The 237,649-nt window shown below is 34.6% G+C and overlaps 27 protein-coding genes, 1 long non-coding RNA gene and 4 pseudogenes across 61 annotated transcripts; 15 read left to right on the forward strand and 17 right to left on the reverse strand.

The window, feature by feature from the left end:
• The first annotated feature begins 3,531 nt into the window (after nt 1-3,531).
• Nucleotides 3,532-6,929, forward strand: LOC142536026 (uncharacterized). Of its 2 annotated transcripts, XM_075641876.1 has the most exons (9): nt 3,532-3,727; nt 4,118-4,262; nt 4,738-4,828; nt 5,138-5,326; nt 5,435-5,673; nt 5,792-5,923; nt 6,174-6,241; nt 6,333-6,394; nt 6,669-6,929. In XM_075641876.1, exons 1-9 carry the CDS (start codon nt 3,600-3,602, stop codon nt 6,803-6,805), a joined length of 1,191 nt encoding a protein of 396 aa, XP_075497991.1. In that variant the 5' UTR covers nt 3,532-3,599; the 3' UTR covers nt 6,806-6,929. The 2 variants fall into 2 exon arrangements, with proteins under 2 accessions (XP_075497991.1, XP_075497993.1); XM_075641878.1 differs by lacking the exon at nt 5,792-5,923.
• Nucleotides 6,930-7,314: 385 nt separating this feature from the next.
• LOC142536037 (plant cysteine oxidase 4-like) lies at nt 7,315-10,853 on the reverse strand. 4 transcript variants are annotated; one of them, XM_075641879.1, is made up of 6 exons: nt 10,674-10,853; nt 10,077-10,370; nt 8,385-8,530; nt 8,073-8,220; nt 7,611-7,814; nt 7,315-7,537 (listed from the first exon to the last, which is right to left on the reverse strand). In XM_075641879.1, exons 2-6 carry the CDS (start codon nt 10,174-10,176, stop codon nt 7,419-7,421), a joined length of 717 nt encoding a protein of 238 aa, XP_075497994.1. In that variant the 5' UTR covers nt 10,177-10,370; nt 10,674-10,853; the 3' UTR covers nt 7,315-7,418. The 4 variants fall into 4 exon arrangements, with proteins under 4 accessions (XP_075497994.1, XP_075497997.1, XP_075497996.1 ...); XM_075641882.1 differs by having other exon boundaries at nt 10,077-10,248; nt 10,674-10,829; XM_075641881.1 differs by having other exon boundaries at nt 10,077-10,288; nt 10,674-10,829.
• A 9,934-nt stretch (nt 10,854-20,787) lies between these two features.
• LOC142536069 (uncharacterized) lies at nt 20,788-27,049 on the forward strand. The gene is made up of 10 exons (XM_075641884.1): nt 20,788-21,487; nt 22,382-22,459; nt 23,580-23,621; nt 23,697-23,802; nt 24,139-24,203; nt 24,278-24,316; nt 24,391-24,498; nt 24,604-24,691; nt 26,276-26,322; nt 26,780-27,049. Exons 1-10 carry the CDS (start codon nt 20,852-20,854, stop codon nt 26,855-26,857), a joined length of 1,287 nt encoding a protein of 428 aa, XP_075497999.1. The 5' UTR covers nt 20,788-20,851; the 3' UTR covers nt 26,858-27,049.
• Nucleotides 27,050-27,574: 525 nt separating this feature from the next.
• Nucleotides 27,575-30,361, forward strand: LOC142536108 (putative serine/threonine-protein kinase PBL23). 3 transcript variants are annotated; one of them, XM_075641889.1, is made up of 6 exons: nt 27,575-27,940; nt 28,449-28,693; nt 28,789-28,927; nt 29,071-29,329; nt 29,471-29,558; nt 29,866-30,361. In XM_075641889.1, exons 1-6 carry the CDS (start codon nt 27,778-27,780, stop codon nt 30,106-30,108), a joined length of 1,137 nt encoding a protein of 378 aa, XP_075498004.1. In that variant the 5' UTR covers nt 27,575-27,777; the 3' UTR covers nt 30,109-30,361. The 3 variants fall into 3 exon arrangements, with proteins under 3 accessions (XP_075498004.1, XP_075498003.1, XP_075498005.1); XM_075641888.1 differs by having other exon boundaries at nt 27,588-27,940; nt 29,426-29,558; nt 29,866-30,357; XM_075641890.1 differs by lacking the exon at nt 27,575-27,940 and adding an exon at nt 27,959-28,150 and having other exon boundaries at nt 29,426-29,558; nt 29,866-30,360.
• Nucleotides 30,362-32,989: 2,628 nt separating this feature from the next.
• On the forward strand, nt 32,990-34,568 carry LOC142536144 (peroxidase 52-like; annotated as a pseudogene).
• Nucleotides 34,569-34,909: 341 nt separating this feature from the next.
• Nucleotides 34,910-39,817, reverse strand: LOC142536085 (aspartate aminotransferase, mitochondrial). 2 transcript variants are annotated; one of them, XM_075641886.1, is made up of 10 exons: nt 39,520-39,817; nt 39,299-39,384; nt 37,160-37,366; nt 36,909-37,014; nt 36,732-36,836; nt 36,135-36,307; nt 35,877-36,036; nt 35,604-35,699; nt 35,416-35,510; nt 34,910-35,241 (listed from the first exon to the last, which is right to left on the reverse strand). In XM_075641886.1, exons 1-10 carry the CDS (start codon nt 39,694-39,696, stop codon nt 35,169-35,171), a joined length of 1,278 nt encoding a protein of 425 aa, XP_075498001.1. In that variant the 5' UTR covers nt 39,697-39,817; the 3' UTR covers nt 34,910-35,168. The 2 variants fall into 2 exon arrangements, with proteins under 2 accessions (XP_075498001.1, XP_075498002.1); XM_075641887.1 differs by lacking the exon at nt 39,520-39,817 and having other exon boundaries at nt 37,160-37,377; nt 39,299-39,372.
• Nucleotides 39,818-42,758: 2,941 nt separating this feature from the next.
• On the forward strand, nt 42,759-44,099 carry LOC142538025 (uncharacterized). Its single transcript, XM_075643469.1, has 2 exons — nt 42,759-43,347; nt 43,849-44,099. The coding sequence occupies exons 1-2, from the start codon at nt 42,995-42,997 to the stop codon at nt 44,075-44,077; spliced, it is 582 nt and encodes a 193-aa protein (XP_075499584.1). The 5' UTR covers nt 42,759-42,994; the 3' UTR covers nt 44,078-44,099.
• A 583-nt stretch (nt 44,100-44,682) lies between these two features.
• On the forward strand, nt 44,683-47,808 carry LOC142536160 (large ribosomal subunit protein uL5-like). 2 transcript variants are annotated; one of them, XM_075641892.1, is made up of 5 exons: nt 44,683-44,834; nt 44,943-45,050; nt 45,139-45,181; nt 46,571-46,766; nt 47,459-47,808. In XM_075641892.1, the coding sequence occupies exons 1-5, from the start codon at nt 44,832-44,834 to the stop codon at nt 47,655-47,657; spliced, it is 549 nt and encodes a 182-aa protein (XP_075498007.1). In that variant the 5' UTR covers nt 44,683-44,831; the 3' UTR covers nt 47,658-47,808. The 2 variants fall into 2 exon arrangements, with proteins under 2 accessions (XP_075498007.1, XP_075498006.1); XM_075641891.1 differs by having other exon boundaries at nt 44,816-44,840.
• Nucleotides 47,809-48,666: 858 nt separating this feature from the next.
• On the reverse strand, nt 48,667-52,697 carry LOC142536186 (ATP-dependent zinc metalloprotease FTSH 2, chloroplastic). The gene is made up of 5 exons (XM_075641894.1): nt 52,551-52,697; nt 50,525-51,716; nt 50,133-50,446; nt 49,457-49,697; nt 48,667-49,119 (listed from the first exon to the last, which is right to left on the reverse strand). Exons 2-5 carry the CDS (start codon nt 51,704-51,706, stop codon nt 48,781-48,783), a joined length of 2,076 nt encoding a protein of 691 aa, XP_075498009.1. The 5' UTR covers nt 51,707-51,716; nt 52,551-52,697; the 3' UTR covers nt 48,667-48,780.
• Nucleotides 52,698-62,268: 9,571 nt separating this feature from the next.
• LOC142538026 (protein trichome birefringence-like 43) lies at nt 62,269-65,824 on the forward strand. 2 transcript variants are annotated; one of them, XM_075643470.1, is made up of 5 exons: nt 62,269-62,637; nt 64,575-64,746; nt 64,840-65,015; nt 65,144-65,302; nt 65,404-65,824. In XM_075643470.1, the coding sequence occupies exons 1-5, from the start codon at nt 62,369-62,371 to the stop codon at nt 65,678-65,680; spliced, it is 1,053 nt and encodes a 350-aa protein (XP_075499585.1). In that variant the 5' UTR covers nt 62,269-62,368; the 3' UTR covers nt 65,681-65,824. The 2 variants fall into 2 exon arrangements, with proteins under 2 accessions (XP_075499585.1, XP_075499586.1); XM_075643471.1 differs by having other exon boundaries at nt 62,271-62,637; nt 65,407-65,822.
• A 1,247-nt stretch (nt 65,825-67,071) lies between these two features.
• LOC142536218 (elongin-A-like) lies at nt 67,072-72,763 on the forward strand. Of its 2 annotated transcripts, XM_075641898.1 has the most exons (8): nt 67,102-67,291; nt 67,758-67,971; nt 68,062-68,199; nt 68,272-68,350; nt 71,846-71,914; nt 72,028-72,094; nt 72,382-72,438; nt 72,530-72,763. In XM_075641898.1, the coding sequence occupies exons 2-8, from the start codon at nt 67,813-67,815 to the stop codon at nt 72,618-72,620; spliced, it is 660 nt and encodes a 219-aa protein (XP_075498013.1). In that variant the 5' UTR covers nt 67,102-67,291; nt 67,758-67,812; the 3' UTR covers nt 72,621-72,763. The 2 variants fall into 2 exon arrangements, with proteins under 2 accessions (XP_075498014.1, XP_075498013.1); XM_075641899.1 differs by lacking the exons at nt 71,846-71,914; nt 72,028-72,094; nt 72,382-72,438; nt 72,530-72,763 and adding an exon at nt 68,986-69,351 and having other exon boundaries at nt 67,072-67,292.
• Nucleotides 72,764-73,059: 296 nt separating this feature from the next.
• Nucleotides 73,060-77,907, reverse strand: LOC142536202 (citrate synthase, glyoxysomal-like). Of its 2 annotated transcripts, XM_075641897.1 has the most exons (14): nt 77,561-77,907; nt 77,112-77,292; nt 76,695-76,780; nt 76,377-76,481; nt 75,933-75,995; nt 75,673-75,782; nt 75,346-75,465; nt 75,194-75,269; nt 74,958-75,031; nt 74,737-74,857; nt 73,898-73,995; nt 73,664-73,787; nt 73,291-73,422; nt 73,060-73,246 (listed from the first exon to the last, which is right to left on the reverse strand). In XM_075641897.1, the coding sequence occupies exons 1-13, from the start codon at nt 77,807-77,809 to the stop codon at nt 73,291-73,293; spliced, it is 1,539 nt and encodes a 512-aa protein (XP_075498012.1). In that variant the 5' UTR covers nt 77,810-77,907; the 3' UTR covers nt 73,060-73,246. The 2 variants fall into 2 exon arrangements, with proteins under 2 accessions (XP_075498012.1, XP_075498010.1); XM_075641895.1 differs by having other exon boundaries at nt 73,060-73,422; nt 77,561-77,906.
• Nucleotides 77,908-87,514: 9,607 nt separating this feature from the next.
• LOC142536242 (agamous-like MADS-box protein MADS1) lies at nt 87,515-94,157 on the forward strand. 2 transcript variants are annotated; one of them, XM_075641901.1, is made up of 9 exons: nt 87,515-87,648; nt 87,831-88,071; nt 92,093-92,174; nt 92,436-92,497; nt 92,591-92,690; nt 93,046-93,087; nt 93,264-93,305; nt 93,421-93,608; nt 93,782-94,157. In XM_075641901.1, the coding sequence occupies exons 2-9, from the start codon at nt 87,842-87,844 to the stop codon at nt 93,783-93,785; spliced, it is 750 nt and encodes a 249-aa protein (XP_075498016.1). In that variant the 5' UTR covers nt 87,515-87,648; nt 87,831-87,841; the 3' UTR covers nt 93,786-94,157. The 2 variants fall into 2 exon arrangements, with proteins under 2 accessions (XP_075498016.1, XP_075498017.1); XM_075641902.1 differs by having other exon boundaries at nt 93,427-93,608; nt 93,782-94,152.
• A 294-nt stretch (nt 94,158-94,451) lies between these two features.
• Nucleotides 94,452-96,506, reverse strand: LOC142536238 (trifunctional UDP-glucose 4,6-dehydratase/UDP-4-keto-6-deoxy-D-glucose 3,5-epimerase/UDP-4-keto-L-rhamnose-reductase RHM3-like; annotated as a pseudogene).
• A 2,930-nt stretch (nt 96,507-99,436) lies between these two features.
• On the reverse strand, nt 99,437-101,573 carry LOC142538027 (uncharacterized). The gene is made up of 3 exons (XM_075643472.1): nt 101,339-101,573; nt 100,505-101,012; nt 99,437-100,204 (listed from the first exon to the last, which is right to left on the reverse strand). Exons 1-3 carry the CDS (start codon nt 101,478-101,480, stop codon nt 99,874-99,876), a joined length of 981 nt encoding a protein of 326 aa, XP_075499587.1. The 5' UTR covers nt 101,481-101,573; the 3' UTR covers nt 99,437-99,873.
• Nucleotides 101,574-104,230: 2,657 nt separating this feature from the next.
• On the forward strand, nt 104,231-105,444 carry LOC142536250 (xyloglucan endotransglucosylase/hydrolase protein 24-like). Its single transcript, XM_075641903.1, has 3 exons — nt 104,231-104,552; nt 104,640-104,833; nt 104,934-105,444. The coding sequence occupies exons 1-3, from the start codon at nt 104,274-104,276 to the stop codon at nt 105,307-105,309; spliced, it is 849 nt and encodes a 282-aa protein (XP_075498018.1). The 5' UTR covers nt 104,231-104,273; the 3' UTR covers nt 105,310-105,444.
• Nucleotides 105,445-105,890: 446 nt separating this feature from the next.
• Nucleotides 105,891-112,666, reverse strand: LOC142536266 (uncharacterized; annotated as a pseudogene).
• Nucleotides 112,667-114,718: 2,052 nt separating this feature from the next.
• Nucleotides 114,719-115,745, reverse strand: LOC142536282 (peroxisomal and mitochondrial division factor 2-like; annotated as a pseudogene).
• A 1,364-nt stretch (nt 115,746-117,109) lies between these two features.
• LOC142536298 (mitogen-activated protein kinase 20-like) lies at nt 117,110-124,264 on the reverse strand. Of its 2 annotated transcripts, none has more exons than XM_075641905.1 (10): nt 122,489-122,728; nt 121,833-122,241; nt 121,405-121,532; nt 121,252-121,311; nt 120,471-120,620; nt 120,209-120,364; nt 118,909-119,120; nt 118,731-118,832; nt 117,959-118,128; nt 117,110-117,849 (listed from the first exon to the last, which is right to left on the reverse strand). In XM_075641905.1, exons 1-10 carry the CDS (start codon nt 122,603-122,605, stop codon nt 117,383-117,385), a joined length of 1,971 nt encoding a protein of 656 aa, XP_075498020.1. In that variant the 5' UTR covers nt 122,606-122,728; the 3' UTR covers nt 117,110-117,382. The 2 variants fall into 2 exon arrangements, with proteins under 2 accessions (XP_075498020.1, XP_075498021.1); XM_075641906.1 differs by lacking the exon at nt 122,489-122,728 and adding an exon at nt 123,718-124,264 and having other exon boundaries at nt 117,112-117,849.
• A 7,043-nt stretch (nt 124,265-131,307) lies between these two features.
• Nucleotides 131,308-137,913, forward strand: LOC142536322 (protein MEI2-like 5). 9 transcript variants are annotated; one of them, XM_075641917.1, is made up of 13 exons: nt 131,308-131,466; nt 132,827-132,872; nt 132,991-133,131; nt 133,310-133,695; nt 134,199-134,357; nt 134,440-134,556; nt 134,658-134,809; nt 135,547-135,638; nt 135,713-136,646; nt 136,734-136,818; nt 136,893-136,961; nt 137,102-137,281; nt 137,400-137,913. In XM_075641917.1, exons 2-13 carry the CDS (start codon nt 132,842-132,844, stop codon nt 137,505-137,507), a joined length of 2,454 nt encoding a protein of 817 aa, XP_075498032.1. In that variant the 5' UTR covers nt 131,308-131,466; nt 132,827-132,841; the 3' UTR covers nt 137,508-137,913. The 9 variants fall into 9 exon arrangements, with proteins under 9 accessions (XP_075498032.1, XP_075498033.1, XP_075498022.1 ...); XM_075641918.1 differs by having other exon boundaries at nt 133,313-133,695; XM_075641907.1 differs by having other exon boundaries at nt 131,309-131,466; nt 133,235-133,695.
• Nucleotides 137,914-138,261: 348 nt separating this feature from the next.
• On the forward strand, nt 138,262-140,294 carry LOC142536423 (uncharacterized). The gene is made up of 4 exons (XM_075641921.1): nt 138,262-138,550; nt 138,876-139,019; nt 139,131-139,336; nt 139,954-140,294. The coding sequence occupies exons 1-4, from the start codon at nt 138,309-138,311 to the stop codon at nt 140,112-140,114; spliced, it is 753 nt and encodes a 250-aa protein (XP_075498036.1). The 5' UTR covers nt 138,262-138,308; the 3' UTR covers nt 140,115-140,294.
• A 461-nt stretch (nt 140,295-140,755) lies between these two features.
• LOC142536410 (uncharacterized) lies at nt 140,756-142,074 on the reverse strand. Its single transcript, XM_075641919.1, is given in 2 exon segments — nt 140,756-141,699; nt 141,701-142,074. Coding segments are annotated over 2 exon segments (894 nt in total). The 5' UTR covers nt 141,923-142,074; the 3' UTR covers nt 140,756-141,027.
• Nucleotides 142,075-142,575: 501 nt separating this feature from the next.
• On the forward strand, nt 142,576-144,740 carry LOC142536448 (uncharacterized). The gene is made up of 3 exons (XR_012818259.1): nt 142,576-142,697; nt 143,674-144,377; nt 144,607-144,740. It is a non-coding gene; the product is annotated as an uncharacterized LOC142536448 (long non-coding RNA).
• Nucleotides 143,856-145,819, reverse strand: LOC142536437 (glucan endo-1,3-beta-glucosidase 12-like). The gene is made up of 4 exons (XM_075641922.1): nt 145,636-145,819; nt 144,563-145,078; nt 144,438-144,468; nt 143,856-144,358 (listed from the first exon to the last, which is right to left on the reverse strand). Exons 1-4 carry the CDS (start codon nt 145,703-145,705, stop codon nt 144,193-144,195), a joined length of 783 nt encoding a protein of 260 aa, XP_075498037.1. The 5' UTR covers nt 145,706-145,819; the 3' UTR covers nt 143,856-144,192.
• A 2,412-nt stretch (nt 145,820-148,231) lies between these two features.
• Nucleotides 148,232-150,870, reverse strand: LOC142538028 (exopolygalacturonase-like). Its single transcript, XM_075643473.1, has 4 exons — nt 150,685-150,870; nt 150,234-150,542; nt 148,765-149,280; nt 148,232-148,661 (listed from the first exon to the last, which is right to left on the reverse strand). The coding sequence occupies exons 1-4, from the start codon at nt 150,835-150,837 to the stop codon at nt 148,428-148,430; spliced, it is 1,212 nt and encodes a 403-aa protein (XP_075499588.1). The 5' UTR covers nt 150,838-150,870; the 3' UTR covers nt 148,232-148,427.
• A 1,291-nt stretch (nt 150,871-152,161) lies between these two features.
• LOC142536450 (uncharacterized) lies at nt 152,162-155,134 on the reverse strand. The gene is made up of 4 exons (XM_075641924.1): nt 154,966-155,134; nt 153,892-154,091; nt 152,472-152,935; nt 152,162-152,378 (listed from the first exon to the last, which is right to left on the reverse strand). Exons 1-4 carry the CDS (start codon nt 155,108-155,110, stop codon nt 152,324-152,326), a joined length of 864 nt encoding a protein of 287 aa, XP_075498039.1. The 5' UTR covers nt 155,111-155,134; the 3' UTR covers nt 152,162-152,323.
• A 1,810-nt stretch (nt 155,135-156,944) lies between these two features.
• On the reverse strand, nt 156,945-161,050 carry LOC142536466 (putative receptor-like protein kinase At2g42960). 6 transcript variants are annotated; one of them, XM_075641931.1, is made up of 9 exons: nt 160,492-161,050; nt 159,224-159,952; nt 159,010-159,114; nt 158,729-158,851; nt 158,312-158,482; nt 158,083-158,212; nt 157,733-157,942; nt 157,374-157,530; nt 156,945-157,106 (listed from the first exon to the last, which is right to left on the reverse strand). In XM_075641931.1, exons 2-8 carry the CDS (start codon nt 159,874-159,876, stop codon nt 157,402-157,404), a joined length of 1,521 nt encoding a protein of 506 aa, XP_075498046.1. In that variant the 5' UTR covers nt 159,877-159,952; nt 160,492-161,050; the 3' UTR covers nt 156,945-157,106; nt 157,374-157,401. The 6 variants fall into 6 exon arrangements, with proteins under 6 accessions (XP_075498046.1, XP_075498045.1, XP_075498042.1 ...); XM_075641930.1 differs by lacking the exon at nt 156,945-157,106 and adding an exon at nt 157,136-157,262; XM_075641927.1 differs by lacking the exon at nt 156,945-157,106 and adding an exon at nt 160,265-160,362 and having other exon boundaries at nt 157,136-157,530.
• A 7,799-nt stretch (nt 161,051-168,849) lies between these two features.
• On the forward strand, nt 168,850-173,482 carry LOC142536564 (putative callose synthase 6). Its single transcript, XM_075641939.1, has 6 exons — nt 168,850-169,458; nt 170,659-170,759; nt 171,415-171,527; nt 171,623-171,710; nt 171,811-171,921; nt 172,020-173,482. Exons 1-6 carry the CDS (start codon nt 169,254-169,256, stop codon nt 172,080-172,082), a joined length of 681 nt encoding a protein of 226 aa, XP_075498054.1. The 5' UTR covers nt 168,850-169,253; the 3' UTR covers nt 172,083-173,482.
• A 659-nt stretch (nt 173,483-174,141) lies between these two features.
• Nucleotides 174,142-203,820, forward strand: LOC142536531 (callose synthase 7). Of its 4 annotated transcripts, XM_075641933.1 has the most exons (37): nt 174,142-174,736; nt 174,885-174,976; nt 175,054-175,180; nt 176,655-176,777; nt 176,852-176,928; nt 177,028-177,115; nt 179,589-179,735; nt 180,445-180,562; nt 180,729-181,060; nt 181,138-181,190; nt 181,281-181,341; nt 188,222-188,303; nt 188,448-188,497; nt 188,580-188,666; nt 188,847-188,951; nt 189,146-189,240; nt 189,323-189,404; nt 189,482-189,645; nt 189,791-189,914; nt 190,024-190,127; nt 190,244-190,346; nt 190,453-190,604; nt 198,191-198,300; nt 198,392-198,511; nt 198,615-198,683; nt 198,811-199,000; nt 199,083-199,194; nt 199,322-199,441; nt 199,933-200,051; nt 200,141-200,224; nt 200,500-200,612; nt 200,788-201,017; nt 201,840-202,637; nt 202,763-202,813; nt 202,901-203,086; nt 203,159-203,393; nt 203,492-203,820. In XM_075641933.1, the coding sequence occupies exons 1-37, from the start codon at nt 174,698-174,700 to the stop codon at nt 203,494-203,496; spliced, it is 4,947 nt and encodes a 1,648-aa protein (XP_075498048.1). In that variant the 5' UTR covers nt 174,142-174,697; the 3' UTR covers nt 203,497-203,820. The 4 variants fall into 4 exon arrangements, with proteins under 4 accessions (XP_075498048.1, XP_075498052.1, XP_075498051.1 ...); XM_075641937.1 differs by having other exon boundaries at nt 174,145-174,736; nt 179,625-179,735; nt 203,159-203,601; XM_075641936.1 differs by having other exon boundaries at nt 174,145-174,736; nt 177,028-177,114; nt 179,621-179,735; nt 203,159-203,601.
• A 4,329-nt stretch (nt 203,821-208,149) lies between these two features.
• On the reverse strand, nt 208,150-214,402 carry LOC142536577 (GDSL esterase/lipase At4g10955-like). Its single transcript, XM_075641940.1, has 2 exons — nt 213,951-214,402; nt 208,150-209,282 (listed from the first exon to the last, which is right to left on the reverse strand). The coding sequence occupies exons 1-2, from the start codon at nt 214,106-214,108 to the stop codon at nt 208,310-208,312; spliced, it is 1,131 nt and encodes a 376-aa protein (XP_075498055.1). The 5' UTR covers nt 214,109-214,402; the 3' UTR covers nt 208,150-208,309.
• A 409-nt stretch (nt 214,403-214,811) lies between these two features.
• LOC142536592 (cytochrome b561 domain-containing protein At2g30890-like) lies at nt 214,812-219,073 on the reverse strand. Its single transcript, XM_075641941.1, has 5 exons — nt 218,590-219,073; nt 218,187-218,366; nt 217,902-218,063; nt 215,285-215,433; nt 214,812-215,215 (listed from the first exon to the last, which is right to left on the reverse strand). Exons 2-5 carry the CDS (start codon nt 218,325-218,327, stop codon nt 214,906-214,908), a joined length of 762 nt encoding a protein of 253 aa, XP_075498056.1. The 5' UTR covers nt 218,328-218,366; nt 218,590-219,073; the 3' UTR covers nt 214,812-214,905.
• A 5,939-nt stretch (nt 219,074-225,012) lies between these two features.
• LOC142536606 (3-hydroxyisobutyryl-CoA hydrolase-like protein 5) lies at nt 225,013-229,312 on the reverse strand. Of its 5 annotated transcripts, none has more exons than XM_075641942.1 (16): nt 229,151-229,312; nt 228,501-228,545; nt 228,248-228,331; nt 228,063-228,131; nt 227,917-227,980; nt 227,731-227,804; nt 227,552-227,635; nt 227,218-227,302; nt 226,859-226,944; nt 226,482-226,603; nt 226,339-226,405; nt 226,161-226,259; nt 225,968-226,069; nt 225,830-225,871; nt 225,426-225,532; nt 225,013-225,325 (listed from the first exon to the last, which is right to left on the reverse strand). In XM_075641942.1, the coding sequence occupies exons 2-16, from the start codon at nt 228,531-228,533 to the stop codon at nt 225,280-225,282; spliced, it is 1,164 nt and encodes a 387-aa protein (XP_075498057.1). In that variant the 5' UTR covers nt 228,534-228,545; nt 229,151-229,312; the 3' UTR covers nt 225,013-225,279. The 5 variants fall into 5 exon arrangements, with proteins under 5 accessions (XP_075498057.1, XP_075498058.1, XP_075498060.1 ...); XM_075641943.1 differs by having other exon boundaries at nt 229,175-229,294; XM_075641945.1 differs by lacking the exon at nt 229,151-229,312 and adding an exon at nt 229,015-229,133.
• Nucleotides 229,313-237,649: the final 8,337 nt, after the last annotated feature.

Here is a 237,649-nt window from a genome sequence, read left to right on the forward strand (position 1 = left end):
GATCGATTGGGACATCCTGGTTCAACAATGATGCGAAGAATTATAGAAAATACACATGGTCATCCACTGAAAGACCAGAAGATCTTTCAGAATAATAAGTTTCAATGTAAAGCATGTTCTCTTGGAAAACTTATTATAAGACCATCACCAGTCAAAATCCAAACTGAATCACCAATGTTTCTTGAACGTATTCAGGGTGATATTTGTGGACCAATCCATCCACCATGTGGACCATTCAGATACTTTATGGTATTGATTGATGCCTCCAGCAGATGGTCACATGTATGTTTATTATCAACTCGAAATGTTGCATTTGCAAGATTACTTGCTCAAATAATAAAATTGAGGAATCAATTTCCCGATTATACAATCAAGAAAATTAGACTTGATAATGCTGGTGAATTTACTTCCCAAACTTTCAATGATTATTGTATGTCTATGAGAATCATTGTTGAGCATCATGTTGCTCATGTACATACACAGAATGGATTGGCTGAATCATTGATTAAACGTATGCAAATGATTGCCAGACCAATTATGAAAACAAAGCTCCCTATTTCTATATGGGGATATGCAATTTTACATGCTGCTTCATTAATTCGCATCAGACCAAGTGCATATCATAAATACTCCCCATTGCAGCTTGCATTTGGTAAAGAACCAGACATTTCTCATCTGAGAATTTTTGGATGTATGGTGTATGTGCCTATTGCACCACAGCAACGAAAGAAAATGGGACCTCAAAGAAAGGTTGGAATTTATATCGGTTATGATAGTCCATCAATCATTCGATATCTTGAACCTCAGACAGGCGATGTGTTCACAGCACGTTTTGCTGATTGTCATTTTAATGAGAAAATCTTCCCAATGTTAGGGGGAGAACAGAAACATACCGAAAAAGAAATTACATGGTATGTATCATCATTGTTACACATGGATCCAAGAACAAAACAATGTGAAAAAGATGTACAGCAAATTGTGCACTTGCAAAAAATAGCAAATCAAATACCAGATGCATTTGCAGACACAAAAGGGGTAACTAAATCATATATACATGCTGCAAATGCCCCTGCTCGAATTGAAATTCCGAAGAAACAAATTGAAGATACTCATGATGTCATTAAACGCCTGAAGCGTGGAAGGCTAGTCGGTTCCAAGAATAAAAATCCTCGAAAAAGAAAATTCATAGAGAAACACGATGATCACAAAATAAAAAATGATGTTCCTGAAGAAACACATGATGATCACAAAATAGAGAATGGTGTTCCTGAATAAACACATGATGATGAAAATGTTCTGTCAGAAACACAAACTGACGAGAATCATGAAATCTCTATCAATTATATTAATACTGAAAAAATATGAAACCGAAAAGATATAGAAGAAATTGATGATATATTTTCTTATAATGTGACAATCGATATCATAAATAATAATGAAGATCATGAACCAAAATCTTTTGGTGAATGTAAAAATTGGCATGATTGGATAAAATGGAAAGAAGCTATCCAGGTTGAATTGGATTCGCTAAATAAACGTAATGTTTTTGGACCTATAGTCCTTACACCTGAAGGTGTAAAACTGTTGGATACAAATGGGTTTTTATTCGAAAGCGAAATGAGAAAAATGAAATAGTAAGATATAAAGCTCGACTTGTTGCGCAAGGTTTTTCTCAAAGGCCTGAAATTGATTATGAAGAAACGTATTCTCCCGTGATGGATGCAATTACGTTTCGGTATTTGATTAGCTTGGCGGTATCTGAAAATTTAGAAATGTGTCTTATGGATGTTGTTACAGCTTACTTATATGGATCACTTGATAGTAATATATATATGAGAAGGATTTAAGATGCCTGAAGCACAAAGTTCAAAACCCAGAGAATGTTATTCTGTGAAATTACAAAGTTCATTATATGGGTTAAAGCAATCCGGTCGAATGTGGTATAATCGACTAAGTGATCACTTGATGAAAAAGGGATATGTAAATAATTCAATATGCCCTTGTGTTTTCATTAAGAAAACAACATCCGGATGCGTAATTATTGCTGTATATGTTGATGATTTAAACATCATTGGAACGAATAAGAAAATTCAAGAAGTTGTGTCATACTTGAAGGAAGAATTTGAAATGAAGGATCTTGGAAAAACCAAGTATTGTCTGGGTTTACAAATTAAACAAAAAGAATGTGGAATATTTGTTCACCAGACAAATTATACAGAAAAGATCCTTAAACGTTTTAATATGGATAAATCAAATCCTTTAAGTACTCCAATGGTTGTTAGACCATTAAACATAGAAAAAGATCCATTCCGTCCATGTGAAGATGATGAAGATATTCTTGGTCTAGAAGTACCATATCTAAGTGCTATCGGTGCCCTTATGTATCTTACAAATTGTACAAGGCCTGATATATCTTTTGCCGTAAATTTGTTGGCAAGATTTAGCACATATCCAACAAAGAGACACTGGAACAGAATTAAACATATATTCCGTTATCTACAAGGAACGACAGACTTGGGACTTTTGTATTCAAAAGATGCTAATCCAAGTATAATTGGTTATTCCGATGCTGGATACTTATCTGATCCACACAAGGCACGTTCCCAAACTGGATATGTATTTACTCGTGGAGGCACTGCAATTTCTTGGCGTTCACAGAAACAAACGCTTGTAACAACTTCATCAAATCATGCCGAGATTATTGCACTAAATGAAACAAGCCGTAAATGTGTGTGGTTAAAATCAATGAGCCAACATATCCAAATCTCATGTGGATTATCATTCAACGAGAAGCCTGTGATACTATATGAAGATAATGATGCATGTGTAGTTCAAATGAAAGAAGGATACATAAAAAGCGATAGAACTAAACATATTTCTCCTAAGTTCTTCGCATTCACCAAGGAGCTTGAGAAGAATAAATGTATTGATGTTCGTCACATTCAATCAAGTGAAAACTCATCAGATCTCTTCACAAAGGCACTTCCTACGACAATATTCAGAAAGCACATATATAATATTGGGATGCGCAATCTACGAAATTTGTGAAAAATTGTTCATGTCAACATGAGAGAGAGTTTACGTGACTGTACTCCTTTTCTCTTACTATGATTTTTATTCCAATGGGTTTTTCCTAGTAAGGTTTTTAACGAGGCAATACAAAATCACGTAATGAAGACATCATCGTATCATGATCATCATCACAAGGGGGAGTGTTGAAAATATGAAAAATATTTGTGTTGAAAATTACAATGTTGAATGTTGAAAATTAGGTAAAATTAGGTGTTGAATATTGAAAATTAGTGTGTGATGATGTATGTAATGATGAAATTGTTTTTGAATTGTTTTCCAAAGAAATCCTATAAATAGTTCTCCATTTGTAAAGGTTTGATACAATTGAGTAGAGAGAAAAATATTATAAAGTGTGTAGTTTGGTAAATTTTGAGAGTTTGAGATTTTTACTTTTTACCATAAATTTTTACTTTTTCACAACAAAAATTATATATTTTCATGATTTTATTTTTGTAATTATCTTTAATCCAAAGTTCTGACTAGGGAACCACGAGCAACCCCAGCTGCCCCCCCTACGACTCAGAGCAATGGATGAGAAGGCGGCGTCTGTGAGTACATTACCTCTACCCGTGCCCTTTCTTGAATTTCTTGCTCGAAACGGTGTGGATCCTTCAATTTACATCGCTGCTTCTCAGTCCACACCTCGTTACATTAGGTAACTTTTATTGGAATTTATAGGCGATAATTGGTTTGGTTATTGTGCCTTTCTACGAGTTCAGATCAAATTATACGATCATTCGATGCCTCTTGCCCATTAATGCCTCTCTTATTTTAAAGTTTTGGGACTTGTTCAAGTGGCCTTGCTGGCCATGTTTTTAGTTTTACTGGTTTTCCTAGTTCTTAGGTAGTGTGTGATAAAAGGGAGGATCGAGCAATTTAGTTGGGAGTATTTCATTTATTTCCTGATGAAATATACATTTTTAGGAAAAAAAAATCAATCGTGATGTCCTTTCATTTGAATGCGACTCTCTCGTGACTGTAGTCATTCATTTTGTTTTATGTTAATGATTTCTGTAAATTGTGTATATTTTGGTGCTCTGGGAAGACTAAAACCAGGTTGTGGAACCCGGATTACAGAAATTGAAGAGGAGGTTAAATGTAAGGTTCGAAAAGTGTCTTGGCTACCCAATTTCTATTTTCTTCAGCCTGATGTCCAAATTGCCAGCACAAAGGCTTATCAAGAAGGAAAGGTGACAACAATAACTCTCCGTTTTCGATGTCGCAAGAACGTCTGATTTTTTTGCAGAACATGAAATTTTCCATTAAGTGGGGATATGTCATACATGTCAGCTTTCTAGGTATATTCTTTTGTTGATGATATTGTTCTATTGGGGGTATTGATAAATTTTTTCTTCTTTTTTCCCCTTGTAATTGCTTATTTTACTACTGTAATTCAGCTCCTTGTAGTGGCTGGCTCAATGAGGTAAGGGTACTCCGTGCTCTGATGTGTAATTTTTAATCATCTATGTTTAATGTTTCAAACTACCTGAACTAAAATCTCGAGTGTGCCCATGGTTGCTTGTCATACATTGTCTGGTCTGGACTTTCATGTTAATGATGTATGTGTGTGTGTGTGTGTTTTTTTTTACATTATATTGGTATAGAAACTGAAAGCGAAAGAGAAACTGTCTGACTCTTTTTATTAACCTTGATTCCATCTTGCAGATATATGGCATTGATGCAGCTTCTGGAGCTGCTGTAGTAGCTTTGAATGTTTTGCCAGGCGATCACATTCTTGACCTTTGTGCAGCGCCTGGTAATCTCAGATGGTTTTTACCGAAGCTTTATGTGTTTGTGACTTGGAAAAATTTATCCCAACTGATTTCGATTTAATTTTATTTTCTTATACATTCCTGCGTTGTGAGATCTGAGTGTTGAAATTTTAATCAAGGATGTTGACCTTGAATTAGAAGGGATGCTGCATTACATGCTGAGAAATAACATTGGAACTTACTTATATTTTAAAAGGTTTTAATTTGAAATTTTGTATAGAGAATTTTTAATCATTTTGTACACATTAAAACTGTTGACAGGTTCAGCAACTTAATTTTTTTTTCCGCTGCAGGTGCTAAACTCTGTATGATATTGGACCTCATTGGATGCTCGGGCTCAGTCACTGGTGTTGATGTTGCTAGACATAGGCTGGCAGCTTCAAGAACTATGCTGCAAAAATATGGGCTAGGTGACCGATGTCGTCTTTTTGTTGCAGATGGAACAATTTTCTCCTTTATTCCACCAAGGGTTCGGTCAAATTGTGAGTTGTGTAACGAAATAGGGCGCCTTTTAGTTTTATTTCTTCTTAAACTTAGTTTATATATGTATTCATGCTTCCTTTTCTAAGAAATATATTTCTTTGTAACAGTCTTTTTGGGAATGGAAGAAGAGTCAGAGATATACAAGGAATGGACACATCGTAGACCATGTAAAGAACGAAAGAGAGTGGCTAAAGCTAGAGAAAATGCTTCTTCTCAACCTTTTGTGAAAACTCAAGATCCCGAGCTTATATTTTATGGGAGTAATTCTGGGGTGGTTGGTTTGAGAAAATCTGAAGTGTTCCGAAGTGTTGATGATCTTGAGATTTTGCAATTTGGCTATGACAAGGTAAAGTTAGAGTACCGTTCTGAATTATGGAATTTTCCTCTTTAGGTTGGATGGAATTTGTGCTGTTTGTCACATTCTTTCTTATTTACAGACTTTTGACTGATGTAAATTTAGTTAGGTTCTTGTGGATGCAGAATGTACACATGATGGTTCAGTCAGACACATCCAGAAGTTTGAACAATGGGGTTGGGCAACACTTTCACGTCGAGTACTAGATGCTGAGAGAACTGATGACATAACTGTCCTTCAGGTTCTCATATTCTTTAATTAAATATCTGATCTAGTTAGGGACTGGCGTTTCATTTTCTATTGAGAATCCTACGTTTATTTCAGTCGTACGAGTTCGGTGGATTACTCATCCACTTCCCTTGTAAACAAAAATTTTATGAGTTTAAATAAATTGTTAGTTTCCTATCAAAAAAAAAAATATCACAGGATCCTTCTTCCGGTACTAATCCTCACTTATTACGAATATAAAGGTGATTGCTTGTGTGTTGCAGTTGAAACTTTTGACCAATGGATTCAGATTGCTCAAGGCTGGGGGATTTCTTGTCTACAGCACCTGCAGGTGCCTCCTTAAACTCCATGAAATAATCACACCCATCATTTTTCATTAGCTTTGTATTAACATTTGACTTTTTGTTTGCCTTGTGAGGAAGTTTAACTGTTGCTCAGAATGAAGATGTGGTAGAGCAGTTCCTTTCACAAAATTTATCTGCAGGTTGGTTGTTAACCCCGTGTTTTTTTGAATCCAGGGATAATTCCTTCTCTTAGGGTTGCAGTCATTTCCATGTGATCATCAAACTAGGGGCTAGGGGAAGGATCAGAGTAGTTGCCCCTTTCTTCAAATCTTCAAGATTCAATTAATAATTTCCAAGATTCTATGTTTTTTCTCCATGTGACTCCCCCCATCTAAAATTGTGGGTTTGCCATTGAATCATACCCAACTTCCCATCTTGGTGATCCTCTTAATTATATTGTCACCGTTTTTACAGAAATGGTAGAGGTAGAAGATGCTACGGGTTGGCCTTGCATCCCTGCAAGAATACCAAAGACGCTGCGTTTTGATCCATCAACTTCGTTTACGAGTGGACTTTTCATTTCTAAGTTCACCAAGTTAACAATTCCATAACAGTTTTGTATCCTATGTATCAATCATAATTTTTTAGCTGACGATTGATAATGGTTGCTACTTAGAGAAGCACAGGCAAGTCTGCATTAAGAAATCAAGAACTGATCTGTTCGCTTGACATTTACTCGTATACCTCACTCATTTTTTGCGTCATTAGTGTGTGTGTTTTTTAAAACTCTAGCGTTACTGAGACATAACGAACTCTCTTATTTTTTTCTGATATCAATGTAAATTGAAATAATGACCCTGACCACAATATCGATTTTCAGTCAAAAACTCGAAAATTTGAACAAGCTTTATATTTTCTAGCAAATAAAAATGAAATCCTAGTTATCTTGTACTTGTGTAAAATTTGTACCGATCGAGGCTTCCATGAAGTTTTGAATCTGTTCCAATTTTTAAAATTTTGTATTGAAATCAAACGAAATTTCAACATTAAAAATGATCTTTTAAATAATTGCTGCAAAACTTTTTGTGAAACAATGCGATAGCAAGCTGCCACCATAATCTTCAACCAATGAAGGTTATTCCCATATCAGATTGAAGTCAGTAACTTTTGAATAATGTAAAAGAAAACATATGAAGTAAAACCATATGATACAAAAAACTCCATTCAAGTTTTAATAACCCGACCTTTGTACTGTCCTCTTCTGATCACAAAATCATCGGAAGGCTGAAATTCTTCTAACCACGTGACTTCGGAAATCATCACTCCATCTACCTCAATAGTACCTTGGGAAAGACAGCCATATGAGATCCGAATAGCTTCAGTTTCATCATTTATAAATTAATAATTGTTGTTTACCAGGAAGATCATCAGGGGACTTTCTAAAGTAAGTGCAGTGTCGTCCATCCTCAGAAGAATAAGGTGGAGAAAGTATGTCAAAGATCGCACATGGAGTTACGGCCTGGAAATAATGGATGTTTCCCCCACTAGTCGGATAAAGAACTGTTGTACCACATGGAGCCGTCATTTCACAATCTTTGACACCTTTGGCAGGCCTCGCTCCTGAAAATATGCAATGCCCGTAAATAAATGGATGAAATAGTTGAATGTCATGTATAACTTTTGAAAAAACTACGAGATGGATTGAGGGTTTGGAAAAGAGGGGAAATCCAAAACGTGAAGGCCATAAGCTCGTTATCACGTCACTCCATAAAATGACATATTTCTTTATCAAATCAGTGTCCGAGGAAAAACAGAAATTATGACCAAATCAGCAACATCAAAGAAGAAATGTAGCATATCAACCAAGAATAACTCAACCTTGCGAAGGATCAGAAGGCCCAGCAATTTTGATCCAATCGTAGGACTTTACGTTTAACGAACCATACAGAAGCTTACTCAACACTGTCATCCCAGGATGATTATGAAGAGGAATAATGGATGAAGGTGGCATGCAAAATATTCCTATCTGCCAACAATATCACAAGATGCATAAATTTTTTATATCACAAGATGCATAAATTTTTTTACTTTAAGAATCACGGATCACAGGTTCACAGCAAGTAAATGTATAAAGGCTGCGGGTATGAAAAATATCATAAAAAACTGATGATGTATTCATAAGAAACTCACAGAGAAGCTATCACATTCATGCAAATGAAGATATTTAATTGTTGGAAGAGATCGAGAACCACCGTTGCGCTCAATTACAGAACTTCTCCAACCACGCGCTATCTGTGCTTCTTGCTCAAGACCTACATCAGAAGGCTTGATTTTCTCTGATGGCAAAGGAAACATAAAGTTAACAAACATTAAGCGATCTATTAGATGATCAGGTGCAGAAATTTCAAAATCGCGAAGTGATGAAACATAAGTTTTAGAAGACGGTTTCAGGAAACCCAAAACCTAAAAGGAATGAAGACATGTCAAGATGCTGGCATGATCATACGGACAGAAAACCAGAGTGAAAACAGAAAATCCTTTGTCATCTATATATAGGACAAGATGTGTAGCAAGTAGAGTGGGAGTATGAGTTTTCGTATTCAATTTTGCTGGATCTTTTGGACTTTTAAGTTGACAACACCTAGAATCCGACCAGAGACACATGAAACCCTGTGGTGCAATTGAGACATCGGCCTCCAACTATCAAAATATAATACACATAGGAATTTGTAAAGTATACCACGCCTGGTATAATTCAAGTTTTGACATTTTACCAACATTTCGTAAACTCAAATCCTAGTAGGTATGCCATATTTAAGTTGAACCCAACCAAACAATCAACAGTGAATGGCTTTGCATACAGTTACATCAACACAAAAGCCTATATTTGACCATATAAAATAATCTCACAAGAAATATAACAATTCAGTATTTCAGCAATGTATGGTTTGTCCTCAAGTTTGTCTCTGTTTATCACGACAAGCAATACACATTTTGTGCAAGGTTTTCCTTGGAATAAATTTATTATTGCATTACTATCTATTAACACTCTCAATTATGGTACTAATTAAAATAATGTAGCATGATGCCTTTTTACTAGTTACAGTGTCATGTGCTATTGGCGTTGTTTGCCCGTTGTTGCTCTCCCTAAGTGAAGCATGGTCGCTGCCTTCGACCTTTTTCATTTTGAAGGCACAGTGATTCAGAGAACCTAGTAGTTAATCGAGTCCAAAAGTTGTAGAATTATCAGTAGTTCTGAGATATAAAAACTGTTTTTGTTTAAGCATTAGGTAACTAATACAAAGACCTGATTGCATGTGATACATGAATCAAGGTTGGCACATTCCAAAGAGAAAATTTAAGCACTGAAATTAACCAACATCATAAAAATAAACCTCTATATATTCGGTTTCATTTTCCCAAGATGAAAAACAAGCCATTCCACCTCATTTTCGTCTTTTTCCTAAAATGCATTTACATCCCGTTTCACATTTTCCATATTTCAATAAATAACTAAAATTCTACATTTTGAATAACTAAGTTTTCTCTCTCTCCCTCTCCCTCTCACACCCACTCACTTAATTCTAAATGGTTACCCCAAAAGAGGTCGAGGACAAACGGCTAGAATAAAACAAAATGCTAAGACACATCGCTTGTGAGATGTGTTCATCAAGCAAATGACACAACCAACTTACATCGTCCTCATGATCAGTTAGTCAGTTCATTAAAATGGCTATTACAGCAGCAAGTTTCAAAGAATTTAGTGAAACTGAGACTTTCTACAGACAAGCTAAATGCATGTCTCATATAAACTTCCGAGGAAAACCAAGCTAAAACCCATACGAGTAACCGGACAAGAAGAAACTAGTTTTGGCCTCTTACCTAATAAATTGCGAACTTTTTCTAGAGCTTCTTCTGAAATGGGTCCATCTGGCGTAAAAGATGCTTTACACGCGTTATAAAGCTTCTGTACCGCTGGCATTGTATGGATAACTCAACAATCCAAAGAAACGGTTACGAGCAACCGCTACAAGTCCAAGCTAAAGAAGGGGCCCTATTTTCGTGGAAAACCCTTCTGCTTAAATCTGCCAAAACTGGTTCGCTTTACAATAATTATAGATGGAAAACAAATTGACCAGAAATCTGTAAAATTCACATGGGCACCTCCTGGACCACCTGATGAACAATTGGAAAAAAGAAAAGAAAAATGGACAGTTCGGTTTGATATCAATATTAAATCCAATCTTCCTCGCAACTCGACGAACACTACGCAATTTTCTTGAAAATATGAACGAACACGAAATTCGAAGTGTTTCTAATCCAGGTTGACAAAAAACGAGCCTTCGATCAGATTGATCAAAATCATATTCCCACAAAACAGAAAGAGGCAGAATCCAACCCAAAAATAACAAAATCGCAACAAGAAATCGAAATTGAACGGCAGATAAAAGGGGGCACTGCCTCTGGAGATTGAATTACCTTTGAAAACGTAATCTCATCAGCCGGGAAATGTAGAGATTGGGGATTTACTGTTGGGGGTTTACCGTGAAATTTCAATCAAGTTTCTGGGAGCCGAGGCAATGCTAGAATATTTCGCTTTGATTTCCTGAATCCGATTTATTGCCCAATTCCCATATTCACCCTCACTCTCTACTCAAATCACCAACTTTATCCGGCCTATTTTTTTCATTTTTAAAAGCCAATTTTGTAATTATTATTAATCCAACCCGTTGCGCGTTTGTACAATTTATTTGTTAACAAAATTATTTTTACAGTATTCGACATTAATTATGATAATTTCAAATTCACTCAATAATTATTTCATTTGAAATTTATACTACTTTGATTCACTCTAAGTAAAAAAAAAATATGAGTAGGTCTTTTGTGAGACGGTCTCACGACTTTTTATCTGTGAGACGAGTCAACCTTATCGATATTTACAATAAAAAGTAATACTCTTAGCATAAAAAGTAATATTTTTAAATGGATGACCCAAATAAGATATATGTATCACAAAATACGACACGTGAGACCGTCTCACATAATTTTTTGTAAAAAATAATACGTAAATTTAAGATTTGATATATTATTTCATTGTAAACAGTAAAAATAATCGAAATCCATATATTTTAAATTAATTAATTCAAGGACATCCTAAATGCTTTGAGCACAAATTGTTGTGGGCAATAATGTGGACGGTACATGTTAGCTTTGAAATTTAAATCTATTTCACCTTAAATCCTTAAATTTTGAGTGGGGTTGGATATTCAAAAAAGGATACAAATCTTTTATTTTCTTTTTTAAAGCAAAAAATTATATTTGAATAGATAATTTGTTTAAGAAAATGTGGTTAAAAAAGGTTGAAATCAATCAATAAATAAAAAATATAACATTTTCAGCCCGCAATTTCTGTTTTATAATTTTTTCTCTTATTTAATGAGAAATTTGTTTTTTAATATTTCAAAATAAAATTTGAATTTTTTAAATTTATTTAAATGTTCTTCTATTATTTTTTAAAAAAAGATCTCTTCCAAATGGAACTGTTGAATTTTTCTCTACCATCGTGTATATACTATAAGGTAAAAACTTGTGTAGACGGTCTCACGGGTCGTATTTTGTGAGACAGATCTCTTATTTGACTCATCAATGAAAAATATTACTTTTTATGCTAAAAATATTACTTTTTATTGTGAATATCGGTAGAGTTGACCTGTCTCACAGATAAATATTCATGAGATCGTCTCACAAAAGACATACTCATGATATAATATAATACAATAAGAAATTAGTCACGTGTTTCTTCCTCCAATGACACATACCTTTTTCTTTTAAAATAAATAAATTATGTCAATCGTACATCACGTGATTGGATTTTATTTATAAAATATATATTGCAATTTAACCCCTAAGTTTCCAAAACAATGGTTGTAGTACTTAGTCATATAGACGTATAATAACAGTTGTCTTAAGCCAAAATCGTTATTTTCTTTTTTTCAATCCGATATCATACGCATGAAAATTATTCAACAAAAAAATTATACTTGGGTATGGATAAACATGATATAAATCTAATATCACACAAGTTAGACCTAAAATTTTAAATCACGTTCGATTAGCATGTTCCCGGGTTGGGCTAGGAGAATTGTGAGTTTTTTTTTTCTGTTCTCGTCGAGTTGGAGTGTGTTTTTGTAACGCGCCAACGTAACTTATTAATACAATCATACTTAGAGAGTTTGTGTGATTATAATTTGTGAAGGAAATATATCATGAGTTGAGAGAATTAACAATAAATCATCTGTTTTAGTAATTTTTCTAATTTAAAAACCATAGCCTAAAATTGTACTTTTATGTATCGATAATTTTAAAATATAGATAAAAATTACAAAACTTATGCCAAAAACTATAGTGAAACCATATGCTCGAATAGAATAAAAAAAATTGAAATTTTGTAAAAACAAGAAACGTATATTTTCACATGTAGTATCGAGCAATTGATGGTGTAACATTGAATTTGAATTGAAAGAAGATAGAACATTTACATGAGACTGATTCTTTAGTAAGGGGATCAGAGATTGGATCACGTCTGCTATGGCAGCAACCTGCAACATATATATTTGGTCGACTCGTTTCATTAATATCTGTTTTCTTACCGACAATAAAGACCGATTTATAGGTTTACATGAATCTCCAACCCGATCCAACTCATGAAATTGGCTGTGTGAGACTTTCCATCATCCCATTACATGTATAAAACATTCTGAGTTAATTACCTGAAGTAGATCCTTGTTGGGACACATGTTTTGTAGAGCGGGATCAATCATTTCTACCACTTCATCCCTATTTGTCAAGCGTGGAAGAGACTGATCGATCCCAAATTTAACAATTGGTATAAGATTAATTAATCATCACCCACAAATTAAAAACTTCGAAGCATACATTTAAGACAACTTGCCCAAGAAACTAAAACGACGTGTTCTCCGGGAGGCCGAGTGGTATCAATAGGTTCTCGTCCTGTTAAAAGCTCTGGAAGGACCAGGCCATAACTATACACGTCCGATTTCGTTCGTAATCTTTCCCGTCGACGCATACCTACAAAACCACCAAGTTATGTGATCAAAATTAGGAAAAACAACCAAATTTGTCCGTAAACAATCATTTAACATGTCACCGCCGTGTGTTATTATTTAGGTTCTTTTGGCTTTTGATTGTATTTTCCTCAAAATTGTCGAAGCGGACATGGTCGGAACACCAAATAATGTTGCATATATAAGTGACCCGACATCCCTCGTGGATTAACAAATTGAGAGAAACTCATTGTACACTCATTCATATTGACTCTACAAGCATGATTCCGTACGTTGTGAGAAATGGTACTATTATAATTTATGCATGAAGAAGGAAAAGAGCACTGGACATAAAGTGTATATATAGTGATGTCCCGTGATATCCCGGATCAGGGACCTGGACTATTCATGGGCCATAGATAACACAAGGCAGCCGGATAGGTCGGCGAAGGAAGCCCGAGTCTTGGATGACCCGGGACACTAAACGGATAGCTCGCCAGGGAGGATCTAGGGAAAAGACCCATCGAAGGACCGGGCCATTGAACACCCGGGACATACTCTCCCCGGGCCATTGGATGCCCGGGCTCCCATGCAAATTCCCAGGAAGCTTTTTTCTCAGGCCACTACGATATAAATGTCGCATTTAATTATACTAGTATGATAGGATGTGGGCGGCCGTCCTACCTCTGACACTAGTCCAAGTGGTTGACAATATCAGGTAGAAGTGACTGGTATAAGATTTGACATGTCAGAATAATATGGTATAATCAACCGCCCTACTATAATTAATGAGCAGCGCAAAGAACGAGGTCATCATTACATCTCCTACTATAAATACCATGTTCTCTTTGCATGTACTCTCTATTCAGATATTGAATATTAATACACACATTTATTGCTCAATTACTACTCACCCTCCACACCAATCTCACAAACATTATCTGGTTACATTGGTTTATTGCTTGAGTCCTTCACTGACTTAAGCATCGAAGTGGTCACGCCGGACACCCATCCGGCGCCCATTCACGTGGTTTTCTTGGTTGCAGATCTTTCCAGCTAATTCGAGGAGAAAAGCTCTTGATCCATACATCTCACTCTTATTCCTTATATCCTATCGATAGCAGATCTGGTAGAGCATTCGACCCGGCTCATCCATTTCACCAGGATCATATCATATAGGATGCAATGAACTTACTCGGGAGCTAAATATCCGGCTGCTCCTAAAACTCGTGTCGATATCGGACCATGGAGATTGTTCGATCCAGCTTTGGCCAGCTCAAAAGGGGTCAACTTGGCCCGAAAGTTATGATCCAAAAGAATGTTGCTGCATTTGAGATTGCGGTGGCTTCACTAAGTTTACCTGTTGCCATTTCAGCTTCTTTCAAAGTAAATACTTGAACCCTTCTCACTTTACCCGACTGCTCCACCTTGCTAATTCCATACAGGCATCCACCGTTGTCCTCTGTCACATCGCATAATCAAAACTCAGACATCCAACTCAATAGTTAAAATCATAAGACAAAATCACAAGGATCATTAGTACTTCCTGAATGTTTGCACGCATGTATTAGCTATTAAATCACCTGGACTGCAACTGATGTTTATGGTGCTATGAGAAACGAACTCGCAATTGTTCGATTCATCGATTATGCGACATTGTTTCCACTCGAAAACCGAAGGCGACGGAGCAAGGTCACCAGTACAATTATTGCAAATATCAAGATTGTAATGATGGTTGGGATAGCTAGCTATTATAAACAAGGAAGAAGGTTGGATCTCATGGCCGGATTGATGAGCTATCCGCTCCAAGATCATGGTGCAGTTTGGTGGTGTTAGCAATTATATTGTTAACATGAATATCAATTTTTTTTAGTTTTTTTTAAGGGTAAGTTTGGACAAAAAAGTTGTGACTAAAAAAAACACTTTAATAAATATAACTTTTAAAAATGTGTTTAATAAATAAAGCAGTGTTGAAAAATATATTTAAAATGTGAGTATTGAATATTTGAATGTTGAATATTTGAATGTTGAAAATAAGAGTTGTAAATATTGAAAATTAGTGTGTGATGATGTAGGTAATGCTGTATTTTATTTTTGGATTATTTGTAAAGATTTCCTATAAATAGATTTCTCATTTGTGAAGAAAATCACAATTGAGTAGAGAGAAAAATATTATAAAGTGTGTAGTTTGGTAAATTTTGAGAGTTTGAGATTTTTACTTTTTACCATAAATTTTTACTTTTTCACAACACGTTATCAGCACGAAGCTCCAAAAGTCCTACATACTTTTCCAAGCTCCAAACAGAAGAAAAAGGTAACAAAAATAATTATATTTATTTTACTGTTATTTATTTATTGTGTATTTATTTAATATACAATATAATGTTATTATTAGAAATAATAAAAATAAATTTTTCATAAACTTGTTATAAATCCTGGGAGGATGTTAAGACGACATCCCACACTCCCGGTAAGGGATACGACAAGTATAAAAGCCTATAAGGTTTTTAAACAAAATAAATTATGACACTCATTATAATATTATGATATGATATACATAATTATTTAAACATGTCTAATATTATATATATCATATTATTATCATAAAATTATACAAATACATACCTTTATTTTTTTTTGTACCCCAACGGTCGTAAATGGTAAAAAACGGCTAGTTTTTGCCCTATAAATATGATCTCACAAACACATTCCATCAATCCAACTTTCTCTTCTTCTCTAAAAATTATTCATCATCAAATTTTTCGAAGAAAAAAGAAGATGGCTTTCTCAAGGATATTTTTAATTATTTTGGTTGTCATACTCACGAGTCTTGTATTTATCGGAGAATATCCTCCTCGTGCGTTTTCTTTATTTTTACAAATACTTGTACTTGTTGTTTATCCGTTACTTTGTATTGCAATAATTATTAACTAATAAAATGCATCGTAATTTTTTTTTAGTACCACCATGTCAAATTTAACAAAGCTCGAATTTGTTGCGCTCGACATCACGGGAAAGAATTATATGCCATGGACTCTAGATGTAGAAATGCATCTTGAGTCATTGGGTCTAAGCGAGACCATTAAAGAAAATGACATATGCACGTCACAAGAAAAGGCAAGAGCCATGATATTTTTGCGTCGACATCTCGACGATGGATTGAAATGTGAATATCTAACTGAAAAAAATCCCATGGCTTTGTGGAAGGGATTAAAAGAAAGATTCGAACATATAAGAGAAGTTATACTTCCGACCGCCCGGGATGAATGGAATACATTGAGATTCCAAGACTTTAAAAAAGTCAGTGATTACAATTCGGCGATGTATAGAATAATCTCGCAATTAAAATTTTGTGGACATGAGGTCACAGAATCTGAGATGCTTGAAAAAATATTTTCCACGTTTCATGCATCAAATATTACTCTACAGCAACAATATAGAGTACGTGGATTCGCGAGATATTCTGAACTCATCGCCTGTCTTCTTGTGGCGGAAAAAAACAACGAGCTATTAATGAGAAATCATCAGTCCCGACCCACTGGATCAACAGCATTTCCAGAAGTAAATGCTGTAAGTAAAAATGAATTTAAACCTGGAAACCAAAATCAAATTCAAAGACAAGGTTTTGGTCGAGGTCGAGGTCGAGGTCGTGGACGTGGACGTGGACGTGGAATTGGCCGTGGTCGTGGTCAAGGCCGTGGTTTTGAAAATAATCGAGATATTTATTTTTATAACTCATCTCAAAAGAACGTCCCAAACCATCCACAGAAAAGGCATCATGAGAATACAAGTGTTAATGAGAAGCACTCAAAAAGATATGAAAGTTCTTGTTACAGATGTGGTACTCCAGGACATTGGTCCAAAGTTTGTCGAGCCCCTGAGCACCTTTGTAAACTTTATAAAGAATCATTAAAGGGGAAAGAAAAGGAGACCAACTTCACTGAACGCAGTGACCGTTTGAGTGATTCAACTCATTTTGATGCTGCTGATTTTATGAATGATTTCTCTGGAAATGATCAATATGTTGGTGGGATAGAAATGAACAATATTGATGCTACAGATTTTCTCAATGATTTCTCTGAAAATGAACAATATAATGGTAGAATATAAATGTACAATAATTTATTTTTCATGTATTCATATAATAATGTTTTATTGTACAATTATGATATGTGTTAAATTTACATATGTATTGTCAGTAATTTTATTTCATTGCATATTTTTTTTTTGAAGTTCAAATATGAAAAATGCTATGAGCAAAGCTGAAGTTTGAATACCCGATAGTGGTACAACGCACACTATCCTCCGAGATAAAAGATATTTCTTGGAACTAAAACCAACAAAAACAACGGTGAATACAATATCAGGTCCTGTAGACTTGATTAAAGGATGTGGTAAAGCACAATTTTTGTTACCTAATGGTACAAAATTTTTGATCAATGATGCTTTATATTCACCACAATCGAAAAGAAATTTGTTGAGTTTTAATGATATATATTCCCATTGGTATGATACTCAAACAATGAATGAAGGGAATGAGAAATATATGTGTCTTATCACATATAAATCAGGAAAGAAATATGTGATTGAAAAACTACCAATGCTCCCTAATGGATTGCATTATACACATATAAGTCCCATTGAATCAAACATGGTAGTTGATAATTCTTCGATATTAACCAATTGGCATGATCGATTGGGACATCCTGGTTCAACAATGATGCGAAGAATTATAGAAAATACACATGGTCATCCACTGAAAGACCAGAAGATCTTTCAGAATAATAAGTTTCAATGTAAAGCATGTTCTCTTGGAAAACTTATTATAAGACCATCACCAGTCAAAATCCAAACTGAATCACCAATGTTTCTTGAACGTATTCAGGGTGATATTTGTGGACCAATCCATCCACCATGTGGACCATTCAGATACTTTATGGTATTGATTGATGCCTCCAGCAGATGGTCACATGTATGTTTATTATCAACTCGAAATGTTGCATTTGCAAGATTACCTGCTCAAATAATAAAATTGAGGAATCAATTTCCCGATTATACAATCAAGAAAATTAGACTTGATAATGCTGGTGAATTTACTTCCCAAACTTTCAATGATTATTGTATGTCTATGGGAATCATTGTTGAGCATCATGTTGCTCATGTACATACACAGAATGGATTGGCTGAATCATTGATTAAACGTCTGCAAATGATTGCTAGACCAATGATTATGAAAACAAAGCTCCCTATTTCTATATGGGGACATGCAATTTTACACGCTGCTTCATTAATTCGCATCAGACCAAGTGCATATCATAAATACTCCCCATTGCAGCTTGCATTTGGTAAAGAACCAGACATTTCTCATCTGAGAATTTTTGGATGTATGGTGTATGTGCCTATTGCACCACCGCAACGAAAGAAAATGGGATGCAATTACGTTTCGGTATTTGATTAGCTTGGCGGTATCTGAAAATTTAGAAATGCGTCTTATGGATGTTGTTACAGCTTACTTATATGGATCACTTGATAGTAATATATATATGAAAATCCCTGAAGGATTTAAGATGCCTGAAGCACAAAGTTCAAAACCCAGGGAATGTTATTCTGTGAAATTACAAAGATCATTATATGGGTTAAAGCAATCAGGTCGAATGTGGTATAATCGACTAAGTGATCACTTGATGAAAAAGGGATATGTAAATAATTCAATATGCCCTTGTGTTTTCATTAAGAAAACAACATCCGGATGCGTAATTATTGCTGTATATGTTGATGATTTAAACATCATTGGAACGAATAAAGAAATTCAAGAAGTTGTGTCATACTTGAAGGAAGAATTTGAAATGAAGGATCTTGGAAAAACCAAGTATTGTCTGGGTTTACAAATTGAACAAAAAGAATGTGGAATGTTTGTTCACCAGACAAATTATACAGAAAAGATCCTTAAACGTTTTAATATGGATAAAGCAAATCCTTTAAGTACTCCAATGGTTGTTAGATCATTAAACATAGAAAAAGATCCATTCCGTCCATGTGAAGACGATGAAGATATTCTTGGTCCAGAAGTACCATATCTAAGTGCCATCGGTGCCCTTATGTACCTTACAAATTGTACAAGGCCTGATATATCTTTTGCCGTGAATCTGTTGGCAAGATTTAGCACATATCCAACAAAGAGACACTGGAACGGAATTAAACATATATTCCGTTATCTACGAGGAACGACAGACTTGAGACTTTTGTATTCAAAAGATGCAAATCCAAGTATAATTGGTTATGCTGATGCTGGATACTTATATGATCCACACAAGGCACGTTCCCAAACTGGATATGTATTTACTCGTGGAGGCACTGCAATATCTTGGCGTTCTCAGAAACAAACGCTCGTAACAACTTCATCAAATCATGCCGAGATTATTGCACTACATGAAGCAAGTCGTGAATGTGTGTGGTTAAAATCAATGACCCAACATATCCAAATTTCATGCGGATTATCATCTGATGAGAAGCCTGTGATACTATATGAAGATAATGCTGCATGTGTTGCTCAAATGAAAGAAGGATACATAAAAAGCGACAGAACTAAACATATTCCTCCTAAGTTCTTCGCATTCACTAAGGAGCTAGAGAAGAATAAATATATTGATGTTCGTCACATTCAATCAAGTGAAAACTCATCAGATCTCTTCACAAAGGCACTTCCTACGTCGATATTCAGAAAGCACATATATAATATTGGGATGCGCAATCTACGAAATTTGTGAAGAATTGTTCGTGTCAACATGAGGGGGAGTTTACGTGACTGCACTCTTTTTCCCTTACTATGGTTTTTATCCCAATGGGTTTTTCCTAGTAAGGTTTTTAACGAGGCAGTATAAAAACACGTAATGAAGACAATCATTATGATCATCATCACAAGGGGGAGTGTTGAAAAATATATTTAAAATGTGAGTATTGAATATTTGAATGTTGAAAATAAGAGTTGTAAATATTGAAAATTAGTGTGTGATGATGTAGGTAATGATGTATTTTATTTTTGGATTATTTGTAAAGATTTCCTATAAATAGATATCTCATTTGTGAAGAAAATCACAATTGAGTAGAGAGAAAAATATTATAAAGTGTGTAGTTTGGTAAATTTTGAGAGTTTGAGATTTTTACTTTTTACCATAAATTTTTACTTTTTCACAACAAGCAGAATACTTTTAAGTTTGGATAAATGCTTTTGTTTTTATTTTAAAATAGAAATAGAAATATAAATAGAAGCATACTTCAAAATAAAAAATTATGTGTTCATTTTATAATATTTTTTTATTACAAAACAATAAATAAAATTTCAACAAAGCTTTTTTTTTTAAAAAAAAAAGAAAGTGATTTCAGAGTGTGTTAAGTTAATAGGCTAAAAATCATTTTTTTTAATGTGTTTTTTTTTTTAAAAAAATAAAATATTTGATTAAAAAATGGTTTTAAAAAATACACTTAAAAGAAAGTTTTATTAGAAGTTGTAATATACAAACTTGTAAACTAAAATCCTAAAACCCGCTCGGACGGTCAACTCCTCAGTGAACGGAAGAAAACCCCCACCGACCAATGGCGACCTTCAAACTCCTAGTCTTCCATACTCGCCGCCGCTGCTTCTCCCATCAACCTCCACCTCGCCACCTATCTTTTCTCGGACGCCGCTTCTCATCCGAACCTGACCCATCTCCAAACCAACAACCCTCTCCCGAAGTTCCCAATCCCAACATTCGGAAACCTCTACCCATACAACCCATTTCCTACCCGGCCAAACCTGCACCTCCGCCACCTTCAGAAACCCAGTCAGATTCCCCTCCATCCCATCCCCAATCCTCATCACGGGATACCAGGAGCTTTGTTAACCCAGAGATCCGATCGTGGACCCGGGATGAAATGCGTTATATGAAGGATGCCCCCGTTATTGCCCCGGTATCGTACCCAAGTAGGGTTGCCCCGTTGCCAGAGGACAGGATAAAGGTGGAAGAAGACGAGAGGGAGGCGGGGAATGAGGAGTTGGAGAGGGAGAGACGGAGGATTGATGATGAGAGGTGGAATGCTATGAGAAGAACAGGAGTTTTGAGAAGTCGGGTGCCAGAGGAGGAGAATTTGCCGCTTCCTAAACTGATCAAGGTGGAGAAAAACGATAGTGACAGTAAGAAGAAAAGCAAGGTCATTTATGATCTGAAGGATGCGATTCAGCTCATCAAGGTCACTTTTTTGAGCTTTCTTTACAGTTATATTTAATGGGATCTGTGTCAATTTTTATTTAGACATCAATGTTGCGTAGCATTGTATTTCTTAGTCTGGTTCAAGATGATGGAATTTGATAATATAAATGATATTGTATCCTTTTGTTATGACCGGAATTTGAAGTCATGGTTCATTGACATAAAAAATGTTCGTCCATCCGGTCATAACGAAAAAGTTGAATCCACGGTTCATGGTTGACATTAACAATTGTTATCCAACATCCTTTACATAGCGTTCAAACAACCATCCGACTTATGGATAATGCTAGGAGACTGGAAAATTATTAAGTTTTTATTTTCCTTTTAGGATTTTGTCAAACAAAAAGCTGTCTCAAAATGAGTTATCCGGAAAAATGTTTTCACATTAGGTAATATATTTACCTATAAAAAAGCCTAGGAAAATCCATCCCTTCAGACTCCCTTTGGTGCCGCCCGGACATTGTCTCAGACAAAAAGTATATGTCAGCTTCAATGTCAACTGAGTTGTGATCTATGAAGTTATTTGGCATACGCTGTACAACTTATATTTTGGGTTCTTTTTTCATGTATACATAATTAGCAGATAAATTAGTTTTGGAATTGTTGGAAAATAAGGTTGTAATTGGTGTGGTGTATGCTTTACAACCTTGACATATTAATAATGAAAGTTTTTGTTATTAGAATTTGATGAAATCTTTAGCATGATGAAATCTTTTGGAATGACTAAATTTAGGTAGTTTTGATAATTTAATTTGCTTTGCATATCTTCTTCAAAGAAAAAAATGCATGCTTGAAATTGTTTTTTATCTCTTATGTTTTTGCAGAAGCCTTAATGATACTGACTGCTTTTCGTGTTGTTATATTAATGTTACAGTCTAGTTCGCGGAAGACGTTTGATGAAACTTTGGAAGCACATGTAAAAATGACCCCTGATTTGCGTCGAACTGATCTGGTAACTTTTTCTTCATGAAGGACAATTATAATTGTGTGAATAAGACAAAGCAAAAGTTTGTAGTGTAGAGCATTATTATCCAATAATCATGACAAATTTTTTGTCCTTTAATATAAAGTTTTATTTTTGAGTGATATTATCCTTGAAACTTGACAAATGTTCCATCTTTCTATGAAGATTTTTTTAAAAACACATATACTAACTGGTATTGTGGTATTTGTAAGATCTAGTTCATCTGTAGTAAAATTACTTTTCCCCTTGAATCTTAGTGATTGTAAACTTACTTTTTCTCGCGCGATAGTGTTATTTGTGTATAAATTGTATGGGTGAGAGTGTTTAAAGAATGTAAGGTCAATGAAGCAAAGTTTGATGCAGGAGTAATGAAATTTCTACACAGTGAAACATATAACTTCTTTTAAACTTAGATTCTGCTCTCTTTTGTTATCATACTCTGGAATCTTATATGGATTATTTTGTAAGTTATTACTGATAAACTCCTTGTAATGTGGAAAGCCTTATTTTAATCCTACTGTCACAGTGGACACAACTCCAGGTGCTTCTACTGTAATATTTTGATAGAATTTAATCCTACTGTTAAATTGGCCCCAATCATCAGTGCAAAACCAAAGATGTGATAAAAAATTTTACCAAGTTATTTTATTGACTAAGATCTTAAGTTCAACCATCATATTGAGAATCTGAGATTTGGGGCTAAGGATAGAGTAGTGGAGATCCCCATGCCCTTATTTGGCACTATTCAAGTCAATAAATTGTCAATTATTCATTTGCACACTGCCAAAGTTGTAATGAATTCATAAAATAATTAGCTGATTAAAATCTACAGTTCAGTCAACGACGAAGCGCTTCCTGATCATTATTGCTGTCCTTGTTTTATTTCTGATTTGTTGAAAGTCATGTGCTGAAGTATGTCTTTAATTTTTTAGCACGTGATAAGATACATTTAATTTTGCTGTCCTAGTTTCCTCCTGGAAACATATCGATAAAATCCTTTAGTTAACACCCGGATACCAGGATAATTTGTGTATTCATATAGTTCTGCAATGTTTTGAGTGTTAGACTTGAACATTGTTCATCTCTTTCTGTCTCTTGTTGATTACAGAAGCTGAGTGGTTTTGTACGGCTCCCGCATGGTTTTGGAAAGGTATATTCTATGATTCATTAAAATAAAAGTTCAGGGGTCGTGATCTTACTGCTTTAATACTTTGTCTGATATTAGACATATCGAGTGGCTGCCTTTGCCGAAGGAGCTGCTGCAGCTGAGGCACGAGAGGCTGGGGCAGATGTTGTTGGTGGTCCAGAACTTGTGGAGAATATTCGAACTGGTAATGAATCATTATCTTTATTGTTCCCCAATACATTTGTGAGCATGAAATAAAAATTCATTTGCTATTGTCATTTTACTGTTTTGACATTTGATCTTACTTTAACGTCCTTGAAGCCTCATGGAAAAATATCTTAAAGACCTTTAACAGACATGCTCTTTATTGGTCTTCTTTTTCCTTAAATGGCACAGTATAAACTTTATAAATAACTTGACTGTTTTTGCAAAGAACTTTTAATGCAAAAATTGCATTCTCAATATTTGAATACTATCTACTCTTCATTATTGTTTCAAGCTTTTTATAAGCTTGCTGAACTTAGCCTTAATTCACATGCAGGAGAACTCAAGGTAGATTTTGACAAATGTGTTGCTACACCATCCATGATGGAGCACGTGAAAAAGGTTTTACGATTTTGAAATACCTGGTTTTTCGTTTAGATTTCTTCATTTGACTAGTATCTCTACCATTTTCACAGTTGTCAAGAAATCTGAAACAATTGATGCCAGATGCAAAGGTGAGTGGTATCAATATTTATCTTCTTATGTATCATATAGGTGGTGGTGATCTCATAAGCAATTTAAAGTGCAGAAAGGTACTGTGACTAATGATATATCTCGGGCAGTCAAAGATGCAAAAGAGCAAGGTATTATTTTCAAGAAAGATAAAACTGCAATTGTACATGCAGGCCTGGGGAAGGTATAGTTTGTTGTACCTATAATCATGTTTGCTAGCTTCAGGTTTATTTTCAAAGAGTTTCATGCAGCACTGAAGAATCTGCTTGATGTTCACTTCCACTTGCAGCTAAGTTTTACAGAGGATGCTTTACGGGCAAATATTGGCGCATTTGTGAATGCTCTTTTACTTGCAAAGCCTGCTGGTTTAAAAAAGAGTAAGTGTCACTGATTTCTTATTTGTTATTTCATTATTCAGAATTTGGTAATAAAAGAAAATTTCGTGAAATGAAACAGGCTAATATGTGGTAAATCAGGGGGTGTGGTGTTATGGAAAATTTTTAATCTGCATGATATGGGGAATTTTAAATTTTAAAATATTATTCTGTACATGCTTGAGTATAATATAATGTTTATGTATTCACAGTTATAAATAGTCCTTACGGTACAGTTAATGATATCAACCCTTGTACGCATGTAAAACAAACACGATATATGTGAATCGCACCCACAATTCAATAAACGAAAAAGGATCCATGCATTTTTTATCTCGATCTTTGAAACTACGATCCGCGTGGTATTCACCCCTAAACTATGATCCGCGTGAAAACAATTGACAAACGCCACAAAGATTGAAAATCCTTGATAAGTTTGATTTGTGAAGAACAAAAGCAAAAGCTTTTTGGTCGAGAGAAAAAAACTCACAAAATAATTCAACATTGATCAAAATCTGCTAAAACATTTTGTTACAAGGTTTTTAATAAAAAATAAGGAAACAAATCGTCTGAAACTCGCAATTAGTCTTTTTCTTAATTAATTAGCTTCAAAATTCCGAGTTTCTGAACTTTTGGCCCAGCGGAATGTGTTTGGGCACGTACTTCCGCACGCTGGGGCGCGAGTTTCTGAACTTTTGGCCGAGCGGAATGTGTTGGGCGCGTATTTCCACGCGCTGGGGCGCGAGTTTCTGGCCGCTGTAGCGTGCCTCCTGCGCTCTTGCGTGCTGTTTTGTGCGCCGGGCGCGGATGGATGCTTTCTTCGTGCTCCTTCAACACTTGAATGACATTGTAATGATCCCAAACTTGATTGTCATGCTCTTGGTAGTTCGCCATGAATCCTTGAAGAGTTTCCTTGAACTTCTTGCTCCGTCCCCTCGTAGTTGGTCCTTCCGATAACTCCAACGAGTTTCACATCTTCTTAGGAGTATCCTTGATCACATCAACAGTTCTAACACCTTTCTAGTGAAAATTGTTATATAATTAAAATGACTTGTTTTCTGTTATGACTCTGGACAGCCAACAATATAACAATCACATGTGAAGAAAGTTCTTAGTGTCATACATGGTATTTTCAGGTTCAGAAATGCTGATGGACAAGATTTTCTAATGTTCTATCCCACGAAATTTCGTTGCTTTATGTTTGATTTTATGTTTTAATGGCAATTTTTTCTAGGCTAATGAGGAGTATTCGGGTGATTGTAAATATTAGCAGAAGTGCTTGTGCCTGTATTTATTTCGTGTAAAAGGCATATAGTGGGGTTTTTTTGTTGCGTGCCTGCTAATCGTATATTGTAATGGAAATATTCTTCACATGGTAATTGAGTGATGTTTGTGGCTCGTCTAATGGGTTTGTGGTGCTAGAAATTTCAGATTTTGGCAAGTATACCTAAATGAGATATTTGCCTGAACGTTCTCTGATCAGTCGCCGACTGTAAATTAAAGAGTGTAATTGCATTTCATCTTTAACGTTCCTGAGGTGCTTTGATATTCCTTGGTTTATAAAAAATTTCTATGCCTTATCCGCAGGTTCGAAGTATGCTGGTTATGTAGACTCTTTCCATATTTGCAGCACGGTGAGCTCATGTCCTACTTCTTTTTTATTCTTTTGCTGCTACAAAATTATTCACCTGACCAAAGATATAACAATGTTTTAATAAGTTTAGCGTAGAAAACTGAATCTTGCACTTGCCAATGCTACCATAGTTTGCCCATTAGTATTTTTGAATATTTTGAGATGATATGCCTCATAATAATCTGCTAGTTGTTCGTATAAGTTCTAGACGCACAATGTGGAAAAAACCATTTCAGCTATGATCCGGATTACATCTGTTTTTCAATAGCACAGCAAATCGTTTTCAAGTCGTTTCGTTTCCATATGTTGGTAGGCGTCTTTCTTAGGGCTGAAACTGCACATTCTCGAACAGCTTTGAAGACGTTCATGTTTTCATTTTATTTCTTCTGCCATAAGTTTTTTCGACACTTTCTTTATTTGTTTCTCCATTAATTTGGTTTGTTCTTGAAAATTTGCAGATGGGTGGATCGTACCCTATCTCAATACAATCTTTGTCTATGGCAGCAGACCGATACACTCGATCACAGTTGCAATGACAACCGGAATCGATTTTGATTCAATTTTTTTACTAAATCTCATGTGTCCCACCAATTAGTCGGGGGATGGAGTAATTGTCTTTCACCATAAGTTCGAGTCACACTAGATGTTCTTGAAAAACAAACTGAATCTTGTGTTATACTTTCTGTTCAATGAGAAATAGAATTCTGAAATATGATTTTTTTACATTATTTTGGAGTAAGATCGGACTTTTTAGGGCATTCTTTAATAGGGAGAAGCATTTATTTTGTCTGCATACTTGAATACAATCATCCACTTACGTCAGAGTGTCTTAAAGTCTGGAGTGTGTCATTATCCAATATATCAGTTTTATTTATTAAAAAAGCAGCAAATTACTTACCATTGTTGCATCAAAATAATGATCAAACTTTAAAACTTTAAAATGGGATTCTGACCAATTAGATTTCTGCCATTGAATGACTAATCATTAAAAACTTTGGAGTATCTTCACATGTGAGGCTTGTTCTTTTGAAATGGGAGTTGAAATTAATATCTAGTAATAAATTTATATTTTTATTATATTTTTTAATGAATGATATATTGCTCTTAAATTCCACCAGCTTGTGGGTCGTTCAAGATTTTCTCTAGATTTGGGACTTTGAATGATTCGTCAAGGTTTTGAGCCACAGAACAAGACAAACGCAAAACTAGAAACAGAGTGTGAAAAGGCAAATTTATTATTTCATTTTCAAATTTTTTTTGAAGATTTTTCATTTAATTTTATTTCGAAACATGTTATTTAATTTTATTTCGAAACATTATAATTGTTACTGTCGGCGAATGGGAAGTTTGGAATCTCTGTTTCACTTCAGACTTAACTTGAAAAGAGAACTCTGTGTCTCCTTCTCTCTCCTTCCCCAACACTGTTCTCACCATTTTCTTGATACATTCTGGGTTAATGGGAACTGAAATTGATGATAACTACAAGAAAAAGGAGCACTTAGTGTTGGCTGCAATCTTGGTTATCGCATCAGTTGCAGTTGCTTCATTGCTTGTGACATTCAGTTACTACTGCTACCTAAGATACAAACTCTCCAAGCGCTTCACCACCCAACGAAAAAGTTGGCATCTTTACACTTTTTTACTATGTGTCAGCAATTCTTGACTGTAAATATATGTGCTCTCTACGTTTTGAAATAGTGGGTAGAAATATGGTGTATTTTCTGTTTTGGTAACTCCGGAAAATCTCAAGAATGTTGTTTTCAGTGGAGAAAATAAGATGCGTATTGTTATTTGTAGTGAATTGCATCACTGGTTCTTGAAAGTTTCAGGTGAGAATCGAGAATATTTGTGTTAGATATAGATTGTTTGGCTGTTTTCATTGTGGTCCTTTTTTTATTTTTAGTGCTTCATTTTTTTTTTTTGGCCAAAGAATGTTGGTTTGTAAATGGACTAAAATAATATGATATTAGCAAAAGTTATGCTAAAATCAAATCCAAGAAACGAGCCAGGAAAATTGAAATTTTTACCTCATTTGAAGTTCCCAGTACCCCCTGCTGATAAATTAAATTTTAGTAGGTTTCCCAAATTATTTCCTGTTTCTTGAACTGCATTTGTGTTACTTTCTAGGAGGGACTGATTATGAGTCCAAAGCTAGAAATGTTGCTAAAGCTGAAGTTACTACTGATAGAGGACTTGAAGTGTTTACTTTCAAGCAGCTGCATTTGGCCACTGGTGGACTCGGGAAATCTTATGTGGTTGGTCACGGTGCATTCGGATTAGTATACAAAGGAGTTCTTCAAAATGGGAGAAAGGTTGCGGTTAAGCTGATGGACCAAGCTGGAAAGCAGGGAGAAGAGGAATTTACTGTTGAGGTCTAATTTATATCCAAAGTTTCCGTTTTGAAATGCTGTTAAATTTAAGGTTCCACTACGTTGTTTTGATGTTTCTTCGTTGCATGAAATGATAGGTAGAGTTGTTGGGTCGATTATGTTCGCCGTATTTGCTGCCTTTAGTTGGGTATTGCTCAGAAGGCAACCATAAAATGCTGGTTTATGAGTTCATGGCCAATGGAGGCCTGCAGGAACATCTGTACCCCATCATTAATGGTAAGTACTTAGTTTCCGTTCTAATCTGAGGTTATTCGTGTCTCCATCGTGACATGTAACGATTTTTATCGAAGATGGGTGATGTCCTTGTCTTTTGTGGATGGATTTTTGTATATGCACTTTGATTCATACAAAACTTTCAGGTTCTAAAACCGCTTCTTCGAAACTGAACTGGGACATTCGATTGCGGATAGCTTTAGAGGCAGCAAAAGGTTTGGAGTATCTGCATGAACATGTTAATCCTCCGGTGATACATCGAGATTTCAAAAGCAGCAATATCCTTCTCGACGAAAACTTTCGTGCCAAAGTTTCCGATTTTGGATTGGCGAAACTTGGATCTGAGAAAGCTGGTGGACATGTCTCTACACGAGTCTTGGGCACTCAGGGATACGTTGCACCTGAGTAAGACTGTGACCCATCGTTAAAGTGCCCTTTTCATTCTAACAAAGTTGTTTTTCATGACTTGGAAGTATGATGTTTGTGAAAACTTTATGGTAGATATGCTCTAACTGGACATCTGACCACAAAATCCGATGTGTATAGCTATGGAATTGTGCTCCTTGAGTTGCTAACCGGCCGAGTTCCAGTAGACATGAAGGGGCCTCCTGGGGAAGGTGTTCTTGTTTCATGGGTACTTCTAGCATCCATTTTTTTGCATGTATACTTACTTGCAAGGGGCAACAATTATCATGCTACTGATATTTGAAAAACGATTGAAACATGATGTTTGTGTTAATTTGCAATCTAATTTAATTAAGTTGGATCATTCACAACACTGATAACTTTTTGGCAAAGCAACATAACCTCAATCATCACTTACATCCATAACATGATTTATTAATGGCAACGCCAACCAATCGAATCTTTATAGTCTCCCTGAGATGTCCTGGCTCATTATTGTATAATTTGAGTCTCTTGTTCTTGGTTTCGGAAAATAGGCCTTGCCCCGGCTTACGGATAGAGAAAAAGTAGGTGAAATTATGGATCCAGCATTAGAGGGTCAGTACTCAATGAAAGAGGTAATTCAAGTCGCCGCCATCGCTGCCATGTGTGTCCAACCAGAAGCGGATTACAGACCTCTCATGGAGGATGTCGTGCAGTCACTCGTCCCTTTAGTCAAGCACCACAAGCCTTCAAAGCCAGGAAACGCCCCCAGTTTTCATACCAACTCCATCTCCTAAGACATGGTACTTGTTTAAGCCAACATTGGTGGATAAAAACGAAACATCATATTCAAGATTTCGACTTGAATATGGATAGAATATAAATCTCTTGTATTTAAATGTTTTTTCCATCCCCTAAGTTTCTAGTTGGTATTAAAAGTTTAAACACAGGGAGAAATTAGTGTTTTAAATGTTGGTATTTTAATCTAGCGTCATAAATAGTGTTTGCTTCATGTTACGAACTTTTCTTGTAAATTATTTCCTTTTTTTTCTTGGGTGGAGGATCTCGTTACAATTGAGTTTTGAACACGGGATTAAATCTTGAATCCAATTTGTTTATGTAAAATTAGTATGAAATAGTTGATATTGAAACACATCGGTTGGATGCTTCACAAGATTTTCTTCTCTCATTAAAATTTGAATCCAAACTCAAAAATAATTGATTCTTGGAATTAAATTGGGGCAAATTCAAATGAAGGCAACATTTTTAAATTTTTTATTTTTAAGAATTGTATGTAATTACGGTGTATTTTTACTTTTAAGAATTCGTCACATAAGTTGTTATATTTTTATTTTCGTCATCTACTTATCAAAATTAGGAATTAGTCATGTAAGTTTGGTGATCTATATATATATATATATATAGATCACCAAACAATATTTGTCTTATATAATCTTTTTTTCTCTCGAAATATTATAACGTGTTGTTTCACTCCAAAAAAAATGTAGAAATTAACCCTTATTTGTTTTCTTTTTCGAATTATATATGCTTAGTATTTACACAAGTTAAATGCATAATTCTTTTTTTAACAAAATGTGGTCGCTAGCCAAGAAATTTTTTATTTTTTATTTTTCTATTTTGATTGATTTATTAAAAAAATTGTATAAAAACAAAAATATATAATCATACCTAGTAGCGCGTGATTTTCTAATATAAGAAGAAAATGATTTTGTTCACTTGGCGCTTGCTGACATTGCATTGGTTGTTAGGTTATCTAATCTGGAGATGCCTCCAAATATGCATGCAGACTTCGAATAGTTGCCCAAGTTTTTTTTTTTTTTTTTTTAAATAAATGATACAAGTTAGAGATTTATCCGTCGCTCCGTTCCGTCACACAATTTAAGTGAGTTGGTTTAAAAATTTTCAACTCATTTAAAGACGGGCATATATAAGCCAACCCGCACAAGCCACGGGCCTAGGAGGGCCAGTCTTATGCGGGTTTGGGTTGGCCCATGAGCCTGGAAGAAAAATAAAATATAATTTATTTATATTTTAGATTTTTGGTGTTCTATGTAATTTTTAACGAAAGATGTTAATTTTTTGTATTAATTATTTTGTACAAAATGTAGGCGTATGAAATCAATAATTATAAATTTTATCGATGTTTTTTATAAATATTTATTTATGAAATGAAATTTTCAATTAATTATAATGATTTTATTTTTTTATTTATTTTGTGTACCGACCCATAGACTGGTCCGCCTAACTCGCAATCTTATTTGAGTTGAGTTGGAGATTTCTAATCCGTCAGATGGCGAGCCTGGTCGGCCTGTCCCGCCATGCAATTGGTTGACAAAAAAGAAAAAGAAAAAGGTTTCAAATTTAAATATGATCTGCCCCGCCCTCGGAATTTCCTCATCTATCTAAATATTATTTTTTCATTGCTTTTTTGTTTTACAAAATATTTATAAGTATTTTTTCTCACAAAGTGCAATAAGTTTCAACAAAGTGCAATAAGGTGCGGTACTCCCAATGAATGAAAAATAATTAAAAAATTATCAAAAATTAAAAGATGTTAGATTAAGACATAATTTTAGTAACAAGATGATCAAAAGCACCAAAGGAAAATAAAATAAAAACCGAAATTACAATATTCTTTTAAATAAGACAAAAACTTGTGCGAGACGGTCTCACGAGTTGTATTTTGTGAGACATATATCTTATTTGGGTCATCCATGAAAGAGTATTACTTTTTATGCTAAGAGTATTATTTTTTATGGTAGGGTTAACTCATCTCACAAATAAAGATTCGTAAGACCGTCTTACAAGAAACCTACTCTTAAAATAGTTCATAATTTCCATATATTTCGGACTTAGTCTTCATCTTATATTCAACTAAAACATCTGCATCTTCGCTTAAGAGGGCTTATGGTGGAGAATTTCACCATGACTCACTTCCCGTACCCCATCTTTTCCTAAAAATCAATGCTTAATCTTAAACAAAATATAAATTATTGAATATATTATCTATAACCATATATAATACTCCATTCATGAAAGAGACGAAATAATATCATGGTGTAATTTTCATAATCTCAAAAAACACCCATATTTCCTCTCTTTTTTAGCCCTTTATTCCTTTTTTCTTCATGAAAAAATAAATTTATGTAAAAAATTATTGAAAACTTATTAAAAATTTAAAAAATTTAAATTAAATTATAATTATTCAATTTAAAAAAAAAAACTAAATATACGCAACACATGCACACTATGCTAATAAATATAGCCATATATTAGTACTATGACAATTGATGTAACGTTGTTTGATTTTTTTTCCTTAAAAAAGTAAAATTGAAAGGTTGTCATTTTTCTACTGCTTGCATGTTTGAGTGAGTGAAACAAGTCAAACTTAAAAATTAAGATGGACTGAGTAACCTTATTTAGTGACAAGTTCATGCTGTAAAGCTATATCTTTCAGAATCATCGATCGATCTGACTTCATATATTGAAGTCAAGTTATCTCGCTAAATAATCCTGCATGCTCCAAGTTTTCTCCATGGAAACGCGTTAGCAGCAGCAAATTTTGAAAAATGTATAGTATACCAATATTTTTTTGCCTATAAAACGCGATAAATTGCACGAAAAATAAGTAACAAATGAACCAAAGCGCACTAATATTTACTCTCATGGCTTCCCTTACAAATGCTTCCATTTCAGCATCCAGCTGCATGGTGATCGTGTTGTTGCTCGTTTGCGGCTGTGTTCGTGTTCATGCGCAGCTCTCGACGAACTTCTATCCGGCTTGCCCCAATCTGCAACTCATCGTTAGGAATACAATGACGGAAGCCATTAACAGGGAACTGGATTGGTGCATCAGTTCTTCGTTTGTTCTTCCATGATTGCTTCGTTAATGTAAGAACTTCTTTTTTTTTAAAAAAAAAAGATCTTAATTCACGTCCTTTAACTTAGCTTGGTAAATTTTTTGCTGGACAAAATAAAATAATCCAACATCTGTTTTCATATTTTTATCTATTTAATTAGATTGAAAAACACTGATATGTAGTATATATATGTCGTAAAATATATAGGTTTCATAAATATTTAATATATAAAGAACTCATATTTTCATACATGCATCCAATTAAGTAGTATTTTGTAAATTACTGAGAATTAAATTGACAGGAGCATGACTCTTCACCAGTACTCAAATTCCTTCTTTCTTCGTGTTTTTCCATTCAAATAAATTAAATTTTTCTAAATTAATCCGACATTATTCAATCAACTAATCCAATTAAATTAAGTACTTATAATTTGATAAAAATATAGAATATCTACTAGATCTAAAATGATTGTTGCTTGATTATGAATATTTCATAATATAGCTAATATAAATATATTGTATTTACGTTGTTCGCGTTGAATAGGGGTGTGACGGAGGGATCTTGCTAGACGATACACCGACGTTCACGGGCGAAAAGAATGCATTCCCTGACGAGAATTCTGTCAGAGGATTCGATGTGATAGACACTATCAAAACTCGAGTCGATACTGCTTGCAATGGCACAGTTTCATGTGCAGATATCTTGGCCCTGGCTGCTAGAGAGGGTGTTTTCTTGGTGCAATATCCATCCCCTTGGATTTTGTTTGAATCTACTAATTAATTTACTAAAATCCCCATGCATGCAATCACGGCTTCTGTAAAAGAACATAAATTTTTGTAAAAAAAAAGTTTTATCGTTAATCAAATTGGGATATTTTTTTAATATAATTTATCAATCAATATATTTATTAAAAAAAATTCTCAAGTCTCAATAATTTGGAATGCTGCAGCTCGGAGGCCCGTCATGGGTAGTCCCACTGGGCAGAAGGGACGCAAGAACCGCAAGCTTGAGCGGAGCCAACTCCGAAATCCCTTCCCCGTTCTCCAGTCTCTCCACCCTCATCTCCATGTTCAGCGCCAAAGGCCTCAGCGCCCGAGATATGGTGGCCCTCTCCGGCGGCCACACTTTCGGCTTTACCCAGTGCTCAACCTTCCGCCCCCGCCTCTACAACGACACGAACATCAACCCCACCTTCGCCTCCAACCGCCGAGGCATCTGCCCCGCCTCCGGCGGCGACACCAACCTGGCCCCCCTCGATGCTGGCACGGCAAATAGGTTCGACAACAGTTATTACACCAACCTCCTGACGCGACGTGCATGGGCTTCTTCTTCATTCGGACCAGGAGCTGTTGTATAATTTTTATAAAAAAAATATTATTTTTTATTATATATATATGGATCGAGTCAATTCATCTCACATAAATAAAATCATTTCTCATAAAATAAATTTGTGACATTATCACACACAAAATTTACTCATCAATATCACTAGAGACTTGCTCATCAATAAAATGCATTGGTGAATTAACAATAGTTTTAATTCTTCATATAATTTCTCATTTTAAAACTTCAAACAAAAATTAGGGTTCTATCTAGAGATAGAAGAGCATTCAAAAATAATGATATATCAAGCACGATTATTTATTTATTCTTTTTTTCTAAAAATATTCAAATATAATAAGAATGGATCAATTCCACCATCTCCTGGGGATGGATGTGTGCAGTTGTAAATAATCATCCAATTTTTTGATAGATTCAACAAATAACCCATACATAATTTCAGGACAGATGGGCAGATTCAAAATATGGTATCTGACCAAGAAAAAGTTAAATGTCATCTCTTGCTTCGTGTTTCTACACGTTATTAACGAAGTGAAACTCACCCATTTATCCCCGGGGAGTTCAAATATCGCCAAAAAAGTACCTCTCTGTATATATATAAGCGATATATATATGGTACACGGGCAACTGAGTCCCTAACCTGATTTCGTGACCTTGTGTATAGCGTCGGCCAAGTAACCAACATTTCCCGTCGTCACCCCAGCCATACTGCATAAATAATCAGCCTTAGAATACCACTGTTTTTCGACAGGGCAGAGACTTATATTCAATAAATTTGACTGTATTTTATTCTTTAGTGAAGTGGAAATTTCTATTATCCTATCGGGTTTGTCTCGAATGCTATGACAAAGTGCCGGAAATCTGTTAGGAGCTCTTGCTTACCTAATGCGTCCGTTGCGGGTCAAGTAAATGTGAAATTCACTTGTCAGGCGATCGACTTGTTCTGGTGTCATCCCACTATAGCAAAACATGCCAATCTGCTCACAAAATCCATGAACCATAATTATAAACTTCTTATATGGTGGAAATTGAAAATGTTAACAAGTGAAACAAAGGAGAGGTGGCAGGACCTGCTTGGTTATGTGCTCCCACGAAAGGGGGGAACCCAAGTTCTCGAGATTCTCTCTTAGTGCAGTTCTCATTCCAATTATCCTATCAGCCATTCCCTGGAGAGAAAAGAAACAAATTGACAATCATGCACTGATAAAGAACTGAGACGAGTCTATCAATAATGAAAGATCACGTTTTTTCTCTTGAAATTGAATGATTTGGTTCTATGTCAACAAGAGTATACAACAGATTCGTTGTTGAAGAATACTAAAGAAGAAGTTGAGTTAAATTACTTTTACTTCCTTCAACCATAATTTTTTCAAGTCTGGATCACCGAGAATCGTGGAAACGATTAGGGCGCCATGGACGGGTGGATTACTGTACATTGGCCTTGCAAGCTGCTGCAACTGGCTTTTCACTGCTACAGCTTGTTTTTCATCCTCACAAACCACGCTAGAGAGTTGATTAAGAAATAATCATGAAAAAGCGCGAAGAGACGAAGATGGATGTTTTAAAGGTGTTTTTAAAATAAAAAAATCTTAAACATTTACCTCAAGCAACCGACTCTCTGGCCATAGAGTCCCATGTTCTTTGCATAAGATTGAGCACATCCAATCATATGGCCATCCTCAAGAAAAATTCGAATGGACTTTGCATCCCTTTCTGGATCACCGCTAGCAAAACCTTGATAGGCCATGTCAAATAAGGCATAATGTCCTTTAACCTGAAGGTAACAAACAGTACCATCATAATCTGATTTTTCAATATATAGTAATATTTGGGTCATTCTTTTGTCGTTATACCAAAGTTACGGCTAGTGTGATGACAGTACAACTGAACTCTTTCGCAACTACGGTAATTATTGCACCTCATCAACCCTCTTCCAATAATTGCAACGGCTTGAAACTGATGAGAGTTACACACACGACTTAAGCTCTATACAAAATGTAGAATTAAACAATTGTCATTATACCAATACCTACAGCTAGTGATATCGATGCACTTTAAATATTTTAAACCATCCAAACTCATGATTTGATAGCTACATCGAGGTGGACAATTGTTTCTCCGCAATACCAATAATGTGATAATTTAAGCATTTGACAGTTGTCATCATCAACAGAAACAAAAAGAAAATAAGATGTAACCTTAAATTGGTACGAGATTTCCTTCCACTGTTCTTCTGAAGGGTCAACTCCAGTTGGGTTATGAGCACAAGCGTGAAGCAGGAAGAATGATGCATCTGGCGCATTCTGAGCCAATAAAGTTCATAGAATTACACCCATAAACTCAGTAACTCCAGGTTATCCAAGTGACTGGCATACCTTTATGTCATCAATCATTGAAGCAAAGTCCAAACCCCTTGATTCTGGATGATAATAATGGAACGTTCTCTGGGGAACATCGGCATCTCTCCAGATGTTGTGATGACTGCATAATACCAAAGTCATTAACTAATAGATTGAAAAAACAGGAGTTTTAAAGAGAAATGTATAAGGTAGAATCGAATTTCAAATGTTAGTACTCCATGTACATGAAGCACATACGAAACAGCTCATATGAAAATAATACTAACTTGGCCCAGGTGGGAACTGGAATATATACTTGTGAATCAGGGGAAAAACGTTTTTGAAAGTCTGCAAAGAGCCTGCATGCACCAGTCCCAGAGAGAGCTTGTACAGCAGCAATTCGTCTATCTTTAATCAAGTCAGAATTTTCCCCGTAAGCCAGCTTCAAAGTCTCGTCCACCATTTTTACACTTCCTCCCATGGGAAGGTACTCCCTGAATCAAGGCTTTATCGCTTTTAAAATTATAATTCTTACAGTTCAGATTAACACTGAATTATAAAATAAATAAAAAACATGTTATCCAATTATATTATTCGAACACATAGCATTAAGTTCTCACTTCAGATAAAATCAGCAGTGAAAAATATTGGTCTATCCAGAGTTCAAATATAAGGTTACGGTGTAATGAACATTGAAAATGGCAAAAGCCTTAAGAGTTCTATTAAGATTTCCGTCTCATGCAATCTCTTATCCATTTTTATATCGGTGGTCTTTGACCCCATAATTCTCCAACTACCATAATAAGATCAGTATATCATACTGGTAACTTTTATATTGTGTGTGTAATCAGTAATGATATCTTTGTTTGGAAAGATGGTCTTCTCTTATGGTTCCGTAAAACATTCGAAAGCGAAATTTTCCACTGAAATTCCAAAAGTACCATTTTGGGCTTTGGCCAGAACCAGAGAACCGCCTCCAAATCAAATATAAACAAAACTTTGACAAAACCTAAATTAAACTAGCTTAATTTGGTAACTCTAGGACCATACTCGTACATATTTAAATCTCGAGGATAGGTGAAATGCAGTGAATTACTGCATTAACCAGGTTGTCTCACAAAGAATAAGTAATAAAATAAGAACAAGAAAATGTGATTTGATCATTTCAACATTCTGCCAACTAGGAGATCAAGAACCCACAATCCAATGCATCACCATTTCATGCATCAAACAGAGATAATCTTTATTATTAATAATCTATTACAATATAATCTCCAGGAATTATATTTTTACTTTTGTTAGAAAATAGAAAAAGTAAATGTTTATATCTCCAGGCTGTGAGCTATGGCTAGCATAAACATATAAGTAAATGTTGGCAAATTCTCCTTAAAAAGGTAATCCCCCCACTAGTGACTAAGGTGGATTTCCCTATCCCATTTTTCTTCCGTGGGCAGCTCTTCCACTCTCATCCATTTTTAAAGTCAATTATATCAACACTTTCAAATGGGTAACTTATGTAGTAATTTCTCATTTATCAAATACAGATACTGAGAAAATAGATATAATATTTTCATCCGCGCACAACATAAACTTCGGCTTTTAGAAGTATTTTGGTAGTTGACTCACGAATCCGCTCAAATTATTTTTCAGAATTGTGTGCTTAAAATTTTTAGAGTCAAGGGGATGACTGATGCCACCCACCTTCTCACCAACTTGCTCTAAAGATATGGATAACATTCCAAAACCACTTTAGAGGAATCCATATCTACAAGGTGCTCAAAAAGGAGTGTGAGTGGAAAGGAGAATGTATTTAGACAAATAGGACCACAATACAGGAAAATAAATGTTTTGAAAGTCACACAAAGATATCTCCCTATGGGTTGAGTATATCCATTGGTTTATATTTGCTCTTAATCGTGGGGTCCTTTATTTTTATGCGAGTTATTGGATGCATCTTTAGGGTAATGCTCTAAGGGTGTTATCTAATCAAATTTCTTTGTTTTCCCAAAAAAAATAAAATATTGTACTCCTGTTTTCACCCGTAACATGTCTTTCCATCTTTACAGTAATTTACAGTAAAAATTTGTGTGAGACAGTCTCACGGATCGGATCGTATCTTGTGAGACGAATCTTTTATTTGGATTATCCATAAAAAAATATTATTTTTTATTGTAAATATAGTTAGGTTGACTCGTCATAAATACTTGTGTGCTCAAAAAAATTATGATATACCAAACAAACATCGTGACTTAAATGTATACAGGAAAGTGCCAACAAATAGCATTTATTATCGATATATATACTCTGTACTGTGCCGAATTGAAAGAATCGAAAATGAATAAAAAAAATAAAATAAAATAGTTTATCTTCCAATCGATTTCTTTGGCGAGAGAAGATCATTAGAAAGTCATATAAAATACGCTCACATGTTCATACTGCCGGCAATTCTCCGCTCCGCCTCTCTGACGCACTCCAGCACCACGGGTTTCCCATTATCATCACGATATGCACCCTTCGGCAACGAATAAAAATTATTAAAATCGTCGAAATTTAAAATTAACAATGAGTTTATTCATCCAATTAAAATACCAAATTTACATCTTTCACATGTGTGTGCAAAATGAATATATATATATATATAACTCACAACTCCGACGTTGACTTTGTTTGGACTAGGATCGGCGAGAAAGGCTTCGGTGACACCTAATATCGGATCTTTAGGAGCTGGCTCCACGTGGCGCCACCACGCCGTGGACATGGATCGAGCTGCTCCACCTCTGACCACGCCGGATTTCAAGACCCGACTCCGAAGCAGCAGCGCCATTGGAAAAATGGAAGCGGACAGATATTTGGCGGTGTCGGAAGGAAGGAATTTATAAGAGAAAAATGATGAGAGCGAGCGACTCGGCAGAGTGCAGGCTTCTTATCTTAATGGTCTTTTCTACTGCCAATGCAGAATTTCTAATGCCAGAGGAAATCTGTATAAATATTAAATATATTTCATTATTACATTACGTTCTAATTCTAAAATTTTATAAATATCTCACACAGACGAAAATTACAAAAATATATACATCAATAATCATTGTTCTAAAAGTCGTCATTTAGAATTATCTAAGCAGTATCTAGGTGCTGAACGGTCGTTTACTGTCTAATTTTTAAAAAGACGTTGTCTTTGAATTCAGCTAAAAAATTTGTAGAATTTTTAAAATTTTTATATTTAAATTTTTTAAAAAATGTTTGTTCTGTTTCAAACAATTTGTATCCGATAAAGATGAGTTATATGTCATTGATTTTGATTTTGATTTTGAATCTTATATAGAGAAATTATTGAATAAATATGTAGATAAAATATGACGAATTAGATATTCAGGTAAAAAAAAGCTTAGACTCTAGGTGACGGGTGACCGCTCACCTACTGCTTATCGTTTTTTTAGAACAACGTCGATAATTCAACTTATTTTTATATTATTTGACATTTACAGAGAAAAATATTCTTCGTTGTATTTCTCAAGAATAATTTTCTAAAATCCAAGCGTAACTGTTCTATTTTTCTTTTTTTTTTAAATCAAGTACATATATACATATTCTACAAGCAAAAACAAATTAGAAGTTTCGTATGGGTTCCAGTGTGTGCTTCATTTGTGAAAAAAGGACTCTCCCAATGCATATATCCATCTTATGAAACCAAGTATCTAAATATGCAGCAAAAGATTGTTTTGATTATATATAAGTAAAATATAAACACAAATTTTTGTTAGACGATCAATTTTGTTATTACTTATGAAAAATTATTATTTATTATATTAAAAATATTATTTATTATTGTAAATATAAACATGGTTGATGATATCATAAATAAAAATATACGAGATCGTATAATGAGCTATTAAAATATAAAAGGAATATTGCTGATTAAAATATTTGATTTTTTTTTTTGGAAGTTGGAAATTTTGGACTGGCAATATAAATGGCCAAGTTTTCTGTGTTTACCTTGAGAAGCGTGACTACGATAAGATTTACGGTTTTTTGTATTCCTGTGGATTTTATGTACTTAACCTGAACTTGTTCACACGTTGCACTTGGAATTTGTTTTATATACTCACACGTTACTTTTCGTCATTGTCTCAAGTTACTCCATAATTGGTTTTATTTTAGTTTATTTTTAAAAATAAATATATTTTGTGAGACGTTTTTATAAATTGATTTATTACATCTTAAAAAAAATTTAATATTTTTGGGTAGATCAGACAAAAAAGTAGTAAAAGGTCGGGAGTACTAGAGGTTGGCGCAGGTCTGGTTTTCGGGTTTGGGTACCCAACACCAACCATACCCGAAATACCCGACTACCCGGGAAAAAAACTATTTTTAAATTTTTTTTTTGAACAAATATATGTATTCTCACATTTAACAAAAAAACATGTTATTATATCGAGTTATGGTTAGTCATTATATCATATTATGACTAGTAAATTAAAAAAACACATGTATTTTCCGTATTTCAGAAAAAATCGTGTCATTATATCATTTGACGATTAGTCATATGTCGTTATATGGGGTTATGACTAACCACAAAAAAATACATGTATTTTTTAATTGAATAGACTCATTAAAAAAAATTGTCGGGTACCGGATGCTCGATGAGGTATCGGTAAAATACCCAAACCCGAATCCGTAATGTCGGGTGCCCGATGAACACAATTTTGTAAAAAAAAAAATACCCGAATCTGATAACGTTGGATCGAGTACCCGATATCCGAGAGTAAACTCCCACCCTTAGGGTGGACCAAGCTGGAAGCCAAACTTAGTATGGCTCGATTGGGTTAAAAAAACCCTCCGACGCCCGGTAGCTCTCTTGCATATTTTCCTAATTTCTTATTTTATTAAATTAAAACAAAATGGGGTAATATACCAAAAAATTAATATAGTTCCCAGGAAAAAATTAAAATATTTCAAAAAATATTTTTTAAAAAAATTTAACTGAACAACGAAATAATAAGTAGGCTTAGAGCACGTTTGAAATAAAAAAATAAAGTAAAAAAGTGTTTATTTTAAAAAATATTTTTAAAAATTTTATATTTGTTTGGATGAGTTTGTAGTTCTTTAAAAATATTTAATAAAGCTAAAAGTAGTCTTTTTCCAAAAGCCCAAATTGTGAGTTTTTAAAGAGCTTTTATGGATTTAAAAAGTTCTTCGAACACAAAATTAACACAACTTTCATTTTAAAAAATATTTTTAAAATCTCAATTTTTTTTAAAAAAAAAAACTTTTTTTAAAGCAAACAACTTTTGAAACTAAACGCACTCTTTATCGATGTGATTTTATCAAACCAAAAATTTCTAATATCCATGTATCTATTTTCACTCCTAGCTACATGGATTTGAGCCCTAACTTGTAGGAAATTGAGTTTTCTTTCTAATTATTTTTCCAGCCGGTGCAAGTGTGGGGTGTTCGTGTAACTTTTATAAAAAAAATTTAAGGTCAAATATACTTAATTAATTTCCACAAGAGAGAAATATGAATTTTAGATATCTCACAAAAATCTATTTTTTCCTATATACATGTTAAAGTAGCCCTCATACAAAGTTGCAACAAAAATCAATTATTATTATTATTATCATCATCATCATTATTTCAAAAGGAAAAGAATTGGTCTTAATTAACTCATTAAATTAATTTAAAACTTGTTTTTAAAACTAATATCTGCTTTTCTTGCACGTTACATGTATACAAGTGTACTGTTATTTTGTCCAGACTAACAGCCCACCCCGGACGACGATATTGGTAACGAACACCTGTGGTCAACCTCTGCTACCCAAGCAATATTATTATAGTTTATTGGTTTTGTTCTTAATTATAATCAATAAAAAATAAAAAAGTTTTAACTTTAGCATATTGGATGGAACTTGGAAGATGTGATCTTTTCCGTCGAGTAACAAACTTATTGCCCAACATATATAGTTCCAAAATGATGATCAAGTATGCAAATTGTTAAAGGTTTGACCCTGGTCGATCTATAGGTTTCAGGAACTCGATCTTTCTGGGTATTTTTAAAACTTGATAAAACGAGGGTTTTTGTATTCTGATCCTCGGATGAATTCGTCCTCCGAATCGTAAAGAAAATGGAGACCGAAGAAGAAATGAACAAGACTAGATCAAATTCAACTCAAGAAAGTCAGCAGAACAAGATTCTATATGCTAAAGATTCTTCTGATGAGCGTGTTTGTGGTGAAAAAAACAATCCAGGGAAGAATCGTGACTGTTCCATTGATGTAATTAAGGGTGATGATGCCAATGGTGTATCAAGAAACAGTGAGAGTACAAACGCAGAAAGGATTTGCAGAATATGTCATTTCGGCGATGAATCTTCCTTGGAAGGATCGGAACTCATCGAGCTTGGTTGCGACTGCAAAGGCGAGCTAGGGTGGTCGCACCAGCGTTGTGCTGAGGCCTGGTTTTGGCAGAAGGGTGATAGGTAAAATTTATTTTTGTTGCATCATTGATTTCCATAAACTATTTTAGAAATTCGACTTTTTGTACTCTAATTTTGTTACTTCTCAGGCACCAATTTATTATTACACGACCATTTGAGTATCTAAATTGTCAAATAAGGTTTATGAATAGTTTGAAGTTTTACTAAGGAGAGTAATAAACTCGGTAAAGAGGCGATTTTGTGTTTAGAGTAAGTCTCTTGTTAGACGGTCTCACAAATCTTTATATGTGAAACGGGTCAACACTACCGATATTCACAATAAAAAGTAATATTTTTTTATGGATGACCCAAATAAGATATTCGACCCACGAAATTGATCCGTGAGACCGTCTCACAAGAGTTTTTGTATATTAAAAAAATAGTGTTTAGTGTTGGTGAATGTAATAACCATTTTTTAAGATAATTATACTGACGCCTTATTCTATATATATAACAAGTATTTTCTCTTCAGCTTCATAAGTTATGCATCAATTACGTTTGCAGACAGTGCGAAATATGTGGAACGATGGCTAAAAACATCGACAACAAGAGTGCAGAGGAAACCTCACTATTCTTGATGGAGTGGAATGAAATGAGGCTCGTCGCGGCCACCCTCGACGATTCTCAAGCGAGCTCGCAGCGCTGCAAGCAATATTTCTGCAGATTCTTGGCAGTGTGCCTGGTTCTCGCCTTCCTGTTGCCATGGCTTTTTAGAGGAATCCGTGTTCTTTAGAAACAATTGCATTCTAGATATATGTATATGCCGATAAATATTTTTTAAATATATTTTTTGATACTCACGAGAAATTTTAGGGTCCGCTTCTAGTAAGTATCACTAGTTCAGACGCAGGTTTTGAAATTACATTGAGCCTGAAATCACGAATAAGATCGTTAAAAGGGGGCCGGGAGAGTGTCCCGGCGTAGCTCCTCCAACGCTCAAGTCAGAGACTAAATATATATGGGGAGCAGCTAAGGGTGCTGCTGAAAACAATATCTTGAATCCCCTGACTGAATACTCAAACTTGATATTTATAGAAGAATACATGGGTCCTTAATGAGCTTGTCTTCCATTTGGGCTAGTAATGATAGTGTGCTCATCCATAGGATATCACTTTTATAATAGATTAAACTTAAAAAATGTCTTATAATATACTTGGTGATGAGAAATAATTCAATAAAAATGTTTTTGATTAATTAATTTGATTGAGTTAATTTTATAATAATAGCCTTAACTTGAATTACTTATGCTCTCACGGCATAAGAAAAAAATGCATATATATTTTTTCCAATGAATAAATAAATAAAATATAAGGCTCAAAATATTAGCATATTAACCCCAAACTTTGTACAATCTATGAAAAACGCCCCTCTCGTATCATTTCAGAACTCATACATGTTTTATAAATATTCGAGGTTCTCTTCCTCTTACTAACATCTCCAAAACCCTAGCCGCCGCTGTCGCCTCCTCCTCTCACCACTCCTCCTCCATGGTAAATGTCGCTTCTCGACCTCGCATGTATTCTATACAGAAATATGTATTGATATTGCATTTATGTCACTAAACCTCCGTATATGTGTATGTGAAAATGTGAAAGCAGGCAGCAGAGAAGAAACTCTATAATCCAATGAGGGAGATCAAGGTCCAGAAACTGGTACTAAACATCTCCGTGGGCGAGAGTGGAGATCGTCTTACTAGGGCTGCAAAGGTACTTTTCACCCCTCTAATTCACTGGATGGATTTTATCATTTGCAGTGATTTTTGGTGCATAACTAGCCATTTTGAAAATTCTTTAGGTGTTGGAACAGCTCAGCAGCCAAACCCCTGTTTTCTCCAAGGGTATTTTTTTTTTCACTTGGTCCTTGAGGAATATACTTTGTTTGAATCGAGTCTGTAGATTTTTATGAAGAAAGAGGTGATTAAATTTGGTTGTGAAATGGTTTTAAACATGTAATAACATTATCTAATAATTCCATTTACGGTAGTGGAATGTTGTATGGTTTGACTGATTTAAAATTATGTCTGGCTGAGAGTCCTTGTGCTAATTGTCAAAGCATGCATGGTGTAATACTCGATAAATGGTTTACATTTAGCAGAAGTGTTCAAGTTATACAGTACGATCATTCATAGTCGATAAAGTACCACTCGACATGCCTGCGGCCCTTACACTCAAGGTCCAGACCTTTGACCGAGCCAAGGCTTATACCTTTGTGCCTTGAATGAGACGCGATATTGGTGTTCTTGAAAGACTCTAGAGGCAATTTAAGTGTTCCTCTTTAATATATATAGATTTTGTAAATCCAGTTTAATGACTACTACATAAATTCGTAATAGTCATTCAATTACACTGATAGATCAACTGGTATTTGTTTTATTTTCATTCATTAGTTTATAAATTATAAGATATACATTCTGTTACATGTAAGAGGGAACAGGAGCTTTGCAGGCTTGTAAGTGGCAGCGGGATAGATACCATTGAGAGGTAGAGAATGTTAACAGTGGAATGTGGGAAGTAACCGCTGTTGCATCCTAAGGGATGGAGGTGGACTTTTGGTTACTGTTAGTCGGGAGGAATTAGTGAAATAATTGTTTCAAGGTTTGGAAGAAGATGAATGCCCAATGTTTATGCAGAAAGTCAACCATTTGGCAAAATATAATTGAGGTAGTTATAGAACTGCACCAAGCATTGATTATTTTGACCTCCCCACTTGAAATATACATCATCTTATCTGACAAAAAATTTAGAAAATTCTGAGCGGGTGCTTGAAAGTGAGAAACGCTTATGCTGGTTTTAATGAATCTAACTTTTTATGTCATGACAGGTTTTTAATGAATCTGACTTTTTATGTCATGGCATAATATATTGAACATGGTTAAGCCTGAAATGATTTTTGTATGTTAGACTCCTTTTGAATCATGTGATTTTTAGACAGTGCTATGCTTTGGAGTTTACTAGTTTTTCTTCTTAAGGTGAATAGAGATGAATTCTTCATTTGTTGGTCTAAATCTGTCTGTTGCAAATAGTAAGCTTTTTCAAACATCTGACATAGTTTTATTTGTTGTTTTAACTTAAGAACACCGAGTTTTGTGCTTAAGGTTTGATTGCTTGTGATTATATTGTTAGTTTATATAACTTTTGCATTTAAACTTGATGATACGAGGACAGAAAATTAGATTTTTGTTTTGCTAGTATAGTAACTCTTCTTTTCCTTCTCTTTTCTTCTACAGCTAGATACACTGTTCGCTCTTTTGGCATCAGGCGTAATGAAAAAATTGCATGCTATGTCACAGTCAGGGGTGACAAAGCAATGCAGCTACTTGAAAGCGGATTGAAGGTCAAAGAATATGAACTATTGAGAAGAAATTTCAGTGATACTGGTTGTTTTGGCTTTGGTATTCAGGAACATATTGATCTTGGAATTAAGTAAGCAACTATGGCTTATCTCATTCTCTGAAAATGTTGGTTTTCCACCTCGTGTTGCTAAGTTTACATGGCAATATGAAGTGTCTTGTACTGGACAGTTCTGTTTTAGTTGATGATCAACAAGATATGAATCATAGTATGTAGGCATCTTAAACAAATTGTGGCTGGTGCCAAGTTATGGGGAACTGTTTCTTGGTATTTTTAGTGGCTGGTACTTTTGATGTCGCTGCAATGCGACAGTTGATCTGTATGAAGATACTGTCGGGTGACATTACAGTATGCTTATAGAAACATTGCTTCTATGCACATGTATGGCTGCGTGTGTTTGGATTAGGTTATTTTATAAAATTTAATGACCACCTCTCTCAAAAGAAAACGAAACATCAATCTTGAAAAGGAAAAGAAAAACTACTATTGTAAGTGAGAGGTGATTATTACCTGCAGTTTTGAGATTGATTGTTAACTCAATATTTGGCGAATCTATTTTATTTAGGATGGTCTAGGCAATAAGAAAAACTACTATTGTAAGTGTGAGGTGATTATTACCTGCAGTTTTGAGATTGATTGGTTGCTCAATATTTGGTGAATCTATTTTATTTAGGATGATCTAGGCAATATTGTGAAAATGCTTTCGTACATAGTTATGACAGTTGGGTGAAGATTGCTTATTTTTTATTCATGAATCTCTTCAGGTATGACCCTTCAACTGGTATTTATGGTATGGACTTCTACGTTGTCTTGGAGCGTCCTGGTTACAGAGTGGGCCGTCGCCGTAGGTGCAAGTCTCGTGTTGGAATCCAACACAGGGTCACAAAGGAGGATGCAATGAAGTGGTTCCAAGTTAAATATGAAGGTGTTATCCTCAACAAGGCCTCTAATATTGCAGCTTAGAAGAGAACTCTGAAACCTCGACTAATGGAATCATGTATGAAAGTTTTTGAGTTATTTTACTCTTTGACCAAACAAAATCGAATTTTGTGAAAGATTGAGTAGCGCAAGTTTGTTTTATATCTATAATATTTCCGGGTTTTCATTTTGCTAATTATGCGCATTATGTCTGTTATGGTTTGTCAATATTTTCTGCGTCACGTGACATTCTGATTTCACGATGTAATTTTTTTCCAAAAGAATTCAAGAATACACGTTGCCGACATATAGAATAAGAGATTAAAACATGGTTCAAAAGAGCAGATTCAGACTGTGTTTTGATGTGTGCGTATCGTTTGCAGCATCTTTTAGTAAGAATAATCTTTTCATCTTTCGAGTTAACTTGAAGGAGAGATCGAGGCCGTGATGGAATGTGGTATCATTTGCCTTGCCCACATTAGTTGTCATATCTTGTTCGTTAGTTGAAGGAGTTTCTTAGTAGACCGCCGAAGGCTGCTGTCATACCAATTTTGTGTTCCCCCGGGGCATATGGGTTGGGCTTCCTTCAGAGTCCAGATTGGCTTAACGTTCCTCCCTTATTTTAATGTGTTCGATATTAGTTTCATCTTTTCTAATATATGTAAAAAAAATCATAATCGAAGCGAACAATTTAATAAAACAACAATCGGAAAAATATGGAACCAAGAGCAGTGGCAACTACGATGCGAGAGGGCCAAGTCAAGCTTTGAAGTGGATTGCCAGCCATGTTTATCAAATGACCCAATGTTGATAAGCTCCAAATTCTTATGAGAAGCTAGGGGAAACTAAACTGATTATATCTGGTATTTATATACAGGGCTGAGCATCTTTGATTGAACCACTCGCTAGATGAGTCTCCAAAGCATTTCACTAATTTCCACCTAATAGCGACCGATCTTAAGACAGAAACTCAAGAACTTGCTGGGAGAAGAAAGAAATGATTTTGTTTGCAGGACTCGTCAAACTCGTCTCTGCGTTGACGACACTGCTCACATAACATAGAAAAGGCAAATATCTCCAATTTCACTTCTGTAATACCAGTGAGAATAGGGATTGGTACAAAGGAAACCGAAAGCATAAACATATCAACAGACTAGTGCTGTGCATATCATACAGTTACTGTAGCTGGCGTAGGGGTAACTCTATTTTCAACTGGGATTTCAGTGAACTCCGATAAAATTGCCCGGAACTCATCTCCGGTCATGGTCTCTTTTTCAATCAGAACTTCCACGATTTTATCCATTGCTTCACGGTTGTTTCGGATATGGCTCAAAGCAATCTCATATGCACTCTCTGTAATCCTCTTCACTGCCGCATCAATGTCTTCTGCCAGCTTTTCAGACATAGAATTCCTTGCCATCATTCTCATGATTACATCAGCACTTTGAGCCGATGAGTCCACGAGCGACCATGGACCTATTTCAGACATACCGAAAGTAACAACCATCTACGCAGAGCAAGAATTTAGTAAACAAATGCCCAAGTTTCCTCGATAAAAATATTAATCGTAAGATCAGAAGTTTTTCTTTTCTCGGTGTGTTAACAATTGATAATATGGCTTAACTCAGATATTTTAAGCTGAGCCGTAGCTCAAACGACAAGTTTCGATCAATTAAGACAGTAGATCCCATTGTTGCTCCTCCAACAATGATATTTGAAATGTAATACAGGAATCCGTAGTTGGATCGAAAAAGTATGGTGCAGGAAAAAATGCAAGTTTTTCATTATGAAAAGAAATCACAAATGTGTCCTTACTAAAATAAAAGGCATAATAAGGTACTTACTTGCTTAGCCAATCCTGTAATCTGCTGCAAATCACCAGCTGCACCAGTTGTGACCTCGGGCTCACCAAAAATAACCGCCTCAGCAGCTCTTCCACCAAGCCCACCAACAATTCTGGCAAAAAGTTGCTGCTTTGAAATTAAGGTTGGATCATCAGAAGGGATGAACCACGTCAAACCACGTGCTTGACCACGTGGTACCAAGGTGACCTTCTGAACTGCATCATGCCCTGGAGTTAGAGTTCTGCGTAATAACACAACCAACAAAATATTAGAGGGGTCATATCCAAAAGCAGCATGCCAGCAAGCTAGATCGTGAGGATAAAAAAAATTTGTTCATGCTCGGTTCATTGTCACTTGACAATGTTCAAGTATTTTCCCTGCCACAAAAGGAAGGGGCCTGAACAGGATACATCTAGAACAGGTTTTATATGGCTTACAGCAAGTCACCAACTGTAACAAAGAAACCAAATGATAGAACCTTTCTTATGGAAGAAATCCATGAATAGATTAAGTCTTTGATTTCACAGAGAGTAGAAGGTAAAAATATACAGCACCAAAGAGATCCAGATCCAACTTCCAATGATCAAAGTATCGGAAAATAAAACCAACAGAACTTCCAAAATCACAACTAATTTAAAAGAAAATAAGATTAATGTTTGCCATATATTTTACTTACCCACAGATGGCGTGGCCTACTTCATGGTACGCCACGAGACTTTTGCTCTTCCCATCTGTCATGACGGTCCCTTCCATTCCAGCAACTATCCTATCAATTGAATCATCAATTTCTTTCGATGAGATTGCTGTCTTTCCACGCCGTCCGGTAAGAATAGCAGCCTCATTTAAGAGATTAGCAAGATCTGCTCCACTAAAACCAGGTGTCCTCATGGCTACTACCTCAAGCGATACATCTGGATCAAACTTTTTATTGCTAGCGTGAACCTTAAGGATCTCTGTTCTTCCACGAACATCTGGGACATCAACAGTTACCTGTACAACGATTAGACTGTGTGTACTTGTAATCTGAAAGTTAAATTAGAGACAAGACATATGCTATATATATCTTACCTGTCTATCAAACCTTCCTGGTCTCAACAAGGCAGAGTCAAGAATATCTGCACGATTAGTTGCTGCAATAACAATTATACCAGTATTTCCTTCAAAACCATCCATTTCTGTTAATAGCTGGTTCAGTGTCTGCTCCCTTTCATCATTTCCTCCTCCAATACCAGTTCCTCTTTGACGCCCAACAGCATCAATTTCATCAACAAATACGATGCAAGGGGCATTTTCCTTGGCCTTCTTGAAAAGATCGCGGACTCGTGAGGCTCCAACACCAACAAACATCTCAACAAATTCAGAACCTGAAATGGAGAAAAATGGGACACCCGCTTCACCGGCAATTGCCTTGGCCAGCAAGGTCTTTCCAGTACCAGGAGGACCAATAAGAAGAACTCCCTTTGGAATACGAGCACCAACAGCAGTAAATCTCTCGGGCTTCTTAAGGAACTCCACCACCTCCATAAAATCTTGTTTTGCTTCATCTACCCCGGCGACATCATCGAAAGTTACACCTGTATTGGGTTCCATTTGAAACTTAGCCTTTGATTGACCAAAGGTAAGAGGGAAACCAGGCCCACCAGGCCCGCCCATTCCTCCGCCAGACCGTCTCGAGAGAAGGAAAAGACCACCAATCAAAATTAAAGGGAAGGCCAAATTTCCAATCAAATTAAATAAAAGTGAACCCGAGTCCTCTTGAGCATTATGGGCAGCAAAGTCTATGTTCTTCTCCCTTAACTTCTGAAGGAGCTCCTGGCTAAGCCCAGGGAGTTGCACTCGCACTCTCTGCACTCGGTTACCCAACTCTGGGGAGACGGCCTCAACAATGGCAATAGTTCCGTTTTCAAACAAATCAACTTTCGTCACTCTACCCTTATCGAGATACTCCAAAAATCTAGAATAGGACATCCTTGAGTTGGAAACACCTTGATCATCAGCCCTAACAATCCCATTGCCGAGTAATGCCGGAGTAACAAGTCCAGCACCGCCAAGCAACAATTTCAGAAAGCCCCTTCTTTCTTCATTGGGCTTTTCATTCATGGTTGCTCTAACAGCCAAGACTTTACCATTCAGGGATTGGAGGCAAGCTGATTGTATAGGATGTCTGCCATAAATATCATGGTTCAAAGCTGTTTTAGAATCACGTATAGATAATCCACTTCCCACTAGACATGCTGATAAAGCTGCCATCTTCTTTCCTCTGAAATTTGAAAAATAAAAGAAATTGTTGAACCCATCCCAAAACACACACAAAAAAAAGCAATTAAGAATGCTATTCTTGATTCATGAATCACGACTCGTTGGTGGCTGAAGCACCCAAAATCTCGAAATGGAATCAATTTTATTATGTTTGTTGCGCAGTCCTAATATTCATTATCTAGAGTTCATACACACGTCAAGAACTCGGGTTGACATAAATAATCCTCATTCTACTTGAGCATCAAAGAAATGGCCAATTATTCGCGGGGTATGATAGGCGATAACCGTGACAAAAACTTCCTCATAGAGCTCAAAGCAGTTATCAAATCTTCTTAAAAAATAGAAAGAAGAAAATAAAAATAAATCAAAACAAATTAGAATATCAAGAAGGATCACTTTATTTCAGATTAAACATTGCTATTTCAACCTAAAAACATTAAATCTATCCTGAACTAAATTCCTGAGCAGTCCCTGATTTTTTATGCTCCGAAAAGAAGCGCAAACAAATACACACAATTCTCCTTAATCTCAACAACTACTGACAAAATTACTTAAAACCAACCAAGAATTAAGCAGGGGAGATGGGGTTAACCTTAAACATAATAAAACTAATCCAGCTCTACCAATCCAACCTCAGAACCGAACCAACAACAGTCAAGAAAGCAAGATAAACCAAACAACCACTGGACTTACGTAACAATACAGCTGAATTCTTTAAATTGTTGAACTGAACTAAGAACAATCAAAATACAAAGGTTAACCAAAAACCCAAAATTTCTTGTCATCATAATCAATAAAGCTTTCATCTTTCATCGTACGAGGAATAAGAACATACCAAACAGGAGGAGATTGCTGAAGTTGGGGAAAGAGCGATTGAACTTGAAGGGTGGAACAGTGGAGACGAATGGAATTTAGAGGGAATGGATGTGGTTTGGAATTGGATGCGTGGCATCTTCTGAGTGGTTAATTTGTCTCCCTTCTAGTACTTTTTCAGTCTGATTTCATGATGCTCCTTAATTATATATTTTTGTTGTAAAAAAGTAAAAATTTATGGTAAAAACTAAAAATCTCAAACTCTCAAAATTTACCAAATTACACCCTTTATAATATTTTTCTCTCTACTCAATTGTGATTTTCTTCACAAATGAAAGATCTATTTATAGGAAATCTTTACAAATAATCCAAAAATAAAATACATCATTACCTACATCATCACACACTAATTTTCAATATTTACAACTCTTATTTTCAACATTCAAATATTCAACATTCAAATATTCAATACTCACATTTTAAATATATTTTTCAACACTCCCCCTTGTGATGATGATCATAATGATTGTCTTCATTACGTGTTTTTATACTGCCTCGTTAAAAACCTTACTAGGAAAAACCCATTGGGATAAAAACCATAGTAAGGGAAAAAGAGTGCAGTCACGTAAACTCCCCCTCATGTTGACACGAACAATTCTTCACAAATTTCGTAGATTGCGCATCCCAATATTATATATGTGCTTTCTGAATATTGACGTAGGAAGTGCCTTTGTGAAGAGATCTGATGAGTTTTCACTTGATTGAATGTGACGAACATCAATATATTTATTCTTCTCTAGCTCCTTAGTGAATGCGAAGAACTTAGGAGGAATATGTTTAGTTCTGTCGCTTTTTATGTATCCTTCTTTCATTTGAGCAACACATGCAGCATTATCTTCATATAGTATCACAGGCTTCTCATCAGATGATAATCCGCATGAAATTTGGATATGTTGGGTCATTGATTTTAACCACACACATTCACGACTTGCTTCATGTAGTGCAATAATCTCGGCATGATTTGATGAAGTTGTTACGAGCGTTTGTTTCTGTGAACGCCAAGAAATTGCAGTGCCTCCACGAGTAAATACATATCCAGTTTGGGAACGTGCCTTGTGTGGATCAGATAAGTATCCAGCATCAGCATAACCAATTATACTTGGATTAGTATCTTTTGAATACAAAAGTCCCAAATCTGTCGTTCCTCGTAGATAACGGAATATATGTTTAATTCCGTTCCAGTGTCTCTTTGTTGGATATGTGCTAAATCTTGCCAACAAATTTACGGCAAAAGATATATCGGGCCTCGTACAATTTGTAAGATACATAAGGGCACCGATAGCACTTAGATATGGTACTTCTGGACCAAGAATATCTTCATCATCTTCACATGGACGGAATGGATCCTTTTCTATGTTTAATGATCTAACAACCATTGGAGTACTTAAAGGATTTGCTTTATCCATATTAAAACGTTTAAGGATCTTTTCTGTATAATTTGTCTGGTGAACAAACATTCCAAATTCTTTTTGTTCAATTTGTAAACCCAGACAATACTTGGTTTTTCCAAGATCTTTCATTTCAAATTCTTCCTTCAAGTATGACACAACTTCTTGAATTTCCTTATTCGTTCCAATGATGTTTAAATCATCAACATATATAGCAATAATTACGCATCCGGATGTTGTTTTCTTAATGAAAACACAAGGGCATATTGAATTATTTACATATCCCTTTTTCATCAAGTGATCACTTAGTCGATTATACCACATTCGACCTGATTGCTTTAACCCATATAATGATCTTTGTAATTTCACAGAATAACATTCCCTGGGTTTTGAACTTTGTGCTTCAGGCATCTTAAATCCTTCAGGGATTTTCATATATATATTACTATCAAGTGATCCATATAAGTAAGCTGTAACAACATCCATAAGACGCATTTCTAAATTTTCAGATACCGCCAATCTAATCAAATACCGAAACGTAATTGCATCCATCACGGGAGAATACGTTTCTTCATAATCAATTCCAGGCCTTTGAGAAAAACCTTGTGCAACAAGTCGAGCTTTATATCTTACTATTTCATTTTTCTCATTTCGCTTTCGAATAAAAACCCATTTGTATCCAACAAGTTTTACACATTCAGGTGTAAGGACTATAGGTCCAAAAACATTACGTTTATTTAACGAATCCAATTCAACATGGATGACTTCTTTCCATTTTATCCAATCCTGCCGATTTTTACATTCACCAAAAGATTTTGGTTCATGATCTTCGTTATCATTTATGATGTCGATTGCCACATTATAAGAAAATATATCATCAATTTCATCTATATCTTTTCGGTTCCATATTTTTCCAGTATTAATGTAATTGATAGAGATTTCATGATTCTCGTCAGTTTGTGGTTCTGACAGAACATTTTCATCATCATATGTTTCTTCAGGAACATCATTCTCTATTTTGTGATCATCATGTGTTTCTTCAGAAACATCATTCTTTATTTTGTGATCATCGTGTTTCTCTATGAATTTTTTTTTTCGAGGATTTTTATCCTTGGAACCGACTGGCCTTCTACGCTTCAGGCGTTTAATGACATCACGAGTATCTTCAATTTGTTTCTTTGGAATTTCAATTCGAGCATGGGCATTTGCAGCATGTATATATGATTTAGTTACCCCTTTTGTGTCAGCAAATGCATCTGGTATTTGATTTGCTATTCTTTGCAAGTGTACAATTTGTTGTACATCTTTTTCACATTGTTTTATTCTTGGATCCAGATGTAACAACGATGATACATGCCATGTAATTTCCTTTTCGGTATGTTTCTGTTCTCCCCCTAACATTGGGAAGATTTCCTCATTAAAATGACAATCAGCAAAACGTGCTGTGAACACGTCGCCTGTCTGAGGTTCAAGATATCGAATGATTGATGGACTATCATAACCGATATAAATTCCAACCTTTCTTTGAGGTCCCATTTTCTTTCGTTGTGGTGGTGCAATAGGCACATACACCATACATCCAAAAATTCTCAGATTAGAAATGTCTGGTTCTTTACCAAATGCAAGCTGCAATGGGGAGTATTTATGATATGCACTTGGTCTGATGGGAATTAATGAAGCAGCGTGTAAAATTGCATGTCCCCATATAGAAATAGGGAGCTTTGTTTTCATAATCATTGGTCTAGCAATCATTTGCAGACGTTTAATCAATGATTCAGCCAATCTATTCTGTGTATGTAAATGAGCAACAGGATGCTCAACAATAATTCCCATAGACATACAATAATCATTGAAAGTTTGGGAAGTAAATTCACCAGCATTATCAAGTCTAATTTTCTTGATTGTATAATCGGGAAATTGATTCCTCAATTTTATTATTTGAGCAAGTAATCTTGCAAATGCAATATTTCGAGTTGACAATAAACATACATGTGACCATCTGCTGGAGGCATCAATCAATACCATAAAGTATCTGAATGGTCCACATGATGGATGGATTGGTCCACAAATATCACCCTGAATACGTTCAAGAAACATTGGTGATTCAGTTTGGATTTTGGCTGGTGATGGTCTTATAATAAGTTTTCCAAGAAAACATGCTTTACATTGAAACTTATTATTCTGAAAGATCTTCTGGTCTTTCAGCGGATGACCATGTGTATTTTCTAAAATTCTTCGCATCTAGGATGTCCCAATCGATCATGCCAATTGGTTAATATTGAAGAATTATCAACTACCATGTTTGATTCAATGGGACTTATGTGTGCATAATGCAATCCAGTAGGGAGCATTGGTAGTTTTTCAATCACATATTTCTTTCCTGATTTATATGTGATAAGACACATATATTTCTCATTCCCTTCATTCATTGTTTGAGTATCATACCCATGGGAATATATATCATTAAAACTCAACAAATTTCTTTTCGATTGTGGTGAATATAAAGCATCAATGATAAAAATTTTTGTACCATTAGGTAACAAAAATTGTGCTTTACCACATTCTTTAATCAAGTCTACAGGACCTGATATTGTATTCACCCTTGTTTTTGTTGGTTTTAGTTCCAAGAAATATCTTTTATCTCGGAGGATAGTGTGCGTTGTACCACTATCGGGTATGCAAACTTCAGCTTTGCTCACATAGTATTTTCCATATTTCAACTTCAAAAAATATATGCAATGAAATAAAATTACTGACAATAAAATGCAAAAATATAGCACACAATAAAACATTATCATATGGGTACATAAAATATTTTACATATTTATTCCACCAGCAAATTGATCATTGTCTGAGAAATCAATCAGAAAATCTCCAGCATCAAAATGAGTTGAATCACTCAAAGGTTCACTTTGTTCAGTGAAGTTGGTCTCCTTTTCTTTCCCCTTTAATGATTCTTTATAAAGTTTACAAAGATGCTCAGGGGCTCGACAAATACGGGACCAATGTCCTGGAGTACCACATCTGAAACAAGAACTTTCATATCTTTTTGAGTGATTCTCATTAACACTCATATTCTCATGATGCCTTTTCTGTGGATGGTTTGGGACGTTCTTTTGAGATGAGTTATAAAAATAACTATCTCGATTATTTTCAAAACCACGGCCTTGACCACGACCACGGCCAATTCCACGTCCACGTCCACGTCCACGTCCACGTCCACGACCTCGACCTCGACCAAAACCTTGTCTTTGAATTTGATTTTGGTTTCCAGGTTTAAATTCATTTTTATTTACAGCATTTACTTCTGAAAATGCTGTTGATCCAGTGGGTCGGGACTGATGATTTCTCATTAATAGCTCGTTGTTTTTTTTCGCCACAAGAAGACAGGCGATGAGTTCAGAATATCTCGCGAATCCACGTACTCTATATTGTTGTTGTAGAGTAATATTTGATGCATGAAACGTGGAAAATGTTTTTTCAAGCATCTCAGATTCTGTGACCTCATGTCCACAAAATTTTAATTGCGAGATTATTCTATACATTGCCGAATTGTAATCACTGACTTTTTTAAAGTCTTGGAATCTCAATGTATTCCATTCATCCCGGGCGGTCGGAAGTATAACTTCTCTTATATGTTCGAATCTTTCTTTTAATCCCTTCCACAAAGCCATGGGATTTTTTTCAGTCAGATATTCACATTTCAATCCATCGTCGAGATGTCGACGCAAAAATATCATGGCTTTTGCCTTTTCTTGTGACGTGCATATGCCATTTTCTTTAATGGTCTCGCTTAGACCCAATGACTCAAGACGCATTTCTACATCTAGAGTCCATGGCATATAATTCTTTCCCGTGATGTCGAGCGCAACAAATTCGAGCTTTGTTAAATTTGACATGGTGGTACTAAAAAATTACGATGCATTTTATTAGTTAATAATTATTGCAATACAAAGTAACGGATAAACAACAAGTACAAGTATTTGTAAAAATAAAGAAAACACACGAGGAGGATATTCTCCGATAAATAAAAGACTCGTGAGTATGATAACCAAAATAATTAAAAATAACCTTGAGAAAGCCATCTTCTTTTTTCTTCGAAAAATTTGATGATGAATAATTTTTAGAGAAGAAGAGAAAGTTGGAGTGATGGAATGTGTTTGTGAGATCATATTTATAGGGCAAAAAATAGCCGTTGTTTACCATTTATGACCGTTGGGGTACAAAAAAAATAAAGGTATGTATTTGTATAATTTTATGATAATAATATGATATATATGATATTAGACATGTTTAAATAATTATGTATATCATATCATAATATTATAATGAGTGTCATAATTTATTTTGTTTAAAAACCTTATAGGCTTTTATACTTATCGTATCCCTTACCGGGAGTGTGGGATGTCGTCTTAACATCCTCCCAGGATTTATAACAAGTTTATGAAAAATTTATTTTTATTATTTCTAATAATAACATTATATTGTATATTAAATAAATACACAATAAATAAATAACAGTAAAATAAATATAATTATTTTTGTTACCTTTTTCTTCTGTTTGGAGCTTGGAAAAGTATGTAGGACTTTTAGAGCTTCGTGCTGATAACGTGTTGTGAAAAAGTAAAAATTTATGGTAAAAAGTAAAAATCTCAAACTCTCAAAATTTACCAAATTACACACTTTATAATATTTTTCTCTCTACTCAATTGTGATTTTCTTCACAAATGAGAGATCTATTTATAGGAAATCTTTACAAATAATCCAAAAATAAAATACATCATTACCTATATCATCACACACTAATTTTCAATATTTACAACTCTTATTTTCAACATTCAAATATTCAACATTCAAATATTCAATACTCACATTTTAAATATATTTTTCAACAATTTTTAAATTATTAAATAATTTGGGATTCCTATTTTTCCAAAAGAACAGACTTGATACTTCTGGAAAAATATAAAATTGGTTTAATTTGTAAAATATCTGTCTATTATTTATCTTTTAGCTCGAGTTAATCTCAAAATTCGAGTTTTATTTACGTTTGACACACCAAATTCAAGCTTCATATTTTACCGAGTTATTTTTGAATGACAGCAGGGAAATACATCAATGATGATAGATGTAAATTTGACAAAAAGAAGTATTCAGATGAGAAGACAAGTTTTTACACGGACGACAAGTTCCTCTTCTTATTCAGAAAAAAATTTCATTCTTGGTGTTATTTATATCGCAAGTGAGACCAACATGATTTTCATTTTAGGATGAACAAAATGTGTTGTGCATGTATAAGTCTGTACGTACTTGGATGCAGGGTCGATCCTAACAATATTTAGACATGAGTCTAACTTTTAAAAAGAGGCATCCGAATCATAATGTGTGTTCATATTTTTTTATTTCCATAGCAAATTTTCAAATTAAATCAATACGTCAAAGACAATATAAAAAACTAAAGGAATAAAAATATCAAACATGTCCAAAATGATCACTAAAAAACAACTCGCCTAACAGTTTTAGAGTTTAAAATACTAATCAAGTCTGTATAATCAAGTTGTTTAGTAATTTCTTTCTCAATCGATAACATAGCCAATCCATTCAATCTTTCTCGTGACATGGTTGATCGGAGAAAAGTTTTGATGAGCTTTATCTTTGAAAAACTTCGCTCTGCACTTGCTACTTTGACCGGGACAGTCAACAAGATTTTATAAGCAATATGAGCATTTGAAAGCCGGATAAACATTACATCCACCAAAATTTCAGTCAAAAAACGTAGATTATAGATACCACATAAAGCCCCGAAGAAAGTAAAAAACTACAATAAAAAATTAGAAGCTCAAACAAAGCAAATACAAGAAAATAGACTTACAGCTCCTCAGGGGTCTTTCAATCAAACCTAGAGACGACGCAACGACTGGAGTCGATTAAAGCTTGTCATGATGATGAATATTAGGGAAGATTGGGGAATAAATCGATAACAGGCTAAGCAAATTCCATTTAATAAATACTTGGTTTTGGAATATTTAATAACTAGTATTATATATAATAATTTTTCATAAAATTTTTGGGTCCCAAAAAAGATATGGACCTGAGTCATTGTACTCATTTGCCACTTAATAGACACGGCCCTGCTTGGATGTGGACTGAACTGGGATAATTTTCACTCAAAATTGTTGATGCCTGGAGACAAGTAATGAAGGTGGTGGAGGGAAGAGCAAATCCCACGTGGTATTGGTCCTTGGCTTTGTTGTTGGTGTATAGACACGTGTCTGGATTGTGACCTGGTACTGAAAGAAAACTGGCCAATTTGAGGGATTGCTGGCTTTAATTATAAGTAGATATTCTACGTTGCCAAAAATATAATAAGTTGTGCTCAGACAATGAACGTCAAATGTAAAGTAAATCCATCAATCCATGCAACCTGAATATTTTTTTTGCTAACATTTCGCTGGGATGGGACAGTGGTTGCACCTCTTGGGATGACCATTGACTTTTACTTTTGGGAGAAAAGAACGTACCCAAAATTCAAGATACTCCTTTTATGTAGTTACAATTTTATTTAAATTACTATTATACTCTCGATTTTCCATAAATACGTAATTTGGCAATCAACTCAAAAGATTGAAGCACATTTTAGTCACCATATTGTTTTATCTTAAGCTCCAAATTCACTACTCGATCGAGATCATATCAGAAGATCTGTCTTCCGAAACCCAAATATCCTAAAGATCAGCTACTCGAGTTCGAGCCCGACTCCATTGCATTCCCAGCTGAATCTTTCTTGTATTTATTAGGAAGCTCAGCAAGCTTCCCTTCCCATAGTTTACTCCATGCAAAAATAACAGCTATAACACTTGGTTTAATAAAACCTGCAAAAAAAGGAGCTGACATTGTAAAATCTTTCCAAGGCTTTTGATATACATACCTTTTTAACATGTTTTGAATATTTTTCTTTGGTAGGTGATAATCAAGGAAAGGGAAAACGAAAGGGAAAACGAAAGAAAAGTAAATAAATTTTGATATCATTGCCTTTTTCATTTTTAGGTTTAGATGGATATATGAAATTATAAAGATTGAAATATTTTAATAAAGTTGAATTTTTTTTTATAAAAAAAACCTAAAATTCTCGAGCAAGTTAATTAATAAAAAACAAAATTTCATCTGGAAATATTCATCTCCTTCCACAAATTATTTCATGCATCCAAACATATTGTTTTATATCATAAATTACTCCCAAAATATTCTCTCTACTATCTTTATCATCTCAATTTCATTTTTAAATTTTTTTCCTAGAATCTTTTTTTTTTAATCTAAAATTTAGAAATTTCGTGAATTCTTTAAACATGCCGGAAAAAATATTTGTTCCCAAAATTCACAAATTCCACCAAATAAATTACACTCGTAAAGTAAGATGAAATAATTTTAAGTAATAAAAATTTAAAAATAACATTCTTATTAATTTTAAGTAAATAATTTAAATGGTGTAAATAAAATTGGAAATGTATTTATTCAATGTAAAATAAAAATAAAGATGGATAAGTGGACAACGTGACTATAAATAATGAATGTTAATAGAAAATAAATGTGAGAGAATGAATATGTTAATATAATATGTATGTAGCATATGTATAGTCGAGCACTTCAAATCTTATAATATGTGTCAAAATTTGTAATATAATTTCAAAAATATTTACGAATCATATCATCTATATAAAAAACCAAATACATAATTAGCCAAAAGGTTCTTATAATCCATTTGTAATCAATTATTCATCTAAAAAATGTTTTCCCCTACACACATATATATAAACATTTTTTTTTAAAAAAAAAGAGACAATTTGCCAAAAAGTATCCATTAATCTCAATTTTTAGCACATCTTCACCTTATAACCTTTCCCTATCACATTCATTCCCTTTTTCCACATTTTTTTGGCCCCCCACGAGACCCTTTTTTTAAAAAAATAAACAAAATCTTAAGAATTTATACTTGAATTATTTATAAATCTACATAAAACCCATCAAAGTTTTTACATAAAACACACCTACAATTTACATTATGAGTAGATCTCTAGTCAGACTGTCTCACATATCTTTATTCATAAGACTCGTCAACCCTACTCATATTTACAATAAAAAGTCATCTTTTTGGTACAAAAAATAATATTTTTTCACGGGTGACCCAAATATAATATCCGTCTCACAAAATTGACACAGTGAAACCGTCTCCCATGAGTTTTTGTGTTACAAAATACAGTGATAATCAGAACATTAATATTACACGTATCTAGTGGTTGGTGCCAGTACTGAGACAAATTAAAAATCCTCCCCACTCCAATACCATAAATACGGCCTTTTTTGACAACTTATTATAAGCATTACAGCCCTTCCAATGGGATTTATAATCACCACTTCTCTTGCTGCATTACTTGTGCTGATTCTAAGTCCTAATTATAACAACGTTGTGAATTCCAAGTTGGCGGAGAAGGGGTGCGACATCTTCCAAGGAAACTGGGTTTACGACGAGTCATATCCTCTCTACGATTCCTCCGAATGTCCTTTCATCCAACATCAGTTCGATTGCAAGAAAAATGGTCGACCCGATCTAGATTACTTGAAATACAAATGGCAGCCAACTGATATTCGATGCATTTTACCAAGGTTTGTAAAATTATCAAATGTCTCCGTCCCAGAATTGTTTTTTTTCCATGGATGCACATTTTCAAGAAGCCAACTTTATATATTCATTGAATATATAATAACAGCAAGAATTAATATTTTTCAAAAAATTATTCGAGATTTTAAAATTTCTTCTGTTGAAGGAAGATATCGACTTCGAAGTTAAGTTTGTTTGTTGGTAAATCGTTGGTTGTGAGGTTGTTTTCATGGTTAGTCACTTGTAGACTAGTGGTTGCTGCTTTAATTTGCATGACTTTATTTTCATTTGTATTATCTTTCCTTTTCTTTTCTTTTTCCCAGAAGTTTAATTTAATTTAATATATGCTCTGGACCAATATTTTTTTTATTGTTTCAACAAAATTTAAATTGTTTAATTTAATTATTATGAATAAATAACAGCCAACGTATGCTAGAATTTAAATGTTAATTTCGCTTCTTTTTTTTTGGTTGATTTTAATATCAATTCAAATTAGGGATGACAATGATACGGGACGGAGGCGGGTTTGCCATCTCCATCCCCGTTCCCGAATTCCATCCCCACCCCATACTCGCCCCGATCCCCGTTTTTTCGGGTTTGAGGAGGGGATCAATTTTCCATCCCAGTTTCAAAAATATTAATATGGCAAGACGATGTCGGATTCGAAAATTTTCGACAACCAAAAGTTATTATTATCTATTATTATTAGTGATAATATTAATATTAATATCAATATTAATAATATTATTATTATTTTAAAATATATTATTATTATTATATTATTAATACTAATAATACTATTATTTTATTATTGATATTATTTTCGGGGACGGGTTCGGGAATGGGGATAGTAATCTTATATCTGTCCCGAACTGTATCGGGGATTTAAAAAAATCCCGTAACCCAAACTCGAACCCGAAAAAATCGGGGATCCCCATTCCCGTTTCGGTTTTTCTCCACGGGGCTCCAAACCCGTGGGGAAAGTTGAATCCCTAATTCAAATCATGATTGACTACAAACTGAGAAATTTTGGTTTTAGCGTTTGGTTTGGTTTGGAAACATCCCTACTTGAATTGGATATATTACAAATGGGAAAATCCATAGTTAATTTCCAACATTGTGTCTTGAATTCAGGATTTTGTAGCTACTAGAGATGAAATTCAAATTTTTTAAATTTAATAAATGTAACCAAAAGGATAATCAAAATCCAAATATATACAAATCTCACTTTCGGGAATTCGAGGCAGAATAGCGAACATTTTTCTTCGTCTATTGAATTTAAATTTATCTAAATTATGGCGTGTTATATAGTTCGTTTATTTATAATTTTTTTAAAATTTTGAGGAAAAGAAATTGTTTCATTAAATATATATATCCATACTGCCAAGTGTTGCAGTCAAGTCAAGTCAAGATCATTCGTTGCGATAGGGCCCTCGTAATTAACGAGGGGGACAAATATTAATTTCTTGGTTGTATGTCTTAAATCATTATTTTTGAATTAAACATAAATCTTATAAAAAAAAAAACTTCGCTGAATTCAATTATTGAGACATTTAATATTATATTAAGCATTAAAAACATATGAGGAAATCATTAGAACAAGAATCCCATATTTTGGTATCAAAAAATTTTTTTAAAAAATTATTTTTTCTGAAAATAATATAATGTTAAGTCAGAATTATATATTTATATCCACATAAAAAAAAATAAAAGAAAAATTAATTACAAATTTTGCTTTTGTGTAAGATGGCGATGAGAAGGCGTCTATGAATTGGAAACTCTTCCTTTTCAAGACAATTGAATATTCTCGAGGCGCTCATTTTTGTTAGTTAAAAAGCTGTTTTCTACATATTTAAAACCATCAACATCTTCTTATTAAATTTTCAAGAATATTCCAACTGTCCAATATATATGATTTTAATTGTTGCTGAAATGCATGCAGGTTCAACGGCGTGGATTTTTTGAGAAAATTGAAGGGGAAGCGTCTGATATTTGTGGGAGATTCACTTAGTCTGAACCAGTGGCAATCTCTTACATGTATGCTTCACGTAGCAGTACCCCATGCCACATACATATCAGAAAGAATCGGTGGTCTCTCAAATTTCACATTTCCTGTGAGCTGATTTTGTTCACATATATATTGCACATTCACGATGAACATTAGTGTTTTGCATATTATCTAGCTAATTTTGAATGTTAATGATCAGGAGTACGAAGTTTCGTTGTTGTTCTTTCGAAATGCGTTCCTTGTGGACATCAGGAGCGAGGCGAGAGGGAGGGTATTGAGGCTGGATTCCATCAGCACCAGTAAGATCTGGGGTGCCATGGATATCATGATTTTCGACTCCTGGCATTGGTGGCTTCACACTGGCAGAAAACAACCGTAAGTCTCTCTCTCTCTCTCTCTCTGTGTGTGTGTGTATATATATATATTAATTGCAACATTGATATTTTATCATATATAATTGGCTAGCAGCTTAAATATTTCTTTTGTTTTTCATGATTCTGCAGGTGGGATTTGATTGCGTATGGGAACACCAGCGTTCCAGACATGGATCGCGTGACAGCGTATACAATAGCGCTGAATACTTGGGCTGCGTGGATAGATTCCAATGTAAATCCAAGAAAGACCAGAGTGTTTTTCCAGGGTGTTTCTCCTGATCATGCAAGGTACACGATACCATCATTAATGATTCAAACTGCCACTTTTTTTTATAATTATAATTATAATTATAATTATAATTATAATCCCTGCTATATATGATTTTCAGCAGGCAAGGATCAAGTGCCCTGGACTGCGTGGAACAAACGCAGCCACTGAGAAACGAAGTCAGCCCCAATCCAGCAGAGATAGTGCTGGAGGAAGTCCTGAGTTTGATGCAAAAACCAGTTTATCTACTGAATATTACGATGCTTTCGCAGCTGAGGATCGACGGGCATCCTTCCGTTTACGGGCAGGGAGGTCACAGTTTACCGGACTGCAGCCATTGGTGCATCGCTGGGGTTCCTGATATCTGGAATGAACTCTTAAATGCTGCACTTGACTGATGAAATATGACTCCAGACCAAACTTTACTATATATATAGAATAAACACATTTTTATGTATTTTCTTTATAAATTACTGGTGTGTAATTGATGCAATAATTTTTTCATTGTAATATAACTTTTGATACAATATCTATTCTTTATTAAAAAAAAATTATTTTTTTTTAATTTTTTTTTAGATTTTTGTTTGTTAGAAAAAGAGTTTTATAGGATGATTCTATGTACAATACATCATTTTTCATGCATTTGTAGATTCTTCCTTAAGGAGAAAATAAAATTTAAAAATTTATTCAGATTCCTATAATTTTTTTTTACGTATATCTAATTTATTTTATGTGAATGTGAAAATTAAAAAAAAATTAAATGGAAGTATCCCTACACCAGACATGATGTCGTTCGTTATGAGTCGAAAAATTTATTTTTTTGTCCCTCAATAAAAATTTATTTTATGTGATGAAAAAAATTTATGTTATATAAATTATATTAATTAATATATATATATATATATATATATATTCTATAAGCTAAAAAATGCAATTTTCTCTAAAAACATATATGTATGTATATGTATGTATTTAAACACTTTTTAAGGCGAAACTTAAATAAATTAAGCATATATGTTTTTAGAGAAAATTGCATTTTTTTAGCTTATAGAATTACCTATTTAACCTTTTGGTTTCAAACTTAATTTTTTATTTTTGTTTTTCTTGTAGTTTTAATATTTTTTTGATGTGATACTGATCTGATGTCTATGCGTACAATGTCATATTATTCTCTCAGAACTAAAATTGCCAAAAAAATAAAAAAATATATAAGATTAATATTGAAATTTAACATATACAAGACCAAAATCACAAAGATGTAAAAGACTAAAAATACAATTTTTGTTGGTAGCACTAATTGTCCCTGTTTGGTAGAGCGATTGAACCGTGGTGCTTGAGCTGCTGTGCGGTTTAAAAGATTTGAGTTGCACCATTACTATTAGATATAGTTTTTGGTAAAGCGGCAAGCGCTCGGTCCTACAATTAGTATCAGAGCCAAGGTCACGGATTCTCATTGATTGCAAGAAGTGCAATTATTGGGAGGGAGATTGTTAGGTGCAATAATTGTTTCTGCTTGGTAGAGCGATCGAACCGTGTTGCTTGAGCTGTTGTACGGCTTAAAAGATTTGAGTTGCACCATTACCACTAGCTATAGCTTTTGGTAAAGCGGTAAGCACTCGGTCCCACAAATTTTTTATATTTAAAATGATTTTTTATTTTCGAGGAAACTTTATGATTGAAAATTGAAATGTTACCTTTAAAACACTAAAATTAAATCCAAATATATATAAGATGTATAAATTTTTTAATAAAACCCATATATAAAAAAGAAAATGTTCAGCTTTAGGTGCACAGCTGAAAATTTCCGCGGTAAATCTCGTTTCCTAACCGAACCAAACCCATTGGGCCCAAACACGCCATCCTGCAAAATTCCAACCAAATCGTTCGTTCGCCGGATAATCGCGTCATTTTTTTTCTCCAGAAAATTATCTGCTTCTTCAGAATCTGTAACAATTTACTGATTTATTCCATATTTGCTCCCATATTCCACAAGTCCGATCACGCGACAAGGTATGTGTAATCCTTGATTTCTTGTGGAAGTGCGTTTTTTCTTTTCTTTTTGGGCTACGTTAATTATTAGCCGGTTGATGCAATTCAATCTAATCCGATTCGGTTCTTGAGCAATCGGATTGTTGAATGGTGTTTTTTTTTTCATTCGTTGTTAATTGATTGACTAGCTGTAGTGATGATGGGTGGCGTTTTTATCGGCTTTCTCTTAGTTTGTGCCTGTGTCAGCTGGTGAAGCTGTAATTAATTATTGGTATTTTTGTGGTCTGTATTGAATCGCTATTTAGCTTCATCTATAGAGCGATTGATTTCCATCCATGGCATAAGGAATCAGACTTCAAAATTTATGATTCAGCAGCTATGATTTCTTGTTTTTAATAATGGGATGACAAATAACTTATACTAATACTTGCTATGAGTATCTGAAATTTCATTTTCTTCTCCTTTTGGAAAAACTGGTTTTTGCAGGAGGTGCGAGGGGACAATAGCACATCTAGTGTTGTCAGGAACAACTTCAACGACGATGGATAACGTACCTTCTTTAGTTGATTTATGCATTCAGGTGGCAATAGATAACGTTAGATATCTAGGAGATGTTGGAGAGACAGACTTTCATCTCCTAGAGCGCATTCTACCCCACTGTACACTTGACCAATTGATGCATATTGAGAACAATACAAAAGTAATATTTATTTGCGATCCATTTTTCTATTCTTAGATATACTGCTACATTTTCTACAGTTAAATGATTATCTAAACTTTGTGGTTGCAGGGGAGAGATCTAAGCCCTGCAACAGATGAGCTGTGGAAAAAGTTTTACGTGCGCCAATTTGGCATTGAAAGTGCCAATCTTGTGGTTGAGAGGATGGGACAGAAACGAGTAATCTTTAAATGGAAACAATTGTACGAGGTAATTGACTCTCTGCCTACTTGTTTATGAACAATTGCAGAGTTATCCTTCTTGATGTGTTGCTTTATGTAGGCGAAGCTAAAAGATAGAGAAGAGGCAACACAAAAGTCTCTTGACCGAATAAAGAAAAGATATCAAGAAGAGGATGCTAGTAAGCAGTTTTTTCATATTCATTGACATTCCAAAGTTTGTTTATATGCACCAGTCACGAATATAGGACGCAACCATAAAATGAAGTTACTTCACCTTGACTCATCTTTGCATAGTCTTGTACCATGGTGCGGTCAGTTGTATGAAGCCTTATAATTCCATCAATAAATAGGTTCTGGATATCTTCATCTACCTAATGGAGGCTTTGTCATTTATGATAACCACCTTTATGTTTCCATTACTATTTTTTGGAATAAATTCAACTTTTGTGAATTAAAATTGATGTATTTAATTTAAGATGAGTTAATAACCTCTAACTCATGTAACAATTGGTTTTAAGACTTAAATTAAATACACTTAATCAAGAGTAAAATTAAATACACTTAATGAAGACTTAAATTTAAAAAGTAAATCTTGAAACCAGTGTTGGAGGACGTATAGTCTCCAGACTATATTTCATGTTCCAATTCTATAAATGTGATAATAATTGTTGAGTTTAAATCTTGTAAATTAGATAGGATAATATTTTTTTATGATTTTTTGGAGATTTTTTTATCTACTTGTAATCTATATAACATGTATTACTCTGATGAGATAATATATCAAAATTTTCTTCTCATTTTTACATGGTATCAGAGCCAGAGGGTTTTCCCAATCGTTTTTTATTCCCTCGTCAATATTTATGCAAAAGCAACACCTCTCTTTACAGCCATGTCCACCGAGTCATCCACGACCGACGACTCCAACACCACCACAAAAACTCTGGTCGTCACCTCTATGTCCGGAGGTGACATCTTTCACTACAGATCAGGACCCACCGTCTCAATGGTCGTAATTACCTACAGTGGGCTCAATCTATTAAGATTGTGATTTGTGCTCGATGTAAACTATAGTTCGTCATTGGCAAGCTTTTCCCCAGCCAAGACAGAACCATCTTACAATTCGTGGCTAACCGACAATTCCATTTGTTCTTGCATGGTTGGTAAGCTCAATGGAACCTACCGTCAGCTGCTGCTAATTGTGGTTAACAACTGCGAAAGAAGTCTGGTATGTTGATCGAAAGATGTACTCTGATCTTGGGAATGCGTCTCAGGTGCTCAACGTTCGGTCAAAATTGAAAAACATGAAACAAGGCTCACGTTTTTTCACTCAACTCAATACTTCATTGACCTCCTAGATTTATGGCAAGATCTAGACTTATTCTTTGAAGATAATTACCGAGGTGCTGCTTTCAGTGTGAAACTCCGAAAGCATTTCGACAAAGAAAGTGTGTTCGACTTCCTAGCTGGTCTCAACCGAGAACTTGATGATGTCCAAGGGGGGATTGTTGCCCGAGATCCCTTTCCATCCCTTGATGATGCATTTGCTAAAGTCCGCCGGGAAGAAACGAGGTGCAAAGTGATGTTACAATGCTTGAAACTTGGTAGGGTTGCCAAATGGAAAAAGCACAATGAGATGGAAATGGATATTCACTGTAAATTATAGGGCAGATGGCTCAATAGAACGACACAAAACACGCTTGGTTGCCAAAGGCTTCACTCAAACTTATGATATTGATTACACTGAAACTTTTGGACCAGTTGCTAAGATCAATACTGTGAGAATTCTTTTGTCACTAGCTGCTAACCTTGATTGGCCTCAACAACAACTGAACATAAAAAATGCATTCCATAATGGTGATCTCGAGGAGGACATGAGACAACCACCCGGTTTCGAAGCCAAATTGGGAAAGCATATGGTATGCGAACTCAACAATCACTTTATGGACTGAAACAGTTTTCACGTGCATGGTTTGACAGATTTTCTAGGGTTATCAAGAAGTTTGGATACTGTCAAGGACAAACATATCATACATTGTTTGTCAAACATTCTGAGAAAGGAGAGAGAGCTATTATCATTGTATTTGTGGATGATATCATTTTAACTGGAGATGACAGTCTCGAGATGGAAGAAGTTAAGCGTATGATGGCAAGAGAGTTCGGGGTTAAAGAACTTGGAACTTTGGGATATTTCTTGGGAATGGAGATTGCCAATAGCAAAAAGGTCATTTCAATCTCTCAGACAATATACACTTTGGACCTGTTAGGAGAAATAAGCATGTTGGGGTGTAAGCCAAGTAGAGGATGATAAGCTACGACTTTTAGTGATTCTTATGCATCAGAAAATGAGTGGAACAACATAAATTGTTCCGACTAAGAATCACTTGAGAGAGAAATAGGATCGCTTCGAAAGAATTGCACGACTCAATTCTAGATCCCTTCATAGGACCAGGACCAGGACCAGGCATATGTTCATGGCCTAAACAAATACAAACATGAGAACAATAGTGTATCAAGGAGAATCATGTGTGAGGTATATAATAGTTTACACAAACAACATGATAGTTCAAGGATATGATGTCTATTGTCAGCCAGTAAAATAATATACTATCACAAAGGAAGGTTCAAATGGTGACTCTTACCCGTCACATGCAGGATTCAACTGTTGGACATAATCACATAATCTTCTTATATCGGTCAATTTTCATTGGATTGTTGGAATAAATTCACTTTTTCTGAATTAAAATTGATGTATTAATTGAAGATAAATTAAACATCTAATTCATGTAACATTGGTTTTAAGACTTAAATTGAATACATTTAATCAAGAGTAAAATTAAATATGTTTAATTAAGACTTAAATCTAATATGTAAATCTTGAAACCAGTGTTGGAGTGCACACAGTCTCTGGACTATGTATATACATGTTAAAAGTTAGACTTAACACTTCCCAAGAAGTTAAACAAAAGGTTTCTTTCTAGTATTCTGGTTTCTTATTTTTCTGTTTCAATGATGATTACGATCATGTATACTCTCTGTTCGTCGGAGCAACATTTTGTGCTTATTTACTGTTGGTATTGCCGTTATATTTTGGGTGATAGACGTCTATACTCTATACAATCCTCAAAACACCATCGGTGAGGATGAATCTGTTTTAAGGAAACCGTGTTCTTCACAGGTCTTGGTCATCTAATTGTTAATTTTGTCCTCTCCGTGACAAGTTTGTTTCTGCCGACAAGAGTTCAACACGTTGTATCCTACCACATTTCTTGTTCTTTTGATTGATATATATTCAATGTTATATTTCTATTAGATTTCTTCCTCCCAGTAATCGGCTAACACTATTTTCTTCGCGTTGAAACCTTCAGCATTTTGTGAATATGATTACCTTGAATTTCTTTTTCCCACAGTAGTTTCATTATCATAATCTTGTTATACAATCTCTATGCCTGCGTCTTTTACTTGCTTATATGCTGCTCCATTTTTCGCTATCCAAATTCCACTAAGATGTAGCTGGTGTAACAGCCTCGCCTCCTTCAACTTAATTGTAGCGTCCGGCGCACCAAGATTACACTGAAATCAAGTATTAAACGATTAATGGGAGTGTCATTATTTATTTGGGCAAGTTCTTGAGCAATAACCTAAATACTTACTCATATTGACTGCTTATCTTGTAGGGAAGCAAAGTCGACAAGTGCAGCTGTGCACAAAGGTTCCACCTTCTAGCAGAAAAAGAATCTTCGAAGGTATTTCTTCCCCTCGGTGAAGTTGATGAACTAATGCTTCTTTATATGGTTTTGAACTGCTTCAAACACAATACAGAGGATAATTCAAGTAATGTGTAATAAATCATTTATAGGTGGAAGCAGCATTAGCAATGCTAGGAGTGGTTTGATGAAGAAAGCAAAGCTAGAATTCCTCAACAGGTAACTTGCTGATAAAGTAGATTATTTGCATTCGGGTATAATATGATTTTATACTGGCTTACAAAATTTGGTGAATATTTTGCAATGGCATGGGTGCCATTTCAATTTACTTTTATGGTATCCTCTGAAATTCAAGTTGCATGTTTTCATTCCGTGGAGATTTGTAGTGTGACATCTTGACAAAAATCATTGCTGCAGTTTATACTCCTTTCTGATAATTTCTTCATCGAAGTAAATTATCTTCGGCCACATTATGACATCTATTTTTGTGCTTTTTCTTACTACAGTCGAGAGGTTAAGAACTTAGCAGCAATGAAGAATAAGGCGGTGCACAGGAACTACATGTAATACTCTCAATAATCACACACTTGGATCATTAATCTCTACTTTTTGGAGTTTATGATGATGTTTTGTATGCCGATGCCATTTTTTCAGTGTTCCGTCCGCGAAGAAACCAAGTTTGGGTTCTGGTTTAGCTGCTGCTTCTTTATCCAAATTGGCAAAGCCAAATAAAAAAAAATTTTAGGCGGCAATTGCGACTTGGGGAATCTCATTTGAAAAATGGTAATTTGTCCAAATCTATACCATTATTTGTAACTTTCACTAAATGGTAATTGGCAACCAAAGATGTTACTTTATACATTTGTAATTGAATCTATATTTTTAATATCCATATGTGTAAGTTCATGTTTGTTACATATAATGGTGCAAATGTGTGCCTGGGTGAATGAATTTCTACCGGCTCACTGACCTGCATATCAGCTTCTGAATACTCGTACTAACGTAGCAAACCTCATAAAATGCAATATATATTGGAATTCGAGTAGATTTCAAGTAGTAAATAATTCAAATTACAAAACGACATAATTGTAATCACGTTCCAATTACTTTAGCCTTGCTCCAATGTTTAACACGTCCATGTATCTAAAATTCACGTAGAAGCTTATGTAACAGTAACATGCAGATGATTGTTAAGTTCGTTATAAAAATGCTATGCGATTACAAACTCATGTGTATCTTATTCTGCATCTATAACACACAAATCGGCCAAAATCCCTTCTAACAACAAGATTATACCAAGCTGATGGTTTCAAAGACACCAAATTCTTGACACATTAAAAAGGGATAATCTAATGTATATGTGTAAAGAACCTAGGCTCCAGATCCAGCCAATCTAATGTATATGTGTAAAGAACCTAGGCTCCAGATCCAGCCAATCGCCTCTTTGTCGCATTTGAGACGGACACTTGACCAAGTTTATCAGTTTCTGTAGACGACATCCGTTCTTTTAGTGGCATGTAGTGCCGTAGCCATACGCCAGTGTACACCTTGAAGTACAAAACAAGGATCAATATCCGATGAGAAAAAGCAGATATCTTCTTAGTTTTTCCCTGTTTCCCTTGTGATATTTACAGGCATGAGGTACAAATAAAGCTTGAAAAATCATTTCTTTCTTTTTAATTGGCTTAAAATAATGACACAGGGACGTGCTAAAGGCTAATTTATGCTGAGAACAAAAAACATTGAAAAAATTGACTCGAAGAACTAAAAGAAAATGCAATATATAACCTGTGCCGGTCTCATTATCTTTGTGTCGGGATCATCCAGGGATTCTCTCCAGTGGGATAAATAACCGGCCATTCGAGGAATTGCAAACAAAACAGGAAAGAACTCTGTGGGAAAACCCATTGCCCTGACAGATGTAATGGATAAAATACATCAATGTATGATTAACTATGAAAACAATAGATTTTGCTCCTACAAACAAGAAAAGTTATAGAGACGGATAATTTCTGTGCGTACCTATAAATTAACCCAGAATAAAAGTCAACATTGGGATACAACTTCCGCTTCACAAAATATTCGTCTGATAGGGCAGCTTTCTCCAAAGCCATGGCCACCTGCAAAGTACATGAAATTGATAAACAAAAGCAGGAAAAGCTACCAAAAAAGAATCTGAATCAACCATGCAGAGACATGGTGTTTCATGATGCAAATATAATTTTTCCCAAATTAATAATCTGATCAATGCAAAATATACAACCACAGGCTGAAGACACCTCCATTATGTGATCTATGTGAATGTCTAAATTGTATACGTCAAGCTCATCTTTTTTGAAGTCAAGGTCAGGTCAGGTCAGGTCAAGTCAAGAATCCACAGGGTAATCACATTTATGACATGTACATGCATGAAAGAACAAGATGCAAGGGGTAATGAAGTCTCATTCCATTCACTAGTTAAACGTGTCCAACTAGGACCTGATTGGAATCCAGCCACCCCCTCATCCATGCTGATCGTAGTTTTGGTTTATAACCTCACAAAGTAGGCCATAGCACCATTTGGTCCTTGGTGTGATAATCAAGAGGGTGGTGAAGGTCCTCACACAGAAGGATAACACCTCAAACACTTTGTCATGTTATTTCCATGTAAAATCGACCAGCTCGAGTTTTTTTTCCATAAATAAAGAGAAGAAACATATCCTCCTAATTTTGATATGAAATGAGTTTTCATTTTATAACTCATTATAGAATGTCAAAATCCGATGCAAACAGGTTTATCATATATGCAGTTTTATAATGTAGCACTTCCCATTTGTTTAAATAAAACCTCTAAATTCACATTTGTAATTTACAGAACCCACCTCTATTAGAGGATCCCTACCAACAATTGAAAATACTTCTTCCGCAAGTTTCTTGATAACCTTTGCTCGGGGATCGTAGTTTTTGTAGACACGGTGCCCGAAACCAGACATCTTACGCTTCCTGGGTTTATTTTTACAAACATGTTATTTGTAGCACTTAGATCCTGCATAGGAAAATTTGTACTAGCACGAAAAGCTAACCACCATGGAAGGATACTAACCTATTTTTTACACCTTCAATGAACTCTGGTATGCTGTCAATACTTCCAATCTCGCCAAGCATCTTGAGCACAGCCTATAAAGTATACAAGAAAAGAGAAATCGTTTGAGAGTGGCAAGTACAAACAAGCATGCAACTCCTTACTACATATTTATTTACTTATAGACTTCCTTTCCAGTCCAACGAAAGGCCAAAGTTTCCAAAGAGTTGCTACAATGGCACTAAAATACTTAATACCTCGTTAGCTCCACCATGAAGGGGACCATACAAGGCTCCAACTGCTCCAGCAAGGGCTGTATACACATCAACACCACTAACCATGCAAGATAATGTAAGTTAAAAGTTGAAGGAATGATTTTCTCCATCTCAGGAAAACAAGGAGATACAACCTTGAAGCTAAGTGCCTAGCAGCAGCAGTGGAGCAATTCATTTCATGTTCTGCGTGCAGTACAAAAAGAATATCGAGAGCACGAGCAAGTCGAGGATTTGGTTTATAAGTTCTGTTACCCCTGTTCAATGCATGATGAAAACCGCAAGTCATAAAGCACCTTAAGTTTAAAAAATAAAGCGTAAATGCTAATATATTTTTGTGTTGAAGTGAATAATCCCTTGCCTTGAAAAAAAAGTGAAAACAGAAAGTAAATACAATATTATGAAATGATTTAATCTAATATACTGAAATGGATCGGAAAAAAAAGGTAGAAAATATGACATACAATGAATCAAGCATATATAAGAAATTCTCTGAGTATGAGAGGTTGCCAGATGGTAGAACCGGTGACCTACCGGCCATCCTCAAATAAGCGGCAGCAGCTATAGTTGGTGCCTGCATTATTAGAATGTCTATTAGCGTATTCATCACAAAAAGTCATGATAAATATGACAAAAGATGCAGAAACAATAGTCAAGAATGACAGTATCTAGTCATGAACTAGGAAACAGAGCTGTTGTTAGAAGTAAAGAATGAAGATGTAACCTTCCCAAGTATGCGCACTATTTGTTTGTCTCTCACTTGTTTAGAGTTGTATAGGTCTTGCCCCTAAACAAAATACGAAACGAATCATCCAAATTGCAGATTATTGATATACATTAAAAAGCCATAAAGGAAATAATATGTCCTAACAACAGGATGATGATGATCTACCAGACTCAAAGAGACACAAAAATGCCCACTTTTCTGAAGGATGCAAGCAGAGAAAAGGTTATTCTGTGCAATCTTGATTCTAATGACATTTCTAAAAGCCCAGAATGTCATAAAAACATTCTAAGAAACCAAAATGTTAGTATATGCTACGTGTCCATGGCATGGTATGGAAGCAGGGTCCTGAAATTCACGATAGAAATCCCATACATTTAGAAGTGAGATTGGTTTCTCTTAGAATGGCAGTAAGAAACTAGGATTGCCAAGGTAATGGCTTACTCTTAAAGCTGGATTAGCATCTGGATGAAAGACAGAAAGAGCACTCATTGCACTGACAAGGACACCCATTGGGTGTGCATCATGGGGTATCGACTGTATAATATCCTGCAAAACATGGTGAAAATACATTCAGCAAACTTACCATATCTTCCTAACAGGAACTAGATTGAGTAACGCAGGGAAAAAATATGAGTGGTTAAATGAAAAGAGAGATTTATAACAACTTATTTTCGGCCATAGATGAGCATGAAACAGAGGATTTCCATTAATTAGTTGTTCCTATTGAACACTTGTGGAGGGGGGAAAAGACAAGCATACCAATATCCCTTGTGGAACAGCTGAATGCTGTGAAACGGTAAACTCCCAATCTGCCAACTGACTTTCAGATGGTAAATTACCATACACTACCATAGAAAGGGTAAGAAAATAATTAAAAACAATAATGAGTACATGTTCAAAAGGTAATTAGTTCAGAAAAATCAGCTGCCAGTTATTGCAACCAATTACTGGTACTAGGAATTGGAAGGTCAAATTCTGAAATACTGTGACAAATGTATGCACGGATTGTTAATCAACAGGACACAGAAAATCAAGCAAGGCCACCTCAAAAGATAACTGAGCAGACGAATTCAAAGTTCTAAAGAATCATCCATACAAACAAATGGGTGGAGCACAAATGTATATCTTAAGTTGATTACCGGAGATACACACAACAAAAAGAAGGTTAACACTTACTCAGAAGATAAGCCACTTCCAGAAAGGAACTCCCCTCGGCCAATTCCTCAATAGGATAACCCCTGTATCTAAGAACCCCTTCATCACCATCAATGTAGCAAATTGACGATCGAACCGGAGCCGTGTTAAGATATCCAGGATCATAAAGCTTGAGCCCCTTATCATTCTTACCCGTCGTTATCTGTAATTTTCACTTAATCCATAAATTATTTAAAAGCACTTCGGTTTCATGTTTACTCAAAACAATAACCGTCACAAGTATCCATGAATGAACAACCTTGACAGAGTAAAATGAAAGAGTTCAAAATCCGGATACCGCACGAAATCCTTTCAGAGGTTAAGAAATGAAAAATTATCCACCAACAAGATCAAACACTAACTGCAGTTTAATCAATTGAATTTAATAAAAACACAAAATCTGACACCGTCGTACTCCAAATCTGTATTACCTTTTTCAAGTCGGTGGCTTTGAGAGTGCCCTCTTCAGATACCTGAACCTGGTACCTTTTGCCGGTACGCTGATCGATAATTGTCAGTGATCCACTGAGATCCACAGGAGGCTCCACGGCGGCGGAGCAGGTGGAAGATTCCAGGATCCCGGTGGAAACGGTGCCGGATTTATAGTTTGGAGCTGAGAGATGAGCTGATAGAACTGCTAAGCGGCCTCGAGCAACCGTAGAATGATCGACACTTCCCATTTGATTCGATGATTAGCTCTGAAATTGTCTTGCAAATGAGAAAAGCAAGCTTTTTTTTACGCAAATCATGTATTTATACAGTCATCGGGATTTGCAGCGAAATTGCTCAGCTTCCGTTTATTTTTTTAATTATTAATTATTAAAAGAATAAATCCTTTTAGTATTTTTGGATAAAATACAAATTTATATTTTTTATTTTTAAACCAAATTTTATTACTAAAATATATATTTATAAAATTTCAAAATAGTGGATTATTTAAATATTTTAAATATTATTATTGATATTTACTCTTTTAATAGTAGAGAAAATTTAAAAATAATTGAGATATTTTAGGTAAAAAATACTCCACCTTCCAGATGTCACGACCTATCAATATTTATATTATTGATTAAACTTAGGTATTGTATAATAACGGACTGGATCCGACCATATGATATCAAATTAAATTTACAATTATAACCCTCTTATTTTAACTAATATATTGCAAATATTAACAAAAAAATATGAGAAAAACTATCAACTCTGAAGAAGAGAAAAGACTAAGCAAAAACTTGTGTGAGATGGTCTTAGGTGTCATATTTTATGAGACGGATATCTTATTTGGTTCATCAATGAAAAATGTTATTTTTATATTAAAATTATTACTTTTTATTGTGAATATCGGTAGGATTAACCCGTCTCACATATAAAGATTCGTGAGATCGTCTCACAAGAGACTTACTCAAAAGATTAAGAGTGGTGAGATAAGGTATACCAAACATTTTCGCACATACTATATATGATACCGAAATTTTAGTTATAGAAAAAACTAGATCAATATACGAGATCTTATTATACCAAAATTTTAATATGTGATACATCAAATATTTTCGATATACCGAGATTTTGACACGATATCGATATTATATCATTCATACATAAAAAATGTTTATTGCCAAAAAAAGAAAAAAAATACCTTGTGATATAGTTATGTAAGCTTTAGACAAGATTGTATATAATATATTTTAAATATTGATCACTTTGACCCTCTGACCTTAGTGTTTCCATTTCAATATTTTATGCATTGCAATATGGTTATGTATTGAAATTTTCGGTAAACCGATAAAAGAGTCTCGATATTTTTTATCATGATAATTATAGTATACCAAAAACTTCAATATTTTCTTACCCTAGGAAAAACCTCTCCTTTCACTCATGTCGCTGGAAAACAATCCTCTAAAATCGTTTTTTTCCAAAAACAAAAAATTACATAAAGCACACATCACATGTGTCTGATCACTAGTATTAAATTAATTAAAAAGAGACTTTCAAAGCAACTGACTAAAAAGAAGGGTAATTCGTGAACTCGAGCTTATATTATTTTAAAATTTTAATAATAATTGGTGAATGATAGAAGATATGTTGGGATGCACAATGATAAAGTTTGATAAGGATAAGTGTACGACTGGCATGGCTTGGGATTTGGATTGGATTACTTCTAAAAACAAAACTTTGTTACGACACGCAAATGGTCCATGTTTTTTGAACAAGATGGTATACGTTAATTTATACAAACTTGGTAGGAAATGCATAAACTAAACATAAATCGTCTAATATTACGTATACTAATTTTTTTGTTATTGTTTGACACCTTTGAATTTGTAATGATTACGTTCTTATTAGAAGTATTTGTTATGATCCAATTTCCAACCTGAAATTTTGGTTCGCGTCAAACTTTGGATCTTAATATCAGATGGACTATAAGTAATCGTCGAATAAATAACGTTGCATTTTAAAATCATAGTAGGTCTCTTGTGAAACGATCTTACGAATCTTTATCTGTGAGACGGGTCAACTCTATCGATATTCACAATAAAAAGTAATACTTTTTCATGGATGAATCAAGTAAGAGATCTGTCTCACAAAAAACCACATGTGAGACCGTCTCACACAAGTTTTTACCTTAAAATCAAAACTTTTGTGTTTCTTCCACAAAAAAAAAAAAAAAAAAAATTGTCAACGTCATTGTTGCATCTATCATTTTATTTTATTTTATTTTATTTTAGCTCTCTTTTATTATAATTATTTTTTGCGAACCCAGTCCATCGGACCTAACTTCTTCTTCTTTTTATATCGGATCTAACTTCTACTTTGTCCCAAGGTATTGAACCTAAAGCCCAAATAAAGCCCATTAAAGTTTTACTTAGTCCGGTTTGCACATTTACTTTTAATAAATAAATAAATATGGGAGTTGACCAATCAAATTGAGGCCAATATGATTTATTTTTTGCATTATTCAGCTTCAATTTTTTCGAGTTTTTAATTTTTATAATAATCCCAACATCCGATATAAAAAATAAATTCTTCCGAAATTGCAATTACATTTCATAAAAGTATTACTTCACCAATATATAAGTTCCCCCATCGAAAAAAAATAAGTGAATAAACATAAAATGACATATGAATCATGATCTTTCCAAATACTGAATCATTTCCTTATCTTGCATTTAAACGGATCGATTTGAAAAGCTAAGAATTTCAAATCCATAATAATAAACTTATTGGTTTGTCTGGATCTTGACGGCAGAATTCAAATCACAACTAGTTATTTGTTGAATCGTTGTGATAGATTTCAAATAATTCATCTCAACATGAAGTCACTTCAAATATCCGTCGATGCAAACACAATATTTATTCGGGGTCGTAAATTTTTAAACATCATAAATTTGATTGATTCCGTATCTATAGACATTGATATAATAAAGCCATGTATTTTGATGGTGACAACCTATAATCCCATAATTTGGATGGCCCATGTGCCCACCTTTTCGTGAACCCTAATCACATGTTACATCCATTATTTATCCCTCAATATTCTTCAACTTTAAACAGTGACGTTACTATAGGATCAGTCTTTTTCTTGTGCATTAATCCCACTTTGATGATTGCAAACCAAACTACAACTAAAAACCCTTCATTTCATGTTGGTTTTGAGTTAGTTCTTCATATTCTTACCCTTTTTCTTCTTCTTCTTCTTCTTTTTCCGTTTCTGCGACTTTCTCTTCGAGATCTTGTGATGTGCTAGTTTTGTGTGTATGTCGTATAGGAAACGGGTTAAGTGTAAAGAAGCATCATCGTATTGTTTGTTAGTACATTTCGCGTTGGTGGATGATTAATATTGATTCTTAGGCTTCTTCCTAAAATAGTAGCCAATAAAAGAAGAATAATACATATTATATATATATATATAAATAAATCTATGAGTTATATTGTACTTTCCTAGGAAAAGAGAGAGTGGAAGCTCAAAAGTCGAGTCCATGAATCATTTTTTTCTTCTCACTATGATTTGTGAACCTAGTCGAACTTTGTAAGATTTTGGTTTCGGTTCACATCCATCTTTAATCAATTCTTTGTTGCAAATATATTGCACGATATACTATTTCGAAATTTCCTGAGTTCAAGTGTTAGACGAAATAAACCACTTTCTAAGGTTATGATATTTTATGAGTGACAGTGCATAAACATGAACTACGACTCATGTTAGATCAGTCTACGACCCATTATCGTTACACTCAAATTTGTGTGTACTTGAAATTCATAACAAATACTATTGAAATTGCATAACTTGATATTAAATAGATTTGAAATTCAGTTGAGTTTTCTCCACCAAAGAAATCGAGAAATTTGAAATTCATAATTTCAATCCACCAATCTAACCACAACATAAAATCTATGATTTATCCACATTGTACCATTGTATGCTCATGCTTATATTATGATGTATCTTCTTTGTCCAAATCCCACAACTTGATAAAAACTGGTACAAAAAAAAGTCCATGGAATTTCTTCTACGAATTCAAATTTAAGCACCAATTTTTGTTTTAAAAAAAATTTGGTGAATTGTACACAATTGGCGAGAGAGGGGGGGGGGGGGGGGGGGGACCATGAATGCAATGAGAACACATGAAGATGTAATGATGATCGGGGAAGGTGGCAATAGAATTGAATACAACAACATCATGCCCCCTTCCTGTCTCTGTCACACTTCCACAATCTTTCAGGGGAGGTGATTAATTTATTAATTAATAATAAATGTGTGTATTAATTGGTGATCTCTTTTTTCACAACATATAATACAGATATGAAACGACGATGGTCGTTTTCAAATAATGTGTCTTACATCAAATGTAATTTGCATGACTAATCTGGTTTACAGCCTATTAAGTTGGTCCGGATGTTTGCCCAATAAATATAGCGGCCGCGAGTTCTCATGTCATAAAAAAAATTTAAAACACATACATACATGTTATTTGATCGAAAATGTAATTTCAACATGTTGGTGAAATGAGATATGAAATATATGCATTAGGTTTAGGTGATATAATTGTTTGAAATGATAAAAAAAATATAAAGTTGGTATGAAAAATAACAAAAATACAAACACAAAATTTCAACAAGATCATGTCTGTCAGATTCGCCACTAAGATACGTGTATATTTCATGAACGTAACTTATAATTAGTTCAACTTCCAACGTCTCTTTCCAAAGAATTCACGTTTTACTTTAGGTGACTACACATTTTCTATAAAAATAAGTGTTATGTGAGTGAGGAAATTTATATATTTTTTTAGAAAATTGTGTAAATATAATTTTAAATATTGTTTTCATATAAGTGACCACTGAATTGTGACAATGCTTGTCACGCCTCGGGCTCAAACTTAGGAATAGAGGTAATAAAATCAGGATACGACCCACCAACCCGACACGGTTCAATTCGAAAAAAATCAGGTTTGGGTTTGGAGTTTTCGGGTTCGGGTCAGATCGGGTTGAACCCGATAGCTGATCCGAAAACAATGATCGGATTGGGTTGGGTTCAGGTTGATCCGAGTTGACCCGAAAATTTTAAATTTTTTTAAAAAAATATAATTAATAAATATTGCCTACATTTTTATATAGAGTAGGTCTCTTATGAGACAGGTCAATCCTACTGATATTCATAACAAAAAGTAATACTATTAGCATAAAAAGTAATATTTTTTCATTAATGACCCAAATAAGATATATGTCTCACAAAATATGACTTGTGAGACCGTCTCACACAATTTTTTGTCTTTTATATATTGTATGTCTGAAAAAATATTTATTGTATATTTATATCATAAATTTTCATAATTTAATATTTATTTTGAACATTTTTTTATTTTTTATATAATTGTTTATTTGATTTAGTAAATTTTTTTTATTTTTCTACAATTAGATTTTCAAATTAAATCATATATATGAGAAAGATTTTGTTAATATGTGTTTAAATTAAAAATTATTATTATTATTTTGAATTTTATTTAATTTTCTTTAAAAAAATTCAAAATCTGGTTGATCGGGTTGATTTGGGTTGAGAATTTTCGGGTTGGCTCGGGTTCGAGTTTGGGTTGGGTTTGGATTGAACAATTTTTGAATAGTACTATTGTTCAACCCGACCCATCCAACTCACCCGATTTGACACTTTTACTTAGGAATGTGCATGAGAGTTTTGTGCGACTGCACAATGTGTCATATAACAATTAGTCGAAATAAACATTCAATTTTTTCCCAAGTGGAATGGGCATTACAAATGCTCCCTTGCATCCGCTCTATTTGCGCAGTGGGTTAATTAAGGGCCCGTCGGCATTGACTTTACACTGAAAAATGAATTTTTTTTAATTAAAATGGCATTTTTTGGTACATTTGAAAGATAGGTTACTTCAAAATAGGCAGAAAAACAATCAATATGTTTCACAAACAACTCGTGAAACCATACTCCGTGAAGAAAACATTTTTGTCAAAAGATAAATTCATCACGTTTGAGTAACCTCATTTAGAATAAATTATAATCTATCTTAAATGTGTGTATATATATGTGTGTGTACATATACATATATATATATATATATACATACATATACATATATATATATTTATTTATTTGTATATATCTAGTTTTGAAATGTTGTTCACCTCCGTGCTCACAATAAAGTTAAGATATTGACTAGCTAGTACGGGGCTTGTTTCAAACGTCTCGTTACTTAAAAACAACAGTAAATGATTGATTAAAAACAATTCACATATAATAGAGTTCATATATAATATTTGTCTCAAGTTTGAGAATGTGTCGATTGAGGTCTTATCTATTTTTCGGATTTGGATCCTCTACTGCGTTGAAGAGTTGTGCATTTTTTACACGAGATTATCACATGATCATCTTGTGGACATCACACCATATGAGATAAATTTAAAAAATTATCAGATTAAACGAGATGATCACATGATCATCTCGTGTAAAAAGTGCACAGCACTTGGTGCTGTATTTTCAACATAGTAGAGAATCCAAATCCCTATTTCTCATATTCATTTTACTTAGTTGGATGAAATTTAATTTAGACGATATTTTCAAATTTATTTCTATAATTTAATAGACGCGAGACAGGGAAATTTTTATTTATTACTTAAAAATATTATGTTATCTAATATATTAGATTTCTGAAACAGAGATAATATTCCCTAGTAATTTTTTATACACAATAATTTATTTTTCTTGCAAATATTAATTAACTGACAGAATGTAATACTAACTGAAATTTTTTAATGCTAACGTGTCCATATAATTATAAATATATATTATCTCAAACAAAAAAAATCATAATTTATAAAAAAAAAATCTGACTTCTTTTAATCAAATTGATAAGAATACATTTGAAAGGAATTGCAAAATTTTGAGACTTTTAGGTTTCAAAACATAGAAAAATAATTTTTTGGAGGAAATAAGTATTTGTAGGATTTCATGATATGAGAATATTTTAAAAGCAAAATTTAAAAATTCATCATACTGACATTGTCGACATATCTAATATCACATTAACACTCCGACGAAAATGGATTAAAAATGAAAACAATGACTAAAATATTAAACGAAGATCAAACTTTGATGTCATACACGACAAAAAAAAATGAAAACATGCCAATTTATTGAACAAAATCATTAAAATTTCCTATTTTAAATTAAGTTTTCCAATATCTTTTCAAATATTTTTTGGTTGTGATCGAACCCGGATCGAGATATTGAAATAATGGAAGCATCCATATAATTATTGTCCACGCTCATTTAATTGAATAGCATAATTGACTAAATATCTGTGGGTCGAAACTATGCATGGGACATTAAATTTATGCAAGTAGATTACAGAATTCGTGTCATAACTCCAACTTATTAATACCTTTTCTCTTCAAAAGTATGTTTTTTTAATACAGTTTGTCTCCTCAAATATAATATATAAAAAAGATATCAGTAGTTTTTTTATGAGACGATTTCACATACTTTTCTTCATAAGACGGGTCAACCATGCTTATATTTATAATAATATCAATATTTTGCCATAAAAAGTAATAATTTCTCATGTGTGACATAAATAAGAGACTTGTCTCAAAAAATTGATTTGTGACACTGTCTCCTAACTTCTTCGACATCGACTCTTTGAAAAACTTATAAAATATATATTATTCAATTATTACATTGTTTTTGAAAAACACAATGAGTGATAATATTAATTTTGAAGAAAATTACTTACTCATCTAATCTCATCGAAGCTTAAATATCACTAGGGAATTGTATATCTTGGTAAAATATTTTTTGCAAAATATTAACTCGACCAAAAAAATCAGGCTTCGTTTGGAAACGTACTTATAAGACTTTTTTTATAAAAGTGTTTTTTACAAATAAAAAGTTTTTACAGTTAAAAATATCTGAACAACTTTGTCTATTATTCTAAAAAATCAAAAATATCTTTAAGTTATTCTTTAGATTTTATACTTAGAGAACAATTTTTAAAAAAACTTTTTTGTTGGAACATTTTAAGTTTTGGTGATTGAATAAAGTTGTTGATCCAATGGATAATTACATAACTTAATCGAACTGAATTCAATGAAGAAAAGTGAATTTTCATTAGAAGAAGTTTCCTAAGAAGTCTAACTTATTACAAAATCAAACTGACAAAAACATAAGAAGGATATTAATAGCTAAACAAATTGAAGGTTGACTGATGAAACTCAACTGACAGTCTATCTAGTTGATCAATCAGTCTGAATCCATGCATTCCCTGAAGAATCAGCATAATCAGTTGTAGATACAGATGTGAACACGATGAGTGGACACATATAAAAAAAATAGTATACATATCACATGCATAAGATATTGACTGGCTAGTACGAGGCTTGTTTCAAACGTCTCATTAATCAAAAACTGATTTTACCTACTTCCGTACAGTTTACTCTGATTGACTTACTGAAAACCCATCTGACAAGAACAAAATTTCAGTATTGTTAACCCAACAGAAATATTTTTGCGATAAATTTATTCACTCACCCTCTAAATTAATTTTCGATTATAACAATTTTCATAAACGTTTTTACAGAAATCTTGTGTAAACGTACATTTCAACTTTTTTCACTTATAAAAATACACTAAAAACGTTTTTAAAATACTTATCCAAATAGAAGGTTAAGAGGGTGAAACAGATATCATTTTGTAACATCCATAAATTCTTGGCTGTTATTTATTAATTAACAATATTGGTCGATCATCTTAAAATCTTTTCTTCGACTGATAGCTCTAGTGCATCGCAATATATGTTCATAATTATTAGTGGAATCGAAAGGATACGTAGAAAGAGTGAAATTAATAGTTCATTCTAAACATATGATTGACAAAAAGGAAAAGAAAATTTTGCTTGAGTGTAACCTAACCAAGGTCTCATTCAACACCATTAATAGTCACTTTCCAAAAGAACCACCTCTCTTCATCTCTCCTCCTTTTACCCATACTTGAGAGAAATGGATCTTTCAAATAAGTAGACAACAATGCCCTCTTCTCTCCTACCTCAATGATTTAGTTTTGAGGTTGATAAAATAAGTTTTTACTTTAAAATATATATATATATATATATATATATCTATCTTGAAAGATTAATTGATATTTTTAGTAATTTCACTACAAATTAAACTGCATGCAAATGGAGATTAGCTACAAATTTTTTAAGTGGAAATTCGTAAAATTTTGGTACAAAAAAGTTTTATCCATGTTTTAATATTGTTGGCCATTTAATTCCAGTTAAGATATGCTAGTGAAAATATCGATGTCTAAATTTAATTTTACGTGGAAATTAGTGACAAGAATATTATATCACGAAGGCGCATAGCATGTAGAAAGTTATCTTTATACACAATACCTCATGTTTCTTGATTGACTTTGGTAGCCGGGTATCCTTTCCCTTTTTGATTTGCTAATGAGTTTTGCGTCTGATGCAACCAATTTTTTAGAACAATTTCATCAACTTATTTAAGTACATTTTCTTGTTGAATTCAAGTGCGTTTCGATTTTTGAATTTTTACCAATAAAAATCGTAAAAAAAAACGACCTAACCAGCACGAGAAAACCATCACCATACCCCTCGAGTATCGATGGAAATCGTGTGTAAACCTCTCCCGATCATAGAACGCACATAGGTTCAAAATGATCCATGATCCCCTATAATTTCGATACGAAAAATCACTATTCAGAACGGGTTTAAACTCAAATTTAATCAATTTGTCTGAGTATTTATTATACATATATTGTATCGTGAAGATACACAATAAAGCAAAATAATATATATCATAGGTGGATTGTAGTTGGAGGGTCTAAATTTTAGCTATAAATATCTGCCTGCTGGAACAACTCAATTCCATTTTCTGCAACACTTCTGTTCACAGTTGTTGTATAGCATAGTGTAAAATTGACAACAATTTCATGCTCTCCCTTTTACCTTCCCTTCCATAGTTTCCTTACCAGGTTAGTGACTAAATTAATTCAAACCATTGACTAAAAAAATCTTGTTTAGCTTATTTTGGATGTTTCTAAATTTAAATTCCATTTTTTTTTTTTTTTGCTGTTTTGTAACCATTCCTTAAACCAGGCTATAATCTTGATGAACTTTCAAGAACAATCATTCAGTTTTGTTTTCCTTATTTCAGCTTTCGTTGGGATGGCGTTTCCTAATCCAGAATCCGAGTCATCGAATTTGTTGAGAAAAAATGGGAGAGGGAAGATTGAGATCAAGAGGATCGAAAACACGACGAATCGACAGGTCACCTTCTGCAAGCGTAGAAATGGGCTGCTTAAGAAGGCCTATGAGTTGTCTGTTTTGTGTGATGCTGAGGTTGCCCTTATTGTCTTCTCATCCCGTGGAAGGCTATATGAATATGCTAATAACAGGTTAAATATTCTTTTTATTTTTTTAAAATCCCATTTCGTTAATTCAAGGTTTTGTTTTTATAAGATTACGATCTTATGTTTTGATTTTTTTTTTTAAAGTTCCATTCTCATAAATCTAGGTCACCATCTAGTTTTCTTGAAATTTGAGAGAAGATCATGGTTTCCTGTATTTGTGTGGCATCAAGAAAATTTAAGGAAAGGTTTCAAACTGTTATTTCCTTCTCTTTTCTTTTTAGATATGTCTGTTTTGATTGTTCTTTGGAAAGCTAGATTTGATGATCACATGAATATAGCTTGAATCTAACCTTCTGTCATGTAAGTTTAATGAATTTTTTTGACATACATAAATTTTTATGCAGTTAAGATCGAGTCTTCCATCACCATTTCAGATTCACTAGTTTTTTCTTTGATTCTTTTTTGCTGGCTTTCCTTTATGAGTTCCACTGAGTTCTCCTTTCTTTTCTGTGCTATCTCTCAGTTCCCTGTTCGATATGATACCTCCAAGATCTGTTGTGATTAATTAAAAAAAAGAAGAAGAAGAAGAAGTGGTGTATGTAACAGTTCTAGATAACTTAAACAATCAAGAAATTATACATGAAACTTTCTCAAAAATCAGCTTCCTTGTGAATGTTTGTATGTATATATGTATGTAATGCTAATTATACTTGTTTCTTTCTCTTCCTCACATGTCATCTGTCAGCTCGTGAAACTCATCTGCAAAGCTGTCAAGTTCCCATTTGCCCATTCCCTTGTTCTTCTTGACCCTTAATCTCCCGTCATTTCAACAAATCAAAGTCTCATTTTTAAACCTAAAAATTAGCACTTTAGGGTTTCAAATTTCAAAAGGGCAGGACTAAATAACTTGTTAAGACACCATTTTAAGTTGGTCAAACAATGTAATATCTCATTTTCGGAAGATGGGCATCTTGGGCTTCGGCCGTTTTTACCGTTTTACCCCTAGTGGAGTAGGGATTAGGGCAAGGGGACTATAGTTAGGGTTTGAAACAAAGTAATTGTGCGCCTAAAGTGATGTGTTTTAACCATAGAATCTTTGGTCATGTCAGACATGATATTTCAGTTCTACACTTCAAGACAAGGGGAGAAGGGTTGTCATATTCCCCCTTTTTCTTTGGTTTTCTCCTCCATGCCCAAAGCCTTTTCTTTTCTTTTCTTTTCTTTTCTTTTTTTTTGATCTGTAAAGGTGAAAACATTACCCTTTCTGTATTGCGGTAGATTTGTTCTATTAAGATTTCTTTTCTTCTCCCTTCTCAAACTCTGACTTTTTGAAGCTCAAAAAGAACTTCTTTAACTCAGAAAAATGGGATGGGGAATCATGAAAAATGACACAGCTAAAGTGGCCGATCAGTTTCTTCAAAAAGACGTTAACGTTAAGGGTTTCTTGAAATAGAAAAGGGGTTGAAGTATAGAAAGGAAATAAAGCAAAACTACGACACTCCATTGCCACCAAAACTTTCAAGAAAAAGGGATATTAAAGAAGAAAGCTTAAATTAATTAGATGGGAAATATTTGAAGTACTGACTTTTGCGAAAAATGGCTGCTCTGATTCACTGATGCACTCAACGAAAGAAGAGATTACAGACAAACAAGACTTACTAAATGTATATGTAATTTCAGTAAACAGGCAAAGAAATGCACATTTTTTACGCCTTTAAAACCATGTAACAAAAATGCTGTAATAAAGTGAAGAAACTGAAGGGATATGGGAGCATTATCGGGATTTTGAATCAATCGAGGTGGGTAATAATCAACTAGGGTCTAGATCTTGATCAATGGGAGGTATTAACCTTGGGGTAAAAGGGTGTGGGACACGTGGCAAGATCATCCTGGAACAAAGATGCTAGAGCCAATCATATCGTGGGATCTTGAGCCAGCGTGGCAGAGGGCAGCCAATCGGTGTGTCGAGGAAATTAAGGTTTTCCCCCCAACTTGTCCTGACTGAAAGTGAATGTATGTGTTTTCACTGTGATGTTTCTGTGAGACTCGGATATTGATTATACATTTATGTCATGGTTTTAAGGAGAGGTGACCTTTTTAGGTTGGCAAGGAATCCTATACTACCTCATGTTTTCTTGATTAATAAGAAAAATTGTATCAAAAATCTTGGACAAAATTGCACATTGGTTTAAGAATTTTTTATATTTCAAAATGTACTGAATTGGTCTAAAAAAAATTTTATCCACAATTTGGCATCAAGATTAATATTGAACAAAATCCTAGCCTTGCTTGATTGTTGATTATTCATGTTATTTAAGGAACCTTATAACTATCAGCTCCCTAATATTCATTTGATATCTATGTTGCATCGAAGTTTTGATTTTTTCAATTTAAAATAATGAATGATATATGCTCACAAAATGTTAGCTTAATTTATGTATTTTCTTCGCAAATTTACACACTTTTATTTATTAATTAATTCAAAATTAACATTGATAGGGATATGCATGCTTTATTCATTTACTATTTAGTTCCAGCTACTAAGTTAAATTTTATTTCATCATAAATATGAATATTAATCCATCTTCATTGGTCTCGTAAAGTTTTGGCATTATCCTCTGATGTTTTAGCTGTTGATTTTGCATCTTATGATCTATCCTCGGAGCTGGGCTCCTATATGATGTCTCTCTTTTTATCAATAGAATAAATACAAGTCTTTACATCAATTGCATGATAAATTTATGGATCCCTCAACCTTGGATGGTTATGATCCTCCTGTTCTGACCACCGATCGAGACTCTATAAAATTTGGATGGCACTCTAGAGTGATTCGAATTCATGATCATTGATCACCAACGAGGTTGTTCTAAGAATTTAAGGTATCTGGCAACTTATTGTGGTTGAATTTGGATCGACATCTATTGGATGACCAAATCCCGAATTATTTGTTGTAATCCCTCGAATATCAAGGGATATTTGATAGGTATATGGTTTGAGGCTTGACTCACAGATCATCCAAGGATTATCATGATTAATTTGAAATTTATAAATAGTACACCAAATCAAGTTAGCATGACATTCCAGTTGATATATACTATGAATTATTAGAATAAAGTGTAAATCATGATTATTATGATGCCATATGTGTGTGAGTCGTTTCTCCGTCCACTCTACGTAATAAAATTCTTGGTGGGATGAAGAAATCTAGTAGAACTTTTCGATCGGAACAAGATTTTTTTTTTTTTGGCTTTTCGTAGTTGTTTTCATAATATGACTGATTTTTAGGGAAAATTGTAATTGTAGTCCTATAAGTTTTCATGTTTTTTTTTTGTTTTAATTATTTAACTCGTCAAAGTTTTGTTTTCATCTAGTAACTTGAATATTTTTTTTGTTGGTCATTTTTTGCTCGGAACTACTAGATCCACCGGATATTGTTTATTTGACATGCATGCATACACTCTTATGTGGCTCATGTGACAAAAAAAAAAAATTATATTACTTATATTAGATATACATAAACAAAAATAATGAGAAACGACAAATTTTTTCCTCTCATTTTGATTTATTAAGTAATTTTGCTTTTTTTATTTTTTATGAGATGGATTTTATTTGAGTAATATGTGCTTAATTCTCGCCACATATACCACGTAGCAGAAAATCAGTGTCAAATAAATCATATTCCATTGATTTAGTGGTTTGTAGGGAAAAATGACCAAAACTCAAACAAAGCCAATTTCTTATATGAAAACCAAAAGTTGACAAGTTACAAAATTAAAACCCAAAAGAGACCAACTCATAGGTCTAAAATCGTAAATTTTCACTAATTTTTATATTTGTTGGCATGTCACTTTATAACTGATTTCAAATTATAGTATCAAAATTTTTTTGTATTTGACTAACATTTTTTAGAAAATAACTTTGAAAAATTTATTAGGGAATAGAAACACCTTTCTTAAACAAAATTTTAAGGTTTTTCACGAAAAGCTTGACATCTTACACAACTAAAGAATGTATAGAAAGAAATAAAACTTTGATACAAATTGAAGTTTTTTGTGGATGCATGCAGTGTTAGGGCAACTATTGACAGGTACAAGAAAGCAAGCTCTGATCCCTCCAATTCTGTGTCAACATCTGAAGCTAACACTCAGGTTACCTATTTTTTATCTTGATTTCACTTTAAAGAAATGATTTTTTCTTCTTTTTTCGTAGTTGTTTAGAAATAAATATATAAAATAGATACCTATAATTAATTAAAATATTATCAAACAAAATTAACAGATATATACCCGTTTGGAATGGATGTAAAAGGATGCTTATTAATCATATATTCCAACTAAAGGAATGAAATGTACAGATTATTAATTTGATTACCTTCCTAAAGTGATATCCATTGGTTGTTGAATTACCAGTTTTACCAGCAAGAAGCCGCCAAACTGCGCAGACAAATAAGAGAGATACAGACTTCAAACAGGTGTAGTATGTGTGTGTATATGTATATTATATAGTTTGATCAAATGCCATTTATGCAAGATTATTACGGACATTTAACTATGTGTATATATAGGCAAATTCTTGGAGAGGGTGTTAGCTCCATGTCTTTGAAAGAACTGAAGAATACTGAAAGTAAAGTGGAGAAAGCAATCAGCAGAATCCGTTCCAAGAAGGTAAAAACTAATTACCAAGTCTCCAAAATTTTGTGGAATGCTATTCTGGTTTTGTTTCCGAACACCAGTTTTTCTATCTCCAAAAGTAAAAGTCGCGCTATAATATATAATTCCATTTTTGTTTCGTTTGTGACAACCACATCAAATATTTTTTTTTTATTAAAAAAAAACAAAACTTTTTATCTCATTCTCTAGTATACTTATCTGAGAAAACAACATTCGGGAATATGGAAACAAAATTAATATAAAATTTTAATTTTTTCCACACTACCACTGTCCCAGTAATGAAGTTTATTGTCACATTCTTCGAAATAAATGTGTTCTAATTTTATATCATATGGTCGAATTTTCGCAGAATGAACTGCTATTCGCTGAGATAGAGCTTATGCAGAAGAGGGTATGTGTCTGTATTTCTGTTCATTAAACTACATGATCAGAAAACTACTTCACGCTAAATGTTCAACTTTTCCGGAATACTTTTTTTTATTGAAGTCGAGATTTAGTTTAGGTTTGAGACCATAATGCACATGAATATTGTACCAATTAATCATGAATTTGATCATATTGTAACAGGAGCTGGAGCTGCACAATGCTAACATGTATCTGCGAGCAAAGGTCATATGCTAATCCTCTTTGCGTTCGTGACGCACCGGCAGATATAGTTTCTCAAACCGGAAATTAGAAATGATAAGAAAATATATATTTGTGTATGCTTGAAAATAATTTGAAGGTGCAGATAGCTGAGAATGAGAGAGCACAGCAGCAACTGAACTTAATCAATCCTGCAGCAGCCGGGGGATCAGAGTATCTGCCCATGTCGTCTCAGACATACGATGTTCACAACTTCCTCCCAGTAGTCAACCTTCTTGAACCCAGTCACCCCTACTCTCGCCAGGACCAAACACCTCTCCAACTAGTGTATGATATCCATTTCTTGTTATTCGTTATTATCATTACTTAGTTTTGTGGACCAAACGTGCCCATGATTTCCATTTAACAAGAATTAATGCGGTGTCCTAAGTTAATGCTTCTATATGGTTTAGTTCACTTGTCGTTCCCGACACTTACGACGCCTAAACCTTGTGTTGCAGTTGACAGTGGTTGGAAAGGACCTAGTAATTAATGGGAAATATTTTATATCCTGCTTCTATTGAGTGTGCTTGGATCATGGCATGTAAGGAGATGTTGAAGATTATCAGTATCTTGTTTGCGGACATTTATGCAATGTAAAATAACTAAACTACCTTGCAACTAGGCAACTCTTGCTCCATGAAGATTGTATCATTGAAATACACAAATTCTTTGCTATTATCACAAAGCAATCTTGTTAAATGTTCCCCCAGTCTAAACAGGCTGTGCTACACTTTTGTGTGTGCGTGTGTTTGTGTGTGTGACTGTGTGTGTGTGTGTCTGGGAGATTAGTAAATCACAAGTGTATTATTATTGTGGGTTATTTCAGTGGTATTCAAGATGATTGATTTCAGTAGTATTACCTTATTGTGAATTCATGAGATAAAGACTGAATGTGAAACTTTTTTGCTTTCATTTCAGTTGATTCGAGCAAAAATAACGGCAGTAGAAAATGGATTATCATTGGATCTAGCACTAGAGCTAGGGCCATATTTAGACTACTTTACCTGCTTACAATAGCAAGATCAATGCGTTAAAAATACGTCTCTATTACTACAAATGAGACTTTTTGAACGCCAAATAAGCACGAGGGCTTATTTTCCACTACAAATATAGGAAAAAAATGGCGCAAAATATTAAACAATTTAATCAATTAGGAGGTATACACCTTGGTCAAGTAAAATCCTTTCCAGGGGACAAATCCAAAAATTAAATAGATTTATGTCCCTCCAGCAGCAAGGAGGATATGAATCATCAGTATACAAAAGGAGAGAGCAGTCAGGAATCGTTCTCTTGCACCCTGCTATTTATATCTGCCGTAATGTTTTGCTAAATCATAATATCATTTCAAAGATGACTTTTGGGTACCACATCCCATTTGATCTTGATCAGAATTCTGCCCCGCATTGGGATGATCTTTCTCTATGATATGGCATGAAAGCATTCTTGGATGAGGGAGTAATGCTGCAGAAATGTCACCCCACCAGTCAAAATTACTTGCATACCACTCCATAGTTTTCCTCAGACCGTTTTCCCATTTAGTTTGCTCTGACCATCCCAATTTTCTAAGCTTTTGAGTGTCCAAGACGTACCTTTGATCATTAAAAGGCCTATTCTCCATTAACTTTATAATTTTGGAAGGATTTAACGAAAACAGTCAACAAACATCTGTTGCCACATCAAAAACTCTCTTTTCCTCAGCCGTTCCAACATTATAAACATGTCCCACTTCACCCCTGTGAAGAACTATCTCAAAAGCCTCAGCAACATCTTCACAATAAAGATAACTTCTAACATTGGATCCATCCCCGTAAATTGGAAGGGCTGTCCTGTCATAGCTAAGAAAATAAATTTTGGGACCAACTTCTCAAGAAATTGGTGAGGACCATATACATTGTTTCGTCTCGTGATAATAACTGCGAAACCATATGACCGTCCATACGCCACAACGAGCATTTCAGCCCCGGCTTTAGATGCAGAGTAAGGGTTTGTTGGAAGGAGCTGTGAAGCCTCATGGTTACCCACTGCGGCGTTTTCATCCGTCTCCCCATAGACCTCATCAGTACTCAAATGGACAAGTCTCTTGATTTGCCCGAAAACTTTTCAAGCTTCAAGAAGTACACAAGTACCATAAACATTGTTCTTGATAAACTCAAAACTATTGCCAAATGAGTTATCTACATGTTTGTGCGGCAAAGTGCATAATTGTGTCGATTTTCTCTGTGTCGAGCATATAGTTCACAAGGTCAGCACTACAAACATCTCCCTCTACGAATTTAAAGTTGGGAAAAGATCGGGAAGGGTCAAGGTTTTTTAAATTTGAACAGTAATCTAGCTTGTCGAGAACAATTATTCGGTACTCCGAGTGATTCTGAATCAGCCTACTTGCAACATGTGACGCTATAAATCCAGCAGCTCCAGTGATCATGATATTCTTTGGTTTATATTTCGCCATGAAGAAACTAAATCCAAAATGCCCCTTCAATCTTTTAAAAACGAAAGGCAAAATTCTTAGATACACAGAGAAATACAGTGATCACCGGCAAAATTCAGTGATGGAAAAAAATTAAAATAACAAGAACTGGTTATCCACATTCAATCAATAAAAAGCTACATCATACACAAGGGATGTCGATTTATATATACTCCAAAAAACCCGCATATAAAATCATAATTTGCCAAAATCACAAGAAGCCCATCCCAAATGAACAAAAATAAAATAGAAAGAAACACCATCTAATCAGAAGGAACGTTCGATCCTACCTGTGGGGCACTGTCCCCACAGGATTTAGATGGTCAGATATAGCCACATTTGTGATTTTAAAAAAAATAGTGGATCCCATGTACTTGTGGCTAAATCTGGACCCCACATATACGGTGAATGAGAATCTGACGATTGTGAATCAATTCAAATATACAGAATAAAACAAAATAAAGACTCGAACTTTCTGCAATATTTCCAAATGGGCCATGGATCCACACCCAATTACAACAAAAAAAAATCACCGATCGCACTTACCAGGAAAAATAAGATCGTTGAATAGAGGCGATCAAAATAAGATCGTTAAATAAGATCAAAACAACAATTTATGAAACGTAACATCACCATTATCTCTTCCAAAGCTTTCTTTTTAAGCCATCAACTGTCGTATCTGAGTTGCTTTGATTCTTTTATCATTTTTATATCCAAAGTTCATTCAAAGTTTTTTATGTTCATTCCTGTAAAAGTTGGAAATTATTAAATAGATAGAAGAACAAGTCAATCAATAAAAAAACATATCATAACTCTAAGAGAATGCAAAAAGACATATAATAGAAATATATAAAAGATGACACAAATTTCACATTCAAATAAGAAAACTTAAGCAACACTTTTTGAAAAAATAAACTCAAAACATCAAATACAAATTATTCTTCAATTATGAGACATAACAAAACCGCAAAAAATAGTTATACCAAACTGTGAGTGATGACATCCAAAGTCACGGGTAATATAGATAATTGTAACTGCAAAGTTGTTACACATGGATTATCGTAGAATTCAATTCGGAAATACAATCTATATATATACGTCATATTTGTACCATGATTTTATATTTTCAGTTGAACCTTCTTGATGATGCCAATGATATATGTGCATAATAACATTATTTGATTAAAAATATACGTGTAAATATCACAATAAATAAAATGAAAACTTACTTTGATCACTAGTGTTGTTTGGATTATTTGCCAAAGTATCAAATTCTATGGAAAGAAAATCAAGTCTGCCTAAATTTGACGTTTCTTGCAATTTGGTGACTAAAGTTTCTTTTGTATTATCAACTCAATACTTAGGTTTACATTTGGATAACTGGAACTTATTTGCTTCACGGTCGGATTTTATATAAAATAACTTTTGTTAGACTTTAAAAGTTGTTTAAATTGTTGAATAACATTGACAAAAATCAATCCATGCACCATAGTTTCCTACATTGTCAATAAATAATTTGTGGTCCGAAAAACATTCTATTATTTGTTCTTAAATAAATATAGTATTTGAAAATTAGTCATTTGTGCATCCATGAAAGTTAACTTTCGAATAGTAGCTATCTTTCTCTTTAGCTACCTCAATTTTTATTTTCATTAGACTAATTATGTGATTTATAATTAAATATGTAATAGTTGTTTATTAATTATATGTTACAAAACTGATGATAATTGAATAGGTTTTAATTTTTTTATGAATATTTAGATATAGTGATATCTTTATAATAATTCATTTAGTATCAAGGATATTTATATGTGGTAATTTAAAGCAGTTGGTGTAATCTTAAGATGAAAAACGATTTTATCTGTTAAATTTCGTTGTTGTTATTTTTAAAAATAATTCTATTAGATTGATTTTTTTTAAGTGACTGGTTAAATTATTTCAGGAAATAATCGAGTATACAATTGTTTGGAATATATTTTTCTTAAATTTATTTGAAAAAAAACTTATATGATATAGTGATTAAATTATCGAATGCAATAATTAAATGCAATAAAATAAAATTTACTGTAATATATAATGTAATATATTAGTTAGAAAATAATACACAACGCGATATTAAAGTCAGAAAAAACTAATACACAACTAATAGATGGAAGGACAATTCCAAAAATACAAAAATCAACTTAGAATTTTAACGAAATACCTTATTAGGGTAGGGATGTCAAAATGCGATACGACCCGTCAACCCGACACGACTCAACACGAAAAAAATCAGGTTCGGGTTGGGGTTTTTCGGGTTCGGGTTGGGTTCGGGTTGGGTGGATTCGGGTTAGTGCCATGTTAGGCGGGTTTCGGGTTGGGTCGCGGGTTGACCCGCTGAACTTTTTTTAAAAAAATATTACCTATATTTTTATATATGGTATGTTTGAACAAAATTTATTGTATATTTATATGATAAATTTTTATCATTTAATATTTATTTTGCATATTTTTATTTTTTTTACAATTTTTTATTTGATTTGGTAAATATACTTTTAATTTTCTATGATTAAAATTTCAAATTTAAATAAAAAATTTTGTTATTATGTGTTTAAATTAAAATATTATTATTATTTTTATTTTTTTGAATTTTTTTCATTAATTTTTTAAAAAAATTTAAAAAAAATAAATAAAATTCGGGTTAGGCGGGTTAAACGGGTTGAGTCGGGTTATACGGGTTCGTGTTCGGGTTGGGGATTTTCGGGTTGCTTCGGGTTCGGGTTGAGTTCGGGTTGAAAAATAAAATAAAATAATTTCGCGAGTTGACCCGAAACCTGACCCAACCTACCCGATTGAGACCCCTACATTAGGGTACCTGTGTAAAATAATGAGGTGAGAACAAGCTAAATATAAGCTGAAATTGGAAAGAAAAAATGAAAAACATATTTCATTCAAATAACATCCAAAGCTAATATTTGGACGGACAATTTATTATTCTTTTACATTCTAATTCGATAGGTCTAAATTAAATATTGTTTGACTTACTTTTAATTATAATGCACGTCACTAATCACCGATCATTTACTCCAATACATAGAATATATATATATATATATATATATATATATATATATATTGATATACATATAAATAATAAACGTAACAACATTCATGTAATTTATATTTATATATATATTTATATTGATTTAGATTTAGATATACTCGACCGTAATGGATCCGGTGCAGTGCATGAGAGCGTTAATCAATCAAATATTACTCGTGTTTTGATTTGTGGTTTCTCAGCCATGTTGGGACGAAAATCTGAGGGCTTTCGCAATGATGAAATAATCAAAGGGCTGTTCATGCTGGATATTATTTGAAGTGAACATTACAAGAAACGGCAAGATGACTTTTTCTGCACATCGTTTGTTAAAATAGCAACATGCAACGTCTGTTTAGCAAACGGATGTCGTTTTTTTTAAAAAAAAAAATTAACTTTGAATTGCAATTTTTTCTGATTGAGCTATTGATATTGTGCTTGTGAAGTTAGGCAAGTTCAAATTTTTTCCAGAACTTATAAATTTTCTTTAAATTTCACTCTGTGTTGAACTTTTATATTTTACATAGATATCCCACATCACCTGCCTGTTTGTGGTTAGGACAAGTGTGCGTGTATCATGAGTGATTTCTGGTAATTGAGAAGTACTGTAATGTCATACCCACCACATGAAAAGAAGAGTTGCAACATTGTGAATTCGAACCGCTCCTCCGTAGTGTCATATTCCGGTGACCACGATGGTTTGCTGGATCAACTCGTCCTATACTGATTGCGAGTGTTGGGAGATGTGAGAGTGATGAAATCATCTTTTGGAGCTATAAATATCGAAATAGAGTGATTAAGGTAGTGACAGAAAAAAGGATTAGGTTGATATCCGTCTTGACTTGGTTACAATAATAAGGGAAACGGAACTTAAAGAACATAAAACGTCAATCTAGCTAAGGACAGGATAACGCAGGCGATATTTGTGAGTTTAGAATACAGCGAGAACAGAACTGAATGTCAGACAACGCAGATCCTTAACATAAATAAATCACTAATTTTCAGGCTCTTTTCTTGGTTTTACCCTCGTTAGCCAGCTTGAAGAGCCGTGCCTGAGTTGCTGCAGCCTTGTTGGAGCTAAGCGCGGCAACAAAACTATTCCTGACCTGTGTGGTTGTGTAAGGGAACCTGGAGTCAGCTGCGGAGTTTAGCAAAGCAGCTGTCCCTTGCCTGTAAAGCTCTCCAAAGCCATCGCTACGAGTGTTTGAAAGAGCCTGTAGCAAGTTCATATTGGCACCAATTCCTGGTAAACTGGTCACTCCGAATGTGCTGCCAATTGTTCCAATCCAACCAAACAAACCCCATATCAATCCAGGGTTAGTGCTCCAGTAGCTGCAATTCACAGGTAAGAAAAGATTATCAAGTTTTACTTTTTTAGTTTTGATATTTGAAGCCATGATCTGTATATATATATATATTATATATGGTTTTCATACATGAAAAGCAGCAATGGTAACTGTGTGAAAGAAGGAGAAGGGATGCTAAAATCTTAAATCAGTGCCGAGATTTGGAAATGTGATGTGAAATTTAATTGTGGAGAAATTGAAGAAGTGGACATTTGAAGAATGAATCAAGCTTTTGATACCTTTCATATTCTGAAAATAAAATTATAAAAAGATGATACAGACTTACATGCAAGTAAAAGGTGGAGAGACTGGCGTGAACGAAAATGGAGGTGATGGAACGGTGATGCCTGGAGTGGTCGGACCTCCGGGGCCGATAATGGGGATGGTGGGAGGGCTTCCAATGGGTAGCGTTGGAGTAGTCGGAGTAGTTGGGCCAGGGATTGACGTTGGAGGGGGGTTGTAATATCCGCCACCAGTACCACCCCCAGTCGGAGGAGTTGGGGTGGTCGGAGTAGTTGGGGTAGGGATTGAAGTTGAAGGGCCACCAGCACCCCCGGTTGGAGGAGTTGGAGTGGTCGGAGTAGTTGGGGTTGGGATTGAAGTTGGAGGGGGGTTGTGATATCCGCCACCAGTACCACCCCCTGTTGGAGGAGATGGAGTGGTGGGGAGAGGTCCACCGCCTGGGGGATTACCGCAGTTGACCGGTGGTGTGCCTCCATAGCTGCCACCTCCATGAGAAGGTGTTGGTGTTGCATGTCCACCTCTTGAACCATGTGCTTGAGGGGTGAATGAGACTGTAACCAAAAAGAAAAAGAAAAGACAAGAATTGATCAGCTCGCATGTTTGAGGGGTTGTTCGCCAACTCAGTACTATTCCACATTTGCATGCTTAAAACAATGTATCCTTTTTTATTCACACAGAACGAGAAACAATAAAGCTTAAGCTCATGTCCTTGTTATGTTTTCTTGAGAAAAACAAGTGGATGATAAAATCCATGCCTTTGCATGTTTCCAAAAAAAAAAACATATATATGCCTTTGCAAACATAAACCTAGAAACGCCAATATATGTGCATGAATGAGCGTGTACGTACACACAGAGAAAAAAGAAAAGCGCATTGCCTGTTGGAGGAGTTGGAGCATAGTAGTTTTTCTGATCCTCAAAAGACATGACAGGAATAACCAAGTTTTGGGAAAGCAGCAAAGCAACAACAACAACCCACAGAGGCAGCGGTGCCGGCTTAATTTCCATTCTTGAATCCATCTTCCAGGAATGGGAAGAATGATAGGAGGAAGGTAAAGTTGTTCAGAGACATGCACTGGGGATGAATCCAAGAGGAAGCGGTGTATATATAACTGAAGTGCATATAATATACACACACACACAGGTAAATAAGTATGTGTGGTTAGTTGGTATGTGTTGCAGGTGCATTTAAACCATCATTTAAACTCTCACACAACAATGTATTGTAGGGGTAGATTTTATCAACGAGGGATCGAGAACTTGACTGGATTCATGAAAAATTTTATAATTTGAATCTTCACTTTAATTTCTTCCCACTCAGTTTTCTTGATATTCTCCACCTGTCACAATTTACAACAGGCTCTAATCTAATCTATGCATTTAAAATTGTTGGTTTTTGATGAGGGTTTCTGTGAAAAGTAAACATAGGTTGCAGTGCTTCCCTCCTCCTAAATGCCAAGTATCTTGTTTGGTACTATGATACCGACCCACTCTTTTGAGTTCGACCGAGAAATGCCACTTTTTTTAATAGAAATCATGTTTTGGCTACTGAGAATTAAATCTAAATTGATCATATTAGAATGTAACTATATTGAGGTTGGGAAGTAAACAAAAATAAAATTGAACATATAAAATAAGGATAGAAATCAATCAAATCGAGCCAAATAACGTCAAATTTTAAGATATCTTTCATTTCATTGTGCCTATTTAGATGACGCAGAAATGACAAAACAACGAATCATGTTCATTGTTTGAGGAGATATATTTGAAATTTATTATTAACAATGAAACAATACATGAAATATTAAATATATAGACTATTTATTTACATATTAGTTACATAAAGTAGAATGAATTTTAAATGTTTCGATTATTGTGTGAGGTTGATATAAATCATAATTAGCATGAAACGTTATATAAATATACAATAGATAGATTTGAAATTTATGATCTTGTTTTTATAAAACTAAATTTATGGATTTGAAATATGTGGATCCATATAAATTATTTTAACTTTCTTTGGGACAAAAACTAGAGTGAGACGGTCTCACGGGTCGTATTTTGTGAGACAGATATCTTATTTGGGTCATCCATGTAAAGTTTTACTTTTTATGCTAAAGGTATTAATTTTATTGTAAATATCGGTATGATTGACCGTCTCACAAATAAAGATTCGTGAAATTATCTCACAAGAGACATGTTCTTTTCGTGGGAACCCCTGAACTTCAGTCGCCTTCATTTAATGGGGCAGGACTGAAATGTTGGTAAACATAAAAATTAAAAATGATTACTGATGCATTTAATTCTTGAATTAAATGAGAAACGTCCCTGAATCCGCTTTAAGCTTTTTATTAATTTTTTGTGCTTAGAAAACAGAGCCTCTTTTCTTTTTCTTTTTCTTTTTTTATTTTGACAAGTAATCTGATGAGTGAATTTTAAATAACTCCATAAATTAAAGTTTCGAATATATTATTCTTTGAAAAAATCACTCGAAATCGAAGCTAAAAAATTTGAAATTCATTCAACGTGTTTTGATATTGGATTTAAAATCCATAAATGAAAATTTTATTAGAAAATAATTTTAAGCTTTATATTTAAAAAATTAAATTTGATGGAACTTATAAAACTAGTGCAGAATTCAAGATTTAATTATTTTATTATATTAAATTACCATATATCTTTAAGTTAAGGGTTGGGCCGACTGAGGAAGGGCGAAAAATCCCGGTCCAGATAATCATGGGTTACGATTTCTTGGGCCAGACTGGGTTTCCAAGTGGCCTAAATTAACAATGTGGCAATCTTTCCGCATATATATTTGGAGAATTTAATTCTCATAAGGAAAATAACAGCCTACTTTTTAAATATATTCCACATTTATTTTTTAATACGTCTCGTGTGAGATGATTTCACGAATCTTTATCTATGAGATGGGTCAACCCTACTGATATTCACATTAAAAAAAATACTCTTAGCATAAAAAGTAATAATTTTTCATGGATGACTCAAATAAGATATATGTCTCACAAAATACGACTCGTGAGACCGTCTAATAGAAGTTTTTGTCTTTATTTTTATCATAGAAACTATAATTTCACAACTTAATTACTAAAATAAGTTGCATTTGATTGCCTTTAAAATTATAGTTAAGTTTTTTAATATCCTTAAATGTCGAAAAATACACAAGTCAAAATTTTAAAAATGATTGTTCATTAAACTAGTTGTTACTTTTAATTTATCTTGACTAATGTTTTTTGGAATCAATTGTTCAAATCATGTTATGTTTTCTTCTTATGTTTCCAATGTCTTTCTTATCTTTTTATTGTAACTCAAAAATCGAAAAGAAAAAAATTTGATATTTTTACCTTACAAAAGAATCAGAATACTAATAGAATTGTTATTTTAAAGTAAAATATAATTTATCAATATTTTTCGACGAATCTCAAACTTAATAAAAAAAAATATTATTTTTGCATCAAAAGTATCATATTTCATAGTAAATTAAAATGATCAAATCCGACTCACCCGTATAAATTTTTGATACCGTCTCACAACAGTGACTTGCTTCGTATTTATTGGTCCCAAGCGAAGAAGCTTCGTGTGACAAACAACCTGATAGCTGTGATGTATTTGAAATCAGCCTTTTTGAGAATCTGAAAATCCATCGGTGGCTTAACGCGTTAACTCCAGCTCAATTTCACAGGATAACTCGCACTTTTTCCCTTTTTCTGCAAACTCAACCACAGCTGTAACCAATCCCTCTGTATAAATCTTGATTTTCATTCATAATAGGGGCACTTTCACTTCTCAGCTTGAATGAGATTTTCGAATCCTTCAAGTTCATCAATGCTTCTTCTGTTCACCGTTTTCGTGGCCTGTTTCCTGGCCACTTCAGCTGATTTCAACCGAGACGCTGAAATCACATGGGGCCAAGGCCGTGGCAAGGTTCTTGAAGGTGGCCGGGCCTCGACTCTTTCGCTCGATCAGTATTCGGGTTCCGGGTTCCAGTCCAGGAATGAGTACATCTATGGAAGATTTGACACCCAACTCAAGCTTGTCCCTGGAAATTCCGCCGGGACAGTCACAACTTTTTTCGTAAGTCATACATGATTCTTGAAACCAATCCTGTTTAAAACCTTGTCAAAAACTAGTGAGTTACAGATTTTAAATTTTGAGGTGCAGTTGTCATCCCAAGGGCAAGGACATGACGAAATCGATTTCGAGTTCCTGGGAAATTCTTCCGGGGATCCATACACAGTCCACACCAATGTTTACGCGCAGGGGAAAGGAGACAAGGAGCAACAGTTTCGTCTCTGGTTCGATCCAACCGCAGCATTCCACACTTACTCAATCGTCTGGAATCCTCAACGCATCATGTATGTATAAATGCTATCATGCAACCATTCCGCAATAATATATATCCATCACTTGCACGAATTTGAACGATCCCAATTCTTGTTATTGCGTAATTTTCAGATTTTTGGTGGACAATATCCCGATCAGAGTATTCAACAACCACGAAGCAATCGGAACTCCTTTCCCCAAACGCCAGCCCATGAGAGTGTACGCCAGCCTGTGGAATGCTGACGACTGGGCGACGCAAGGCGGGCGAGTGAAGACGGATTGGACCAAAGCTCCATTTGTGGCCACTTACCGGAATTTCAACATCTATTCTTCGAAACCCAGCGATTCGTTGAATGGGAATCAGGCATGGCAGACTCAGGAACTGGACAGCAACGGCAGAAACAGGTTGCGATGGGTTCAACAGAAGTATATGATCTACAATTACTGCACTGATTTTAAGAGGTTCCCCCAGGGAATCCCCGCTGAATGCAAGCGCTCGAGATTTTGAATGACTCGGTTTTCTTTAAAGTTGTGTAATTTTTACACCTGTTGATACGATTCTTTCATTCTTTTGGATTTTTTTGTTCAATTGTAGCCATGTATTCTTGGAAATATGTTCGAATAAAGCGATGATAGTTCTTTATTTCTTCTTTCTTTTTTCTTTTTCCGGTTAATGATATTAATAATATCATTTTAATCACAGCAACGATTGTACAAATTTGTACCACAATTTTTACAATAAAAAAATCAATACAAAATTTTCATTTATCAAAATCTCAAAAAAAATTTAATATAAAAAGTTACGTAGTATTGAACTCTTGTAAGGAATATGCTACATTTAAGAAAACTTTAACGTGCGCCATCGCCTGTTCATTAATTGAGTTAAAGGTTCTACTCAATAAATATGAGAAAACTTGCCGAGTTTATTCAATCCGCACCAAAAGATGAATAAAAAAATATGGGAAAACTATTGCGGATTTCATCCTCGTATAAAAAAAATATGAGAAAACTAAACATATTAAAAGATGGAGAGAGACAATAAGCGGGATTGTGAGTTTAATATGTGTTCTCTTTATGATCAATAGAACAGAAGGAAATGACAATAGAAATATTTTCACCCCAAACGATAATCCTGGCTACCTTAACTGGATGAAAATAGTCATCTTGCATACCTTGTACTGATATAACCAAAACAAGACTTGATGGATACTAAACTTTAAGCAACTGAAGATGCACAACAAATGAAATCGCAGAAAATCTACAATGCCTCAAAAATAAAACTGCACCTTCGTATCAAACTGTCAATATGTTACAGTAGTTCATGTGCTTTGCGGACCAATGGCTTCATTCCCTAAGACTGGCGAACGTCATTCACAAATGAGCCTGCCTACTCATATGTGAACGTCAAACGGCTCCAAAACCTGAAGTAAGCATTCCAGCGATATCGGGACCTACAAAAGGAGGTTCACAAAGAAGTATGCAACCTTTGTTACAAAGATCATTATTATATTGGCATGCAAGAATCAAACTTAGCAAGGAAGCCTAAACAAGGACATCGTGCAGATATTGATCGAGTTGTTTTAACTCGCATGCTTCCCACTTCTCTGTGTAATTCTATAGCATGACATCACCGTAGGTAGACACCATGTGCATGGCAACCAAAATTTTTCAAATAGAAATCAAGATAATAAAACGAGCGTGCAAATGCCTGTGATACAAATTAAGCAAAGAATCTGATACGAAAGAAAGAAACTACAGTGTAGTTCCACAAGAATACTCTTAAGAATACAGCAATAATGCTTACAGTTTTTTCAATTCTTATGGCAGCCAAACAAATACTTTTAATTGATAATTCTCTCAATCCGAGTTTCGTTTCTCAACAAATTTCATCCTTGTCATCCAAAATCAAATACATAATGAGATTCATATCTAACTCTTGAAGAACAAAAATGTACTACTGATAAAATGAAGGCAATAGTAAATGATTCCCCTAGGCTACATAACTCAATTGATCCCCCATCTATCAGATTCTAATAACAAACAGTTATTGTTAAAGAACGGCATGTAGTATCTGTTTTTCCCCTGAGACAGTAGCATTTTCGATTAGCATTTTGAGTTAGTTTGAGGTTCTTTAGGACTAATGCAATATATTAAAACAAACACCATGCTTTAAAACATAAATAAAAGAGCAAAACCACAGAGAGTGAATTCAAGCGGATGTTATATAAAGCAGCCTCTTTGAACTCGAGGAGACTACCATGGATAACGTATTAAGACAGCATTTGTAACTTCCAAGCACTTGTGACTTCAACCACATCTGATGTTAATAGAATGTCAAAATCTGTTTCCTGACTTTTGCAATATGTGCATATATACTGAAAACCAGGACCATTCTCAACTATTCAAATAACTGCTTGAGCTTATAAAGAAACCAGAACAAAAGCTAAGAATTATACAAATGGAAAAACGCATCCTCCAAGGTTTGACCAAAAAGAAAATGGCAAGAAGGATCCCTTGCCTCGACCCTCGTCGTATGACTTGTATCAAAAAGATGAAAAAGAAATTGGCAAGATAATTTTTCCAGGTTTGAAGCTACAATTTTAAATCCATCTCCCACTAAAGAAACTCTGACAAAGAAAACACAAAACACAGATGGCAAAAATATAACAAATTTTCATCAATATGAATGCTCTATGAACGTGCGACGGAACACTGCTTCTAACGTCTGGAAATAAGAGAAAAACTAGCTGAACAAGAAAAGACATGAAAGGAAGGCCCGGTAAAGAAATCATTTACTATGTACCCAGCTATGCAAATAATTTTTTTGAAGAAACGTCAAGAATATGAACTAAATCACAAAAAAAAATCATGAAAAAAAATGCCGAACCTTAGTTTTACCTTTGGGGATGAAAACCCATGTTCCAAGACAAAAAGCACAATCTAATGCTAAGGCCATGAGCTGAAATCTTTGTAAATGGCAAGCTCAAAAAACTGCAAATAGCCAAACGCGCGTTTGTTTGACTTCCACAGAGAAAAAAGCAAGAAAGGTAAAAAATTTGCAGCGGCAGAAGCATTAAGTAGGAATAGTATCGGTTCCTAAGGATTTTGTTGGCGAGACAGTGTCATTATATTTCCTTTTTCCCCACCACGGATACAGAGACCAAGCCAAACAGTGCTCACACATTCGATACTCGCTCCTATCTGTAATGCAACTGGTATATGTGTTGTGTCATTTTGTGTATAGTTTTTTTCGGATGACACGAATCGCGAGGAGGAAGAGAAGGCGAGGGTTCAAAATGTGAACAAAGGTAAAGGTTAAAACTGCAGTAAAAAGGGTTTAAATTTTGTCTTAAATAGTGGGCAATGGCATCCCCACTATTTTCTTGTTTTGAACTGTCTTTTTCTTTGCACTTTTTGACTCTTAGATGTCATCATCAAATCTGAAAGTCTAACTTTTATTTTAAAAAAATTTTGTTGGATTCCATTAGTTTGTGAAAATATGTGATATATAGATTTAATATTTCATATATTATTTTTATTTTTAACAACAAAACTATCGATTAATTTCAAATCTATGGATCCAAATGCAAGTTCAGAGAATTTGATTTAATTTATGGAGATAAAATCATCATCATCATCATTGATTACATGGACTAAACATGCATTTTGTAGCCCCACAGGCAGGTTTGTCCATTTATCTCTTTCATCGTACAACTCAAGGTCTGAATTTGGGATTTGGCTGATTTCAAGAATCAGTTTTTTGAAACATTTTAACGTCCATGTTGTGGTGGGAAGTGTCAGATTCCACGACCTCATATGCCTTTGATTTTGTACTTGAAAATTAAAAATGATGGCGATTACACAGATATCATGTCCAGTAATATTCCTTCTTGTGGGGCAATTGATGCTCCTCTCCTTCAGATTTTTACAGAAGATTATCACATGCTGCCTCTGCAAATTCTTGATTTTGCAGAACTTGTAGGGGTCAAACAAAATACCTGGAATCAAATTTAAAACCTTTGTCCTCTTTTCTAACAAAAACTAGAACATTATATACTAAATCATGGATAGGATTTCGAAGGTTTTCTATCGACAAGAAGAGGTCAGCAGATAAGTTTTATATGATGGCTTTGACTATAGTTTAAAGTCTCCAAGGTAACCAAGTAATATGCTTAATTTCTATAGCATTCAAAATGTAAACTAACATAATGATTGTGTTTCTTTCTGTTAAAAATCGAATCTTAAACTTAAGAGTTTGTCAAGTCAGTAAGATATTTTCTACTCACTTCAGTTAGATATAAGCAATGTATTATACCACCATCTATGAGAATATCCCATCGCCACACAGCCAGAATAAAAAAAACTCACAGGTTCTCCAAGTTGAACAGCTTCCCCGGCCCTTCTGTAACTAGACCCATTAAATTGATTGCCCTCCATGCTCCTGAAAACTAAATATCTCCCAAAACTGGACAAAGACACACTCGGCGATTGGCTCATGGGATGACATAATAAATTGAAGCATAAGAATATTATATTTAATTATAACTTTAATTATCGTAGAACTTGAACCAAATACAAGATGATACAAGAATGACTGAGTCTCATCTTTCGCACCAAACGGTTCATAAAAGACAGTAAATATCACTAGTATAGCTGAAAATTAAATTCTGATCAAATCTCACATGTACTTCACTTTCTTAGATGCCCATTATGCTTAGACAAATTTATTAAAGTTGTAATTTGATCGATGGATTAGAAATTAATTTCTTGAGTTCTTTGGATTGACAAAATTCGTTTAATTTTAAATTCATTCTATATCAAGTCAAAAAATTTCAAAAAAATTGGGCTATCGTTCGAAATTTATTCATCAAATCTTCCTCCAAATCAAATACATCAATCTAAAGGGAAACTAAAGTAATTGTAAAGAAAACAGACGCAGCCATCAGATTTACCTAGGTAGTTTGTCTCATAAAAATTAAACATGAATGTATTGATTCACTTGAGCAGAAAAGCAGACTCTCAGCGAAGAAAAGAGATGCGAAAGATCTAAACTGATTGTTAGAATCATAGCACGCACAATGCTTTTTTAAGTATCTATGGTTTCAAGTTATGATTATCTTCAACTGCCAGGCAAAAAAAAAAAAGCAAAAAAGACAATAGTAAAAGTCCTACTCCAAAGTAAAAGCAGTAGCAGAAAATATATCCTCAAAGATTTGCATCGAGTTCGGCAGCCAAAAGTGAGAAATTGAAGATCAACACAACACATTAAAAAATATATATATTTCTTCGGCGAGTAAAAACACATTTTTTGCAAGTAATACTCCATCGGAGTAAGAATACTTACAGATGACAGTATTGTTGTATCACAGCATTTCGTCCCTTTTCGATGTTATCCAGTTTTGAGTTTGATCGCAAGAAAGATGTTAGAAGTCCCAATAGTTTTTTCTCAACTGATCAGCCCTTTCACAAAAATCATTCTCAGTAAGATCATGTTCATTAAAGAGAAACCAGGAATATATAAATGAAATGTGTTGTAAATATAAGAAAGGAAACAGTGCTTCATTAATATCAACCAAGCAAGATCCCCTTCACAAAATGTTCTTCTCACCTGGCATTGCACCATCACTGGGAGATAATTCTTTCTATTTCATTTATTGTCCTCTTATCTTATAATTCATACAGAAAAAAACGCCTTTATGGAGAGACACAAAGTAAGAAGGGCTTTTCTAGAATATGAATTGTGGGTTAGTTTGATCCAAAAGATTGGAATAACAATTTACTGGGGCCTACAAACAAGTTATTAAAGATTACTTGTCTGCCTGAAGCTCTTTGGTCTTGCTTTCAAGCATTCTCCACATAGCCTGATGCGTAAGAGAGTATGGTTGTACAAATTCTCTTCTACAACAACCAAAGATTAAGTCCACACTCCACAGTTATAGTTCCCAGGTCCAACCTGAATTTGAGAACCACTACAACAGAAACCCATTCTTCTGTATGACTTAATTTATCCACATTACTGACAACCATTTGACTCTGTGAAACTTAGATATTAAGAACTCACACATGATTGTCAATTTAGCACTTAAATACGAATAGCAAGGAAAAGGAAAACATATTAACGGTTTAATTGAACATTTTATCAAGCAATCCATCGCAAGTTCTGTAGAATCTATTTAAAAAAAACCTAAGTAATACTAAATTATGGCGGAGAACTTGAGATTGTAAAATTGCTCCAATCTGAAATATATGCCCCAGAACGGTTTGCTTTCCCCCCTGTACAAGTGTAATCTATCATGCAAAAGAATGGAAGCATATATATTAGTATGTGTTAACAAAAAGGGCATATCCAATACATAGCCAGCCAAAACCAGAAACTAAATTCAAGTATCAAACTCCCACTGACACCCAGTATAAATTTTGGTTTTCATCAGACCAAAAACTCAAGAGTACATGAAATCATAATTCTAATAACAAAATACTTCGAGAAAAGAAACAAAATATTAGTGCCGACTTTGTTGCAAAATTTATGACCCAGCAACCAAGTTCCAAAGTGACTCAAAATTCCTCAGCAGTGGATCCTCAACCATTCAGCATCCCATAAAATGGCCTACGCAAATTCTGCATCTAAGTTGATCATTCTGTTGAGGAACCTTTCTTTGGTTTCATCCTTCACCTTTGCAGTCCTTTCACTTGTTTTTTCCATAATGCTCCCTGTTTTTCTTTCCTTTCTCTCTACCGGACTTCTCTAAAACTATTAACCTATCTTCCTTTGACTTCCTACCCTCCACCTTCTCTGCTTCAGTCTTTTTCTTGACCCGGTTTTCCCCATTCATCTCATCCAAAATCCCTCCCTTCAAAGTTCAACTCTTGTTCCTTTTATTCCCTATTTTCTCGAATTGTTGAACGATCATCCTCAATAGCATTTGTCTCTTCATTACCATCAGCACACTTTCGAGTTTCGCCCATCAAAATTCCTTCCCTTTTCTTCTGTCCTACAAATGCATCATTATCCACAGTCCCCACCGGTTCATTCTCATCCATATCACTCTCCATAACATCATCAACATCCATATACTTCAACTCATGAATTCTCCCAGTCTTCTTCTTCTTCCCACTATTACCACCCTTGATCCCACTCATTTCCTTGGACAGCCTCATTGTCACTCGATTTCACTAGCTCGGCTCCCTTCTCACTTTTCGCACCCTATATTTTCAACTTCACGTCTGGCAAAGCTTGATAAATCGGCAGCGCCACAGAGTCATAGAACTTCAGGTGCAGACTCCTCGCACCATTCCACTTCTTTGGCACCTTCTCAATATCCCCCACAATCGCATCAAACACAGTATCCACAACTTCATCCTTTTCCATCGACACTTTTACGACCTTCACCACACGTGTCCCGGTCCTCATGTACAGTATTGCACTTCCCAAAGCCCTCTCCACTTGAAACTTCAAATTTTTCTTCCTCAAATCCACCCCCAACGGCAGCTTCTTTTTCTTAAAAAGCTCCTTTACCTATCAACTTGGGCAGCAAGTGAACAACCCTTTTCTCCACCAAGAACAAGTCATAGCTATCACAAAGCTTCCTTTTTGCTTCGAAAGGCTTGTAATTTGTCTTCAGTTTGGAAATCTCAAGAACTTTTGAGATGGGATTATTCTGTGATTTCACGAGTTTTTTAATGCCTTCAGAAGTAGGAATCTGTGATTGAGCCCTTTCGTCTGTGATCCAGCAAATCTGCGACAAAGGGTCCAAGTGGGGGTCAGGAAGCGAGATTTTAAACGGGTTGGCAAACGATTTTGACGGGATCGGAAAAGCTGCGGCTTTTGGCTGGCAGATTGCTTGGCTTGGCTTTGTGTTATTTGTTCATGTGAGAGAGAAAATTTTCGACAAAATTAATTTTATAAGTTGAGTCAAGTCAAGTATTAATTTTAATATGTCAAGACTACGTTTGATTGGAATGATTAAATAAACTAATGATTAATATATAAATGATAAAAAAAATGATTGTGATAGAAATATAATATATGATGTAAAATATTATTATGTTTGGTATGATTTTAAAGTATGGGATAATTTTGAATTTTTTGATAAAATGACGAAATTACCCTTTTCTTTTTTTTTCTTTACTCCGGCGACGGCAGATTCGTGGTCGGTCGGAAGCGGCGGCTGGCGGTGGTCGGCCGGAATCGGCTGGCGATGGTCGGACGGAATCGGCAGCGGCGGCCGGCCGGAACAAGCGGCGACGGCGGAAGCGGCGGAGGTCGGCGGTCGGCGGTTGCCGGAGGTTGGCGGTTTCCGGCGGCGGGCGGCGGTCGGTGGAAGGAAGTGGTAGGGAGTTTGGATTTAGGAGAATGGTAAAATTGGAAAAATAGAATGGATTAAGAGTGGAATAAATAATCCTAGGGGATGAGGAGGTATTATTTTAAACTACTTAATATAATATAATCATTCATAGGAGGGATTGACCTGGTTAAATAAAAAACGTACCAAACGAGTGATTAGGTAGATTTAAAAAAAATAAATATACCCAATCCCATCAACCAAACGCTCCCTAATAGACTCAGGTTCATTAAACATTGGATTGTCTATAGTCTTATTTAATTTGTTCTTATCGAGTATTGTTAAATTTCATGTAGTAAAATGTATTTATAAAAAATTGATCGATATTAACAAGTATTTTTGTATAATAATAATATAATTTTTAAAAATAATTATTATATATATAATTTTGATATGTTACACGTACATTGATTACTATTCCTTGGCTTCGCTCGTACACAATTTCAAGCAAGTATACTACAAATCTTTCTTTATACCAACATTAATTACTTCTTGTTGGTAATTACAACTTTTCTAAAAGCTCCACACAGCATCTTCCAGTTCAGTTTAACAAAGAAGCGGCCCGAGAATATGGCGGACTCTGAGAAAAATGGAAGTGTGGATCAATGTGAAGAAGCAGGGGCAGAGGATCCGGTTCGGGATGCGGAGTCCGGGTCTCCGAAGGATTCGATCGTGAAGTATTTGGAGGAGGAATTCAGTGAAGCAGCAAGATCAATGGTAGACAAGCTGGCAGAGTCTTCTTTTGTTCAAGAAGTTGAAAAGTTGGTCAATGTGTTGGATCAACGGGCTGCTCTCAAGAATTTAGGGAGTGATCACAAAGATGAATAGAACCAGCCGGCACTGGAGGAGAGCACGTTGCCAGCTTCAGAAGAAAACATCAGAGAATCCTCGGAGGCCGCTAAAACGTCGGATGAAACTCAGGTTGTGGCGTCGAAAGAACGAGAAATAAGCCCTTTGAGAAAGGAGAGGACACAACCATAACTTTCACTAAAGACAGTGAATCACAACCTCAAATATTCAAGCACAACTCAGCCAGAAACTATATCATCGACAGCCTAATGAAACTGCCACGAGCAATGTAACATCCACGACACGAAGCCAAAATTCTCAAGGATGGTCGAAAAACAGATCATAAATTGGTGGAATTCCCTATGGCATTTCACCTGGGTCACTAATGTTACAGATAAATGAAGCTGGAGATCATAAAAGCATATAGAAAGATCCAGATGAAATTATTAAAGAAGCACACATACTCATATCTTAAAGCATAAAATTGAGAAGCTCACATAATACACATAACATCAAAGATTCTAAGTACTCATACCCTCAGAACCTGCACAGACATAATTGGTTGAATCATTAAAAAACAGAATACAAGCTAATAAACATATACAAGGGTCTACAAAAACTATATGATCATGCATCGATCAAGGTAAGCTTCGAATTTGGCTCGAAGAGAGTTAAAAATTTACAAAGTTTTTCCATATAAATTATAATATTCAATACCAGCAGTTTTCTGAGAAAAAAACATAATTTTTCAGCAGTAATCCACAATAACCGACCATCAAGCTGAGATCACCAAACTTCACATTAAAGAAATCGAAGTCGCAACCGTGAAAAAAAAAGGGCACTAATCAAAACTGATATTTTGTCTTACGAACAAAATATTCTTCAACCACTACTATTATGCAAAGTTACGCATGCAAGCCGTTATTTTCTTGAAGCGTGAATGTAGCAAGCAACCCCCACCACAACGATGGCGGAAAAGGTTGAGCCTGCCACCAGCAACCAATATTTTTGGCTTGAATCACCAAAAAATCCATTCTTTCCACCCTGAACTGCACCATCGCCTTCAATACCACCATCAACACCATCTACAGATGTTCTTTCCTTCACTTGATAAGCACTAATCGTCTTCTCTTTCTCATCCAAAAAACTCTCAAGAACACTGATTTCCACTTTCATTTTCTCAACGGTCTTCTCCAGATCATTCTTCAACTTCTCCAAATTCTTGCTACTTCCCCCCATTGTCTCCAACTCCTCAGCCCTCTTCTTCAAATCACGTATTTCCCTTTCTTTCCCCTCCAACTCATTCCTTACACTACTCTCCACTTCCTCCAAATTCTCAACTTTATATACCAGCAAATTTATTTCCATCTCGATTGCTTCCAACTTAACATCCTTTTCCTCCTCCCTCTGTTTAATCCCCGCCATTTCACTCTTCATAGTCTGACAACTCGGCAGTCGTCTCCTGCAAATCGCTCATGGTGGATACCAAATCATGCTGCAGCCTTGACACATCAGTTTCCAACTCTGCAGCTCTAGCAACCACGGCTCCTAAAGCGTTATTTTCTGTTTCGAGTTTGTTGACCTGTTTTTTGAACTCGTCATTCTCATTGCGTAACACCTTGACGGAGTCCTCCAACTCCTCAATCTGCCGCTTATACTCCTTTTTGCTGCTTGATTTTATCATTTTCTTGTTCAAGATCACTGAACTTTAGAGCAAGTCCTGAAATTTCAGCGGAATTATCACCAGCGATTTCCACTTCACTATGACCAGATAATCCTCCACTGACGGTCGTCTTATCTGCCATTTCTTACCCTACAAAAGAACAGAAAACGTCGATCGAATTAATAAATAAGAAAACCATTTCTAATTCGAGAAAAAGGCCAAAAAGAAACTAAGTTCCACAAATTCATAGTCCCCTACAATTATAAGCACAAAGTGACCAAAACCGGGGCTTCTTCAACTGAGTTTGCACAACCAGTGAACCTCCACTCCTTCTCCCCTCGCAGCCAAACCTATTGTCCCAGACCCCATAAATTGAAAACTCAAAGTGGAACAAAAAGTTTTTTCAAATGATAATTACTAGGTATATATTGTGGGCTCAAAATCAAATGGGACTCACCGTCGTGGGCGTAGAGGATTGACGCGATTTAGGGTTGAATTTTCTTCTAAAAATAACTGCAAGTCGTGTGCTTTTAGAAAATGCGTAAAAATTTAGATGAGATGGTATTGCGGATCGAATTTTATGAGATCGCATTTTTATTTGGGTCATCAATGAAAAAATACTATTTTTTATGTTAAGAGTATTACTTTTTAATGTGAATATCTGAAAGGTTGACCGTCTCTCAGATCTACTCTAGAAATGTGATGTACCAAGTGTGGAGCCCACATTTTTTATTTTAGGAAAATTGGCCTTCAGTCCCCAGCCGTCGATTTTTTTTGTGTTCAGTCTCTGGGTACTTTTTTAGTACCACATTCCCACATGAAATGTATCACATTTTCACATGAAGTGTATCACATTTTGTATTACATAGTACCACAATTTGGTGGGTAGGGAGTGAACCCAAAAAAATGTTTTGATTGAAAATTTTTCACCAACTTCCCGTTTTATTTTTAATTTTTACAAATAAGGAAAGATCGGAGTTCTAATACAAGGCACTAGCGATTTCCAAAAAATAAAAATAATAAGGCACTTGCAGATGCAATCTCATTTTGGTATACTTTTGGGAAAGACTGTTAAATTTAAATTTGATCACATATTTCGAATCCATCTGAGTAATTCTCTCCGTATCTCATTATTATTTTTATATATTTCGTATACTGATGATCTAAGAAAGAAGAAAATTCATTTTTTATTGCAACATGAGTGAATCTCGAATACTTTATTTCAGATTTCCGCTTATTGCTGTCCAAGAATGATCCTCATGTGTGTGTAATACGGTCGCATTATAAATTTTCTTTATTCTTTTTTTAGTACAACAATTTTGAATGCTTATAATTGTCATGTTTTTTGAAGGGAATTCGCTCGTAGTTTACACAAAACATCGTTAAAGAAATTTTCTTCCTCCCCAGAAAGGCAAAAATAAAATAAAATAAAATGCAAGAAGAAAAACAAATCGAAAAAACATCTTATCTATGATAAATCAATACCACTAGGATAAAAATACGAAGGAAACAAAAGTTATGGAATCACAAGAACATAACATCAAACTGGGCAAAAAATAAATTTGAGGCTGTAATTGTTGCTATCTGATTAACTCTAGAAATCATAATTATCACAACTCCATCCATAACTAAAGAGCAAGAGGAAACTAAGTAGTATTTCTGTACATCATGCACAACTAACAATCACAATGTACACAAACCATCCTCTAAAAACAGAGGAGATCCATCCTAAGAGAAAGTTCTTCCTGACGACAAATACCCAGTCTGCTCAAATGACAACGAGCCTTTCATGAGTACATCCTTGCCGTACCATGCTGAATCCCACCAACTTTTCTGTGGGCAGACATATTTGTAGCTGCTGCTGCTGCACCGAGCAAACTGTATTGACCTTTCGACTGTAGCAGATTTGTGTCGATCATGACAGCTCTATCCTCAACATGGTCCACCTTAGTCACCCCTGCTCGAGCAATATAATATGGATTGCTATCTATGTTTAAAGCTATATCGGCAGCTAACTTGGAGGCCATACTGCAGTTTGGTATTTGTTTGTTGTGTGCCGATGGTAGTTCTCTCTCTGTCTTGGCTGCCGATCTTTCTGGCATTCCTGTACCGTGTCTATGGTAATAGTAAGTTAACGGAGGAGGTTGGGTGGGAAGGATTGTACTTCTAACTAGATTTCTAGGATCGTAGGTATCTTTGATGGCACTCCCTTTCTCGCAGGGCAAAACAGGAACGGTAACTTTCACAGGTTTAGCTAAGAACCGAAAAATTTCAGAAGCAGCAGTTAATACTTGATACTACTGATAAAACAAGAATGACTCAATCAGAACAAAACAATCGGTGCATTTACAAACCGAAAATACCTTGTATGATTCTTTGTTGTGGTTGTAAGGATCTTGATGAACCACTATGAAGCCCGTCAAGCTCTCTAGAGTTCCAGCTACATAACTCTTCACCATTTCGTCTATCTACTGCATTTGCTATGATCAATGGCTCTTTAGGAGGTATTGTATTCGAATGTACAATAGTAGACCTGCATCACCAAAGAATTGATCAGCACAACCTTACAAAAGGTCACTTAAAAGACCAAATATGATTCCAAATAGATACTGTGATACAATAGGCACTAGTTGGTTCTATGGAAGTAAAATGAGCTGTAGAGATTTACTCATGTTATGTTGGTGACACTTTGACACACAAGAGGGTCTAACTGGTCAGAGAATTGCACCAAGTTCCATGATGTGGGAGAAAACTATACTTGTGCTCGATCCAGTGGATTCATTCAGTTCAAGAATCCCAAGTCCGGTTATATAATCATGTCTAAAACATATGGAAAGCACCAGAAGAGATCCCACCATAAAACAAATTAAAGGACTACAATAAATATAACTATATAAGCAACATATTAAGGATTGTTTACAGATAATTATTTGAGATGAAACTTATTCCTCTCTGGATGAAAGCTCAAGAATTAGTAAAATCAACAGCAATCAATAAAAGAAACCAGTTTAGAAAAAATTCTGAATAGAAGGCAACCAGCAGCAAATTACCAGGATACGTACATGAAGGACCCTTTTCAATGATTTTATCTCAACACAAAAAACCAGTGCCAAAAAGGCCAAGTTCTGCATATACCTAGGAAGAGAAACATGCTTTCTGTCAAGTGGAATCACCTGTCCACTTTTACCACCATTTTCTTCCAGATGAGCAAATTGCTTTTTAAATTGGTCGACAGCACTGCATAAAAGGTTAATGTTCCAGGATCAGTAATATCTACAGCAAAGAGAGATGCAATATAGAGGAGAGTTACCACCTAGGATAGAGAAAATGAGTTCTCTCGATTCCGTTAATGTAATCCTTCAGCAGCTGAGGATGGTACTCTAGTATCTCACGGAAAATTAACTCTCGCACATCCTCCTTTGTCACCCTTCGCCTCTCAAATTCAAATTCCATCTTTGAAATTGGCGGGCAAGACGGTTCTCTCTCAACTTTGGCCAACCCCTGAAAATAAGGATCACCTAGTGCCTGAAAATGGGAAAAAAACAAACAAACCATTAAATAAATGTAAAAACACAAATATCAATAAAACGATATCATATATCAAAAGAGAGATCGTAATAATATCTCAAAACCCTGATAGAAAGCATTAGTATCATTGTAGATAGAGGAATGGCCAAGAATGAAGGCCGGGTATGATCAAATGAAACTCCAAGGTACTGGTTTGACAAGGTTTTTCTATAACTATTCCATATAAGGTCCACCACCCACCCAACCCAGCCTAGATATGATTTACAAAGCCACTAATTCTCTCATCGGTTATTTCTGCACAGAACTTATCATCCCCTCCCTTATCTGTACTCACATTTCTTTTTCTTTGTACTTTCGATACTCTTTATTTCAGCAGGGCAGCAAAAAGCATTCCCCAGAAGTTGAATTATACAAAGATAGAATCAAGTAATTGACAGAGCACCTCAATGAAGCTAGCAACCAAATTCTAAATTCTCTCTTCGAAATTGTCTAAAGGAATGAAAACAAGGTCCATCATTTCTTCTAGCTTCATATACACTAGATGATGCCTTACACCCTTTTGTCTCAAGAAAATCACTACTCATTATACAGTAAAATTTAACAGAAAATTTGTAGCACCCATATGTTTTTATCTTCTCATGTTCTATAATTTCATAAGTTGAAGAAAAACAGTGGTAGTTAGTGTTTTTGAGACACTAAAACACTTTAGTTTTCAAAATAAACGAATTTAGATAACAGGTCGATGACTGAATAATACTCTTGTCGGATAGTCAATTCAATTGTTTCTTGGCCAATTATCAAACTTCTACTAAATTTAAATATTGCGGTCACTGAAATTCCATGGTTTCAAAAGCATACAAAACAAAGAGCACCGAGCACGGAAGGTCAAGAATTTAAAAGTATCCATGATGATTGAAGATTATAAAGAAAATTACCGTGTAAAATATATTTCTTTTTAACTGGATTCACGGGAAGTGGTCTAGAACAAGTGTACTTTTGTTTTTGAAGTTACCAAACAGGGCTCCTAAATTTCAAAGGACTTCAAAAAAAATAATCCTTAAGAAAGAACCAAGGCCATATCAAACCTCTTCAGCAGTTGGACGGTCCTTGGGATCAAAAGCAAGCAGCCTCTCCAATAGTCGAATGGCCAAAGGATCAGCATTTGGAAATTTCTGCGCAAAGGAAACAGGTTGCTTCTTCCTCATGCTTGTAAGATATCTCCTAGCCTTTTCATTACGCACCTTAAACAGGAAACAAGACTTTAAAACAATGAACAGGTTGGATCATTGATGCTTACTCAAACACCTGTAATACGAATGATACTGTACAGGTTTCACTATTGCATACTCGAGAAATGGTATCCATTGAAGGTGTGCCGAGAAGATCAGTTATCAGATCAAGTTGGTGAACAACATTCTTTCCAGGAAAAAGGGGCTTCCCAGTCAAAACTTCAGCAAAAATGCAGCCAATACTCCATATGTCAATAGCAGGAGTATACTGATACAAACAGAAACCTTGATATATCAGCACTCGTTAATGTGGAAATGCAAATGCCATTAAGCATCAATAAATAACAATACCGAGCATATAAATGTGCAACATGTATGAGAACTAACTACTGAATTGAGGGTGTAGCTAAAATAGAATACAAAAAAAAACCACTAAAAATTCATATTTACATATTCGTTCAGTTGTTCCCATCTATCTGACTACTGTCAGTCAACTGTATGTGAACATAGGACCCTCGATTTTGAACTATACAATACTATGAAAAGGTCACAACTTGGTAAATAATTATCAACACATCAACCTAGCCTTTTTCATGAACTCAAAACATGTTTTTATGGGCTACCAAAACGAGGCAAATTCAATTTTATCAGAGAAAACTAAAATAGGTTGACATGGAAAACCAAGAACACACACTTAGCGAGTGTTTGATATGTAGATAGGATAAGTAAAGGAAATCTTATATAAGTGATAAATAGATGATAAATAAATAGTGTAAACGAAACGCACCCTTAATGAAAAATAACAGTATGAGAAAAATAAGTCAAATCCCGAAAAAGTATGCACAGGATTTTGACTAAAATATTACCACCAGGTAGCAGGAAAAAGCGTAGAATTATACCTTAGAGAAAAATGACCCGCACAACTCTGGAGCCCTATACCATCTTGTAGCAACATAATCCTGTTATTAATGCCATCAAACTTTTGAATAAAAGAAGCAAGTAAACTGAATTGAGGGTAATGAACAAGAAAGGTAAAGACTTTATTTGCATACCGTCCAAAATATCGTCGTAGGAGTGTCACTAAATGCAACTCTTGCCAGTCCAAAATCGCATATTTTGAGTTTACAATTTGCGTTTGCCAGAATATTTTTCGGTTTTAAATCTCGATGATAAACACTGGCTGCAGGCAAAAACCTTGAACATCAAGTATCTTCACAAACTCGTATACACAAATAGTCAGCCTTAATCACAGATTGTATAACAAGACTTCCAAACGGTATCAACATCAGTCTTAACTTACAGGCATCATCTCTCTATAGAAAACCAATTTTTTACGCACAATTACCCTGGTCATGGTAGAAGCTCATGACTATGCAGAACTGGCGGATGAGAACTGACATGGAATCAGGCTGCCTTGCCATCTCCCATAATTTTCAACAAGAGAACACATGGAATAAGGAAAAGTAGCAGAAGTAATTACCAGTATGGATGTATTTAAGGGCACGATGCAATTGGTAAAGGAAAAACTGATAATGTTCCCTTGTCAAATCATCATTAGCCTTAATGACTTGATGTAGATCAGATTCCATTAGCTCAAAAACAACATATATATCTTTGAATTCTCTTCTGGAAGGTGGAAGCATAATGTGTTTAATTTCAACAATGTCAGGGTGTTGAAGAAGCCTTAAAAGCTTTATCTCTCGAAGAATCCGGGCAGCATCAGAAATGTGTTCAAAAATGTCACGTATTTTCTTTATTGCCACTTTTTCACCAGTATGAGTGTCGAATGCAGAGCAAACAACGCCATAGCTTCCTTTCCCTATGACCTCCTGAATTTTGTACCTGCTTGCATCACCATATTCTGAAAAGAAATCCATTTCTGTTGAACTCTGTTACATAGAACAAGAACATTTTCAGTTTTAAGTATTGAAATTAGCAGTTTATGTTGAAAATCACAGAAAAAGGAACAAATGCTATTTTATATGCAATGCAAATAACAGATTCGTTACATATGCTCCTTCTATTTGCAGAGCAATGCGCTACATAAGCACATATGATAGTTGACAAGTAACAGACATTTTTCCAAAAAATGCAACATGATTAAAAACTGGTCAGGAATCACAAAGTAACACTTACAATATTAGTCAAAATTAATGTTTCACCCCTTATTCTCTGAAACTTGAAAAATAATATGTAAGTGGCTTGTGTGCCATGGAATCCTGCGAAGAGGTTGGCTAGAACAAAAAAGTCCATTTATAAATTTACCAGTAGAAATGCATACAAAAGTGACAAAAACTAACTACAATAGCACATCAACCAATTTGATTCCATGAAAGGGATTAAAAATTCTTGTGTGAATTACCCCAATCAAGTTTAAGTCAAAAAAGAGCATTAGAAGTCTCCAATTTACAGCAAACCTGGCTACCAAATCAGATTAATAAAAGTATAATAATCCGAGTGGATCCAAAAACATCTCTTTCCTAATCTTCAATAGGCATTGCACAAAAACTCTAGCTGAAAAAATTATAGATAAAAATTACTGGTTTTCTCCGTTTTGAAGGTTAAAACTAAGGTAAGACCAACATATAAAGTTGCAAAAAATAAGCCCTCTCACAGGAAACAGCTACAAACAAGATTTATGAGATCAAACTAGTATACTCAAATCGTCAAAAACATAATATGCAGCATGAAACTCAAAGATTTACACCTCGGTAAACACTACAGATTTCAACCAGAAGATTTTAATCAACCAAAGTAATTAAATAACTTGGATCCAAAGAAGAAACAGAAGGAAAAAGCGACGAGTGAAATTTAACCACCCACTTTACGCCAAAAAACATGTATTTATGATGAGGTGTAAAGTACATAAAAAACATACCGGAAGATATAAATAGGAAGAGAATAGATGCATTGAGTTATTGATTTTCTTAAGAATTTCCAATGCAATACATTAATTTGAAATATAGTTGCAAATATCTGAAGAACAAAATATCATATACATCACTTCTCCATCATAATCCTAACCTATAAAGTGTTAACTAAAACAACCAATTATCCAGCCAACATTTACTATATTACACGGTACTTTTCCACCTAATTCACTTTAAACATCACGCCTGTAATAGCTCAATTATAGCTACGCAGCAATATGTAAAATTTCCTGCAATCAAACTCAATTTTGTAATTTAACTGTAGAATAAAATGAAAACAGTCTAAACAAACAAGAACAGTCAAATCTCGAACTCAAGAACGCGCACAAATTACATGCACATAAAACCCGAAATCCAAAACACAAAATCAATTTTTTTTTCAGATTCACGATTTCTGTCGAAGTTGAATAGAAAATTTCAGAATAACCCGCTCACTTTCTTTCGGTGTTCCGGCTGCATTCTGAAAGAATTTCAAAACCCACAAAAGATATTCGCGGACACCCTTTTCTACAACGATATCCAGAAGAAAACCAATCGCCTTCCCCGAAAGATCTCAAAAAGAACTCAGCCACATTTCCCCCACCGACCGCGGCTCCGAACGGCAAACGAAAAGTCCCATCTCGTACGCTTCGAATTATTGGTAGAGCCGAGAAGAAAGCGATCCTTCATACAACGCAATCCTACCACTCCTCCTTTCTCACCCACAATCATAGAACAACAATACCAACCATCAAAAAGACCCAACAGATTAACAGAGAGGAAAAAAATAACCCATAAAAATCCGCAAACCCTTGCTCGCGAATTTATGTATCTAGAGGCAGAACTATTTTTCTGGTGCGGGTAGATGGAGGGTGTTGTTGAGATCTGTCACCGACAGCATATAGAGAAAGAGACGGAGACGTGGAGAGGTTTTGAAAAGGCAGACAGCTACGGTGCAACTGATAGGAAAATTCAGTTGCTTGTACGTATCGATTTGTACGGTGTACGTTTTCCTCTAACGCAGCAAATCGAATGCTTTTTAAGTAAAATTTTGTCAAAATATATCAATGCTTCTGTACTGTATTATTAAATATGACCATATCATAATAATTATCTAAAAAATACGCAAACTTTTTTTTCCCAATTTTACCCTTATGAATTACAAATTATCGACAATTATTATTTTATTCAAAATTCATAAAATATTAAATTATTTTTAATATTTAAATCAAATAAGTCATGTAAAGATTATAATTTATATTAAAAAATAAAAGCTAGTAAAATAATTTTTTTACAAAATTAAATAAACAAAAATATATAGTCTAGAATTGTGGTTTTGGAATTATTTTTTTGTGAAAGTTGGTTGTAAGTAGGTACATCAAATTATTTCGACGACTTTCATTTCTGATAAGATAATTTGGTATCTGGATTTAAGAAAGTATTTTGAAAAAAGGGATTTTATTGATTTGATACAACTTGGATTTGAATTTTATATGTATAGATATATAATCAATTTTGATACGTTTTCATTCATCGTGTCCATATATAGACGTTATTGAACAACTGAATTAAATTCAGATATACGTCGTTACAATTAATAAATAAATATCATTTTATTGTAAACACGAAAGTAAACATATAATGTTTTTCCAGAAGTATTGAGCCCATCGAACTATTAAAAAAGTTGCAATCTAGTAACAGATAATACATTATCTTTTACGATTGCTATTATTCAAAAAAAATATTGCACCAAAAATAAAAATTAATTGATTCTTTTATCATATCAGTTTAAATTTTTTTAGTGTGAATGAAAGTAGTCGATTTCAAATCTATTTAATATCAAAATCAAGTAAAGTTTAGATGATATTAAATTATTCTTGAAGTACACTAGCAGTAGCATCTATCGAAATAGGTAGTTATATTATTTTTGTTTTTTTTTTAAAAAAAAAGCATTATTTTTGTCGTGGGGAGTTAATTTTTAAAATTTTTTGGTACAATACAAAAGAAAATATATAATTATTGGATCAATAAGAAAAAAACTATAATTATTTTTTATTTTCTAAAAATAAAGCAAAATGGACCCTCATGGGACATCCACTTATAATTGTTAAATCAATCATCGATCAAGTAGACAAACTTGACAACGAAAGAATTAGACAAGAATAGTAATATCTAAGGTCTTAGACCAATGTTTAAATTTTTTTTTCATCACGTGATATATGACCACTAACAATGGCTGTCATCTCATGACCTATAAGAAGGATGCGAAATCGCTCTTATAAAGATAGGGATAATATAGACAAAGAACCGTCTCTCGAATCAAGATATGAGCTACCCAATTAGTTGTGTGTCAGCACTTTGAATTTGGAAGCTGGAAAGTGTTGCATCGAGTCGATAGATAAAAGATATGATAGTTTCGTTTTCAGCAAAATGTGATGAATCAGCTGTAGATTTAGAGACATTACTCTCGTAAATCTCGATGATGACCTTGTTCCATTAACGTTGTTGAGATGCCAACTTTACGCCTTCCCTGACTGCCAAAAGCTCTGCTGAATGGGTTGAGAGAATGCCTTGCAAAATCTTGGTCTAAGAAAGTAGCACAAGTCCATGATCATCCCTTGCAACCACTCCTATGAAAACGTGAACATTTATGTTTTTTATTGTGCGAGAATTGTTATAATTAGATCTCAAATTTGATATTTTATTTTAAATTTGAGATTTTAATGTCTTTCGAGTTATAAATTACCGAAGAAAATTAATAATTTCAAACAAATACATATTATGCTACATACACTCACTACATATATGTTCACATTAAATTTAATGCATGTCATTCACTTAGAATAATTAAAGTTCTTGTATGTATCTTTAGTATTATTTTACCAGATAATTGCTATATAAACTTAAACTTGATTTCTACTGGGTATGAGTCAAATTTTTTTTATAGGGAAATACGAGTCATATTTTGAACTTGAATATATACCACAAATCACAATTTTTTGTGTCCATACGCATCTTAATTTGTCGTAGAAAGCCAGATGGAGATTAGGGGTGTGTACCGTATCGTATCATATCGGAAAACACATATTGTATGTCGTACCGAAAATTATGATATCTGAAATATTTAATCGATATCGTACTGAAATTTTCGATATGTATAATTAGCTTACCAATTATATTAAAATATTACTGTATATCGAGATTTCGATACGGTATTGTTATATACTGTTTATACCGAAAAATACCATATAATTTTTGAAAATTTTAATTTTTTTATTTAAAAATTATATATTATTTCGTTATATAAAAAAATTCAAATTACATATCGTTATCATACTAAAAAAATATTTGTATCGATATCACATCGCGCGCGAAAATTTCGATAAATTTGATATTTTTATGTACGATAATCTTGATCTATAAAAAATTGTGTATTTTTCCAACACTGGTGGAGACATTGCCTCTTGAAAAGGCAATGTTATTTCACAAGTACAAACCTAAAACCAAGTTAAAAATCTTGAGAAGATAACCCAAAAGGCCAAAAGTGGCTCTTAACTTTACTCGATGAAACAATAATGAATGACGAAAACCTGTGTGAGACAGTCTTACATGTCATATTTTGTGAGACGGATCTCTTATTTGGGTCATCCATGAAAAAGTATTATTGTTTTTTGACTTAAAAACAAGTTTTATGTGTTTTGTGAAACCATATTTTGTGTAGATTTATAATTAATCGAATTAAAAACCAAAAGCTGGTCGAATGCTCGTTCAGCTTCTGCAAAATTGAAATTCGATTTAAAAAAATAGTATTATAATCACTTGATTATTAAACACCACAACTTACACTTTTCAGATTTTTAAAAATTATTCACTTCTGATTTATCATAGTTAATCACAACCCGTAAATTTAATCACTTATTTAAGTTTGCTAACAATCCTCGTATCAAGTTTGAATTAAGCGTCAATCAAGTGGGTTGGACTTCTTTTAAAAAATATGTTGGGCCAAACCAGCCTGATGGTCCAGTTGAGTTATTTGGGCCGGGATTAATAAGGCCCGCTTAATTCATATATATATATATATGGATTAACCGTCCATATATTATTTGTAATTGATTATCGCATCTCATGAACCGAACGATGTATATAAAAGTTTAGATGTAGGATTTCGATACGTTGTCCATGTGTTTGTCGACATCCAATGAACCCGAAGAAAACATATCGTGAAACGTCACAGCGGTCGTCTCCTCACACACCATTCTGTATCTTGAAAAACATGATATTTTATTTAATTATATTATTTTCGGGAAGCATACGGACCGATGAATTTGATATGGAGTTTTTTTTTTTTTTTTAGAAGTTGAATTGAAATATAAGCTATCATCATAAATGTTTTGTCTCTAATAAAGGAATAAATAATAATAGGAGCACCTTTCTTCCAAAAGCTGAGAATGACGTGATTTCCGGTCAACATCTTAGAAAGGGACCTCACCCCGCGTACAACATTTTATTGCTCTTAATTTGTTCCTCTCACACGTAAAACAAAATGAATTTCATAAAATATAGGTGGAATCTTTATTTTAATAGTAATAATAATAATAATAATAATAATAATAATTCTTTTCTCACAATATATAAATAATATTCATACCAGTAATAACAATAGTATCATTGAATTTTTAAAATTCACCACAAATCTATAATTGAGCATCATACCAATATTAATATTATTAAACGTGAGACCTTTAGAATAATTATTTTAGAGAATACCAAAATATTTAATTATATAATGATACTCTCATTAGAGCTCGGGTCATGGATGGCTCGGGATATTATTTGGATAGCTCAGATCAAGGTAAATATGTAGGAAGAGTTAATCAGGAGCCGGGCATGTGAATGTCCGGAACATCTTCTCCCCGAGTTATCAAAAGTCCGGGCTTTCATACAAAACTCTTGAATGATTTCTACCCGGGCTACATCGATAATAGTATTGTACTCGAGTGTTGGAGTATGTAAGATCTTGTCTCGATAATCGTTCCTGACAAAATCCTACTGATGTGCCACGATGGAAGAGTAGGGAGACATGATAGGAAGTCAATATCCAATTCTACAAGTGGTAAGTAGACACTGAAAACAAGAAAAAATCATGTTCTTCCTTCCTACAAATAACAGGTTCTTCTCGCACACATATATTTACATCAATAGCACTTGTTTCTCTACCAAGCTACACTGGTTATCTTCACCTGCTGACTTAACCTATCGGAGTGGCTACGCCGGACACCCCTTTTGGCGCTCATTCTTGAGTTCATTTCTTTATTTGCATATTACAATTGAAACCATGTTAGAGATATATATATCTTCTCCACATGATATATCCTCTTACTCATTTTTCCTAAACAGAAACTTTTATCAGATCCGTTGGATTGCCTCGACTCCGCTCATCCCAATTCACCTGGATCGCATCATATAATAATAACATATGAAACACGTGTACATCTTTTATTAATATATGATTAAGATTAAATGCGTGTTACGCGACATTATCCGGTTAATTTGTGCAGCCACGTGGGCTAGATAAACGTTGTTGTCAGTTCAAAACAATAACGACTCTTATATTACTGGATAATTGATGGCAATATATAAAAACAGACTATCCGGATGATAATATTTAACAATTGCTATAAAGTCGTGACAATTGGTCAACAACTTTTAAAACGTATGTGCGGCGGGTAACGATTTTAATAAATCCGTCCAAATCTGTATAACAACAACATCGTACTTATATTTTGTAGCAATATGAAATTAGTTTTTATTTTAAGAATGATATGAACATTTTTGGGGTGTAAATTATAATAATTATATTATTCTAATTTAGTGTTAAAATGTTATGATCGCGATGTAACTTTGAATGTAACCAATTGACTTTTTTATATTAACTAAAACGTATATATATCATAAAATGTATCAATCTATCTTTTTTCTCAACATGCACGATTGCAACAAATGTGGATCTAACCTGGATTGGTTTGATGCGTTTTAGAGAGATCGGTCTGAATCCAAATTTTTTTTATGGAGCGAGTTCGTTCTGAATAGAGCAAACTCAACCTACATCAGTATGTCGCTATCCTTAAATGCTAGCAATAATAATATAATGAACCAAATATTTATCTCAAATCGATCAATATCTAATTTAGATTTGATTATTTCATTTCAGTTATAACCTAATTTTTTAAAAAGCTTTTTTTTGTGTCGTTCCTTTGTCATGTAATTTATATATTTTTTTAAATATGACCAATGTTACATGTCTCTAAATATTAAAAGTGATTTTTTTTGGAAGGCAAAGTACTTTCCACTCCAATCATGTAATAAGTCCATTTCGAGAGCTGATCTTCACAATTAGAGATGATAATCTTTCGAATTCAAGCGAATTCGAAATTACATCCGAATAGAAGAGGATATGAAAAATATTTTTTTATCCGATTAAATAAATGTATAATTAGATATGGAGATGGAAGCGGGTCTTGAAGAATCATACGCATACTCGACACAAATACCTTATTAAATTAATATATATGTGTGTGTGTGTGATTTTACGGCTACGATGCTAATTTTAATATATTTTTGTTAAATTATATTAGTGGGATGAAATGAAAAAAAAATGTATTAGTATAAAGCTATTGTTGTTTTTGTTGGATAACGATGTTATGATAAATTGTTTATAATATTTTGTCATTTTTCTATAATTTTTAATTTATTAATTCTAATATTTTTTGCTCATTGTTCTCGAAAATTTAATAATATATATTGTTTACTCAAAATAATTCAAATTCAAGAAAATACAAATATATGTTGTAATAATACATTTGGGTTGGGTATACATATTCAATCATTCGATAAGAACGAGAACGAGGATGATAATTAAATTGAATACCTAATGAAGATGATGATAGAGGAGTATATGAATACAACATATAAAGATGGAAACATAAGATATAGAATTCTAACCAAACAAACACATTGTCATCTCTATTAACAATGATAAAAACTTGTGCGAGACGATCTCACGGGTCGTATTTTGTGAGACATATATTTTATTTGAGTTATCAATGAAAAAATATTTTTTTTATGCTAATAGTATTACTTTTTATTGTGAATATCGATAATATTGACTCGTCTCACAGATAAAGATTCGTGAGATCATCTAACAAGTGACCTACTCATTAACAATTACCAAACAACAGCATCCGTTGTAATTTATTAGTAAATCGAGCATAGTTTTATATCCCTAAATAGAATACCATGTACATTACGAAAGATAGTCTCAATGGACCCCGACTCGAGTTTCAAATGCAAACGATAAAATATAATAAATGCATGTACGTATTAGACTATTGAAAACATTTGCGAGGAGAACATTTACCATTTTTAAAAATTATTTCAAACAAGATATGCTTTTATTATATAACTCAACGATCGAGACATTTGCGAGGAGAACATTTACCATTTTTAAAAATTATTTCAAACAAGATATGCTTTTATTATATAACTCAACGATCGACTTTCGAACTTGAAACTTCATACAAAACTCGAGAAAACTCGATGTTAAACCGAGCATAAGTCTTGGAAAAACAATTATTGCGCAATTTATCGATATAAAATGTACTATTTTATTAAAGAAAATTAGAAAATTTTATGCTTTCAGAGAAAAAATTAAAATAAATTTGACATAATAAGATCAATAGTAGTTCTTTTGTGAGACAGTATCATGAATCTTTATATGTGAGACATGTCAACTCTATTGATTATTTACAATAAAAAGTAATACTTTTTCATGGATGACCCATATAAGAGTCTCGTCTCATAAAATACGATCTGTGAGGTCGTCTCACACAAGTTTTTACCTAATACGAAAGAGCACGTAGTGTTAAAACAGTAAAGATTTTTCCTTCCGATCTGCAATTAATAAAAAGATTTGCTAAGCAATAATGATAAGGAAAACAATAAATTATGGACTCTGAAGTTAATCATATACATCCTTTCCCTCCAATCATTCTCCACCGTGTTTCTTTTGCTTCGTGGGCTTCTCTCTCTTGAATTTATATATTTATTATATAAATATAAATAAATAAATTCGTGGGAAATTTCTCATTCTTGGAAACATTTTCTCGGGTTCCGGCGGGAGAGAATGAAGTGAAGGAGTGCAAGAAAGTGATTTTTCTGCTTCTACGAAACTGTCTTTTTCCCGTTTGTTTTGGGTTTGGATTTGTAATTCTGTTCTTATACTAGCCTGTGATTTTATTTCTCCAATTATTTTGTCCCCTTATTTCACTTGTTTTTTTTAAGCTTTCGTGTTCCTTTTTGTCAGTTATCGGTATCTTCATCAAGGTTATTAGGTCCTCTTTCCCTCGTGTTCTGTCGGTGTTTGTGGTTTTGGAGTGTTTGTAATCCATTTTTTTTAATTGAGGTGGGCTTTGGTTTTGTTCATTGATTATTGTTTTTGTTGGGTTTTCTAGTTGTGGGTTTGTGTTCGAAACATCAAATTGGATGTTTTGATGTTAAAGTTGCATCCTTTTATGGGTAATACAGTTCCTTTATCGAGAATTTTTGTTGGGGTTTTGTCTTTTTGTTTTGCATGTGTTGGAGTATAAATGTTTTAACTTCGATTGGGATATATGAATGCTTATTTGAGTGATTTGGGGGAATTTACAATTTTTTTGTTGATTTATTATTGTAGAAGTTTGTTCGTGGGTTGACCGAAATTAAGTTGAGTTAAATCACTAACCAAGTTGATCTTTAAATATTGTTTAGATTGCACTAATTCTTGGTGCAGATTTCACATGAATTGAGATGTTTTTTGTGATCAAGCAGCGAGGGTTTTTTGTAATAGAGAATTAACAAATTGGGACTGAGAAAGTGCTTATTTTATTGTGATTTCTGCTTTAAAATCTATTTTTTCCCGTGTATTTTATTTTGTTCTTAAATCGATCAAGTGTATAGTCCATTTTTTCCATTCATCATTCTGATATGCATGTGGGCTGTTAGCCTCCTTGTGTAGTATTAAAGTCAGAAATTATATTTGCTTTTTCATGTGTTCTCTTCTTTATTTTTCTTTGTGCTTATTGACGTTGCTTGTAAAAGTTGATATATCGAATGCCAAAAAGTCAAATCAGTGAACCTATTATTTGTTTTACTTTTGAAATAGTTCGCATAATCTAGCATATTGCTGAACTTGGTCAAAATGTTTACGTTTATTTCTTGCTTCTCTTTCATTACATTGTACTTGGTTGGATCAACCAGATTTAGTTCTCCTGCCGCTGGTCACAGTGTCACACCAGTTTATGCAAGTGGTATCATCCTAGGATCAATGTTTTCGCTGTATTCAATGCATCTCTTAATCATTACTTTTACTTCTACTTAACAAATTTACGCATTTATTTTGTTTATGGACTTGGCACTTTTAATCATTACTTCTACTTCTACTTAAAAAATTTACGCATTTATTTTGTTTATGGAGTTGGCAATTCGATACTATCATGATAATTTGTTTACCATGTATACACTTTTGCAGAAGTGAGCGAGGGCAATGGAACAACCTTCGCCAAATTTCATTTATGGTAAGTTAAAATGGTTAATTTTGTTCTTGTTAACAAGTTATCAATTGATTGATGCAGCACTAGTATGTGCCAATGTTTTTAAGAGACATATTTATATATTGCTACATATTTTTTTTAGGTTCTTCCAAAATTCCATTTACAACCTCTTTTGGAAAAGAAAAAAGTGCATGGGGATTTCTTAATGGAACTGATGCATACAATGCGTCAAGCGATGCTAGCTTGTTTTCTACCTCGCTGCCTGTCCTACGACATGGGAATCGTAAGCACCAGCAATTGAGCTGTTGGATAATTTGTTATGGATGGTGAATTTTTCATTTTTTAAATCTTAAAAAATCATTTACAATAAGTTCTTTCATTCACAGTTAATTTTAGTAAATCCGAACAAAGTGGCCAATTGATTCATGATGTCTTCCCTAATCTTGGTAATATTCAACTAGAAGATGAAGTCAAGGATCCACTTGATGATGTTGAACCAAGAACAATTGGAAGCTTTCTTCCAGGCGATGAAGATGAACTTTTTGCTGGTCTTATGGATGATTTTGATCTTAGTGGGTTGCCGACTCAACTTGAGGATTTGGATGATGATTTCTTTGAAAGTGGAGGGGGGTTGGAGATAGAATCCGAATGTCCGGAGAATATAGTCAATGATGTATCGAGAGCGGCAACATCTGATGGCGCTGTTGGCATTTCTCATTATGGTTTGGTGAATGGTGTTGGAACTGTTAGTGGTGAACACCCATATGGAGAGCACCCTTCAAGGACATTGTTTGTTCGGAATATCAACAGCAATGTGGAGGACTCTGAGCTTAAGACTCTTTTTGAGGTATGTTGAATAAAGATTTGAATTTCTTGAATATGCGATAGTCTTTCACTTTTTGTTTTTGCAAATTATGTATTTTCAGCATTTCAGTATTTTCTATTGCTAGCTTCCTAGCAGATGTATTACGCAGAATAAGAAAGAAGTCTTATCTTGGAAAAACTACTTTGATTGATTAAGATTATGTGATGTATCGTGCACCTACTGTTAAACTCATTCTTCCATTTCCAAACAATATTGTGTTCGGTCATTTGTGGAAGTAAGCATTGCCTTTGGCACTTGTATAATATTTACACCTGGGATATCATTTCTTGAAAATGTATCTTTATGAAAAGTGGATCTTTCAAATGATGATAACATATTTAGTGTAGATGCTTATGGGTTTGAGTGATTTTAGATTGTAGTGGTGACGTATCAGTTGCTTCTTTATTGTTATATTTTCTATTTGCAAAATGCAATTAAAAAAATACCAGTTTGTTACTCTTACTTTTCTCGTTCTCTCTCTATAGCAATTTGGAGATATCAGAACTCTTTATACTGCATGTAAGCACAGGGGATTTGTGATGATATCTTACTATGATATAAGAGCTGCTCGATCTGCAATGCGTGGATTACAGAACAAGCCTTTAAGACGTAGGAAGCTTGATATTCATTTTTCAATCCCAAAGGTGCTGGCCAAGATACCTTTTCTTTTAAAATCTTGTCTCTAAAACACGACCTTCAGTTATCAAATTTTCTTTGTTCATGCAGGATAACCCATCAGAAAAGGATGTTAACCAGGGAACTTTGGTGGTGTTCAATTTGGATGCATCTGTTTCTAATGATGACCTTCGCCAAATATTTGGAGCTTATGGGGAAGTGAAGGAGGTGGAATTGAACTTGGCCAACTTGTCTAAAATTGTTCGTCTTTTAAATAATTTATTTGCTTCCGATGGGTAAAATGTAACTGTCTGATGCACTTAATGCAGATAAGGGAAACACCTCACAAGCGGCATCATAAGTTTATCGAGTTTTATGATGTTAGATCTGCGGAGGCAGCTCTGAAGGCTTTAAATAGAAGTGACATAGCTGGGAAGCGCATAAAGCTCGAACCTAGCCGACCTGGCGGTGCCCGTCGGAGGTACATTCAAATTTTCATTTTTGGGTGCCCAAGTTTGTTGTGGTTGTAACAGTATGTTCATTTTTCTTCTTTCATTGGCAATAAATTAACATATTTTTCTGGTGTTTAGAATTGGAGATGCACAACATTTAAATACTTGTGTATGTTGCTTTGATGTTAAGTTGGTACATAGCCAAAAAGCAATGTTTAAAAAGGTCCTCTTGTCCCTTCCTCATAATGATAATAATATACTAGCATTTACTAGAATTTGTTAGAAATGTGCATTTTTTTGAAATAGAACTCCCTTCTGAGGCATTTTTCTGTTGAATTTTATTTATTTTCTAATGCATCTCAACTCTTAGATTGAGTTTTAATTTTGTCAACTTATACTAATGTTGACTCGTGAAATAATATACATGGACTCTTTATTACCCTGTTGGTAATACCTCCACATTAATCAGTATGTCTAATTTATCTTTTGGCGTGCCTGGTCTTTTCTGTTCTGTGGTCATCTTGCTCTATCTGTATAAATTATGTTTGCTGTACAATGAAGAGGTTTGACTTCAGATGCTTGCGGCCTAAGTTGATTTTGCCCTTAAAATCTGCAACATTCCAATGTATTGTTAGTTTTCTCCACTGTTACTGCTCCTGTCGGTTTATATTTTCGTTCGTTAGGGATTACATATTTGTTGGTGCTCTTATATTTATTTATATGCATGTTGAGTCAAAAGGATGTTTAATGTGCTTTCCATGCACAGTTTAATGCAGCAATTGGGTCAAGATCAGGAGCAAGATGAGTCTCTAAGTTTTCGGCATCAAGTTGGTTCACCCATAGCCAACTCTCCTCCAGGCATGTTGATGGATGATCTAAATTTGTTTAACAAACTCTTGTATGAAATATAACTGGCGGAATGTTGTTTGCAGGTAACTGGCCTAATCTTGGCAGTCCAGTTGAGCACGACTCATTGCATGGCGGCGTTAGTCCTAAGCCCAGTATGGGAAGTCTCAGCCCTGTGGCAGGCAACCACTTACCTGGTTTGGCCTCTATACTCCCATCGCAAGCATCAGCTCCTGTGAAGATTGCTCCCATCGGTAAAGATCCAAGACGGATTAACCAAGTTATAACCAAGGCTAATACCACACAAGGAACAGGTTATCGACATCATTACTCGGTCTATGATCCTAAGATAAGTTCAAGTTGCGAACCAATTTCTCCATTCGGTGATTCCCAGTCCTCTAGTGTAGGGACCCTCTCTGGTCCTCAGTTTCTCTGGGGAAGTCCCACTTTTCATTCGGAGTTCACCGTTTCCTCACCCTCACCCTGGTCATCGTCACTGAAAGGACGTCCATTCTCATCGAGTGGACAGGGTATCGGTTTCCCTTACACAAGTCAGCATGGATTGTTTCTTGGTTCACATCATCACGTGGGATCTGCTCCATCTGGAATTCAGATCGAAAGGAATTTTGGTCTCTTCCCTGAGTCCCCAGAAACATCATATGTAAGCCAGGTATATGGAATAAATAATTTTGGTTACAGCAATGGGAATCATGCGATGAATATTGGTGGTCCTGGCAACATGAACACGGGAATTGCTTTTGCTAGAAACTTCACCGAAAGTGGTTCTCCTCACTCCAGAATGATCCCGATGGCAAGAAATGGTCCTTTATATTTTGGTAATGGCTCTTTTGGAGGCATCGGAGGAATTATTAATGATGGATTGATTGATCGTACTCGAAGTAGAAGGACTGAAATTGGAGGCCAGATCGACAACAAAAGACAGTATCAACTTGATCTGGAAAAGATAGTAAATGGTGAAGATAGTAGAACTACTTTGATGATTAAAAACATACCGAACAAGTGAGGACTTTGAACATTTTCTTTGTATAGGGAATTGTACTTTGAATGTCTTATCACTTATGGATTTTCTTTGTTTCTCCTCTGAAGGTACACTTCAAAGATGCTACTTGCAGCTATTGATGAAACCCACAAGGGCACATATGACTTTCTCTATTTACCTATAGATTTCAAGGTAACTTTGTGCATGTTTTCCCTGCCTTTTAGTGAATTTGAAACTACAATTTTGTAATATTTGTTTTGGTCCAGAATAAGTGCAATGTTGGGTATGCCTTCATCAATATGGTGTCTCCTTCACACATTGTTACCTTCTTCGAGGTTTGTATTTTGTTTCTGTGATATACTTTATATGTAATTGCTCTTTGATAACCCCGGCAATCCACGTAATCACTAGATTTTTCCCTAAAACATTCGAATCTGTTTGGTGACGAATCAACTTGTCACACTTCTCTTCATAGGCGTTTAATGGGAAGAAATGGGAAAAGTTCAATAGTGAGAAGGTTGCTTCATTGGCATATGCAAGAATTCAAGGAAAAACAGGCCTTATTTCGCACTTCCAGAATTCGAGTTTGATGAATGAAGATAAACGTTGCAGGCCAATCATTTTCCAGTCAGAGGGCCAAGGAACCAGTGATCTAGTATGTAATGTTTTCTTTCATAATGGTTATTTTCATAGGAGTCTTCGAGTATGTCACTCGTAATGCAAACTTGGTAAAGATATGTGATAACCTTTTCTTTTCTTCATGCATCACTTAGGTATCTGTCTCGTCAGGCAATTTAAACATCTTTATCCGTCAGCCAGACGGGTCTTATGCTGGAGATTCACTTGACAGCCCAGAGGGCGATCCAGATGAAAAGTTGTAGCCACTAAAATGTTATCGTGACTTCGTTGAACCTCGGTGAAAATTGTAGGGGAATATGTGCCAACTTTTGTATAGTTTGTTTCTCTTTTAGCGTGCATAAACCAGTAAGGTAGAAGGGATGGTCGGATGGATAATTATATCGCTGGGCAGTACTAGACACGACGTTTTTACTTCGGCAACTGACCGTTATCAATGGGAGACTAGGACCATGGCGTGGCACATTTCATTTTTGGATGGTCCCATTTTGACGAGTTTATTCTAGTAATTGTACAGTGGTTTATAAAGCCATGTCGAAGGTCGGAAATATGTATGAACTGTGTGCTGTCTCAGTTGTGGTAATGAACACACTTTTTCTGGTCTTTATTTATATATATACATATATGTATTTATGCCAGACAAATATTGAATTCGAGTGTCAGGTTCCAAGTTTATGCATAATACAATTTCTTTTGCAAATACTCCTTGCTGACTTGGTCGATGAATTTTTTCATTTTCTCAATGTTTCTTAAACCAAAGTTTATTGACAAAAACTTGCGTGAGACGGTCTCACGTATCGTATTTTGTGAGACGAAATTTTTATTTGGGTCATTAATGAAAAATATTATTTTTTATGTTGTAGGATTGATTCGTTTCATATATAAAAATTTACGAGATCGTTTCATAGAGATCATCTCAATTTTATTTATTATTGGTTGAGAAAACAAAATTGGGCCCATTTGACGAAAATCAATTTTATTGGGCCGAGGATCAATATCCTCAAATACATTGGACACAAACAGGGAAAAGCTGAAGTATCGCAGCGATGGCGGATTACCACTATGTTTACAAAGATGTGGAAGGAGCGTCCACACAGTGGGATGATATTCAAAGAAAACTGGGAAATCTTCCCCCCAAATCGCCTCCATTCAAACCGCCGGCTTTTGCCCCAGCTGAGGATGAAGATTCGAAGCCCAAAGACAAGGCCTGGATCGATGAGAAAACAGAGGAAGAGCTTGAAGACCTCGAAGATGATCTAGATGACGATCGTTTCCTCCAAGAATACAGGTCTTGTTGGCTATACCTATTTGAAAACATATTAGCTTCTACGATCTCTATCTGAGGACCGCTTTCTTATTCTATTGATAAATTGGTGGAATTTATTTTGGGGTGAATTGGGTCTTTCTCGTGATCGATCTCCTCCAAACCAAATGAGATTAGTTCCTTAGATTTCTGATTGCAAGAATCTATTTTGATTGGTGCGTTGATGGTGTTTTATCGTAATACTTTCTTTTTGTTCCTGTGTACTTTATTTCTTTTGTTTAAATCTGATTTGGAACTCCTCCACTGCATTTCTGAAGTACTGCTTTAAAATTTGTTCTGATTGTTGTAGGAAGAAGAGGTTGTCTGAGATGAGAGAATCAGCCAAGATTGTGAGGTTTGGATCAGTGCTTCCTATCTCGGGATCGGATTTTGTTCGTGAAGTTTCCCAAGCCCCGCCAGAAGTTTGGGTTGTTGTAATGCTATTCAAAGATGGGTAAATTGAACTCATACAAAAATGTTGTTGCTCTTGGTTGCATTCTGAGGAATTGCCTATTGCTAGCTTCAACATATTTCATTTGTAATTCATCTGTTATTTCTTTTGCAGATATCCAGAATGTCGGCTGCTTTTGCAATGTTTAGAAATATTGGCGACGAGATATCCTGAAACAAAATTTGTCAAAATTATATCTACAGAGTGCATTCCCAACTATCCTGATTGTAACCTTCCCACTCTGCTTGTCTATAATAATGGTGCTGTTAAGGCAACTCATGTGGGAGTGCGCAGCTTTGGTCGGAGATCAACCCCTGAAAGTATGTCATGTATCTCTTTCCATTTCTCTACTTCTTCATGAATTCTTGAATGTCTTTTTATTCTCCGTAGGACCGTCCTTTTCTACATATCAAGCATTTGTGGTTATCTAGAAGGTTTAATCTCTTGCATATGGGTGATTGTGGTATGACACTTCACTTTAAACTCAAAATAAGTTGAGGTCCAAAGGATGAAAGCTGTAGACTAAGGAAAAATAGGTGATGGGTGGACGTGGAACGAAGTTAGACCAACCAGTAGGAAAATTCCTTTTGTAGTTTGGAAGATGTCTATCATAGATGTCATGAAGAATGAGAAATGGACAATAGTTCTCCAATCCATTTGAAGTTTGTTGATATTTGTGATTATGGATGTTGTGATTGCTAGAGCAATTGCTGCAAAATAAGCTATTCTAATTCTTGAGGGTTAAACATATCAAAAGGTGGAACACAGAAGGGTAGGAAGGCGCACCACACCTTAAATTAATAGAAGATCGAGAACCGAAGTTTAACTCCTGGACTTTCTATTCTATTTCACCTCATACTCTCTGTTGTGCAACGTTGAAAGTGATCTCTACTTTCATTGAAGGTGATTGAATCTTCATGCATATGTCTACTTGTAGGTGTTGCCTTAGTTCTATGTCAGCGGGATCCTGTACTAAATGATGGGCATGGTGGTGAGCAATCCAGGGAAGCCGTTCTTGATGAAGTGCGGAAGAAGCTTGTAGAGAGGGTTGTTAGAGACCATGTAGATGATGTCGATGATGGATCGTCAAGTGAATGATACCTTTTATATCCTGGGATTAAGTTTCAATGTACCCTTATCATTATTTATTTTTATTTCTTTTCCGGGGTTTTCTGGTGTCTTTAACTTCGTTACAACGTGAGGTTCATATAACACTGTATCTTGGCTCCTCGGATATTTAATGTAGTATTTTGTTGTATTTTGGTTCATATAACACTGTATCTTGGCTCCTCGGATATTTAATGTAGTATTTTGTTGTATTTTGCTTCAAAATAACAGTTACCAAGTTGTAGACATAAATGTGAACCCCTGTCAAACATCAGGATGGGAAGCCCCATTTTACCAGAACGGAGTAATTTAGAGACAATCAGCTGACAGCAGAATCAATTCCACCAATTAAACAAAAAGTAAGAAACATAACTCCTGAGAATGAAACAACTGTTTTAAGTTCCAAAAAAACCCTGAAATTTCTGTTGAAAAGGGTTTTGTGGATTTTTTGATCTACCGAAATTAAATTTAAAATTCAACCCTTTTTTTCTCACAGAATTTCCACTTGAAAATTTTGGAAATTTCACGACCAAAAACATTTGGATAAAGTTTCTGTGATTTCATTATCACGTTAGGATTGAAACAAGTGGGATATCTTTGTAAAAAAGAGAAAAAAAAGAAGCAAGTGGGACATTAAATCTCATAATTGATAAAGAAAAATGGAAACACGGGAAACCATGGATCATACATAGCTTTAATCTCTACCTTTCGATTTGAATTGGTGAAGCTGCACAACATGTTCAACATGTTCTTCATCCAATAATTGTTTGAATTTTCCCAACTGGCAACGAGGGTGACAATTTTGTTTTTGTTTTTTGTTTTGTTTTTTTCCTTAATTACAATCAAGAGGCGGGTGACAATTTTCACGTGTCGACAAAAGAATTCCCATGCTGAGGAACTCGTACTAGAAGCTGGAGAAGTTGTACCTTAATGACTCAAAGCTTGTACACAGGTCTTGAACTGGCAATCCTAATGCAACACCAAACATGTCATCATGCCAAACATATTTCATACCTCGATTCAATCTTGCAATAAATCCCGGCTGGTGGCGTTCACAGTGCTTCAAGAACTCCGCCACCGCTCTAGGGTCTTGGCTCTTCCAACATGCGGCGGAGCTGAATCCCTTCTGCAGCGGCGCAGCCTCTTCCAAGCTTGGTGGAAGCCTCCCAAATCCATCCAAGTTGTTTGTGATATATTCCACAATGCCGTTTATCAGATACTTTGGTGATTGACCTTGACCATCCCATAGCCAAACTCGTGCAACACCTTGTTGGACTGCAAGAAACATGCCACGCTTGAAATCTGTACCTTCCAGGATCGATGGACTTATGTTCAGTACAAATTCATGGACCCTCTCGGAGTCAACAACGACTTCATCGCTCGAATTCGAGCCTTTGAGCTTGAAGATTACCCGGGCGACTTCTTTCTTGGAGTCCATATCGTTATCGGTGTAAAGAAAAGTTTCTACTGCTTTGCTAGCTTTGATCAGAATGCGGGTGGCTTCATCGTTTGACACGTAGAAGAGATGGAAACGTTTCCCGGCAATTGTTTCACCAGCTTCATTGATTACGGTCACTGGAAAACCCTCTATAGGCTTCGTGATTTGCCCACAAGGACACCAAGGCAAGCAGAGCGATGAAAGATATTCGAAACGTGATGCTAAAACTTGACCGTGAATCATGGTCGGAGTCTTCATCTCGTGGTGTGGTTGCAAAGTCGATAACCGTCACCGAGTAGGAGGGCGCAGTTGCATTGGATGGTTGTACAAGGGGTTGGTGGAGGTGGTGGTGCTCCTCCATGATATGGTGGACTTATGGATATGAAGAGTTATTTAGACAGTTAGATTAGATTATATAAATCACACACGAATATATACATAAAACAGGATTGCCAGTTGAACTTCTTGGAGTGCCAGTTGTACAACTTGCCGACATGGGAATGAATGGTTGCTCTAGTGCTCAGAGGGTCCGGTCCCTTTGCCAACTTCATGTGAAAAAGACTAATTGCTATAGGTGAGAAATATAATTGGTGTTGACATTTATTTTTAAACAAAAATATACGTGAGATGGTATCACGAGTAGTATTTTGTGAAACAGATATTTTATTTGGGTCATCCACTGAAAAATATTACTTTTTATGCTAAGAGTATTACTTTTTATTGTGAATATTGGTCCGTCTCACAGATGAAGATTCGTGAGACAGTCTCACAAGAGATCTACTCTTATTTTTATATAAGTTTTTTACTAACGAGATTCTGTATCTAGACAAGTCGACTCAGCTCAAATGTGCAGTTAAAAATAATATTTTTTTACTAAAATAAAAATAATTACATAATATATTCATGACATAAAAAGTAATACTTTAAATTCAAATCAGCATATACTGACATTATAAAAACGATTTTTATTTTTTGCGATGAAAAATAATATTTTTAATCGATCAGATCGGATCAGAAATTCGTGAGACAAAGCTTAACCACTAAGAGGATATCACATGGATTTTCGTATTATTTTTATAGTCTATAATTAATTTTCATTATCTAATATAGTTAGCTGATGTAATAACATATCATGGGTTGTGATACCCCAGGGATGAACCCATCCAGATCCGGTCCAAACTCCCGGCCCATATTTAAGGCCCGCAGGTGAATAGCCCATAACAAGCCCATGTATTCTCCTATAAATACCAGGTTTCAGCGTATGATTATGAATTCACTATTTTTTTCAGCAGCACCCTTAGCTGCTCCCTTCATATATCCTCAGTCACTGACTTGAGCGTCGGAGGGGCTACGCCAGGACACCCTCCTGGCCCCCTCCTAACGATCTTATTGTGATTTCAGGCTCAGGGTAATTTCAAAACCTGCGTCTGGACTAGTGACACTCGGTGGAATCAGGACCCTAAATTTTCCGTGAGTATCACTTGGCGCCGTCTGTGGGAACATTTGAGTTGAGACGTAGAGATGGTAGGGAAGAGAGGGAGTTGAAGAGCTACCTCAGCATCATCGCGTCCTCAGAGGGGACTCGAACAGTCTCATGCTGAGGCAAGGCAGGTCGTACCCGTAATTTTCGCAGCGGTGAACATCGTTCATTAATGGCAAACGAAGTAGATTTTTCTAGTACGGTACGTCCTCATCGTCGATAAACCAAAGACAACACAATTAATCGAACTTTGAACCTACGATTCAGTTCGACTCGGGAGGGGGAGACTGGTGATACCCCAGGGATGAACCCATCAAGATCCGGCCCAAACTCCCGGCCCATATCTAAGGCCCGCAAGTGAATGGCCCAAAACAAGCCCAGGTATTCTCCTATAAATACCAGGTTTCAGCGTATGATTATGGATTCACTATTTTTTTTCAGCAGCACCCTTAGCTGCTCCCCCATATATCCTCAGTCACTGACTTGAGCGTCGGAGGGGCTACGCCAGGACACCCTCCTGGCCCCCTCCTAACGATCTTATTTGTGATTTCAGGCTCAGGGTAATTTCAAAACCTGCGTCTAGACTAGTGACACTCGCTGGAATCGGACCTTAAATTTTCCGTGAGTATCAGGTTGGGTTCATCCTTGCTGCAATATTCGGAAAAGGTCATCTCACCTGCTGGACTTGATTATGAATCTCAATTAACTGCCATCTACTTTTTAATTAAAAGGGACTAATCCGTTTGCCATCTACAATATTTGGAGAAGGGTTGGGTAACGTCTCGAAATGAATAATTGAGAGAGCAAAGTAATAAACCGACAAGAATTTCATGGGCCAATGTTGAAATTTACCCTTCGCACATCTCTCAAAAAACCAGAAAAAGAAAACAATCCCACAAGGAAAATCCAACAAGCTGAACATTTTCTTCTTCATCTATACATTACTTAATTCCGTCAAGAAAAATATCACTGACAACGGAAGCGATTCAAAAACGAGCATCAATCCGATTGCCTAGACCCTTTGTAGTATATATTCCTACAATCTTTGGACTAAAAGCTTTGATTTCCACACGCCCTTATATCAAGTGATCTTCTCTGCATTTGCAGACAGAGAGCCATAGGCCGAATCAAATCCTTCAACAATTCACCGGCTATATCTTTGGATGAGCTAATATAAGGATGTGAATGACCAAGATCATGTGTTGGAAACAAGAAATGATACTTGGTATGGCAGCTGGTGAAGTTGAAGGGGTGATTGGTCTTGCTCCAAAAACTCTTGATCCGCTTGAATTAATATTTAACACCGACGTGCTCGTGCTGCAAAAGTTAGCCAAAGGTCAGAAATTTCCCTCTATCTGATAATGCTAAGGGACAGATCATTGTTGCGGAAATTCACCTCGTTGATGCATATTGACATGTACCATAACCTGCACAAATGTAACGAACGACATATGACTGTCGAATGAAAAAAATTCGAACTTTATCAAAAGAACAATCTACAGTTAAAAGCTTTCATCTTACTAGGATCAGTGTTGGTAGTAACTGCAGTGCCACCAAAATTGCAGCTACCAGGGATCGGGTTTTTCTGATAGTAACTATTGAAAGCATACGAAGCGTGCCCATGAAGAGTATCCGGGGCAAAGCAGCTTCCACTCGGCTGAATAGTCGAGCAATCAGCACCTCCATGTCCACAGGCATAGTCCAATGCCACTTGCAAGTCAGTTTTCGACACAGATTGGCTGGCTACACACCAGCTCCTGGATGACGATCCCGGAGAATTCGTTGTCGTTGGAGCTATAACTGGATTGGCAGGATTTGTGATTATACTTGGTGAATCAGGATTTGAGTTGGTTGGATTGAATACAGGTTCCGTCGTTGTGGGATTCAGTGGATTAGTGGTTGGAACTGTTGTTATTGGGGTCGTGATATCCATTTGTTTGGTCGAAATTTTGGCAAAATCTTGAATTTTTTCATCTTCAACATCAGAAAATTTTCTGTGTAGTAGTACTGCCTCTGTTGTTACTTTGGCAATTGGACCTGAAATGGAAGCAAAATTCAAGAAACCACACTGCATATTTCTCGTCGAAGAAAAATTCAAGAAATCGAACTTCCACACTTGCTTTGAATTGAAGACGTGGTTATTAATTTGTAGAATTATTATTATTTTTTTTTAAAAAAGTGAACGTTAAAAAGGAAATCAAAATGCTGAGGAACACCCTCTTTTCTTTCGAGCAGGCGATCCAAAGGATATCTTACGAACATTTCTTGAAAAAACCACATTCGAATACTATGAAATACAAAACTATTTCAAATCCCATGTTAAATTATTCCAAAATCACAGTCCTATTTTTTTCCTAATATAATTAGAACCTTTCTCTTTATCAAATTCCTCATCCATTCAATACTCAACCATGCATCGTAATCAGTAACATGTCGCAGAATCTTGAGCATGAAAACAAACTACATGCACCGTTCAACAGAGAAAGAGTGACTAAGATTTTTTTTAAAAAATTTAAAAAAAGCAACAATATATAAAGTTTTATTTCAAGAAATAAAGGGAAAAAATCTACGTAGTACAATAAATTTGAAATCACCTGGACAGAGTAAAAGAGCAGCCAGATGTATTATGATCAATGAAACAAACCCAAAAATCCTTGTACCCATTATTTCTTCCTGATCTTCGCTATCTTTGTTTCGCTGATCTCTTTTTCTTGAAAACCAAATCCTTGCTTTTGAACATGGGGCGAACCATTTAAACCCACAGGGGAATGATTACTCTTTGAAAAAGAAACAACTTTGTGTCTTTCATTATATATATTTAATTATGAGTATAATCATGATAGGGAGACATCGCCTAGGCATGATTAAAGTACAGATATATTCTATTTAATTTATTTTACAAGTTTTGAATAAAACTTTACTTATAGTTTATATGTATTATGTAAAAAAAAGAATTGTGCATATTTAAAAACAATTGATCAGAGGTAGGAAAGCAAAGTGTGGGTTAAATGTGGTGGTGGTGGTGGTGGTGGTTGCATGCTCAAATTTTAATCAAATTCAAATGCTTGACAATTGGATATTGTTTGTTGCAAATTGACGAGGTACAATATTTTGTCTGTTCAAGTTTTACAATAATTGAAGTTAAAAATAGTTATTTTATCCTTATCTTTTAATTTATCATCCCATATCCCATAATTTCGTCATGCGAAAGAAGCGGTGTGGACTCACAAATACAATTTTCACTCGATTCCAATATGATATGGAGTAGGCATGAGTTGGGGAGAGAAAGAAAGTTAAAGAGGGAATTGTTAATTTGGAATGTAAGGTGGGGTGGAAGTAGTGATGATGGTGGCCTAGTGATATTAATTTGCCTCCATTTTACTTTTGTTATAGACATAAAAAAGAAAAGAAAAGAAGAGACTTTTACTTCAACATAGGACTCATTCTAGTATCCAGGAGCCAATTTCAATGAAATAGGAACCCAAGATTATGCTCTCTTTTTTTAACCTAAAATTTGGAATTTATATAGACTTGTGGCTCATGAAATTTGACTCTTTTTTTTTAACTCTACGTCGTAAAAGGGTATTATTAGAATATTTTGATTTATTTTATTGACAAAAGTGTGAATAATTTAAGGTTGTATTTTCGATTGATGAAGTTAAAATACATGGATTGCAAATATATTTTTACTCGATAATATAAACATTTGCAATTCATTATATTTTGTGCAACTAACGCGTGAATAATTGATTTAATATTTCATTTATATATTATTTCATTTTTAACACTAAACTATGATCGAAATATGTGTATTTTTAAATCCATCAACCAAACACAACCTAAGATTCATGAGTACGATGTGCTAACAAGTTTTGATAATCGATGTACACATTTGAAATTCATTCTATTTTATAATTTGCATTTTTTTTCATTTTTGTTCATGTTCCGAAGCTTAAATTTACTTTTAATCATTTCTATAAAAAGTTATTTTATTTTTTACTAAATTTTAGCACCATACGATTGGATATTAAATTTTGATTCTGAGATTCTCGTTCATAAACTTTTAATAGAAGTGATGTTGAAACTATTTCATAATGAAGTTTATATCTAGAACTTCAAAATTCATTTTTTTGAGATACTCTTCCTTGAAAAAATAATATATATAGAGACATAATTCCCAAAATTGAAATTATTGGCATTCTTTTTTCTTAATTTTAGGTCAATATTTTTAATTGGAGTATATTTAGATGCAAATTATTGTATAATAAATACAATTAGTTACCCAAAAAAAAAGAACAACAAAGGTGATATTATATATCTTTCAAAAGCAAAGATGCTACATAGATTGTCATAATTGCCGCTAGGCTTTGTAGCCATTATGTAAATAGAGGTCAAGTTTTTCCAGTTTACGGCAGTTAGCAAATAAAAAAAACTAAATTTTAAAAATAGAAAAAACTTGTGTTAGACGGTCTCACGGATCGTATTTTGTGAAATGGATCTCTTATTTGGATCATCCATGAAAAATATTACTTTTTATGCTAAGAGTATTACTTTTTATTGTGAATATCGATAGAGTTGACTCGTTTCACAGATAAAAATTTGTGAGATCATCTCACACGACTACTCTTAAAAGTAACATTGGATCTCGTCGAATCTAATCCACAATATGTACTTTTGACCGATTGATTCCGAAGTTTTAGGTTACCAACTATCATTTCCATATTTTATATTATATTTTATTTCATTGCGACTTTCAAAGCAAAATAAAGTCATTTCTTGACTTTTGTTACAAGTGAATAATATTTGAAAATAAAGTGTAAAATTACTTTAAAATAAACTATAGTATGTTTTAATGCTAAATTAGATTAATATTGATATAGGAGATAATTAAGATAACCAAAATAAGTAATGCGAAGAAATACTAATTAAAAGGATTAAATTAAAGGGAGTTGAGATAAATAAGTCTCTTAAATTTTGATGTCTCCAACTTAGTATAAATGCTTGATGCGCTAGGATGTTTCGAGTTCGAGACTTAATAAAAAAATTTGCTTGATACGCTTCAAAATTTAATTGGTGGTTTTTTACGAGATTACAAAATTTGGTTCTAAGTTTCAAAATAGAGCATAATATTTTAAGATATAAACAAACAAATGGATATCAACGTAATTCTTGGATCATGAAAACTTGATCGGACGTTTGTCTTAAAAATTTACCGAAAACCAAAAACTCCAAGACTTTTCCACAAACAAATGGCTATCACAAGTCAGTAAATGCTTATTACTCTTATAAGTAATGTATATGAAATTTAAAAAAAAAAATTCATGAGCCCATAAATTATATCAAAGAGAACTCAGAAATCTTGTAGAGATATGGAGCAAAAGAACTCCTATAGACAACCTTTAGGGATCTGTTTCCCGTATGAAGAACCAAACACATGTGAGCACAAAGCCATAGCTTGTCCTCCGGTTCCATTGTAGGTCAAGTTTATGTCTATGAGCTTCACATTCTTGCAAGGCCGGTCTTCACTGCATTGTATGTTCACCGCAACTTGTGTGCTCGATACGCCCCGTATGTTCTTGAAGGTCACGTCTTGTATCTGAACCCTCGAGCTCGATTTACCCTACGTTCAAGAAACACGAGAATCATCAGACTATCACTTTTATAGAGTGGTTAGATGTAAGAAAAGTGTATTGTATAAGATGTAAGATGTGAATAGTAATTACCTTGGTTTGGCAACCAGAGAATGGACAGTATTGTTGATCGATGAGAATAGGATTGGCGGTATTTTGCATGACGATATCTTCGAAAGTTATATTGGAAGCCACGCTATACAACGAGGGAGACCACGTCTTGATCCTCAGGCCGTTATCTGCCCCCTTAAAAGTGCAGTTTCTTATACTGATACCTTCCACGTAATCGCCTACATGGCTTCTCCCCAGACTTCCAACACTGATACCGTGCCCAGGCCCGCAAGAAACATCGTTTATCTCTATGTTTCGACTACCAGAGACCATGGATATGCAGTCATCTCCTGTCTGAATAACGGATCGCGAAATCTTTATGTTGTTTGAGAGTCCGATGTGAATTCCATCTGTGTTAGGGCTGCTTTCTGGTGCTGTCATTCTAATTTTGCTGATGTTAAGGTTTCGGCACGCGAATAGGTTGATATGTGTGTTTTTGCTGTTAATGGATCTTAGGTGATTCACCTTTGAATTTGTAACGAAATCGAACCTCAAAGTCTGCATGCAATCAATATTGTTAAGATTTAATTAACAGAAGAACATTTCTTTTTCAATAATTAAATCGGCTGCTTTTTCTAATCCAAGTTAAGACAATCACTATATCCGGTTGTTTAATTTACTGAAAAAAAAAGAAGCAATCAAGGACCGAGCCAGAAAAAAATATTAAAAAATTTAGAGAAGGGCAAGAACAAATTTTAGAGAGGAAAATGAAAATAATATAATTATTTATAGCCCTTTACCCTTTAAAAAAATTTGAGGGGACGTGAAATATCAAAAACGATGAAAATATTAAGCTATATATCATACAAAAATTTGATATTGAATTACAACCTACGGTAAATTAAATCGTGTCTAAATGGGGTGTATTCGATCAAGAAATTTAATGAATTTTTTTAAGGATAGATTTTGTGGATTTGACAAGTGATAATACCTTATGTCGGAAACTTTATTTAGCTCTATTAACGGTAAAGTTAAAAAATATTCACAAAATCATTTTAAAAGATTCACAAAATATTATGTTTCACCGAAACAGATCACTTGATTTCGGGTAATTATTGATACAAATCTTTTTTTAAAAAAAATTTCACTTAAGGAATGATAAATGGGAAGATGAACATCCTATATATTGACATTTTATGAACGGCGAAAGCTAATTTCAAGATTTATGTAAAATCACGGTTATAATACAATGAATAATAATAAAAATACAACGATATTTATTACAATTATATCGATAGATTTTGTATTGAGTTTATTATGAGATTTTGATAAATGAGTTGTAAAAATTATCAGTGCAAACATGTAGTAATTATATAATTTTGAAAATGCTCCTAAAAATAGTATTATATATATATATATATATTTTTTTTTTCTTTCTTCTTTTAAAGGAAAAGAAATTTAAATATGAGATTTAGTTAAGAATCTGTATTAGTACTTAGAGAGAAACTTACAGCAGGAAGATGCTTGCAATTGGGGTTCCTATAACAGTCATTATAAGGCCAAGCCGCCTGGCCTTGGCCGTCCAAATACCCGCTGCCTTTCACCGTCAAGTCGTCGATGTATTTGAAACCGATCCAAGTCTCCGTAAAGAAATTCCGAGGGTCCGTTGAAGCCTTGAGCGTCCCTTTAATCAGAAACGCCATCGAACCATTGCATGGCCCTTCAAAATTTACTGAATTCAACATAAATGTTCGTCTTGGAATCCAAACTCTACTCCTCCCATGATATTCACATGCATCGCTCCATGCTTTAAGAAATGCCTAACACAAAAAAAGATAATATATATATATGTGTGTGTGTGTGTGTGTATACACAAACACACAGGCAAACAGTAAGTCATCGAAATTGCTGAAACAAATTCACATTTTATTTACCATTTTCATTTTTGTACCAGAAACTTACCTGACTGTCGTCTGTTTTTCCATCGGCAACTGCACCGTAGTTCATAACATCGAAGAATTTTCTTGGTGACGAGACACCATTGACAAAAAACACAAAGGATGACAAAAAGAAGAGAAGCGGCACAATCATTACACAAAAAGATTTCATTATCATATATTTTCTTTTTTCTTTATGTTATCTTTTGTGGCAAATTTATGATAGATATGGGTTTTGCTCTATTTAGTGCAGTATTATATATGAGTGTAAATAGTTATTTATAGAATATTATGAATGCGCCTTTTTAATTTCCATTGATGGATCACATATTGCGTGCCATTTTCCAAGAATAAATACCGATAATTCAGCAGCATATTAGTAATGAATTTATTTTATTCAAATTTCAAAAAATGTGATAACAAATAAATAAAATTGCTCATGTTATTATCTTGGCAAAAAGTAAAGGTAAAAACTTGTGTGAGATGGTCTCACGGGTCGTATTTTGTGAGACATATCTCTTATTTGGGTCATCCATAAAAAAATATTATTTTTTGTGCTAAGAGTATTACTTTTTATCGTGAATATCGGTAATATTGACTCGTCTCACAGATAAAGATTCGTGAGACGTCTTAGAATAAATATCATATATATGATTAATTTGAAAAATATATTATTAAGATTATTAGGCGCACAGTCAAAATTATGTTTCCTTATCATTTCAATAACTGAGGAATTCTGTGTACTTTGGCCATAAATCTGTTAAAGTCAGTAATCCGAATAAATAAAATATTTCAAATCATATATATATATATATGATACAAAATCTTATTATGTTGATATAATTATTTTATGAAAAAACAACATATATAAATATCTAGGTGTAAACATGCGTATGATATTTTTTTACTTCCATTCTCGTATGTCTTTGATTAATTGTCTCAAAAATTTTAAGAACACCATACTTCTCAAACATCGTGTAAACAACTAACTTACGCACCCTTATATTAATACTTGATTTTTATTCCCTATTCATCGTTAAAGCGGGACGGGACATAGGCAGAACCCCAGAGGTTAAAAATAGCAATCGAGTAACATACCTTCTCCGTCTCAAATATAAACACTACAATTATTTTTAATAAGTCCAAAATATATAGTCAAATTTCTACGTTTAGTTTTATGAGTAGTCTCTTATGAAACGGTCTCACGAATCTTTATCTGTAAAATGAATCAACCCTACCGATATTTACAATAAAAATTAATACTCTTAGTATAAAAAGTAATACTTTTTCATGGATGACTCAAATAAGATATCTGTCTCACAAAATACGACATGTGAAATCATCTCACACAAATTTTTGTCTAGTTTTATTCTCTCTATTTTTTAATCACTCTTCCGCTATCCTTAAATACATTAACTAATTCCAACATTTTTTTAATTTTTAAAACATTCATTAAATAAAGTTAAAATGAGAAATTTAATTGTAAAACTTATTTTTTAAATAATTTTCTCAATCTGTGTGAAAACATGTATAAGCCTAAATATATGGGACATGAAAATATAATACCGATACAATACAAGAAAAGAGAATGAATATACTCTTTGTTATACACTAGACTAGTTTCACCTGCAGAAACAAGTTGTAGCTTTTCTCCAACCATCATGTCATTCTCTCAAGGGTTCGCTTGAACTCGTTTTTAATTGAATGATCAAAGCAATCCTGCAAATATAACAACGCTAGGCAATCAACTGTCAACGTAAGTAAGAACGCGATGGAAATATACTTATAGGTTAGTGTTCGAATATTATTTACCTTTCTCTAGTGTTACGCACACATTCAAGAATACCAGTTGCATGCTGCACCTTCGAGTATTCTGGCTTCTTCTTGCTTTCTAAAAGTAAGGAAGAAACACTTATAAATATTTCGAGTTGTTCCTCAGTTTCGTGCAGCTTTTGATCTATGTGTTTCATGAAGTCTTCGAATGAAGAGATTTCTCTCAAATGCTGCATTGTATTTGAATTGTTCCCGCCTATTGGACTGAAAGATGATGTGTCGTTGAAATCTCCCCCACTCGACTCACTCTCTGTAACAACTAGTACTTCCTGATGCTCACCAAATTTCAGCTGATCCAACTCAGAGAGTTGATTTTCATATGAATTGTTAAGATTTGCCTCCTTAGGGATTATAATCCGAATAGGACTAGATGGCTCTGTTTCATTAACTTCGATATCCAAAGCAATGTTTCCAATCAGTAGACTTTCTTTCACAGAAATTGCCTGAAAAAACAGTTGTTTCTCCCGCAACCAAGATATCAGAATTCAGCATTTTTCTAAAACCTTCTTGACTAGAACTGTTATAAAGGAAAGAAGGGATACGCGTCTATCTTGGTTTATTTTTATTCGGAAAATAAATTGTTGAAGGTTCAAGGAAAAAAAATTATCCTAAAACGTCAAGCTTTAGAAGTAACAATCCTAAAAGCTTCCACGGATCAATGAAAATAAATGTTTTGTTCTTTCTTGTAAGTAACTGAAGTAAATACTATTGGGCCAAACCTTTTTCCAACTCTTACACTTGGTGACTCAAACCAAATCTATCAAGAACTAATTAGTTGGCCACAAAGATGTAAAACTTACATACCTTCTTGGCAACCATCACCGACCATTTCCTTTCAGATTATATATAAGTTCAACTTTTCATAACATATATTCCATGATAAATTAATTTTTCTCCAATTGTAAAAATATAGAATGAAAAAAAAGCAAGTTTTATCGGTAAATATACCATGATCACATCACTGCAAACAGTTAAAAGAAATGGAAACGTATTTATCTTGAAATAAACACATTACCATTGTAGCCCAAGCTTTTGGTACCCATGGTCATTTTCTTGGAATATTTTATTTTTTTCATTACTAATGAATGGATTGAGATGAAGTTCTATACGTGATCAATGAGTAAAGGCTGTTGTATCATCTCTATCATATCATCGTGCCTGTTACAATGATCTAGAGGGATGTTGCGATTGCACGGTATGGGAAAATTAATAGTTGCAATGATTACATCTAGATTTTAGGTAAATAATTCTATTCAGTCCATTTATCTTTTTTTTACAGTTCGATTAGTTGTAAACAGTTCAAAATGCATGCTAGTTCATCGATTTGAAAGCAGAACATAAGTTAAGCAGTTCCAGCTTCAGAAAAAACCCACAGTTGAATATATGAAAGTGGCTATACCTCATTCAGTTTCGACGAAAGCTCATCAAGTAACTCAATGCGACTCTTCAACTTCTCCATAGCCTGCATGACTTGCTTTTTTTGAAATAACAGCTTCCTAGCATCATCTTCCTTTCCAGTTTGGACACTAATAGCTGCTTGCCGTCTGAATTTCTCTGCCGCTTCACTCAACCGCATGAGTCTCGTCCTGGCATTACTTGCTGAAAACATCAACCAGTAAGTACTTTCAGCCAAGTTGGAAGCTTCTTCATAAATATATTAATAATGCCATGAAATGCAAATCGCTCATTATCGAAACAATTTCATGGAATAAATTAAGTTTAAACTGCAAGCACTCCCCCAACCCCCCTTACAACTCACTCCACTGAATATCTCAGTGATCAGAATCCATTAACTTCTTGATACCTTCCGACCAGAAGAAAATGATTTTGACTATAAAATGTAAAACTAGAGGAAGATACACTCTTGCAAATTACATTATATGGATAACTCGTGGTCATCCTTATTAAATATAATCATATACACCTAAGATTTAGAAAAACTTTAGCCATATCCGTTTCATCAGGTGCAAAAATTTAAAGAATACATGATGGTCAATTCGGAGCAACAACAGCACAGAAGCCTCCTTTATCCCACTAAGTGGCGTCATTGTTATCTATATCCTATTATATCCTGTTATATCCCATTCTATATTTAGATAACACATATCATGTTAATCGTTTGTATCCAAATCTTTTTTGTTCTCCCTCTTGTCTATTAACATGGGTTGGGTACTAATCATAGTCGATTCGGATGCCACAAATTCAATAATCCCAGGGCGGGGCAGAAATAATTGTAAGTTTCACATGTAAATTACACTAACTCGCACTCAGCTAAACTTCTGGCTTCAATTCTCCCAACAAAGCTACGAGCTTGGTGAACTTACATAAATCAAAATTCACCTAACATTAGAAACCTGAATGTCAAAACAACAATTCCTAATTCATTAAGTAAAATCCAATTACCAAATACATAAAATAATCCACCAAAGAAAAGAGATGACAAATGGTTGAAATAATTAAGAAAGATAAAGACCTTTTGTTCTTGTAGCGTCAGCCTCCATGTGAAGATTATCAAGTTGTTGCCGAAGCTTCTCTGGAGAAACTAAGCACACAGTCCCAGCTCGCGAAGCAGGTCGCCATCGACATCGAGCAAACGCGCCGCCACAATGCAGTATCATTTCTTACGCAAAACTACCGTTTCAACATAAGAACTAAGTATTAAAATCTAAAATTTATACTTAAAAATCGATTTATTGTTTAAACATATCGTACCGAAAAATTCGGTATTATTAACACACCGTATCGAAATCTTCGGTATACCGAAAATTCGACATTTTTTCGGTACGATAATCTCGATATACAGTACAATTCAGTATTCTTTCTCATCCCTAATTATCATACTGGAACTATTTAAATTTCATTTTAAACTTTTTTTATAAATTTATTTAATATTAATAGTATATATTTAAATTTTAGGGTCGACATAAGTCAGGTTATACGGGTTTCAAGTTTTATATTTTATATCATATCTAAAATAATCGAATTATTTGGCTCTTTAAAAAAAATTAAAAAAATTTACTAAACTAACTTTATACTTTGCTGTTAATTGAAATATACTTAAACTAAAAAAATACAAAAATATTAGTGTATTAGCATCATCAACTAAAATATATAACCAAAGTAACACAAATTTATTTAATTAAATTATAATACCCGAACACAACAAAATACCCAAACTACCCGACTTTTTCTATCCGATCGGATTCGGGTGGTCGGGATCTTAATTACTTGACCCGAAAGTCCAACTATCTATAATGAATATTTTTAAATTAAATTTTAGTATTTTATATTCAATAGTTTAGTTATAAGATACAATCATATTGGGGATATTTTTTCCACAATTAAATATTCTAGTTTTTTTTGAGAATGCGAAGCTATGTTTCATTGATACGCAGTCTGCTTGTATTATCCTCGTGGCAGCACCAGTAACCATATGGCGGCGCCTTCAGTAATTCTTAATACATTTGAGCCCTAACAGAAACTACTAAAATGCTTAAATGTGGTTTAAGGTATACAAAAAATTTCATGAGATCGTCTTACGAAGTAATTTTGTTAGACGAATATTCAACTCGACTTGACTCATGAGAAATGTTATTTTTTATGTCAAATATATTTTTTTTTTGTGAATATGGACTTTGTCAACATGTCTAACATATATAACGTGAGACCGTCTAATAAAAGTTTTATTTTTCAGTAGGGATGATATAGTCGTATCGTACCAAAAAATACATATTGTATATTATATCGAAAATTTTAATATACAGAAAATTACGGAGTAGGTCTCTTGTGAGACGGTCTCACGAATCTTTATCTGTGAGACGGGTCAACTCTATTGATATTCACAATAAAAAGTAATACTCTTTAACATAAAAATAATAATTTTTAATGAATGTCCCAAATAAGATATCCGTCTCACAAAATACAACTCATAAGACCGCCTCACACAAGTTTTGCTAAAATTACGATACCGAATATCGATATTTTTTATATGTATAATTAACATACAGATTATATCGAAATGATGCGATATACTGAGATTTTGGTTTTATACCAAAAATACTTTATATTTTTTAAAAATTAACTTTATTATTTAATATATATTATAATTTATATATACATTTCAATATATACCAAAAATTTCAGTATCGATATATCATATCATACCAAAATTTTTTGATAAATTCCATATTTTTTTCTATCATACCACTCAGAACATTATCCTAAATATAGCACATTTATCTTATTTTTTAAAATAAAAGCTGATACGTTGACGTGGCTAAACATGCTCCAACTTATGCGACCGTACAAGTTAAAATAAATTTAACCAATAATTCATGGGCCTTCGACTTTTATCCACATGCAATGTTCTTCCTTTTCTCCAAAAAAAAAGATGTTCTTTTCTGTTCTTTTCTTTTTTTGCAATGTTCTGCAGTAATTACTATTGTAGTGGTGGTTGGTCTTAAGAACGATGAATTTATCACATTTGTTTCCGTAAACAGCCTAAATATCATACAGATACAGAGTACAACTGCTCCGTTAAATTACACAAGGGATCCTGCATTGCCTAAAAAACCTCCAAGTATCAAAGAAAGTGGTGGAAGTCTCCCTACTTTCCTGTAGAAGATCGAGCAGAGTACATGAGATGAACAAAAATGATGATTGTTAAGTTATCAATGACACCCAATTGGTCCAAAAACAGCGGCACATATAAATGTGAAAAAGTTTCCAATGACACGCGAGGCAATAGTTTGTTGTTCACATCACGGCTCTCTGTGATTCAAGATTATTTCAAAAATCAAACTTTGAAAATGTTATTCGTGTAAGGACGGGTTGGTGACTAAAGTATCTACACATCTAAGGGATGAAAATCAATTCTTTTACCCCCAAACTAGTGGTTGAGCAGAGAATATCAGTTGTTTGTCTCCGAAGAATGGCTCTGTGATTGACAAACCTTGACTTCCATCTCAACAGAATTGGAACTTTCCTTCATGGATTCGATTTCCATGCTTGTTGTTCTGGTTTTTCTGCTCCTTCGATCCTGCAAGAAAGGAAACTTTAGTCGTTTACTAGTCGATTAATTGACATTGGGTTTGCATCTTACTAGTTTAGCACACTCAGACTCACCATATCAATCAAATATTTTACGCACTTCGAGCTTAAAGAGATACAGCTTGAACAAATAAAAAGACAAAAGTCCTACTAGCATAACAAGTTTGAAAGAGGTGGGGATTGAATCTCACCTCACGATAAGGGAACTCCTCAGTTTCAAGCATTTGAACCACCTGACTCATTTTGGGGCGTTTCTCCGAATCAGGGTCGACACACCTAAGAGCAACCAAAAGGGCACGTTTCAAAGAACGGGTTGTGGGCCTAACTTCGAGAACAGGATCCACAACTTCCTCGGCTTTCCGGTTCCCAACCATCATTTTGAGCCACTCAACAAGATTAACCTGCCAAATGCACAGTCTCAGTGGGTTAACAGGAACGTGATCGATTTCTTGGTCACAATTCATATATTCATGCGTGTTTACCCTCCCCGGTTACCAAGGAATATTAAGTAACCCAACCAGAAAGAAAATAGAAAAAGTACCTCATTTGCTGGACGTCCATAATCCACTGGATCTCTTCCAGTGACAGCTTCTAGTAGCAGAACACCAAAACTATAAACGTCACTTTTTTCATTCAACAAGCCAGTATTTGCATACTCGGGAGCGACATAACTAAAATTCACGAAGGTAGGTATAAATGTCACAGCTTACAACAAATGAAACAACAGATATAGTGGGGATATTTTTAAGTGAGGGTGAAGAAGTGAATACCCAAATGTTCCCATAACTCTTGTTGTTATATGGCTTTCTCCAGATCCCAAGAGCTTAGCCAATCCAAAATCAGAAACCTTAGCATTGAACTCATCGTCGATCAAGATGTTACTAGATTTTATGTCACGATGAACAACTTTCGGTTCGATAGCTTCATGCAAATAAGCCAGCCTGCAAAACCAAATTGAGATACTTCTGAATAGAGACCCTTGAAAGTCAAAAGTGCATGTAATACGAGAAATAAATACGGATACGAGCAGCAAATGTCCAATTGTGTTATTTATCTGAATCTTACAACCCATCCGTGAAAGCTGAAATATGTCACTCTGTTTACTTTTGTCAAAGATGGTAGCTTGCATATCAGCAAACTGAATCACATGAACGAGTAGTTTATTGTTAAAATCTAAATCTACTTACGCCTTCGCTGTACCAAGAAGAACTTTCATGCGGGATTCCCATGTAAAAGTACCATGTTGTTTCATACACCCGCGAAGCCACTGTTCCAGGTTGCCTTTGTTGACATACTCATATACCAACATTCTGAATCGAAGGAAAATTTAAACTCGAGTAATTAAAGTTCGAGTAGAATACACGAGTACACAGGAAAAGAATATAATTGCACTTAATTGCAACATAAATATCAAACATATAGCATTTAAAATTTTTAGTTTCAGAACTACACTAGCAAAGAAGCTTACCTGTGAACTCCTTCTATGCAATAGCCAAGAAGCCGCACAAGATTCTTGTGTCGAACATGGCCAATAGCCTCTACTTCGACCCTAAATTCTTTCTCCGCTTGGCCACTGGAAGAAAATTCCCATTTCATTTCAACCATAAAAAGTAAGTATAAAAGCCTCGCTGATAAAATGGGACAAGTTCTAGAAATGTTGGAAACAGAAAATGGATACTTACAGATTGTTAAGAAGTTTCTTAACTGCGACTTCAGACCCATTAACCAGTTTCCCTCGATAAACAATCCCATATCCACCTTCTCCAATAATATACTCAGATGAGAAGCGATTTGTTGCAATTTCGAGATCCCTAAGTGTGAACCAGTGGCCCCATCCAAGATGAGATGTTTCCGGCAAGCCAACTAAAGGAGATGCCATAGCAAGACCATAAGAAAATGAAGATAGTTTGCGGGCATTCCCAGAACTTCCTTCCTCTCCTGATTGAGAACTAAAGGCCCTTTCATGATGATATAATGAACTGCATTGGCTGATATTATCACGATCACTTGATTTACTCCTACTTAAATGAACTAACATCGTCTCCGTTTTCTTATCACTTGCTTTGTCGTCAATGGTCAATAATAGACTCTCGGTGTGATCATTCACACTTTGATTCCCAACTTTGTCAACTTTTATTTCTTTTGAGACATTAGGGATTTGAGAGAGTGAATATTTTTCTGAGGTCTTTCGAGATTTTTTAGTAAACATGCCCCATATAGATAATATTCCTAGAATTAATATTATAAAGGCACCCATACACACACAAATCAAAACCCATAGTTTCAGGCCCCCGTATTTCTTTGATAACTCGGTGCTTAAACTTCCAGTTGACATTTTCTTCAAACCAGATGCAATGAACAAATCTTGCTTTTACTCTCGGTACTGGACAAAAAAGATGACCAATTCAATCCTGGATCCCTGAAACGTGTCAGGTCAAAAAGAAAACATCCAAAATTGGAAGATACATTAATAATCACAAGAATCCTAATCATTGCTTTGTTAATCCCGGAGGAGTCACGAGTTGGGAAGCAAAATAACATGAACAAAGCAGCATCACTAACCAAGAAGCACTATTTATCCACCGTTTTATCAATCAATAGAAACCATTTTTGGATCAAACTAGGCAATGCCAAAATTATCACACAAACAAAGATTTATAACCAGGGGCGAGCCACCTGGGTGCGAGAAAAAATCTCAAATGTTATATTTAATTTATTCATGCCTGAATTCCATGTCCGCTTCTCAGAGCATTTTAGAAGGCAGATAAAAGGGAGCATTCTCAGCCCTTCAACCAGCAGCATTCAGTGAATAAATCCCATCCTAAATCAAATTCTTAAGAGGGGTGATAATAGCAAAATCAAAAAAGTGTGACTCGTGATACAGGCAGCGTAAGTAAGCCACAGGAATAAAGCGGTATAAATTCAACAGATAAAACGAGTAAAATCTCACCTTCGCAAGTGATCTGAATTTAACACCCCTTGATCTTCTACATAACCCAGTTAAAAGGCCCTTGCTTTTGTCGACAGGGGTCGATGAACATAGATACACAACAAATGTATAGATGAAATATTAAAAAAAAACGTACCAAATAACCCAACAGAGAAATGAAAATAAAAAAAGAAAAAAGAAAAAAAGAATGAAGTAGCACCCCACCAGAAAGTCGAGCAACTAAGCTAAAAGAAGAGTAGTTTAGAAGTCAAAAACCCGTAACCAGCAGTGGGCCAAAGCGCATTTTTTCAAGAAAATAAACATAAAAAAATGCGAACACCGAACCAAATTTTCTCAAACAATGGCAGACAAAAAAACCAATCTTTAAAAGCGGAGACATCTCAAGTTCGACGGTGGAAAAAATTATCGAGTTCGGTTCAGAATTGGCTAATAAAAGCAGAGTTAGGTAAAACCTCAGTTGGCATTGTGTAAATGCGGGGCAAAGAGGTACATCAAAAAAGCTGGAGAAGAAGCTTGGTTTACAATGGAGGAAACCTGACGCGGGAGAGAGAGAGTCAGACAATAATTATTCACTGTAGAGAGTAGACTGCATTCACTGTAGAGAGTAGACTGCATTTATAACAGTTAAATGGGTGAAATAAAAATTTACAGACAAAGTAGAAGGGCATGGAATGAAAACAGTCAACTTTACTAGGAAGGAGGGAAAACAAATGGGATTTGGATCATCTCTTTGACAGCAAACACCGAATTTGGTGTTATATTTTGTTTACACGAAAAGATCAGTTACGTCGTTTTGTTTCGTCTGATAATTTTTCAAATTTATCTGATACTATGTAAAATTGTATTATTTTTTTCTCTAAATGATCAGTTGATTTTCTCGTTTAGTCGACACTTTTTTAAATTTATCTGATAAATTCATGATCAACTAATAATCCGAGGTAAAAAAAAATATATAGCATAAGATGACAGTGCTTTTCAACTGTAACGGAAGATCCAATCCAAACAAATGTAAGGATTTGTTAGCGAATTTACTAATTGTCCTTCAATTCATATAACAGCATTATTATTTTTTTTATATCTATAATACACCATTTAACTAATATCGATAATTATTAAAATAATTTTGATCAAATTTATTTTAAAAAAATTATCTTCTTGTTTGATAACAATCAAATATATTTTAGAAAATTAGTTTTTTTTTTAAATAAAGTTTGTTCAATGTTATTCCTCCAAATTTTTCACATATAATGTATTATGTATATATATAATTTGGTTGGTGAGAATATGGATGTCAATGGGTCCGGGTTCGCAATGGACCCGCGTGTATGGGGTGGGTTTGGGCATACTAAATGGTTCATGGGACGAGTCTCGAATCCAATTTTTCAGACCTTTCCGGATATGGGGCGGGTCATGGTTCCTATAATACCCGCCCCATATATGTGGATATAAATACTCTGGGATTTAAGTTTTATTAATTTTCATTTTTTAGTAACTCATCTCAACCATAACGATCTTAAATATTCCTATGTAAAATATTCCATTTGAATCTGCTTTTAGAAATAGTGGAAGAATAGTTGGTCATCATCTTAGTAGACTTAATCCAACGACTTTGGAGGCATTGATGTGCTCGCGAAGATGGTTGTGGGGTGGGGTGAAATGTAAATAAATAACAGTTTTATTTTGTTTTTGTAATTTTTTTACTGTACTTTCTCTTTTTAAATTACATTTTTTTACAAATTGAAATTATAATTTTATTTTTTTCAATGTACTTTCTCTATTTAATTTTATAGTTACTTATTCAAGTAGTTTACCAACTTGTCCCACCATTCTTGATGAAGAGGAAAATGATCCCGAAGAATATGTCTGAAATATTGCCTACTCGCTGATTTTATATTGATCTATTTAAATTATGTTATGACTTATTTTTGGGGATGTAAAGATTTTTTTGGATAGCTAGTAACTCTTTTTTAATGTAATTCTTTATGTCGTGAAAATAATTTGTTTGTTATTATCTAGTATGATCGAAGACATGAATTAATTTTCCACAATGTTGTATTTAGAGACTTGTCTGTTTCATAATTCAATCATGTGAGAAGAAATATTACTCTTTTATTTTAAAAAAATTCGGGTCTCACGGGTCTACCCGGCCCCGTTTCGTATTCGAGATGGGGTGGGTCCGAAGAATATTTAACCGGGGTGGTGCGGGTAATGGATCAAAGTTTTTTTTATGGGGAGGGTCTTGGATTTAGCCAAACCCGTCTCATACTCGTCCCATTGACATCTCTAGGTGAGAATGCTAATTTAATATGATAATAGTAGTCTATGAACAAGGTTGCATATATAAAAAGTAACCATAAATCCGAAAGTGGAGATTTTATGTGATTGTTTTTTAATATTGGGTGTGAAATTGATAAGAAATGAGTTGATTTAATGAGTAGGTCTCTTGTGAGACGGTGTCACGAATTTTTATATGTGAGACGGGTCAACACTACCGATATTCATAATAAAATGTAATACTCTTAGCATAAAAATTAATAATTTTTCATGGATGACCCAAATAAGAGATATGTCTCACAAAATACGACTCGTGAGACCGTCTCACATAAGTTTTTGTCTGATTTAATTTGGATATAAAATGAATAAGAGTCGGTGAATATTTAATTAAATATGTAAAATATTTTATATTTAATAAAATATGAGGGATATTTCTGAAATTTTTAAAGAACGTTTCATCATCATATGATTAATTTAGGTTATTTAACTTGGTGAGTATTTAATTAAATATGTAATATATTTTATATTTAATAAAATATGAGGGATTTTTTTGAAATTTTGAAAAACGTTTCACAGTCGTTTGACTAACTTGGGTTATTTAACTTTAATTAATAATATAGATATTTGTGACTTGTATATTAAGATCTTCATATATTAATTAACTCAAGTACGACATAAAATTTTAAATCTAAAATTTATGGTTAGATTAGCATTAATGTTAAAATAGTTGATTGAATTAAATCAAGTTTGTATAAAATAACTTATTTTCTTACTCGTACTTCATTTTTTAGTGAAATATTTTATGAAATAATGCTAGAAATTGTAGATAAACAAAAAAATCAATTGCTAATTTTGAACAAATATATAACAATGGATATAAGCTTGTATGTATTTATCATATAATACATAATACAATGATCAATAAATGTTGATCCCCGGATGAGACAATCTCCAATTTATATCTTCTATTTTTCATTTTCTACTCGAAATATTATTTAAGTCATATCTTTTAAATGTTGCAAAATACAATATTTTTTAACCTTTTCACTTCAAACGCACACACATATATATAATTACATAATATATCGTTCAAGTGTGTTTTCATTTGGTGTTTAACATTGCCAAATACTTCATTATTTCCTTTTAGTTTTTAATATAAGCAGTAAAATTACAATTCATATATGATAATAATAAAACAATTCAAATAAATTTAAAACACATAAACAAAATTTAGCATTAAAATTAATTAAAAATTCAAAATTTTTAAAAATGAAATGGACCAAATTTTTTAAAAAAATATAAGAAAAGATTGTTAAATCAATTAAGATTTTGATGTAAAACAAGGCAAAACTGAATTGTGTTAAACTGAATTAAATTAATTAAATTGGACTAAGTCGAGGCTAAACTAACGCAGATTAAAATTTATTGGTTTACCAAGTCAATTAATCGAGGAAATATTTATACATTCTCAAGGACATAAGTTTACATTGAGGAAAGCTAAACTGATATTTGTATAAGTTTTTTCGTACAAAATTGACCGAAAAATAGTGTATAATTGTCAGATAATGTTGATGTGGGCAAAAGACAAGCAAAAAAATATTTTTTTGAATGAATCTGTTTTGAAACTCGAACTGTTGAATTCAAATTCTATAAAGTGAGAACAAATTAGGTATAGGAAAGTCCTACGACTTTTACAAAAAATTCAAACATTTAAGCTTTCAAGTATCCGAACTAAACTCTTGTATTTTCTGAAAAATTGGAGAATAACTTTGGTCAAATTTTATTTTTGAAAGATGATCATCCTCAAATATGTATTTGAATGTTTTCAACTAAATATGAGAATGTTATTGTTTTTAAAAAACGTTTGACCGATGTTATTTTGCTCGTTACCTCGTATTTGCATTTAGGTTTATGGTAGGTTCAAATTTCCCTAGCAAATACAAGAGATTCATAAATTTCGACAAGAATTTATACATACTGTGTTAAAATAAAGAGATTTTAAAAATAGAACTTCCAGATAAAAATTAATATTTTAACTTATACTATATAACAAAATTTTAATTTAAAGAGATAAAATATCCTATCTGTCCCGCTCGATGTCCCAAACTTGGTAAATTATTACCAAAATTTTAAGGGAAATAACATTAGAAAAGTGGTACCCTATGAATAGGCCTATAAGGACTAGACACAAACTCGACTTTGAGTCTCCGGTCCATTCCTATCCAAAATAAGTGTTCCATTACGAGCTCATGTATTCTTCTATAAATAACAGGTTTGAGCGTTCAATTTATTCATTTATTATATTGGCTTTTAGCAGTAACCTTAATTGTCCTCTCATTATATTGTCGGTCTCTGACTTAAGCGTCGGAGGGGCTACGCCGTGACACCCTCTCGGCCCCCTTCTAATGCTCCCCTTCGTGATTTCAGGCCTAAAGTAAATTCGAGATCTGCATTCGAACTGCTATCACATATTGTAACCGAACCCTAAATTTTCAGTAAATATTAAAAAATATTCCCGGAAAAAAAAGAAAAGGAAAAAGAAAGGCATTTAATTGTGTATCAGATAATAAACGGGGGTCAAAAGATTAAAAGAAAAATCATCCAACTATTACAAAATATCACTATTTTAAATTTATTTTAAAAAAAGTATTTAATATCATTGGTTAATAAATTGTGGTCCCTTGGCCGGTAAAAAGAAGTCAGTTTGTGCAACTCTTAATGATTTATGAAAATTATTTGTAATTATTATTTCCCCCAAATTTTTTTTATATTTACTTATTCCCCATATCACGAAGTATTTTATGAGATATTTTCATAAATTTTTATACGTGAGATTGGTCAATCAGATCTATATCTACTATAAAAATTAATACTTTAAAAAAATAATATTTTACACGAGTCGAGTCGAGTTAGAAATATGTCCCATAAATTGATCCGCACCAAAAATAGTCCAAAGTGATTGCTTGCGTACCCAAAAAATGTAATCGTCATTACTAGGCTAAAAAAATAGCCTTTGAGTCGTATATATCAATCCTAAGATTACACTAAATAATTAGTTAAAAATTGTAACCAATATTTTCCAACGAAGCCTACGCATTAGCCTTTTTCCCATTCATAAAGAAAACCGGCAGCTTCATACATTAAATCAACACAACTTAAAGTGAAGAAACGAACAATATTACATGTGATGGGAGTTACATTTATATAAGGCATCAATCATACCTACATAGGATAACTAATCTGGTTTTCAAATATAATTTATAATTTTGGGTCTACGTTATTTTAATTTATTTGATTGAAATAACACCGTTATATAGTAGATCTCTTGTAAGACAGTTTAATAGATTTTTATCCATGATATAGTCAATTTTTCTCATATTTACAATAAAAAACAATATTTTTGAGTGACATAAACAGAAGAACTGTCTCACAAAATTGACTCGTAAAACCGTTTCGCAAAAATTTTGTGTGTGTTATATTGTCTAACAAAAAAGAAAAAACTATGAGAGCGAGTATTGCATTGTCTGAAATGACATTATTTCATGTATTTCGATACACAGAAGATGAATGTTGGTGAATTCGTTGATCATGATTTTGTGATATTAATTTGACGTTGTGGTAGTAAAAATATGAAGGAAAAAAAACAATTAATGATGCATTTAATATCTGATTTTAATGTTAGCACGCAAATTTTGGTTAAAAGCAAACCCCGTGAATTGAATTATGACTTATTGGATGATCCATACTTATTCCACTAACCCTAATTAATTATAAGTCAATGTCCGCTGGTCTTTTCATAATTTGGCGGAATATTTCACCCTACCTCAGGGGTACTGCCCCATGAGAAGATCAAAGGCCCAAATTTAACCACATATATGCGGGGTCCACCAATTCATATGCGGAGTCCATCAAATTTTTTAAAATCAACGGCCCAGATCTTGTGGGGCACTGCTCCCATAGGTAGCATCGACAGAACCTAATTTGGCTGTGTCTGTGTGTTTTATTTATTGATTTACCTCGTTTTTCGAGAAGCATATCCGTACGTACGTTGGATCTAATCAGCAATAGGTATTGCATGATCTTATTGCCTGTCCTATGTTATTATTTACGTAAAAAATTTGTGTGAGACAATCTCACGGATCGTATGTTCTGAGATGGATCTCTTATTTGGGTCATCTATGAAAAAATATTACTTTTTATATTAAAAATATTATTTTTTATTGTGAATATCGATAGAGTCGACTCATCTCACATATAAAGATTCGTGAGATCGTCTCACAAGATAACTATTCATTACTTATTACATCAATTAAGTGGAAAATAATATTAATATTATATATATAATCCAATTTCTGATAAAATTCCCAAAACCCTGTTAAGAATATCAATTACATTCCTATCGAATGGACAATAAATCCTGCCTGACTCAGAGCCAGATTTCGATACTTAGTTGTCTTCACTCGTTCTTTTAGTCCCAAACACCATGTGTTGGTTAATTTATTTAATCACAATATGTGCAAATTTTCTTACAATTAGCACCTCTTAGTCTTGTTCTTGGTTTTTCACAAAAAGATATTTCGGGAGAATATACTTTTATTAGTAAAATTACAAAACGCGCTAGATTTTTTTTTTAAAAAAAATCACGAAACATGATTATGTTTTTTATGCAACCAAATAAACAAGCAACCTGAAATAGAAAATCTAGGCGGATAATAGATAGTAGAGTTCGAATGCGCAACCATCGCTCCTGTGAACCCATAAAAGAAATGTGCATGATTGTCATATGTGTCGCGTGAAAAGAGTTAGAGACGTCGAAGAGTACACGTGCAAAGATAAAATGATTGTTTGAGTTTAAGAGTTAATGAGATCTTTTTTGAGCTTAATCACCCCAAATTAATGATCCTAACATTTAATTAAATATATTTTAAGCCCATTTTAATTTTTTATTAGAATTAATCATTTTAAAAAGGATCATAACCCATCAGTTTTGTTTCTTATTTTCAAATCGAATTTCTTTATCGTTTGGATATCATATCATTCACAAATTAGTCGAATCAATGATAATATACTATAAATATTTTGTTTTTATAAGTAATGTGTTTGATATTTGTATTTTGACATATTGACCGTCGGATTGATATATAGTATGTATATTGTAATAAAGTTTTTTTTTTTATATAAATATTTAAATAAAGTAAAACTATTTTTTTTTACATTATTAAGTTGGGCCGACAATATGTAGCCCAATCGCAATTCATCCAAAGAACTATTGGATTTGCTTAAATAAATAAAAGTACGGATTTGAAATTCATGTAATTCAAATTTATCAAGATAAATAGATTTAAAATACAATGTATTGATATACCGATATAAATTGTTCTAAATAATTATTCAATTTAGTTATATTATAAATATATTTATCATTAATTATACTCATCTTTTCGTTTGTGCCACACATTTAATACTAACGTCGGAGACTAGGTCTCTGTGAGACGAGTTAACCCTACCGATATTCACGATAAAAAGTAATATTTTTTCATGGATGATCTAAATAAGATATTCGTCTCACAAAATACGACTCGTAAGACCGTCACACACAAGTTTTTACAACATCAAGGTGGCGATTTAATTGTATTTTCTTCCAAGTACAATACAAATCAATTACCACAATCCAATGACATTGATCAATGGTTTTAGTCGTTGCCTCGTGCAACTACACGAGATTGAATATCAACCAATTTAGTCGTTAGATATCTCGTACTTTTTCAATTGGTGAGATATTATTTTGTCAATCAATCCGTTAACTTTGGTATGACTTGTATATTATATTCGGAAGACAAAATTTTATTGTATGATTGTATAATAAATAGGTTAGTATTGAAAATGAATATATCAGTATTGTCATAATTTTCTAATTTTTATTCTCTTTCAAGCTCGAACATTGCTCTTTCTTATTCAAATCAAGTATTATTTATTATTAATTACTTGTAACTTTTGATCCATGAACTGTTAAAGAGGAGGAGAAAAAAATGTAGTAAAAAAGGTTATAAAGTTGTGAGATTCTCCCTCAGAATATCACATTCCTCTTACCAAAGCCATAAACTAAAGTGCGATTCACACACATGATTCAAACGAAGTTTTAAAGCGAGAGATACCCCACTGGCTCCCCACTTAAACATGACTAAAGCAAAGTGTAAAGCACCCCTGACGACGAATCATACAGATTTCTTCACACACCGTCCCTTCCTACATTCTTTTCTTCTTCCTAGAGAAACCCATTGGGAAAAATAAAGATTTTGCCCCACTGCTGCTCCAAAGTATCCATCTCTGTGTACCCCTTTCTTTATTGTGTGTATATATTATACATACACCAATTAACATGTTCTTTTACGCTTTATCCGGGGAAATTCAAACGGGTTTTGATGGTTCAGTAAGTTTCAGAAGGAAAAAGAAGAAAAAGAGAAGATTTTTACTTGTAGCGTGTTAATATGGCGAGTTCAAGTGGGACCAAAGATGTGGGCCTGCAAAGATCTTTGTCGAGGAGGATGACAAAAATGGCCTCCACGGTGGAGGCCGGTGATGAGAACACCGCCGTGGACAGTGAGACTGTGCCGTCATCTCTTGATTTCATTGCCCCTATCCTGCGTGTGGCCAATGAGATTGAGCCAGAGAACCCCCGTGTTGCTTATCTCTGTAAGATCGAGTATATATTGAAGTTTGACACACTTGCACGCGTACTGTATTTTCATTTAATTTTGTCGTCTGGTTTGCTAGGATTGTAGTGTTTCATCTATTGTCGGCACAAACCAATCAAATAATTGTTATCTAAATATTGAATTGATGTCTTGGATTTGAGGAAAGTTGGATGCCATAAAATCTATGCAAACCTTTGGGGTTAAATGACGTGGTAGAGTGATTCTTGCCATAGTTTGAATACGGATTGTTTGCAAATTCTCACCATAGTATGAGCACAGATAGTTTGCTCGTTCTTTTGTGGTTTTGAGACTATTTTCCATTAAGTTGCTGTGCAGTTGAAGCATATTGTAGGAAGTATGACCGTTTGATCTTTTTTAGCAGTTTTCAATTTTTTTCCTACTTCAAGGAACTTTAATATACTTTGTGGCTTCGATAGTTGACTGATATTTTATGTTTATTTGATTGCCATCGAAGATGATCTCTGTGACTGTATCTATCTTGTTAATATTGTACTGCATACTTATAACATTCACAATCAGGTTTTTCGTAGTTTGAAAAATTATCATCTGACATATCCATACCATACTGTTCCGTGCTGTTCTTTTCTTTTAGTTAAGAAAACAATATTTGGTTATTTCATTTATGAACTTAATATAATGCATAGAGGGATTACAACTGAGTTGTTTCTACTCTCTTTTTCAAAGGGAAAAATCTGCTCTGTTCCTGCTAAATATCCCCTCGATGAAGATGCAGTGTTTGCTAGTTTTTCTAAGTCATTAATTGCTATCCAATTTCAAGTTTTTCTCATGTAAGTCCTTGATGCCACCGCAGAATGTAAATAGTTGGACTTCAATCCATGTATATCTGGAAAATGAACTTTGTTTTTTTTTGGTAAGAAAATTCTGGTAAAGCCGCAATACATCCGATTTTCTCATTCCCAACTGTCGTGTTTACCCTCTCTCACAGTTTATGTTCTCTTCTACCTCTTCTTTGATTTTTGTTGCTACTTCTCAGAATAAGAAATCTGATATAGACACAGGCAATTTTAATCTTTTGTATCTGGATTTTTTTAAACTTGAAACCATGCAAAAGAATTACCCGTGTATAAAATCTTATTATTGATTGCGTAGATAGTATGTTCAGAAGTTAACTCGTTTTCTTCTTTTTTTATTTTATTTTTGAAAATACTTCTCTTAGGTCGCTTCCATGCATTTGAGAAGGCTCACCGAATGGATCCAACTTCAAGCGGACGGGGTGTTCGGCAGTTTAAGACGTATTTACTACATAGACTTCAAAAGGTGGGTCTATTATACTTAAGTTGGTTTTGACATTCATCGATGCGATATCTAGAAATCCAAAGAAGACTTAAAAGTGTATTCTAGGTGAAACTTAACCAAACTCCATTTACTTTCTTTTAATGGCTGAAGTAAATTGAAGTTCTACAATCCTGAGTCTTATTCTCAAATCAGAATGTATAGAATTCATCAGTTAAGGTAGTGTTTGTTCCGAAGGACACAACTTATGGGCTTTGTTTAGTCCAACATTTGACTCGAGTACGGTGATAATCGGAGTTAATAATAATAATGTTATTCTCATCTTTCAATTTATTATCCCCCATGTTATAGATCCTTATCATCTCATCCTATGAGCTAAGCAATGCTTAATTTGTTTATCAATCAACTCATTGATAACTTAATGTCACCTTAAGTTCTGTAAATAAGAGTAAAATGTGATATTTCATAGTTACGTTACTTTTTTCCTATTAATATTTCATATAGTGGTGTCCTAATTTCAAATTTCCTACGTTATATGAAGTTTATGACAATGAATCACCAGAAAGAAATGTGCAAAAATTCAGACATTATGGAGTTATCTTCATATTATTTATCTCTTATAGCTTGATGTATTTTTTGATTTGATTCGCATTTATCTTTACGTCTTTAATGATCACAGGAAGAATTTGAAGCAGCACATGTACTTGCTAAAGATGATCGTGGAGAAATCCAGAAATATTACCAGAACTTCTGTGAGAAAAACATAAGAGAGGACCAACATACAAAAAAACCGTGAGGCTTTACCTCAAACCAATGCTATTTTTTAGATCCACATTTTAGGACTTTATGGTTACTGGTTAATTATTGTTTTTTTTTTCCTTTTAAAGGGAGGAGATATCTAAGATTTATCAGACTGCTACTGTGTTGTATGATGTGCTGATGACAGTGGTACCTTCATCAAAAGTTGATCACGAGGTTTGATTTATGGTATTTTCCGTGGTTCTCAAAATTTTAGAGTATTTTTTACTGCAGTGTCTAACCATATATTTGCACTTGATTAATACAATGTATGCAGACCCAAAGATATGCTAAGGACGTTAAGAAGAAGAAAGTGCAATACGAGCACTACAATATTCTTCCCTTGTACGCTGTCGGAGTTGAGCCAGAAATTATGAAACTTCCTGAGGTTATATCTTGAAGATGCTCCTGGAATATCAAGTGATGTCTACAGATATCTATGTTGTTTTTTAGTCATGGTTTATTTACTATTAATTTCTTGACCAGATTAAAGCAGCCCTCCGGGCAATTCGTAATCTGGAAGGTCTTCCATCATTTCTATTGATTTAACAGGGATGGTTTCTTATTTTCATATTTCTTTTATCTTATACTTCATTTTATCGCATAATTTTGTGTCGTATTGTAATAAGCAATTGATATTTAAAATATCATGATCAAGATATGATCTTTTTTTTGTAAATATGCTTAAAAAATAATTTGTGTCTTAATCATTGTATCGGTTGAAATATTGATTATCCAAACTAAATAGGCGAATATTAATTACATTTATAATGGTCCAACTGTGAAAAGGAAATTTATTTTTCAATTATAATCACAATCTCAATTTTCAGGGAAAACCATTTTAGTTAAAATAATATTAGGATAAAACTTAAAACTCAAATCACAATTTTAATCAATCTAACCAAACATATTATTATTATTATTACTATTATTTATTTTTCATTATTCCATATCCTATTGATTAACTCTAGCAATCCTAGCATTACTTTTTCATACATAATCACAGTAAATGCGTCCAAAAGTAATACGAGATATTCATATTTCCCAAGTATTTACACATCCCTAGTTTTCATCATATAGAGTGGCATAGAGTCATAGACCTTGACTTATCGGGACATATGAGTATCTAAGTTGGTTAACTGTAAGAAACATGCCATTCTTGAATCTTTGCAGGAGGTTGCGTTGATGTTTTTTTCCAAATAGTTGGAAATGCATCCTTTTTGAATCAGAAATAAGCATTTTGAGTATATCGCACACTGCCTGTTTATGTTTATTAGGCTAGAGCTTCGACCTAGCACCATCTGTAGGCCATTTGTTTTCTCGTCCATTTTCCCGTTAACCACATCAGTGCAAATAATCTCATTTATATGGCTAAGCAGACGACATAGTGCTGAGACTCAGATAGAATTTGTCTTGTGTCCGAACTAGTGTGTGCTTTGTCGGATAGAGGCGGAGACTTAGGACCACATACTTATTCATTGCCCTTGCTCGAGCTATCTTTGGTTAAGAGCTTTGGAGGAGATGAGCTTGGTTTGTGTAGTCCTAGGATCTTTGCACGAACTTTTTGCCGCAGATCTTGGACGCGATCTTGGCCGAAGGGATATAATTTTTTGGACAATGGTAGTTAATTGTATTTGCTGGTCAATTTAGCTGGAGCGGAATAGAAAGAATTTAATAATTTAGAAGAGTTGATTGAGGAGTCTGGGACAAGATTAAGATTCAGGTATCTGGCAGGATTGGGAAACACTTAGGCTATGTTTGGTAGCCATCGCGTTTGGTTCATTTTTTATTTAGTCTGCAGGCCCTTGATTATGATTAAAAGCCTGTACTATTCAAGTTATTTGTGTGATTAAATATCTCTCCTCAAAGGTGTGATAATGTATAATTTTTGAATAATGATCATGATAAGATTGTATATTGACCATAATACCCTTAAATTGTCTTCTTCAATAATATAAAAATTAAAATTAGTGAAAATTTAATAATTAATATAATATTTTTTATAAATTAATTTCATATATTTTTATTATTTTCAATCATTTTAAATAAAATAAATTGTAATGCAAATCTATCTTAAATTAAATTTTTAATCTTGTTAATTAATTCTTTTATGAAAATAATATTTATTAAATTCTCATTTATTTTGTTTATTGATTTAAATTAATTTTAATAAATGTAAATTATAATTATAAATATTTAATTATCTATCAAATTATTTTAAGAATATTTATAATTATTTTAAAAAAACAATAATATTGTAATTATTACAAAACTTTATTTAACATTAACATTCAAAATATTATTGTTATTTTAAATATTAAAGTAAATGCATATTTACAAATTTATTTCTAATAAATATATTTAAATTAATTTTAATAAATGTAAATTATAATTATAAATATTTAATTATCTATCCAATTATTTTAAGAATATATATTTGATTAGCACTTGGGGCATTTTGGTCATTACAATAAAATTAACAAAATTAATCCATAATTTTAAAATCATACCAAACACCATGTTATTTGTCCCTCCATACTATTAATCAATATATCTCATTTTTTAATCATTCTAATTACTAATCATTTACGTATCTCATCACACATACCAAACGGAGTCTTAGAGTTCAAGAATTTCTCGATATCAGATTTATGAAATTATATTTGTTATTGATATGATCAGTACCTTGCAGATTTATTGTCTGCATTTTGTAACTATTAATTTTATTATTTAATATAATATTGTTTCCTAAAAAAGAATTTTTCTCGTGTCCTTACTTGTGTTTTGCTCCTTCCGACGTTGGAATAATCGGAAGAAATTGAATAGAAGACTAAATAAACACAAAATAAAACAAAACAAAATGAAAAGAAAAGTTTATGAAAAAACTGTATGGCTAATCGATATCTCAGGGATCTTGGCTTAGGGAGACAAACAACTAAAAAATATTTATTCTAAAACTTTAACTTCAATGGAACTTTTAACATCGTAAGTTTACTCATTCAGCGTTCTGACTTGACTCCAGTTCAACTTTATTCATTTTTTTTTTCTTTTAACATATTCATGACTTGGGCAGTTCATTACATAATGCTTTTGTTCATTTTTGGGTATTAAAGAAAGGAAATGTAGCAAATCAGCGGGAGCACTTGATCTTGCTTCTTGCAAATATGGATGTAAGAAAGAAAAATCCTCATAGCTATGAGCAAGTGAGTATTTCATCCATCCTGTAATAGCATCAATGAAACCAGATAACTGTAACATGTTTACAATCCCCTCACCTCTATTTTTTAGAACTGCATGCAATTTCTTTTCTTTATGCTGTATCTCGAATATTGATGATACATGTTACTGCAGTTGGATGACGAAACAATCAAGGAATTGACGGACAAAATTTTCAAAAATTATCGGTCATGGTGTAAATACTTACATTTTGACCCAATTTTATGGTAAGTTGAATTCTTTACAGCTACATTATCACCTAATAGGCTAATACCAGGTGATCATAATCAATCTTATTTTCTAGCAGGTCTCCTCGGGATAATAGGAGGCAACAGGCACAACTTCTTCATATTGGACTTTATCTTCTGATTTGGGGTGAAGCTTCAAATATTCGTTTTATGCCAGAGTGCATCTGCTTTATTTTTCACCATGTATGTTGCTTTCAGTAATTAACTATTACATCTTCCTCGCTATGACATTATATATGTTTATAGTTTGTGTATAGTGTCAAGAAAAGGGAAATGTTATGTTGCTTGTCTGTCTTGTTTTTAATCCGTACATATATCACACGATGTTAGTGACTCAGAGGTCTGGCTTCAAATTGGATGTGGTTATGTATTGCATTTTATCTTGTTTGTTCTCATATAGAATTTTGCTCAGCATGTGAGAGCGAGCTTGTAGTTTTTAAAAGCGTGCGCCTGGCTGCGCCTAGACGACAAGCCCAGCCGGGCGCACCCATTGCGCTGGAAACAAGCTTGCTTAAAGCGTGTGCCTCTGCCTAGGCATGAGGCTCCGAGAGGTGCAGAAGTATGCGCTTTAAAGAAGTGAGCTGATATTTTATAGGTAAATAAAAATTAACTTGAACCCAACCAATTTTGAAGCCTAATTAGCAAAACCCATGGCTATTTAATGATAGAAAAAACCCCATCGTCACTCATGACTCATCATTGTTTTGGACGACGACGACAACAACGATGACAATCATATAGTTGAGGAGGATGAAGAGGAATTTGAAGATTTAGATATTTGAGATTTTTTTCTTAACATACCATGAATTAATGACTAACTAATGAATTTTAGATGATTACTTTTTTTCCTTGTTATGATTTATGTTAGATTATCTATTAATGTATTTTTATTTATAATGTTTGCTATCTTTGTGAAAATATTTAATTTATGTAATATTATAGTATAAATCACTTTATATTTATTGAATTTTAAAATTTATGTCAAATGCGCTTTACTTCTATAAAGCGTGCGCTTTGTCTTGCTCCTCAGGCTCTAGGGTACCCTAGCGCTTTAGAGCGTTCTGTGCCCTAAATAACTATGAGCTTGATGATGAAATTAAATTAATAAATTTTTCCTCTCTCATCCTAGACCTTTAGTGCGTCTTACGCCCTAAATAACTATGAGCTTGATAATGAAATTAAATTAATAAATTCTTCCTCTCTCAACAGTTAAACCCTTTATGGGAAGGTAGTCATCTTGTCGTAAGAGTAATTTTATGCTTTAAAATAACATCTTGGCCACAGATTGTTTTCTTCGACACATTTGCTATACATTCTTTGATTTTGTATGTTTCGTGACTTACAGCTTTTAATAATCATTAAAAGGATTCTCTCCTATTTTAAAATAATGAAATGGTTGGCAAGATTATTTTTAAATATCTCGAATCTATTTTTTATTGATGAATTCTTATTGTTCATCAGTCACCTGTCCACCACGTATCGGTTTTTGTGTGTGTTTGTCTTCTTTAATGGAAATTGTGATAAAAGCTTTTGTTTTTCCTTTTTGACTTTGTGGATTAGTTGTCCGCTTTTTTGTAGCAATTAGCTTTTATTTATTTAATATAATATCGTTTGCTATAAAAAAAAAATTGTGATCCTCATTTCTTCTGCATACAAGATGGCAAAAGAGATGCATGGATATCTGTTTGGCAATGTCCAACAAGTCACTGAAGATAATCTTAAAGGTGAAGAAGCATTTCTCAAGGATGTTGTGACACCTATTTATGAGGTTCTTCGCAAGGTACATCCTTATTTGCCTACTTTTGGTCATATATATTGTTTTGCTGTCTAAATCAATAATCTTCATTCATGAAGGAAGCCAGTGGAAACAAAGATGGGAAAGCAAGCCATTCAACCTGGAGAAACTACGATGATCTTAATGAATACTTTTGGTAATTTAAAGGATTATCAATCCTATCTTTCTTGTTTAGTAGATCTCTCTTTCATTGATTTATGTATATTTGTTCTTGACGTTCCTTTTACTCCTGTAGGAGTGAAAAGAGTAAAAAACTACATTGGCCATTGGATGGAAAAGGTGATTTTTTTGTGCATCCAGACACGGCTAAGCCAGCAAATAAGGTATTTTCTGTGATAGTTTGTACTCAAAAAGAGAAGTATAAGGGTTTTCTTATCATGTCTCATCCTCATTTTTCTTGGCATTTCTTCTTTATAAATTGAAACTACCCTAAATTACCTTCAGGTGGAGTTTGATATGGTTTTCAATGCAATACATAGCATTGAACTAGGAATTTTAGATGTGACTTGATGCATTAATTTCAACATGCTGTTTGTGGTGAAGTTAACTTCCCATGTATAATTATTTGATGAACACATTCACTTGACTTCTGTGGCCACTTCTTAATCGATAACAGCTGAACTGCCTTACCTGATATCCTGGCATGTCTTTGTTTTTAATCTAGTTACATGAAAACTAATTTTTTCAAAAATAAAAAATAAAAGTAAAAGAGATTGTTGCTCAATCACATAACATTCTTTGATTGATCTCTTGGTATCAAGGCTCATGGTGAGAGAACCTTAGATCTCGTAACATAAGATTATAAGATTGTGAATAATTTTCCTGATAATTTTGTTAATGCAATTCATCTCTATTTATAATAGAGCATAATGATTAAAATAAAGTTGATTGAATTCTAACAAAAAATAAAATATCACCATATCCTAACAAAAAAAGAAAAGATCACCATATCCTAACCATAAATAATCACATATTGTAACAAAAAATGAAACAACATATCCTATTTCTAAATAAAATATGATAGCATATCAATTTATTATTTGGGTTTGACTTTCCCTCTTGTTGCAATGGGTCATTACGTATAAGGTCTGGGACATTATTCAGCCCTTGAAGATCATGGTTGTCATCAACCATGAGGGAAGGGTACGTGACTGTCAGCGCGAGGAGGCACTTGGATCTCTGCAAGAATGGTTGTTGTTGTTGTAGTATTTCAAGGATTAAGTACATATGGCGCTTGTTCTTAAATTCCTCTCACGGTAACCCTGAACGATGTTGTCTAACTAAAATGAGAGTTGGATCCTGCTCTGAAGGTAGAAAGATTTGATTGTTTGCATCATCTAAACAATTGTCAAATCCAATCATATGTGTGTGGTGTCGAAAAAATTGTTTGCATCGTCTAAACCATCCCAACAGATTTGATTGGATTTTATACTAGGAGAATCTAGTTTCGAATGGTGAGGCACATTGAGATGGCCATTGTTGCCGCCTCGTTGTCCTTTGGAATGCTTGTCGGTGGTGCCCCATTGATTGGTGTTGTTTTCGCTTTGATCTCGTTCTTTCGAGCGCATGCTGTCAGATATTTGGAAATCTCCTCCAACTTATCCAAAAGAGCTTGTTGCTGTTTCTCTTCAGCTACCTTGTACTCCTGTTAACTTTCTACCAATGCTTTAAAGTTTTGTTGAAAAACCCATAACGATTGGCTCTGGCACCAATTTGTTATGTTCCCAAGTAATGAATCACATTGTGGGGCGATTTATGTGCCGATCATAATCCATGATGTTTTAAATTTGAAGTTCATTAAAAAGAACATTTCGATCTATTAGTTTGAAAGTTCATTGGGAGAGAATCCTAAATCTGGTGACACAAGATCGCAAATAATTTTATCAATGCAATTTATCTTATTTATAATAGAGTACAATGATTCAAATAATAATAAACAAATACTAACAAAAAATAAAATATCACCATATTCTAACAAAAAAGAAAAGATCACCATATCCTAACCATAAATAATCAACATATTATAACAAAAATAAAAGATAACAAAAATCTTACTTCTAAATAAAATGTGATAGCATATCATTTTCTTTGGGCTTGACTTTCCATCTTGATGCAATGGATTACTACGTGTAATGCCCATGACTGATATCAAGTAATTGCCATGAATTTCTTTGATTGGTAAAAAAAAAGTATCACCATTGTTTGATCTGAAATGAGGCCAACCGAATGTAGTTTTTTGTGAAATGTATAAACAAGAATAAATAAATTTTGAAATCAACAAAATATCTTTTTGTTTCGATCAGTTTCCAAGTGATATGGTTTTTTAGACTTAATGATTAAAAAATTATAAATATTAAGAATTGGAATATTAGGTTCATTTTCCTGATGGGTGAGGGGCATCATATACCAGAAAAGATCCACCACCAAGTTACTACTACTCCTACCATTTTTTTATAGAATGCTTTTCCCTTTTTCTTTTCTTTCCATTTTTTTTTTCATATTTCAAGGTGAGATGGTAAGCACAAGAAACTGGATAATCTTGGTGGGGTGGCTTCAGTATTATATTGCATAGTCAATTTTCAAATTTAGCAGATTAAAGCACCTTGATCACTTTGGGGTGCGCATCTTGTTATTAAAGCGATAATTTCTTCTGATGTTGGATTGGACTATTACTTCAATAGCGATAAGAGCCAAGAAGGTTGCTAAAAAATGATCTGATATGCATTTTAGATACCTAATGAAAGTGTTACTTCTTTTCTTACCACCTATATGCACTATTCTATCTGATAAATGAAGAAATACGTGCACCGGTTTCGTTTGGTCTTGCTGAAGGATAACCAGCCTGTGGGAAAACCCAAGACAAATTTTGTTGAAGTGCGTACATTTTGGCATCTTTATCGGGACTTTGACAGAATGTGGATTTTTTTTATATTGGCTCTTCAGGTACCTCAATTTCATACATCTTTCTGTTAATTTTTCCTTGCATAGATTTGTTGGCTTATATTATCTTAATTGATGTTATGTTGATGATCAGCTTTAAGAAAAATTCCCTAGCATTCAAATCATAGAGCACAACTGAAGAAGGGTTTTTGGTAGAAGAATACGAGGAAAAAAGGTTTTGGAACTAATTATATTTTAATTAATGCCTTCTAATGGAAGAATTTAGAGCAAATAACTTAATTGGGGAGTTGATGCGTGCCTGAGAGATAGATAAAGTGGGATGATCCATAATGGACGTAAATAGTTTGTCTCCATCAATTTAAAGCTACATTGAATCACTGAATGACATTGAATCGTCAGCCTTATTACAATGGTCTTTTTATATCCTGGATTTGTTATTTATGGTTTGTATATTATGTTATATTTGTTGTTTGTCCTGCTATAGTTTGTGAGGAATGACAATAGGGTTGTAATTGAATAAAATGAAGATTTTTATTAGCAATTTCTGTTAAAAGGTGTTCGAGTAAAACAGAAAGAAACCCTTGTAACTTCATATTTTAATGTATTTATTTAGCATCTTCGTCCGAGGACCACAACGCTATGAAAGGTCGTTATTGGATTATTTTATTCATTCATACAGTACCTATTTTTTTTCTTTATTTTTCCTTGGTTGGCTGGTTCGTGTAAATATGAGCCCTCCTTTATATTTCAGGCAATGATAATAATTGCATGGCATCAACGTGGATCCTCAAGCGGTCTTTCTGATGATGATGTCTATCGAAGTGTTTCAAGCATATTTGTCACTGCTGCCTTTTTAAATTTTTTGAGGGGTACTTTTGATTATCTTTTATGTGTTGACTATTATGTACATGTTCATGTTTCTATTTCTGTCTCTTTGATCTTTTGGTTTTTGTTTCCTCTATCTCGGTATCTAAAGTCTCTAACCAGTGTCAGCTGAAATAAAATTCCCTACATGTCTATCTTCTTTTCATGCAGCTGTCCTGGATATAGTCCTTAGTTTTAATGCTTGGAGGAGCCTGAAGTTATCCCAGATACTCCGGTATCTCCTGAAATTTATAGTTGCTGCATTTTGGCTAGTGGTCATGCCAGTTACTTATTCAAGATCTTTTCAGAATCCAACTGGGTTACTGAAATTCTTCAATAATTTGGGAGCAGATTGGCAGGGCCATTCATTGTACTATTACTGTGTTGCTATTTATTTAATACCAAATCTATTAGCTGCCTTTCTGTTTCTATTTCCTTTCCTGCGGAGATCCATGGAACGTTCTGATTGGCGTATCATTATCATGTTGATGTGGTGGGCTCAGGTATGTTTTATTCAAATATGTGCTATTGATGAATTTGATGTTAAAGGATAATTTCGAGTGTCATCACTGTATTTCAGCCAAAGCTATATATTGGAAGAGGCATGCATGAAGACATGTTTTCTCTTCTAAAGTAAGAAGCATATGGATAGAAGTTCTGAATGAGTTCAAGTTCATTTTTCCTAGTTTTGCTTAATTTAACCGTAACCTTCTTTATGTTTAGATACACGCTCTTTTGGATTACACTGCTAATAAGCAAGCTAGCATTCAGCTTTTATGTTGAGGTAATCTCTTTGAGTATTGTAGGAATTTCATATTTTATTTCTTAGATATATTGAGCGACACTTGGTAAGTGTTGGACTTATTTAGTTATTATAGCATTGAGCATGTATTTCTCTCAAGCCATAGGCTTCAACCCTAGACATTATGATCCTGTAACGAGAACTATTCTTCAGCTATTTCTGAGCATTATTTTCACTGTTGTATAATGATAGAAACTTTATGTTGCATATTCATTGTTTATTGAAGATAGAATTGTACATACAAAGATTGATAATATCAGTCTTCTAAGATTGCTTTTATGCATCAGATTTTTATATGAATCGATATAAAAGGTTTCTTACTCCAAGAATGCTTGGGTGGATTGGAGAATGCATGGAGAAACACGATATACGTTCTGTAAATATGTATTTTGACTCTCATTTCTAGCGTCCAAGACCAAAACAAGCCTTTATCCCACTAATTTGGATCGGCTATATGGATTCTCCTATGTATTTGCTCCATCTCCTCCTATTATATCCTCATATATACGCAGATAAGTGTATCATGTTTAATTGTAATTATCCAAGTCTTTTTGGTCTATTATTCGTATATTAATATTGATATTAGTCATTGTCTCACATCTTTTAACTGGAGCCTCTGTTGGTTGTCTTTATACGTATTCATGTTTTCTCAAACGTCTCTCTCTCAATTTTTCTTCGATAGGCGCAGCCCAAACTTTTCTCTATTATACTCGTTTTTTAGCCTATCCATGACTGTATGTCCGCACATCCACCTTAGCATCCACATCTATGCGATTCCGAGATTTTGGTTATATGCCCATTTTACTGCCCAGCATCCTGATTCATATAACCTAGCATACCTATCCGTTATTTTTCCAAAACTTCCCCTTGAGTTTTAGGGGTACCTTAGGTTTACACAGAATAAAAGATGCGCTTTTTCACTTTGACCATCTTACTTATATTTTGTATGATAAATCTCAGTCAATACCCCATCTTTTTGTAAAATGATCCTAGATACTTAAAGCCTAAAGGTCTCACTCGCCGGTAATTCGACGTTGTCTTGCTGCTCCTAGTGTTGCTAAACTTAAAAAACATGTATTCTGTCTTTGCTATATAGCAAGTCTAAAATTTTTCTCTTCCAACATTTATTGCCAACTTTCAAACTTAACATTTACCCCTTCACGAGTTCATCCACCAAGACAATGCCATATGCAAACAACATGCACTACGACATTATGTCTGGTGACTTCATTGACAAGCACAAAAGATAAGGGCTTAAAGTTGATCCTTGATGTAGCTCTTTTGTTATAAGAAACTTTTCAATTAATCCTCCCGAGGTCCGCACTTTGTCACTACGTCCTTATACATGTCCTTGATGACTTCAATAAATGCTACTCTTATGCCTTTTTTTCCCCAATACCTTCCACGTCATTTCTCTCGGCACTCTGTCGTAGGTCTTTTCTAGGTCGATAAACACCATGTCTAAGTCGCACTTCTTCTTTCGATACCATTTTACGTGAAAAAACAATAAATTTTTTTTAACTTCTGTACATATTTTTTTACTTTGCGTGCGGCCGTGCAGCGGATATCAATTTATATCTATCTATAAATAAATAAATCCTATCACAAAATAAAACAATCGTATACAAAAGATAAGATTTGATTTAATCTAGTCTCAATATTTCTACACTTCTCCTCAAGCTTGGCTTTAGATGTTGATGAGACAATAGTTGTGAATAAAAAACTCACACGCTTTTTCTGTCAGGCCTTTAGTGAGTAGATAAGCTAGCTGATGAGAAGTGATAACATATTCAATGGCCAATCCAACTTTTCTTTAATGAAATGTGGATCTACTTCCATGTGCTTTGTCCTTCATGATGGACATGATTGTGAACTATACTGATGGTAGACTCTTATCGCAATATAGCTTCATCGGGCTTTCAAATCCAATCCTCAACTCTTTACCTTCTTTATCCGAATGAGTTCACATATCACATGTGACATGGCCCTATATCCAGCTTCTGCATTGTTCCTAGCCACAACCGATTGTTTCTTGCTCCTCCAAGTGACCAAATTTCCCACAATAGTGTACAATATCCAAATGCTGATTTTCGACCTTTGATTAAACTGGTCCAATATGCATCGGTGAATCCTTATATTTCCCTGTCGTCGGTGAATCCTTTTATTTCCCTGTCATTGGTTTTTGGCGAAGAATAAACGTTTTCCAGGTGACAATGTCAAATATCTCAAGATTCAATACATATCATTGGGATGACCTTGACGTGGAGCATGCATATATTGGCTGACTAAGCTTACTCCAAATGCAATGTCTGGCCTTGTATGCAAAAGATAGACAAGCCTTTTTTTCCCTTGTCAACTAATTCACTTTCCAGCATATTTTCTTTATTACCAAGTTCAATTGGGGTCTTGCTTGGTTTGCATCCTAGCATTCATGTCTCTTCCAAAAGATCCAAGGCGTGTTTCATTTGAGAAAGAAAAATATCTTCCTCGCTCCTTGCTGCTCCATCCCTAAGAAATATTTTAATGCTCCAAGATCTTTGACTTCAAACTCTTTGGCCATCATCAGTTTGATTTTGTTCATTTCTTCATTATCATCTACGGTGATAATAATATCAACATAGACAAGGATCACGATGATCTTCTCCTTCTCAGAGTGTTTTACAAACATTGTGTGGTCAGCTTGTCCCTGTTTGTAACCAAATCTCTTGATGGCTTTTGAAAACATGTAAATTATGCTCTAGGACCGTTTTAAACCATAGAGATTTGTTAAGTTTACAAACAATTAAAAATATAGAACTCATTTTCCAACTCACCATTTAAAAATGCATTTTTAATATCAAATTGATGCAAAGGCCAATCAAGATTTACTGCCAAAGAAAGAAGGATCCAAACGTATCGAGTTTGGCAACAAGGGCAAAAGTCTCATTATAGTCAATCCTGCAGGTTTTTGAAAAGCCTTTGGCCAACAGACGGGCTTTATGCCTTCCTACAGTGCCATACACCTTATATTTGACAGTGAAAACCCATTTACACCCCACCACACATTTGCCTTGTGGAAATCTCACCAAGTCCCATGTTTTGTTTTCTTAAGGGCATTCATCTCTTCTAGGACATTAACTTTCCACTCCAAAACTCTCAATGCCTCCTCGATAGACCTGGGAATAAATATATTAGATAGATTTGAAGTAAAACATGAAATGGATGAGATAATTTTGAGTAGGAGACAAAATGGGAGATAGGATGTTGAGTACAATTCCTGACACCTTTTCTAACAGCTATTGACAAGTTTAGATCAAGAATGAGATTAGATATACCTGGTTCTTTGGGAGGTTCCACTATCGAGTGATTCGCTTGATCGTGAGTAGGATTCATGACTTCTTTCTCAATCTGAGATTTTTTCCTGCGATAGTAGACTTGTAGTTCTTTCTGTCTAGGAACATTTGCTGTCGTCATTCCATGCGGGCCGAAGCATATGGTTTCCGGGTTGGTTAAGTGATGTTAATGAAAATACTAATTCATTATTCTTAACAATAGGTCCCGGAAACTTTTTGGTTTATCATGCTATTGGTCTGGGTTTACATACAACTACATTGATCTTGGTAAAAAGTGCTTTAGATGCACGCGGTTCCAAGTTAATGCCAGATAAAAAAGATTTTGGTTATAGTTTTCTGTGCGATTGCTCGGGGACAAGGGGGTACTTGTGATATTTAAGCATGTGACACATTTTATTTGGCCGTTTTTTGGATGTTAAATACTATTGGATGTGTTACTTTTTATTGGCATTGGAAGCACATCGTTTGCTTTCTCTGTATGACTGGAAGAGGGGCTGGAAAGGCTGCTGGGCGTACTGGAAGAGCTGGGAATGCTGCTGGATGAGCTGGAGGTGCTACTGGATGAATTGCTAGGTGAATCGAAATTTGGTAGTGGACTGCTAGGTGAAGAATCGGTGGGTTAAGGTAGTCCAAAACATCCCAAATGCGAGATTCGTGAGATTCACCATCCTTGTTCTCCCCCTAAATCGAAGTGGATGACATAAACTTTCTTGGTTTGAGGACAACAGCACCGGTAACCTTTTTTGGTTGGAGAATATCCCACAAAGACAGTTTTGACAGCCTTAGGATCGAGTTTGCTTTGGCCTTGGTTATGAAGGTGGACAAAGGATGTGCATCCAAAAGTTTTTAAAAGAATATCATTGGGTTTGACACCCGAGGATAGTGCTTCTTGAGAACAGACAAGAGAGTGTTAAACTTTAAAGGACAACTTGGTTGGCGATTTATCAAGTAGGCTGAAGTTAAGACAACATCTCTCCACAAATATTTTGGAATGTTCATTGTAAACATAATGCCCTAGAAACTTCTGACAAGTGCCTATTATTTCTTTCTGACGCTCCATTTTGTTGCAGAGTATCAACACAAGGGCCCATGCTGCAATAAATACTCACTAAGAATGGAATTAAAATATTCCCTCCCATTATTTGTTCTTTGCATTCGAAATTGGGTCTGGACCATTTTATGAAAAGTTTGGAATATGCGAGCAGTTTCGGATTTATCCTGAAGATGAAAAACCCAAGCAACTCTCGTGTGATTTTGCGGAAAAATGGGTACGAGTTTGTTTAACAAGTCGACACATTTCACAATAAAAAAAATTAAGCTCTTTATTGTTGAATAATGAAGGAAACAAATGTTTTAAGAGAAATTTGGATGACCAAGTCTACGATGCAACAACAATAGTTCATGATTCCTAAACACAAATTAAGGCAAGAAAAGGTAGCTGACAGAACCAAAGTTGGAGATAATTTAATGTTGCCAATTCCAGCAACGTGTGTCCTGGAACCGTCGGCTAATATAATAGTAGTGGGACGAGTGCAAGGAATATATGTACAAAAAATATCTAAACAACCTGTCATGTGGTCCGATGCCCCTGAATCAACGATCCAAGGATCCATAGAGAAATAAGGGGATTTTTGGACTAAATATTTTTTTACCAGAAAGAGCAATTGAACATGAGCCAACACGGGATGGGAATTGACCGAAGATTGGTTCAGCAGTTTGCAAATTTGTTCAATTTGCTCGAGTCAAAGACATAGGAGCTGATTCTAATTTTCCTTCGGTGGATTGAACCTTGTATGCCTTGCTATCCTTTTTCTTTTTCGGCTGCCAATTTGCTGGTTTCCCATGTAGATCCCGACATTTATCCTGGATATGTCCAGGATAATGACAATAATCACACAGCAAGCGGGTACTAGACCTGTGGTCGGGATTATTCTTCCCAGAAATAGTAGGCTTGTGTGAGACAAGGGCACAACCTTCTGGTATGGACATAATGACCGGAGCATCATCTACCAGCATGAGTTTCAGGCGAACTTCTTCACGCCGAACCTCAGCGAACGCATCTTCGACTACACACATCATCCAAATCGCGATTGAGCCCCGCAAGAAAATCAAATACTCTTTCCTTCTCGATGTTTTTTCTCTGCTTGACACTGCACTCAAGGAAAATTGATTCTTCCTCAAAGAAAATGTCAGTTCGGTCCAAAGGTCTTGGAGATCCGAGAAGTATTGAGTGACAGACTTTGATCCCTGCTTCATTTCTTTGAGTTTGGACTGAATCTCAAAGATCTTGGAAGCATTACCAAGGCCCAATACATTTGCCGGGCTGCTTCTCATACTTCTTTAACCGTCTTGAACCAGAGATAACGACAACTAATTTGACGCTCCATTGAATTTATGAGCCAAGCGAGGACCATTGAATTTTCCACCAGCCATGTTTTGTAAGAGGATCAATGAATTTTGGAGTTGATAATTCTCCGGTGATGTACCCCAATTTTCCCCACCACAAATCATGATCTTCACTGATTGTGCCCATTGGAGATAATTTTTTCCATCTAGTTTGTGGCTAGTAATTGAAAATGACGAGCGATCGTTCCCTAGAATGGTTGCGATCGAATCAAGGGCTTGTTCGGCTTTGGAATCACCAGAAACAGCACTGTCGTTCAAAGATGAGGCATCGTTTTTGGCCATTTTCAACCTTAGGCTCTGTTATCATGAAAAATAGAGAATATTTTATTAATTTCTGTACACTTTTTTACATTGGGTGCAACCCATTTAAATAATTTACAATGCAGATCCAATCCCCACATCTTTAATAAGGATATAAATCTATATCTATCTATTAATAAACAAATCATATCACAAAATAAAACGATCATATACAAAAGATAAGATTTGATTTATTCTGGTCTCAATATTTCTACACTACTTATTGTCTAAGGTGTATAGCCTCCGTCGCCGACTTCAGGCATAAATCCAAATTGATTTTCAGCCACTTTACTCTCTTTTCATTAATCTTCTTTCAATCACTCTTTCCAAAGTTTCATGGTATGATCCGTTAGCTTGATGCCTCTATAATTTGCACAGTTTTGTTTATCTCCTTATTTTTTAAGCAAGGGAACTGCAATACTCTCTCTGCTGGTTGGACATTTTTCGTCGGTCTTAATATCTTGTTATATAACTTCATGAGTCATCCAATCCCTTGATTCCCTAGGCACTTCCATCCCTCGATAGGAATATCATCAGGTCTTAATGCCTTTCCGTTTTTCATCGTCTTCAAAGCTTCACACTCAACTACAGGCTCTAACTTTAAATTTGATGTACCAGCTTGTTATTTCTTATGATATAAAGGCTTGATCTACCTACATATTATATTCAAATTTTTTGTTTCAGTTTCCAGACATAAGCATGTCGTAGAAAGGGTCAGATGAATTTTTTTAATGCACAATCATTATCTTGTACTTTTATGTGATAAAAATGTTTTGTGTCAATTTGATTCATATTTTAATGCTCCATCTTTTTGGTTTGATTAGATATTGCCATTAATTGAGCCAACAAAGACCATCATGAATCTCACTGTCAGTAGTTACGATTGGCATGAATTTTTTCCTAATGGTAATTTCTTTACCTCTTGAAAAAGTTACTATATGTTACTTTCATGAATTTTTCCTAATGGTAACTTCTTTGTCACATGAAATAGTTATTGTTTGTTTTCTCAAGATCGTGATGGAATCAGTTTGCTTTTGTTACACAATGCAGTTACTCATAATTTTGGGGTGGTTATTGCAATATGGGTTCCAATTATTTTGGTACGTAATAAAACATATATCAATGTGGAATTTTTTGCTGAAGTGTGAACTTACATCATATCAAATGATTACTTGCGTTTAGGTCTATTTCACGGATACACTAGTATGGTATGCTATCTTCTCAACTCTTGTTGGTGGGATATATGGAGCATTCAGTCATCTTGGAGAGGTAAAGGGTTCTTATTCTCTCATTTGGTTTGATATTGTTAAAGTCTGTTTGCTGTCATGCTTAGTTACAGAACTCCTTGAGTGCTTTACAGAGTGAAAACATGATGGACATGGTTAATTTTTCTGTCATGCTAATTCTTCTCTCCGTCTCTCTTCCTCTCTCTCTTCCCCCAAACTGTAGATCCGGACACTTGGTATGATAAGGGCTAGATTTGAATCTGTCCCTTCAGCTTTCAGCAAGCGCCTTGTCCCATATTCCAAAGAGGAAACTGGACAAAATCAGCCGGTAATAAAATTTGTGCATGTTCTGATGATCATTGGATGATTTTGAATATATGTTGTCAAGTATGCAAGAAACATATTTCGTGGTTTTATGTCTTTGTTCAATATCTCCCAACTCATTTTCTGGCTTTCGATCTATTGAAATTTACACTTCCACACTTTTTTATTAGTTGATTAATGTGTAAGCTTCTATTGCAGGATGATACAACAGAAAGGAAAAACATTGCAAAGTTCTCCCAAATGTGGAATGAATTTATACTATCTATGAGAAACGAGGATTTGATCAGCCACAGGTAGGTATTTTTGCTTCTTCTTGTTGTCAGCATGTTTTAAAACCTAACTACATGAAAGTTTTTTCCTGCATAAAATTTTCAGGGAAAGAGACCTGCTTCTTGTGCCGTATTCATCTGGTGATGTCACTGTTGTCCAGTGGCCTCCTTTCTTACTTGCTAGCAAGGTAAAATTGGTTTGGTTTCCCTCTATTGAACTGTAAAGTCTTTTTCTTGTCTACTGATTACTTCATATTGCCACTAGATTCCAATTGCGTTAGACATGGCAAAAGACTACAATGAGAGGGAAGATGCTGATCTCTTCAAGAAAATTAAGAACGATGATTTCTTGTATTTTGCAATTATCGAATGCTATGAGACACTGAGGGACATCCTAATTGGCCTTCTGGTGAAAGACGGGGAACAGAAGTAAGTGACATGAATGGTTTAACTTGCCTTTGCCCATAAACTCTTAGTGATCCTGAAGTTATGGTTATATTTGTTTATGGACAAGGAAATCATGTGTTATCCTTAATAAAAAGAGTTTCTCATCGAATGTTGGTCCACTTTTTAGAGTTATTTGGAGAATATGCCATGAAGTGGAAAGTAGCATTCGGGAGCAAAGATTCTTGAAAATATTTCGGATGAGTGGCCTGCCTTTGCTAAGTGATAAATTGGATAAATTTTTAAGCCTTCTTGTAAGTTTGATTATTGATTCAGCTTTTTCTTCACCAAATTCCTTGATGAAATCTAGAAATAGATTTTTTTCCTTGTGAGTTCTCTGTTATGAATGTTGTATGTTTGCAGATGGAAGAATATGAAGATGACCAGCGAAATAGATCTCCTATCATTAACACTCTCCAGGATATTATAGAAATTATCATCCAGGATGTTATGAATAATGGCCATGAGTATGTATCTCTGTGGATAATGTTGACCGCTCTTGTTGTAATAGTTTACTCTCAATGTTTTCATTTTTTGAACAAATACTTTCAATGTTTTTCGATGTGAAATTTCCTTCTGTCAGGGTTCTGAAGGAAGTTTATACATTTCAAGAAAATAATAAAAAAGAGGAGAAGTTTGAAAAGTTAAACTTTGAACTCTTACGCAGCAGGTCATGGAGGGAAAAGGTACTGGGCCATCACTTTGTTAAATTTCACAATTCTATTTTATTTTTCTTTTATCGATATTGGTTTGTTTTTGGAAACTTTTTTCTTAGTTTTACTTATTGTGCAGGTTGTCAGACTTCATTTGCTTTTGACTGTGAAAGAATCAGCGATAAATGTGCCAATGAATTTAGATGCTCGTCGACGCCTTACTTTTTTTGCCAATTCCTTATTTATGATAATGCCTAGAGCCCCAAAAGTTCGTAACATGCTCTCTTTTAGGTCAGTTCTCTACTAGAAAGCCTTGCATTTTTTGTGTGCTGACTCACATTTCAATGATCTTGACATAGTTGTTACTCGTCTCTCATTGGGAGTTACATTAATTATGGAGCTAAATTTTATCCTGCTTAATGTAGCTTCATGAGAAGTCTGCAAGTCTTGGGCCTGGATACAAATGCCCTTGGTGATTTTGACATTGCGCAGAGTATCCAGACTCTGATTAATGTGGACTAAATATTGTTTACTTTATTAATATTGGTGAAAACATTGAAGTATCATTTATCTTGGAAATCTAGACATCATCTATTAGCAAATAAAAAAATTTGGAAAGGAAACAAAATAGATATTAGAACTATGATTTATAAACTTATGTCTGTTTTTTTCCATTTGAAATCATACAAATAATAGATAGGATGTGGTAAAAATTTCGAGGCGGATTCTTCCTTTTGCTCCTCAGCCTACATCATTCAATTAGTCGAAATTTTTTTTGAAAGGAAACAAATTAGATATGAGAAAGATTATTTAAAACCTTAAGCCTCTTCTTTTCCATTTGAAATCGTACTAATAATAGAAAGGATGTGGTAAAAATTTTGAGCAAAATACATCCATTTCTACGTTAAGTTACACAATTGCGTAATTATTTTAAAAGATGTATTTCTTTACTGAATGTTTAGAAAAAATAATGCTGCTAGACTTTTTAAGTAAGATTGAGAATGATTAAGTGATACATGTGGGGTGAGGAAAATTGGTGGGTATCATCGGGTATTAGCTTGAATTACTGTAGCTAATTTATGAACAATGTGGGAATGAAATATATTTATTAAATCCCCTCATTTTTATGTGATTATCATACGATTTTTTGGGGCTATATTTGGTGATTCACTTTCTTTGATGTACCAAAAGTAGTTTTTAAAAGGTCTGTCCTCTCAATATATATATGTAGAGATGAAGAGATTTTTTTGACGTATATTGTATAAAAATTATGGTTCGATTAGAATTTTAAAAACAAAAGATATGTCAGTCTTTCTAAGACTAGATTCTCTGAGTCGTTCTTGATTTCTGGAGGAACCTTTGTTTGTTTTGAACGTGAGAATTGAAAATTTTGCACTAGATCTTGTAGTCAAACAATGAAGTAGCACGCACCAGTTTCAGAATCTTACATACACATTGCACACTGACAAATAAGACTTTGTTTGTTCTTTTAAGATCATTACCCTGCTCTTTGATGCTTGATGATGCATCACCTAAAAGATTTAGTCATTTTTAAGTTCTCAATTAGAAGTTTTGATTACAAATTCATTCAATTGAAACGTGTCAGTTTGAAGAAATATATTGTGCTTCTGTAGAAGAGTTCTTGGCTTGCGGTCAAACTTTATTACAAAAGATAAACAATGGCCCCGTTATGCGGTGACTTCTTCTTTTACCATTTTATGTGAATTGGAAATGTAGTTTAAGGATTTTTTAGTTGTTGAGGACTAAGTTTAATTTTTATGTATCCCTAGAGAGAGAAATTTTTGAAAATGCTCCTTCCCTCTTCCAGCAATCATCCAAGTTCTACCGCTGTTCAACCATCTCTTCCAAATACTGAGCTTTTTCGATCGCCATTTACCTCAGTCACCGGCGCCGGCCGTCGGCGACTTTCAACTTCACCTGTTTTCGCGATTTTCTTGCTGAAAATGATTCGCACTTCGCAATTTTTCTTTGCCAGCAGTTTTTTCCTTCCTATTGTGTCAGGTTCACTAGTATTGTCATAGAGCATCACTGAACATCGCCGGATAATTCAGTCAAAGCCTTCGATTTCTTGGAACTTATTGTCGTCGGGGTTCTTGTTGCTCCAGAAACCATGTATGCATCAAACAGACGGAATTTGGTCTCTGGGTTGGTAGCAAGGGATGAGGTCATAAAGCTTGAACATAAAGTGTTTACATTGAGGTTGGGGAATGGGGGAAGCTCAGTTTGGTGGGCCGAAAGAACTAGGAAATCCAACTACATGATGGATTTCGATCGTGAAGAGGCCATATGGCTAAGCTTGAAACTCAAGGAGCTCATCAACAATACCTATTCAAGCGTGGATTTTCATCGATATAAGGGAAAGAATGCGATATTCACAGCACATCGAATTAACAACAAACGTGGAAGCTTTGTTAAAGTGAACAAATTCAACTCGAGGGGACGTAAGCAAATTACAATAGTGCCGAGCGGATTCAAATCAGTGGGATGGAAGAACATATTGGAGGCTTTGGGAAGGTTACTATCAGGGAGCTACTCAAGAAGGGACCGTCAAACAGTTGTGCATCATGAACACAAAACCTACCGAAGAATCACAACAGAGAATGAAGATAGAACAAGACGAAGGGACGCTCCACAAGGACCGCTGGCAGATAAGGAAGACATTGATAAGGAAAAAACGGAATTTAAATGGCATGAGCCACTCATTGTTACAAAAAATAGGGTGAATATTGCTTGGGATTTGATTCGAATGGTCTTTGGAAAACCTGCAAACAAAGTAGTCGAATTATTTCCTTTTCAAGCAAACAAAGCAGTGTGGTGGCCATCAAACGCAGATGAATATTCTTATTTTCTGAAGCTCAAAAGGGGATTTTTCAACTGTGGGGTGTCTTTGATTTTCGACGAAGGGAGGCCGGATATTAACACTACAAATTCGGTTGACAGATGCTGCAACAGTTGGCTGAGTATGTATGGGATACCATGGCACCTATGGTCGAGGGACACTTTCGCACTTATTGGGGATCGATCTGGGGGTTTGTTGGAGATTAGTAAGGAAACACTGCAATTTCGTGATCTGGAATCAGCCAAGCTAAAGGTGAAGGGCACTCCTGGAGGATTCATAAATAACAAAATGAAGATCCAGATGAGAGAAGGGAGCTTAGATATCAGAATTCGTGTAAACTCCTTTGACTCAAAAGCTTACGAGCAGTACGAGCGTCAAACTTATGCTCAAGTACTTGTGAATGGCAAGAAAATAGTTGCGGGTTGGGGCAACACAAATATTCAAAGAAAGATGATGAAGAATGAGGTTCAAACAAAAAGTGATACGGCAGGAAAAAACGTGGCTCAGAAACCTCCGGAAAAGAATGGGTACGACGACCACACGGGATCAACTAAGCAATGCACGCATCGGTCTCCTTTGGTAAGGGACCACAATCACAGACTTTCAACAATTAATGAGAAAGTGGGTACAAATTTGGAAAAAAAAGTGTCAAAGATAATGGGAAAAGCGGTCCCAAAAGATGTACTAAATTTCAGACAGTCACCGATCCATTCTATGAGTAAAGATGAGGATGAAAACAAAGTCGCTTCGGGTGGCAGTACAGAAAAGTGCTTAAGGGTGCCAACTTATGAGAAGGTTTATAGCAGAAGACTCAAAGATACCAAGGAATTACTAGACGATGGAAAAGTTGGTGAGGAATTCTTTGGTAATGCTAATGGCCGAGGGTTGGGGATTCATGAATTAGATGACAGTGTAGAAGCAGATTTTGATGTCTCCAGCGATGAATTACTGCAGAATGAGTTTGATATTTCAGAAACTGATAGTCAAGTCTCCTTCAAAACAGAGGAATCAATTAATATTGTGGAGGATGATGCGCTATTGAAGGGGCTGTTCTCACCGCCGAAGGAGATTACGCCTATCATTGAGCCAATTACACGCGTTAACGAGATACCTGATGTGGGAAAGGTACTAACCGGTATTCAATCCTCTTATCTTCATCATTCTTTTTCTCTACATTCTTTATTACCTTCACCCTTCACAGTGTTGGGATTGTCTAGTGGTTACTTAGGAGGGGGGCAGTGAAGGTCAATGAATCGTCGGGTAACGAGAGAGAGATTTCCTTACGGGCTAACATGGATCAAAATCCCGATACTAAAGATCACGGTGGGGGAAAAATTACAGAAGGAAATTGTTGGGATGAGGTAAAGAAGTCAACCGGAATTTTACAAAGAGAATTAAGCAGGCTGAAGTGGGGAATCAATTACGAGCGAGGTTCAACCTCGAAGGGATCCTTATCTTTTTTATGAAAATATGCTCTTGGAATATAAGGGGAGGAGGGGCGGCAAAAATAAGGGAGCTTGTTCGTGCCGTCACTCGTAAGGAAGTTCCGGATTTAGTGGTTATTTTGGAAACTAAGCAAGAGGTGATTGGTAAAAGATTTGTGGCCAGCTTGTGGAAAGCAAGATTTGTTGAGTGGGTTTATTTGCCTTCGGTTGGGAGCTCGGGGGGTATACTCGTTATGTGGGATCCAAGGGTGGTGGTGGTGAGCAACAATATGATAGGGAATCTTTCGGTCTCTGTTGAGATTAGTGGGAGTGAAGAGCAAAAGTGGTGGTTTTCTGCCTTCTATGGACCAGTGAAACCAAGAGAAAGAGAAATGTTATGGGATGAATTAGCGGGATTGAGCACTATTTGTGGGGCTAATTGGTGCCTGAGAGGGGATTTCAACGTGGTCCGAAATACCTGAGAGGGGATTTCAGGGGTGGGAGGGGTATAAGTTTATGCTCAAATTGAAAGGAATTAAAGTGGAGGCATCAAAATGGAATCGAGAGGTTTTTGGAGATGTGGGTGTTAGGTACAAGGAATTGACATCAATGATAAAGAGGATGGATGTGTTAGAGTCGGAGGGAGGATGGTCGGAAGATTTAAACGAGGAAAGAAAAACAGTAAGGTGCGAATTAGAAACGTGTCACTTTTCAGATTTCGAATGGAAAAACAAAGATCGAAAATTAAATGGTTAAAGGAAGGGGACCAAAACTCGAAATTCTTTCATTCACTCTTGACAAAAAGGAGGAACAAAGCAATGATAGATAGACTGATGTTGGAGGATGGAACAATGATTACAGAGGAGAGACAGATTGAGGAGCGTATAATTAACTTTTATACTAATCTGGACAGAAAATCGGACGGGCTTGGGGGAGGTGGGATCGATGGAGTGGATTGGTGTCCTTTACAGTTAGTGGAGGCGGAGGAGTTGGAAGTTGGTTTTTCAGAGGAAGAGATTAGGAGAGCGGTGTTTGACTGTGATGGTGATAAAGCGCCAGGTCCCGATGGATTCACACTGGCTTTTTTTCAACATAATTGGGAAACGGTTAAAGCAGACTTGATGAAAGTGTTCGAGGAATTTTATGAAGGAGGGGTGGTTAATGGCATCACAAACGAAACATATATCTGCCTAATTCCAAAGAAACAAGAGGCGCTTAAGGTAAAGGATTTCAGACCAATTAGTCTGACGACGAGTTTGTACAAGATTTTGGCAAAAATGTTGACTAATAGGCTTAAGAAAGTCTTGGAGAGAACTGTCAAGGAGACCCAGTGTGCTTTTATTAAGGGGAGACAAATTCTGGATTGTTGCCTAATTGCGAATGAGGTGGTGGAGGACTATCGAAGGAAACATAAAAAAGGTTGGATCCTCAAAGTTGATTTGGAAAGAGCATATGACAATGTTGATTGGCGATTTCTGGATTATGTGTTGGATATGAAAGGGTTTGGGGAAAGATGGACGAGGTGGATTATGGGTTGTGTTTCGAGTGTGTCTTTTTCGATTTTCATTAATGGAAGGCCGAGGGGAAAAATCAAGGGGGAGCGAGGACTTCGACAGGGGGATCCATTATCCCCTTTCCTATTTAATTTAGTTGTTGATGTTTTGGGTCGTTTGGTAGACAAGGCCAAGGGATTAAAAGAAGTAAAAGGACTCGAAATAGAGAGAAGGAAAATGGAGATCTCGTATATTCAGTTTGCGGATGATACTCTGTTTTTGGTTCAGTCGAAGGAGCATGTACTTGCATTAATGGATATACTTAACTGCTTCGGGCAACAATCGGGATTGAAAATAAATTTGGAAAAAAGTCTTGTTTTGGGAATTAATTATCCAGATGATGAGGTTGATGCTTTGGCACAGGTAATTGGATGTAAAAAAGATATTTTGCCAATAAAGTATCTAGGGGTTCCATTGGGTGGTGATCCTACGAAGATAAACTTTTGGGAACCGGTGGTATCAAAAACGGCAAGAAAACTAGCTTCATGGAAAAAAGCTTTCCTTTCAAGAGGGGGAAGGTTGGTTTTGATACAATCAGTGTTGAGCGCTTTGCCATCTTATTACATGTCTTTATTTACAGTGCCAAGACGGGTGGAGAAGTTGATGGAAAAGTTGATGAAGGATTTTTTGTGGGATGGGTAAGACGGGGACAAGCATTGTCATGTTGTTGGCTGGAAACAGGTTACTAAACCGAAGGACAGAGGTGGATTGGGTGTGGGGAGTATTGGTTTAAGAAATAAAGCATTGTTGGGGAAATAGTGGTGGAGAGGTTCGGCGGAAAGAGATATGTTGTGGAAAAAAGTGATAACAAGCATTTATGGTACCCCAGAAAATGGGTGGGATGCGGGGTTGGCAAGAAACACAACATTTAGAAGCCCGTGGAAATTTATCTCTCGGTCTTACCCGGCTTTTCTACTTTTGGTTGGGGCGGTGTTAAGAGAGGGTGATGTCATTCGATTTTGGGAAGATGTTTGGGTTTGGGGGGGGGGGGGGGGGGGGGTGTCCCCTTTACAGAGCATTTTCCTTCACTTTCAAGGATTTGCTCAACTCCAAACAAACCGGTAAACAGCTTTTTGGTATCGCATTCTAATGGACCCAATCATGTCTTTCATTGGGACATTCGTTTTAGAAGAGAGTTGACTGAGGTGGAAGTGGGTGAGTTCACTAACCTTTTAGGGGTTCTAGAATCGGTTAGATTAGAGAGGGGTGTGGGGGATTTTAGAGTCTGGTTGGGACATCATTCAGGACTGTTCTCTGTTCGATCTTTTTACAATTCTTTCTTCCCTTGTTCATCTTTTCCATATTCCCCGTACTTTGAAAGAATCTGGAAAGTACCGATCCCTCATAAAGTTCAGATTTTCGCGTGGATTGTGGCTCTGGGGAAACTCCCCACCTGTGACTCCATTCAAAGAAGGTGGCCCCTATGTATGTTATGTCCGCAGTGGTGCATTCTATGTCAGAGACAAGAAGAAAATCAGGATCACTTGTTGGTGCATTGCTCTTTCGCAAGAGATATTTGGACAAAGGTCTTCATATAGTTGGGTTTTCAGTGGATACTTCCGAGGGCGGCGGCAGATATGATACTCATGGAGCCGGGAGGAGTTCCAAACAGAAAATTATTGAGCTTCCAGCCCATTGTCATACACAGTACGCTTTGGTCTATATGGTTGGAGAGAAACAAAAGAATTTTTCAAGAGGATTCGGAGACGACAGAGGAAGTCTGGGAGAAGATAAAGTTCAGGGTCGCGAGTTGGACAATAAATATGTTAGATTTTCAACATTTGTCTATTTCTGATATAATTAGGGATTGGAAATATTTATGGGCATGAAGTTACTAGGATAGTACCTTATAAGTTGTGTTGCTAGTAATCATGCGGATTACTCATCCGCTTGCTTTGTAAAACTTTAAGTATTAATAATATCTAGTTTCTTATCAAAAAAAAAAGTTTAATTTTTATATTAAATGAGATTAACATATTAGTAAATGTGAGCGCTCGTTTCCATCTCTTGTAAAACTTCAATGCCATTTATATTCCTCAGTATCCTGACACCATACTACAAAGAGGAGGTTCTTTATTCGACCGAAGAGCTTAACAAGGAAAATGAGGATGGCATAACTATTCTATTTTACCTTCAGAAAATCTATCCGGGTGACTTTTGAATTCTTCACTTCTGTGCTTTAGATTTTATCATTATGGCAGATGTATTAAACTCTTGTACTATTTACTGTCTCAATAAAAGACGAGTGGAAAAACTACGAGGAGCGGATCAATGATTCAAAACTCGGTTATGACAGCAAAGAGCGGGCAGAATTGGATCGTCAATGGGTATCTTACCGGGCTCAAACTCTATCTCGGACAGGTCAGACAATCAGCGTTTATCGGCTTTTTATTTAAGAATATTAAGGTGACAAAGCTTTTCTTTTGGCCACATTGTTTTTAATTTTTTCTTGTTGGAACACCAGTGAGAGGGATGATGTACTATAGGGAGACTTTGGAACTTCAATGCTTTTTGGATTTTGCCGATGATAAGGGTTGGTGGATCTCTTTCTCTTAACTTTTAACATTCAAGTAATTTTTCATGTATTTTCTGGTTTCTTTTTATAAGCTTTTAATCAGTGTAAAATCATAGGTAACTAACATTTCATGGTTCTTATCCAGCTATTTTTGGTGGTTATCGGGCAATTGGTAAAAATCAGAGTGACTACAGGATGCTCAAGGAACGAGCACAAGCTTTGGCTGATCTGAAATTTACCTATGTAGTGTCTTGTCAGATTTATGGTATGCAGAAAAAATCCAGGGATGCTCGAGATCAGCGCTGCTATGCCAATATTTTGAATCTTATGCTGACGTAAGTCTCAATTTTAAGAAATTTCTCAATTTTAGAGTTATCGATCTTGTTTATTTACAAATTTTCAGATAAATCCTTGTAGGTATGCAGCTCTGCGTGTTGCTTATATAGATGAGAGAGAAGATACAGTCAATGGAAAGTCTGAGACGATTTATTATTCTGTCTTGGTCAAGGGAGGGGAGAAGTTTGATGAGGTATGAAATTCACCATGACGAAAGTTTAACTAGCAGACCTTGCTTTGTTAATTCTAATTTGACAATGACGCTTCTCCTTTTGCTTTCTTCTTATGTTATAAATGATACCTAAATGCCGTAATGCCAGGAAATATATCGTATCAAGCTTCCCGGTAATCCAAAAATCGGTGAAGGGAAACCTGAGAATCAAAATCATGCTATTATTTTTACTCGTGGAGAAGCTTTGCAGACCATAGACATGAATCAGGTCAGTTTAATCTTCCTTTATAGACATACAAGATTGGACATTGGTTTTGGTGAGCGATCTACGAAAAAACAATTTTTTGTTATGTTTTGAGAGACACTAGTTAATTTTTAGTACTCAAGAGATGTTAATACCAATATGCTGACTAGAGGCTCCTGTCGTTTATGGCATTCTACGCGGTAGAACGAATAATAATGTGATGCTTGGATCGCTACTGAAGTAATGCTAAACTACATTAAAATGTCTCGATTTAAACAAAGAACATATCTTAACAACATAACATTACTAAAATTATATTAATAAAAAATTATATTCATTTTCTTCCATAGGGAGTCAATGATAGGACCCAGACAAGGCTAATGGATATAGGCATGTCGCTTGGCGATATTGTAGACTATTGGGTTCTCTTTTCTCCTGCTGGAGGGGAAATATATCTTACATTATAATTTTCCATCTGAATGAGCATAATTCTATAAATAATTATTTTTCCTCAGGATAATTATTTTGAGGAAGCTTTCAAGATGCGAAATGTGTTGGGGGAATTTTTAAAAACTCATCATGGACAAAGAAGGCCCACAATATTGGGTATAAGGGAGCATATTTTCACAGGAAGGTTTATATTTGGATTCACATGGCTGTATATATCAACTAATAGGCGTGGTAAATTTTATACTCGATTTACCCCTTTTCTTTTGATCGCAGTGTTTCTTCACTCGCCTGGTTCATGTCCAATCAAGAAACCAGTTTTGTCACCATTGGGCAAAGAATTTTGGCAAACCCTTTAAGGTAAATGGTTTTCTGTAACAACCAGTTTCTTTAACTTTGCAGCATTATAACTTTGTTTGCGATGTATTGATCCAAGAGAAGTCCCAATTTTCATTCTTGCTTTGTTAAGTTGACGCTTCTATATGCTTTAGATAGCGTCTTAAGCTTGTCCTGCATTCTGGTGTGGATTTTGTTGATGATTGTTGATCTGTACCTCATGGTTTCAAGGCTAGTCTGAACACAATTCAAATTTGGTGATATATTTTTGTTTTTAATATTACATTTTTCTTCAACAGGGTAAGGTTCCATTATGGGCATCCTGACATTTTTGATAGACTCTTTCATTTAACAAGAGGGGGCATAAGCAAAGCTTCGAGAGTGATAAACTTGAGTGAAGATATATTTTCTGGTGATTTTATTTTTAATTTTCTTTAAGTGACTTTTATTTTATTTTATTGTTTAGTAAATGTATTTCATTACTATCAAAAGCACTGTACAATTACACTAGGCATTATCAGGACCTTTTTTCAATTGTTGATTGAGTTGCTCTATCTGAGGTTAAAAAACTTTATTGCTTTCTCTAGGTTATAATTCAACTTTACGAAGGGGCTATGTAACACATCATGAATACATTCAAGTAGGCAAGGGCCGAGATGTTGGTATGAACCAGATCTCTCTTTTTGAGGCGAAGGTTGCAAATGGAAATGGTGAGCAGACGCTCAGTCGAGATGTCTACCGACTTGGGCGTCGCTTTGATTTCTATAGAATGTTGTCCTTCTACTTCACCACCGTGGGGTTTTACTTTAGTTGTATGGTACACAAAATTACTCACACTTCTTATCATGCTTTTTCAAATTATATGCATTTGATTCTCATTGTTAGTAACATACACAGTTACTTAAATTAGCTTTGATATTAGATGAATCAATATGAAAATTCACGAGTAAGCAAAGGTTGCATCTGAATTTGTGAAAACGATTTGAGTAAAGGATTCGATTGACTTTATTTTGTAGGAATTTGAAATCCGTACCTTAGTTAATAAACAAGGTTAAATACAATGAGAGAGATTTAAAATTCATGGATTTTAAGAGTACCCAAATAAGTATGATGCATTTTAATATTGGTTTTAAAATCCATTGATTTGAAATAATTTCTTCCAAATGTATCTAAATGTTGCATTTGGATGGAAGGATTTCATTTAAAAGAAGAGATTTGATTTGAGGAATGATTTGGAGAATGAATTTCAGATAACATCTTGTTGAATGTATTTGCAATACTTCATAATTACTATTACTTTAAAGAATATGAATTCTCTTGACCAAATTTTGCCAAACAACTATTATATATTGAAATCATGGAATTTCAAATGACTCAATCCATATACGCCTCAAGCTACTTGTCTCATCTCCTTAGATAGTCTTGTTGAAGTATTTGTCTCTGTATGTCATTGTATGGGACTAAGGCCGGGGATTTCTCCTAAATTCAGTTTCCTCCCCCTTATATGAAGAAAATTGGTGATCAGGGTTATAATCCAAGTGCCTATCTGTCCAATCAAATCGTGTCCTTGCTTTTGCCATCATTTGTGTCTCATTAAATTGAGCTTAATTAATTTGGATTTGATTGGGAATATTTCCAGGTTACTGTGCTTACTGTTTATGTGTTCTTATATGGACGCCTATATATGGTTTTGAGTGGCTTGGAAAGACGTATTCTAGAGGATCCGTCTTTGCATCAGAGTAAAGCTCTGGAGCAGGCTTTGGCTACCCAGTCCTTCTTTCAGCTTGGCTTGTTGCTTGTGCTACCTATGGTGATGGAAATTGGTCTCGAAAGAGGATTTCGTGCTGCTATTGGTGATTTCATAATCATGCAGCTGCAGCTGGCATCTGTATTCTTCACATTTCAGCTTGGAACGAAAGCCCATTACTATGGCCGAACTATTTTGCATGGAGGCGCCAAATACCGAGCCACCGGTCGTGGTTTTGTTGTTTTTCATGACAAGTTTGCTGATAATTACAGAATGTATTCTCGTAGTCACTTCGTAAAGGGGTTAGAGCTTTTAATATTGTTGACAGTTTACGAGGTCTATGGACATTCTTATCGCAGTTCGTCGTTGTTCTTCTTCATCACTTTTTCAATGTGGTTCCTTGTTGCTTCCTGGTTATTTGCTCCTTTTATTTTTAATCCATCTGGATTCGAGTGGCAAAAAACAGTGGATGATTGGACGGATTGGAAAAGGTGGATGGGAAACCGTGGCGGAATTGGGATCTCTCCAGATAAAAGCTGGGAATCCTGGTGGAATGAAGAACAAGAACACTTGAAATACACAAATATGAGGGGTAGAATTCTTGAGATTGTCCTAGCGTTCCGCTTTTTCATCTACCAATTCGGGATCGTGTACCAGCTTAAGATATCACATGGAAGCAAGAATATCTTGGTATGTTATTGTAATCTCTATCTTTGTTCTGTTATCTAATCTCTAATTTGTTCTTTTCTTCTGCTTTTCATCTTTTTCTTAGCTGTTTCCACTCATCCTTTTTTTTCTTTTCATCACCTTCACAGGTTTATGGCCTTTCTTGGTTTGTTATGTTAACTGCTCTTCTGGTCTTAAAGGTGAGCCTTTATCTCCTTAGTTCTTCGCCGCCTTTACATTAATTAACACAATGTTCACAGGATTTTATGACCATTTTTTTACAACAGATGGTGTCAATGGGTAGACGAAGATTTGGTACCGACTTCCAGCTTATGTCCAGGATTCTAAAAGCACTTTTGTTCCTTGGATTTGTATCAGTTATGATTGTACTATTTGTGGTGTGTGGTCTAACTGTAAGTGATATCTTTGCTGCTATCTTGGCTTTCATGCCCACTGGCTGGGCCCTTATTCTGGTAAGTTTCATATGCTATCAACAGTTTTTTAATTAGACCCACAAGTTCTAGTACTGACTTATCTATTTCCAGATTGCTCAAGCATGTGGGCCGTGTTTAAAGGGTATCGGGATCTGGGATTCGGTGATGGAGCTATCTAGAGCGTATGAAGCCATAATGGGGCTCATTATCTTCATGCCGGTGGTCGTGTTATCTTGGTTCCCCTTTGTATCAGAATTCCAGACGAGGCTTCTTTTCAATCAAGCTTTCAGTCGGGGACTACAGATTTCGATGATTTTAGCTGGGAAGAAAGACAAGGCGCCATCCAGTTGATTTTCTTATCTCTACACTGACAATTTAAATGCTTGTTATTAACTATTTGAAAGAAAGATGGCAGTAACAATTTTATTACTTGTTTGAACCTAGGATGATTAATTGGTGGAGACTGGTTTGGTAATGTATCATGGATTCAGCTCCACTTTGTGCCCCTGCTGAAATAGCCAAAAGCCGCGTTAACAAGCGAAATTTCTGTGCTACCCTTAGGACATTACTCGTAAAGCCGCCTTTTAGAGTTGTCCGTGTCTGGTTATCCTGGTGCTCTCTCAGTCGAAATAGAGTTTTATGTTTCAGGAATATAATAGAGGGGATGCATTTTACAACTATTATAATATACTGGGAAAAATTCGTTTATATTCAAAGTATAAAGTATAGATTTCGATTTAATAAGTAAACTAATTTAATTGATATTACATTTATCTGTGATTGATTTTCATGTTCTATTTACTCATGTTTTCTCTCAAGACATATGCTCGTGTTTATGTACGTGACTTTTTATTTCTCACTAAATGGTCAATTGTTGCCTAATTATTTCAAATAAATCCTACTTGGTATGTTTTTCTTATCAAATAATAAGGATTGCCATTGAAACATTTCTTTTTCTTTTCTTTTTTTTTTTCATATAAATAGAAATTTACAAGGGCACAAAAGTTGTGCACATCCAAATATTGCGCATGGATCGGTGATAGGTACAAAAGTTGAGGTTTTAAGGATCATGATATTTAAATCCAAGTGCTTAATTTAATATTTTATTAATTATTTAATAATTATCATAATTAAAGACAAATTAAAATGTAAAATTTTATTTTTAAACATTTGGAAAATCAATTATTATAAAAAATTGGGAAAGCGATGGTATTTGATAAAGACGTTCATCGTGATCAAACAATCCATAACAAGCACACACGCATCAAATGTAAATCTCGTTGTTTACTAATAAATTATTCATATATATATATATATATATATATTCAATATTTGTGTAATGGATAATTTTTTAGATTGGCAAATTCTTATAAGAATATTGTCCTCGTATGAATATTATAGAAATAATTAATAAGTTTTTTTATATAAATATCGATGAAATAAATTTTTTGTTTCCGTAATAATAGAAATAATCTTGGCGAAAAAAAACATATTAATGCAGAGAAAATGGATACATTAAGTGTAAATGCGTAATTAATATTTAAGCAAGCGCCTAATAAAGTTTAGTTAAAGTGTGATTGTGAAAGGCTAAACTAATAAATTTGTGATAATGATAGAGTAAAAGACAGCCAACGCCAAAAACTAGAAATATTGACATATATATATGCTTATCGTCTCATGTGACATTTTTTTCATGTCTTACATATACCAATCACGTTATATTTTGTTGGAGCGAGAGTTTGCCGCTTTAAGAAAAGTGATGATAATGGTATAATTCTAATATTTTAAACTACAACAGTTCAAGTATCGCGTTTCGATTTATCTACTCAGCATGTGACAAATTATTATATCTAATAATCTTTTTCGCAATAATTGCACAATTACAATCAATGTTAATGAAATCCGTTATCTTGCCATATACACGTACGTATGATAATCTTGAAAAAGAAGACAAGCTGGTGAATAGTTTATCACCGTGCCTTCACTGTTGTTCTACTTAACATAATATATACTAATTACAATAAGTCCATATGTAATATATTTATATATATATTTTTATCTCTTATCGTATTACTCTTCACGCTTTTAAGAAAGATGGCCAAATCGACATCCACATAATTACAAATCTTGGCATAATATTGGTATGCTACAAATTCCACATTATTAATATAGGAAAATGTTTATTAAATGTGAGGAGGATTGCGTTTTGTATTTTTTGATTTTTATGAAGTACGTAGAAAATATTCCTAATTTATACATTATATATATACACACACACATATTAATTAGTGAATAACTACATATGAATTAAACTCCTTTTAAAAGCTATATGTGTGATTTTTCATTTGCTGACGATTATTGTAGGTATCATCAATAAAAATACATGAAATATAAAAGATTACTTAAGGCTCTGTTTGATGTGAATAATAAAACATAAAATTATTATAAAGTTTTATTTCATGCATATATGTTTGAATTAAGTTCTACAAATGAATAGAGTCATAAAAACGGATTTATTATAGATATATATTATCATCATGATATTTCATGGACCAAACCGTACCAAAAGATTTTTGCAAAGTGTGCAATAAAATTACCCTGAAACTATATATTGACAAAAACTTGCTGTGAGACATTTTCATGAGTCGTATTTTGTGAGACCGGTCTCTTATTTGAGTCATCTATGAAAAAATATTACTTTTTATGCTAAGAATATTATTTTTTTATGGTGAATATCGGTAGTGTTGATCCGTCTCACAAATAAATATTCGTGAGACCGTCTCACAAGAGACCTGCTCGAAACTATTTGGCAACGTATAACCTCCTATTTACGTGTAATTTCTTAGCATCTTTCTGTCCAATGACTAGGCCTTTGCAAAACATTATTTAATGATTAAATTATTTTCCGAATAATTGCATTAAATCCAAATAAAACCTTCATATATAATTAGCTCTTAGTATTCTCCGATACAAGCAATGTAGTGGGTAGTGGTTTTCAAGGTTAAACAGTAAACTAAAGAAAACTATATCCCTTCTCCCATTTTCCAGCACAAAATGAAGAAGAAATCCACAACACAGCCTCCCCTAAAAACACCCAAAAAGGAAAAGAAACAGTCCCTCAACAGTTTGATCAAGATTTTAAGACCTAAAGTTTACATCACAGACTCTTCAAATTTCAAGAATCTGGTGCAAGAGCTAACCGGAAATGGAAACAACCAATCCCCCGTCCCATCCCCGCCTCCTTCATCGATCCCTCTATCTCCACCAACGCGGGAAGCGCGCACGTATCAAGAAAATAGCGTCGAATCGTCGTGCTTCAGCACACCTTTGGAGGGTTCACCAGATTTACGCGTGCATGAGTCTCACGATCACCGTGTGTTGGAAGAATCATTGAGTAGCCAAAACCAGGGATTTTCATCGCTGTACGGAGATTTGGAGATGCTTTTAATGGAGATGGACTCGATTTCTTCGTATGATCACTATGATGGATGGTATGATTGTGGGATGAATCAGCAAGAGGTCTGCGTTTATGATTACGATTTATCGACCATGATATGACATGGTCGATCTTCTGTACATATATACACGTATTTTATGTGTAGTATATTTGTATTGATCGAAGGGTTGAGCACAGACGTTCTTATATTTTTGTATTGTCTGAATTCTATATCTATATATATGTCATATGTAGGTATGCGTATATATATGTATATTGATATATATGTGTGTATATATATATAGATATATAGAGATATAGGAAATTAATGTGTAGTTTATGCACCTTTTGTGCAAATTGAGGAAATTTAAGTATTGTACTGTTGGTATATATGTTTATTTTGTATCTCTAATTAGGTGTGTATATACTGCTGTTATGTGTTCAATACAATTTATATTAATGAATGTGATTTTTCTTTTCGATTTATCAGAAGAAATAATAATATATTTCCTAGAACAGAACAAAATAGACGATTTTTTTTCTTTTTTATCCACTCGTCTTTAGCTAGCCAACCAAATATTATCAACTTGAATTCGAATATATATGATTGAAAATGCATGATGCATGGATATATAAACTTCAAGCTGCTAATTTGATACAAATCAAACAATATTTCAAGCTAATTCGAAGAATGCACCGAGTTGTTGTGTTCGTTTCTTAGAATGCCTCTAATATTAATGGAAACACAGTCTCCACTCAGGTGCATTCTTAAATAATTTTTTTTTTTAAAAATAATGTATGGGATATATCAGATCACACACTCAAGAGGACGAGAATTTCATTAGAGAATAAATCTATATAAATTATGCTACAAATACAAAATTATGAGGAATCTAATAGATTATTTAAAGAAAATTATAAACAGTTCGATAATTGATTTACCAGTTCTTCAAAATATACTAAAATCATTGTAAGCGAAAAGAAAATTATGTTGTTCATTATTCTACATAAGAAGGGAATGTTTGCGACTATTATGGAGGAAACCTATATAGTTAGCCGGATTTGGATCATTTGCTGTGTTTTCAACACAGCATTTAGTGCTGTTTATTTTTTACACGAGATGATCACGTGATCATCTCGTGTAAAAAATACACAGCACTAAATGCTGTATTTTCAACACAGTAGATGATCCAAATACATAGTTAGCCGGCTTATACATATATAAAACGTAGCATATATGGAAATTCCATCTGTTTGTCAAATTATTGATTTTGGTCCATATTAAAGAGAATAATTCTTATTTTTTAAATTGATAAAGTCACTCACTCATGCTGTCTTCCATTAAAATTTTCAAAAGTAAAATATGAATTGCCCATAACGGGTGAGCTTGAATGCTAAAGTATTCAACTGAAACAAACATTTTTCAAGTGGAAAATTTGAGAGTATTTTTGAACATATATTAATGTGTATTTTTAATATTTTTAAAAGACCAGATAAACATTACTTTATAAGCGTAAACCTATTTTCAAAGAGAGACTACACATGCCATTGTGTGCGCTACTTGGCCAAAGGAAACCAACTCCAATGTATTGACAGCCACCAGAATATACATTTAAAGGGCAAAAATGAATTGGAAACAAACTCAGACAAAGAAAGAAACAACGCATGGATTGAAAACAAGGACACTAGGAAATAGGAATCATCGCAACATAATAAGATATATGAGCCGGTTGTTATTTTTTTTGTCCCTTCAACTTTTGAAGGAACTCATATACTGATTTTTTGTCATAAAAAAAGAAGAAAAGCATGACTGAATTTTCTCCTTATCAAGCCTTGCTCGGGGATCGTTCTGCAGGCGGGAGGCTATACAAAGATTTCAACTGTCTGCTAATCAGTTTACTGTTATTCAGAGCCGTTTGCATTTCCAAGTCATCTGACCACCATTGCTCCAAACCGTGCGCCTCAAGAAACTTTTGCTTGCCCTTTGACAGCACAAAAAGCTTGGCAGCACAAGATTCGTTTCTTGGTTTTGTATTCTCTTTCTCTGCCGAGCTGTCTTCTCTGCCATCTGGATCAGCATAATAGCAACAGATATAGTCGCTATTATTTACATACAGATGCGGTATCCACTGCTTTAATCCTAAGGTTACAGACTTCGAGCCATCATCACCGGTAGCCTGAATTTCAGTACTAGAAGGGATTATTGACTTGACTCTATTCCACATAATCCCTGCTTTTTCTCCCATGTTTCTTAGACTTGAAACCAGTGAAACTGAGGGGGGATTAAACAAATGTGCCTCCACGAATATCCCTTCTTTGGCTAGTGCTTTTCCGACTTGAAGAGCAAAACCGGCTCCCAGAGAATGGCCTGAAATGCATATATTGCTGCTACCGTACTTTTCAGATATTGATTTTAGAGCCTTCAAAGCACAACTAAATCTTACGGATCCCTTCAGGCTTTCCCAAGCTAGGAACCGGAGATCATCCTCAATATCCCGTCGAATAGTTGGACTTTTCAGAAGTGTTCCTCTGAGAGCCAAAACAGCCCTTGGCGCACCACTAGGTCTTATAAGCACAAAATCTGTTAATGCTGCAGCACGATCCCATTCTAGTATGGCACCAAAAATTGATCCGTCCCTTTCATCTACGAGAGTCTCAACTAGTTTGTACTTAAAGGGTATCAACCATTTAGGAGCAAGAGCATTTTCCGTGGTTCTGTTCTCTTGCCTATCGAGTTCAAGCAAGTACACGGCTTGTATAAAGCAGGCAATGACTGTCCTTTTGTAATTACCATCCTTCCTGGTCATGCAATTTTCCGGGATCATATTAGTTTTTAAACTTTTTACAGAAACAACACATAAAACATTGGGGGAAAATATAGCAGAGAAAAAACTCACCTGAAATTATATATATGATTCCAAATTTTATAATGTAAGAAATACTTATTTGCTTTGTACTCCTATGAAGACATCTCAGACAATTTTCATCAAATGAACATGAAGTTCTTTAGTATGTTTTCTGAAATTTCTCGAAAAAGATTTATATCACCAATCATTTTTTCGGACAAATAATTGCACCAAGGACATGGTCATACATGCAGACCTCAATGAAACTGTTATATTTAATACCTTGAAATTTGAAGATCATCTGCAACAGTTGAGTTAAGATAAGTGTTGAACAAGCTTCGGTTTATGACAATCTCCTCCCAAGATATAACAGCTCTTTTTACAAATACATCCTAATAATTTTCAGAGCGCCCTGCGCAGCCCTGGAAATTGTAGCGCGGGTTTCCCACATGAATGAAATTGATGCACGAATGAACGTGATGTCGAAAAGAGAGTTTACATGGAAAATTATCGCATCAAGGTAGGTGGTTTTTGGCTTTGAACTTTATTTAGCAGAATATTATTGGATTTACTAGGCCACAAAGTGAACTTGAGCTTCTTGGCAGTTTGTGTAAAATCAGACAACATAATCTACACGATAACTTCTCTGCCATTTTCAATTTGGTTTTTTTATCGGATGTGTCAGTTTTGGCCATGAAACACTTATTGGTTTCATAAGTGTGTTGAGGCGGCCCGTCATGACACTTACATAGGTGGTCTCCTTTCAAGAGTATGCTACCATATTCCTCCTTTTACAAGCTAACGAACCATTAGAAGTTCAATACTTAACCTCACTACATTGGTATGTAACAACACTCATCGTCATATGAATAAGAAAAGAAGATAATAATTTTCGAGTGTTTGCTCAGGTTTTCATAATTTAGTTGTCCTATTAAAAGAAGATATTGAGATCTCTAATCAACAAAGTTGGGTTTCCACAATGAAAATTTTTATTTTGTAGATTTTAAACTCATTCCTCTTTACAAACTATACACTTAATCCTCTATCGATGCTTTCGTAAACGGATCCGCCAAGTTTTCCTTTGATTTCAAATAGAGATATAACTCTATTGAGGTCGGTTGTCGCACTGTATTATGTCTTCGACGAATATGTCGAGACTACATGATGTTTTCTGCCCTTGGAATTGCTGACTGCTCTTAACTAGTCGACATACTTTCCTTTCTCAGAACCCATTTGCATCCCAATGGTTCGGTACCTAGTGGAAGATCCACTAGTTCTCAAGTAAGGTTTTGCATAATGGAGTCCATTTCTGTATTGATGACTTCTTTCCAGTATGGAGCTTCAGGACTAAACAAAGCATCTTGTAAGGTTTTTGGTTAATTTTACAGCATATAGGTGTGGAAATCTGGATCAAAAGACTTCAAGGTTCTAACCCTTCCTTCGCTCAGGCTACATCAGTTCTAACATTTTTATTGTGTGAATGTTCATCAATACTTATAAAACCTTCAATTTCTTTTTCTCTTTTACTTTTGCTAGAGTTTTCTTCTTTTCTTTTTCAAAAAATACTACATTCTTAGACTCAATTATCATGCCTACACTCATTTCAAAATTTTCAGACTTGTGCACTACGAATCTACAGGCATTGCTGTTATATGCATATCCAATGATGGTCCAATTATGACTTGATAAAGCTTTGGTATTTCAACCTTGGCCAGACACCCTCACATTTTCAAGTATTTGTAGGAAGATTTATGGTTTTTCCATAATTCATATGGCGTCTTGTGGGGGATTTGAGGCGAGTATGGTGCAGTAGTTTGATGTATGATGCCCAAGGACAAACAAAATTCATCAAACGGTGCCCTATATTCTCATCATCTATCGCTCGAACTCTTTTTATTTGTTTAACAACAAGTTGATTTTCAACTTTGGTTCTATATGTTTTGGAAATACACTTGGGTCATTTTTGCTTCAACACGTATTTCATATTTGTGTGTTGGATCGATATTACATTTAGGCAATAATTCCAAATTCACTAAACGTCACATAGTATTAAAATTTACATGTCCTAAATGAACATGCCATAAATCAAAACACTCAAGCGCAATTACATATAACTTTTAGTTTTATTGCCAACATCAATCTCGCAATGAAACACTATTACATTCATTTTTAAGAGGTTATCATCTAGATACATTTTTCCTACAAAATGATCATTCTTGGTCAATACAAATTTATTGACTCAAATACAGCCTAAAACCATGTTTGACCAACAACTAATCTGACACCAGGTTCTTAAAATGTCTGGAACATGAAATACCTCAACAATGATCAGTTCCATTCCTGATGTCATCTTCAAGACCATCTTTCTTTTCTTGCATTTGTTACTTGATTCCACTATGTTTACTTTCGCAGCCATCTTACTTTTCTTGTCTTCCGTTTTACAGCTGTCTTTCTCAATCCCTCGTCGTACAATCAGATCTTCCATTTACATTCCCTTTCTATTATGCTTCAACTAATTCTTGAAATCCTTCCACATAGAAGAGAGTTTCACAGTCAAAGCAGCAACTTGGAAGGATTCACTTGACTTAGACTCATTTCCTCTGCACGAATCTCTTGCAAAAGTACTTGTATTTCTTGCACTTGACTCGCTACATATTTGGAGTCCACTATCTTGAAATCCAAGAAGCATCCAATAATGAACTTTTTAAGGCCAGCATCTATAGCCTTATACTTTTTTTCAAACATTTCATAGTTCCTTCGCAGTTTTGACTTGACAGTACTCATTGTAAAGCGCATTATCAAGTCCATTCAGAATGTATTTTTTGTATAGAAAGTCACTTTGATTCCATGCATCCAGTGCAACCCCTCACTTGATACTCGTTTTCTCTACATGAATCTCGTGCAAAAGTACTTGTATTTCTTGCACTTGACTCGCCATAGATTTGGAGTCTACTATCTTGAATTCCAAGAAACATCCAATAATGAACTTTTTAAAGCCAACATCTTCAGCCTTATACTTCTTTTCAAGCATTTCCCTAGTTCTTTCGCGGTTTTGACTTGACAGTACACATTGTAAAAAGTGCATTATCAAGTCCATTAAGAATGTATTTTCTACATAGAAAGTCATTTTGATCCAATACATCCAGTGCAACCCATCTTATCAGGGTCGACCTCTTTCCTACAATGGTGGGAGGATCCTCCTTTAAAAATCTTGCCAAATTTCCTACAACTACATAAGTTTTGTTGCCACCTTTTAAAATCTGCACCACAAAATTTCTTTGGTTTTTCTCCTTGTGCGATTGGAATAGTTGTCGTCGAAGATGGCAATGAATCTACGATAGTTGAGTTGATGTAATTGTTGAACACTTTCTCCTTACAAAGAATTTGCCCCACCTTGATGTTTCAAATGAGCCTTGATGCTCTATTTAATGGTTTCAATCTTTAGGAACACGTCAATAACCATTTGAGGTGTCTCTTGGACCGAAGGACAGGAAAGAACCATCATATGACACCATTAGGATGAAAAGGTGTCTGAAAACTCAAAAAATGAACATGCTTGTTCATGAATCCGATTTCCGGGCGTCCCAGAGATGCCTTCACTGCCTGGAAAAATTCAGGCAGTGCCAAGAGCGCCCCGCGCTGCCCTAGCTGCCTGGAAATTCCAGGAAGCACTTGTAGTGCGGGTTCCCCCTCCGATGAAGTTGTTTCGAGTTTTTTGCTTAATTTTACATTCATTAAGCTCAAATATACAGCAGAAACAAATAAGAACTTGGAGATCATTAGTCACTTGTGGAAGAAAGATTGCAAAATCATTAGTCATTTGTGGAAGAAACAATCCACTAGTGTAGTTGAACAATAGCAAAGTCTGATCCCAATAAACAAATAAACTAAAACTCCATAAAGAAAAAAACTTCACAGCAGGAGTATCATTTCATTGATGACATGCTTTTTCTTGTTCTTATTGAGTCATATTTGCTACAGTCCGAATTGTGTGTTTGGAGCACTTAAACGAACAAAAAGAATTGTTTGCAAAGATGTAGATTTAAATTGACAACAAACAAAAAGTAAATGTACATTCCAAGTTCGCATATCAGTTCAATCGTTGTCGAATCCGAACCTTACATGGTTAAGGGAAAGAGTCCGACCAACAAAATCATCCTTTATTCTAGTTTAGATTATTAATTTTAGAGTGTGATCACACCTACAATCAGAGTAAAGTTTCAAATTCATTGGAGACCACATGCAGTAAAAGATCATCAATCTCGACCTTTCTCATATATCAACAGAATCAACTCAGACTAGTTATTTTCTTAACTCCAACAAAATTCAAGCTTCTGTTCACATTTATACTAATAAAATAAAAACACCATACTCAAAATCCTCACTCGAGTAAAGAAAAGATAATACTTGAAACGAGGCTGAAGTAGGTAGAATGCTTTCTCATGTAAACCCCAAAAGTCCAAGATTAGGTTAAGAACCAGCTGTTCCACACAAAAACATGTGTTCTCATACAAGGACGCAAACCCAGATACTTCTGCGAAAGTAACTTTCCCCAAAAGTACAGTACCAAAATTCTCAAAACCGAGGGGACAAAAAAAAGAGGAGGAAAATGAACACTGACCAATTGGAACTGATGAGATCTCTCCAGTTAATGGAAGGAACGTTGCGAGGACCAGACACATGAAACGCATACGGGTGTTGATTTTGAGTGGCGAGCTCCGTTTCCATCACCTGCAGAATCTCACTCTTCGTCTCCTCCTCCGCCTCCCGCTTCCCCATTTCCGCTCTTAAATTGACAAAACCCTCCTCAAACTTCGACTACAAAGTACGCAGAAGAGATGCCAAGAATCTTCAAGGAAGAGATGGATAAAGGAAAGTGGGGGATGGCTTTTGGGCTTGTCAAGAATTTGCTGCCGTTGTTATGGAATACGATTCCAAGAGAAAAATCTGGGATTTAAATTCGTTGGATTTAGAATAAATCTAACGTTAATGGTTACAGCTAATTTTTTGAAAACGCCTGCTTTTGGTTTTCTGGTTTTTTGGTGTCGGCTTTCCTTACAACGGTCATAAGTTGACTTCACACGGCCAATTTGATATCATCAAGCAAGTAAATAATTGACCCAGGTTTAAACTCGGTCCCACCTTCAAGATTTTTAAAAAAAATAAAATAAAAAAGCTTGATTGAGAGAATTTGGAAACGATGCAAATTGTTGATTTATAAGTGAAAATGTGAAATAAATAATAATTTGGTCATTTGAGATGTAAAAATCGAATACGAATTTTGGAAATACATAAATATAATTTTAAAACGTTGAGTTTTTTACTTATATAATTTTTACAAGTGTTGATGGTCTTGGATTTAAAAATGGATTTGGGTTTAGTCCAAAATTTGAACTTTCCAGTTAAGCAAGAATCAACATGTTTGGCCATTGAAGGGGGTGTGCATGGGAGTAATGATAGTTCCTGTAGGCCTTTTTTAAATATATAAATAAATAAAATATATTACTCAATCAAAGTTGATAAATTACTGAATGGGGTAGAGGAATCATATCTGTACATGTATACTGATCAATAAATTAAATAAGTCGGCTATTTTCTTCTTTCCTCTGGCATCTTGGAGACATCTCTTGATCAGTAGGCTGTATAGGCTCATTTCCTAAAATCGCACCTTGTTTCTGTGCGTAGTGCCACTTTTCTTGAAGAAGGTAGAGGAAGAGTATGAATGAGATCTCCACCGCGAAAATAACAGTCCAAACCTTAACGTTTTTCGATGTCCGTTTATGGTAGGCTTGTAATCCCGTATATATGTTGATGACTCCGAGTAAAGAAACTGCTACTCCTACCAGCCAGTGAAAAAGAAACCAAATGCTTCTTCCTTTGCTTCCCCTGCACACAAAGAACTCTCAGTTTATGCTCAAGTAATTCTGATTCTAAATTTCAAGAGTGAACCTTTACCTATGTGGCCTTAACATGCCAATCAATGTTTGTAACCATATGACACCGTAAATGGCTAGGCCTATTATCTGGTGATCGTTGCTGAAAGAATTTTCGAAGTGTATTATTGACAGTACTGCTGCTGCCGTTGCAAGGAGGACCGTGACAACCTTCAGATGAAACCCAATCGTTTTATATTTACAGAAAAAATAGGTGTTAGTTGCCAAACTTTAAGCCCTTATGATATCGTCAGATCAGTCGGTCTCATTTCGAAAGAAACTAGCTTAGGAAGCTTTTAGAAGCTCATCGATAATATATTTGATTTTAATGTTTTCCTTTCTTGCTAAGTATTCATAGTTATTAGAACGGCTGGTTATCATGATTTTGTTTTTATTCCAACTAACAAAGTTCTTGGTGAAATGATACATTAATAACAGACTAGTGTGAAGATTGTTGGATCCCGGTTTTCTACACGCCCAAACGCAGCGGAAGTTTTAAAATTTTTATTTATTTTGACAATCAAAATATGTTTGGACGCTCGTATGATTTTAACAAACATTCATAGGGCGTTAGAATTTTATACCTTTAGTGATTAAATCACACGGCTCCAACTATTCCGGGTTTAGCGGAGATAGCTCTTGATGAAAATCCCTACGAACTTTCTTCAATTCTTCTAATCAGGTCCACGACCAGAAGATTTGTTCCTCTTTCAAATAGCACTAGAATATTTGAAAGAAGTTTTTACGTTGAGATCAAAAATTTGAGAGATGACTCAAATATTTTTCTCTTGAAAAATGGTCAAAAATATTTTTGAGAATTTTGAAGTGATTTTCGTGTATCACCCTTGGGAGAGATGGAGGCTACCTTTTCTTTTTATTTATATATTAAAAACAAGAGCTTTTAACCTAAATTTCATAATTATGGATTTAGGTCCCTTAATTAAATCCAATGGGCTTTGTTAATTAAATACACTAGTCAAACTAGTTTAATTAATTATATTAAAGTCCATTAAGAACTTTAATCATTTAATATGTTGGACTTGTACTCCTACAAGCCCATAAAACATATATTCATCATATTTAATTTAATATTTAATAAACTCAACCTTTGAGCTTAATAAATTAAATATATTATAAATTCAACATTTGAATTTAATATTACAAATTCAACTCCTTGAATTTATCACATCCAAAATTTAATATTTAATAAACCCAACTTTTGAGTTTAATAAATTAAATCCTCAAATTTTATAAATTCAACTCCTTGAATTTATTCTCTCCAAATTTCATAAATTCAACTTCTTGAATTTACTATATCAGAAATTCAACTCCTTGAAATTATTTTCTCAAAATTTAATTATCATAAATTCAACTCCTTGAATTTACTATATCATAATATAAATTCAACTCCTTGAATTTATTCTCTCAACGGGAACAAACGATCCAGTGCTTGTGTGACCCTCAATGGTTCAGGGATACAGCTAGCCGTGGGTTCACAACTCTTTGTGATTCATGACATAATCCTTTATCCGGGCTTACCCTAGTTAGCCCCATTCTTTTCATCAACGCCTTGATCAAGAATGTCAGAACTCATTTCTGATTGCACCCATCGGATCATGGTAAGAGCGTCTAGTAGCATCGCCCCATGATCCCCTAGGTATCACTGATAGTGCCTGCAAGAACCAGCCGATTATGATTAACATACAGTACGGTCCCTTCATCTCATATATCCCGATCGAATCTGCAACCATTGGTTCATCGAGGGTTGCATATTAATTCGATAACTATGTGATAACTATAATAGTGGCATCGCGTGTACTATTGGAGAACTCCTTCTCCAACGTACATCTCATACTCTGGCCAGAGATTCCATGCAATATTATTTCATCAGATCACACAGGATATCCACACCAGCAGGTGAGCGGTGAATCCCCGACTACATGCAATGGCTTCTATATGTGTCGCAACTATACCCAATCTCGCCACCTGATGACTCTCCTGGAGCCGGTAAACGAGTCAAAGCACAACCCTAGCATATAGAGCATCAGTGTTGTCCCGGGTCGTAAGGACTAATGGTGTACAATCATAACCACGGACTTATCCTCTCGATGAATGATAACCACTTGGAAAGTCCGAGAGAGGGTTGTTCGGTATAATCATGATATGACTACCCATCTGTATGTTTGGACATCTCTATGCCCTTACCAAGAAACGCAGTGCACAACATCACAGATGCTAGTCTCGAGCTCAAGCGGCCTTTATCCCTGTTTTAGGCGGCTGAATCGACTAGGAACGAATTTAGAATATGCAGTGTTTACAAATGAGTTTCAACATCGAATTACGATTCATTTGTATTAAAGCATAATCAAGGACTTTATCTATGCTGTTTGCATGGGTGTACAGATAAAGTATAACAAGATCATAAAAAGTTAAATTATATTAAAATAAAGATTGTTTATTACAACTTGGTCAATAAAATCCCTAGCCAACCGTTGGCTTGCAGAGCATTTACTCTAACAGAGATATTGTATATTGCGCAGTGGCTAAAAGGAGAAAAAAGGCCATCTTTCATAATGTTGCCTGTCAATTTGCAACTAATGTTGCAAAACAGGATGAATTTGAGAATGTGAAGAACTTACCTGTGTAATAGCATGAATGTAAAGTATAATTCTTTGCTTTCTCCGGGATTCCCTTCTATTTGACATCCTCTTAATTAGTATCGCAACCGGCATAAGAAAACCAACTGAAGCCCAGAGTAGGAATCCATGAAGTTTGATTTGAAAGGATAGTCGAGGAACTATCTGACACCGTATACCGAGTCGACCAATTCATCAAAAAACAGTAGATCATGATGTATACATATGCGTAAACTAACGATTGCGGTGTTTCCTTTAAAAAACTTAGATGCATAAGTACCACACTACCTCAGGAATCTCGTGTTTGTTACTCGAATGAACGTTTTCTTTTCTTGTAATATCATTAGCTGAGACGATAGACAGTAGGAGACAAAGTACAGCAATACCTGCATGAAATGCAAAACGCACCAGCTTCTGTGTAGATATCATAGTTCAATCTTGATTTGGATGGTCCTTTGTCTTAAAATCCTACGAGAACAAGAAAGAAGCATATATGAGGAAATGCGAAAAGAGAAAACCAGCTGAAAAAGCACTTTCATCTTCTCTCTTTTGAATTGATAAATATTATCTGTATATGGTGGCATGGAACATTGTTTTTTGCTATGAAAATCCCTTTCTCTCTCATATTCTTTCTAATTATGGAACAGAATTTTATTAACGCTTGTTTATACGAAAAAAGGTAGCGCATTACCCTTAGATCTTTATTATCCTCCTCCTTCGATCTTTCGGCTTGTAAAGCAAAAGTATAATGGTAAGAGGAATATTTTTAAGGTGAGAGTATTGCATTGAGTCCATATCTTTCTCAGTGGAATATATAGGAGAAGCTTAGGAATATGGGATATTGTTCAAATTTCAACAGGATGGCGTCTTTTTCTTACAGGGTTTTAACGGAGGTATGAAAATGTCAACTTATATTGTCTGCACACTATCATACAGATAACAGAGACAGTGTTTTCTGCAGCTCCACTAAGAATTACATACTATAATAGCAACTGCACAATAGTACATTACATGTATATGTCCTTTGGAAGATGGAGCATCTTTGCTCGGAGAGCAACTAAAAATTTTGATCAGTCCGGGAGCGAAAAATGATACAAGACACAAAGGTTTGCGTTTGAACTTGAAAAAACATGACATGATATATGAATGTATACATATTACTTTGGGAATCTTATTGCTTCATCCCAAGTTACATACAATCTTACTTTTGATCTATATTACAGTTTTGGGATCCCATGGTAATAATGGTTCCTAACTAACACAGCTCAGAAAAGGAGAAATAAGAGGATAATTTAGGAAGATAGGTGGAGCCTGACATTGTATTATATTCCCATGCAACTTTTTGTTGTGGGAAATCTATTAGCAATTTAAAAATTCAAAAAGGAAGAGATGGTCCCTGTTTCCACTAAATATGTCAAGTATTGGGGTTGAGCCTCGAGTGTGAAATCTTGTCTCCACTCAGATACGCTCTTGTTTTTCTTGGTATTTTCATCGTAAGTTGTAAATCTAGAATTCATTATCTTATGCATGAATTTTGGGGAGTGGTATTGACAGTTGGAACATGGATTGATGACGAGATGTTATAGTCGGAGTACTGCTCTCACTGTAGATCCAATGATTATCATTACTCAAAACAAAGTGTAGTCAATTTTTTTAATGCAATAGTGGTCATTGGATTTATCATGAGTGTAATGCTTTCAACATATGTTGGATTAAACCCCACTGACTTATTATCATATTCAAATTCAAAAAAAAAAATTATTCTAAACATTAGAAATTTAATCATTTTGATACATTTTAAATTGCCCGTAAATTACGTTGCTTTTCCAACCAAAAATACATTTGAAATCTCTATAAAACTATAAATGTATTGTTTTAAATATTTTTTATTGTTTTTAATCCAAAATTTTGTATATATATAAATATTTATCGATTTTTGATCCAAAATTTTGTATATTTTAGCTTATTGACTCTCGTCATGGGATCTTGCTTTCCGTGATTTTGAGTAAGCTACCAGGAGTCCATAACAAGAACAACCCATGTGCTCACCTTTTTTTTCCTAAATCATATTTTTAGGGTGAGGTTGGATAGATGAGTACGTCTCTTGTGAGATGGTCTCACGAATCTTTATCTGTGAGACGAGTCAACGCTATCGATATTCACAATAAAAAGTAATAGTCTTAGCATAATGATAGGCTCATAATAGTTGGCATTTTTTGTTGTCATATCTCTCATTGTTACCACTTTCAACGTGCTTAATTGACACATTTTTGTGTGATTTTATTGTAGGATGAAGTTTTCTGCTCTTGCGATAAATTTGGGCTAAAAAGGGTTATTTTATATCACAATTAAAGTTGCCGATATGATCTTAGTGGTAGACGTGGAGCAGAAAAATTCAGAAGATGTTTTTGCATAAGGCGTGATCACGCCTTGTGATGATTCTTCAGCTGCCTAGTGAGAAATAAGGAATTTTTATATCAAAGAAAAAATAAAGGATAGAGTTTTTTTTTTTTTTGTGGAAAAAAAACTCTATATTCTTGGAGGATATTTTTTAAGTATTTTTTAATTTTAGTGATTAGGTCATTTTTTTAGATTATTAGGCTATTAAACTTGTTGGACCCAATTTTCTTTCCTACCCTACCTCACGTACAAGACACTCTCTTCTTTTATGTTCTTGACCACTATTCACGCACTGAAAAAGAGAGGCGGCAGCAAGAAATAAATCTCCCAATCAATTCTCTCCCCAACCTCTCCAAAAAAAAACTCACGTGAAGAACAAGAAGAAAAGGGCTCAAGGATTTTCTATCCAATTTTCTAGTCTGGTTTAAGGGTTGTTTTTACTGTTTAATTTATCACTGTGAGGTATTCGTTCTTAAATTCAATATTCTTTTTATTCCAAGTATTTGTTGATTTATGATATAATTCTATGAATATTGTATATCGATTAATCTGACAATTTAATTCGATATAGAATTTTCTACTACTAACCATAAATTCAGTGATCCGTAATTGTCATGAATGATTGGTACATGAGTAGCATAGATTAGATGTGTTGTGCTATCATACTATATTTAATCTAAATAAATCAACGAAACTCGATCTATCAATTGCAGCTATCTCGGTTATTAGATTTTAGGATTAACTGTTTTCACAAATCTAAAAGATATCTTTAATTAATATGGAACGCTATCGTGCCCAGTTGGTTATTGATAAGTTTTGACTGGATGCTGGGTTCGGTCAATTAATTTAGGAAAACACAAGAATTTTAGCGGCTATCCCTATAATTCTAAGGTTAATTGCTTGGAATAACTTGAATAAATTATTTGTTTGCCGATGAACAGTGATATAATTAAATAGTAGAACTCCCTTGAATCAGATATTTCTCGTATTAAATTCTTCACTTTATGCTAGTTGATTAATTATTATTTAAATTTATTGTTTTCCTTTCTTGGATAAATTTAGTTTAGTATTTTATTAAATTCATATTCCAAAATCCCCCCTTTATTTGCATTTTATTCGAAAACAATTATCTCTCGTTCCCTGTGGATTCGACCCTGCTCACAATTACATTAGTTTTATTTAAAGAGTAGGAATTTAAGTTTGGTGGCTCAACGACAACACACCAAATTTTGGCGCCGTTGCCGGGGAACGGTGCAAGGTTAGTTTTTTCGAGTTTTGTTATTATTATTTTTTTTATGTCTCATTCTTCTTGTACATGTGATTCATCAAGAAAAGAAGAATTTGAGAATTTTTTATTGTGAAATACTTCGAGATGTTTCATCGACAAATATTCACAAGTTTTGCCCAACAAAACGGAGAGTCATTCTACGCAGCATGGGAGAGATTCAATAATTTAGTAACAATATTCAGGAATCATGATTTTTCTAACTATGTTCTTATTCGACTTTTTCTTAAAGGTTTGGATACAGTTACACGAAGATGGGTATTTAATGGAGCACTAACAACTGGTAGTCCACTACTTAGTCGACGTGAAGACAGTGTGATATATTTGCTAAATGATATGGCCGACTTTGACTACCATCAGTATCGGGATCCTTCGCTGCAGAGTTGGAGCCACCAATACACTCCAGAAATTAGCCAATCTGATTTTACAGACCAACCTTTCGAGCATCAAAAAGATGAGGGATATAGTCTAGAATTAATCATAAGTCGACTGAATGATATGGTACACAAGTGTGTGGCATTGAATGAGGAAACGCCTCAATCTGAAGAAGTTTTGGAAGAAATATCAAACGAAGATGAGGCACCAATGAAATTGAGAGATGAACAAGCTCCTGAGACTATCGATTTGAGCTCGTCGATAATATCATCATATATACATCTAGGAGATCCTTGTCTTTCTCCATTGCCGATTTCAACAGATTTTGTTCTTCAAGAGCCAACGATGATACACTCATCTCATGCTTATTATTTAAAGTCACGTTTTGTTGAGGAGACGAGCTTACATTGCATACATCAAGCCAAACTTGAGGGCACATGGAACCAAGACCCATATATGGTTTCATATGACACGTACATTGGGCGTCAACCGCTCTTTGAATGAGTGCTTTTGAGGGTCAAGCCGACGACTAAAAATCAAGCGCTTTTGGGAGGCAACCCAAATTTTTTTTTTCTTATTATTTTTAATTTCTTTTATTTTTATTTTTTTCACATAGTACAATTGTTATTACCTTTGTCCAGAAGATGTCTTCTAACAAGGCGTGACCACGCCTTACAAGAATATCACTTCTGCACCAAAAAAAAAAATTTCCCAACACAGTAGATGTCTTTTGACAAGGCGTGATCACGCCTTGTCCGAAAACATCTTCTGAAAAAAAAATTGTCTTACACGCAGTAGATGTTTTCTAGCAAAGCGTGATCACGCCTTGTGAGAAAACATCTTCTGATTTTGAAAAAAAAAACTGAATTTTTGTTTGTTTTATCTAACCCTATTTGTTCTCACCCCCTTTCACATCTTCTGTCACAGGCTTCGTCAACACAGCCACAGCAATAGAAAGCTTTGCTCCACGATGCTCAACAATTTTCAGGGGAGTTTTCTAACTTCTTTTGCGTTTTTAGTGTCTACGTTGTGCATTTAATTTTTGTGTCATTGAGGACATTGCCACATATAGGTGTGGGAGGGGGTACATATCTTTATTTTCTATTTTTTCTATTTATTTGCATATTTATTCGGAAAAAAAAAATATTTATGAAAATAAAAAAAAAAGAGGAAAAGAGATTACGACAGAGTGAAGTTGTTTGATCCATAAAGCATTTAATGTTTATTCGTTATCTCTCTCATTTGAATCTTGAATGCCTCTGATGCGAGTCTATGAAAAAAAAACCTGATGTTTTCTTTGTGTGCAACTGATTTTGTATTCTTACTGCTACATTTATGGGTAGTTGCTCTTGATGATGTGTTGAAATGACAAGTGTTTGAGGTCTAACACACATACCATTTTTCTTTGGTGAGCTTTGAGCCTATGAGCAAACATTATATCATGCTCCATTTTATTTGATTGTGTGTTGGTCATGCATTGTTAATTTTTCTAGAACTTACATTGTTATACATGTCTTTGTTGACACCTTTTGATGGATGAGGTGCACAAACAAAAGTAAAGGGCATTAGGTTCAAACAGTTTTCTTTCGCATCATCTGTGCCGTTCTTTTGAGCCCACCCTGATTCATTATCCCTAGTGAGCCAAGTTCGAGCCTAAGCCTATTCGTTGGCAAATAACCACGTTACAAGCCATGATAAATCTTTTTGTTGGTTATTCCTCTATTTGAGCCTTGAATTGGAGAATCATTCAAACTTTTCGCATTTAGCATCGCTTTGAGCCAAGAAAGTGCAAATTGTTGAGATCGAGTGAGTAATGCTCGAAATCATTGTTTCAAAAAACTCCTAATAAAAAAATGAAAAAAAAAAGAAAAGAGAAAAAAAGATATATTTATAATGAAAAGAAAAAAATGAAAAAAAAAAGGGAGTGAGAAGGAAAATAAGAGCAACGAAAAAAAAAAGCTCTTGGATGTTATAATGAAATTGGAGATGTTATTGTTAGCTGGATGCTATTGTCTTTGTGAAAAGTGTGTATGTGTTCTTCAGTTCCATAAACCGTTGTATTTCTTTCCTACCTAACCTCTAGCCACGGTACAACCCATTTATAGCCCTTGTTTGTGCATTTTAATTCATTCATTTGGTGGAGAATGTGATATATTTGCAAGCTTATGGTAAAAAAATTTCAATGTTGTGACACGAGAGCTCCTTGATACATACCTAGACACTTTACGAGTGGAATGAGTGAATCCTGTGAGGAGTGTTTGGACTCTATGCATTTTTATTTCTACACATTCGGATGGAAGCAATTGCTCATGATGTTGGTAGTCAGATGCCCAACAATTAAATTTCTTTGGTGCATGAAAAAAAAATATTTTACGGACAAGTAAATGAAGCAGAAAGAGGATAATGAATTGAGATAATGAATTGAACTCTTTAAGCGCAACTTATTTTTACCACACCAAATCAAGCTTTTAGTATCCATTGTATTGGGATGAAATCACAAAATTCAATATAAAAAAACTACAAAATAATGTGTAAATTAAATTATCAATTTTATTGATAATCTGTGTAATTAATTCTCATGCTCAAATAAAAGCAATTACTTCAGTCAGACTTGAAATCAACTATCTCAAAATCGAAATGAATCAAACTTATGTTCGCGGTTGAATATTGTAATCCAAAATTATTTTAGAAAATATCAATGCCAAGAAGGTTTGACATGAATTTTATGCGACTAATTCCACATGAAAATTTTTCTTTGATGATAAAAGTATTTCTTTTTTCAAAACGACCATAATTGAAGTTGTTGGCTTGAAAAAGTTTGCCCAGTGTCAAATGCTCATGATCAAGACAACAATCATCAACATTGGAAAATAATTTATACCGTCGGGAATTTATCAAATAATTTAGTAATTCTTTCAAGCACTGGTTGGTTGTTCAGAAGCAACGGACGATTAATGTATAACGTGAGGATGATAAATCAATATATATAATAACATAGTGATGCATGATTCTAATCATGTAGAGTTTGAATTCAAACATCGCATGAAACAATGATGCATAATAATTTCATGTTTTATCATTAACATTCAACGATGTGTTATTTGACTGTGACAGTGAATGCATCGGATTCAGACTGAAATCTAGTTAAATTTACTCAAGATAATTTGAGTATTGGACCCATACCAACGTATGTTTGAATAACTCTAAACAAATAGCCATTTCTTTTATTTGAGCCAATCTCAAACTTTTAAATTTCTTATAATTCATCAGTTTCCTCACATTCAAAATTCAAAGAAGCAAAGCCAGTGACTATGTTATCATTTACACAGAATTTGCATAGGCTGAACCTTCATATTTTCCTTGCCACCTGTGAATATTTGAAAAATCCGATAGTATAAAAAGTTTGGTTAATTGTAAAAGCTTGTGGGAAGGGGAAGTGAAAGGGAAAGCAATAAGCAGACACCAACCTGCAGTCCTCTTCATTTGGAATCTTGAGCTCCAGATCCTCTTTAAACGGCAGAAACACCTCATTGATTTTGTCAATGTTTATAGCTTCAAGATTTGAGGGCTCCCACTGCAGTTGTTTTGAGAAAATAAGGTGGTGGGTAAGGGAGACGAGACACCAATTGATGTTCTTGATAGTTTTATTCGGAAGTTCAATTCTATAGGTTCACATACTCACAACTACAAATGTAAATTTTCTGCTTCACCTGTTTGATAACACCAAGCATGAACCATGACCTGATTGACCATGCAAGGCGTACGGCATATAATGAACAATTGAAAATCTAGATAGTACAGGAAAATAAGATTTGAACTACAAATGTTTGGTGCTATACGTTCATATAGAGAGAGATACAGAGAGGCGTACTTTTGGGGTGTTGTCCTTGTCAATTGTGAGAGCTCTGATACCCTTTGTAGCAGAAAAGTTTAAAAAAAGGGGCTCGTTTAGATACTCCTAAAACTAATGGAGTACACTTCATATCAGAAGTTACTTTGTGAATCATACCTCGTAAACATCACCGGATATCATGATCCTAAGAATATTCATTGTGATTCTGAACTCTTTCTTCAGGCATTCAGCCAGTGATTGCTTCCTTCCTTCACGAATCTACATATTTTCACAATCACCATGAGTGGACAAGATTTAGAACTGTTCCCAATCATATTGCTGCAGAACTAAGGTTTAGCAGAATCATTACCGACTGTAGTGTTATCTTTAAAGACGTTGGGGATGATCTCTTTAAGCTTTTGAGGAACGGAGCTATCCAACCATTCCCCTCTTTGCTTGCTTCAACTTCCTAAACACGTATGTGTAGATCACTTAGACATTAAAGTTTTTAGAAAAAGCTATATAAATTAGAAAATAAAATCACTTACAAGTGATACTATGATCTCCTCGACTGACTCTTTAGAAAAACACTGATCAATGACTGGGAGTCTTGCACTACATAGGAACCAACTCGTAAATTCAGAGACCTTTCAAAAATAGAACAATAATCTCCAGTGTTTGTTATCATTACTTGTTCAGGATACTGTTTTCATCAATCTGACAGGTGATACTCCATTCATCGATGACAGGTTTAACAGCATTCTCTTCCCCAGTATTCAAACCGATCAGGCATTTCTCTAGCTCAGGTAATTTCTAAGCAAAAAATGGCATGTATAAAGTTAATACAAAGATATGGTGTGAAAAATCTTCATGTGCGGCATCACCAGTGCCTCAAAATCAAATAGGGTGCAGTTCGAAATTGAATATTCGAGTTTTTACCAGAGAATTAGCTGAATTTCGAATGAGGCAACATTCCATCCAACGAGAATGTAGGCCCAGAGGTGTGACAAAAGGTATTGAAACCCTTGCCTAATACTACGGAAGCATATAAAAGCATGAAGATCTTACCTCAGACGGCACAAAATGAGTTGCCAAACCTGCTGCAACCAATTCTTTACCACTCAGCCTTGCCCCAGTCAAGCCTAAAAATTCGCCTACACGTACACATATATATTAGCCACTCATTTGAGCACTGTCGGAGCTAAGTGGTGGCCGATAAGGCTGTCACCTTCCCCCATCCCTAATTTTGTATTTTCATACAATAGAGTATGTTTTTCTACATAAATATAAAAATAAAAACTTAACTATTTCCACTTATTTGAATCTTTTTTATTTCTACTTTTTCCCTCCTAAGACGAATTTAGTAGAGGAATAAGCATGGAAATACGACTTATTTTTTTCATTTTTTGCTTCCAATATGGCTTTACCTAAATGCCCCTGAAGGCGGGGAAGCATGTATGAAAATCCACAGTCTGTATGAAAGCCTATGCTTGCTTCTGGAGTCGCGAAAACCTATTTCAAACACATACGAAGTCAAACCACAATGACTCAATGAGGAGCAGACCCAGGAAAATGGAGACAGAGAGAGACAAGTAGAGAGAGCGATTTAATGTACTTTGTGGTGGTGAAACTTGCATTAAAAAACCAAATACGAATTTTAAGTTTTTTTCCTGTGAGGGAACACTCTTTCTCTTACTAAGCACCTCCTTGGACTCAATATATCAGAACCTAGAGACAAAACCAAGGGATACAGGTACTCACAGTTTTTTCCGTGACAACAGAGAACTTCATCGGGACCATGAAGGATGCGCCTCCACCCATGGAAATTCCATCAACTAAAGCGACCTTGCAACACCAAAAACCCGAGCTCTACATCACAAACTCTGCTGATAAACTAAAAATAGGATATTGTTTTGTTAATAGATAACACATGTTAATACCAGTGTTTTCTTGTATGTATGGATATGATAGCAAAGCCAGTACATCCTGTAAACTACTTCAACACAAGGGTCCTCTGAGAGCAAAAGGACAAAAAGAAAAAAATGTCACAAGTAAAATTTTAGTGGTCTCAAAGCTACAAAAGGCAAGAATCATATTCTCTTATGAATTATGATGGATCCACCTACTTGAAATCCTTCCATCGTAGAACATTTTCAAATCCCCACCAGCAGAAAAAGCACGACCAGATCCCTGAAAAACATGAGAAACTTTAAAAATGCATTCAAATTCTTGAATTAAGTTAGACATCCTCTGAGATCACTCTGAATTTAACCTTGAATAGTACAAGCGCTGCCGTATCATCTTTCTCCCATTTTTCCAGAAACTTAGCTAGCGAAGCAACCTAAAAATAACCAAGATATTTTCTTCATCAACTTAAAAATATATATATATATATATATATATATATATATATATTTGAGTTGTTAAAGAGAACAAAGACTAATGCTTTGAAGATACCATATCGGAAGAAATGACATTCAATCGACGTGGTTGATTCAGGGTAATCAATCTTACGCGACCAGTTTCCTCAGTAAGAACAACCTAGCAACCAATTCAATCACTGGTAGATTATTGGATTTGGAGGCATGATATTAACAACTAATTAATGTACTAAACTGAAAGTGAAATTACTGGTACAAGATACACAGAGTAAATGAATCAGATTTATTTATTTTACAATCTGAGAGCTGAAGCTTAGACTGAAAATTACCTCTTCACCTGCCTTCACAATCTCTTGTGCCATCTGTAGCCTCAGCTGAAAGAGATAACCAACAAGAAAAAACCAACAAACATTAGAAGCCAATAGAATGAAATTCAGACAAAGCTGCCGTAAAATGAGGGCAAGAATTAACCCGCAATAGCAACTACGAGATTCAGGGTGGCAGTTTATACAGGGATGATAGTTGATTTAATGATTAGACAAAGCTTTTCAGTGTACCCTTTCACATATACATTCTTACAATAAAATATTTTCACATCTTTTCAGTATTCAAAACGATCATCTCTAACAATGTTACTCTGTTGCATAAATTCTTAAGCTAAATTGGCATCAGCAAACGATAAACTTCTTGCGACACGATTACATCCATTCAAGACAAGTACATATAATCTTCGACAATATTCCAATACAAGCCTACAACCCAGAACAGATAATGAGCAAAAATTATTTAAACGAAGGAACCCATTCAAGAACGCCAAAAGCAAACCACCAGTGAAATAACTACCACATTATTCCGCTAATCAAGAAAACGCGATCCATTTTCTCGAAATACATCGAGCATGAAAACCACAAGCATAAGATAAAAAGAACAGCTTTAAAAAAAATCGTAATTTCAACTGCAATTAGAAAGTTTGAATTACCAGTTGCCAGCAAGAAGAGGTCACTCTTTGGCTTGTCGTTCCTCTCTTCAGTGAAAAAGTTCAGTGACCACATTAAGTGGGGTATCATTTTAATGGAATTTGAGTGGAGAAGAAGATCGACCAACCCCCTAAATGTGTTTGGTAGGTAAGGCCAACCAAAACATCAAACGTTGGCTTTTAAAAAATGTACTTATTTATGTTTATTTTGTCATCCAAGTTCGAGATCAATTATAATAATTTTTTTTCGATCACTAAATAAATAAATTACTCTATAATATAGTGCATGTGATATTTAAAAAAAAGTGAAAAAAAGACCAATAATTTCAGATATTGCACATGTTAATTGATCGATTAATATGGAAGTCAATAAAATTGTTTTTTTCTGTTTTTTCCACCCATCCAAAATCGTTTGTCCGAATGAATGATGAGTTTCTCTCCTGATTAGTTAGGTCTGTAATGAATTATTATTCTTGATATAATTACAAGTTTCTGTATATAAAAAAATAACCTCAATTCAAATTTTAAAAATAGTTGATGTTTAAATATAAAGAAATAAAAAAAAAGGAATGAAATTCAGATTTTGAACCTATGTTGGTGAGCCGCTAATTAGTTGGAGGTAGTTGAGCAAGTACTCATTTCTTTGTACAGATATAAATAGTTTAAGACTCAAATTGTAAACATGTAATGAACAATTTTGGCTTCAACGACCCGTTGTTTCTACATCTTTGTGATGCTCTGGTTGTTGATCCATTGATTGGCTTCGAGAACCACAGTATTGTCGGCAAGTCATCCATTCAAAATAAGTTGGTCGGTGCACATGTTAAATGAATGTCAAATAATTTTGAAACGAAATGAAGCGATCAGACGGAACGCGTTTTATACGCGGTTTCACACTTCGAAATTCTACTATAAATAGGTGCATCATTCTTTCATTTCAAATCATCCCATTTTCAGGATTCCTCTTGAGTTTTCTCATTCCTCCTATTAGTTCTATAATACGTTGGTCTCACGTTCAGAATTTGAGATAATAAAACCCGAAAATAAAGAATAAAATGGACACCGAGATTTACGTGGAAAACCCCTAAAAATTATTAGGGTAAAAACCACGGGCAAGATGAAAAGAATTCCCCTATAATATTTTGTGGTGTACAACTCACTCACTGTGTTTCCAAAGAGAACACACACTCTCTTAATACAGGAGAACAAAACACCTCACAAATATTATAGAACTAAGCACTCAAATGCTTATAAGATGAGAGAAAACTCGAAGAAGGGATGATTTCAGAATGAATGGGGGAGCTCTATTTATAGAGCCTCTTGACCGTGTGAACACGCGTTATCTGAAATTCCACGAAATTTCCTTCAGCACGTTTCTTTTTTTCCAATTCAATTCAAATTTGCCAACTTGTTGGCCCCACCTATTAAATTCTGCCGACATTTCTCCCACTTGAAGATTTGATTGAGAATCAAACACATCTCCACACATCCTTTCAATCTTGTCATTCCCTGCTGCTTACGTTTCCGCTAAGCCACTTGAGGATCTACACCATTCAAACTTATCAGTGTTCACTGGCTTGGTCAGAAAATCAGCTATGTTATCATTTGTATGGATCTTCGGCATATCCACACTTCCTTCTTCTACTACTTCCCGTACAAAGTGAAATTGGACTCCAATGTGTTTCGTCCTGGAATGAAAGGCTGGATTCCTTGCAATGTGCAAGGCATTCTGACTGTCACAAAACAAAAGAACATTCTCTTGTCTGTGTCCGATCTCCTCCAATAACCTTTTAATCCATATTGCCTCATTGCAAGCTTGAGTAGCTGCCATATATTCTGCCTCCATTGTAGATAACGCCACAATTGTCTGCAGTTTTGAAACCCAGCTTACTGCTCCCCTTGCAAGTGTAAACACATAACCAGTAGTAGATTTCCTCTTATCAGGATCTCCTGCATAATCTGAATCGACATAGCCCTTGAGTGTAAAATCTGATCTTCCGTAACATAATGCAGCATTTGAGGTACCCTTAATGTATCTAAGGATCTTCTTAACAGTGCTTCAATCCTCTCTTCCAAGATTCGCCATATACCGACTAACTGCTCCCACTGCTTGAGCAATGTCTGGTCTTGTACATATCATGGCTAACATCAAACTTCCCACTGCTGATGCATACGGTACTCGAGACATCTCCATCCTCTCTGCTTCACTGCTAAGACACATCTCGAAGGATAACTTGAAGTTAACAGGAAGAGGGGTCGAAATTGGCTTACTATCTTGCATGTTGAAGCGTTGCAAGACTTTTTTCAAATAATTTTTCTGGGAATGCCAAATCTTTCTGTTATTTCTGTCTCGGTGAACTTGCATCCCTAGAATCTTGTTTGCTGGTCCCAAGTCCTTCATATCAAATTTCCTAGCCAACTGTGCCTTCAATCCTTGGACATGATCTTTGTTGGGGCCTGCTACCAACATGTCGTCCACATACAACAGCAAAATAATATAATCATCACCAGACCTCTTGAGATACGTACAAGGGTCTGCACTCAGTCTGTTGTATCCAAGGCTCATGATATGGGAATCAAATCTCTTGTACCAACACCTCGGCGCCTGTTTGAGACTGTACAGAGATTTCTTCAACCTGCAAACCAAGTTCTCTTTGCCTTTTTCTGCAAAACCTTCTGGCTGGAGCATATAGATTTCTTCTTCAAGATCTCCATGAAGAAACGCCGTTTTCACATCTAGCTGTTCTAGATGTAGGTCAAACACCGCACACAATGCCAACACCACTCTGACTGTTGTAAGCCGAACCACAGGGGAAAATATCTCATTGAAGTCAATGTCTTCTTTCTGAGCATACCCTTTTACCACCAATCTAGCACGATACCGCTCCACTTGGTTATTGCCATTTCGCTTGATCTTATAGACCCATCTGTTACCGATGAATTTCCTCCCTCGTTGTAGTGTAACAAGATCTCAAGTTTTATTCCTGTCTAATGCCTCCAATTCTTCTTGCATTGCTATCATCCACAAAGATACATCCGAGCTTTGAGTAGCCTCGTGGAAACTCGATGGCTTACCATCCTCTGATAATAGACAATATGCAATGTTGCTTTCAGTGACATAATCTGAAAGCCAACCTGGTGGTCTTCTGTCTCAAGTTGACTGCCTCACATTAGAAACCTCAGACTCAACATGTTCTTGTTCTTCGTGCTCTGGTACTGCTTCACAAGAAACCTGACCTTCTTCCGTCTTATTTTCCACCTGAAATATAGTAGTTTCTGAATTCAATGTGCCTTTGTCTCCCTTTACTTTATCTTCCTCGAAGATAACATCCCTGCTGATGACAAGCTTGTGAACAGTAGGATCCCACAAGCGAAACCCCTTTACTCCATCAGCATAACCCAAGAAGATACATTTTCTGGATTTCGAATCCAACTTTGATCTTTCTTGCTCATTGTACAGAACGTACACCGGACTTCCAAATGTATGCAAATGAGAATAATCTGTCGGCTTCCCGGTCCACATCTCCATCGGAGTCTTCAGATCAATCGCCACTGAAGGAGAATGATTGATAATATAACAAGCGGTTTTGACTGCTTCTGCCCAAAATGACTTTTCTAGACCTGCAGTCCTCAACATAGCTCTTGTTCTGTCCAACAAGGTTCTATTCATCCGCTCCGCCACTCTATTCTGTTGAGGTGTGTAAGCCGTCGTGAATTGTCTCTTGATGCCCTCATGTTGACAATATTTATCAAATTCGTCACTGTTATATTCTCCTCCATTGTCAGTCCTCAAACACTTGATTTTCTTTTCAGAATCAAGTTCAACCCGCGCTTTAAAATCTTTGAAGACTTGGAAAACATCTGATTTCTTCTTGATTGGATACACCCAACATCTCCTAGAGAAATCATCAATGAACGAGACAAAGTATCTCGCTCCTCCTAGGGATACAACCGGTGTTTGCCAAACATCCGAATGAATCAGCTCCAATATGCTTTTGCTTTTGACAGTAGAAGTGCCAAACTTTAATATGTGTTGTTTACTGGTAACACAGTGTTCACAAAAGAGTAGTGACACTTTTGTAAGTCCCGGCAGCAGCTTCCGTTCTGAGAGAATTTTCAACCCCCGTTCTGACATATGCCCGAGCTTTCTATGCCATAACACTGTTAATTCTTCTCCTGAACCAATTGATGCAACAGCTAGTTCTGCCTCTTTGTGTGTTTCTCCCAAAAGTACATACAGATTTGCAGCAACTTTTTCCGTCTTCATAACCACAAGCGCGCCTTTCACAATTTTCATGATCCCGTTCTCGATACGAGTTTTGCACCCGTTGTCATCCAATTGCCCCAAGGACAAAAGATTTTTCGTCAGTCCTTTCACATGTCGTACCTCCTGTATGGTGCGAATGGTGCCATCAAACATTTTAATTTTGATAGTATCGACCCCAGCGATTTCCAAGGTATGTTCATTTTCCATGAATACAGATCCTCCTGAGACTGGTTCATAATGATCAAACCATTCTATTCGAGACGTCATATGCCATGTCGCTCCTGAATCCATAATCCATATGTCACAAAATTTGTGCCTGCCTTCTGCAACAGTTGCTGCTTCGCTGAATAATATTTCACCACTGCCCGAAGTACTTGCCACATTTCCTTGAGAGCTTTTATCGATACTCGTACACTCTTTCTTGAAGTGCCCTTTACCGCCACATTTAAAGCAGTAAATATTTTTCTTCTTACTTCTTGACTTTGATCTACCTCGTCTTTGACTCCCACTGGAGTCACGGTCCATAAATCTTCCTCTTATCATCGGTAAAGCCTCTGCCTGCTTCGAAGTTACCAACCTATCTTCCTTATTCTTGCGCCGGCTTTCTTCTCCGAGAACCGCAGTTAAGACATCGTCGAATCTTAGAAAGCCCATAAGAATATTGTTGGTAATGTTTATGATAAGTTGATCATATGAATCTGGTAGACTTTGAAGTAGAAGCTCCGCACGTTCATTTTCCCCTATTTTATGCCCCATGGAAGTGAGTTGGGCAAATAGAGTATTTAGTGTGTTGATATGGTCGGTCATCGATGAGGATTCCGCCATCCGATACTTGACAAAACTTCGTCAGCTATAGCCAAGTGTAAATTGGCAACAGCATTATCATTCATCTCGTTCCACTTTCCATCATCTGTAATCTCCACCGGTCTATCTCCAATAGCCGCCAAGCAATTTTCCTTTCTTAAAACTGCTTGTATCTTTATTTTCCACAGCATAAAATTGCTTCCATTGAACTTTGCTATCTCGTACCTTCCCGCCATTATGTCTACAACAATTTTAGTAGACTGGACAAAATAATCCCGCCTTAAATAAAAAATATCAAAAAATCTTTTCTGATGTGGAAGATCAGTCTAGGCTGCAACCACAGAGCATACTCAGAATTTTAAGAAATTTTAAACCAAGGCTCTAATACCACTTGTTGGTCCCACGTGCAGAATTTGAGATAATAAAACCCGAAAATAAAGAATAAAATGGACACCGAGATTTACGTGGAAAACCCCTAAAAATTATTAGGGTAAAAACCACGGGCAAGATGAAAAGAATTCCCCTATAATATTTTGTGGTGTACAACTCACTCACTGTGTTTCCAAAGAGAACACACACTCTCTTAATACAGGAGAACAAAACACCTCACAAATATTATAGAACTAAGCACTCAAATGCTTATAAGATGAAAGAAAACTCGAAGAAGGGATGATTTCAGAATGAAGGGAGGATCTCTATTTATAGAGCCTCTTGACCGTGTGAACACGCGTTATCTGAAATTCCACGAAATTTCCTTCAGCACGTTTCTTTTTTTCCAATTCAATTCAAATTTGCCAACTTGTTGGCCCCACCTATTAAATTCTGCCGACATAATATTTGTGAGATAATCTCGGTGTCCAGTTTATTCTTTATTTTCAGATTTTATTATCTCAAATTACCGCAAGTGAGACCAACAAATATTTGGAGTGGGACATGAAGATTGCACTACATGCTAAGAATAAACCCGGATTTATCAATGGTACTTGTCGAAAACCAGCTACAAATTCTCCCACTCTTCATCAATGGTACCGTTACAATGCATTATTCTCTGTTGTGGCATTCGAAGTCAGATTCTCTCGATGAATCCACTTCCTTCTGCGAGTCGAGCATATTCCCTGTTTGTCAAGAGGGAACACATCTGAATGTGATGGCTTTCCGACCAATAGCAGATGCTCCCACGACAGTTTTTTGCTCGTCTTCATCCAATCAATCTGATGCTATTAAATGTGATCACTGAACTATACCTTGACATACAAAGGATAATTGTTTCCGATTGATGGATTATCCTCCGTTGGGGTACTAATCTGCACACAAAAATTCCCTCAAACCAAAGGTCATAAAGTTTACGAAAATATATTTAAAAAAATGTTCTCGAAATACAATTTTAAAAGAATAGTTGAGATGTTTTTTTGATGATTTTGAATAATAGAGAAACTTGTTCAAAAACATTTCACTATAAAAAAAGTTTCATAGAATAGTTGTTCAAATACATATTTATTCTTGAAACGACTTCAAAACATTTTTTAAAAAAATTTGAAAAAAAATATTTTTAAATATTTTTACAAAAATATTTAACTATAAAAAAGTTTCATAGAATAGTTGTTCAAATACATATTTATTCTTAAAACGATTTCTAAAACATTTTAAAAAATTTTGGAAAAATATTCTTATAAAAACGTTTATGAGTAATTGTCTAAACGGAACATGATTTAATTACAAAGAATCTTAATGATTTTAAATAGATAACTAATACAATATATATTATTAATATTTTTTAAAATAAATATCTGATAAAACTTGCAAAAGATATCAATGTCAAGTTATCTAATTTCTAGCACACATAGTCGTTTATTAAGTAATTAGTTAATCAATATAATCTAATCTGTAACCGTGGCTACTAATTACATGTGCATATATATATATTGAAATAATTTATTAATCATGATTACATTAATTTGACTTTCACGAATAAATTTTTCTAGTCCTGTGATACTTTTCCCTTACGTTAACTATGTTATAATAGTACTTTTCATTAATCCAAGGTGGTAGTGTCGTAACAAAAAGTTATTCTACCAAGTCATTTATACTAAGAATTTGTTTATATGTGAAAAAAATAAAACAAATATATATATATATATATACTAGTTACTTTGCACACGCGATGCGTGTGTGTACAATCTATTTTATCATTATCGATGGACTAAAGTGAAATTCAACAAATTATGGAGGGACTAAATTAATATTTGAATTGTTGAAATTAAAAAAAAATAAAAATAAAAGTATATGTTGAAATTTTAAAAAACAAAAAACAAAAAAAAATGTAATATTAGTATCACATAAGGGTAAAATGGAAGAAAAAATTGGTGTCTTTCTTAAGTGATTACTATCATGTCCTCAACTTTAATAAACAGAATAGAATAGAGGTACTATGTGGAAAAATATACAAAATTTAAATTAAAATATTTGTCTAAAGTAACATATTATGAATGGTAAACATTGATTATAAGATATGCAATCACTATTTTCATTTATCAGATTAACTAATTTTATTTCAAATCGAATGGCTCGACATAGCATATTTCTAGTAGTAATAAATAGCACAATTAATTTATTTAGATGATTATAGATATGTGTTATCAAATGATTGAATACAATTCCACCTCATCCAGTCAAATTTATTGTTCAATTCAAACTTATACACGGCTACATCCTCAGAAATTTCCCTCAAATTGCAGCTGTATTTTTTCTTTATATAATATTCAAATCTATTCCGGTCAATACAAGCAATCTGAAAATTTAATCAAACGCCAAATGTACGCTCTTATGTATAAATATATATATGTGTGTGTGTATATATATATGTGTATATGTCTTTCGGGAATTCATTAGTGGATCATATCCTATCTAAAGTATACATCCAATCCAAAATGGCTAGAATTTTAGCTGTTACATCTGGTACTGGGAGTCATCCGAATGAAGTAGGTTTGTTGTACGGGGTTTCGGGATTCATGATCATGCTAGGCTTCATGGTTGTTATGTCCGTTGCAATCATGTCTTTAATCATCTTTGGTTGTGCGGACGGAGGTGGAAAGCGGCGTCGTAGAAGAGGTGGACTGTGGGCTGGAGGTGGAGGTGGAGGTGGAGATGCGGGGGGAGGCGGAGGCGGAGGTTGTGGTGGTGGAGGCGGAGGCGGAGGTTGCGGTGGAGGTGGGGGTGGAGGAGGTGGATGTTAGTTTTGTAATATTAGTAAATTAGAGTTCTATGGTATAAAGAAATAACGTTTTAATGTTTATATATTATGTATTGAATAATGGAATATTAACACGAGGTTTGAATGAGAGCCATGGAGTTCTCTGTTCTCGTGTTGAGGACAATCATAGGATGGTCTTGTCTTTTTTTTTTTTAATGGATAAGTATATTTGTATTAGTTA

The sequence above is a fragment of the Primulina tabacum genome, chromosome 2 (assembly GCF_025594145.1).
Source record: "Primulina tabacum isolate GXHZ01 chromosome 2, ASM2559414v2, whole genome shotgun sequence".
Classification (NCBI taxonomy): domain Eukaryota; kingdom Viridiplantae; phylum Streptophyta; class Magnoliopsida; order Lamiales; family Gesneriaceae; genus Primulina; species Primulina tabacum.

Excerpts from the sequence above, each read along its gene's own strand:
- LOC142536026 (XM_075641876.1), top strand. The coding sequence starts at position 3,600 with ATGGATGAGAAGGCGGCGTCTGTGAGTACATTACCTCTACCCGTGCCC. Across the intron at positions 5,674-5,791 it reads TGCAATTTGGCTATGACAAG|GTTCTTGTGGATGCAGAATG; the intron begins GTAAAGTTAGAG and ends AAATTTAGTTAG. Across the intron at positions 5,924-6,173 it reads ATGACATAACTGTCCTTCAG|TTGAAACTTTTGACCAATGG; the intron begins GTTCTCATATTC and ends TGTGTGTTGCAG.
- LOC142536037 (XM_075641879.1), bottom strand. The coding sequence starts at position 10,176 with ATGCCAGCGGTACAGAAGCTTTATAACGCGTGTAAAGCATCTTTTACG. Across the intron at positions 8,221-8,384 it reads ATGAATGTGATAGCTTCTCT|ATAGGAATATTTTGCATGCC; the intron begins GTGAGTTTCTTA and ends TATTGTTGGCAG. Across the intron at positions 7,815-8,072 it reads GCCTTCTGATCCTTCGCAAG|GAGCGAGGCCTGCCAAAGGT; the intron begins GTTGAGTTATTC and ends GCATATTTTCAG.
- LOC142536069 (XM_075641884.1), top strand. The coding sequence starts at position 20,852 with ATGGCGACCTTCAAACTCCTAGTCTTCCATACTCGCCGCCGCTGCTTC. Across the intron at positions 24,317-24,390 it reads AATTGATGCCAGATGCAAAG|AAAGGTACTGTGACTAATGA; the intron begins GTGAGTGGTATC and ends TTTAAAGTGCAG. Across the intron at positions 26,323-26,779 it reads CTTTCCATATTTGCAGCACG|ATGGGTGGATCGTACCCTAT; the intron begins GTGAGCTCATGT and ends GAAAATTTGCAG.
- LOC142536108 (XM_075641888.1), top strand. The coding sequence starts at position 27,778 with ATGGGAACTGAAATTGATGATAACTACAAGAAAAAGGAGCACTTAGTG. Across the intron at positions 27,941-28,448 it reads CTTCACCACCCAACGAAAAA|GAGGGACTGATTATGAGTCC; the intron begins GTTGGCATCTTT and ends GTTACTTTCTAG. Across the intron at positions 29,330-29,425 it reads CAGGGATACGTTGCACCTGA|ATATGCTCTAACTGGACATC; the intron begins GTAAGACTGTGA and ends ACTTTATGGTAG.
- LOC142536085 (XM_075641886.1), bottom strand. The coding sequence starts at position 39,696 with ATGGCGCTGCTGCTTCGGAGTCGGGTCTTGAAATCCGGCGTGGTCAGA. Across the intron at positions 39,385-39,519 it reads ACAAAGTCAACGTCGGAGTT|GGTGCATATCGTGATGATAA; the intron begins GTGAGTTATATA and ends TCGTTGCCGAAG. Across the intron at positions 36,308-36,731 it reads AAATCTCGTACCAATTTAAG|GTTAAAGGACATTATGCCTT; the intron begins GTTACATCTTAT and ends TGTTACCTTCAG.
- LOC142538025 (XM_075643469.1), top strand. The coding sequence starts at position 42,995 with ATGGAGACCGAAGAAGAAATGAACAAGACTAGATCAAATTCAACTCAA. Across the intron at positions 43,348-43,848 it reads TTTTGGCAGAAGGGTGATAG|ACAGTGCGAAATATGTGGAA; the intron begins GTAAAATTTATT and ends TTACGTTTGCAG.
- LOC142536160 (XM_075641891.1), top strand. Across the intron at positions 45,051-45,138 it reads GTCTTACTAGGGCTGCAAAG|GTGTTGGAACAGCTCAGCAG; the intron begins GTACTTTTCACC and ends AAAATTCTTTAG. Across the intron at positions 45,182-46,570 it reads AACCCCTGTTTTCTCCAAGG|CTAGATACACTGTTCGCTCT; the intron begins GTATTTTTTTTT and ends TTTCTTCTACAG.
- LOC142536186 (XM_075641894.1), bottom strand. The coding sequence starts at position 51,706 with ATGGCAGCTTTATCAGCATGTCTAGTGGGAAGTGGATTATCTATACGT. Across the intron at positions 50,447-50,524 it reads CAGGAAGGTTTGATAGACAG|GTAACTGTTGATGTCCCAGA; the intron begins GTAAGATATATA and ends ATCGTTGTACAG. Across the intron at positions 49,120-49,456 it reads TTACAGGATTGGCTAAGCAA|ATGGTTGTTACTTTCGGTAT; the intron begins GTAAGTACCTTA and ends TGCTCTGCGTAG.
- LOC142538026 (XM_075643470.1), top strand. The coding sequence starts at position 62,369 with ATGGGATTTATAATCACCACTTCTCTTGCTGCATTACTTGTGCTGATT. Across the intron at positions 62,638-64,574 it reads ATTCGATGCATTTTACCAAG|GTTCAACGGCGTGGATTTTT; the intron begins GTTTGTAAAATT and ends AAATGCATGCAG. Across the intron at positions 65,303-65,403 it reads GTTTCTCCTGATCATGCAAG|CAGGCAAGGATCAAGTGCCC; the intron begins GTACACGATACC and ends TATGATTTTCAG.
- LOC142536218 (XM_075641898.1), top strand. The coding sequence starts at position 67,813 with ATGGATAACGTACCTTCTTTAGTTGATTTATGCATTCAGGTGGCAATA. Across the intron at positions 72,095-72,381 it reads AAGCTAGAATTCCTCAACAG|TCGAGAGGTTAAGAACTTAG; the intron begins GTAACTTGCTGA and ends TTCTTACTACAG. Across the intron at positions 72,439-72,529 it reads GCGGTGCACAGGAACTACAT|TGTTCCGTCCGCGAAGAAAC; the intron begins GTAATACTCTCA and ends CCATTTTTTCAG.
- LOC142536202 (XM_075641897.1), bottom strand. The coding sequence starts at position 77,809 with ATGGGAAGTGTCGATCATTCTACGGTTGCTCGAGGCCGCTTAGCAGTT. Across the intron at positions 75,996-76,376 it reads ATGCTAATCCAGCTTTAAGA|GGGCAAGACCTATACAACTC; the intron begins GTAAGCCATTAC and ends TATTTTGTTTAG. Across the intron at positions 73,788-73,897 it reads TATTCTGGGTTAATTTATAG|GGCAATGGGTTTTCCCACAG; the intron begins GTACGCACAGAA and ends TACATCTGTCAG.
- LOC142536242 (XM_075641901.1), top strand. The coding sequence starts at position 87,842 with ATGGCGTTTCCTAATCCAGAATCCGAGTCATCGAATTTGTTGAGAAAA. Across the intron at positions 92,175-92,435 it reads CATCTGAAGCTAACACTCAG|TTTTACCAGCAAGAAGCCGC; the intron begins GTTACCTATTTT and ends TTGAATTACCAG. Across the intron at positions 93,088-93,263 it reads TAGAGCTTATGCAGAAGAGG|GAGCTGGAGCTGCACAATGC; the intron begins GTATGTGTCTGT and ends ATATTGTAACAG.
- LOC142538027 (XM_075643472.1), bottom strand. The coding sequence starts at position 101,480 with ATGGATTCAAGAATGGAAATTAAGCCGGCACCGCTGCCTCTGTGGGTT. Across the intron at positions 101,013-101,338 it reads TGCTCCAACTCCTCCAACAG|TCTCATTCACCCCTCAAGCA; the intron begins GCAATGCGCTTT and ends TTTTGGTTACAG. Across the intron at positions 100,205-100,504 it reads TCTCCACCTTTTACTTGCAT|CTACTGGAGCACTAACCCTG; the intron begins GTAAGTCTGTAT and ends TGTGAATTGCAG.
- LOC142536250 (XM_075641903.1), top strand. The coding sequence starts at position 104,274 with ATGAGATTTTCGAATCCTTCAAGTTCATCAATGCTTCTTCTGTTCACC. Across the intron at positions 104,553-104,639 it reads GGACAGTCACAACTTTTTTC|TTGTCATCCCAAGGGCAAGG; the intron begins GTAAGTCATACA and ends TTTGAGGTGCAG. Across the intron at positions 104,834-104,933 it reads TGGAATCCTCAACGCATCAT|ATTTTTGGTGGACAATATCC; the intron begins GTATGTATAAAT and ends CGTAATTTTCAG.
- LOC142536298 (XM_075641905.1), bottom strand. The coding sequence starts at position 122,605 with ATGGACTTTTTTGTTCTAGCCAACCTCTTCGCAGGATTCCATGGCACA. Across the intron at positions 122,242-122,488 it reads CATTAATTTTGACTAATATT|AGTTCAACAGAAATGGATTT; the intron begins GTAAGTGTTACT and ends TCTATGTAACAG. Across the intron at positions 118,833-118,908 it reads ACTCATTTTCTCTATCCTAG|TGCTGTCGACCAATTTAAAA; the intron begins GTGGTAACTCTC and ends CCTTTTATGCAG.
- LOC142536322 (XM_075641907.1), top strand. The coding sequence starts at position 132,842 with ATGGAACAACCTTCGCCAAATTTCATTTATG. Across the intron at positions 132,873-132,990 it reads TTCGCCAAATTTCATTTATG|GTTCTTCCAAAATTCCATTT; the intron begins GTAAGTTAAAAT and ends TATTTTTTTTAG. Across the intron at positions 135,639-135,712 it reads CATAGCCAACTCTCCTCCAG|GTAACTGGCCTAATCTTGGC; the intron begins GCATGTTGATGG and ends TGTTGTTTGCAG.
- LOC142536423 (XM_075641921.1), top strand. The coding sequence starts at position 138,309 with ATGGCGGATTACCACTATGTTTACAAAGATGTGGAAGGAGCGTCCACA. Across the intron at positions 138,551-138,875 it reads CGTTTCCTCCAAGAATACAG|GAAGAAGAGGTTGTCTGAGA; the intron begins GTCTTGTTGGCT and ends TGATTGTTGTAG. Across the intron at positions 139,337-139,953 it reads TCGGAGATCAACCCCTGAAA|GTGTTGCCTTAGTTCTATGT; the intron begins GTATGTCATGTA and ends GTCTACTTGTAG.
- LOC142536437 (XM_075641922.1), bottom strand. The coding sequence starts at position 145,705 with ATGGGTACAAGGATTTTTGGGTTTGTTTCATTGATCATAATACATCTG. Across the intron at positions 144,469-144,562 it reads TACTACCAACACTGATCCTA|GTTATGGTACATGTCAATAT; the intron begins GTAAGATGAAAG and ends ACATTTGTGCAG. Across the intron at positions 144,359-144,437 it reads TGTCAATATGCATCAACGAG|CACGAGCACGTCGGTGTTAA; the intron begins GTGAATTTCCGC and ends TAACTTTTGCAG.
- LOC142538028 (XM_075643473.1), bottom strand. The coding sequence starts at position 150,837 with ATGATAATGAAATCTTTTTGTGTAATGATTGTGCCGCTTCTCTTCTTT. Across the intron at positions 149,281-150,233 it reads ATTGCAAGCATCTTCCTGCT|ACTTTGAGGTTCGATTTCGT; the intron begins GTAAGTTTCTCT and ends GATTGCATGCAG. Across the intron at positions 148,662-148,764 it reads TCTCTGGTTGCCAAACCAAG|GGTAAATCGAGCTCGAGGGT; the intron begins GTAATTACTATT and ends TCTTGAACGTAG.
- LOC142536450 (XM_075641924.1), bottom strand. The coding sequence starts at position 155,110 with ATGATACTGCATTGTGGCGGCGCGTTTGCTCGATGTCGATGGCGACCT. Across the intron at positions 154,092-154,965 it reads TGACGCTACAAGAACAAAAG|CAAGTAATGCCAGGACGAGA; the intron begins GTCTTTATCTTT and ends TGATGTTTTCAG. Across the intron at positions 152,936-153,891 it reads TTTCGTCGAAACTGAATGAG|GCAATTTCTGTGAAAGAAAG; the intron begins GTATAGCCACTT and ends CTGTTTTTTCAG.
- LOC142536466 (XM_075641931.1), bottom strand. The coding sequence starts at position 159,876 with ATGTCAACTGGAAGTTTAAGCACCGAGTTATCAAAGAAATACGGGGGC. Across the intron at positions 158,852-159,009 it reads TGCATAGAAGGAGTTCACAG|AATGTTGGTATATGAGTATG; the intron begins GTAAGCTTCTTT and ends CCTTCGATTCAG. Across the intron at positions 157,531-157,732 it reads AGGAGTTCCCTTATCGTGAG|GATCGAAGGAGCAGAAAAAC; the intron begins GTGAGATTCAAT and ends CCTTTCTTGCAG.
- LOC142536564 (XM_075641939.1), top strand. The coding sequence starts at position 169,254 with ATGGCGAGTTCAAGTGGGACCAAAGATGTGGGCCTGCAAAGATCTTTG. Across the intron at positions 169,459-170,658 it reads CCCCCGTGTTGCTTATCTCT|GTCGCTTCCATGCATTTGAG; the intron begins GTAAGATCGAGT and ends TACTTCTCTTAG. Across the intron at positions 170,760-171,414 it reads TACTACATAGACTTCAAAAG|GAAGAATTTGAAGCAGCACA; the intron begins GTGGGTCTATTA and ends TAATGATCACAG.
- LOC142536531 (XM_075641933.1), top strand. The coding sequence starts at position 174,698 with ATGGATGTAAGAAAGAAAAATCCTCATAGCTATGAGCAA. Across the intron at positions 181,061-181,137 it reads TGTTGATGTGGTGGGCTCAG|CCAAAGCTATATATTGGAAG; the intron begins GTATGTTTTATT and ends ACTGTATTTCAG. Across the intron at positions 190,347-190,452 it reads GCAGGTCATGGAGGGAAAAG|GTTGTCAGACTTCATTTGCT; the intron begins GTACTGGGCCAT and ends CTTATTGTGCAG.
- LOC142536577 (XM_075641940.1), bottom strand. The coding sequence starts at position 214,108 with ATGGGGAAGCGGGAGGCGGAGGAGGAGACGAAGAGTGAGATTCTGCAG. Across the intron at positions 209,283-213,950 it reads GATCTCATCAGTTCCAATTG|GAAGGATGGTAATTACAAAA; the intron begins GTCAGTGTTCAT and ends TTGCATGACCAG.
- LOC142536592 (XM_075641941.1), bottom strand. The coding sequence starts at position 218,327 with ATGATATCTACACAGAAGCTGGTGCGTTTTGCATTTCATGCAGGTATT. Across the intron at positions 218,064-218,186 it reads ACAAACACGAGATTCCTGAG|ATAGTTCCTCGACTATCCTT; the intron begins GTAGTGTGGTAC and ends ATACGGTGTCAG. Across the intron at positions 215,434-217,901 it reads ACATTCATGCTATTACACAG|GTTGTCACGGTCCTCCTTGC; the intron begins GTAAGTTCTTCA and ends TTTCATCTGAAG.
- LOC142536606 (XM_075641942.1), bottom strand. The coding sequence starts at position 228,533 with ATGGCACAAGAGATTGTGAAGGCAGGTGAAGAG. Across the intron at positions 227,981-228,062 it reads CAGCGCTTGTACTATTCAAG|GGATCTGGTCGTGCTTTTTC; the intron begins GTTAAATTCAGA and ends CATGTTTTTCAG. Across the intron at positions 227,303-227,551 it reads CTGTTGTCACGGAAAAAACT|GTTTTCGCGACTCCAGAAGC; the intron begins GTGAGTACCTGT and ends TGTTTGAAATAG.